The following is a 288,358-nucleotide window of genomic DNA, read 5'->3' on the forward strand; positions in this document are numbered from 1 at the left end:
CCAGGTCTTTTGGGAGTGTGCATTGCAGTGTGCATTGAGGTGCATTTGACCTCGACGTAGTGCACCTTAAAATAAATACCAAGGTAAAATCCCTTTTTCCCTTCTAACTGTGTTTGACTTTTGATTTTAAGACCAGGAAAAGGCATCAGTTCCATTTTCTGTTAACAAGTAAAATGTATAGATAGCTATTTTCTCCTGTATAATGTAGAAGTAAAATTTCAGATCACAGAAAAAAAGGGGTAAAATTGACTTCTGTTCCCAATAGTTTATCCTAAGCTTGTGTAATCTTAAAGGCTGTTCTCTGCACAAATAGTTCCAGCAGTTTCCTAGCTCCTGTCCCTGCTCAAGCCTGCTGAGTGCATTTCAAGCTTGACTATCTCAAGCATTTGCTCCCTACCTGTGAACAATTTTTCCTGTCCTGAGAATAGGAAAGGAATTCTACTTTCCATTCTACATGGAAAGAATGGAATAAGTTTCCAACAAAACAAGGAGAAAGAGGAAAGACACTCCTAGAAGTAACTGGGATTTAATCTTGCTTCTTTGTAGCAGGATTTATAAAATTTCACTCAGCTTTGTACAGTAAGTGCACAGTGCATCTGGCTCTCAATGATGACTGGTGGGCTTTGAGTGTGATTATGTGTGATCTTCTCTTGCTGTCTTGGATCTTTGTATAAAAGTACATGTTTAATACTGTGACTGAAAAATAGCACGGCTCTTCCTCATGGTGCAGCTGGAAGGAGCTCATCTTCCCCGTCACAGGATGTTGACACAGGAGAAAGAGTCAGATCCTCTCCCAAAGGCCCTGCTGTGTTCACCAACAAGACCAGGGGAGGCATCATAGGCTGGGGCTTTAGGAGAGTCCATATAGATGCCTTGAGGCTAGCTGATAGTGAACAGGAAGCTCCTGAGGATGCCATTGGGTGCTATGGCAGTACAACAGAGGCAAATGGAGTCAGATGCTGCCGCAGTAAAAAGTTCACCAAAGTTCAGATTTAGTACATAATGAAAAACAGCAAAATTTTCTGTAAAGATTAATTTTTTCAGAGCTAAATTTTAATAGCTAAACGGAGAACAACATGAACAGAGAGTATCGAATGTACAAAGGTCAGGGTAGAGTGTAGTTTGTGCTAAAGGATCCTTTTTCTTCTCACCTAAAAATTCTAAAAGCTGGCCTTTCCTGATGCACTTGCTGCTGACTGCTGCTCCTTGCCCCTGTGGCCATCAAATGCAGTATGAGTAACAGTGGCTTGAGAGTTGTAAAAGCCTCTTAAAAATGTTTTCCGAAGCGTCATGGTTTAACCCCAGTAATCAACTAAGTACCACGCAACCACTCGTTCAGTCCCTCGCCAGCAGGATGGGGGAGAGCAATAGAAAAGTTAGAAAACTCATGGTTTGAGATAAAGACAGTTTAACAGGGAAGACAAAAGCTGTGTACACAAGCAAAGCGAATCAAGGAATAGGACAAGAGCACATAGACTTAAGATGCGCCAGTGGAGGTTTAGGTTGGACATCAAGAAGAATTTCTTCACAGAAGGAATGAGTGAGCATTGGAATGGGCTGCCCAGGGAGGTGGTGGAGTCACCATGGCTGAGGATGTTTAAGGAAAGACTGGATGGTCTGGCTGACAGGGTGACCCATGGTGTTGGGTCATATGTTGGACTTGATGATCTCAAAGGTCTTTTCCAACCTAAAGATTGATTCTGTGATTCTTATTTGAGGCACACACAAATTGAAGACCTTTCTGCTGTTGGGTTTTATCTTCTCCTTTATTTAATTTAATTTAATTGCAAATAAACCTCATCTCTTCCAGGTGGGAACAGCTAACTTAAAAAAAATGTACCTGGATATGATGAGACTCTGAAAGTTTGCTGCTTTTATTTCAGTGCTAGAGATGTTTTTTATTTATAAAGCTCATGAGACCTCTAGGTATAGCATAACAAAAAACTCCTTATTTACTGTTGTAGATACAAAGAATAACAGTCTGTTACAACCCTAAAAAAAACCCAAAACCATTAGAACTGGGGTTTGAAAAATGGAATTTCATTAAATGTGCAATTTCATCACTTTCTGAGTTAGCCAGAGAAAAGGCATATCTGACAAAGAGTTTGCCACACCATCCAGGTTCTTTAATAAAATATCTCAGTACTTGTGATACTTGATTCCTTGATGCGACTGCTGTTTTTCAGTTCTCTAAAGGAATGTGTTATCTCTGCTCTTTATTTCAAAAATTGGTCATCCCAGTTCAGTTATCAGTAATACACTAAGACAGAAAATGCTGTATTCTTTGCATTTTTATGCCTAAGCTATGGTACAAAAGGCTGCACCTTCAGCATGCTTTGACAGATTGGTGCTACCGCTGCAGTGAGTACAATCTTGAGGGGCTGAGCAGATCTCTCCACCCAAGTGAAGCTGGGTGTGCAAGGAGACTGTATCAGACTATTGGATACCCTCCCATGATGGTGTGCCAGCTGCTGGGCACTGGCAGCAGACACGGGAGCATTAGGCAGGAAGAGTAGGTGGGGGTCTGGAGTTTTACAGGAGTCTGCTACACCAGCTGGTTTCAGAGGGTGAGAGAGGTCGGGTGTTGGGCAGCATGCTCGGTCAGCAGGGATCTGCTCATTGAGCAAATGTCTATGCTCACCTTAGGAGCAAGCTCTGGTAACAATGCTGAGTCCAAAAGTCAAGTCTAAAAGTCAAGTGCAGAAGCAGAGTGGTTTCACAATCCATACAAAAGCCCCCAAAGCTTCCAAAGGAACAGCCTCCGTGAAACTGAAGCGCAGGGAGATAGAAAATGAAGGGATAATCTTCCCCTGTTATATGTGTGCTGTAGTGAAAACAGATGGCAAGGCACAAATTTATGAGGATTAAAAACCAGCAATTAATCTTTCCTCAGATATGGATCAATGCCTCCTTCCCTCAGCTCATCACAGGAGGGCAGGGGCTCATCGAGCTCAGTTCCTGCTTACCAGAAGGTGGTGCTGGCTGGTCACCCTGCCCTGCCTTTAGTTATTGACAGGATTATTCCAGTGTAACTTGTTGCCTTGGGATGCAGGAATTCAGCACTGTATTTTTTTTAAAAATCAGTGTAGAGCAGCTGCTACACAGAATTACTTGGATGGTATCCTAGTGACTGCAGAAACACAGTGGTACTTGAAACTTGGAAATTATATTCAACAGAATGTCCACCTTTGTATTAAGAGTGAGAAAGAAAACCACAAGTGTTTGCAGGCAATTCTAAATAATTTCAGAGGAAGAGTTGATGGTGCTGGAATTCAGCTATTAGAAATGCAAATGGGAGACCCAGCAGAAGCTGTGGACTCTACTGCCTTTGCTATGATGCTAGGGACAAGTCATTTCATGCTTCCTTGCCCATGCAAAACGTGAGCAAATTGTTTCTGAAAAATAAGATATTGGACTGGTCATATGAATGCCAGAAGGCAACTATTTCTAGTTAACTTATGGCTAAAAATTTCTCTTCATACCTTTAATGTGAATCTGGAGATAGGGTTGTGATAAAGAAAAGAATAATTTTTCTTTGGCAGTAGTCAAACTGTAAAAGGGGTGACTTTTGTTAGTAGAAACCTTAAATTCAATGCACGGATATTATGCAGACTGTCTTTACACTGAACAGCCTTCCCAAAGGAATTATAGAGATTCTTTCAAGGGTGGTAGAAGGTGGAAGAATTGAATTCTGGCAGTAAATGGAGAAAACCCTTGAGAGAACAGAGTACATAATTGGTCAGTAAATGGGATTTTAAAAAATTTCTTGGAGTAACATATCCCTGTAGAACTGAAACTAGTAGTCTGTAGCCTCCAAACTGAAATTCTACTCATTACTGGCACAAAACCCATTTTTGTTATTTACTAAAAAATCATGAGATGATTTGGACAACAAGGAGTAGACTCTTTATGCAAGAAGACCTCAGTAGAATAAAGAACAAAATACCCCAAGAAAAAAAATCCCATTGAAATTCATTTTGATGATTTTATTTCATTCATGGAGAAGTATGCCATCCATAATCATACCCTTTTGTGCATGTGTTTTTTAATAAATTTTTGTTTGTGCATGTGAAACTTTCATTATTAGAAAACTAAGGAGGCCTGTGGTGTTTATCATCTTTTCTAGCTTGCTGTTAAATTTTAATTATTGTGTATTTAATTTGATAAATTAATGGATTTATAATTACACAGTTATTTACTCCAGACAAACAAACAAAATCCCTCATATACCCCACTCATTCTTGACTCTACATATTGAAAATATCATTCAAATTTTGGGACCATTTTTCTAGAAAAATGTAATTTTTCCATTTTCTGGTTAATATGAACTTTGTGACAAACAAGCAAACATCAACTGCTTATGAAAAACACATAAAAAGCTTACAAGATATGAAAAACCACAGATTTTTAAGCTCTAAGGGGATCAAGAAAAATCTGTTCTCATAAATCCTCGCCCCCAAAACAACTGCAAGCCATACAGGTCCTTTTCAGTTTTCACTGGAATTGAAATTTTCCCTCCATGGAAAGGCAGCACTTCAAGTTTTATTTTGCCAGTCCATGCATAGCATTGCTGTTGTTATCCAAGCCCAATACAAGAGTCTGAACAACTCTGGCCAGTTTCAGAAGTGTGTTGTGCCAGTTTTCAGACAACATACAGAACACCATGGATCTGTGCATTTCCTTCTGAAACACACCAACAATTTTCCAGTGAAACATCTCTCCTTGATTCACTTCTTTCAAAGAGCTGACCAAGCCCTCTTTCATCTCTCTGGCTCAGAAGTACTGCACAGGCACAGCGTGCAGATATTATCTCTGTCCCATTAAAAGTAATTGCAGAGAGTAATGCAGATAATTATTTCTGACTGACTGAGTTGTTGATCTTTTTGGTTCAAGGAACCAATATGAAGACCTTCTGCCCTCTTTCCATGTGTTGTCCTGTTTAATTGACAGGCCAGCATTACAGATTGCAGTCTCCTCTCAGATGACGTTCTGAATTTAGAGCATAGTCTTACATTGCTTTACTGCTAAGGTTAATTAACACTTCTTTTTGCTGATACTAGAAACAGAAATGTGAAGGAAACAAGAAACTGGCATAAATGGAAATCTGCCAATTACACTCTGTGAACTTGACTTTAGATATTGCTTGGTGACAGTAATGAGAAAAACAAGTGCATCATTTCTATTTTGTAGAAAACATTCTTTCCACATTTCAAATCAGTATGCATTTGTAAAGCACAAATGCCATCCTTTTAAAGTTTTTAAATAAGTTTTTTGGACAATGGCTTAATTGACTTACCTTTGAGTAGTGACCCTTAATCTTGACTATTTCCTCTTAAATATTTTCTAAATGTTTCTGCCTTTTATGTTAATGTTTTGCCAAAATAGTTCCAGTGCATTCCAGATTCACTTTTCATTATTCTGCCTTAGTAAAAGTTCTCAGCTTCCCTGAATGATTTCTCACCCTTTTAATGAAAATTATTTCTAAGTTATAGTTCAGTTCCTACAGTTCCACTAAATTTCATCACAGGAAAAAAAATCACCCTCAACAAAGTTCTGAAGATCCACACTTGTACCACGGCCCATAAAAAAGCTGGTTCGACTGAAAGTCAACCTCAGCCTCCCACCAGCAGGAGGATTAATTCCTTCCAGCGGCTGCTTTTTGGAAAAAGAATCAATGCTTTTAAAGCCTTTCCTTGAATCCATCCCACTCATGGAGATAGTGCTGGATTATAACATAATAGTTATAATAGTTGTAAGAGTGCAAGTTAAGTGGGATAGATTTAAGTTTAACCTTGAATTGAACTGAGGAGGGGAATTCACAGAAAGGACACGAAGGTCACCACTCCTTCTCCCTAGTACTCTTGTGCCACACCGTATGGATGTTTGTCTGTTGTGATTTCCTCACAATGAAAGGGCTTTATATAAATACAGATCCATTTTTCCTTAGGAACTGTGTTGCAGCGGGGATTACTGCAGCAAGCATATTTCAAACCAGGAGTCCTGTGGAAACGAAGTATATATGGACAGATTCGTGGTAGATGTTTCAGGGATGTTTATTTCTCCAGCCGCATGGCCAGGGCTCTCTCAGGAACTCCGCAGTCACGGGACCCGAGGGTCCTTGGCCACCCCGGGGAACACAAACCAACCCATGGGGAATGAGACTGACCAGGGGCAGGGAAACCCCGTGTCTCCCCCCCAGGGCCCATCTCCCAGGGCTCCATGGCAGGGGAGGGACCCCAACAGAACTGAACTGTTCTGCTTCTCTCAATCTATGTTTGTCCACTGGAACAGAAGTTCCTCTTCTCTTTACCTACGGGAAGTCTAACATTGGTGTAGGACCAGGTTTCTGAGCGAAAAGTCAAGGTGGTGTTAAGCAAGGGACATGTTCCACAAACACTCATTTAGGCACAGCCATAAATGAAAATGGGAGCACTGGCAAAAAAGCAGCCTCATGGTAGCCCACATTGAACAATTCACTGTTTCTGTCAGATTGTGGGAACTTGATGTTAGTGTAAGTTCATTTGAAATGCAAGTGCACTTCAGAAATCCCAAAAGGGAAATACATTGTGAGAAAATGGGAAAATACCAAGAAACTATAGAAATCAACTTTCAGTGGGAGGAACTGAAACCAAAAGTCAACATGCTTGTAGCAGCTATAGAAACCCAAGATGTTTTCTTTAGTATCAGCCTTAGAAGAAGGCTGCTGGCAAGACTTTTCTGTTTAATTACTTCATCACAGATAGACTTTCTTTGGTGCTATTCCAGAATGCCCCAGGGTACCCTTCTTTGGAAGACCCAGATTGTAGGAAAAAAATAATAATTTCATTTAGGATGTAATGCTCTCTCTGTCATAGGAAGTGAGGAATTATCTACTTATTTAATGCTTAGAGTGAAGATATTTTTTCCTCTCAATTTTCATTCTTTTCCTTTTTTTGTTTCTTTTTTTTGTATTTAACTAGACAAATCTACCTCATCAAAATGGGATCTACAGGAGCAGAGTATGATAGGTTAACTGGACCATTATTGTAGGATGGTACAGTGCAATTAATACTTCTGAATTTGGAAGCTCAGGTTCACAGTATATTACAAACTATTGTAAGATCTCATGACTGGTATGAAATTAACCATGTTCAACATTGTAATTAGGACAAAAAAAATCTTAGTAGCAGTAATATTGGCATACCTCCACTTTCTTAAAAATACCAAAACTGTTCTTCTAAATTCAGTGTTCTGCAAATTAAAAGTAAGTACATTCAAAGTGATTCTGTCTCTTTGGGACTATACTGTAATTCTGCAAAAGGTACAGTATTAATGGTAGAATACTTTGAAGAGCTACCCCAAGAATACACATCAAATTAGAAAGCTGAAAACTCTGTAATGACCTAAATTTTTTTTTCTATGAGACAAAGGAAGCAAATATCAGATTATGTAATTCTGTATGCTTTGGAAATATCATCAAAGATTTGAAGGACAGGAAGTCCAATCCCTGTCCCAAAGAACAGGGAGAAAGTTCTCACCTTTCATCATTCCTAACAGACATTTATCTTGTCTATATCCAATCTAATGATGAAGATTTCAAGGCATTCATCTTTCTGTAACAGTGTTTACCTCCAGATCTTAAGAATGGAGGTTACGGCCTGAGCACTGTCTAGGACAAACATGTTGCTGGACTAACTTGGTTTACACGAGTCCCAAAAGTGCTCAGTGCCCCAAAACAGCAGGGAAGGCAATGGTGGGTGACTTTTGGTTTCATACTGAAAATTAGGTCACTCTGTTCCTCAAGGTGAGAAGTAAGACAGCAAGTTTCAATACCTAACCCAACTAATCTATAGCACAGAAAGCTGTTATCCAACTAGAAACAATTCCCATACATTTCATGCTCTCTGTGAAAATTTCAGAATTCTCATAACTAAACATTTACTTTCTGTGGTGTTCTTAATATTTACATTACAGAGGTTATTGAAAAGGCATGGGAAGGCTTTGAGGAAGTCTTTATTGTCCTCTGAAGTTCCAGGCTCCAATTTAATTGACCATTTAGTTTGGTGAAACCAATAGTTACAGATTTTGCATTCTGGAGGAACATTATGCAGATAAAATTAAACCTGTGTTATCTCTTACAGCTTTAGAGACATTTAACACTTTGAACAGGGGAAAGTGTAAGAGGTGTTCTCAGGGTGCTTTCTGTCTGGTGTTTGTAGAGCTGAGCAGTGTTTGAAACTCAGCAGAATCTGTCTCTACTCAGCTATTTCTGTTAATCAAGGAATTTTCTTAGAAGCAATAGATGCTTCTAAGAAAAGTAGTTCACTGATTGCTACAACTGCTCCTTGCAGCTCTGGTCTTCAAACCTGTTTCTTTCAAGATATGAACATTGCAAGAAGCATTCAGAAAAATAATTTTCCAGAAGTACACTGATTTCACAGAATCACCAGGTTGGAAGAGACCTCCAAGGTCACAGAGTCCAACCCATGCCCTAACACCACGTCAACTAAACCATGGCACCGAGTGCCACGTCCAATCTTTTTCAAACACTGCTTCCACACATCATTGGATTCAAACTACCCTCTTGATAGGACTTCAGTAAATTTTCTGTCTGCATCTGCAATAGTGTCCATTACTGTTGCTCTGGACTCAGGAATTTGAACATACATTTACTTGCATGCATGGATTGTGAAAGACAACTGCCCTTTTCATGGGAATGCCTGTACATAAGGATACACAAAGTTTTGAGTTGTTAAGATTCCAGGATGAAAGATGGAGGAGATAGAATATTAATTATAGAAAAAGACCACACAAACCATGATGGATACTTTCCTCTTCCATCAATGAGAAAAAAATAGGATCCAAGGGGCCTGACCAAATAGGGCAGTTGTAATATAAATTGGCATTTTTTGAGCAAGTGAATAGGACCAGACAACCTTCAGAGATCTCTTACAAAGTAAATTACTCTTTGATTCCATAGGTGTATTTTTATACACATAGAAAGTGTAGAAAAGTGCACTGCACAAGGTTTCAGGAGGCCATTTAGTCCATCCTCTCCCAGTTCAGTGTCACCTGTTTTCAGATGTGCCTGTTTCTCTGGGCTAAAATACTGGGAATTTTCTCTGTGCATAGACATTTATTTTCACAGCCTCCCAGAAAACTGTTCCAGCATCCAAAAATTCTTACTATTTGGACCTTTTCCTTGACATCAAATCTAAATCTCTCCTGATGTGATTTAAGCCGATTATATTTGCCCTAAACTCAGTGCTGGCAAAGAAGAGTTCATTAATCATCTGTTTTGCAGCTACCTTTTCTCCAGCTGAAGCCAGCTATACATCACCTTGGGGTCATTTTCCCTAGACTAAGCAACCCAGATTTTTTCAGTCCACAGGGCACATAGACATCTGAGAATTCTTGTTATTTCCCTTGAACCTTCTCTAATGAGTCCATGGATCTCAGGAACACAAAGTCCCAACTTGGACCTAGCTCTACAGGTGAGACCTTCCCAGAGCTGACTAGAACTGAGATAATTTGAAATGTTTTAGCAATAGTAGATCACAATACAATTTTGCCATTTAAAATCAGCATAATATCACTGACTCAGCTTCAGCGGTAAGCATTTTAAAGCATGATCCTCAGTCTAAATGTTCTCAAACATTTTTCAATTATCACATTGCTATCATTATGTCTTTTGGTGAGATACAGTTCTCTACAACAAGGAAAAAAAATTATAGGAGAACACTGTCTGGAGTGCTATGTACTCAGAATGGATGTATTTCACAGGAAAACGTGAACATGGACTTTTCTAAATGCCCCCTGTGCTACAGAAATAGATGACCTCTTCTGAAAGGAAGGAATGAATGCTTACAGACTAGTAATAATATCTTAGCATGTATTTTCAGTTAATTATTGCAAATATTTTGTTCTGCTTTGTCATTTGCAATCAGAAAGAACAGCAGGCAGCATTAAATTTCCTACTCATTGGAAAGGAGTTAAAAAAAAAAAAAACCAGAGTTCCTGTACTTGGTTGGATTTCCTTATTAGCTACAGTACCTTTTACATTGTAATTTTCATCCTGTGCTCTCTGCAATGAAGTAAAATTGTTAACAGTCATATTCTGAGGGACATCTAGAAATAATGAGGTAGCCTTGGAATGCTGCCTTCCCTACCAACAAAACACTGTCACTTAAATGAATGCTTCTAGGAATGCCTCAGGAGTACTGTGCACAGGATGGATAACTTCAGATTATGTAAAATAATGATGCCTTATAGAAACCTTTTTTAGTTCTTTCTATCTCAAACTACAGTAAAAGAACAGTGAAATATCGACCTTCAAATCCATTAGTAGTCATTGGATGCTTTTCTGTGCAAGGGAAACTGAGACCAGGGAGAATTGTGAGGCCAGTCTGCAGAAGATCTATGGCAGAATGAGGCACATCCAATGAATCCTGGTCTGAAAGGTGCAGAGCTATTGCTCATTTAAAGAACTGAAGGACAAAATGTGACAATTAAGCTAAATGAGACATGCCATGCAATATTAGGTTCAGGTACTTACTGTTTTGAAGGTATACAGATGAAAGAAGCTTGTGCTAAGGAGAGCAGGAAAGCCATCAAGTGTCAGGAGTGCTGGCATTGTGCACTTCCTACTAAACTCAAGGCAAAAGCAAAGCTTCCCATTCATCTCATAAGTTGTCTATAACAGTAATCCTCAGAGTCCTTTAATAAATTACTGTCAACTTTCATGGCTTTTCATGGACTACTGGGCATTCTTTATCTCAAACTTTTATCTGAAAACATATTTTGCAACAATTTCACAGACACCAGTGGACTGTGGACTATAGTTGTGGAGTCATTAATACAAAGAGACATATATCACAAGGCTCTTGCTGTCTCCTGTGGGTATAAAAGGCAAAATTAAATTTAAGTCTGAAGAGATGTGTCACAATGTTGGCATTTTCACATACTTATACCAGCAATATGGATAAGATAACTTCCAGGGCTTAGCATCAAATAAGGAAATGCTTAGCTCTTACAGCTACAGTTCAGTTTATATTAGGGAGGTTTATTTTCTTTATACACAGAAATAACTTTACTGATCATTTCAAGCTGTTTGATCCAAAATATGGTGCAGACTACTCTTTTTTTCCCTGCTATTTTTTCCTGTTGGTTGCTGGCTGTTTCAATTCTTTCATAAAATCAGCTGTAGTAATAAGTTTTTCCTGCAATATTAAGCATCCAGTCACTAAAACACTACTAAGTCCACATAAAAGGAAGACTATAGGATATCTGACCCTGAGATAAACACGTGGGCAGAGTGTGCCTGTGGTTGTTACTTGGAAAAGAACTCTGAACTGCAACTGGGGAGGCAGGACAGAAAAGACAGGGCAACAGAGAGCCCAGGAGGCAGGAGGTGAAGACACAGACACAAGCAAGACCTTGCATCATGGCCTGGTCTGTAGGCAGGGAATAGTCTGAAACATCTCAGCAAGCCAGTCATTTTCTCCCTTGTGATTTCATGGCTTGATTCCACTTACTGACCAAGAGCAGAATTGGGTGTCAAAGTTAGTGTTTTGAAAAAGAAATGTGGCAAAGTCATAAGCTGAATAAATATGTGGATACTTCTAGTAGAATGCATGGCACGGCAGAAAACAAAAATAAAAAAGCAAGACATCTGTTCTCCTAATTAAAAAAAAAAAAGTTAATTATTTGAGAAATTAAAACTTTAATACATAAGTATCATACTACTTTTTAAAGTACTATGCACATTCAATGGGTACATGTTTTTAAATATTAGAAATTTCATTTTTTCATAGAGTGGAAATTCTATTAACATCTCCCATTAAACACTATCTATAGCTACTAATTTATCTATTTCTTGTAAGATGGCTATGTTAACTTTTTCTTTCTGCATCTGTGTTTCCTACTACATTTTAATGAAAAACGGGTGTAAAGGACACAAGGTTTACTTCATTGTTCTAGAGGTAAGAGGAGGAGCTACACAAAAAATTATTTGATGGATGGAACAGGTCTTGATAAACTACTATTAGTGGTTATAAGACCCTCCCCTATTTCAAAGTACAGCAAGTGTCACTGAGATGTCATACTGGATATAGGAGATTTGGCCTTTTCAGTGTTCCCAGGCAGCTGTCCTGAAACAAGATTTCTACTGGAAAAGTATTGCTCTGATGACCCAGAAACACTGCTCTGTAATCTGATTGTGTTCATCAGAGTTAGTAATGACATAATCTGGATAATACTTACAGATCTTTACCCAGCTCCATACAGGATCCCACACATTAATTATACTCCCTTGTTTATCCAAATAGGATTGCTCCCTTCTAGCTTGAGCACCATCTTCCTTTTAAGCTATTTATATTGTAGAGTAAGTCTAGATTTGTCTTCATGGGGAGTGATCTCAAAAAGTGTCTTGTAGCTCTGTGTTGGGAAAGGGGGCATTTCTCACTACAGATATTTTTCACTTGTTTAGACCATGAAGTGATGCAGGATTTCAGCAAGGTCCTAATTTTGTAATGAAGCAGGAAGACCTCAATGAGGTTCATGGCTACAATGGAATTGGGCGATCCTTCCTGCGAAGATTATTTGAGGGAAGAGTGCTTTTTGTGGCTCTGAAGCAGTGCCTAGCATATAAGTGGGAAGTTACTTTGAGGACTTGTGTTACAAAAATGAAAGCAAATAAATAATGTGTAAGGACTACACTGCTATGCGAATTTGTTGTGAAGGGTTGAGACATCATGAGTAATGTTTCATCACAAGAAAGAAAATTAAATGAAGAAATACTGCTCTAAAGAAAATACATAACAAGAAGATTGATGTTTGCTGAATGGAAAAGACTAGCAGTCTTATTCATAGATATCTCCAAAAAGTTGCTTCGAAAGCAATTATACAAAAAAATTAATCAAAGACCTGAATTCCCCCTTTCCTTTCTTCTCATATTTATTCATCTTTTCCTAATGAACATGAGTTCTAACAGAAGTCAGAACAGACACTTATTTTGACTGCATTAGGAAGTAAGTCATCTTAAATATTCACAATTCCTCTTGATACCAACATGAGTTCTGTATGAAGACATGTAGAAATCAGTGATGCAGGTCAGGGAAGAGACTTTAGATTTAAAAAAAACAAAACTAAGTAAATATGAAATGTATTCCTATCAGTGGTTCTGGCAAAAAATAAGGGGGGGAAAAAAAGCAACACTGATTCATGCCAGCATTCATGAGCTAGATAAGGAATATGCAAGTGAATTTAACTGTGTAAATCTTCCCTTGTTAATTGAGGTTAGTTTCCTTCTCCAGATAAAATTAGGTAGCAACATAACAGAAGGATGTGATCAGAGTATATACCAAATAAATCTTTTCAAGTCTCTGTGCTGCTTATTTACAAAAAGTGCTATCAGTGATATACAATAAACCTTCAAATATTAAAAACAGGTTGAATAAACATCTTCAGTAGTACTTTAAAGGAACCAGTTAGGTTCACTATATAAATTAATCTAAGTTTTTAAAAAACTTACCTGCTTACTTACTGCACTTGGTACAGTGTATCACACTTCAGCTTGGCCTGAAGCACATTTGATTATCCTTCTGGGTTAAGCACAAGAGGGAAGATGATTGATTAATTAATTATATACTGATTACCATTTGTCTTAAGTTTGTGACATGTTCCAGTTGCTTTGTGTTATCCCAACAACTGATACCAGAGGATAACCCCACATTAAAAGATTCCAAGTAATCATACTGCCCAAAGAAAGACCTCGGCATTCTAGCAAATTTTTCTTAAAAGATGAAGGATTAGAGAGTAAACTGAAACACATGAGCTTTTGGTTAATTCAAAGACACCAACTGTTTCTCAATACATACTGTGAATTTCCAGTTCCACAGCTCAGAAAGAGTAGCTGTCAGAGGAACAAATGCTCCTTGGGTTGAGCTTTCTCTATCTTGGAGTGCATGAGGATTTGTGAGACGCAGCTGAAATTCACTGTTTGCAATGGCTTGGGTGGGAAAGCTAAGGCAAGCTGATGTTAAGTTATCTCTAGGTATTTTAGAAGTCTGCCTTCAGATGCCCAAAAGTTCCACATGCAAGTGAATTGCAATTCTGAGTTTAAATTCTGGGAAAATTGACACATTTATTGCCTTTTGCTCCAAGATCTCTTTAAGGAGATGCTATGGAATAGCTACACATTTGCTGTGATGGTGGCATTTCCCCTGCATTTATAGTATAAATAATCTTTTTCTTGAACCCTCTCCTAAAAAATTTTGGTTGGCATCCAAGAGAACAGAGTTAGAAGTGCTGACAAATTGTTGAAACATCTGATCTGGCAGCCAGGTGCAAGAGCTGCCTTGGCTTGCACCAGCAGAGAGAGGTTAGAGGATGTAAGAGAGTTGCTACTTGCTGTTTTCTGAGTCTCGGTGAAAACTTCATAGGCTTCAAAGCTTTACTGCATCCTGTTTTGCCAGATCTAATTTGGAGGACATTCTACACTGTACTGGATCTTTTGTTCATGTTAGGGGGAGACTTTTCCTTAAAACAAACAAACAAACATACAAACAAACAAACAAACATCCAGGCTTGGTAATTTTTTTAATGGTGCCTTCTTCTCTGTGGGGTATGCCCAGCCACTGCCCTGGAGGGATGTCTGCTGAGATAAGGAGAGTGAGCAATCTCCCAGCAGGACCCTCCCCGGGAAGGCAGCTACTCTTCAGTTACAGCGAGAAAAGACAGACCCAGAAGCCTCTGGGAGACCCTGTGCAGATCCTTTGTAACCCATTGGCCTTTACCCTCTGACACCCACCCCCTGTATCCCTATAAAGCCAGCCCTCTGCCCCTGCGAGAGAGAGCTGCTCGCCCCAGCTCCCCCCTTCACCGCACCAATAAAGCTGCCTCGTGCGGAACAGCCACACGAGCCTCTCCTCTCTCTGGTCTGGCCTGGAGGCTGCCCTGCAGAGCTGAGCTGGAATCACGAGCTGACAATCACTAAAGAGCTGACAGCTTCTGCACAGGCCCTCCTGCCAGCAGCTGAGGGAAGACACCGGGCCTCGGGAAGGCGATTCCTTTTGGGATCATCTCTGGACCGGTCACCTCTTCCTCGATCAGAGCTACTGACCCCTCACCAGCTGCCATACTTCTCAGTGTCATTAACAAAACCATAATCTGTACAGTTTGGTTGATATTGTTCTAAAGGTATTTTCCTATGGTTTTAAAGTACTGTAGAGTTCATGTGACTGAATCACTCAACATTAGTCAGAAGATTGCATGTTTTAACTTGGAAGACCTCAAGTTTAAGAGAAAGGACAAAGATTGAGGGTGCTGGAAGTCCAGGGTCCCAATGTCTCTAACTGGATCATGGAAACAGTCTAAGTGTATCACCAAGGCTCTGTAGCTATGCTTTGGGTGTTGAATACTCCTGGATCTGTATTTGCTTAAATAAATATGAATGCTGTCTTTCCGTATTGGTGTCAACCTTTAGCTTGCTAACAGGATTAATTCCACAACAACATAACTTTAACTAGTAGGTGGTTAATATCTGTCTTTCAAAACATCAGTGCTGTTCTTGTCTTTTTTCAATATAGAGATCAACAGCTGCAAGACAATATTAGTATTTTTAGATTATGTTAGGAAGGCTTTGGGTTTGTTATTTTTATTTTCTTTTTGTCTTCTGTTGTATACTAATAATTATTGAAGCAGCAAAACCTCATCACTCCAATTTTGAAAAATGTGTATTCCTTTATGAATAGCAGATTCTGAGAGATATTGTTAAGGTACACCATCACCCAGATGATTTTAGAAGAGCCAGTATCTATCTAACTATAACTGTGGAGATGACTGAAACCTTGGCATAAGCAGCTTTTACTGAAGCTCTTATTGCTTTAAAAAGCAGCCTTCTTTTGTTTGTTTGTTTTATATTGGGGGGTTCTTGGGGAGGGTTGTTGTTTATAAGATCTTTGAAATAAACCTGTTTAACAAGCTGAATACTTACAACGTCTGAAAGCTCTAATGAAACTCCAATTGACTTTAATTTGGCTCATGCTTTGGCAGGAAAGGAGAAAAGCCTGGGAGAATGACCTTTACTTATTCCCTAGAGTGTAAACAATTGAGAGATAGATATGAACAGATCCACATTCTCTGTCGGAGCCTTTCTCTCCTCTCAGTGCATATTGTGTAATGAACCTGTAACTCACATTGGTGTCGATAGTAATTATGTACATGCACTGGGAAGGAACGAAATTTTAAATTGGTAACTCTTCATAAAATCTTATTACAACAGTTCTACAGGCCACTGTTCAAGACGGTGGGTTAATAAGCATTAGTCAAATTCCTGTCAGGGAAGTAGGATTAATATAGGTAAAATATTTAATAAAAACTTGTTTTTTAATTACTTTACAAAGATAAAAGAGCTTAGGTAATATGTATGTTTTGTAAAAAAATCTTCTTTATTGTAGCTCTCTGTTACTTAGTACTGGTTTTGTCAGTGAATACCACCAGATGTGAGAAGATCATTTAAATAATTGGAATAATAAAAATTTCATATAAAAAGCAAGAGGAGAGAATACTGACCTGCATGGTTAAGCATTTCAGGAAATGTATGGGCAGTCTTCATTTTACCCCGTTGCAACACCCCATAATGAACAATGCATTATGCTATAACCTTTAATTATATGATTATATACCACTTCTAGAATAAAATTATTTTCTTCACCATGTTTTAAATACTGGTTTATGCAGTTTTTCTAGTGTTATCTATTATTCAGTATATGTTAGGAAGACTCCAAGAAAGTCTTTTATATAAAATGACATAGCATGCTAATGTTGCTCAACACATTTACAAATAAATCACCCCTTTCTGGAACACTGTTCCTCTTTGGATCTCAGACAGCCTTACAGGGGACTGAGACATACCTCAGCAGAATTTTAATTCTTCTAGGTCCCAAGTACCTGACCCCTCCACAGCATGCATTATTGGTATAAGGAAACACATGTTCTAAAGTTAATAAACAATCATAGCGCTAAAATTGCTAACGTCTTAGATGATACCTTGCAGATATCTCTATTCATAGAGAAAACCGAATATGGATATGCACACCAAAAACATGCAGCCTGTGAGGCTGAAGTCAATACATTGCTAGGTCTTTTCTCTGCTTTGGAAGTTCAACAGACTCCTGACCACAGGAATACCCAAATTCTGCCTGCTACCAGGCAGCAGACGAACCAGCAGTGAGTCACTGGAATGCCAAACCTGAGATCCCTCCCTCTATGCTGCACCACAGAAGCTAAAGAGATTGTCAGCTGAGGTAGAAATTACACTGTCCTTCCTAGTAAGTAGAACCATGGAAAAGATATGGGCAAAGAATTTATGCATCCACACATTCACACATTTGCTCTTGATACTCCTCTCTGGTAAACACTAGGGAGAAAAGTAGAAATAAGACACTTCTGTGGCATGGAAAATCACAAAATTATTTCAGTGCACACATCAGTATTTTTTTTTTGTGATGCTGATACTTCATTGCATACTCCATGCTACAGTAGTTCTTCTGCCACAGGTAAGGGTCCCAAATACCACCTGGAATGAAATATTTCCCCCTTTCTATTATGTTTTTACATGTGTTAGCAGTACTGAAAATGAGTGTGTGTCTGCATTCTGGAGTTGCTAGAGAGTCGCTAGTTCTGACAAGGTAGAACCAGCACAAGTAGACACATAATTATCTAAAACATCTATGTTTTGTATCATGATTATTTTCATCATGCTCTTCAGCAGGCATATAAAATTAAACATCGATTTTAAGAAACTCTTGTAATCCATTTATAAATGAATTAAGCTTTACAGCTTTTCTTTGGTCTGCATACATGATTATACCACTCAAGATCACAGCATCCTTATGGCTAGATCAGATACCATATTGTAAAATCTATTTAAAAATGTTATTTTGAGTAGGCTTGATAAGCATTAAATAGGGTAAAAAATTTGTTTTGTTGCAAGCCAGGAAGAATGCATACTTGATTAAATATCAAAGACCAAAATTTACAAAATAATACCATGAGAACAGAAGCAAATTTAGCTTACAAGCATTAAGGGAAGATATGATTAAACCGATTACTGTGCACAGCATTAGTCATTGTTACTATACAATTCTGCTGTCTGCTGAAGTATCTAATCTACAGTAGAAGTAAGACATTTTATCCATCAGGTTAATATATAACAGCTGGCACAAAATAATTACTGCAAATGAAATCGAGAAGTGTGATGGAATTTTCATGTAATTATACATACATATAGGAAGCAAGTGTTGCTGAGATAAATCATCTCAACGTAACAGAGCTATTTGTTAGTCACCCTATCAGACATACATTAGATAAAACTCTTGTATAGTTTTTTCTGCTGCTGTTTCTGTCAGAACTTAAAAAAACTGAAATACTAAAGATGAATGAATGCTGGTTAGACATTTAATTTTTGCTACTTAATTCTAAGAAATGGATGGCATGTTGATTTTCTGTGAAAATAATGTCCCTCGTAGCTGTCGTTAGTTCAGAGAAAGTAAACAAAGGAGGTGGGTAATAGCATATATTTACAATAAATTTGTTGAATACAGGTTCATATACAGTAAACATAAACATAACTTAGTTCAAACAATTGCTTTTCCTTTTGAGTGACCCCACTTAGTGATCCCCATTTGCACGTGATGTGTTTTGTAAAAATTGTAACTGATGTTTCCGTTCAAGTGACATCACAACAAGAGTCTGTTTTCCTGTAGCAATGACGACCTAAGGGTGGTGATCCAAAGCCCAGACTCATTCAAAGGAACAAGAGCTTATCTCACAACTCATTCAACTATATTTTGGGTGTAAGTGTGTAGAAGCAAACAAGGTTATTTGCTGTTTCCCTGTCCCTGACCCTACACAAAGACAGGCAATGGACACTACCCTGTCAACTCATGCCATCTTTGCCTGCTGGCTATCATGAACTGAAGTAGCACAGGGCAGAGAGGGAGAAATGCGCTGCTGGAATGGGTCTGGAATCACTTCTGGCTACTGGGATCCCTGCCTCTAAGCCAACCAGTATTTCCAAGTAAGGAGGTTCTGGTTTCACAAGAGAAGATTTAAAAAACCAAGACACCAGTTTAATGTTAAAGACAGATTTTCTCATCATGACCAGATTGCCTTGGGTGAAAGGGTCCTCTTTGGATACTTTCTTGAAATACAATATATGGTACATGCTGTCTTAAGGAATTTAAGTCATAAATGACACAAAGTGCTAGGAATTATTCAGATTCATATCTGAATTGCCAGGAGGAAATAAGAAAGGGGAAATGAGACAATTTTGTGCTGTTTCTGACTACTGTTTTTTCCTCCTATTAGAGTATCTGACAGCCCCTCCCAATATGAATTACATACTGGGGCTGAAGGTCAAGGACTGAATGAGTTGCTCATTTTAACCTTCTTTCCTTCTCCTACTGTCGGACTGAAACATAAATAACTTATTCATATTTTCTCCTTATTTAAAACATTAGCAAATTCCAAATGCCAGATATTTTTACTTTATTTGTATGAAATGCTCTCCTGTTCTGTAATGGTACCACTGGTAGCACACGAGGAGTAAAGTGTTACAAATCATGAAAACCAAGACTATAATAATGCCAGAACTCAATAGCTGGACCTACTTGAGCCAGCTGGTGAAGTTGAAGTAGTTCCCTACATAACGACACTGTAAAATTACCAGACCTTCAATAGAGGAGACAACAAATTTCCAAATGAGATTTAGTTCATTCTCTATTTCTTACATTTGCAGTGTAAAAAATCACACCAGGAATTGATATTATAAGGTGCTTTATAATACAAAGAGAAATACATGCATATATCATAAATTATTATTTATGTATATTATTTACAAAATATATTCAACATTTCAGAAAACAAAATTCAGGTATAGGAAGTAAACTTGATACAAGCAATATATTTAAATTACCTAATTCCATTAAAAATAAATTTATTATGCTCACTTTCCAGCTCTGTTTGTTATTATTTAAAAGGAAAAACTGCATAATATAGAACAATAAGGAATTTCTATGGGAGAGGTTTTTTTTAAATTTAGAGATAATATGGCAAGTAATAACCCCCCCAAAAAAAAGATGGAAGGATGTGAAAATATTTTGCATATATACAAAATGGAGCTTTACTGACAAATGCTTTGTTATGTCTGTTAATGCCAGGTATAAAAATATTTTAAATAAAACATTTGTTTTCATATTGGACAGCTGAACATCTAGCTATTGCCTTGTCCTAACGTAACTAAGGCTATCACTGTCATTCACTGAAAGAGACTTCTTATTAACAGAATTCTCAAAATTAAAAAGAAACAGGATTTAATTACATTGTTTAATCCTTTACACAATTTGTTATGGTTCATACACAGTTATGTATGGTTCAAAATCCAGGCCAGTTGGTTTCTTATCCTTAGCTCAACATGCAGTCACATTAGATTACCTTCAGGTTTTTGTTTTGGTTTTTTTTGCCTTAACTATAATTGGACATTTTACATAGACTCTACTCTTGATTCATTTATATTTGGCACTGTATTGAAATACACTTGTCATTGTTAACCAACATCCAACAATTATGATAATTTGATGTACCATTTTGAAAGTTATATTGAATTTTCTCTTTTGATAAATACTAATTGCATATTTGAAGTGATGGATCTTGTTCTCTCAGAAGCAGGCTTCTGGATCCCTTATTTATCATAATTTGAGAAAGAGGTATGACCTTATTTCTTCCATTTCTTAGGTTTTCAGAAATGCATAAACAATGCAAACAAACATAGATCATGTTCCATCAACTAACTGTTATAAAACCATTTGCATGGAAACAGGGTAATTCTGGCCTATTTTCTGCCCAGTAGTTAGTGCTTAAGAAACTCAGGTGGAATAGAGAAATTGGACTGAATTAGCTCATACTTGAAATAATATGCCATATTTGGCATGATTATTAAGCTTCTGTATATGCCTGGGAAACCACAGGGATGTGTTATTTAGCCTTTTCACCTGAAAACATTTCCATCTTGTCTTCATGCACATTGCTGTGCCATTTTACAAGCCTCCCCTCCAATCCCAGGTGGGAGTCTTTGACTCCTATTCATTTGCAACACTTCTGCTGTCAGAAATGTGTTGTGGGAGATAACAAATGAGTGACACTGAAAAGAAATCACATCTGTGCAATTGAACATACACAGCTCATCCAGAAACTGCTGCACATCAGTGGCACTACTGCTCATAGCCCTGGTTCTGGCCCAGGAGGGGAACACCAGAAAGCGCCATGTACATCTGGGCACTGTGCTTCCAAATGTCCCCCCTGCTCTGAGGAGCTGTGAATCATCCCTCACCATCGGGTGCACATTTGATAAACACTATTTAATTGTGAGTGAATGACAGCTTGGAGACTTACAGTACTCAAAACAACTATGAACAACTTTTTTTTTTTTATAAGAGGAGGATGAGGAGAAACTGTGTTGCAAGAATAGCTGAAAGTAAGAACTTTTTCATGTGATAATTCACAAAAAGGTGGTAATGGACTGAAATCTGACCCCCATTCCCTCCAGTATAGATGGGAGCTTAACCTGGAACCCTTCAATCAGAGAAGAAAAAGTTTGCTTTGAGCCCTCAGAATTTCAAGCAAAGAACTATTTGAATGACTGCTGCTGTTACTGCAATAAGCATCAGTAACAGACTATTTTCAACCCTTAATTACTAGGTTTTGCTTGGCAATTCCACGTAACAACCATGCTGAGTAATATCTCACTGAAAACCAGACTTTTGGAGGTCTACAGAATGATGGAGCAGATACTTAAAATTTTCATCATGACATCTCTCACCATGTTTTTAAAAAGCCCACATCAATTGAGAGAAGTATGCTTTGAAGAACTTCCTGCAATTTTTATTTAGCTTAGAGATATAGTTATTTAGCATTTCAAATAGCCATGAAGTTCAGAAAATGGCCAGTGGCAGCTAAATCTTGGAAAACAGACTTCTAAGTAGGTTTTTTCTAATTAGAATACTTAAGGAAATGTTCAGTTACTTGCCATTACCAAAAAGGGTAATGAACATTTATAGGTCTTTAAAAGCATGTCATGTCAAAAAATCCATATTAACAGACTCATTGGAAAGACATCTGCTGTATTCAGTGACTTCTGCTCTAGGAACTCTGCAAGCAGTTCTGAGATTCCCCACACTTTTAAGCAGGTGGCAGTGCAGGTTAAAGAGACATAGATTTTTCCTGCAGCTGATAGAAACCATGCTTTCCAATTTTCCCATTTATCTCAACCTAAGGTAAAAATATACAGCACTGTTATTGGGTTCCTATCTAGATGGGAACAAGCATGAACTTTGAAATGCACTTCTTTGTTGACTCAACAAAGTATTTCCAGTATTTCTGGATACGGCTTTGTGAGCTTTATTTCTCAGAATGAGACACTGCAGTAAGAGACATAACTCAACCTCTCTTCTTTAATATGACAGTAGGAAGACCTATCTTTTGAAGGGGTTAGGTGATGTTACAGTGCAGTGATTCAGCATCAGCACTCAGTGTCTAATGATAAACATTGATAGCTTTAATAAAAGCAAATTCAGCAGCCTTTCTTCTACTGGACCTTAATTTATGCCACCAACACAGACTCAGCAGTTAAGGCAATAAGGGATTTAGCTCACATTTGAAACTTTGGGTTGCCCTTTCAGTTATTTCAATCTTTTGTGCATAAAATGTTGCATTATCTAGCGTTCATACCTAAAAATCACTAATAAGGTTGATTTTAACATCTTTGACAGCGACATGGATGGTGGGATGGAGTGCACCCTCAAACGAGTTTAATGATGACAGCTGTGTGGTGTGATTGACACTCTGGAGGGATGGGATGCCATCCTCAAGGTTCTTGAGAGGCTTGAAAGGTGGGCCACATGAACCCTGTGAAGTCCAACAAGACCAAGAACAAGGTCCTGCACTGGATCAAGGAAATCCCAAGTACAAATATTGGCTGAGCAGAGGATGGATTGAGAGCAGCTCTGAGGAAAAGGACTTTGTGGTGTTGGTGGACAGGAAGCTGGATGTGAGCTGGCAATGTGTGTTTGCAGCTCAGAAATCCTAACACATCCTGTCTGCAACAAAAGCAGCGTGACCAGCAGATTGAGGCAGGTGATTCTCCCCCTCTGCTCTTGTAAGACCCCTCCTGGAGTGCTGTGTCCAGGTTCAGGGGGTCATCCTGAACAAGAAGGACATCGACCTCTTGGGGCAAGTCCAGAGGAAGCCATAAAGATGATTGAGATGACTGGAGGAAGGGAGCACCTCTCCTATGAGAGAGTTGGGCTTGTTCAGCCTGGAGAAAAGAAGGCTCCAGGGAGATCTTACAGCACCTTCCAGTACCAAAAGGGAGCTTACAAGAGAGCTGGAGAGGGACATTTTACAAGGACATGTAGTGATAGACCTTAAACTGAAAGAGGGCAGGTTTGGATTAGATATTAGGAGGAGATTCTTTACTGTGAGGGTGGTGAGGTATTGCAAAATGTTGCCCAGAGAGGTTACGGACACTCCATCCCTGGATGTGCTCAAGGTCAGGTTGGGGGGAGCTTTGAGCAACCTGGTCTAGTGGAAGGTGTCCATGCCTATGGCAGGGAGGTTGAAACTAGATGATGTCTAGGGTCCCTTCCAACCACAACCATTCTACGATTTTTTATATTTTTAAATTTTATATATTTTATTTAATTTCTACTTTTATCAAATACGTCCTACCTTATTAAACTAAAATAAACAAACAAAATGCAACAACTTAGTTTCATTTAATGAACAGTATGTGGCTTTGATCTCTTGCTAATGTGTGAACAGAACAACTCTTTCTCAGAAGCATTTTTTTTGAGATGACTAGACACATGGTAACAATATCTGTCATGAAGCAGTAGGTTTTTTACTTGGAGATATGAGAAATGTGTGTGTGTGTGTGCAAATACTTTTGTGGAAGTGAAGCAGTGTTCAGGTGGACTGGTTCTGTGGCAGGAGAATACAGCTGGACTTAAAAAATACAGATGAACCTAAAACTGAAGAAAGAACAATAGCTCATTTGTTTTGAGAGTGCAGGATGGATAAAAATCCCAACTTCTTTGCGGGAATTGATTTCCACATTGTTGAAATAGATTTGATTTGGATTTTCACAACATTTAGGCTTTTTCAATAGGAACAAATTGAACTGGTGAAGAAGCATCCAGCTTCTTCTCAGGCTGAAGCAGAGCATACAGAATCAGACACTAAACAATGGTGGTAGAGAGGACAAAGCATGGTAATAGCAGAGGAAAAAGCATTTGATATACCCTGAATATTGCAAGATGAGATTCCCCAGCTCCCTGTTTAAAACCATGTAACCAAAATGCTTAAAGGGTTGTACTGTGTTGAGCAGAGCTTCTGTTGGCCATCATCTGTGTTTCAGAGGAACAAGTTATTATTTTCTTCCTCTTGAACTACATGACTCCTCATTGACAGCTTGGGTTTAACACAAGGACCTCTAACTGAGCAATTACAATTGTGGGAAGGACATAGGACTGTGACTGTGGAGAATGCCAAAGCTGTGCCTCACACCTACTCTGGCACTGGCCATCTGTGGAGTCTCAGGTAATTACATCCTCTGCTTCAACATCCCATGTATAAAAAGAGAAGGATCTCCCTCCCACGTGTCAGGTCTAGAGATAGCAACATCCCCTAGAAAGCTGCTGAATTGTCTTCTCTAAGCCACGGGGAAATAAAACCAACTGGAAATGGAGACTATGCAATCTTGTCCCTGTGGTTTCTCCACAAGCTCCCCTCAGACAGCTCTTTATTACTCCTTCTCCTCACACCCACTTGGGTCTTTGTAGGGTAGCTCCCACGAGAGGAGCCAGCGCCTGTTGTGGGGACCATCCTCTTCCACTCCTGTCACAGAATCACAGATCAGTCAGGTTGGAAGGGACCGCCGTGGGTCACCTGGTCCAACCTCCCTGTTTAAGCAGGGTCATCCTAGAGCACATGGCACAGGATTGTGTCCAGACTGTTTCTGGAATATCTGCAGTGAGGGACACTCCACACCCTCTCAGGACAGTCTCTCACAGTAAAGTTCCTCGTGTCCAGGTGGAACTTGTGCATCAGCTTCTGCCTGGTGCCTCTCCTCCTAGAGGATGGCACCACCGACAAGAGCCTGGCATCCTCCTCTCGACACCCCTACTTTCGATATTCAAACGCGGTGATGGGGTCCCGTCTCAGCCGCCCCTTTTCGGGGTGGGTGCCCTGCGCAGGGCGGGGTGGAAGGGGCGCAGTTCCGCGCAGTTCCGCGCAGTTCCGCGTTCCCGGCCGCGGACACGCGGGGAGCGAGAGGCGGCGGCGGCTCCCGCCCGGCCGGGGCCGTGCCCGCGGCGCGCCAGCGCCCCCAGCGGCGGCAGAGCGCACTCGCACCCGCCCCACGCGTGACTGCCGCGCTCGCCAGCACACCGCGCTGATACGCACCCACCCCCACACACACCCCGCCATCGCAGCCCCCCGCTCCCGCAGGAGCACCCCGGGAGCGCCCCGCAGCCAGCACACCGCTCGCAGACACCCCCGGCACAGAGCCCGCACCCCGCACACGCCCCCGGGCGCGCACACGGCCCCCCCCCCCCCCCCCCCCGCATGCGCAGCGCGGACGCGGAGCTGTCCGAGCGCTGAATCCGTGCGCTCCCGCCCGCCCCATTCCGGCACAGCGCTGGGGATCCCCGCTCCCTCCGTCCCTACATCCCCCCCTCCCTCACACCCTCCCTCCCTCCCCGCAACGCCGACGCTTCCCTACCCAAAGAGGGGAAAAGCAGAGCGACCCAGTAGCCCCACCACCGTTCATAAATACTAATTTTCAAAGCGAAAGGGGAATAAAACATACGGAAAACAGAACTGCTCTCAGCGCTGTTCCCTTTTGCCTGATGCTCCTCGCATAGTTGGGTTTTCTCTTCTTTTCTTTTCCTTTCCCCCCCCCTCCCCCTTTCTTTCCATTTCTTTTCTTCTTATTATTTGGTTGCTTTTTTTTTTTCCCCTCCATCACCAAAAGCAAGTCGGGGGGAACGACTGTGTCTGATGCCTTATCTCTTTTGTGCTGACTGCTGGAGATGAGCCTAGGCTTGACCTGACCATGATTCCAAGGACTGGCACTTCTCTTTTACCCCTACTTTGTAGAGATCCAGACCTTCTCTTCCTGATTGTCAAGAAAATTAAATTATTGCTGAATTTGGAAATCTAGGCACCAGCAGCTTACTTTTTCCCTGCATCTCTCTGGAATCGTTTCTGGGATATTTCCAAATCATCACAGAAAGCAGGAGGAATGAACCGGCAGCTAGTGAAAATTTTGACAACCTTGTTTGCATTTTTCTTAGAGACAAACCACTTCAGGTAGGTGCTACCACTCTGTAATAATATTTGTCAAAAGGTTGTGAGAATCATAACTATAAAGATACTACGTCACAATAGCCTAGTTTGTTTGCTGTATTTTGAGAGTGTTTTGTGTTCATTCTATATAGACTATCCCTTTTTACACTCAGAGACTCGTTGCTTGGTAACAAACACAAAAAATAATAATCTCAAGTTTGGGTGTTCTATTTTCCATTTTCTGATGCAAAGATGTGGGGTTTTTTCACTGTATATCAGTATAGCTAAGAACACTTTCTTCGGCTTTTCTTCCAAAATGCAAATTCTCAGCTCTCGGCAGAGGTTGTTTAGGAAGTTGCTTTGGTTCCCCCTCTTCAATCTTTGGAAATGATTGTACCAGTTTTGTCAGGGATGTAGTTATTTGAAATTAGAGAACCAGCCCTCTGATTTTGGGAAAACCCTGGATCAGACTAGTATTGTGTTCACTTAAAGTACCAGGGTTTCTGAATTTTTTTTTAACATTTCATGAGCTTTTGCTTCAGCTATTGACTTTTTTGTGGTACTAAGCAAACAGGTCCGTCTTATTAACCAGAATAGCATTTAAGATGAGATTCATTACAGTACTGTATGCTGCTGTGCATCTGCACAGACAGATGTATTTGCATGGAAAAGTGCTTTTCTAAGAGTAATGAGGTATACATATAGTGACAGAGTGGAACCGTGTTTATATTTGTGAGCCTGGGTTCACGACACGACTCATAGCTAGTGGGCTCTGAATGAAAACAGAAGTAATTTGTCTAGCAAGAAGTGTAGCATATTATTTTCCAGTTTTTATTTTCTTAACTGAATTATTTCATTATTTAAGTTGGATATATCATCTGCTGTGTATTAAATATTAAAGGTATTTGTAATGGCACCCTGTAATTGACAAAAGCAAAAAAAGAAGCAACCGCCTCCTATAAATGGAACCTGAAAAAAAATATGTGGAATCACACCACGAGAATTTACTATCACCTTGCCTTTTAACAATTCTAGTGAATTGTTTCTCTTTTGTAGCGAGAGAAAGGATTTGATATTTGCTTCTCATTTCAGATGATCACATGTATATGTGATTTTTTTATACTTGCGTGTAGATGCATGAAAATACCCCATGAAAGACTCCTGAAACTGAGAGGTTTCCTTTGGGCAAATATTTAAACAGAGAGTGGTTAAGAAGTCACAGTCAGAATTACTTTTAATTTAGCTCAAAGATAAAGTGGAAACAGAGACAGTGAAATTGGTTGTTTAAGAAGCAAGGTAATGTTTTATTATTAAGTCCGTGCCTCTACACACCAAATATGACCATTTTCATCCTAGTTTCTTTTTCCCTGGGGAACAACCATGGGGAACTCCTAAATTGTCTTTCTCTGCAATATCTAATGTGCTTGCAATATGCAATGTGCTGTGTACACATCATTTCACACACATGATATGGTACCAGAAGTTTGCTCTTAAATCCTTAAAACAGATGTGTTCAAAGACTCACATATAAATACCATAATAAATTTTATTACTCAATGCTCATCGAATGGGGGGTGAAACCCCCCTAAGATTGGTTGTGAATGACTCTGGAACCCTTTTTGCCAGGTTGGGAAAGAATCCAGACACTCTCTAGCATGATTTAAATCTTTTTTGGGTAGCATCTGTAAAAACCAATTTTTTTTCTATCTGTATCTTTCCCGACATTAACAAACCCGGTATTTTTCAGTGTTGCTTTTTTAAGTGTTGCTGGCTGTTTTTTGGAAGTTTAAGACCACCTTAAACCAGTGTTAACATAACATTTTAACAGCATCCATGTAACTAAAATAATGATATAGAGTAGGGTATCAAAGTCACTCTAAGATGTTAAGGTGAAGAGTAAATTGAATCTTCTAAAGTCTTAAAACTGTAAAAAATTTATTTTTAAAGCTAAGATTTTTTCTGAACAGAAAATTGTGTTCATGCATGATACCTAAAACTCATCTTTATTTCTAGAATAAAGTTTTCAGATGGAAGGTAGAGTGTGTTGCTCTTTAAAAATATTAATTGCTACCTTCACTCAATCGAGACAATGTTATTTAGTGCTGTAATTTCTCCATGACTCGAATACAATACAAGCTAAATATTAGCTAATGGTGGCTAATAATTTATTTAGGACGACTTTCTGTAAAGAACATGATTCAAGATCTGGAAAATCCCCCTCACAGACCCTGTCTCCTTCAGATTTTTTGGACAAATTGATGGGAAGGACATCGGGGTATGATGCTAGAATCAGACCAAATTTTAAAGGTAAGTTTTCTAAGACTTCTAATGAATTAATTGATAACTTTTGGGACAAATTATAGGTTTTGAGGGGTTTTTAACCTCTGGGTTTAGGTTATGTTTTCAATAACTTCAGTTTTCCAGTCTTACAGTGCCATGGAGAACAGTTGATCCGTGGGGTGGACTAGGAGACCAGTGTAGGTAATAAGGGTCCAGAGCTTGAAAACCCTCTTTTGACATGACAGTAATGTTCAGCTGTCAGAAAATGCTTCTGAAGACCTTACTAAATTAACATAGTCAGTAGGATTACGGGCTTCACACTAAAACCAAATGAGATGAATTGTTCCTGAAATTTTTAAGCCACAAAGACATTATCATTAAAACTTCCATGCTGAGATATTGTCTTCTTTATAGCAATTGGAAGAAAAAAGAAATCTACATTTTCTTTCAACTCAAAGAAAGTAAAAGCTTCTTCCCCAAGGTAGGGGGAACTCAAGGAATGTACATAGATTTTATCCTGCAAATGCTGAATGAATTATAAGAACCAATGTCTCAGGATCCCTATAAAAGATAGAAACTGTATTCTGTTCGGCATTTCCATGACAGTCCCCTTTTTCTTCCAAAATTTGGACTGATACTTGGAACATCATCACCACCATCCCTGCACAAAGAAAGCTGTCTACTGGAAGATTCTTTTGCAAACATTATTACTCAAAGCAAGTTTTCCTTGCTGTAGTCCTGTAAATCCCTACAGAAGAGAGCACAGAATATCTTGTGGCTTTCTATGAAAGGAGTTGGGAGAGAAGTTTTCATTGACAATATTTAGCATTTTGGGAGAGTCCTATAATTCCACCAAAATCATCTCCTCTATTCCAATTTAAAGCTCAGAATATGGTTTACTTTGAAAACCGATCAAATGCTTTCTCCCTTAACAAATCTTATGCCAATATACATTTGAAACTCATATCTATTAGCTTTGGTCACTGAAATGCATTTTTTCCTGTATTAAGCCTTTTTAGCAGTGCTGTGAAGGTTGATAATGGCTTGAAAAAATAATCGTTTCTTAGCCAGTGAGTGAACTCTAAGGAGAGAAGAAGCTCACATGTCAATGAGAAAAGTGTTTAATTAAATTTAGATCAAAGATCAGTTTCTTCTCTCTGTTCCACATGTGCAAATTACAAGATTTAGAACAAAGTGCCTTTTTTGACTGCTTCCTATGCCTGAGTGAGGAGCAAACTAGTATGGATTTCAGATCCAAAGGTTTGAAAGCTGATAAGTTAAAAAAACCGAGTCAGTGAAGTCGAAAGTCTTTATTTCAGAGTATTTTTCAAAGTGCTTATTGAGTTCCTGAACTGGTGTTCACATCAGCTTATAGTATGTAATATTGCATTAATCTGTCACATTCATTTTGTGTTTGCATGTGTATTAGTGAAATTTCAGGAAACATAAATGAAGGCAGAAATTGCATGAATTGAGCAAGGTATCAATCCTTAAGAACTTATTCTTGCTCTTTAAATGGAAGGGGCACTAAAAAATCTTCATCTCTTGTATCTCAGGCAAAAAACAGTAATAGCAACAGTCCCATGAACATACATGTCTTAGAGACAGCTGTCTATTGCTCCCCAGTATGTGTCTACAGCCTTCATGAAAAACATAGGAAACAGGTTTGTAGCTTTGCTCCCCTCATACTCAAGTGTGTAGAGCAGGTATGGTGTGCACAGTACTCTGTGGTTGGTGCATGCTGAGCTCTTTGACAGACTCTTTTCCCCTCTGAGTCCTGTATTTTGTTTGCATTACCAAAGTGAAGTTGCTGCCTGTTGACACCTATGAACCCTCCCTGGCAAAGCATCTGCCATATTTTGGTTTTTGATTTTTTCCTTAAGTCACGCTCCAGAGCAGGATGGTACTTTGCGGCAGTTTGAACTGATAAGCAGATCTTGAAAGCGTTCTCGTAATGTCGTGTCTGTGAGCTCTCCCAGAGCTCTCAGTCTTCTGGTGAGAGGCCTGAAAGTTCTTGTTCTTTGCTATATTCATTTGAATTTTGGACCTCAGAGTTTAGAACTAGAGAGTTAGGTCATGCAGTTTTGACCTTCACATCACCAGTCAAAACCTTGTAGCTGATAACTCTGTTTATTAGTCAATATCCATGTTCTAGTTGCCCAAGTCTCATTAATGTTTCAAAAAAATTGAAATTTCTTATTGTTCTATATTGCATACTTCTTCCTTTTAAAGAATAAGGACAGCTGCAAAGGAGTCAAAATAAATTTATTTTGCTTGAAGTTAGTGTAAAAAGATTTTATTTTTACTGAGTCTTTACTGTGTCCATAATAAATTTTTTCAGTTTTTAACATTCATAAATATGTTTGAGATAATTTTGGGGGTAAGGCCTATTGTACAATACTGATATTCTAAATCAAATAAATGGAAGAATGTATGAAATGCTGAATGAGTACCTGATTCATAACACTTTCCGTATTTTAAGGAAAGAACTTTTTATCATGAAAGAGGCCACTGGAGCAATGGTTTAAACTAGGGATCTTCTATCTGGCTTTGATATTAGTCTGGGGATAATATTTCTTTACTATGTTTCAGAAGACATTGTGAATCAAGATAGTTGTGCCACTATTCAGCTTCTCCTCGTAGGGTCTTGAGGGGCAGCCGTTTGAGGAGTGGCTGAGGTCACTTGTTCTGTTCAGCCTGGAGGAGACTGAGGGGAGACCTCATTGTGGTCTTCAACATCCCCATGAGGGGAAGCGGAGGGGCAGACACTGATCTCTTCTCTGTGGTGATGGTGACAGGACCTGTGGGAATGGCCTGAAGTTGTGTAAACCAAAACCTCCCCTGAGGTTTAGGTTCAGTATTAGAAAAAGATTTTTCACCCAAAGTGTAGTTGGGTGCTGGAACAGGCTCCCCAGGGAAGCGGTCACGGCACCAAGCCTGACAGAGTTCAAGAAGCATTTGGACAATGCTCTTGGGCACCTGGTGTGACTCTTGGGGTGTCCTGTGCAGGGCCAGGGGTTGGGCTTGATGATCCCGATGGTCTCTTCCAACTCAGTTTATTCTGTGATTCTCTGATTCTACTAGTGCATTCATCTAGCTTTTTCTGCTTTAGACCAGTTACACAGCTTTTTCTGAGTCCACTACAGGCATTTTAAAGTGTCAGAAAAGTCTGATTTCATGGAAATGCAACTGAGTAGAACACATTTATCCTATGCCACTGATTATACAATAATTAAATATACTTTTATGACTAGTTTGAATTACTGGAAAACAACAGCTATTAGATTAATTTTTGAAATAAAGGCTGTGCACTCTAAAGAGAGAGGAAAATGCTACTTACTGGAACAAGGTGTTTTATCCAGATAAAGCATTTCATCATTAGTGACTGCTTTTTCCTATCTTGTTCTTGCAAATTAAAAAATTTAGGAAGATAGTGGGAGAGCAACAGGTGAATATATAAACATTTAGACATCAACAACAGGGTTTTTTTGGTTGTGATTGTTTTGTGTGTGGTTTTCTTTTTGGTTTTGTGCTTGGTTTTTTTCCAGAAGCACTGTATAATGAAAGATACTTTCTCTTCTGTATTGTTCTGTCTTGTACATTCATTTGAATTCAGAGGAACATATTTCTTTTTCTTTTTGATTCACCAAGTGGTTGGATACAAAATGACCAGAAACTAAGAGGGGATATCCCCCTGATAAAAAAGCCTTCTGAAAAGCCAGAAGGAAGTGCCAGAGTGACAGCTCTCAAAATTGCCCTTCTTTAATCACCCTCTGTCAGATATTTAATGCATACTTTTTCATCTTCCACTTACCTTTCATTGAGTTTGAATAGGCTAATAATTTGTGTAAGGACACAGAGGGGAATACTTTTAAATGTAAATATGAAGACTGCGATCCAGTACTAACTGAAGTCCCCGAGAGTCTTTCTGTTAACAGCAAATGTATGCTCATGGTCCTATGAGTTGATTTGCAGTTTCTTCTTCAATTATGACATCAGTTGAGCATGGTTTCTGTAAAGTAATAAAAGGTGAGGCTTGCATGATGCATTTTTACTTTATTAATATTACTTTTCTATTTTTTTTAATGGTAAAACCCAAGAGAATCAGTCTTTTACTTTCTCCAGTGCTCACTTTGCTTTCAAAGTGAAATAAACCTCAGAAACAGCAGCCTAGGGTACCTGTGTTATGAAACTAGCCAAGAATGTGCTTTCTCATTGCTAGAAACCAGGGATGGTGAAGTGGTATCTTAGCTTAGTGTACATTCAGCTCAGGCTCAAGAGCACTCCATGTAATGCCATGATATGAGGGATCAATCTAAAACTGAATCACAACATGAGATGTGGGGCTAATGGAAAGCCAACTTGAATTTAACATTTCCTAGCAGGTGTTGATCTTCAGAGGTTACTAAATTATTTCGACTTTCTAAAACACTTTCATCATCTAACACCACTTAAAATCTAAACATAATCTAGAATTATCAGATAGGAAAAAAACCCCCATTATCTATAGGCACTGCTGTGTCCCTTATGCCAAATACTTTAAGTAATAGGCTGGCTGTCATGCACTGGGCACAGAACAGGGGAGCTGGTCACCAGGAGCTGCAGAAGTGTTATCAGGTATGGAAAATATTTGCAATGAAGATGATTTTCTTTGTATTGAATTTCATTCCATGTTTTAAATTCAATCTTTTCCCATTGTATCATTATTTACTAAGGACTATTCTGATTTTTATGGAATTACGTGGAGGTGTGCAGCAACAGTGCCTATTAATGTTACCCTCATGACTGGATGGTGCAATACAGTGTGAATTAACTTGCTCATAAGCTACTGTTTTGTTAGTGATGCATTTTGGGGGTGTAGGGCCATAGTGCTAAAAGATTAGTCTGTGATTACAGCAGTGTAATGCCATTTTCATGCCGAGTCTGTGGGTTTATATCTGAATAATAAACACATGGACTAAGTAATTTACTGAAAATTAGCCTGACAACTGTTACAGGAAATGGCTTATGCACTTTAATACTTTAACTCCTTGGCAGCAAGGATCAGGTTTTCCCATATGTTCAAACCCATTGCTTACTTATTTGGCCCCTGAGTTGACCAGTAATGAAATGCTTAAGAAACATGAATAGAAAACTCTGAATGACATTTCAGAGTGAAACTAATGGCATCAAGCTTAATAAATAAAAGCAGTTTCTATGCATGTGATAAGAGTCTGCAAAAAGTTGACTTTAATCTAGACATATAAAAGTTGAAAAGCATACCAAAGATAAGCTGTGGGACTGTAGCAATTTGTTCTCTAGTGGTTAACAACCTTCCCACTACACTTCAGGTGGTAATAATTACTGGCCATGAAGTCAGATGTGGTGAATATCCTGTACTGGGCTCTTCTTCACAAAGGGCCAAGTTCAAAGGCTCAAAGGGCCAAGTCCAATGGAGACTCAAATCCTGTTCAGGCAGAGCAGAGTGTAGTAAGAAAGGGCACATTGTTGATGCATTCAAGTTTCAGAGCATGGGATGAAGATTCATTATTGGAGAAGGGAGACTACTGGGCCAGTTTTCATTTCTGGCCAGACCATTGCACTCCCTAAATAGAGTTGCTTAAGATGTCCAAGCATATATTATTAGGAAGGTAAGCCTCTGGTTTCTTTTCTGTCTTGAAAGATCTAAAACTTACACTGTTTCCAGATAAAGCTGTGTACACACATCTCATTGCACGGTAAGATGCTGCACGAGGATACTTACCTGCAGGACATGGGGTTTATTTGGTTTTGGTTTATTTTTCTTCAACTGCAAAAATGAGGCTAAGGAAATGATGCTCAGTCTCTGCCATAGGTATGCACATTTTTGGCAGAAGTATCCTTTTAATTGTGTTTCTTTTAAAACTGCTAGGGGGAAAAAAAAGGGCTATGAACCTTGCACTTCTTCCTCTCTTACTTTAATTTCAAGTTCTTTCTCAGAACATGAATAGGCTGGATGAGTTGCATGGCTACTTAGGTTATGTCTAGGCTACTAGACAAATGGGGCCAGACAGCAGGCTCAAGGCACCCGTGATTATCTACGCTGCTTGGCTGTTTGTTCATTTCCTGGATCTCTTTCTGAGCTTCCCGCAGCCAGCTGATTCCAAGGCAAGCCAGAAAGGCTGTGAGCATGCAGCAGTGTAAAGCACAAGCTAAATAATGCTGCCTGGCATCCAAGCTGAGGATCTGTCCAGGTCTTCTTTTATATATAAATGTTTAGCCACAGTCATCCATATTGTATTGGTGTGTTGCCTTTATTCAGAACCAATTATTTAATTAAGAGATATCAATAGATTTGGCTGTTGTCATGGATCATTATTCAGCTGCTGCATTTACTGCAAAGGGGATTTATAAGAAACAAATGTCAAAGCAGAGCTAAAGACCTTTGATATCAAAGAAGGAAATGCTATTGTTTTGATCATATTCTAATTGAAGGGTAATGTGTTTATCACATCCAGTGTCATGTTCACACTTAAATTTTCTATGCAGTTAAAGCCTGCTTATTTTTTTCCTCTGTAGATTTCCATAGAATCCTACAATGGTTTGGGTTGGAATAGGACTTTAAAGAACATCTAGTTCCAACCCCCCTGCCACAGGAATGGACACCTTCCACTAGACAAGATTACTTAGATCTCAGGCCAACCTGGCCTTGAGAATATCCAGGCATAGGTCATCCACAACTTCTCTGGACAACCTGTTCCAGTGTCTCACCACCTCACAAAAAGAATTTCTTTCTAACATCTGACCTAAACCTACTCTCTTTGAGTTTAAAGACATTATCTCTTGTAAAATGCCCCTCTCAAGCTTTCATGTAGGCTCACTTTAGGTAGGCTGGAAGGCTGCTGTAAGGTCTCCACAGAGCCTTCTCTTCTCCAGGATGAACAGCCCCAACTCTCTCAGTCTGTCCTCATAGAAGAGGTGCTCCATCCCTCTGATAATTTTTGTGGCCCTTCTTAGGACCTGTTCCAAAAAACCCATGTCTTTCCTGTGCTGAAGTTGCCAGAGCTGGATGCAGTATCTCAGGCCGGGTCTCTTGAGAGTAGAGCAAAGGAGGACAGTCCTCTCCCTCTCCCTGCTGCCCACACTGCTTTTCATGCAGCCCTGGACAGGTTTGGCTTTTGGGGCTGTGAGCTGGGTCATGTCCAAGTTTTTGTCCTCAGGGCTGTTTTCAATCCATTCTCTGCCCAGCCTGTACTGGTGTTTGGCATTGCCCCACATACAGGACCTTTCATTTGGGCTCATTAAACTTCATGAGGTTCACACAAGTCCACCTCTCAAGCCTCTCAAGGACCGTCTGGATGGCATCCCTTCCCTCCAGTGTGTTGACCACACCACACAGCTGGGTGTCATGAGAACACTTGCTGAGGGCGTACTCAGTCCCACTGTCCATGTCACTGACAAAGGTGTTAAGCAGCACCAGTCCCAATACTGACATGAGCTGTTGGACTGGGACATTGAGCTGTTGACTGCAATTCTAGAAGGATTGATGAAAGAGCATCCTGCACTCCAGAGTCCCTTATCACCATGCTCAGGGCTCTCTAATCTTTCCTGATACACCTCAGGCTGCTCCTGGCTGTGTCACTGGTGCCCACGTGAACCAGCAGCAGTGGGTAATAGTGGGCTGTATGAGGGTAAGCAGCTCACCTCTCTTGAGAGCACACAGGTGCCTCCCTCCATACCTCGTGGAAGAGTCTCCCACTGTTACCTTTTCTCAGCTGCACAGGTCATTACACAGGGAGCAGATGGAGCTGCCTTGCTCAGTTCCAGCAACAATCCTCATCTGACAGGTCTTTCCTCTTCACTCTCCAGAGCAGTGAAGTGGTTCTGTGAGGGCACCTCAGCCTCCAGGGGAAGTCTCTTCCTCCTGCAGGTCCTTGCTGGTTCAAAGTTCCATTCTTCCACATTACTGCTCCACTCCCTCTGTGTGTGCTGGGGGGGTTCTTGGGTGTTTGGCCGTGGGCTGTGGGTCCGTATAAATCTCTGATTAAGTCATCAGAAAATGTATGTTTGACAGTTCAGCTTCCAAATATGCATTTCACAGTCTTTCACAGACATGTGTGATTTCCAGTCTGCAGAGAGGAGCCCCTCAGATGATGCAGACAGGGTGGTACAGGGTCTGGCAAAACTCTAAGATGAAGGGTGCACAATGTATGGCATAAATAGCGACCTGACAATGTCATAAACACCAAGTCCATGATTAAATTTCTAAATTTGCAGAAATATAAAGGCTCTGATACTGGAAACTGTGCAATATCTAAGCAGTACAGTATATGAGAGAGAAGTGTAATTTGCCAGTCATTCAGTTACTTATGAGAGTTAAATAAGAGCAGCCTAGTGGCTTATTTGAACTGTGCCAACTACCAGCAATTCTCAAGTATTACCAGGGAATGAAGACATAATCATTACTCCTGATGCATCAACTATGTGCTAGCACTTCATGAGTCAGTAAAAGAAGAAAGCATTTAAAAGAGGACTTCGGTGGAATTTGAGCCCACAAACAACCCCCATGTCCCTCCCTGGAAATCTCTGATCCACCTGCTTTGTAACACTTGGCAATGCATTACTGTTTTACTTAAAGTTCCTAAGATTCTCTCAGTTTTGCTCTCAAGTGTGCAAAGAACTGCTCCAGTCTGCTTCACCGAGCACCCACCTCTCTCGTAACCCAAATTCAAACTCTCGATGAGGCACTGCTCCACCTCCATCTCCCTATATGGACCAGGCATCTCAAAGCCGGCCTTATATTCCACAGGAAAAAGATTCCTCTCTCTGTGGATCTGTAATCACTTAACATGCCACGCTGCCACCCCTCTCTGGGTGGCCTGCCTTCCTCTGCAATACATAGAAGAATTTTTTGCTCCAGTTTTCTGTGGAGGGCTGTGAGCCCTTGGCACAAGAGCCCTCTGCACTCCCATGGAGGAGAGAGGCCTGCAGGCAAAAAGACTCTCCCCAGGGAAAAGCAACCATCCAGGTCATGGTGACAAAGTGAACCACCCCCAGCATGCCTTGTTTCTATATGGTAATAGCCGGTACCCAGTTGGCTAATTGGTTTCTACCCCACCCCCTGCCTTTCCCATAAAATGCCCCTGTTTCTGCCCCTGACCAGGGAGCATTTGTTCCTGGCCTTCCTTTCACAGGGGCTGCTGGACAATAAAAGGTACCTCTGTGGAGCTGCCAAACGAGGCTCCTGTTTCTCTGTCCCTGAGTTTGCCTTGGGTGATTTCACAAAGAGCTGAATCACAAGAGCTGATATCACTTTTAGCTGAGAAGTTGCTACACTTGCTGGAATCACCTGCTGCCCAGGGAGGCCGGCCACCGCCCCTGGAAGAGTTGTTCCTTGCAGGACACTCTCTCTAGGAAGGTCACAGCGCACTGCTGCTGACCAGCATAGGACCTGCTGCGGTAGTTTTTCCTCAGCTTAAAGAGTTCTCTATCTGATCCAAAGGAGGATAAATGATTCTGAGAGGTCTATTTTAAAGCAAAGAATTCAAACTTGACTAAGCCAGGGAAAAAATGCAAAGGGAACATGACTTTTCAAACTTTCAGTGTAGCTGCTTGTCTGAGAAAGGATGGCCTTTACTCTTGACCACTTTGATGAGATGCACAGAAGTGCCTGTTGTAGCCAGTACACCTTAGGGGCAGCTGATATGACTGTTACAGAAAGTGTTGTAAGGACAGGGTTTGAGAAACAGCACTTCTCTCACATTTCCTGATAATTGCCCTGACCACTAAGATAGCAGTATTTTTAGCAGTGACCATAGCTGCACTTTAGGATGAATCCCACTTCCTCTGAATAAGAGACAGTGAGAGATATCCCACCCCATTTTCTAAGAAATCACAGCCTTGTAGTCTAAGAGATGCAAGTCAGCATCCCTTCAATCTGAGACAGGCATAGAAGCTCTTAGAAAGGACCCTTTCTTCATGAAATCTCTCAATACTTTGTTATTTGCCACAAAACTGATTGTGTTTTAGAAGGAAAGAATGAAAATCTTACCTGATTTTTCAGTGTACGTTGATCTGGTGCAGAGTGGTCTGAGCAGTGGATCCTGAAGGAGGTACCTCAGCCCTGCTGTAATCACAGTCTCAGGAGGGTGCACAAAGAGCCCATTGCAGATTACTTGCTCTCTGCAGGTGGAACCCCGCTGTGCTGAACAATCATGTTCTGCCCATGGACCACATGGTTCCTCCACAAGGGCCTGGGTAATCTGCACCAAAGCATCAGCCACTACAATTCCTGCCTGCCATGGGGCTGAGATTTCCTTGGCTGTAGCAATCAGTGGGCTGTCTGTGGAAGCACCGTAGCAGAATGATGCTCTTCTCCAAAAGCTAATAACCTCGACCTGTGTGTTTCTGTGTCTCCAAAGCCCAGGGCTGCAGAGCAGCAACTGGGCACATCTGTGACTAGCTGAATTGTGAGCGCTCTCCCTTAAACAATGGTAACCAACACTCAGTTGATGCATACTGCACGAACAAACTCATTGCTCTTCCACCCCAGGAACACAACTACAGGTTATCTCCCTTGCTTTTGTCCTTGGGGAAATATATCTGAGAAAAGGCTAAATGCTTTCCTTAAACTGACATAATTAGTCAGGGAAAACCTAGGATTAAAATTTACCAGACTCATCATGTTAGACTGTCTCTAATGACTACATTCCCAATGTGTGTTGTTTTTATGTCCATGTCTCAGCCTATGAAACTATCATATCAGAATTGCTATTTCTTCTTGCACTGTTTACTATGTCTGATAAAGAATTAGTCCTAAATAATAAATAAAACAACAGAACAGCTTGCTCAGAATGCTGCTATAAACTCTCACACTGCAATTTAAATCAGTTCTTGAAGAGATGCAAATTACATGCATGGTGCGAAAGCAGGAGCATATGCAAAAACTCCTTTTTTTTTCTTTTGTGAATTTGCCTGTTGCCTGTGCATTAACACGTGCATACTCTCCCTCATGTTAAAATAAAAATGAAGATGTGTTCACTCTACATAAGTTTCAGACTGCAGAAATTTTCCTTTTCATACAGTGAGATCCCATCAGATGGAATACTCTGAGGTGTTAAAAGCCTTTGGCCAGTCTGCTTATAGGAAACATCTGAAAATAAGCATCTGGGAGAATTTTTCAGCTCTTTGGCTCTGTACTCCTGTGAATACTTTTGCACTCTTTGGCTTCATACCCCTGAGAGTTTTGGTTTTGTCACACTTCTGAGGTGTGTTTTATGTGAGGTAAAGCATACACAATCTGTTAAAACCAGATTTTAGCTCCTTTTTTAAAAATAAAATAGAAGTTTGACTTATCAAAGTTAAAAATAATTAGGGATAGATTCAATTCAGGTCAATAAGTTTCTTAGTGTGGACATAGTCTCATTTGGATGACTTCGTAGAAGACTTCTGCTCAGCATGACTGTCGGTGGTAGAAGCCAGAAGAAGATCACATGCCCTGACCCTGAAGCATGGTTTAAGTCAGCAGAGACCTCAGCCTATGTGAAAGCTGTGTGGGGCTCCTCACAGCATTGCAGTGAGCATTCTGCATCAAAGAGCAGGTTTGGTATTGATAAAAAGTAAGACAGTCAATTTATAAGATGCTTATTTTTTAGGCTGGCAAAGAGTTCTCATTCCCCTCCCATTCTTCCAGTTGTTTTATATCTATGAAGAACTGATGACAGAAAAAAATGCTTCTGAACGACACCCAAGAAGTACCTTAAGGATGCCTTGCAGTAAAAACATAGATCATTTTTTGTATTTAGGATGTGGAAGACCAGATAGGAGGTTTCCAAAAGGAAAGGAGATGTGTGAGGGAGAGGGATAGGAGGCTGAGTTAAACAAGCAACAGATCAACTGATGGGAGTATTGAAGATGAGAGTCAGTATGGAGGAATTAATTTCAAAATAATCTTCTGAATACATTGTGTGGAAATTAGTTGAATTGTAAGGAGGTAAAAAATGGGAAATACTTAAAAATAAAAGGAAAATTTTATTTTGTTAGTGCAAGATGTGGTGGGTGTTTGGGTCAGTGTCTTTGATCTGTTGCTGATTGACATCTATACCAGCTCCTGATCATTTCTGTTGTCATTTGTCCGTATCACTGAACCATCCTATCTGTTTAAATCACATTGTTCACCTCTGTCCCATGTATCATTTGGTGTATAATTCCATATCAGCCATAAATCAATGTCTGCTCTCTAATATTAGTCACCCAAGCTGCTTTTATAATTCAAGTCTTGCATATGGCTTCAGACAGTAAAACAAGGAACATTATGGAGAAAAAGCTGGCCGAATTGTGAAATAAAGTGACTTTCTGAGGCTCAGAGGAACAAGAAAGAAGTTAAAATCGATTCTGAGTTCTTTCTGTGGCCACAGAGATAGGTATTGTCTAAGCCCTGTATTTGAGACTATAGTTATTGACACTTATAGCTGAGCTTCCATTAATTTCTGCAACACAAGATCAGAATTACAAAGAACAAAGTAAGACACATTTAGAGAGAAATGAACAAAGTAACATTTCTTTTTAAAGAAATATTTTGAAATGAGTATGCCAAGAAAAAGTAATCAGTTCATTCTGACTGAAAATAGAAACCTAGGCTGGTAACAACATTTTAAAATTATTATTAATACTTTTCTTTCTTTTTTTTTTCATTAAGTAGATCTTCCCTCTTGCCTTCTCTTTTCAGTGAACATATTTATATCTTGTGGTTCCATGCAGTCTCTTGGATGAATTGGCTACTCTGGTTTCATAAAACATTATTGATAAGATTACCCAGAAGGAGTTTGACTGACCCTGTGCTGGAGTGCAGATTTCATGACTGTAGATGTAATACCATCTTTTATTTAACCACATTCAGGAGTGTCCCAGGCCTCTGCATACCTTATGCAGTTCACATGCCAATGAGCAGGGAAGAGCTCTGTTTTCATTAATGCAGGGCAACTGAGCAGTTTCTCAGGATCAGGTGTGAGGAGCATCTCTGCTACCTGCTCTCCGAGAGGCTGAGAGACACTTCACACTGTTTTGTGATAAGAAGAGAAAAAGGGGTCTGGATCTTTTAATGTCAAAGGAAAAGCAATCAATTCCATTTGCCCAAATATTATCCATTGCTCTGTTGCATTGGAACAAGGAAAATTTTAAAAAGAGATGCCTTGAGAAGAGATGCTTGTCATGACTTGGGAATTTGAAAGATTAGTGTGTGCCGGTTTGGCCAAATTTAGAAATATATCCTCTGCGAGAAGGCAGGTCACAAGCACTCCCTCCCCCCCAACCAGGTTTGGGAAAAATAAATTTTCCTTGAAGGAAAGTGAAAGAGATAAAAACTGTTTATTTAATAAACACATGGGAAAAGGAAAATAATGCTAAATAATAAAATCTCTCACTATGGAGAAAAAACCTGGGAAATATTAGAATCCTCCCTTTTGGTCTCCCTTCTCCTCGGAGCTGGGTCTTGGCCAAGGGCCAGGCCCTCTGTGCTCGGTGGAAAGTCCTCCCGATGCGTTCGGATGTTGAAGCAGCCCAGCAGAGAAGAAAGGAAAAAAATCAGAGTCCCAGGAAAACAAAGTTCAACTCTCTGGAGGCAAAGGAGCTGAAAAAACAACTGGCCGAAAAGCTGGCTGGAAAAGAGAACAAGCCGGGTGTTTCCCTCTTCTCTCTCTCTCCTGCCGCCGCTGAAATGCAGACTGCTTTTTATCCCTGTGTCCTTGGAACATGATAACAAACTGCAAACTGCTTTGAAGAAATTTTGCTCAGTTTAAAGGCATGGAAAGGCACAAAATTAATTTCTGGGCATAGGGCAGTGACATGGGATACACATCATAAAGTCACCCCAAGACAAGTGGAAAGCTCAGAGAAAGAAAAACAATTTCATAGACATATGAAAGATTAAAAGATTGATTTGAATATTCTCAAAGTTGACATAAATTCTAAATAACTGCACTCAATCTTGTAGTTCCAATGGGAAGTTTCCAGATGTAAGATTTCTGATTCAGTGTTTTTTAGACTTATTTCCACAGTATCATTTGCACATGGAAGACTTTAGCTCTGGGACTGGCTGCACCCAGTCACAAGTGTTGCTGAGGGTTGTGTAGAAATATCTGAGTGAGCTTTCAAGTGATTTGCTCAGAGATGCACTGCACAGCACTGCTATGATACAGAGCTCAGCACAAGCTATAATGTCTGAGGTTAATGGCCTCCAGTGAATTCCAGCCTGCCATGACTACATTGGTACCATCCCTCAAACTACCTACATGAAAGACAGCTCTAGCACATTTGTACAATCCGTTGTGACTGCTATGACTATATATTCTTTGTAGACTAGCTCAAGTTAGCTGGGTAAATCAGGAGCATGTCAACTGTTTAAAGGGCTTTTCTTTTCTGACCTCCTGGTTTGTGAGAAATAGTGTGAGCGAGATAAAATAGTGCCCAAAAATTGTTCTTGTTCAGTGCCTGTTAGATTAACTATGTGGATATACCCACTGTAAGCCAGAGCTGACAGTAATGTATGTTTCTGTTATCAGCCTCAGCAGAAAGTCAGGGAAGAATGAACACTTCATATGGCCTATCCTGTAATGCCAAATGCAGAACTGAGGAGGCTTTGTAGAGTGTGACTTACCTTTCTCTTCCAGAACTGGGTCTATGGACAAAAGCATTCACTGAATGTGAAGCATGCCAATCCAACAATTTTCACAAGAGCTTTAAGGCACAAAAAAGTGCATCTTAGCAGGGATTCTCCTTCCTTGAAATGTTGATAGGATTTTACCAGCATGACTCCTGTTACATTCAGCAATAGTCCCACAGCTGAAAACTCACATACCACTTCAGGAATTGACTATTCACTGTTTGAGTTCGAACTGTGTCAATGTATATATATAGAGAGATGGCTTTAGCAGTACTTACTCCAGAGAATTTTCTTTCTGTGACTCTTCCTATAATCACCTGGACCTGACAATCACTGGAGTATTTGTCTTGGGAGGCCTCAGTGGTATTTTGCTGAAGGAGAGCTTTCAGTTCTGAAATATTACATGCCCTTTTTACATCCAGGTCATCTCATAAGGCCACATACTTGCTCAGATGCCTTCTCAAGTAAGTGAAGGGAAGCAGCTTAAATCTTCATGTAAGAGTTCTCTTTTTGTTATTTTGTTCATGTATATTTGTGTGCGTCCCTGCATGTGCACTTCTGGAAACAGGAAGCTGGAACTAGGGAAAAATTGTACTTTCTGCTATCTGTCATGCTCTCCTGCTGATTCCATCCAGAACTGCCTCTGTATCTCACCGTCTATGGGTAGGGCATGTTGTGTCTCCCCCAGTCTGAAAGATACCATTTTCATAAGTGGTATTGCTCACACGTATTTCTCAGACACTTGGTAATTCTTGGACTGAGTGATATCGATGGGAATGAGAGTCCTAAAAAGATTTTAGACACCTAAAGATCTCTTCAGGTTTTTCTCTGGTTCTCTAAGTGCTTTTGTGGCTCTTAGCCTTAGGCTGTTGATCATAAATATATATTGATTACAAAGAATACGACTCTGAGGGTTGAATGCAACAGTAAGCACCCAAAATCATTGCCATATTCCTACCAGGACAAATGGTATTCTTGGCATGCTAAGTTATTTTATATGACAGATGAACTTTCAGAGGATGTTGGTTTTAGCTTGATGAAGCAGAAGAATAATTTCGTCTTTATTTGGTTTTACTAGCAAATTGAATCAGTGCAAAGTACCATACAATTACTGCATTTTTTGAAACCTCTGCCCTTACAAATTTTTTGGTTTGGGTTGGTTTTTTTTTGTTGTTGTTGTTTTTTGTTTGTTGGTTTTTTTAAATTTGGAGGCTTGTTTGTTTATTTAGTAGGTATTATTATCATGAATTAATAATAAGTGACATAAGCTTAATAATCCACATTGGATTGTGTTGAACACTTCTAAGGAAGAAGGAATTCTCTGTTTACTGAGCATGATTATACTTAGGCAGTCAGGGCGATGAACTTGACAGAAATCCCATAGAAAGACAACCTCATAGACAAAGGAATCACTACCCAAAAAAAAAATTTCACCTTGATTTGTAAGCCTTAGGGTAACTATGTTGTCCTGGTGCCATTAATTTTGCCTCCTGTGACTGATCTGTTAAGACTCTAATGAGATGATGATGTTTAAATAGAGGAAAAGATTGGTTTTGCCCAAAGGCAAAATGATAGGGAAAGAGAGAAATCTTACCTAGGTTCTTGCAAAAAAAGGCTACCTGTGGTCTGCCTCCTTATTTCTTACTAGAACCTTAAGCAAACTTGTTAAATCATGTGAATTTTCTCATCAGAGTTTGGACTACACATTATATGGGCCCTTGAAAAAGAGTGTGCAGCTGCACTTCTTCTGGAGTAGCTGCAGTATCCCTGTGTCTCAGAGGAAGTTTTTCAGTGCATCAAAGTCACCCTTGTCTCACTGGCCCATGGTCACTGGCCACAGGACTGGCTGAGCTGCCTTTGATACCACTTCTCCAGTCTTTATCCTGTGTGCTACACTCTGAGGAGAGAAGGAGCTAGGATGATGAACAACTTGTCCCTGTCTAATGACCATGGCCAGCTGAGGTGTCCCAGCAGCAGTTTATCCTCATCTGCCTCACAGGGATGTGCCTGCAGTGCCTTGGCAAGCTCTTGAAGTGGTAATTTAGGCACCTGTAGTACTGCAGCTGCAGAAGCAGGGGCCTCCATAGGGGTTAGCTTTGTTTCAGGTCTCATGAGGACTCTGATGATGTTGGAGGTTGTTCAGTTTGGTTGGGGACAAATGATTTCCAAAACCCCAGCTGTCTCCAGAACTCGCATTTAAAAAACCTTCTCCAAAAAGATCCTCTATCCTTCTCTGCTGTCCTAGGATTTGTGTCACTGGTGCTCACATCAGCATGTGGGTCTTTGTTCTGCCATCATCCACATTTTGATCACCTCCCTTGTTTGAGTTGTGACATAAATCCCTGTCCCACAGACAAAGGGATTCTCAGTCTCTGGTGGGATCACTGCCTCCCCACTTAGCCCCTTGGTCCTGTTCCTGGATTACTGATCTATCTCCATGCTCAGGTGGGATTGATTTTAGTCTTTTCAAATAGTCTTGATTATCCTGCTCTCCATGGTCAGGGGAGAAAGGAGGTTTGGCTCATCTTCCTCCTCTGTATATACAAAATAAACATTTTGAGATAGTGGGAAAAAACTCTTCATTGGCACAAGGATCAAAGTGAGAAGGTAGAGTAGAATATACTACATATAGAAAATGATACAAGATTCCTCACAGATCTGTAAATATCTTGTCAACATTTCCACTGTCATTCTATAAGGTGGTTCTGCCTCATTATCTTTTATTTTTGCTTCCACATGTCTAGTTCTCTGTGTGTACTGTATTTTAGTTTGCCTTACAAAATCCCTTAATAAATACACATATCAAAGAAAATTGGCAAGTGCACAGGTATAATTTTAAATCTCCTGTATCATTATAATATTCCCTTCCCACTAAGGGCAGTTTAGCTATATGGTTGGAATTAATGTGAAGAGAAAAGGCTGCCAGCTGCAACCTGGAAACTCTACACCAAAAAAGACAAGAGTTGGGATGAACTTGAGGGTACAGATACGATTAGTTGCAGTTAGGATAATCTCTATTGAAAGAATACAAGTAAATCTTCTCAAGAATGTACCAAATGAAGCAAGGTTTCTGACTGTGCACTATCAATACTGAAGAATATTCAGCAGAGGCTGGAGTTAGGATCTGGAAGGGGCTCAAATATATTCTTTCAGCACTCATCATTCCATGTGGGGACTCTTCCATGCATTGGGATGGATTCACCCCCTCTGGCAGCTACTAAGGAAAGGATTTGCTCTAGCCAGATGGCAATAAGATCACAGACACCTTGGGCACTGGAGTTTTGAGGCAATGTGCCGCAGCAAATTGAGGGCAATATTCCGTATATTCAGTTTTCTCATGGGTAAGGTGAGCAGATGAGTGCCAGGGACTTTGTAAGTGTTAAGTGCCCCGAAGTCACAGGAGGTGTGTGATACATTATAATGTCAGGGTTTTTCAAGAAGGCAGTGTATCAGAGTCCTGTTGACTGGCAGCAGCAGCCCCTCTGGGGAAGCAGGGGAAAGGGAGCTGCAGGGAACAGAAGCCATATCTTAGCTGTTTATCAGAATACCAGACATGTACTTTCTGGTTGATTTGAGCATTAGCTGCCTGGTTTGGGCTTGGTTTGGTGTTTTTTTTGCCAGAGTCCTTTCAAGAAACATTTTCCTTATGACTCAAAGAACACTTTGATTATCTTGAATGTGCCTGAAAGGCACCTGGACTGTTACTTTGTTACATTGGAAGTGACAAAAGGAAAACTAGGGGGAGAAAAGGATTTAGTTATAAAGTATATTTGCTTTATTTTTCATATGCAATGTAAACTCTTTTTAGATTTTAGGCAGTAAAGTCTAATTAATTATTTCCTTTGCCTTTGAAGATTTTTAGATTGTGTTCTCAAACCTTGTATATACTTCACAGAAGTTTGATGCTTTCATTTTCATTGAACTATTAGATTAGAAAAATCTTACAGGATGAAGTGTGTTTTAGTCTACTGTTACCCCTTGTCCTACTGCAGAATGGCCCACAAAAAAAAAAAGTTCCCATCTTTCTTACAGGCCTGCTTTAAGTATTAAAAACACACAATAAGGTGTCCCTAGGACCTTCTCCTCTCCAGGCTGAACAAACCTTACATACCTTTCCAATTTCCAGAGCGGATGTTGTGGGTGATTGTGTCAAAGGCCTTACAGAAGTTCAGATAAATAACATCTGTAGCCCTTCCCTTGACCACTGATGTAGTCACTCTACTGCAGAAGGCCAGGCAAGAGGTGTCCTTGATGGAGCTGTGCTGGCTGTCCCAAGTCACCTCCCTGTCCTCCATGTGCCTTAGCACAGCTCCTAGGAGGATTTGTTCTATGATTTTCCCAGGCATAGAGGTGAAGCTGAAAGGTCAGTAGTTCTCAGGGTCCCCTTTTCTCCTGTTTTTAAAAATGGGTGCATTGCTTCCATTTTGCCAGTCACCAAGAGCTTCACCTGATGGCCACAGTTTTTCAAATATCATGGAGAGTGATCTGGCAACTACATCAGTCAATTCCCTCAAGACTCTGGGATGTATCCAGTCAGGTCCATAAATTTATTTATATTCAAGTTCCTCACATGAGGAACTTGAACAAACCTGATCTCTCCATTTTTTTACTGAATTTACTGAGTTCTTATAGTGCTCCACATCTATCAGCAGAAGGCAAGTAAAAGACATTATAATTAGGTAGGGGAATGGAGGGAGGTATTTGTTTTGTTGTAAGATACAGTGCTCTGGCATATACCTACTCATGCACATCTGGACTGCAGTCTGTGATGTGGCAGTGTATTTCCTAAAATACATAAGCCATGTTTTCCTAACATAGTTAAGCATGTTTGCTAGGTTCTGCTGGCACTCAGGAGCTGGAACTCTGATGCTCACGTATGATGGCCTTTGCAGGACAACAGCTGTGAGCCTCCTTCTCCACAGTTTTTACCGTCAAGAATGGTCTTCAGGAATCCCATGCCACTGAGACCTGTAAAAAAGTCCAGATCAATAGAAGCTTAGTGGTGAAGAATTAGGCTACAGAGCACTTAGGCAAACTGGACACAGAAAAGTCTATGAGACCACATAGGAAACACCCACAAGTGCTTAGCATAGCATAGTGGAAGCTGGGTGGTTGCATTCTTAATTATCTTTAAAAGGTCCTGGCAACTGGAGGAGGTTCCTAATCATGTGGAAAAAAACCCGTCACTCCTATCTCTAAGAAAGACAAGGAGGAGAATACAGGAGCTACAGGCTGGCCAGCCTTACCTCAAAGCCTGGAGCAAATCCTCTTGAAGCCATTTCCAGATGTGAAGGACAGGAAGATGACTGGCGGTAGTCAACATGGATTTCTGAAGGGGAAATCATTCCTTGGAATGCCCATAGCCTTCTATGACGACTTGAAAGGCTCCATGAATGAGGGCAGAGCAGTGTATATCTCAACTTTGACAGGGCTTTTGGCACTGTCTCTCACAACATGGAATTTTTGGAACAAACCAGATAAATGGGCATGGAAAACTGACTGAATGGCAATGCTCAAAGGGTTTTGATCAGCAGCACAAAGTCCAGCTGGTGGCCAGTCACTGCTGTTGTACTACAGGCACCGGTACTGGGCCAGTACTGTTTAACATCTTCATTAATTATCTGGATGATAGGACATGGTGTGACCTCAACTAATTTGCAGGAGATATAAGATGGGAGGAATGGTTGATGCCCTAGAGAGTTTCCTGATATTCAGAGGGACCAGGAGAATCTGCAGAAATGGGCCAACAGGACCTCACCATGTTCAGCAAAGGGAATGCAGTCCTGCACCTTGGAAGGAACAGTGTGGGAGATGCCCAGCTGGAATGCAGCTTTGCAGAAAAGGCTATGGGGGTCCTGGTGGACACGAAGCTGAACATGAGTCAGCAACGTGCCCCTGCAGCAAAGGCAGCCAATGGACTCTTGGGCTGCATTAGGCAGAGCATGGCCAGCAGGTTGAGGGAAGGGATCCTTTTCTCTGCTCAGAAGTGGTGAGACACGCCTGGAATGCTGAGTCCAGCTCTGGGCTCCCCAGTATGAGAGAGACATGGTCTTATTGCCACGGGTCCAGCAAAATGTTATGAAGGTAATTAAGAGACTGGAGGATCTGTCATACAAGAAGAGGCTGAGATTGCTGAGGCCACTGGAGCAAAAAGGGTCTGGGGGATCTCAACCATGTGCATGAATAGCTGATGGGATGTAAGTAAAGAAGAGGGAGCCAGATTTTTCTCAGTGGTGCCTAGTTAAAGGACAAAAGGCAGTGGACACAAGCTGAAACACATGAAATTCCACCTAAACATAAGAGAAGCATTTTGCTGTGAGGGTGACTGCACACTGGCACAGGTTGCCTAGAGAAGCTGTGGAGTGTCCATCTCTGGATATATTCCAAATCTGATGTGGCACAGTCCTGAGAAACCTTCTCTAGCTGATCCTGCTCTGGGACAAGATGGACTAGGGGGACTGGGTCATCTCCAGAGGTTTCTCCCAGCTTCAACAATACAGTGATTCCATATGTCTGGATGTACAGAAATACGTTGTTCAAGGTGCCTAGCTAGTAGAAATGCCGCCAATTCAAAGGAACAAAAATTATAATATGGAGGGAGAATGGCAGACTATTTGGCTTGGTTTTGGCTTGGTACTGGAAATGAAAATACACTTGTAAGACAAAAAGGAAGTGGTTTAAAAACAATTCTTGTAAAAAACTGAGTTGCACAACACACTTCATTGGAATTTAACAGCCTCAAAACATGTTAGTGTTATGTTTTGATTCCCAAAACCAACATGATTGTTTCCTTTAAGGTGGGTGGTCTAGCACTCAGGAAGTTGACAATGGATTTCACTGGGCTCATTAGTTTTTTTTTCCACTTTTCAAAAAAGAAAGTAACAATGTTTCCATCTTTTGTAAATAAATTTCAGATCTAAATTGTAAAACAAACGGGGATACTTATATTCTCTGCACTGACGTTATTTTCACTTATACGGAATATGATGTCATTAAAAATAATAATGGTAAAAGAAAGAAGAAAGTACTTGTTACTCAATGCTTGTACCAACTTCTGTGTCACTGAAATTCAGGCCTTTAGCATTAACCCTTTTTGATTCTGTTGAGAACCCCTGTTTATTTCATCACACCTAAAAAATCAAGGAGGCTAATAAGCAACCAATTAAATATTAAGTCTCCATTCATTCTGCCACACGTCACTGACTCCTGAATAACAGCAAAGGTGGTGGGAGAGAAGAGAATACAAATAGCTATTTAATGAAAGCTATCTGTTCAAGCCAGAACAGATATTGCTAAAATATTTGGTTATGGCAAGCCAGACACTTCAAGATCAGGTGCACGAAGAGCTTCTTGTGGACTGGAGTCAATGTGAAGCGTCCTTTGCTGGGAATTTCGGTGGCAAACCTCTGCCTACAGAGTGGAGTAAATGTGGAGAGATAGCCTTTCAACTTTAAGTCCTGGAGGAAGGGAGAGACAAGTGGTTGCAGTGCTAAAGTATATTCTGCGCTGGTACTGTGGATAAGAAAAAAGCCCTCAATTTCCTTGTGAATCTCTAAATGCAAGGATGTAGTTCTGTGTGTTTATATAACTGCTTCCAACGAATCTAGGTTAAATAAATTAGTGTTGATAATGTTTCTCTTTTGATCAAAATTGACGTGATCTGTTTGGGAAAACTCACTTTCTGCTTGTTTTCAGCCACATCTGTACCAGATTGTACGGAGGCTGAGGGATCTGTACTTTTGTTTCAATGTATATTGCAACATTTTTATTGCATTCCACAGGTCCTCCAGTAAACGTTACTTGCAATATTTTTATCAACAGTTTTGGATCAGTCACAGAAACCACAATGGTAAGTGCTATGATGCCATTGGCAAGAGAACAACAATACTTAATATATGTCATGAACACAACCTGTCAATTTTTCTATTTATTGTTCAACTTGCAGGTCCTCCTGTAAATGTTACCTGCAACATATTTATCAACAGCTTTGGTTCAATAGCAGAAACTACAATGGTGAGTGGGACTGATCATTGAAGCCATCTTGTGAAGGAGTGGGATGTGATGTAGAATAGAGATGCTCAGGACATGGGGACATTTACTAAGTTATGAAGCTACTAAAAAACTACCAGATGAATAAAAAAAAATAAAATAACATAAAATACATATAAAATAATTATATATATATATATAAAGAGATATATAAATTATTAAACTCACCTTTCAAGCCTAAACACACCTACACAGGGACTGCACCACAGTCTGTAGTGACTGTGATGGCAGCAAATATAGGTGTGTGCAAACCTGATTTTTCAGGTTTTATTAGCTCTGGAGAGACAGGAATGGCTGGAGCTCAGCTGTGAGGCTCCCTGCCAAGTGCACCATATTTGAGTGTGTTTTACACCACATGCTGAATTATCTTCTGCTGCAGAAAAATGGTCTTGTTGAACTGAGATAGATCGCTGTGAATAGCAGCCACATCAGTAACAGAAGTAAGTGTAAAATTTGAGTCAAATGACTAGAACATATAAGACTTAGGTATTTTGAGGTTAAATAAGTACTAGGAAATGACGGGATTCCACCTGACTGAAATTTGTATTTTGACTGAATGTAAAGGACACAGTCAAAAAAAAAAAAAAAAAAAGAAGTCAGATTTTCATTTTAAAAATTGACAAAATTTAGGATAAACAAAATCAAACAAAAAAAAAAGCAAATTGAAGTTTTCATCCAACTTTTTTTTTATTTTTTTAGTCTAGAAGTCTATCAGTCTATTATCTTTTTTCAGTATTTGCTAAGAAAAAAAGTTCTGATTCCATCTTAAAAGATGCTGAGTTTTTTAATCTTTTTCAAAAATGAATAAAAAAAGATCAGTTTTTTATTCAAGCCTACATACAGCTGACTATGGGGGTTAATCCACAGAGATATTTTCAACAGATTTATCATAATAATGTGATAAACCCATAATAATTGTTAGGTGCTCATATCTATGGCACTTTTGAAGAAATTGCAATGTAGTTTCACAGCTCGGTTTTTCAGAGATTCCTACACAGCCTCCAGGTCCTTCTAGATTTGCTGAAGCCAGAGGCAATAAAAGTGCTTGGCTTCCTGTAGGATTGAGATCTTGGTAATTAAAAATGAACCTGGTACCCATGTGAAGTAAACAAAAAAACCTAGTTTTTATAAAATTGAATAGATACTGCCTTGCAAGTCTTATGAAGGAAAAGCAGATATTTAGCCTGGCTTATGTATTTTGCTTAATATTAATTTAGATTCAATTGTAATCCATGCCATCATTTCAGAAAGTGCTGCTTAAGGAATATAGGAACACAAATCTTCTGCTCCTAAATAATTTTATTTTAAAAACCCACCGTGTTATTGAATGTTTTCTAGAGATAAAAGGCAAGTTATTGCTAGGCCAGATTGCTTTCTTTAATAGTGTGGGAAAGATTCTGCTATAAATGACAAGCTGTAACAAACAGAGCTATAAAACAAACAGATAAGTTAATGCTTTAGACTACATATCTGTAATATTTTAAAAACATCTTAAAAGAAAACTAAAATCAATTTAAAAATAACAGGGAGAAAAACATATCAAGATGTAAAATAATTATCAACAGACTTAATTTTCATTGTTTTCAGAAAATATTAATTGTTTTTCTGTGTTTAAAGGATTCTGAGAAGATAGCTGTGAATGTAGCCTTTTTACCCAGCTATGTCTGTTGATCCTAGTGTGTAGAGACATCAGCATTAAGTAGCAAAAATCCTGCACGTCACTAGCTTTACAAGATGGCATTCAATGAAAATATTTGCACGACCTAATGCTGATTGCATTAATTAGACTCCTTCATTGCTTTGATTAAATCCCCTCATTGCATTTTACCTTCTATCAAATATGTTAATGTGCACCTTTCCAATGTCCATTAACACATTTTGCTGAAAACAGCCAAACACTCAAGTAGATGAAAACAAAGACTATTGGCTTTCTTATTTCGCTTTGTTCATTATATCTGCTGAAAGTGTGGAAAGATTTCTCTAAGATGATGTTCAATTATTTGATATTGATTTTCTTAATGCTGTCACTTCTTTAATGACTATTGTGACTAATTTAGGAGTCTGCTCTGAGAGGAAGACATCAATTACTGTTCCAACTACTTTGCCTTTTTGAAATAGATATGATCATGTGGTAAAATTGTTGGTACCCCTTGTGATAAATAACAAGTTTGTTTGACTCCTAGGAATCATTTTTCTGTATAAAATGCTCTTGATTGTTTTGACATAAAACTAAACAATTCATTTAAAAGCCTGGGTTGCAAATTCAATAGAGACACTCCTGTCTCAGAGGAGAGGAGTGCTTAGTGAAACCATGCATATGCACTGAAGGGACGTTATCAGAATATAACTTAGACCATCTGCAGCAATTCATTGGAAACTTGGGCGATGGAAACTTGCTCAGAGAAGCTTTCAGTAGGAGAAATTAATGTGGCAAACAGGGTTACAGTCCCAGACCTGCTAAATTCAGTAAGCCAGGCTCTCAGTAACATTAGCAGGAATAGTTTCAGTTCTCTGATTAAGACACACAGTACAGGATAAAATTCCTCCCTACACGAAAGGCCAGCACAACACTGATATCCAGCACACTCTTCTAAAAGCTAAAACCTTACATTAAGAAATAAAACAGGATTTTATGCTGCTTCAGATGGATGAATTCCACAGACTCTTCATGAGTTTTATTCCTAAAGATCTAGAGAAACAAAATGCAGATGTATCTGTCTTTCTGTTCTATAATGCACATATGGGACAGTATCCCAATAGATTATTTTTCCTGCAAAAGAAATGTTTTTCTTCCTTATTAAATGATATATATTATACCAAAGTGAAAGTAGCAAAAAAAAAAGGTCCAGAGTCAAGATATATAGTTGAAAATTTTCTTCTTTGGTTTATTTGTCTTTAATTTAAGCCCTGACTTGCAAAGAAAGAGAAAAACATGTTCCTGAATAACTTCACTGAATAAAGCAGTTATGCCAGTAAACTCTGTATCTATTTTTGTAAGTATTTACACATGCAGTATTCAGCAGAAAATTCACTGTACAGCATGACTGCAGTTGAGTATCACAGAGTAATCTTCATCAGCCTGGGCAGCATCCCAAAGAATTCAGATGTTCAGTATTCCTAATGACCAGGATTTTTTAGCTATGAGCTGTAGGAGAAGTTAAGAGTGGTTTGCACGTTGACAAGCTAATTGTTAATTACAAAAATGACTAACTGTGAGGACATTATTAGTATGTGTTATAATCAATGATTGACACTATGCAGAAGGTTCTCTGTCAGGGTAAATGATTCAAACTCCAGTTGTGTTTTGAGTGCTCATGTTAGCAGAAAAAAATTACCATTTCTTAATTTTAAAAGCTTTGCTGTGGCTGGCTGTATGATACTATCTCCCAGCTAGAAAAAAACCCCCCATAATTACAAATAAGCTTATTAGATCCTGATTAATTCACATGTGTACTTTAAATAAAAGGCTCCCACTGAAGCCACTGGGGTCACATTGCATGCTTATGCCCAGAGGTAGCCAAGCGCTTTTTCTGTTGCACAGCCTTGGAATAGGTCACAAACCTCTACTTTTCAGTTACCATTCATATTTAGGATTTAGAGTCAGAAACAGAGTAGTCTTTTTGGCAAACCCCTCCTATTCATGGGAGGCCAGCTGAGTCTGCTGTTTGTTTCAGACCCCCAACTCAACTCGTGGGCAACCACTGCTGTCAGAGGGGAGGATGGGAGGGAAGCTAAGACCTAAGACAAGTGCTAGTTCAGAGACAGAAAGTAGCACTGAACAGGGCAGGGGGCCCCCCTGCATCCCCCTGCCACAGCAGTGCCTGAGACCAAAGGGATCCAGAGCTTTGCTCTGGGCAGTGCATCTGGATTTGGATTTGCTGAAAGATGGTATCTATCTACATTCCTCCAATACAAACTAAGTGTATCTGTGGATCAAATCCTGAAATCTTCAGATAAAGCTACTAAATCTAATCATATTAATATTCTTTCAGTATGTTTGTATTACTCTGAGCTTATGGCTTGAGAACAGAGGAAAATTGTTTATCTGAGTTGCCTTGAACTATTGCTGACACTGGTATTGCAACTGAGATTGAATCTTCAGGTCCACACTCCTTGTTCAGAGCAGTGGTGCTGTCAGAAAGAATTTGCAGAGTAGGTATACTCGTGGTTGTGTAGGAGTGCATTACTACAGTCCACCCACTTCTACCCTCAGGACCTTGAAAAATACACACTGTAGTCTGCCTCAACTCCATGTTGTTCTACCATCCTCAAGAGAATTTTCCTTCAAAACATAGTTACAGTGTTAACTCAGGAAAAGTAAATTCAAAATTCTGCACATGATTAGGTCTGACTGTGTAAACACACATCCCTCTCAACTTCTTATTCTGCAAGCACAGGAGAAAAAAATAATGCTGTTCTTGTGATGTACATGTTCTATCTACATTTTTATTTCTCATTAAAATATCTATACATATATATGCAAAGCCCGTCAGCTGTAAACAAAGGTTTCAGTTCTGTAGTGCTTCTAAGAACAAAGCTTGGAGAGGGAAAGCATTTCTAAATATATTCATGTCATGGCTCTGATATATTTATGAAGGGACACATTGGAAAATATAGTGTAATCTTATTGGCACTATTTATAATTTTGGTATAATATATATTATCATATGCAAGCTCTTCTATGAATAAAGATTTTTCAGACTGTTTTTTATTATATAAATCACCAACCACTGAATTTCATCAAAGGAATTTTTTAGATATTTCTATACAATTTACTAATCTAACTTATTTATGATTTCTGTGCCATGGGGGAAAAATCCCTCTGCTTTCCATAGACTTCATTATATATCATATTACAATGAAAAATTAAAGGCAGTCTCACAACTAGTTGTAGCAATTTTATGCTATCAGCAGTTGCTCCTGCCTTCTTTTCTGCAGAATTAGAATCAGTGCATTCCTGGACTTGTAGCTAAAGCTGTCCCATATAAACTCTGAGACACATAAATACTTAAAGACATAGCTTAAAGACACATTATAAATACAAGACACTCTCAGTTTCTAAGAACTAGAAATAAGGGATAGTATGATTATGGATGGTGTATCCTCACAAGATGTGATGACATTTTATAAGCTCAGAACTGCAAGTAACTATTTGATATTTAAATGTCTGAAAGAAGATCATCATAAAAAGTACAACGACTTGTGAAAAACAGATAGAGGCTTTTGTAAGTATCTTTAATAAATGCTATTCTTGAGACCTCTCTCAGGTCTGCCTTGCTCTGATTAGTCAACATTCCTGTTTTGAATCACATCTACCCAAGAGCAAAATGAAAATGAAAAACAAAGAAAGAAAAGTTATTCGGCTACTGAGATTGTAAAGCATCGTCCCACTGGCATCAAAACGTGCATCAGTTTGGATGTCAGAAATATTCTGTCAGGGCAGCAGCACACCTCTCCACCACCCCACTGAGCAAAGGGTGCAAAAGCTGAAGCTCGGAGGGGCTCGTTCACAGAGTCTGCAAGCTGCTTTCTGCAGCTCTGATCAGAGTGAGAATATTTATCTGCATTTCAGGGATGATAAGTTCTTTCCTTTGCAGTTCAGTTACCTGACTAAAACCCAGTCAGCTCATACATTTTCCAAGTCAAAACCACAGTGCTTCCACTTTAATATACAGCCGCTACCATAAAGCAAATCCTAAATGTTAATGCTTTGTACTGTCAGCAGAATTATTTGATAAAGCATTTCTTTAGCTAATATAATCAGTACAAATATTATTAAATATTTTTCTTTTAGAGGAAGAGTAGGTGCATTTCTAAGAGGGTGTTCACAAACAAATTAGAAATAGTAATTTCAGAGAGATGAAGATCTTATTTGCTGGCTTTGGAAATCTGGGATAAGGAGAGTAAGAATTTGTTTCTTTCCATTCCCTGCAGAGAGTTTAGAACCTGAAAGATTTTTTTGCACTCCCCCTTAATAACCAGTTCTTGACACAGTGTTAATGTTGGTTCTAAATGAACCTCTAAGTAATTACTGCCTTTCCCAGTTGTGACTAGCAGACCACCAACCAGAATACAATTAGGCCAATTTTAATGGGATGCAGACAGGGAGGAGTAAATGAACAAACATACACAGAAAAGCATACAGTAAATAGGAAAAGGAAACAAGTAATAAATAAGAAGTGGTGATTTAATTTCTTCTATACAATTTAGGCTTCACTGGAATTAAAAACTATTCATGAGTACATTAGACATTAATGACTTACATATCGGAATCAATTTATTTAAATTGGTAATTTTATAGACTCTTTGATGAAATCGTACATATTTAGCTGACATGCTTTTTGAATTTCCAAATATCTCTTAGTTAATGCACAGCATTTGAAAGAGGGTTATATTTAATAGTGGAGATTGCAGTTAATATTTTTCTTATCACTGAAGGAATTTTGATTTGGAAAATGTACCAGTTGTGTTTGTTTGGTTCAATGCAGCATTTTGACAACTTTATTTTCAAATGACAACTCTGATGTTCAAAGGATAACACAAATGTTTGCTGTAATGCTCATACTGCAGTTAAGTCTAATAACATAAAGCAAGCTAAAGTGGGATTTCAGTTTTGGTGGCTTAGTAACCTTTTTACATGACATTTCTGTAGGACTACAGAGTGAACATTTTTTTGAGACAGCAGTGGAATGACTCACGTCTGGCTTACAGTGAATATCCTGATGATTCCCTGGATTTGGATCCCTCTATGTTGGATTCTATTTGGAAGCCAGATTTATTCTTTGCCAATGAGAAAGGAGCAAATTTCCATGATGTCACAACAGACAACAAGTTGCTGAGAATTTCTAAAACTGGAAAGGTGTTGTACAGTATCAGGTAAACCAATTAATTTTTTTTTTCTCTTCATCCCTTTCTTTCCCTCTCTGTTTTTCTGGATGCAATGTGCATGTTTAATTTTTTGTTGTCCCATGTGTACAACTGAAATGAGACCTAGTCACAGCAGGGTAGAAGGAAAATTTGCCTATGTTTCTTTGCTAACATTTTACAAAATAGTCTCTAAGTGGCACAGCAGTACTTCCTGGTCTTGCTGAAAACTTGAGGCTGTCTAGAACTTTAATGGTATGCCTCAGTAATTCCCATTAGCATTAGCTCGAGTCACTCCTCTTACAAAGACGAAATCATCTCTTCAGTTGTCTGTGGGTTGCAATTTAAAAGTAAAGGGGAATATTAATTTAAATGACTGCTCAACACTTTAAGTACAAACATGCTTGCAATGCAATAAATTTGACGTGCAAGTCACTGGCTAATTGTATGTATCTAATCACATTTAAAAAAAAAAACCCTGGAACTATGGAAAGCATTTGTTTTAATACTAAGTGCATTGAAGTGTGTGTCATGTGACTAGATTTAGCTGAATTAATAAACACTGACAAAATATGATTTGATATGACCTGATGAAATGGGACATAAGCAGAAAAACAAAATTGTATTCCACGGGCATAAACAGCAGCAAACAACCTGCAGTATTCATTTGACATTCAGCTTACTGTGAGCCATTAATTGCTTAATAGAGGTAGCCAAAGATGCAAACCATTCTATTATTGCTCTTAGGATTGTTTAAAATGAAGTAATTTACCGGGGTTTTCTTCCTGCTGGGAATGCTTCTTGGCTTTTGCCTTTCTTGCATTGTGGAAAGCAAACATGATAGTATTTGTTTAACAGGTTGTTTAGTGACTTTGCTCATCTGTAAAGCAGATTAGTTTAGCAGGCAGTTATTTCTAATGGGGCATTCTGGTTTTGACTGCATTTTCATTAAGGAATTACTGTTGACCCAGGCTTGGGATAGCTGTGTTCTTTAGGATATTAAATAAAAAAATATTAGCATGAAACTTCATCCACTTACATAATTCTTGTGGAAATTCCTTGCTAAGTAAGATTTCGACAGATGAAGCTGGGTTACTGAGGAGGGTTTCAAATTGCTGTACCTGAACAGTCTGAGAGAAATAATAGAATACAAGGATGGTACCAGCACTAGCAGAGTGTTAATATGCTGTCACTTACAAATATTTCCAGTTTCACCCTGAAAGAAATGAATGCATCTGTTTGTTTGAATGACGTCAGACACCATCTTATTGGAGGAAACAGTGCAGTTGGGTGCTGCTCTGAATGCAGATGGGTAGTTTTCCTGACATTTGCTCATGTGGCAAAAGTGATATTTTGAGCTGCCATATCACATTTGTAAAATTCCCACACCTAAATGCAAATTAATTTGAAGCAGAGTAAGCAGTATTGCAAGAGAGCACTAAGCAAAGTTCATTGCTTCTCGTTTGTATTGTGCAGCAGTAACAGAGGCTTACCTAGCACCTCTAACATGGCATACAAATTTTTAACACTTTACAGTGAAGAAAACTTTACAGAGTACAGAAACTTGAAATCAGGAGCAATTAGAAAATATTGTCCTTATTTTCTAGATACTGGGCTAGATACTTCTGTTTGATGTCAGCCACTTGTAGTTGTGCTACGCAGAAACAAACAATATTTTAGTGATTAGATTCAGTACCTTGTGAATGTTCACTACTGCACCAATAGCACTTTGCCTGTTGTTGTGATATTTAACATTTAGCATTTAAAGTGCTTTAATTGTTTAAAGCACTTCAAAAATGCCTCTGGGATATAGCAGGTAGGCTGTTTTGTTGTATTTCCAAATGTAACAGAATCAAAATCAAATTAATCTTGCATAAACACAAACCGTTCTTTTCATAGAGTGATTTTAGAAGTGCCTGTGGTAATTAATGCACAAGAAGTGAGGTGTGTGTATTATATGGCAGTGGTATCCCTCTTCCTATATACTGCCCTGAAAACATGAACATGAACCATGCAGGGGGCTGAACTGGCTTGTGCTGTTAAATGCTCTCAGAGGCCAAACCTGCCCTTTCTGAACAGAATTTGGAAGGTCACCTGGAACAACAGCTCATGGTCCATATTTTATTAAAATGAGACATTTGGTGTAGCATATGGGTGCTCAAATAAATAAAATAAATAAACTAAAGAGTGAGTGAGGGTCTGGGCCATGTATCACCTCCACTGCAGTGCTTGGCTAAGGGAATTACCTCACCCTGTGGTAAGCATGAGGCTCTTCATCCTTCTCTTGTATAGTTTGTCAAAGAAACAACCCTAACACAGCACAGAAGAGGCATAATGTAGATTTCCATCATAGTTTGCCTTATAATAATCATGATGCTCATGCTTGCAGATTCCTACAACTACATTTAATTCCCTGGGAGTTGTTACAGAAAATAAGAAGTTGTTGATGGTTGATGTACCCCCCTCTGAATCATAACTTTAGGAATCCAACCCCATTTTTGTATGGTTGCTGCATGCTGCATGATACCTGTTCTGATCTCAGATAGCATGCTATATACAGCCTCAGGCTCTATAGCTGGGTAACTGGTCTAAACCTTTTGGTGCTGCAGGGAAAACTAGAACCTTGTGGAGGGAAGCCAGAACTACTTAATACTGCAAATATATGCTATTGCCACTGGAGATGTAGCAACAGCTCTTAGAAGCACATGTATTTTGAGAAGTCTGAAATTACAGCGAAGATATATTCAGCAAGCAACTTCACTTTAGTCAAGTTCAGTCTCAGTTCCACTCATATATAACAATTGAAAAACTGTTAAATAGCTATAACATTTATTTTAAAGTACTCTGTAGAGAGCAGCCAACAGGAAATGTTTGTAATAGCAGTGTTCAATAAATTAGTTTGTGTTTATATTGTATACTGAAAAAAAATATAAGAGTTCAAATCATAACCTACACAATGTCACCCCCTAGATACTTGTGACTCATCTGCTCCCAATCCTTGACTGATTTCTGCATGGATTGGATTTTGGAGGGGGTTCTGCACTTGGAAAGTGTGGCAGCACTGCATGATGGTACCAAGAATTCTGTTCCAGGCACTCACATTCTGTATGACACCTGCATTTTGCATTGCACACCCCACTGCACAGGCTTTATGTTCCAGGGACGAGGGTCATGTCTTCTCTGGCCCCCTGAGGACACCTGGGACATCAGGAAAATGCTAAATAAACACACAAAAGGCTTTATTTTCTCTCTGAGTCACCCATTTTTGCTACCTGATTCCCACAAACTCATTTCAAGCTGCCAGCCAGCTCAGAATATTAGCATCTGCCTAAAAGCTTATTTTAGCAAAGTGATAGAAAGTGGTTTTATTTAAGGTTTGTGGATTTTTTTCTGCATTAATTGCCTCCTTCTCTTTTTAATATTTTCAGTGCATCTCACCCATATGAGATTGATTCAGAAGGTGATATAATTCAACAGTAATATTGATCCACAGCATTGAATCTAGAATATATTAGTCAGGAAGGTAAAAGCATTGTAACTGTATATATATATATATTTTTTTTTTTTTTACTTGCAGTCCAGAAAACACTCTCAGTTGAGTTTTGCTCTGAATTTTAGTGCCAGTGTATTTAGCCAGAAATAGTTACAAAGCAGATTACTACATATTTTTTAAATATGAGAAGATTTTAGAATGTGTTGCATAATTTGACAAGAGAGACACTTGGAATTCTAGGGAGGAGATCTGTGCAAATTCACAAATTACATTTCTTCCCCTATTTTTGCTATTCCTGTTCCAAGAGCAATTAACTACCTAGGAAGAATTTCCTCAAGTCTTTCAAAATATCTGTTTTTCTGTCTTTCTTTGTCTTCCCAGTGCCAGAATTGTTAGTTACGTAGACAATTAGTTCATTGTGGTTTCAACTATTGACCTAGTTTTAATTGTAAATGTTACTGTGGCTGAGGGCAGTGTCTGCTAGACTACTGCCTACTTCTGTGCTGTAGGGCACTAGGAAACAGAGAAGGCTCAAGCTATTGGATTTCTCTGTTGGTGTAGTTGTTCTGGGAATGGTTACCAGCCCCTCCATTCCACAACAAGTAGCTGACAGGGGCAGCTGGTACATCCCAAAGCCCTCACCTGCTTATGCAAGCCAAGAGAAGTATCTGTGAACACAGTACATCTATTTGCAACGCCACCTCCCATGCCAGCTGCCTTACTCAGGAGCATCCAAAATCATCTCTTCCTAGTGTGGCCATAGTGCTGAGGGACAGAGCACTGAGTCAACTCCCTCCTGCACCCCCATGACCCCACACACCTCTTGGTGTTAGATCAGGAGTTATGACTGCCATGTCCATCACATAAATCATCAGAAGTAATCCATAGCACTTTTTTAATCCAGCTTTTTTGAGAGAAACTTCTGTGTCTTGTAGCCTCCTCTGTACTCGTGTTCTTTGCCCTATGGGAAAGAAAAGCAGATTAAGGAAATACATAGGTAGCAGTGCTGGTCCCTCTGCAACAGACTGCTCAAACTTCACTCTCCTGCTGAAATATATTGCTTTTCAATAACATACAGTCTTGGATTTTTTGCATGGCTACTATAGAATATGTTGCCATGTTACAGTGAAGTCAGGTGTAGGTTTCCTAAAACAATTTTGGGGTACAGACTTTATCAGCTGAATGGTATTAAGGATCCATTTATACCCATTGTATGTAAATCATCCATGTCACAGCACAGTCTAGCCTAGCACAGTGGTAGAAAATTTTATGCTTTATAGCTCTGTGTGCATTCTGTGCTTTAATTTGATGACTTCATTTTTATTTTACAGTCTAGTGTTGGGATTTAAGAGGATTTGGACTTTACTAGCAGCATTGTCTTTCCATGTGACAGATTGGCAGAGGTGGGATCATGGAGATGTTTGTCATGATTGACATGTCTGTTTGCTTATTAAACTCCCACCTCACGCAAACATATCTATTACCTCGGGTCCTATCAGAATAACACTGGTATTGACAAGGTGGCAATTTTCGTTTGGAAGTGAATGTCAATAAGCACAGGGACATTTTCATTGAAAATTATTTCATTCTTGCATTGGCAAAACTGTACCCTACCCCATTCTAACTGCTCTGGCTTTCCAAAAGCATAAAATGTCTTCATATACAAAGTAAATTTTCTACATTTGAACCAAACCAAACATTGAAGATAATCAATGGAAGTGCTAACTGAAATAGAGAACACCTAAAATATTTTGGTGTTTGGCAGCTAATATGTACTGTAGGCTGAGGCCTTATAGAGCTACAATCACTAAAATTTATTATGCTGCACAATGTTACTGGGACATGGAGACTTCCCAAATTGTGGCTGTGTGCTATGGGAATCCAGTGAAATTGACAAATTTGTCTTCCCATAAGCATGATTACAATAATAACAATGGTTTCAGAAGCTAAAAAATAGCAGTCTTTTGTGGGACAAGCAGCCGTTCTCATTACGCCTGAACCCAATGTCCTTGGATTATCATTAGCTCTCTGTTGTTCATCCTTCCTTTTTCTTTCCTTTTTGCCCTTACTCCTGCCTCTCCTTCCAGCCCCACTCCCCTTCATTTTGGGGCTTTTAAAATAAATTAACTCAGATTCTTCTCATCCTTTGGGGTTGTTTCCTAATACTCTCTTATCTACATCACCCACTAGCTTCTTTGTCATTCCCTCCCAATCTACAAATTCAGTCTGAGGATTTAGCCCCAGGTTTCCAATACCCTTACTTTGCTGTTGTATCTAAAGTACTTGCTTTGCATAACAGATAATAACATCTACTAAATAAATAATAAAGCCCAATATGGGTACTTTGTTATGCAACTAACAGAGCTATTGTGAAAACCCTATTGATTATACTGCTTAAGAAAAGATAATTTACATTTTAATGGCACAAAATTAGTTGCTTTTTACTTCATAAGGCATTTAAAGCAAAGCAGAGATATGGGCATTATATCTGAGCATGTACTGCCTCACTTCTTTCTCTAATGCCACACACATCCCCAGATGAGACATGAGAGCACTGGAGGTAAATACAAACACAAGAGGGGTGCTGCTGAGACTGAAGGACAGTGCTGCCAGGAGAAAAAATGGCTCTGAACTGGTCATAAGTAAGATCACAGAGGAAGTTATAAAGTTTACAGCCATGTACACCTTGAATTCCTGGAACACCTTGAATTCATGTACACCTTGAATTCCAACCCAAACAGGGACACACACACTAGACACCATGAAATGAACTTTGATCATTTTTGAAAAGGTTGAGAGGACGTGACTCTAGCTAATAGCAGACGATCAGATTTGATGGCATGGAATGTCACTTCTACAGCCCTAAACTCCTGTGTCTCAATTAAAAAGGAAGACTTTTTTCTAAGTAAAAAAAGTAAGAAATGCTGCTAGAGACCAATTTGTACACATGAAGTTGGTCTTGGCTAGCAGGATCAAAAAGTACTGGCAGGTGGCTACTGATGGATATCTGTGCCTGAACAGGATGGTTGCACAGCCAATACATGTCTGTGTACTCTCTCTCCTTATGGCTACTGGCAATGCCTGTCCTCGACTGCTGGTGATCAATCACTTCATTTAACCATTGAACTTGCACTGGAGCAGTTAAAGGTTAGGTGTAAAATGATGTAGGTGAAGGAACCCTTCCTAAATTGTACAAAAATCATGTTTTCCTAGAACATGGTCCCAGGGATAAAGGTCTTTTGCCAATTGGATTGCAGTATATGGCTTAGAACAGAGATCTCATCATGCCAGGAGGAAATCAACACCATACCAAACACACACTGCAGGAAAACTAAGATAGAAAATGACAGAGAAAAAAGAAAAGGTGAAATACTGTTCCTCATGTAAAGGAAACAGGTGGTTACAGAATTTAACTGTTACATACAATCACACCTGAATTTAATTTTATAGATTTGTTTGAGCAATAATTGGAAAATCATTTGCTGGCAGCTCATGTGCCAGCATTGTGTATCTGCAGACAGTGATTGCATTACAATGAGAAGTGGGATGCCTGTAATGAGCAATCCACCACCCCGCTCTGTGCCAGCTCCTGTGTTGTTAAGCAGCCCATGAAGCAAAGCAAAGCACTGGAGGGAGTGAAAACATGCTCAGAAGCAGCAGTACGTGAAACTCCAGCCTATAGCTCACATTTTGCCATAGCAGAAAGGTTCCACATCTCCTCTAAGCTCAACTTGAGCCCATTCCCACTTGAGAGAAATGAAGCTGCAGAACATGACAAATATTAGAGAGGAATTCCAGGACTCCTCAAAAATAAGGAAAAAAGCAGTCAATTTGACTGTTCCATTTAACAGGACAAAGCCTGTAGACTGTGAAAATTACCAGAATTGACATTCAAAATGATGAGTCAGGTCCCTGAAAAAATAATGAGATGGACTACAAAATGAAAAGACATTTAAAAGAAGAATGACACAGAATTGTTTTTCTTTTTTTTGCCTTCTGATAAGTGAACAGTCTGTGTGCCCTTCTTTCAGGCACCCAAGAGAGGGGACTGGGAGGAATAGAAAGAGATTTTAGATTCTCCTCCCTGTTTCAGTGTCACTAGCCTGAATGCCATTTGCTCCTGTGTCATGCGATGCTGTCATGGTTGCTGTGCAACTTCATCTCCCCTGCCAGTTTAATAGGGAACTTTGTCTGCTTGTGCTGAGGTAATATTTTAATGTTATTTCAGCAGCTACAAGGATCAGGAGTTTAATCTTTCAAAGAAAAAATTTGCCACTTAAATATCTTTAACTTTATTGTCAGCTTGGAGCTTTAAGAAAAATACCAGAAACCTTGTAATTTACAATAGCATCTTTAGATTTAACAATGCTGGAAAAAAGAAATCCCACTTGTCTCACTAAATCCAGCACTGAGGGTTTTTCACAGGTATTAATCTTTTGACAAAAATGGCACATAGCCAATGCTACCAGTGATCATGCATGTGCTATTTATGTTCTGGTATTTGCAGCATAAAATCCTAGATTGTGAAATCTCCTGTCCCAGCAGCTGAGGTGCAGATGGGCGTAGCGTGAAAGAATGAAATGATAAGAATAGAAACAAAATGCTATTTTTGACACCATGCCTACTCATGGTGAGGCATTTGTTGCTTTTCATGCTAGTGAGGAGATAATCATGGGGGCTTTTGCAGATGGAAGGGATTTTTACCCTTATCTACAGGACTTTTTAAATTCCCAACAGTATTTCTATACATAACAGGACTGATCCTAGTTATTTATCATTAGAAAAAACTCTGTGAGGAGGCTGTTGTTCTGTAGCCCACTCATAACCAACCCTTCTTGCAGAATAACTAATGAAAAGAATACTCCCCTGTCATCATATACCACGTATTATGATCCCCAGGGTCTTTCTCTTGTGGAACCAGTGTCCTCCTCTGGGATGAGATGTCACTGAGATCAAGGGAAGTTTTGGGTGTCTTGCAACACATCAGGCTATGGAGTGATAGCTGCTTGTAAAGGAGTGGGTTAGAATACAGTTCAGTGGTTGCTGCAGACAAGACAATATGTCAAATCTCAGTTTAAATTACATATTGTCTTAAATTTATTTTAAAAAAAGTTCCTGGATTATGTAATGTGTAAACCCTGTTCCCTAAGTGTTCAACACAATACCAGCAGTTCATTACTTCAGATTTGGGTTGCAGACCATTCACAAGCAGTCTGTCTATGTAGTACTCTGAAGTGTTTTGTAATGTTGTGAGATTACCATAGAAGTGCTGCAATGTCTGGGAGCCCCAGCATTCAAAACCCTCTAGAGAAAGAATGAGATTGGAAATCATCTTGAGAATAATCTATTTACAAACATTTTATTCCTATTGAATTTCTTTCTTTTCCTTTTTAATTTTTTTTTTTTTTAATCAAGATCCTTACCCTCTACTGATGGTGCTGCTTTGGGGGTCAGTGGTCAAATGCTGACTGACCTCAAGACTTTATACCCTGAAAGCAGGTGGGAGTGGCTTTTGACAGGAATTGGTCAACAGGAAAAGGAGGGGGAAAGAGAGTGAGGACAGACCAGGAGGCAAAGGAAAATGTGTGGGCTCTGTGTCTTGTAGGTGTCCCTGGGAGACAGGGACTGGGTAGATGGGCAGGCATAGGAGGACATGAGGAAAATGCCTCCAGGCTGGAGAAAGAACAGGATAAAGGCAGGAGTAGTTGAAGGACAAACAGGAAACAGTATCTTGGTCCCACTACTGAGCTCAGGATTTGGTTACACACACATAAATACCTCTGAGCCCCTTGGCTGCACAGGTGTGTCACCCCTCCACTGCCTTTTCCTTGGAGGATGATGGCTGGGTGCAGCAGCTGCATTCAGGGCAGCAGCAGTGCCTGTGCTAAGTTCTGCTGCTGGCCCATCTGGGGCCATGGCTGCTTACACAGGAGAAAACACTGGCATTGCAAAACATGTTCAGGTGTGAAAGATAACAAGCATGAGGGTTTCTGATTAAGTAGTCAGGCTATTTATTTTTTCCCATGAGATACCTTATTCTGACTTCTGTGACAAAGGAGGCCACAGGCTGGAGGACTGTGCCTTCCTGCCTGCAGAAATTGGGGAATGCAGCCCTCTGAGTGATGCTATAAGTGGGTCCCTGGAGTGACCAGAAATTAAGAATTTTGAGCAGGGGTGGGAAGAGAGACAGGCCCACAACCCAGGTCTTAGTGATATCTCAGGACTTTATAGTGAAACCAGGGGATGAAAGAGGGGAATTTGAATGAAATGCTGAGTGAAGAAATCCCAACAGTGCCTGCTGCACCTTGAAGGCATTTAACGTGTCAGCAGATGCTGCTCAGAAGGACCTGCCTAGTGTATGAGGGAATCCTCAGGAAGAGAGTCCAAAACATATTACAGACGATGCTGCCCTGGAGTACTTGGATTACAGCCCTGTCTGTGCTACAGTGTTACTCAGTAATATTACTGATTTATTTATTTATTATTTTTGTCACAGTGACAGCTAATTGTTCATTTTTTGTTTTCTGGCTCTGATTCTGTTCTGTTCATACTCTTATTTGCATTATTCCAGGGCTTGATTCTTCCTTGGCTGTGGGTTGGGTGAGAGAGCAGGGAGGGAAAGAAGAGAGCAGCTTTGCCTCTTCTCTGAGGCAGTGTGCTGTCCCTGGCACTGTGCCTGGTGTGCTGAGGCACTGGAGACGTGACTCTCTCCTCCGTCATGAGCCATCTCTGCTCAGCTGGAAAACATAACGTGCCCAGCCCCAGAGCTTTCCCTGAGCCAGCTGTGCCACCTGGGTCTGGCTGGCGTGAGGCGGAGGGTGCTCAGGTAACTGAAGGCAGAATCGAGTCCCTGGTCAGCTTCTTCTCATTTCATAAAGCACTTCCCATCAGTGTTTATGGTTCTTCACCACCAATCTGTTGTTTATGCATCTCAAAGGCCTTGGTGGCGGGGTGCCTGAAAAAGAAAATAATTGTTCTATAGTGGTTTGTTCTGTTTTATTAACGATTAAAGTGTTCGTCTGTGTAATTCCTCATTAAATTTGCTCTTTGCTCCAAACCTCCAGGGGCCCTTCTTGAATTTGCCGCATGTGAGACATTCTTTTTGCTGAAATATTTTTTGTCGATGACACTGTTATTATCAGCAGTGTGGGTATCTTTATCTACCCAAGACTTTGTTTTTATGACCCTGTGTCCTTATTAATGTAGATACATAAATAGCGATGTGGCACCAGGGTTTGGAAACATTTGCAGGCTCATAGTTTTGCTGAAAAAGAGTCAACTGGTATAAATTGACCCATCACCATGGGCTTCAGTGGATCTATTTCAAATTCCAGCTGCTGAAAATTTAGCATGTAGTAATCTTACTGGAAATCAGTGGATCTGTGGATGATACAAGGCTATAACCCTTTGTTCAAGTGTTTCAACACTTGCATTACGGCTGGTAAAAGGGATTAGAGGCAAAGATACTAATTATGAATGGCTACTGTGCTGAGGTGAGTAAGTGGTAGAGGTAGAACTATAAGGGCATGATGTCTTGAGCTGGTCTCATCAACACAGTGAATAAAAACTATTTTTCATTTTTCAAGGGGAGAAGAGAATAATTTAGTCTTTATGAAAGACAACAATTATTAGGAAGAGAAAGTAGGACACTAGGCTTTGTGTGGACGTACAAAATGAGCCTACACAATTTTCTCCTCTCACCTCCAGGGAAAAAAAATTGATATATCTGTCTTATATCAATGGAGATAGATTATTTTTTCTTTGTGAATCTTGAAAGCTGCAACTGGGTGTATTTACTTTCTCATAAATTTGATATTAAAATAACAAGAGACCTTCCTGAACATGTATGTAGTCAAACCCCTAGATTACTTGAATTTTTGGGGTGTAGAAAGGGATGAAGGAGAAAGGAAACAAAATCAGTGTGCAGTCCACACCTGACAGTCAGTAAAATCCAAGGGGTGGATAGCCCTTGCCTACTTAAATGAATGGAAACAAATGATGTATTTGCAAAGGCTGCATTTGCATAAAGGCATGTTTGAAAATAACTTAAAATGTCTAAGCCATATTTAGAAGATGACTGAAAAGAAGGGAATTTGATATAGCAATGTTTCAGGAAAGAGGCAGAGGCACTGTTTTGTTAATGCTGGGGATTAGCAACTTAATTAGCTCAATCTTTAGTGCAGGAAATTACCTAGTAAAAATGGGACTAGTTAACATTTGCAAGGATTTGAAATATTTAAATGAGGAAAGGACAGATTTTCAATGACACATATATCTATTAGATAAACCTTTTTTCTCTAGATGACAATTTTACTTTTTGAGTGTTTCTGCTATTTGGTCCCAAAGGTTAAATGTGAGTTTACTTCCTATGGTGATGTTGAGAAGAGTACTGAGGACTTTTCTTCATCTCACTGCCACATAAAAGTGATCTCTAATTTCCTGATACTATAATCTTGTTTGCTGAAGACTATATCAAGATGAAAATAGTGTGACTTTTTCGAGGTAACCCCCATGTAGGCAACAACAGTGATGTTGAATGTGATCTTAGATCTGGCTGAGACAATTTTGATCTCAGGTAGCTAAATATCATCTTTTTGTCACAGTGATTTTACAGCTAGAAGCTCCAGCCAGGTGGTCCCCAAAACTTCACATGGTGAAGAAATAGACTCAAAGACCTTGAATCAGTTGTATGTTGTAGGAACCACAAAATCACCGTGGGAGACAGAACTTAGTCAAGTATTTCTCTGTAGAAATCACATATGACTGTGGGACAACATGGTTTCAAGGTTATACTTTTAAAAAGCTGACCTGTAGGTTCACTGACATAATTAAAAAATTACTGTCATTATACTGTGTTAATGTTTCAGTGTCCCTTCAAATCAGGCAATCTTGTTATTGCCCTTCATAAAAAAAGGGTACAGAGGGGAATTTTTTTGCTTTCTTTGTTTCAAAGTGTTTTTTTGTGCTGAATGTAATCAGAAATAAAAAAGTACTTTTAAAATATGATTTAAAACAAAATCCTAACACTTATACTCTTTCCCAAAGCTAGTTGTTTATAACTAGGCCATTCCAATACCTTGGTTAGCTAAAAATGGTTTCTTCTCCTCACACAAAAAAAAGACAAGAAAGAGAAGAAACTGTCTTGAAATAGATTTCAATCAAATGTTAGAAGGTAAAATGAACTAAAAAGAAAAGGAAAAAAAGAAACATTAAAAGTATTCCCATTTAAGTAACGTTAGGCTTTATCTGGGACAATAACAACTGAAAAATTAAAAGACAAATATATTTTGTATGATTATGTTCCTTTAGGCTTACTTTCTTCTATCTGTACTCCTTTAATGCAATGTGATTCCAGCTTTTACTGCATAATGGTTTTTGCCTTCTTTTAGTGGCTAAGCAGTAAGAATGAAGGCTTGGAAATGGGACTCATTGTGCACTCTGTACAAAAACCCCCATGGTTGTTGTTTCCCTTTTTTTGCTTTTCCAAAATAAAATGTGTTCCTTGACCAGGCATTTCAGCTTTTGGATGATTTGGTTCAGTATTGTACATAAAACATTCAGTGGCGCATTAGTGGAGAGCATGCCTTGCTATCCCCATGTTGTCTGCTCTGCCTCTGTTCTGCTCAGCCTGCGCAGGCTCAGAGTGCCCGGTTTGCTCACACACTTTGTCTCCACGGCTCTCACGTGCTGAAGAGCTCAAAGGGGGGACAAGTCCAGCCTTTGAGGTGTTAAGATTTGGTCTTGATCCTTTAAACTCTTAAGTATGAGGCTTTAGATAAAACCTGTAGATGTCTAACGTATTTTTTTCCCATCTAATTTTAGGCTTACTTTAACCTTGTCCTGTCCAATGGACTTGAAGAATTTTCCTATGGATGTGCAGACATGTACAATGCAGCTAGAGAGCTGTGAGTGCCCAACTGCTTTATCTATCAAATAACAAATTTTTACCCTAACATTCAGTGATTGGATAGTATCTACATTATCACATTTATGTGGTGAGACTCAGTATTCCTATTTTGTAAGGGAGTTATGTTTATCACCGTAACGTGAGGGTTGCCTGTACCTGTGCTGTTCCTGCTCCCTTATCTTTCTCCCTCCTGGGTCACATCACCTTACTCATCACAGTTGCATCACTTCCAGGGGTGGATACAGCAATGCTGTGTGGGAGAAATGATTAAGTCTCAGGAAAGTGTGAACAGTTATTACATAGCCAGGGATTCGCTATGCCTGATTGAATCAGGCTCACTTTTGGAAAATGGAGGCAAAATACCTGATGAAGCTGAGGTCCTAATAGTGATTCTTAAGCTGGTGTGCTAAACACAGGCAAGGCATGGACTGGGGAAGCAGCACACACCCTCCATACTGTGTGGCTGCCAGCACCCACCACAGCACTGCTTCAACCTGACCAGGTAACAATCAGGCAAACCCAGGAGTGGCTCAGACAATGGCAGGTGCCAGTGATCATTCCCAATATTCAGTAGGTACCAGTCCACCCTGGGTTTTTTTTATTTAGGGGAGAAAGTATTTAGCTGTATGGCTATGAACTGTGGGCTGCCACCTGCCCTTGTGCCCACAGAATCTTAGACTGGTTTGGGCCAGCAAAATCATTTTTTAGTGGCAAACCAGGGCAGTGCTTCAGAATATAATAGTGTTTACTTCTTGCTTTTAATAGAGCAATAGTGTAGTTATAGCAACCAACAACTAAGAGGAACTGTGCTGTTGTTAATTGAACACCTTGAAAATATAACTGAGATAACGTATTGCAATAAAAGATGCTTCTCAGACATAAGAACATTTGGTGTTTTCTGGTCAGCTGCCATCTAATAAACTTTGATTTCTTTATTGCAGTTGGCTACACCATGAATGATCTGATATTTGAATGGCTAAGTGATGGACCTGTGCAAGTTGCAGAGGGTTTAACCTTGCCACAGTTTATTTTGAAAGAAGATAAAGAACTTGGTTATTGCACAAAACATTACAACACTGGTGAGCATTATTCTATTTTTTTCTATCAATTGTTCCAGTGGTATCTATTGTGAATTTGTAATGGGAAAAGATAGGTAAAATGAAAAAAAAATTGAAATTAAAATTTGTTTCAGTCACACTTATTTTTAAATCTGAAAATACAGAAATTGTCTCTTTTTTTGAAAGATTTAATTTCCAGATTTTGTTTAATTTCATTAAGGTATTCTAATATACGTAAAATCATTAAAGTATCTCAAATATTAAACATTGATAAAAAATCTAATTGTTTTGCTATCCTTAAAATGAAACTTTTTTTTAACAAACTAACTATTTTATTAAATATTGATTCATCACTTTTAAAGTACTGATTTTTCTGAACCTGGTTTATTTCTCCAGCATATCAAATTGCTAGTGAGGGAAAATACCAAATTTTCACCAGCTTTTATGTGTAGCCTAATTTATGAGATGTAGCATGTGAAAAGACACTGTTTTCATTGCTGATCTGAATAATGTACAGACGTGGAATGTTGGGAAATTAAATGTTTGTTTAATACTCTAAAATTTTTCTTTCATTTGCTGTTTAGAAGTTTATAATGCTGTGTTTTTCTATCTTTAGCTTTACAGAGAAGAGGAAACTCTGTTAAAATTTTGATTTAGCTGCTTGGAGTTTATTTAATAGGGACAGCATTTAGAGAACAGTTTTCTGGGTGGTTTCTGGGATTAAATATAATCCCTCTCATCTAAAATAGCTTTTTCATCATTGCAGCATAAGAGCTGATCTGGTAGCATCAAATACATTTCTTTCACTCTATGAAATAATACAATGTGAGAGGTTCTGCCTCTGCCAGAAATAAAGTCACATTTATTTCTATGAAAAGAGAATTATTGGTTTGAATTTTTATAAATTCAGCTTCTCATTTTGGAGCCCAAAGTACCAAGGATGGAAAACTTTGTGATTGGCACTACTGTCTTCTCTGTAGTTTGCTCCTTCAGGTTTGGTGTGAAATTAAAATGTGGATAAAACTTATAGCTCGGCCTTCTCCTAAACTGACTGTCCAGGCTGTGCCACAAAAGTCTGGAGAGCCTCTGACAGGTTGGGCTACTCATGCCATTGCTGCCACACGTGGCCACCACACCCCTTTCCAGTCCCCTTCTGTATGGGCAGACTGGTCAGCAACAGCCACTGCCTAGGTCTCAGCATCTGCCTTTTGAGTCACAGCTCACTCATTTTAGAACTTCTGTGCTGTCAGAAGATATTATTCAGTCTCCACTCCTTTCTTTGTCAAACAGCCTCTGCACTCCCCTTTGCGCTAGCTCTTGCACCCACCATTCAGCACTGTAGTCCACCAGAAAAGTACAGGAACATCACCAAAAGGAGCAAACCATCTAATATCCCCTGAAAGGGTGAATGAGGAGCAATGTGTCTTCATGCATTTTCCAAACTAACACAAAAGGGATCCTTTGAAACCATTGGCATGGCACTTCAGGAATGAGAGGCTTTCCTGTAGTCTGCCTGGAGCCAAAGCACTCACAGTGCCTAACCCAGAGTAATTTTGAGAGCAGCACAGAGCGATTGCATTTACAGCTGACGAGCTGTTGCAGCTCAGGACTCTGCATCTCCTGCTGCACAACTAGTTCCACTGTCGGGCAATCGAAACTTCAGTCCTCCAGGACTGCTGTGCAACCACTATCAGTTGTTTGAAGAATCACTCACCTCTCACGAGAAATTGGTTTAGGTTTCCTGGAGTCAGACTTTCAGCAAAATTCGAAGTAGACTTTGAGTTGATTCTGCTGTGAGACATAATCCACAGACACAGGTAAATGACATGAGCAGAATGAGGAGGAGTGTGACCTACCATGGGACTGCAAGAGTGGTAGTTTACAATTTGTCTGTTCAAATATGATTGCTTAATCTGATGTCACTAAATGACCAAAATGCTGTTCCCTTTTAATACTTAACATTATATTTGACTAAAGTAAAAGCTCATTGAATTTTGAGAAAGAAAACATCACGTTATATTTTCTGGAGGTGAAACAATTGTGCTAGTATTCATTTTCTCAGTTAATATGAAGAACTGGGCACAGTCTGCTTCAGTGGTCTCATGCTTCCCCCAAGCTAGCATGCAACAAGTGGCTGACTAGTGTTTGTGTATCAGGATCTGCTTACAGTATTAGGTTAGGAAACAGGCTACACATCTAACTTATATTCAGAAAACAAGATAAAAATGTGCAAAAACATTTATGAAAGTAATTTCATGTTCTAGGAAAGTTTACATGCATTGAAGTCAAGTTTCATTTGGAGCGTCAGATGGGATACTATTTAATCCAGATGTACATTCCTAGCCTGCTGATTGTCATTTTATCCTGGGTTTCTTTCTGGATCAATATGGATGCTGCTCCAGCCAGAGTTGCACTGGGTATCACTACAGTTTTGACAATGACCACGCAAAGCTCAGGATCGAGAGCTTCCCTCCCAAAAGTAAGGAAATAATTTTGTACCGTGAATTTGTTTTTAATAAGAAATGTTTGTGCTACTCTTTAAAATTTCAGAAAGGTCTGTGTAACTATGCATCTGATAAGGGTATGTGAGAAAGTGGTAACAGTGTGATGTTAAACTTGCAATATCCTTGCCTTTGGATTAAGGAATGTTGCTGCTGTTTTGGTGGATGGCTGAATGGTGCAGCAGTATGAATTTTTAATAAGTTTCTACTACTTTTGACACTCAGTTTTGAGTGTTTAGAAACCAGATTTTCTGAAACCTGACTGGATTTATTTTAGATTGGGGACTTTAAAAACACTGTCTGATCCTTTCTGGACTGTTAGACTCTCATATATCTTGATGTTTATAGATATGGCACTTAGTCCAATGAATATATAAATAAGCCACCCAAATATATATATATATATATATATAATACATGTATGTAACAGATATACACCTAAAAGATTTCTCTGGAGAACCTTTTCAGTGTGGAACTGTTGATGTCTTTGTTTCACAGCTGAATTTGTCCATATACTCATTCAAGTGTCATCTGAAGACCTTCATCCTGTCTATGCACAAATATATCCTCTCTTTCCAATATTGTGGTCTTTTTAATCCTGGCCAGATGTTGTAGAGGGGTTTACAGATTACAGACTGAATTCTCTGTTTAGTCAGGCTGACAGCTCTTTTCAGCATAGGCACAGCTCAAATGCTTCTGATAACAGCATTCCCAGTAGAATTTAATGTGCAAGCTCAGGTTTTATACACTTTTCTGGAAGGGAGCTCAGAGGTAGGTAAGTTTACAATAGTGTAAGGAGTTCTGAGATATATGAGGAGTCCTTTTCTAGCAGTCCAGCATCACAGGGACAGGGATCGTAGTAACAGTGAAGAACACAAATTTTGAGTGTTTGTGTAGATCATGATCCATTCCAAGAAAGCATGCTGTATATTGTGGTGCTTCACCCTCTGTATCACATTTAGTCTCATTCCAAATATGCAAGTTGTTCAAGTGGAGGGCAACTTCAAAAATATAGGGCAGCTCCAGAAAGTGCTCAGATTGTGTTACTCCTTTGTTAGTAATGAAAAAGTATCACTTAAAAATCTGGTGAGTACAACATTTGGTTTAGCTTCACTTATTCACTTGGACATATGCATAATTTTCCATGCAAACTGAAAGCCTCTCATATATTAACTCAGAATTTCAAATGGAAAATGTATTAAACATTTGTTCACAGTGCAGCTGATATTGCTAGTGAACATTCTGAAAAGAAAGTCTGAGAAGATTATCTTGGCAAGAAGCATACAGGCTCTTTAAATAGCAAGTTTGGACTCGCCTAAGACTGTGTCTAGATGGCACAACATGAAGCCATGTGATATATTCTAAGTTTCTTACAAATTATCTGGCTTGAGAAGTATAGATAATACAATCACTGTAGTGGAGATTTCCACCCACATTTCCTACTGGGCAAACAAACCCTGCCAAGAGGCTCTGCAGTGTCAGCACACCCCAAACACTTTAGAAAGTGTTTTCATCACAGGCCTTTGATCCAGCTGAAATGTTTTCCCTTTTGCATGCTGTTGTGTTTGAGTAGAAAAGTATTTGCTGAGTGGAAGAAATGGGAAGATTCAAAATATGTTGACTGTGATATGTTGATTATTGGAGAGGTTCTTCTTCAGCCTCAGGATTAAATACATTTATCTTAGCGGCTGTCAGGGAACGGTGGTGCTCTGCCCATACTCCATCTTCTCCTGCTATGCTGTGTTCCATTGCCAGAAGATAGGCACTAAGAAAAGTATCTCACCAGAAAGCCTGGCACACTTAGGCTGCACCTAGCTGTTGCATTTTCTCTGTGTAATTCAGCTGAGCTCTATTTTATAGATTTGATCTATGTTAGTTAATCCTTGTGGGGACTTTTGAAGGTGCATCAGTTGACTTAAAAATGTGGTTTGAAGTAAATGCCAGCATTCCAGCCAGCTGACTCCCACCCTGGATGACTCAGATGCTTGGGGAAACATGGGCACTATTCAGGTTCAGAATCACCAGTACCTGATTCCTTATACATAGAAGCAAGGTTTCCTTGCTATTGCTGTTGCAGGCACTTAGCTATTTTAAAACCCCATCTGTAACTTAATATCAAAATTGTATTTATTAATAAAATATGTCCAGCTGAAATGCACTTAGGAATAAAAATATGAAGAGAATTGAATCAAATCAATGTCAGATCTGAAGTCTCAAAATCCCTGTTTAAAAATAATGGTTTTCTAAGCCCTGTCTACATATTGCCAAGACAGAGGAAGTTAGGCTGCCCATAAAACATCCATTTAAAAGTTGCTCCAAGCATGAATGTCTAACAGAATAAGATCTTTCAGGACGATTATTTTTGCAAGAATACTGAAGAAAAACATGCAACTTTGCTTTGTGAAAGCAGCGTAGGATTGAATACAAGAGCTATAATTTCCCCATCCTTCTTTATGTCCTGTTCTTATTGATATAGATTTATGCAATTTAACTTTAATTTACCTGGTTTCATGCCAAGAGTTTCTTTCCATTCTTCTCTATTTTAATAGAGCTTTATCACAAAAAACAACAACGTATCAAAAATTGCCAAATTTAACAGGAATAATTCCTTTACCTAGAGAAAGGCAAAGAGGAATTGTGATAAGATTCCTTAGGTTTTTTTGTCTGTTTCCAAGCTACTATCTAAATGACTAAAGTGTTACTGTTTAGAAGTAATTACCTACATATTGTTCTCAGCCCTGGTATAAGATAACACACCAATGTTCTGTTTGCTTAAAATTGCTCTTTTTCATATTAATTACTAACATTCATTTCCATAGGTGGATTTCATAATAGTAGGTCATGACAACACAGACATTAGGCACTCAGCTGTTGAAAAGTAGACATAAGATTGAGATTGCTGGAAAGAAAAGAAAATAAAAGGAAATGAAACAATGAAATTAATTCAATCTGAAGCTCATATTTGCTTCATATAAGAGAAGTATCTAGAATGCACTCTTCTAAACGAAATATATCTCTTTGGTAAATTTTGTAGTATTTCTGTGGAATTACTGTATTTGGAGTATTTTTTAATTCTGTCTAAGAATATAGGGTGAAATTCCAATATCGGAAACATAGTAATAAAGAAATCAATATGATTTTTTTCCCCTTATTCTTCTGCAAAGTCAATTTCTTTCTTACCAAAGGCAAGAGTAGACTATGAGACAGATTACATCACAGCAAAGCTACTGTTCTGCGAAGGGTGACCTGCAGTGCCTGTTTCAGAAAGCAGAAAGGTTCTCTTCCTCCACAGTTCTAGCATAAACTGAGCAATAATGCACCATGATTCCATGAAATAATGATTTTTCTGTGTAGGGAGTGTCTGCAGAGAAATATTCACCATGGAGCCAATCTCTTTTAAAGTGATGAAATTATTTTGTGTTTGTTACAGAAGAGTTGTGAGGGGTCCTGTAACCAGAATTGCCCTTGTTGGCTGTGTTAGGGGGTGGTAAAGAACTCATCCAGAAAGCTGGGATGGAATACCCTCCTTCCAGTTTGACTAATCCATCACTGGGATGCCTAGGAGTGGTGATCCAAAATATCAGGATTATTATGATCAGTTCCTCTTCCCACATGTTTATGTGTATAAGTCTTACCTCCATCTGATGCTCTTATGTCTGAATTCCTCTGGTCACACCATCACTTTCCACTTAGAAGCTCCATCTGGGTAATGTTTGTGCACCCAGCTGCACCTGTGGCTCTTGCAGATCAGCCAGCTGAGCAGAAATCCTGGGCGCCAGCTGGGTGATCAGTGTGACCACACATCCACAGTGAAATCCCTGGGAAACCCTGAGCATTCTGTGTGAGTCCTGTGCATGAGCCAGGGACAGCCCTTGCACCTAGGCTGTGCTGGACTTCACCTCTGCAGAGAAACTCCAGGGAACACCAGTTAAGAATCTGATGTGAGCTGCTGTACATCCATGCAGGGCTCAGCACATGCTTGTCCTCTGGAAGTATCAGACCCACAGACCCAAAGGACTCTATGAATCCAGCAAAGTATGGACTGAGGATTGTCTGGGCACCACAAGGGACACCTAGACATATGTCTTTACTTACAGGCCCAGATGTGTATAAGCTGGGGGAGTAAGGGGGATAATTCAAGGTCCAGTAGCACAGAATTGTTAAGAAGTGTTGCAAAACAATTATTTTCTTCAGAGCATTGAAGCACCATTTTCTTGCTATTCTTTTTACTTGTAAATGGCTCTCCTTCTGTTGAATCAAAAGAATAAAATGTTTGAAAGGATTTTCAAAAGAGGCATTTGAAAGAATAATGAGTTCTCTGCTGTTCTATTTGTGTATTTTTCAGATTGCTTTTTTCTTAAAACACTTACATAAACCAAACCTTAGCAACAACAGTCCAAGGAAATGAATTCCTTTTAATGCCATAAAGCAAAACATTTCAGGATATTTTAAGTCAAGTGATAGCAACTGTATTTTACACAGTTGCATAGCATTCGTATTGTGTTACTTTAATGCACAGTGCTTAATGAATGCATTTTCTGTCCCCAGGGAGTAAACTGTGCAGAAAGTCTCATTCAAAGCTCACCAAAACTTCTGGGAATCCTTTCATTCACTTCATTTTACTTTAAATCACTACATACATTACCAATGCAATAAAAGCAAAGGTGCAGAGACTTGAAAAACCAAAACCAATGAAGTCTATCGCCTTTGGCAGGAAATGACTATTTTTATGTTTCATCCACTATCCCCAGCATATTTGGAGACTTTTAAAGATTCTTGGGTTTCTGGCAGGCCAGTCTCTCCTTTATTTTGGATGCCAGAATCTATCAAGTAAAGAAGATACAAGAATATGGCACTTTTGGGTTTTTTCTTTTAAATTAAGGTTAAAATGATACCATAATAAAAGGAAAAAAAAAAAAAAAAGAATTAACAAGGAGCAATACCAATAAAGACAAAGCAATAGATGCTGTTATCAGTGATGATTTTGTTCTGTGTTCATTTGTTTCCATAGGAAGTAGAGCACTGAAGGTGATTGCTTACTCTTTTATTAGCAAAGCACAGAGATGATACATTTTGGTGCGGCATTATGGTAAAAAAGCAATAATGAAGTAATTTGGAATGGAAGCAGTTTTTTTGACAAATTACTTTTAATCTAGTCTCAGGATCTGAAGAGGAAATATAGAACTAATTTGGCAATAATGAGATTTGTTAATTGACACTTGGATTATGTGGGTGTCTGAGCATTTTACACACTGCTTAAGTAATTAGGACAACCTTATTTTTATTAGCTATTTACAAATTCCTGTTGGAGACCTAATGGTCCTAAACCTTGATACTTTAATGTGTCTGCTCTACATCACATATTTATGTATCCTGATAGTGGTACTGCAAACAAATTTCCACTTTAAAAAAATTTGTTCAGGACCCTTGAGTTGATTTTAAAAGAATTATTTTATTGGTTGTCGGTTTTCTAAGAGTGAAAGAGGGTATCCTGTCCAAGCTCTTGAGAAGTCAGGCTGCATTGTCAGGTAGCCATGAGGAGCTACTCTTCAGTTATGTGCCTACACAGAAATGTTTTAGGACTCACTTGTGTTCATTTCCAGCATTCTTATATAACTTTTCTGTTCACATAGTAGTTTTAACATACAACATATATTCCTTCTGTTACTAATACTAAAAGATCCTGAAACCTGCTTTAACTATTTTTTTTTTTTTTGGGGGGGGGGGGGGTCTGAGGGGGGGCTTGACAAAGGTGAGATACAACTAATTTTTGTATTGAGACAATATTTTCAATATCCATTGGTGTATTCCACACAGTATTTGAATCTGGATACAGAAATCTGTTCTACTCTGTATGACAAAGGAAATCATATAGACTGAACCTAATTTTCAACAAAACAGTTCCAAACAATTAAATGGCTACAAACTGATTGGGACTAAATATAAACCTTTTTGTGTAAATAAACAGTCCTACAAAATACTGTAAAAAAATTCCTGACAAGTAGTTTATAAGCACCTGCTCATAGTTCAGAAAAGGCGTTTTCTGGTTCTGCTCTACAATTTTTCATATTCCATTTCTTTATTCTTATGTCTTCTCCCTTTAAGTATGTTTTCTCAATAGTGGTTTTGAGACAGGATATTAAAGTGTTTGTTCTTGAGGGCAGGAAATTTTTTGAATGGCAGTGGGAGATGTGGGATGTGCATCAGATGATACGTGGTGTACCAGGGAGAACTTCCCAGTCACTTCAAATATTAATAGCACTGTGGCCATCTTAGTACCAGCTTGAAAATATGTCCTCAGCCCCGATTAAAAGAATGTGTGGTGCCCAGAAACTTCTCTACTTCTCCCAGTTACAGCAGCTGGTCTTGTAAAAGACACTTTATTTTCTTGCAAATTTTGCGCCTTTGAGATCTAGGTAGATACTTACAGAGCCAGCCTCTGCAGTTACAACTTCACTGTGAGCAGAAATCTCAATTAAAATGATGTTGGATGAGCTTTGGCACAGTTATATGTGCTGTGATCATGCATCCATAATAGGAAGAATTCTTTTCCTTCCATTCCACAACTATTTCCAATTCTATGAAACTGAAGTCTTCAGTGTTCTGCATAGGTAAGAAGACAAAACCCAGCAGGATCCAGGCTACTTGTGAGAAAAGCAGAAGGAAGAAGGATGTAAAAGTTAAGCACAGCACCTAAATCTAATGCTAGAAATTGTTCTCTTTAGTATGGCCACAGATATGTGGTGCCCTGGACAATCTTTGGGTCTTACAGTGGTTATGTGTGGGTTCTAGTGGTTCTCTCTGTCCTTCATTCTGTGCAGAGCTGACTGCTGAGATACTGACTGGTATGTTGTCTGATTAATACCAATACATTAGGATCTATACCAGATTCTACTCTGTGAAAGTGAAAAATGAAGGACTGAGTAAATCTGTCACCTTTTCCACTGCACTCATCTAAGCTTTAAAGTTTACTTTTCTGTATAGTGAAGACAGTGCTATTTACTGTACAACAAAAGCAGTAGTTGCTGTCATGTGTGACAACTAAAAATATCCTATAAGATGTGTCTGAATACCTCTGGGATGTAGTTTGAGTACTCCTGGCACTTCCTTAGCAGGTTTTATAATGCATTCATCTGGGGGGACTGGCATTCAGCAGAGTCTATTTCAAGCATCAGAGAAGAGTTGAAGTTATTGTGCACACCAGTCTGCTGATTGTTTCATAACCCTGGCACGATACTGGAGCTCTTCAGCTTCATTGTCACACCATTCAGGACTTTCTGGTGGCTTTTAGTGTCTCTCTGAGGAGTGCCTTGTGCTGCTCTTTCACAGACATAAGCACTGCAAACCCTCTCTGAAGCAATGACGTACTGCATTGTGGCTCATCTGGTTCAAGTAATTGCAAGACTTTACTCTATTAGATCACCTAGAACTATTACTTATGAATATCTTCTGTTAATATTTCATTTGAAATAATGTTGATGGGACCCCCTGGAGTCTGGAAAAACCACTTTCATTTGCAGTTTACCTCAAGGCTGCTGCCTTTCAGTCTGAATATCAGTGCTCACTGCATGTGGCTGCTGAAGCAGCTGGGCCATTGACATCTTACTCCCAAAAGTTGTTTTTGAGTGACAAGGGAGCTATTTGAATTCTGTTACTTGAATGACAGGTCTTTTTTTTTTTCCTTTGGGAAACATTTTCATGGGAAGAAAGGATTGCTTGTTGATATTGATACCTAAAAGTATTAACTCCTTCTTCTCCTCTCCCTCTTCCCTACAAGGAAAACAGAGACAATTTATTTTTTTAATGGATACATCAAACAAACTTCTGCAGGAACTCAATGAGTCAGTGTGTCTTGTTTTTACATATAATATCTGTGTTGTGACAAAACTACAACTTTAATTCACTAATAGTGTGGCACAATAATCTTTGCTGAAGTAAAATCAGCTTTGGAAATTAAACAATTCTGAACTAAGGATTGGCAAGAAAATATATTTTTAGATTTTAAGTCATGGTCATGCATTCTAGAATGTGTCATTGTTCACAAACCCTTGTATTAAAGTTTTAAACCCTGATAAAATAGTGCCTTTTTCTCCTTGTTTCTTCTTCCTAGAAGCTTGGAGTTAATTGAGATATCTTGTCTCAAAGAGAAAGGAGCATGAAGTAAAAAGCTTTGATCCTCAGTAGCTTCTATCTGGTGTTAGGCTGCCCTGCCTGTGAGAAACAGACACAGTGTGCTGTCTTCCCTCATTCTGCCAAAGGTTAAGGCTCTGGAGAATGGAGCCTGAACTTTCAGTATGTCTGGAGAGGAAGGTAATGACTAAGTCACAGCAGAAAATATAAGTTACAAAAAAGGGAGAACACATAACTGATGTTGCTCAGTTCACTGATTCATAGAAAAGATAGTACAATTATGTTACAAATAATTATCGATAATAACACATAATTATAAGGACAATATGTCAATATTTGTCACTCATTGGAGAAACCCCTTCTGTCATAAGGTTGTCTACTGAGAAACTAAAAATTGCCTTAAATTACTTCATTGATGTAAATTATTGCATTTTCTCTTTTCTGCACAAGGGCATTTTCCTTTGTGTGTGTAATGGCAATTGAAACACTTTATTGATTGATTTGTACTAAAATTTGATTAACAGTTCTACTTTTTACATTTATCTGTGGTCAGGAAGTGTTGATGTCCATCCATTTTTTAGAGGATGATCAACTTGAAAACGCCACTTAATTTCTGAGCGAACCATATATAGATTGGTGACAGCAGTGAGAGTACCACCCTCCTGGACCACACCAGTCATGCTTGAGTGTGCTCTGCTCATAAAAAATGACTTTAAAACACTTTGATTTTCCATAGAACTGACAAAGAAAAAATGAAAAATTAAAAAAGTGAAGCAGCCCAAATATCAGGATTATAATAAAAGCTCTTTAGAGTTAGACACTGTGTTCTGTTGCTTTTTCTAAATCAAACAATCAAGACACTCACTTGCTTTTTTAAGGAAGCTGTAGTTGTCTGACAGGATCTATTTTATGAGTTTGTTGGCTGCATTTTGCTGTCTCCTGAACCTTCTAGCACAAACAGAATCTGCTCAGAATGAAAACAAAATCCTGTCACTAGGAATAATGTGACTTAAAGCATTCAGATGCTCAGGCTTTACTGCTGCCCTTATTTTTACCAGGGCTCCCCAAAGTCAAGGATGGCAGAGTTATGCTACAAAAATAGGACAGAAAAACTCAGTTATGCATATATGTATGCCTGGATATGAAAAAAATCCACCCCAACATTGTTTTTATGTATCTCAAAAAGGCTAAAATACCACTCTAGGAAGCAGTGTGGTCTTTTTTTCGGTGTCTTATTTTCTTTATCTGCCCCATCTAGTGAGTGGGAAGAAAAACACATAGTTATTCTATTAATTGGTTAATTATTCCCTCTGAAGTTGGTTCATTTGTCATGTTTTAGTAATGGTGTAGTGTTGATTTTAACTGGGTATGCTTGGGGATTTTTGATAAACAAGAAATGAGAATTTTTTCCCTAAAAATTTTCCAATGCCCTGTTAGAATCAGGATGAACTCTGCATTGCTCATGCTGGAAGTGTTATGTGTGAAGCACACAGCTGGAACAGACTGGAGCAGTCTTCATTGGCTGGAACAGGAGACAGATGTTTCACAGCGAGTTAAAAATGTGTGTACTACACATCCTTCCAGGAAAGACCTGTAGCTTGGCAGATGATTTCAGGGTGAATTGTTTAAAGATAAAATTCTCTTGGTGAGTGCAGTTATAAGAGTTGATTAGCTTCTTACATTAATGAGGTTTCAGTAAAAGCTTTTCCCAAACTGAAAGGCATATCTAATTAAAGGCTGTGGATTGCCTGAATATGGGCACTGTACTTCATGGCAGTTCATCTGACTAGTTTCATTCATGATTTCTGTGATTAGGCTGACTTCCTCCAGATGTACTTCCCTCTTAGTTAAAGCTAGGTGTTTTCAATAGCAGCTGTTGACCACAGCAGAGTTCAAAATCATCTTACCCAGCTCTTCTGTCTGCCATCTGTGGAAGAGACTTTTAAAATAAATCCTTGGCACTGCTAGCTGTTCTCATTGTGATTATTTTGTTTTTCAATTTATACTCTTTTGAGATGCTCTTCTAAAAGGCAAGTGAAGATCACCCTGAAGAGAGAATGAAAATGAATTTTCAGATATGCTATCTTCAGCTAAAAACGAATTCTGGAGTTTATAGCTAAAATCAAATAAATAGTTCTTCCTATCTCCTCTTTGTGTAGTACACATTGTATTAGATCTGTGCTCCAGCAGTGACACACACTTTATGTGGGGTCAGGCATTTTCTCTGAGGAGCTGCTTTTTGTAAAAAACATGTCTCTTTGTGGAAGCTATGAAAAGGCTACTTTAGAATAATGTTTTCATTTGTTGGAAAAATTTCCTAAATAATTTCTGTTGACTTTCAGCCACCACTGTCTGATTTCTCCAAAATATCTTTATTATTATTATTATTATTATTATTATTATTATTATTGAAATGCCTTGATACCTGGAAATCAAAAGTTAATCAGTCTAAAATATCTGAAAAGTTTGACATGAAAATGGGAGTTATAGAAATTATTCAATTGACATTATTTAAAAACCCCAAATTTGTGATTTGTGACTTTTTTACATTTTCTTTTTTTAATTCTAATTTAGAAGACATTTCTGAAATGTCAGCAATATCAAGGGAAGGGAAAAATTGCATCCTACTCAAATCTAATATTTACTGAGATACTGGTAGGTACTTTTCAAGTGTGAATAATACTAAGAGTTCAGAGAAAAATTGCTCTAATTAAAACCTCACTCCACAAGATCAAGCTCAGGCACACAAACACTGAAGAGAAGAGAAGAGAAGAGAAGAGAAGAGAAGAGAAGAGAAGAGAAGAGAAGAGAAGAGAAGAGAAGAGAAGAGAAGAGAATAAAATCAAACTGCCTCACAGTGAGCTCCAGCCATGCTCATTGTAGCCAGCATATGAAGCTTCAAGTCACTGGGGCATAGTTTAGCCTGCTTGAATGTTGATATGGCTTAGTGACTTGTAGAAATAATTTTCACAGTCCAGAAGGGACAATGTGACCTTCCAGGATAACACTTTTTTTTGCATCCAATTTCTGCTACAGTTGTGTTCTAGAGATGCTCTATATGTGGCTTAAGCATGTCTTGAAGGTGTGCAGTCTTCTTTTGAAAGTGAAGTTTGGAATTTTATTTCAATACATACCCAGGCACACTCTTGAAGGGAAGTGTTTTTTAAGACAGGATTCTCTGGCTTTACCCTCCAGCCAGTGTTCATTGTAATGCAATTTTTGTTTGGTCCATAAATGTTGTCCAGACCCAGTTTCTTCTCATTCAAGAAATCCTATGATGAAACCAAGTGACCTTTAAAACTTTGGGGGTTTTTTTTGTGAACTACAAATTGGGCTTCTTTTGTCTCTCACTCATTCAATGTCTTCTTCAGCCTTCAATCTTCTATCTTTCTCACTGTGCCAATATAATCTTTTAAAATATAGCAACCACAACTACGCTACCGTGGAAACTCTTGATATAGCTTTCTTCTTCCTTCTCCTCCTCCCCTGTTCTGTTTATAGACTCAGTAGTCATATTCATCTTTTTCCCACAGCTTTGCAGAGCTGATGCTCCATTGCCAGTCCCTTTCTGTACCACTTGAAATAAAAATGGACAAGTTCGATTAAAATGAGTAGTAACTTAGAAGGAGTATCAGACAGGGTTGTTAAAGTGGCAGTTTAGATTCATTTTAGCCACTTAAATAGCAATAGAGTCTAGGGCAGCTGGGAAAAGTGTGATTGCCTGAGAGCCTCCCAGGTCCCAGCCAGACAAACAACTGATGGTTTGGGTGCATGGGGGAGGTGAAGTCAGAATTTTTAAGTCTTTGTATCATCAAATGGGAATAATGTGGGTTAGTATGGAACATATAAATGTATGAGTTTCATTAATTATAAGACAGAAGAGTTCCAGTGACAGCATTAGTCTGAGAGAGAAAAAGCTTTTCATGAGCAAAGCGGATAGGCAATAATTTCTAATATCAATTAAAGTGAATAATAAAGTGTTTAAAATAGTAAAAAATTAAAAATGTAGAACTGCTTTTGAATTAGAGGAACTGTACCAATGTAACAAGTCACTTGTTCATCCATGCAAGATAAAAAGGAAGAAGAAAAACCTGTTTAACATATGGGGCAGGGTAAAGAAAGAAATATATAGCAAGACTTTTAATGGCTTAAAATCAACTAGTGATGTACATCACTAATGATGTTGAGGCCACATATCAAATCCTGTGTTCAGTTTTGGGCCCCTTGCTACAAGAAGGACACTGATGTGCTGCAGCATGTGTAGGGAAAGAGCTGCTGAAGGGTCTGGAACACAAGTCTGATGTGGAGCAGCCGAGGGAGCTGCGACTGTTTAGCCTGGAGAAGAGGAGGCTGAGGTGGGACGTTATTGCTCTCTACAACTGACTGAAAGGAGGCTGTAGCCAGGTGGGGTCAGCCTCTTCTCTCAGATGACAAGTGACAGGATGGGAGGAAATGACCACAACGTGCACCAGGGGAAGTTTAGATTAGATATTAGGAAAGATTCTTTTCACAGAAAGGGTTGCAAAGGTTTGGAAGAGACTGTCCAGGAAGCGGTTGAGTCACCACCCCCGAAAGTGTTCAAAAATGTGTGGCTGTGGCACTTAAGAACATGATTTAATAGGGAATATGGTGGTGGTACTGCATTGACAGTTGAATTTCGTGGCCTTAAAGGTCTTTTACAGCCTTAACACTTTTATGATTCTGTGATTCTAAACATGCACTGAAAATATTCATTTGGAGTTGTATGTAATTATGAATAGAGAACTATTTTTTCAGCTGTGGTTTGTAATAACAGATTGAGGAAAAAGTAAAATAGCCCATAATGGAAAGAAATTGTGTTCCATTTGCTTTTGCATTTCTGAAGTTTTCCAGAGAAAGCCAGAGAATTTTTTTCTATTTTTACTAGTGATGGTTATTTTATTATAGGCATCTATAGTCTAGCACTAATTTAAATCAGAAAGTAAATAACTGACTTATAAACCTGAAGTGTGATTCAGCTGTCAAAACTGAGGTGGCTGAAACTTGTTTTGGACTGTCTTTCTAGTCACCTGAGAGAAGGAGGCACCTCCACTGCCAAATTCTTCTGACACTCGGATAGGTATGTGAGGTAGGTTAGATGACCTCGTTTCAAGTGTCAACAAGGGAAGCCAGGCTAACCAGTCTGAAAGTCAGATGTCTGAAGCTGTGTGAGGTAAATCCCATCCCAAACATGCAATAGGAAAAGTACTAAAAAGCACATCATACTGCAGAAGTATTCAAAACTTTGTGTTTTGAGGGTTTTTTTTCAGGCAAGTAGCTATACAAGAACCTTCTTACCTACATCTACTATTTATATGTGTTTAAGCTCACACCTGTTGTATTTAAGAAAAGGAATTCATTTTTTCCTTCTCATTCTTCTTCACATGCCATGCCAGCGGGGATTAGAAGAAATGAATAGTAGATGATGTGGTATCCAAACCCTTGTTTCATTTCAGTCTGTTACAGGTTTGTTACTCTTAAAGACAAATAGGTTACAGGAGGTGACTCTAAGACCCTGCACAGGGACAGTGAGGCTGCCCACAGGGCATAATTCAGTCTCCAGTTCTAGTTTTATAGGCAAAGAACTGCACTATCACAAAGACTCAGTTTGACTCTTGGAGCTGTAAGTTAGAAAATTGAATACATACAAAGTAAAAATAATTCAAGCATGTGACTTCACAGTGGATTAAAAAATCAATTCTCAGCATAAACTGGAATTCTAGGAGGAAATCATTCTAGGAGGCTGCTACTAGTAGTTTCTTCAATGCAAGCATTTCTAGATAAAAATGATTTTAAGCATTTCAAGAAGGGTTTGTCATCAACTAAACTTACCAAATCCTCCTGCTTATAGAATGGTCACATTTCATACTGACTGGAGCCAATATTGGTTTTCTTACACCATTTAGAGTGATGTACCAGTGTCATTTTTCCATTTATGCATAGGTCTGCCATGCTTAGAGCATTTATGTGGTGTTCTGTCAGAGCTCGGGGTTGCCCTTATTCACACGGTGGATTTTGAGGCCTTTGGGGATGTCACTGTGATTATGCATGTTTGAAGGAGGGAGAGGCAAATGCAAGTCTCTTACTCAGGAGGTATCTTTCCCTCTGTGCAGAAGATCAATGCTTGAGTCAAATATATAATGTTAGAGCTTCTTGCTTATTGGGGTCATGTTTTGTTTGCTGTTTTCTGTGTAAATGCATGTAGAGGTGAGTATGTGAGCAAGGTTACAAGTGTGTCTCAGAATCTCACACAAAGTATTTAATTGAGTCCTTTGCTCTAGTGTGCCCAAGAGGCTGCATGGGGAGATTCTGCAACCTGACAGAAAATAAAAATCTGAGCTTTGCTGGTTAAATTCTGCTGTATTTGGTGTGGATCTGTGGATCCTTCATATGCATGGAGCAAGCACACACCATAAAACTGAGATCTGCTTTACAGAGTGGAGGCTAAATCTTAAATTCCTTTAAAATGACACAAAACCTCTGACTAATTTACCAACTGGAGAACTTATTTGACTGTATTTAATTTTTAATGGAAGATTTTTTTCCTTAATTAAGTCAACATTCTGCAGATAAATATCTTCTTTTAATGTAAAATTTAGGGGTTCACACGTAACCCTGGAGAACAAAGAGCTAAATCATACCCCAGAAAATGTGTGGTAGCCCCTCTTTATTGGATGATTTTTGGTTTGTTCCAAATTTGAAAGCTGACACATGTAGGTTGTTGTGTGTGCTCTTGCTGCTTCCAGTGCTCCATTTGACAGAATCTGCTGTTAATATTGCAACGCTGTTGACATAATAACTTTTGTGCTTTACCATCTCCCTGTGTTGTCTCTTGGTCATTTCTAAATCTAGGATCCCAAAACAGCACTAAGTTTTGCTGATTAAGGAAAACAGATCTGTGAAACCACAGCCAGTTCCCAATATGCTGTTCTTGTGAAAATGTTTTTTTCTATTTTATTCTACTAGTTAATCTCCAGTGTAACAGTTTAGCTCTAAAACTAGCAGTGGTCACATTACACCTTACTTTTCAAATGCAAATATTTAAATTTTCAGATGTCATTGTTCATGCATGAATTGGGTGATGAAGGCAGAATATTTTGTAATTCAGACTCTCGAAAATGGATTGTAGTGCAAGAATTCTGTAACGAGATTAAACCAGAAGAGAAATTACATTTTATCTAACAAACAAGCTCATACTTTTCCAACTGCAGAAAGCATTCCCCTCCTGTGAGAATTTTATCAAGGCTATTGTACATGTTCAACAATTCTGCTTACTGCTGCATCACAAAAAGCCTTTAACTATTTCGCCATTGCTACCAATGCCTGGCAATAACAGTAGATAAGAGCACTGCGACTGAGACTTCAGTGTTAGAATAGAACTGAAGGAAAGTAATTATCCTGTATCCTTTTTGCTTTTGACTGTCATTTCTGATTATAGGAACTTGGGTGAAAATCTGAAAATTGGTGGTTTCATAGAAAACCAAAGCCGCAATGGAAAAAAAAAAACCTAAAAAGGAATCTGTTGTTGTATTGTACATGTCATGTGTAAAAATGAACCTGAAGTGAACATAATTATACAAGTGTTTTCCAACAGCCCCACATCTTTCCCCCTCCTATCTCTCCTCCCTTCCACATAAGCACACTCCATCCAGAGTTGCCAGGATACTGTGAGAAAGGCTGTTCTTGCAGGGCTCCCAGCTGTGACCAGGTACAGAACTGACAGCTGTGGAGAGGGCTTCTCTTCCTGCTGTTTCCATGTTGTGTTGGCAGGCTCAGGAGATGTGTGTAAGAAGCACCTCCACAAGCACTCTCAGAGGAGGTACATCAATACAGGAGACCATGTGCTTCTTGAGATTGGCTCCTTCCGTGTCTTTCATGGAATGTGAAACGTGTCTTTCACATTTGTCTCGGAATAAGCTACACTGACCTTGAGACTGACTAGCATTTATGGCTCTTGAAGGAGCAAAAAGAAGGTGATGACAACAACTACTCTTTATCCCCTGCAGTGCACAGAGGTCTCAGTGATGCTCTGGACTCATTTATGGAGACAAGCACCAGACTTATCTGGTGGTAAATATGGATTTTGATTTTATTGGTTTTTTCAGCAGAGTCTTATTCTTTTATTTGGAAAACCTGATTTGTCCAATTCAGGAAACTTTCCTAGGAACAGGATGCTGTTCTTTGATCCCAGAGCAACTAGCAAACTGAAGCACAAAACCAGGAAATAGAAATATCTTAATCTGGTTTTACTCCAAATATTTCCAGCACAAAGTTTTTCTATTCAGAGTATTACACATGCATGCTCACACTTCAGGAAATACGTTCTAGAAATCAGTAAATCCCAGTTTTAGAAACTATAGGGGACAAGCAATGACACAAGGACTACAGACACCATGTAAAAGGGACTAAATTGGTCTATGGGCGAGTCAGCTGTGAATGGGAATGGAAAGATAACTTTATGTCTTTATATAGCATTTTTATGACTAACACTTGTATAATCCCATTTTTCTGTGACCGGGGAAAATAGAACTACCTACTTCATAAAACTAAAATCTGTACTTTTTGTGAAATGATCCTGGATACAGTTTTACTCTCATCTGGTTTTTGCTGAGATTACAGGCCTCTTTTTTTTCACATTCTGTGTTGAAACCCTTTGACATTGTCTTGCCATCTTGTGCAGTGAAGCTCTGTGTGGCCTGATAGATCCATGCAGGTAGCTGCAATCAGTAAACACACACATCACTTATACAGACAGCACAGGCACTGACAAAAGGGATAAGAATATTTTTCAGGGTTTCATCCCCTTTTCATTTGTCCTAAGATGTGATCCAGAGCTGAAATTCAGATGGCTAAATTATTTTACAAGAATTTCACTTTTCTCTACTTTGTCTTTTGATAAGTGGAAATAAATTCCCAACCACATCTAGCTAGGACATCTGTTTGTTCAGCTGTCTCCAGTGTGCAAGCAATGGCCCAGCTCAGTGTCCAGCTTAGCTGCACTACTATGAAATCTTCTGCTTTGGACACAGCCAAGGGAAGCACAGTAAGAGCCAGTGGGAAACCACGCTAAACTCCAAGTCCTGTGCTCAATCCTGACTTGCTTTGTGCCCCTCTAAGGTGTATAGAACTCAGGGGACTATGTTATGTGAGTGAATCACATAGATTATGCCTAGCCAGTGTCCCCCTCAGCCCAGCCCCTCTGGTTTTGTAGTGATATCACATGGTCAACATCAAGCAGAGAGTTTGCTTACAGGTCTCTAAAAGAGTGTGCCGTGAGACAAGGACTGATAGCATTATGTTATTTAGGGGCCCCCACATATCATTACTGACAGCTTAATCCTTTAAAAGTCTAAGCTCTCTATGCTGTTTCAGCACCAGTGTCACCTCTGACCCAATGGGGACAGAGGAACCCCAGCTCATGCCAAAGCCTTGGAAGCAGATCTCGGAGCCAGGATGTCTCCCCAGCCCCGTAGGTGCTGTAGATACTGTCAGAGAGGGGTGAGACACAGTCATGTCCCAGTGCCAGTGATGCTTCAGGTACATGAAAGATTTGGAATTAGCTTCTTGCCACTGCCTGGAGCTAAAGACAGGAAGCTGCTGCTTGAAATGTGTTTCATTAAAAGTCTGTTGTTACCCGTGTAGTAGAGAAAAACCTTGGCCTTTCCTTCTTCCTTTCTCCTTCCCCATACCTTTTGGCACTGTTCCTATCTCCTTGAGTAGACAGTAGCTGGAAGGTAAGATGTTCAGCTAGTACCTGTTTTTCCCTGATACTGTTAGGACTTGATGGCCTGGGCTTGTCCTGGTGGGAGGAGCCCTGAACTTCAGTTCAAAAATGAGTTACCAGCTCTAGAAGTACCTTATGATCTGTCCTGGTTTCAGCTTGGATAGAGTTACTTTTCTTCCTAGAAGCTGTTACAGTGCTGTTGTTTGGACTTAGTATGAGAGTAATATTGGTAACACAGGGCTGGTTTAGTTGTTGCTAAGTAGTGCTTGCTTTAAATCCAGGACTTTTTCAGTTTCCCATGCTCTGACAGAGGACAGGTACAAAAGAAACTGGGAGGGAGCATGGCCAGGACAGTTGTCCTGAACTAGATGAAGGGATATTCAATACCACACAACTTCATGCCTAGAATATAAACTGGAGGGAGTGGGCTGGGAGGTACCAGTCACTGTTTGGGGCCTGGTTGGATGTGGATGTCAGTCAGGGGGAGTGAGCAACTGTACTCTGCATTACTTGTCTTTCCTGGCTTTTATTCCTCTTTCTCTTCCCCCTGTCCTCCTCTTCCTTCATTACTGCTCCTACTATTATTATTAATGATACTAGTAGTATTATTATTTTATTTCCATTATTAGATTGTTCTTATCTCAACCCAAGGATTTTACCTCTTTCTGATTCTCCACCACACCTCAGCAGGGAGTGGGGAGTGAGTGAGCAGCTGCATGGTACTTAGTTGAAGGCTGGGTTAACGCATCTTTACTGGGCTCTGCGTCACGGAATGTTGTTTGTGAACTCCAAACCCATTCAAGTGAAATAACGCAGTCACAAGCTGACATCCAGCAGTGGAGCCAGTACTGCCCTCTGCTCTGACCAACCTGCATGTCCACCTAAAAAAAAAAGATATTGTTGCTAGAGCACGTTGTGTCACCCTAAGGTTACCAAGACACCCTGTCCTGCAGAGAACACCTGGTGGCATCCTCAGTTCTGCAACCATTGGTTTGTAAACTCATCTGCAATACTCCTTCCTTGGTGAGATGTGGGTTAATCCTGCTGGTGAGATTCAGTCTCCTGAGGGGTGTTTGGGGACATCTCTTGGCAGACATCTCTTGGCATTCTCTGGGTCCGTGCAGAGGCAGAAGAGGTTTGGAGCACTCCCTGCTGTCGCTGTGTGGTAGGACTCAGTCCTGCTTCCAAGGACCCAAAACCAGGCTCAGGTCTCTTGCCCCCACTTCACAGGCAGCCAAACAGGGCCTGTGTGGGGAAGTTTGCTGGTAGATAAAGCAACACAGTTCTCTGGAGACATTAATTCATTTCACTGTGGGTGTGTGCTAATGTGCTCTGTAGTTGGTAACCATATCTGTATATTCACAGACATGGTTTAATTAATCCTCTTATGGACAGAACATACCATGGCATTAAGAGAGCAAATATTTTTAGCCTGTATAAGGAGTCAGTCCTGCCCACTCACATTAAATCCTTTAGAAGGCAACTTATCTACTGCAGGTTAGCAAGGATGACACAGGAAACTGAGGTTTGGATTGTAGTAATTAAAACTTCTTGGGCTAAGGAAGCCCTGTGTGGAGGGACAAGAATAATTGGTGACTTCACCTTTTAGAGAAAAAGAACAACTATTTTGCAATGTGCCCCTCAGGGCAGAGGTCCTACTGCTTTTGATTGTGACTTTTATAAAGGTGTGAAAATAAGCCACAGTAACTGCTGAGTTCCTATGGATGACACTGATAGAAGCAAATTGAAAGGACTGAGGCAGAAAACACCTTGAGATAGGAAGGATTTTATATAAGAATTATGAACAGCATCACTCATCTCTTTGTGTTTGTCAGACAGATTTGTAGATTTGTGCCACTTCAAAATCATTAGAACAACAGCATACATGAATTTTAAATAACTGTGCAAGTCTTAGAAAAAAATGAAAAGTGATTTTCCCTTTGCCCCCTCTCAAAGAAATTGCAAACTCCCAGCAGAATGTCTGCTGCTGATTTGCCTCTATGTGCATGATTTAAGTGTAGAAAAACCCTATAAGGACACCTGCATATTCTTTCCTGATTACCAATAATACTTTTAATGATGCTTCATGACTTTTAGAATCAAAATCAATTCTTACCCTGAAGTTCATACTTTGTTTCCCCAACTCAGCCAAATTCTACTTTCTGGAAGAAGGAGCTCTAATACTGCATGTGAGGGCAGGGAATGTGTTTACAGGGGTGGGCAAAGGGAGGAGCAGTCTTGTAAATACCTGGAGGAACATTGATCCATGGCAGATACTGGGCTGGAAGTCTGTTGGAGGAACAGTATTCAGAAGCTCATATAATTGAGATTTTTTTTTGCTCTTTCTATTCCAAGAAACTTTCTTTAAAGCCTTTTATGACCATTTCCTCATTCAGGGCATATAAACTGCTCTTTGTGAGAATATTGTTTTCTTAACGTATTTATTTGGGATAGAAATTCAAGCAAATATTGGGATAATGGACAAACTGAACTGATGCTTTTATAAGAAAAGTATGTCAGTAATGAGATTTAACCCACTTACTGAATAAAGGAAATAGCTGATAATGTTTTGGCATATTTACTTTTTTGCTGTTATTATTAAATGGAGGAAAACTAATTTTATGCATGCCTAATCAGGATGAAATAAATTTTTGACTTAAATCTATGTGCTGTGCAACTTAAATACTTTGAAGGAGCACAAAACACAATTTCCAACATGAGGGCAGACAAGAGGAGGCAGAGAGAACCATGTTCCTTGCCTTTGGAACAGATCATATATTTCCAGTTGAAAGTAAAAGGCAGCTTATCCTAACTCACATGTGTAAACATTCACATCAATCTGCCATGTACACAGCAGCTGGTCTTAACGAGCCTTTTGAAGCTTCTTTGTTTTGTCTTTTCCATGCCATCCACTCTCCAGCCACAGAACTTTTCCCCCTCTCCTCATCCTTGCTCCAAATGAGACGGGTATCAGAGGAAGAGTCAGAGAAAAGATGCAACTGCATCTAAAGATCTCTTTTGCCTCACGGGAGGTGCCTTCCAGTTCCCTTCCTGACACACTACAGTTTCACCTTAGAAGCTTCTCTGGACCACCCCTGTCCCTGCCTGTGTTCACTCTGTGGCCACCTCTCTGCAGCATCCTCTCAACTAAGCTAAAGTAGGGAGGATGTGGGAATATTGGCTCGTTGCAATCAAAGGGTTCAAGAAAGCAAGACTGGGAAAGATGCAGGCACCTGTACCTCAGTGCACCTTTCCATCTGGTTCTTGCATGCCCTGGGGACCTCCTCCCTGCCTCCTCCATGAGCACAGATCAGCTGAGAGCTGAGTTGGTGAGGCAGCCTCTGAGGCAGGGACCAGAGGTCAGACTTACAGGGTGACAGAGGTAAGAGCAGAGAATCATCTCAGGGAAAGGGAGAAGGGCTGAACAGGCACCTTTATTGTACATCTGCTGCCCTGTTGGATGGTGATGCTTCCTGTCAGCAGTATGCCTGTGAGGGGTCTCTCATCCCAAAACCAATCTCTTCTCAGGAACATTGTCTGCCCTAGTAAGAGAGAACTCATCTCCTCAAACCCAGTTCCTTCTAAATCTGTAGCCTATCACGGCTGCAGCAACTCCTCTGCTGTCGTTTTGCATTCTGCTGAATTGCAGTAGATTTCAAGTCTCAGCTGCTAAAAATTAAGTTCTTCCTCAATATTGATAGGATTACTTCTGGATGGTCCTGGAATAATATCCTGGCATGGCTCTGACTAAAGATCTGCCACCATTATCTTCTGCAGGTTTTGTATTAAAAAACTGTTCAGTCAAGGCAACCCTTGTGTAGGCTGCACAGTCAGTTCAATTGCTTTTTTTTCTTTCAGTACACATTTTGAACAGCCACTGTGAGATGGATCTTTTAATTGTGTTGAGTACCAGCTGAGTAATAAAATACGTGAGAAAAAAACTTTGAAAGTGTCAGGGATTCACTAATGGAAATTAAAACAATATGCATCTCTAATTAGTGCTGAGCGAAATATCAAACATCTGGTGCAGGCTCTTACAGAGGAGAAGCCACATGAGAAAGGCAGGGGCTGGAAGGAGACAACAGGTAAATGCCATTTAGAGGAATCCCTCATCACTCCATACTGCTCCTTGGAAAGCCAAGAGGTTTTCTGATGGACTCTTCAGCTCCTGAGAAGAGTGTGTGCAGAGCAGGGAACTGGCAAATGGGCTGGAGATACTGGGGAAGGGAGCTGGCTGTGGGGAACAGAGAAAATAAGGCAGCAGAGAGTGTTAGTTACATGTGCAGGGATCAGATGAGGAGGCAGGAGGGATCCCAGGTTGATCAAATTTGCTTTCCATTGTGGGAATTAATTAGTTAATTGGGAGAGAAGAAAGGCTAAGTAGAGGTGCTTCAACACAGGGCAGTCAGTGAGAAACAGATGCTTCCTATGGAGTGGCTCTGAGCCTGGCAGTCTCTAATCTGGGCACTGAGGAGTACTTACAGTACATCCCCATCAAAATTAATTTCTTTTCCTGGTGATTATTGTTCAGGGCTCAAGGGTTTCAATCCTGTTGTTTAGCTCCTGCCACTAATTAAGGGCATCCCTGCAGTGTGAGATACTCTGGAAACAGAGTAGATACAGGTACAGATACAGATAGATATAGACAAGGAATTCCAGCATAGCATTCCTTGGGCCAAGTGTTTTCAGAAGCAGGTGAATTATGAAGATGTCCATACTCAATAGAGCTAACACACATTGAAAACTTAGCACTTCCTCATTTACTCTTCTTATGTTTTCGCATTGCAAGCTCCAATACATGCAGTCCTGTAGAGAGGTAGTAACTATGGAGATAGAAGCAATGGGAGATACCTTAAACCCCTGAAGGTGCAACAGGCCCAGGCAATGTGTTGAACTGCTTGGAAAATCCTCTTCTAGCCCAGGTCTACTTGGCATGGTGAGCACATGCACCTACAAAATGCCACAGTTTCCCACCAGACAGTTCCAAGAACCTGCATTCTCCCCGGGGCCCTGCAATTTTAAAACACTTGAAATGTACTTGTATTGTGTTTAGCCTTGCCATTTTCACATCAGGGAGCCTGTCAGCAATCTGCTGCGGGGATGGGTCCTGTACAGAAACACTGGAAAATCACCTGCTGCCTTTGTCAGCTCGATGCATAACAACCCCTCGGTGCATAACAACAGCTCAGTGCTTCTTGCTCTCTGGACAAGACAGAGCTGTAGCAGGAGCACCTAAAGCTGTCTGTTGATAGGGACAGCAGTGGCTGCACCACTTCAGCATTCAGTTTTTAGTTTTTCAGTTTTAGGCAATGTTAAACTAGACAGGCAGCCCATACAGTAATTTTGTCTCCTGGGAATGTGCAAACTGGCTTCTGTGTGCCACAGGCCTGACCCAGAATTTTTTTAAGGGCCTGTTCATTGTTGCTGGCAATGCTTTAGAAATGAAGCCACCTTGTTACAGGTGTCTTTATTCCAGAAACTCATACTCTCAAAGTTGCAGTATATGCAGGGAATTTCTTTGCCTTCATTGACATTTAAACATGTGGCATGTATAGTCAATAGCGTGCTGATTAGTGTAGTCTCAAATGAATGTGTCAGTTTGAAACCTTGTAACATGCACAAGAGAAATGAGAGAAACACTGTGTGTGTGCTTTCTTGATTAGACATCAGTTTTCCTTTGAATGTGGAGCCAAAAATCAAACTAGCTAACACAATGCTCTCCTTGACTGACTCTTCTGAGGAACTTAACATCCAGTATCATGTCAGCTAATTATGGTTAAATAGGTGGCAGACAGAGAGTTCTTGTCAGTTAATGTTGAAAATTACTGGCTACTCGGTTGATTCAGGTTAGTCACATCATTAAATTGTGATAAACCGGTTCCATTTTTGGTAAGTATGCACGGCACACATGGATGTGCTCCAAATGATGGAGTTGGCAGTCTGTCTTCTGTCAGGGTAGAGTTAATGAGAAAGAACTGGAAAATTTCTTGTTATTTTAATATTTATCTGAAGTTGATAAAACATAACTGTGTGACCAGTTTTGGTCTTCTGGAATTTGACTCACACTTTGAGATACTTGCATAGACACCCTTCCAGGGTCTGGCTACCTGTAAGGCACATAAAAGTCATGGCTGAGAAAGGCAGTGAGTAAACACGATATCCAGCAAAATTACATCTTGTTAGCATGTGCAGATTTTTACTTCTTTTTTAAATTCAGGATCAGAACACAGTAAAAATGTCATGATTGAAGCAAGCATTTCAGCTAGATATTTTTCAGAGAACAGAAAACAATGAATCAGACTTGTTAAGAGTAAATAAGTTCTTCTTGCCTTTCTCAAGGTATGAATAACTAGTTTTGGCCTATTACTCTTATCTTTGTATGGGGATTATAGAGTTGTCATACTCTTTCTCTTCCCACAACTCACCCACTTTGAATACATGGGCCATGCAAAAATATTTACACAAAATGCAAGAAACATCTCACAAAGCCTTTTGCAAATTATGTGCCAATGACACCATCATTAATCTTTTAATTCAACATGCATTCATGTAAAAAACCTAAAGGAATAGAAGGCCTGCTGTGAATCTTAATGTGACTACCCTTTTGTTAAAGAAACTGAAAAAATGCTTTTATTTTGCCCACGAACTTTGGTATTTCAAAGGTACATTAACATGAGTGTTATAGATTCATAAAACTCTTTTTGAACACTACTTCATGGGCACTTTCTTAAAATTTTCCCCATAGTAACATGAAGCTTGTTTCTTGAAAAGAATCCTTTCAAAGTGTGAGTGATTTAAAGATGGGAATAGAGCAAGTTTGAACCAGGAGCTGTCTGCTGTACTTTCCACAAGACAACAAAATAGATGATATTGCTGAAGTTCAAGTTTGTCCTCCTCCACAGAGGAACAAAAGGGCAGGAATTTTCTAGTCTTCCATCACGATCTCACTAAAGAATCTGGCTTTATTTCTAAAGCATTTCCAGTTACAATGAGGAGGCCCTTAAAAAAATTCTGGGTCAGGCCTGTGGCACACAGAAGCCAGTTTGCACATTCCCAGGAGACAAAATTACTGTATGGGCTGCCTGTCTAGTTTAACATTGCCTGAAAGGGAAAAGCTGAATGTTGAGGGGGTGCAGCCAGTATCTACAGACACCTATAGACATCCTATAGACACACAGCTTTAGGTGCTTCTGCTACAGCTCTGTCTTGTCCAGAGAGCAAGAAGCACTGAGCTGTTGTTATGCACCGAGGGGTTGTTATGCATCGAGCTGACAAAGGCAGCAGGTGATTTTCCAGTGTTTCTGTACAGGACCCATCCCCGCAGCAGATTGCTGACAGGCTCCCTGATGTGAAAATGGCAAGGCTAAACACAATACAAGTACATTTCAAGTGTTTTAAAATTGCAGGGCCCCGGGGAGAATGCAGGTTCTTGGAACTGTCTGGTGGGAAACTGTGGCATTTTGTAGGTGCATGTGCTCACCATGCCAAGTAGACCTGGGCTAGAAGAGGATTTTCCAAGCAGTTCAACACATTGCCTGGGCCTGTTGCACCTTCAGGGGAGGAGTTTGCAAGATCATGGCTTATAAGCACCTGGTCATTGGCTCTGAGTGATGGAAGAAAGGGTGAAATATGTGGGAGGCGAATCCTACTTGCCCTCCTGCTTGGTTTGTATGCAAATGGGGGAGACAGTGTGTAGTCCTGCTCAGACCATGCTCCCTGACTACTCTTTACACCCCAACAACACAAAACAGTACCTCAGTCTGCTAAGTATTTGACTTAATTTTGGTAGAGAGCAGAAGACCTTTGAGGATGGCTCAGGAATTTTACTGTGCTCAGGTGAGCTTGGGAGTGGCCAAACTATCCCACCACACATGATCAGTTCCTGTGTCTCCAAGATCAGGTGGTTTCTGTGTCCCCATCCCTCTGTGTCTCAGTGCAAGGAGTATTAAGTGGACCAAAGCTTTCTTGTAGCTCGGAGATCATTATCCTTAAATGCAGCATTTGAAAGGGAAGGAGCCAGCTGGGGGCTGGGGGAGGTTAAACAGCATTTCTTCATCTGTGGTGCTGGTAAGACACAAGATGTAGTTAGGAGTTTTAGCATGCTCTCATGTTGGCCAAATATGGATTAAAAGGGATTCAAGCTCTTCATATCTCCTTTTGGCAGGGAAATTACATGTTTTACAGGGAAAACATAATGGTTTGAAATTGCATAATACATACGCAACTGTGAATTAAAAATTACTTATTGAAAACATGTGAAATAACAATGTAGGGAAAACTGAAGTTACTTCCACTTGTGAGAAGTCACCTTGCTGGCTTTGTTAGAATCTATCATGTTGGGTGCTGAGCATTCCTCCTTTGTCCAAATCTAGCTATGTTTCATTTTGGAGTGTGTGAACTGTGAAGCTGAAGTACTGCAGTGCAGCTGGACACTGACTCAAGGATTCGATGAGTGTTTATGTGGAGACTGTGTGTTACTGGAGACTTCAGTTGATTCCCATCTGCTGCAGATAAGGGGCTTCCTAGGGATGCTTCATGAGGCAGGTTACCATAGCACCAGGCTCCTCAGATGTAGCATTATGCTGTTTCACTTGTCTGAGCAGGACCAAAGAAGTGATGTGTATATTGTGTTGTGTTTCTCAGAGTAGTCATCTCTAGTCTTGTACAAAACAATCAGTACCCAAAAATCATGGATATTGTGCCATTGCTTAAGGATAGAAATTGAAAGAGGAGGTTCTGCCATTACTTGTAAATGAAGATGAGTCTAGAAATGCCAGTGGCATTGATCAAGAGTGAGCTTCAGTGAGCCAAAAAATGTCAGATCAGGTAAAGAAGCTACACCAGATTCTTACAAATTGCAGTTAAGACATCTTTTCACACATATGATTTCTGTCAGGCTCACAGGAGTTACGGGAAAAAATCTCTGCTGTGCTGGAGCTCAGTAAAGAAGTAAAAAAAAAAAGAGTTTCTACCTGGCAGTAGAAATTTCTGTGACCGTAAGGTCACTGGAAAACACAAATAAGTTTTGAAAATAACCCTATTTTGGAACTTCTTATATTCTACCCCAGATTTGTGACAGATGACTACTTTTAGAAAGACTATGTTCATATTCTTAACAAATTGCTGACATTCCCCTTTTGTGATACAGTTGAACTTTTCAGTAAAAACAATTATTTCACATTGTATATATATATATATATATATATATATATATATATATATATAATAAATGTTCCTGTAAAGGTTACAAGTGGTATAAATGTTCATCACTACCCCTAGTATGTTTCACATTAGGAGATCAAAGTCATATCATCCTGACTCCTTTTTTTTTTTTCTTCTCTTGAATTTCATTCTGATTTTAATGCAATCCATCTTAAACCCCACCAAAACCAACTAATTTTAGGATACTATGATTTCAGTGTCATTGTTTTGAGCATAGTAATACATGAATCTGTGTAGCCAATGGATCAAGGACAGCTGGAGGCCAGGCTGGTGGCAGGGCCAGCTGTAACACAGGTCACAGGTCCATGCAGGAGACCTGGCTGACTATGACCTTGGTATGACACAGCCCAAACTGGGCTGGGGGCTCAAGTGAGAGTGGTCAGGGCAACCAGTCCCCACCTCCCTGGAGCCCCTGTGGACCAGACAGTATCTTCATATTCCCTACCACATTTGCTACTGACCTTGTTCAACAAGAGGCTTTGTTAAACAAACACTCAAAAGAGTGGGCCAACATTTCAGCTGCAACTGAATGTTAGAAAGCAATGCTTTATTTGAACTTTTCTGCAGAAATCATTATTTCTGCAATAATCAAAGCTAAGTAACAATGATATATGAACAGCAGGTTAAGCCTTTGTCTCCTAAGAGAATTTAAGAAAGTCTTGTCACAGTTTGCTGTGGTCTCTCTAGCTGATTAAACAAAGCCTTCCTAGTGTGGGTTCTGAAACTTAAAAAAACCCCTTTAGATAATTCACTGAAAGAATAATAGATACAATGTTAATTGCAGCATGGCTATATTTGCTACAATTACACCAAGAGGGATTATCATTCAAATGTGAAATATGAGGCATGTAGAGCTGCAGTCATGACATATTGTGCATATCGTGGCTCAAGCAACTGAATAGTATTTGACATTTGTCAGCCCATATTTTTGTCTCTTTCCCTTTGCTTGTACTCCTGTTTTATTGTATACCAGGTCTTTCTCTCAGTGTCCAGAATGAATCATGAATGCAGAAAAATACCTATGTAGTCTTGATTTCTGTAGCAAAATACTCCATATCTAGGAACAAACTGTGTGACAATGAATGCAACATCTAAGGAAGTATTGTATTTCTAAATGTTATATATAAGTATATGTGTGGGAGGTGGCTTTGAAATTTAGACTACTCCAGCAGAACAAAAAAGTCTAAAAAAGTCTGTGTAACGCTATTTGCATTCATGCTGTTTCTTTTTTTTTTTTTTTCCTTTTTTTCCTGTTTGTTTTGTTATCACTGTTTTTATCCTTCAGGGAAATTACTACTAAGGAACTGACTTCCATCTTGGTTGTAAAATTGATTATGTTCTACCCCGGAAACATTTAAATTATTTGTGCTAGGGGCCTGAAATAAAATGCTATTATAGCAGGAGAAAATTCTCAAGGCTTCATGTCCTAAGCTAATAACAAGTCCTGTCAAACTAAAGCCTATCCAAACCTTTTAGTCTAAACAAATACTCCGGTTTCGTTTCAGAAAACATTTTCCATTTGAGCAAAATTGGTTTGGTTGTTAGGTTATTTTTACGCAAAAATAGGGACCAGGAAGGTTCCTTTCAAAAGGCAAAATCAATGGAATAAATGACATTAACGTGTGCAACTGCAGTCTGGTGCATACGACAGTATTAAACATTTTTGCAATAAAAAGCCATCAGCCTGGAACAGCTCGACTTTCTAAGCTGATAATATTTTAGTGAGAAAACAACTTTAATAATCCCTCTGAACATCATATGCATGCACAAATTATTAGATTAGACTGTCCTAGTTATTTGGTTATTACAAGGCTTCTACAGGAATCACACCCAAGCCACAGGAAAACACTGATTAAAAAACTCCAAAGCCTAAATACAGCATAATTACCAGAGGGAAATCAGTGATTGAACAATAATATTTAAAATAAATGGCAGTGTTGAAAGGCTTTTCCAAAATGTGTTTTAATAATTGTCTCTGCTAAGCCTTGGAGATAGACAAATGAGTATAAAACATGGGAACTTATCCTCTGGTTAAAAGACTGTTCACAGCAAGGAGGGCAGAATGAATCAGAGAACCCTATGACTTTCTAGTTTCTGAATTTAACCCCAAGTTAACTTAATTGGATCCTTCTCCCCTATACTTCTATTCCCTCCTTCCTCCCCCTTTGAATGCGTGACCTGGTTTCTCAAATCGATTTGGCCAGCAGGTATTCTTTATCATAATTCCCTTTTCAGTGGGCAAAAATGGATACTTCCAGAGAGTCAGTTCATCCCTATGGCCAATCAACAGCTAAAGCAGATGGGTTGAAATCTCCCATGGAGCTCCCTATCTGTTCAAACGGTGAGCTGAATCCTGTGCCCATCATTCACATGACTGAGGACCTTTCCTCAGACAGCAGCTGTAGCATTGTTGCAAATTGAACAGACAGCAAATAACTTAGCAATCAGCAAATAACTTAGCAATCAAATAAACTGCTTCTTCATTCTAGCCAGTGAGTGACAATATAGAAGGGGCAATTAAGGCATAGCTCCTTTTCTCCTTTTCATTGGAACAAAATTCAGGAATTTTGCTTTCTTTTCTGTGCAGCAGAACGGTTCCATTTGAGCTTTACAACCCCTTCTCTTCCCAGCCCTGTTTGTGGCCTACTCTACATGTGGGAGGTAGAAGAGATGCACTAATACCCTGTCAGGCTTGGGAAGGCATTTAAGGTGTATTTCCCTCTTCCTTGATGAGTGCCAGTACCACAAAGCTTCCAACAGAAAGATTGGCAAGATTTTGTTTTACTATTCCTGCAGTTACTTTGGCATTTCTTTAAAGGACCCGAGGCTGTCAGTATGTGCTTGGTGGACTCTGAATAAACTCCTGTGCACAGTCCTTGTATGTTCTCATTGTAGCTCCTGAATCATGTTTGACCCAGGTTGGAGCTAGATACCTCCCTGCACACAGAAGGAGGGATTCTGGGCATGAGAAGAACTCAGCTGCCCAGAAAATGTTGAACAGTGAAGGACCTACTGAACTTAAGTTATCTCCAGAGCTAAGCAGCAGCTGAACAAGGGCAAAGTGTTTGGACTTAAGCACTTAGATCTTTTCTGTATCTGTGATCAAAGGGATTGGATAGAGAGGAAAGATGAAATAAACACTCCCCTCCAGTTAATTTTTATCCCTTTGTACAGCTACTGGGTGGAAAAGAAAAGAGTAAATACTTAGGAGAACTGGATTGTTAAGGCCAAGAGGGGAACATCGCTTGAGTTGAGTTGAAAAAAAGAACATACTATGATACAGCAAATTACTTTACAGGCCATTGGACCTAATGCAGCCATGAGAAATCACCTGCCCTGTAAAAGTGGCTTATTTTCCTCAGGAAAGAGATTGTGAGGTTTTATTGTAGCAATGGAAAATCAGTGCCAATGCACCTGCTGCATGGCAACACCAGTGCCAAGAGGAATGTTGACTTTCAGCCTTTCTAAAGATATATTGAGGAGTACTCAAAAAATAACAGCCCTCAGATAAGAATGCAGAGAGCTTCCCAAGAGCTCAGTAGATCCTCTGTGGAGACCATTCTGTGAAGGAATGGCTGCTGCCAACTGTGCAGGGCAGCTCTGATGGTATTCACTAAGGATAAGAAGATTTTCCTGAGGATGCTTTGTGCACCCCTTCCTCTGGTAAAAGCATATTAATATTGACTGAATGGCACTGATGGATTTTCATGGCATGTGCATGAAAAGAAATGTGGTGAGCATATTTGTTGGAGAACCAGGTCCTGCTTGTGGCTTTTTCTATGCTCTTCTGCAGTTATTTGACAGCTGGGGATGTTAAACAGATGAGGGTTTGTTAGAAACAGCAGGCTCCGTTCTTTTGCTCCCCTCCCACCTTAACACCACTTAATGTAATGTTTGTGCCTAGGACATGTCCTGTGTGAGTAGGACTGAGTGGCTGTGATGCCCTTCCTCCTTGCTGCCCTCACGGTTCAGACTGGGGCTGGGCTCCTCTGGCACACAAAGCATGTTAAAAAAGCAGCCTTTAACTTTTAATTTCCACGCTTTAAAGTGTTTTTGTGTAGGAGTTTTCTGCACTTAAGCTTCCTGATGTGCAATCAATCAAAGTCATGGCTGCTGAAATAACATTAGATTCAAGGTACCCTTTAGGCAGAGTAAGCGTTGCAAAATTGACAAATATGTTTACAAAATAAACATTGTATTGACAACTTAAGCAAAAATCTCTCTTGCAGCTGCATTGGCTGGAACATCTCCCTTGCCCTCCTCCCACCTTACCCATGAGTATGGCCTACTCTGAAAAAAACCTAAGTCTGTTTTAATTTCTCTTCACTGCTTCTTATTATGTCCAAAACCAAGCTGACAGCAGCAGCCAAGAAGGAGTGGGCACTATTATTGCACATTTTTTCCCTGTCTATCTCCCGTTCTCCTCCTGATGTGTCTGACAGTGATACAGATATGCATTTTTTGCAAAATCCCATTTGTAGTATGGCGGTGATACAGAGTCTCCTCAGGAAAATTCTTGTGGGTTTTGGCAGTTCTGTGGAGCACGCAGCAATGTGGATCCACATTGATCTGAACTCTAAAACATGGAGTTACAGATCTGATAGATCTGAACTCTAAAACATGGGTTAAGGTTTCATTCAGAGCTCTGCCACTGGCCCCTCCAGAAAACCTGGGCAGAAAACCTGCTTACCATATACACACACCTTAATTTCCCTATTTGTAAAATGGAGCTAAGAATATTTCCCTACATTGCACATACTCGTTGAGAAACAGGTGGATTAGCTTCTTTAAGACTCTTCATTAAGATCTTTCAGAAGAAAGAGGCAGAGAAATACTCCTTTTTTGAAATACTTGTAACCTGAAATACTCCTTAGTCTTTGAGTCTCATTAGATGCAATCTATTCTCTGCTAACTTGTGATGTTCCATGTAAAATATTTCTCTAATTTTTTTTTGTTTGTTTATTTTGTATCTCCACCATAATTGCAAGTGATTAAATGTCAGTTAAAGTGAGAAACATGTACAGGGTTCACCAGCCAGGCAAGGCTGGTGAACCCTGTACTTCCCCACAGCTCTAAATAATGATGGAGCAAGTGCAAGTGAAATTTCTGACGTCTATTAATAAGTTACCAAATTGAAAAATAGCTCTTAAATATAATATGAAGTGTGTCTCTTTGTATTTCTAGCCATGTTTGACTCTCCTCAGAAACTTGATAGTGAGGTTAGAGTTATTAAGAGGGAGGATTTTTCAAAAGATTCATTTATTTATACTGAACATGAATACTGGGTAACACAGGAATACAATCCAGGCTTCTGTACAGGACCAGCAGATCTTTTGATCTAATAGGAGTCAAATCTGTGTAATATGTGCTGAGTCATAATGGAAATGAAGGTTGTAATGACCACATGGATATAAATGATGTAGGTGTGCAGTCCTACATTTAAGTTAGTAGCAGGAACAGACCCATGTTGTAAGAATATTTAGTGCTGGAAAGAAACCTGGTGGTGAGCTATTACTACCTTAGACTTACCAGTAATGCAAATGCCTAAAGAATGGTTCAAGAAAGACACATGTTCATTTCCAATTATGCAGATAGAATTCCTGGCTCAGGCAGATCATTAAAATCTCCTGAAAAAGTTATAGTTTGACCCTGAGCTTCATGACTTAAAATTCTGACCAATGTGTTTTCTGAGCTTCCTTAGAACTTTCAGAGAGAGAGAGAGACCGGGGGTGGGTTGGGGGGTAACATGACTCACTTCAAAGCTTTGTTCTTCTCCAGCTACTTACGGAACTGACAGGGGGAAAGCTATATAGGTTGTTATTTATATATAGGCTGTTTTCTTCTCTTGCGTAGGCAGACTCGGTTTTGCAGCTTCTTTTAAGTTACACGAGTCAGCTGAGCATGCCAGAATTGCCTGAGAGTCAGAAAAGCTGTTCCATTTTTCCCTTCCTCTCCCACCTCTGACATGAGCTGTGCCCAGCCTGGGGAACCTGGGCTTGTGCAGTGGCTGTGCCAGGTGTCCCCACGATTGGAGGGACAGCAGAAAGCAGCCTCTGGAGCACCAGGTCTGTGACTTTGTAAGAGGAACAGTCCCACACCAGGGCTTTGAAGTGGATGTCTTCATCTTCTTCTCACAATGAGATGCCACAAGAGATTAAAAGTTTTAGCTGAACTTAAAAATTACCCATGTTTCATCAGACCATGAATCAAACAAGAAAAGTTTGTTGTTTTTTTTTTTTAATGAACAGAAGTCAGAGCAACTAGATAAGACTAAGCAGGAGTGCAAAAGTTCATGCACAGCCCTCCTCCCACCTAGTGTGTCCTCAGCTACAGCCATTCCCATGATTTTAAGTGGCAGAAAACTCAGTTTGGTCCCCCCTGAGCTTTCAGGAAATTGTTTTGTTTATCATCTCTGAGAGTTTCTCAGTACAGTTTCTCCAGATCCCATATCATTTAAGCTTTTGAACCTTCTCTGTCTGAGCAGGATTAGCAGTTCCCCAAGGATGCAGAAGTCTCTCCTCCTTGTAGGTGGTTCAACTTCACCTATTTACTGTTTTACTGACACAGTATGTGACACAAATTAGGAACACACACACAAACACGCACACCAAGAGAAGTAAAAGGACTATACCATTGATTATAATGCCATTCTTGTGAAAAGGATGTAACCCAACAAATCATATGCAAGACCCTTTCAAATAAAGTTGCAAATAGAAAAAAGAAAATCAGAAATTGTCTGGTGCTTACTTCCTGCAGAGATGAGCAATCTTCAGTGTGAATCTTCACGGAGCAGTGGTGATATCCTCAGTAGCTCCCTCCAGGACTGTTATCTCCTCCTGGTTGTCTCCAGCCTTTCCATAAGGTGAACATTCAGCTGTCAGTATCATGAAGTCATGCTGGCAGCAAGATTTTGCTTGCCACAGGACAACAGAGTTCAACAAGCCTGGAGCATGTGGTATCAGGCTGACATGAAAACCATTCTCTTTACTTGTGCTGCAGTGCTTTGAACCTTGAGGGCCATCCAGCAGTCTGTCTGAGAGGTGCCTGTGCTGTCCTTCAAAGAGCTCTCCATCTGTACTCCAGGCTTCTTCTGTCACTGGTACTGAGTGTTGTGGGCACTGCTGGTGCTTCGTGGTGTGTGGCTCCTTGGAGAGTCTCTGGGTACCTTAAGTACAGCTGCAGACTGTACAGAGCAAATACAGCCACTGTGGCTTTAGAAAAGGGATGGGGAAAAAAGAGCAGTTTATAGGAGTAAACATTGGTCTTCAGGCTAAGCAATCAAATAAACTTCAGAAAACAATTTTCCTGTTATGAAAGTCCTGTACTTAGGCTCAAAATTAAGTTGAGAAGGGAATATAGATGTGCTCCATACATGACACTGCATGGCTAAAAGGCTTCTGCACAAACATCTTTCAGTGGGAAGCAGTGGTGTTCTTAGTTATTGCTTTGATTATATATTTGCACTAAGTTCCCAACTATTGTGACTGAAAATGATTTCACTCAGCCTGAGTGAAATGTGTGATGACACTGTTTTGAACAAAGCTCTTGGTATAAGAGTCCTGGAGACAATTTAACCTTACAGAACTCAGGAAGTTCTTAGATTTATAGCTCAGGTGAAAATGAAATCATGTGAAAAACATGATAGCTGCAAACAAAACCTTAGTACAAGGCTCTGCTTGGAAGCAAAGGTTCAGGATTTGGGACAACCAATCTTTACTCTAAATCAACAGAATTTTCTTTTTGTCTTTTGAATCGCCAGGGATACAGTTGTGCAGCAGCCCATCACCAAGTTATTACAATAATCAAAATCTACATCAGAAAATGAACATGAAAGGTGACTCTGTCTCTTCTGTGCTTGAGTAGCCTTGTGAGTCCTTGCAGGTGTTCCTGGTGGCTCCACACTAACACAAAAGGGAGCCTACAATGATGTGTTCCTCTGCAGGTTTTTCCTGCTTTTTTTTGTTCCAGGGCTGGTCTTCCACAAAGGGATTGAAAGCATAATTTACCTAACAATGTCAATTGGTCAGATATCTCTGTCTGGAAAGGACAGGTAGATCTTGATTAGGAAGTACTACAGAAAAGAGGACAAAAAAATCATTACATTTCAAAAAATGTGACTAGGAAAAACAAGGAAGGAGGTACATGCCAGTAGTTTCAAACTGTGCAGGTCTGTTTCTATCACAAAGCCTGGTGCTCCAGGAGCCCTCAGGCCCAGGAGTTTTCTTCAAAAGAGGTTGTGCAGGTTGATGGTCTGTAGTTGGTTAGTGGGATCCACAGAGTGGGTCAGGCAGATCCTTGGTTGGAAGAGTCCCTGGGAAAGTATGGATCACTTGGCTTTCTCCACCATCCCAATGAGGTGAAAAACAGAGGTCTGGGCATACAACCTGTGTTTCACCACAGGCAGTGTTGATCCCAGGTCCTGAGCCTACAGGCTTAAGCTAATTTGGGTGTGATAGGTACATTTACATTAATGTGGCAGCTCTGATCCCTTTAGAATATGGGAACTGATTCAGTTAAATTAAAAAAAGAAATCTTTGTGTGAATCTTGCTAAATGCTGCTCTTCATTCCCCTTTATTTGAATTCCATTTCCTTTCCTCTAACCTGCCCTCCTTATCCCGTTTTCTTTCTTTCTGTTTATTAATATTCAGACCATCAATTTCTTTCAATGTACATTTTCACCTTTGCCATATTCTATTATTCCCATTGTACATCCTCTTTCAATTCTGCATTTCCTTAAGTGCTTTACTGTACATGAAATGTGACTCACTCACACTTAAAATTGGAAATGGACCATATTATCCTGCCAGAGCCTATGTTTTATTTGATATCAGCTCAGCTTCAAGATCTGTTTTTACAGATGTTTTTATTTTTCATCTTAAAACATTTTTTTCAAAGATAGAGAAGAAATAGAAAATAATAAGATAGAAATTTCATGGACTGTATATACAGATCTATTTATTATACCTTTATTGTCAGTTACAAATTGCTTAAATGATCCACATAAAAAGCATTTTTTTCCCCTTCCAGTTTAATCAGATGAAAGAAACGATTCAGAATCCAGAGCCAGAAGATATGCTAAGATAAGAATGATAAGTGGCTCAGGAATAGTAAGTAACTGATCAAGTAATAGTCGAAGAAGAAGGATATAGAGTTACTGAGTAATGTAATGACCCATGCCATTCTCAGTTTTTTTTAGTCTAATCTTATATTTATTATTGATAAGGCAATTTTCTCTGACCAAAGGATTACTTTGATCTACCCATCTCTAATCTAGAGAGACTGGCAGTCATAAAAATAAACAAATGCATTTTCCCACCAGATTGCATTGCTGAAAGTCCTAGGAAATCCAGAATTTAGGAGTACAATCTTAGAGAAGAATTGGAAAATTAACTCTCTATTCACAAACAGCAGAGAACAAAAGTGGAAGAAAAAAGCTATATTACCCTAGGCACCCTTTTCTAATTTTAGATTTTTGTTTGGTTCAGTGAATTGGATCACTTTTAGTGGTTCACTTAGTTGTGACTACAATAGGAAATACAGCATAGAGAATGTGTTGTGGAATGTTCTGAGGTCACCTGAGATTTAACACAATTTTACGCTATCCAACAGAGAAATAATACCAGAATATGTATATATTAGTGCACATGTTCTTGGTATTCATCACAGTAGCTATGCTGACATATGCCACTTCTGTGACCCTTACCTGCTTTACTTGGAAGGAAGAGATTTGTTTCTGTTGCTGCAAAAATGAAATCCTGACTTATTATTTGATAACAGTCATGCACAGAGTCAGTTAACTCTTCAAAGGTCAGTGAATAATGCAATTTGGTGCAATTCTTCCTAACTGGATGGCAAAGGCAATAACTGAACCTGCATGGCTGTGGCTGAGCTGAACGAATATTACTTTTCACCTGAGGCAGTTAAAGAACTTTTGGATCTACAAACAAAAAGTTTTCTAAAGCTGAGTTAACAAAAGAAAAAAAAATTCAGAAAAGCATAATCACAGCAGAGAAGCTGTCCTTACAGAAGTAGGCACTCTGGCTGTGTTCAGATACATACCACACTGAATCTTAAATATAACTGCTTCTTTGGTCAGTATCAGCATTTGACTCTCTTTATGAATTTAATGACATTGTTCAAAGACTCTGCCAGTGGTTCTTGCTAGCAACCATGCAATCTTTCTCATTTTTTTCTCCTAAGTGATTGTTTTTATCCAAGCTCTTATCCACTCAAAAATTTACCACTTAGAGTCCAAGTATTCAAGAGAGCATCTAATAACATTAAAGAAATATTATCTGTTGATTTCACTGGGAAGGAAGAGCCAAAATCTTCTCATTGTAAATGAGACACAAGACTGACTTGTCATCTGTCTGCAAGGGCTGACAGGATATGTTTTTATCCGTGTCTTAATGCGGCCACATATAATTCTCAATTTGCACTGAGCTCAGCTTATATGTGGGGGTGTTTCTGTGTGATAAATGTCTTCCAATTACTTAGCAATAAGAAGCTGCTTCCTTGTAGCAGAGGCATCAATCCTTATTTGTCACCTTTGTAAACTGATCACCATGGCTTCACCGATCTGTTGATTACTTTCTTTGGTTCATGCACAAGAAACATGACAAATATTGGTGTTATTTATGTTCTTTCTGCCAATGTGAACTTGCTTTGTTTGCAATCCAAATGGAGGGCACTGAGATATGCTCAGATGGTGGGGCTGTCATAACCTATGGGGGCTTTGTGAGCACAGAGTCCTAAGGTTTTTGTGGGGCAGGAATATTTCTTCTCCCTTTGACTGTAGAAAGCTTTATTGGAAGTCTGGTTGGTTTTCAAGGGGAAAAAAAAGAAAAATACTTAATCAAATGGTTGTAAGTGCTTATTCAAGACCGATTTCTTGAAAACAGAAGAAGACAAAACATACAAAGTGAGACCAAGGAAAAGAGCAAACATGTGCAGAATACAAATGGTGAGAAGCTGATGTTTGGTGTTGCAGGTTTATTGCTGGGACAGGTCAAGCACAGACTGTGGGTCTTACTGGCTTCTCTGAAGTCTGACCAAACAATACTGCCTCTGCCCATGACATTGGGTGGGGTGAGGTGCCTCTTGGTGTCTGACACTACTGTAGAGCACATACTTACTGGCCAGCTAAGCCAGAATCTTTTCACCAAGAGGGCAGAGAGAGGCATCCAGGCTGAAGAGTTGCAAGAACCACAAATTCCTATTTGCACATAGTGGGAAGGATGTGGCTGAGCTGGGGGGAGTGGTGGTGTCCCCATCCTATTCTTCCCCAGTGTTTTTCAGGATCAGGGCAATGAGAAAAGTCAGCAGTGCTCTGGTGCATGCCAAAGTACTAATAAATAATGAGCAGAGGAAATTGCATTTTTTCCCTCTCATTTTTTATAGTTTAAATCTGTTTCCACAGGGGGCTAAGGCTCTGTTCAATCTTAGTTGTACTCTACCATTATTTACAAGGCATGAACTCAGCACACTTCTCGGGTGGGGTCACCAGAATCTCCAGTTTCCAAATAATTTAGCATTTCACTTCTATACTTTCTTGTTAACTATTTCTGCAGTGGTCTGAGCTAGCCTTGAACTCCTGACATATGAGACATTTCCATTTTATTGTCATTTTAGAGAGAAGTGTTACAACATGCATTTGACTATCAATGTGCAAAAGTGGGCTTTTGACCGTGGTTACAATTTCAATTAGTGTTACTTGATGCTCAGTGGCAAAGATCAGCCTGTCCCTGCATCATTAATGTATAAGAAAATCTCACAGTTTGCTCCCAAGCTGAGCACCAGCCCCATTATCAGTCCAAATCACAAGCCTTTGTTTTCTCAGCTGTAACGTGCTCGGTTAGAAAAACTGCCTTAAGCTATCACTCAGACTTCTTTTTCTTTGTCTGCAAAATAATCATACTATTTTTAGGGAAGTTGAGGGCTTTTGAATCACAGCACCACAAAATGGGTAAGATTGGAAGGGACCACATGGGGTCATCTGGTCCAAGCTCCCTGCTCAAGCAGGATGAAGTGCTACGTCTTGTCTTAAATTTACTGTACAGAAAGAATGAATTGTCAGGAATGGGAAATACAAGGCAACTACAACATTTGATTGCACAAAATGACACATGATGAGTGTGTCAATACTTCATATGGCCTCGGAAAAAAACCCCAAGCAGTATTGGCTTCACCAATCTGCTAACTGATTTTGTATTCATGGTATTACATTTTTCAAAGGTAAAAATACCCCATTTGAGAAGAAAGATCAAAATGTGTCAATGACACTACCCATGTTAGAAAGAAATATTTTATTGCTTTTCTAAAGTGGCTTTACTTTATCTGGAAGACAAGTTTACTCCTTTTTTTGGTGATGTTTCATGTAGAATATAGTTAGATGATATAAAGAAATGGCAGTCTCTGGTTGCAGTTATTGCTCTGTCCTCCCTTATTTACATCCAGCAGGATGTACTGTAACACAGTCCTGTGTCACCTGTTAGCCATGTCCTGCAGAGTGTTGGATAATTCCTGCAGTTTCTTGGGGGCCAGCCCCACTCTGAAGTTGGGGAGCATCTTGCTTTCTCTCTTCAGTGGGAGTTGGATGGAACTGGCACAGAGATATCTGTGACATCTCACAAACCAGGTCTGTATTTTTGGCATCTTGGCCTGGTTAGGACAACAAAGATAGCTATTAGCCCTACTAGTGAATTTTGTTACATGCCTGTGATCACCTCTTCTGGCCCCTGCCTGGGGGGCTCTCTGAACATCTTTGGAAATACCTTAACTCACTGATCTTCTTCAAAGACTTGAAGAAAATTTCCCTTTATCTTTGAAGGGAAAACAAACCATAAATGTTTCTCTTACATTTCCTGGCTTGAATGCAGTCAGCATTTATTTCTGCATCAGCAGTGAGTGGGAGGTTTAGCATCTCATGACTTGGCAGAACCAGCAATAGAAATAGAGCAAAAAATTTTGGATGAATAGTTTATTCACTAAAAAAAGGCAATTTTGGGTGGCTGGAACAACTTGTGAATCCCTGCTGAGTTAGGTGAATACTTTCATATGGAATCTGAATAATAGAGGGAGGATAGGAAATTTTTTTACCCTGTTTAAATTAATTATTTCTTGCTTGTTTCTTGTTTTGTTTTGAAAATTTCCCACTTTTCATTTAAAGTAACTTTTGTTTCAGTTTTGATTTAAAATGATACTTTGTTCTATTTCCACCTTTCCAATCTGAAAAATTCTCTGAAACCTTTTTTCCCCAAGAGTTTATTTTAATGCATTGGAGAAGTTAATTTCAAATTGTAAGATTTCATGGTAGCTGAAAATTTTATTCTTTCAAAAAACCTTGCCTAGAATATGGTATTGTGTAAAAACAGAGGTTTGGGGCTTCATATAATGAGTAAAAGATATTTTTTCATAAGATTCCACCTACCAAAATAAGTGGATATATGTCTTTTAACAAAAACTGAGTCCTTTTTGGTTCATATTGAAGTTACTTTCACAATGCAGAACCCTGGGAGAGGATGGATGTGTCTTTATTTCCATTTTACACTTGTTTGACAGACTCAGAGAGTTAAAGCAGTTGTCCGGATTCTCATGGGACTGGCATTGTAGCAAAAACAGAGCTCACATTTGGGTTGATTCACAAATGTCAACAAATGGCAACTGCTGAGCTGCAGGACCCATGACCATGTTTTCCCCTGGATTGTCTCCACAAAAGCATTCTTCATTCTAGTGGTGACACACAGCAATGTGCTGAAAGGGGTCCAAGAGTTGTGGGAGAGTCAGGGTGATAAAATAAAAAGAGCTTGAGAGGTAGAAGGTTTAATCCCTGCAAGTCCTTCATGAACAGTGTAATTCTTCTTGTACTTTCATTTCCAGGAACTTCACTGGGATCATTGATGCTACAGCACTGCTGTACAGAGAACAAACTGGTCTTTTTTATATAGTGGGTATGGCCAAATAACAAATGAGGAAAATCATGAAGGGAAAGAAGCAGCTTTGTCAGATTTACTATGCTTAGCCTTACAATACTTGGCTCCTGATGCAGACAACTCTAATTCTGAAAAAGTTCTCTCATTAGCCGGCCCTAAAACATTTACAAAGCATCTGAATAATTGATATAATTTATGGTTTTATTGGTGGGAGCCATTAAATCCCTTCTTCCCAAACAGCATTAGGGAGGAAGCTTGGCAACATGCAGTAAAAAATGGAGCAGCTATTTAAAGAAAGAAAAGGACAAGAAAATCTTATTGAGCTTTCTGAACATGATAATGCTGAAGAAGGCAGAGTTTTCAAATATCCACTTCTATAAGTATTTTATAGTAAATGGAGCCAGTATGCTGTCAGTGTTACAGGCTTTTCAGAGGAAGTTTTACAAGGCCTCCCTTTGAAAAAAAACCTACCTAATTATTCATTTTATACATGCAAGCTTAATAATGTCAACTTGGAATTTGTATTGTTGCTGGATTCTGTGCTGCAAGTGAAATTATGGGACAGGTGTCAAATGCTCAGGTAACAGTCTCTATTACATAAGGCTTATGTGGGGTCTTTTCTGTTGTTCTGCTCTGCTCTGATTAGGATTACATCAAGGTACTGGCTAGCAGAGATAATTCATAGGCTTTATCTAGCCAAAGTTGGTGTATATCAAGCATACATGTATACCTGAAATAGCCTTCCAGAACTCCAGTCTTGGTCAAAAAGGTGAGAGTGGCATTTTTAGGGTACTTTTTATTTGACTATAGTGCAGATATCTACATTCCACTTAGAAGAATTTTGTCCTAAAATTTCTTGTTTCTTAGCATTAATTGAAAAAAAAATCCCCACATGCACATAGTGCTTTTTAAGTTAGGTGAGAAAAAACCTCCATCAAAAAATCAGTCTGCACAGTCCTACATGTACCCAGTAGTGACCATGGAGCATGAAGCATGGACATGGTAGTTAGGGAAGCTGGAGATACAGTACTGTTTGATGAGTCCTTACCAAGGCAGATGCTATAAGCCTTTAAGTTGAACAAATATATGAGTTTTCATGCTATACTATGATCTGGGGAAAAAATTCCTAGCTGATACCATTGTTTTTGAGTTTGATGGAAGAACCTCCCTGAGCAATGGATGTGTTTATGCTATCATGATTTACTCAGTTTTGCAGACTCCAGCTTCTGTTAGCATGTCAGAAGATTCCATATGTTTTCAGGCTTTTAGCAGCACAATTCTGTACATATGGGAGATTCATAGGTAAACTAAATTGATTTGAAAACAAAGGTGTCATCTTTTACTCATTGAAAGATGTTACCATTTATTTACTTTTAATATGGTGCTGGAAGCAATTCCTTTCTGTTTTCTCATTTAAAGCTGTGCCACGGTGTGGCACTGGCCAAACAATAGAACAAGCTACGTATCTGCCAAGTATATCATGATTCTCTGATTCCAGCCCAGCAGGCTGGAGTTGAAACAATCCAGCTGGCTCAGCAGCTATATGGATGCCATTTATGGCAGCACAGTGTAAGTGGCAGGATGGCTAACTCAGGGCTTCCTTTATCATTTTGCCTTCCCTGCTTTAAGCCCACCAGGACAGGATTTGCACAGTCAGAAGTGCTGATTCTTCTGACTTCAGCTCCCTGCATTGTGCTGTCTCTGGCAGCACAGTCCAGCTGTTTATGCATGTCTAATACATCTCCTAAGGACATTTGTAAAGGAAAACAAGCTGGCCCTTCAAGGAAAGCAACAAACAATCTAAACTCAGCTGCATTTTATACAAATTACAGTGAATTGATTCCTACTGCGCCTCAGCCTGTGGCACAGAATGTCTGGGACATTGTTGAGTTTTCTCTGGGTTTCACAGCTGCTCAGTAAAGATGTAACTTGTACAATTTTTTGTGTGTGGGAGAGTGAACTACTTACCTGCTGTGTATCTAATTGAAAGGCACAGATTCATGGTGCCACCTCAGCCTGCTGCATGTCAGCCTATGCGAGCTGTATGCTGGGCATTGCCATGTGGAGCTGCACTATTGCTACTGAAAGGCACTGATGCAGGCTGAATAACAGTGCTTGGCTCCTCCAAAATGTCCTTCTCAGCATTCAGGATCTGCAGGGTGAAGCTCTGTATCCTTTCTGTTGTGTTTTAAAACCAGTTCCTCTGCTCATATTGCTTGCTGAAGCATGTAGTGCAGTATATTCCATTTGACATTAACAGAAGATGTTCTATGGACTTTGAAAAATGATGCTATTCAAGCACGTGGCAAATACAAGCAAAACCCACTGATAGAGGTGTGATTCCTTCCATCATGAAATGGTTGTCTAGCCAGAAGAGCGAGGTCATTTTGAATAGTGTATGCAAAGGGTAGAGGTGCAGTTTTCCAATGTGGAGATTTGGTCTCCTGAATATGAGTATTAGGAACACAACAAATCCTTTTCTGCAGCCTTTTCAGACCACTATGTGTTTTGACTGCATTGACATGTTTGGCCTGCAGGGTATTATTCAAATGCTTATAATATTTCAAGGTTCAGGTACAATCCATTTTGCTTATCTTGATTCATCTGTGTGGGGGTGCCGTGGGTCTCTGCCGAACTGAGGTGACCTTGAGTATCTGAGATATCTGTAGAGGACTGGTTAATATGAGATACTGAAGGTCTGTGCTCTGCTGCATTTGCAAATGGGCACTAGGTACCGAATGTGTCAGTTTGTGATGCTGTTATTTAGACAACTGAGTAAAGCCCTGGGTGCCTCTGCTTACAGAGGTGTTCTAAGCTCCTCCTCACAGACATGAAGAAGAAGAAACTCTATTTGGGTGTTATTAATCTCATTGTAGAGAAGACATGCAAAACTGTTCACATGCATTGCATCCTAGATATGCCCATTCTTCTTCATTCCTTCATTTATTTATGTCAAAGTAGTTTATGCAACTAGCTCACATGTACTTCGTAGACATTAAGTCAGATCATTGTAATTCCACTCAGGAGGTAATACCAACAACAGAGACAACCTGCTGTTGCCTAATCATAAGATTTCTGCCTAAAAACTGCAAGACTACAAAGAAAGGCAGAGACCAAACACACCTGTGGAGAATGTACCTTTGATGTACATAGTATGTAGCTCATTAATTGGCTACTGTTTGGCCCAGGGTAATACGATAGAAGTCTTGTAACATTGCAGTGCTGTAATATATCTGATTTTATTGTGGACCAGTCAATTCAAATCAGAATAGATTTTTACTAGAACAGAGGCAGCTGGTATTTGGGTATTTTTAGTAGATAATATCTATGAAGATTTATTTTTCTTATAGAGATGTTGGATAAAGGTCAAGCAGCTAGGACTGAATATTTAATTGGTAAAGTGGTATCAGCCCATACAATAGAATACCCTGAGTTTACTTTGAGGTTGTGGGTACCAAATATAGCTAATTAAACAATATGGTAATTGGTTAATAAAAAATTAAAAAGGTGAAACCTATAAACTTTCTACAATTGTTTTTCAACAGGTATTTTATCACACCTTGTATTTGTATTCTTTTTTCCAAACTTTGGTTGGGACTAAAAGAACATTTGTATTTTGTTAGAGTAATCCTGATCTTTCCCTAAAGGCAGTAGCTCATTTGTGCATTCCTTGTGGACATTAGTTTTCATTAATAGTTAAATTATGTATTTGTTATCAGCCAATAAATTAACAAATCAAAACACAGAACAAGAAAAACACCACCTCATGGAACTCATGCTGTGCAAAAATGTGTTTGTTTTTTTGCATCGATATCTTCAGCTAATGAAGTAGTTTGAGATATAACATGCTGTGTCCTATTTCTTTCTAGGTCTCCTATGTAAAAGCTATTGACATTTGGATGGCAGTGTGTCTTCTGTTTGTCTTTGCTGCTTTGCTGGAATATGCAGCAGTCAACTTTGTATCACGGCAGCACAAAGAATTTCTGAGGCTTCGAAGAAGACAAAGAAGACAAAACAAGGTACAACTGCTCTTTACCTGGGGTGACTGGGTCTGCCCTGACAGCCCTGCTCATGTGCAGTTGATTACTTGCCTCATTTCTTCTTGCCCTTGCAGGAGAGTCTCATTCTAAAGTTTCCTTTTGAGTGATTTGCTCCTTGATAAAGATCTGATAATTGGCTGCTGGGTTTATTTGCAGTTCATGAAGTTATTGAACATCAGTAATTGGTCACCAATTCCAAGAATTTTCTTCTCTTTGTGCAATTGCTGATGCAGCTGGACCTCTACAAATACTGTGCTGCTATGTGGAACCACCAGTGGATAAGGAACTGTTGGGTGCAATGACATAGAAAGAGGAACAGTATTATCCAGACGTGCTGTCATCAGAACATGCCTGTCTTTTCTAGTGCTGCCTCAGCTAGCTATGCTAACATGGGAGATTCCCTAGGATAGCCAATTGCAATATTTGGCAGTTCTGCCCTCGCTTTTAGACCACCAGCAACTGGTGTCTTTCCCAGCTGAAACCAGGAAACACAGCCATTTTAAAAAAGGAAAAGGATTAGGAGGGTTTCCTCTCTGGAATCTATCATTTCGCAGATTGCCACTGATGTAAACTTCAAAATTTTAGCAAAAGATGTATCTGTGAGTGTCATTTTCACATAATTTTATGCCAGTGACTGAAATGTAGAAGAGGGGATTGCTTGTAACCTAGATGTCAGTCTAGAAATAATTTTAAGAAGTCTGTCCGTCTGTCCATCTCTCCTGGATTTTTTTTTTTTCAGTTAATGGGAAGACAAGAGTAGATATTAAATTGAGTTTTAGTCCAGTCATGATCATTCCCACATCTAGGGAATGTGGGAACTGTAAACTGTACATATACATTTGCTAGGTGAAGTAAATATTTGCTTGAGCTGCACGAGTGCTTCAAGCTACAAATAATGGTTTCCTTTACAAGAGGGATGACAACACTGGCACAGGGCATTTGTGTTTTGACAGGTCTGTCTAATAAATGTTCTGTAGCTAATGTAATATTTGATGGATGCTCTGGGAAGCAATCCAGTGCTGTTCTCTAGTTTGATATTATTATCAGATGAATTGAGATTCCAATGAAGATTAGATTACAGGAGAAAGGAGAGATGCCTGCCTGTTTACAGGCACACAGACCACATGCACTGTCACTGGAAGCCTTTGTTTTCAAACCCAGCATGGCAGCAGCAGAAGCTTCTGTATGGCATCTGTAATTTCATTTTTGGATGCAAGGTCTTTTTTAGAGGTGAACAAGTAGGTAAGAAGCCATCCTTGGTAAGTAACAGTATCTAGTGACATTACTCAAGCTTATGAGATTTTGGTCCATGGAAGTGGTCCTTAATCTTCTTCGAAAACTATTATTTTGGTGGCTATTAAAAGAAAGTTATTTAAAACCAAATCATCAGAAGACTTGTGCTTATCCTAAGCCAGGTGGTGCATGGATTCTTTGCAAAATAGGTAACGACCTAATTAAATACAAGGAAATATGCAGCCAAGTAAGAGACACTTGTCCATTTGCATAGGGTTGCTTTTTCCCTATGAATCTGGTTGCATGAATTTCAAAATAGGGAGCAATGTTACTAAGGCAGTTTCTTTAGGAGGTATTTTCTGCATCTCTACTTGATTTTGTCTCTCACGATTTTCTCAGTTTATTTTGCCTTGGAAGTGATTCTCACTGTTTTGCATGATGGTCTTCTCTAACCAAGCCATTCTTCTCTTTGCCTGTTGTGTGTGTGTGTGTGTGTCGTCACGTTGCTGCTGTGGTATTCCCATTCTTGCTGCTGCTATCTATGCTGACACTCTGGGGACAGGCACAGACTATGACTGTTGGGAATGAGAGCGTTGAGTCCATGCGGCGCATGAATGGCTTGCGGAGCAAAGAGTCATCAGCTTACGGGACAGTGAATCAGATCGGCAATTCAAGTTTGAGGGTAAAACTGTAGTGAGAAAGAGAAAGCAAGAGAGTTTTAGTATGTGCAACGATGTCATAAATCAGCAAAATGGATCATTTTGATGGCATCACTAGCAGTCTCTTGCATTTTCTTTGCTAAATGCCCCCACAAAATACACAGTACTGTCCCCAGCATGAACAGCAGTTTCATGTACGTTCTTATGGCCCATCCTTATTCTTGCTTTTTTGCTGTGGCTGGGCTATGCCGCCTCTATTCCAAACCTCTTAAGGGAAGTGCATGGATATTCAATAGCTTGGTCCTGTGTAAAGATAGAGTGAATGGGGTGGGGGGACAGGGCCATAGGAAACACCTTGAGACAGTAAATCCCACATTGTGTCATCTTTCAGATGAGCGTATTCCAACAGAATTTGGTATGTATAAAAAAAAAGCATTTTTATTGGTGTGGTATTTATTCCTGAACTGTCAACCTGCAGCCCTCCTCATCATGATGTCCTGAACCCTGCTTAGTGGAGTATGAATAGCTATGAATGAAAAAAGTATTTCATTGGTTTCTTTTTATTTGCTTGGAGACGAGCCATGAGGCTGAAATCTTTTACACAGTGTAACATGTAGCAGATCAGAAGCAATAAGATAGCAGCTGATAGATCCAGATTACGGGTGAGCTGTGGAGGTAATAAAATCAATGATGGAGAAAAAAAACGAGCTTAGCGTGCAGGTCGTCGCTTGCTACTAGTGGCTGAGGAATGAAATGTGTTCATTTAAATAAAATGGGACTGGGATTTTAATCTTTCACGACTTCATTTCCCAGAACAAAAACATTGTCTGAGTCACTTTTGAGCTGTAAAGGGCCTCTAACTTTGATCAAGCTCTGTAAAGTCATGTGATTACAAGATGCAGATGATTTCAGTGAATTTTATACATTGTAAAGGGAATTAGTAGCTTCCAAAATCAAAGCAAAACCCACAGTTCATCTTACACAGCAAAATTAATATAGAGTGTTCACAATACAATAAATCATTCACAGTCAGAGCTACAATAGCAAGCAGTAGAAGAGAGCCTTAATTTCTGGGTACTTTCTATTGTAGAAATAATCATATTTGCACATATACCAAACTGAATATAAAAAGAAAAAAATCAGGGTCTCTCTAGGAGATATGACCAGTATTAGTATGCTGCCACAGAAAAGCTGATGCCATAAAACTACAAAAGCAGTCAAAGTAAGTACTCAGTGCTGCATGTCTCACCAGTCACAAAGTGCTGGTAGTCCAGCTAAAGTTTGTGTAAGTTGTGGTTATTCTCTCCTTTAGGGAAGCTTGCAGAAACCTCTCTTTTCCTTTTGAATATTGTGTATTACACAGACACCAGGGCAGTACACAGAGGGGCCATGTCGCTGCAGTGCTTTTGCTGCAGAGCCCTAAGAGCTGGAGCTGCTCCGGCATTGTTTTCCCCTGGAGAACTCCCATCACATAAGTGACGCACACTTGAGAGGTCAACAGAGGAGATGTAGCAAGGCAGAGGTTTCTGGAGCAATGCTGCCATGGTTGCAACTTGGTCCTCTTCTGCTCAAGAGAAGGATGTTTATGTGCAGAAGAGAACATAGGAATAGAGGCTGTGGTGCCACAAAGAGCCTCACAAGCAGGGAACTTGACTTGCTGAGGTATTACTCACTGAATCAAAGCTTATGTTGAATGCACATGTAAGTCACAGTCAAGAGAAGACAGTGTAAGGGTCTGGTTGAATATCTATACTGCATCACTTAGTGCTAATCTAGGGAGAGAAAAAAGGTGCTAAATCACACCTGGCCATGATTCCTGGATTTGCAAGTTGATTTACAAAACAAGAAAATACCTGCTCTCAGTTTTGTAAGCCTGCATCTCTGGCACTGCTTTTGTTATTGCTTTTGCTGGGTTTGTTCTTCTTAGGGCTGCAACCCTCAGACCATTGCATGAAAGCAGATATCTTAAGAGACCATCAAATCTCTTAAGTCAAAGATCAAATTCTTAATGTTTTTCTAGGAAAAGTCTGGGTTGTATTGTGAAACATCCAGAAATTGTAGTGCAGATGAACCATTTGAAAAGATTTCTATACCTTTTGGCATCTTCTACACAGACTAAATCCCTATATCCTCAGGTTATTCACCCTGTCTGTCTTCCCCATGCAGTTTTTCTTGGAGGAAGCATTCAAAGTTTGTCCTAAAGGTTCATGTAGTCTTTCTGTTCAAGTTAAATACACCCATCAGTAGCCATACTTGATTGCTGAAAGAAATGGTTGCCTATTTCTTGTATATCATGATACACAGAGAGATTACAGGCTGCAGAAGCCATGAGTCTAACGGTACTGAGGATGTAGTGAAGTTTCGTTATATTAAAATCTGAATTTTCATGGTGCCAGATCACTTGGAAGAAATTAACTTCTTTTTAAAATACGATTTTTAATAACCAAATGTGATTTCTTAGTTTTCAAAATGATGGGCTTCCAGGGAAGCAGAACTGTTTACACAGTTCAATCATTCCTTTTTGAAAACAGTAATTATTATATTATATGATCAGTAATCAAAATAAGTTGCAGTACACTAGTATTCATATCGTCATCTCAAAGATGACTTCCTAAATTATATGTGTGCTGGTTACCACTGTGACCAAGACTGGGGGTTAAGTTGGGACTGTTAGTGTTAAAAGCAATACTTTATATCTTGAATGAAAAATTGTGCAGCTGGAATATGTGACAGATATAATCCCATGTGCAGGGAACACAGAGCAATACAAACAACAATGCTGCAGCCAAGGGGGTTCACATGCATGCAGATTAGCAAAGGGAGGCACAAATGGTGTTTTCAAATGAAAGAGCTGGGAGTGGGACTAAGTGATTACAGAAGCAAAGGGTAACTCCTCTAAGCAAAGCTAGAAGCACCTGGTCGAATGTTGCAGAGAATTGTTGGCCTTTGGATGGAGCTGCCAGTGGTGAAGCAAGTACCACAAATGCGCAAACAACGTTACTGAGATAATACAGTATTTCTATCTTTCAAAAGGAGAAGAGGTATGCATTGAGTAGCACCAGCTTTAACAGGCCGTCTCTATCATTTTAATCATACTGAAATCCCTCCGTCAGATCCCTCAAATAATTTTCTAAGATTTTCTAGAGTTGCCCATTGAAAAAAAATCAGTGCCTCTAGCATGACTTTGCCTTTAAAGCACTTGGCACTACTGTCCCTGGTGGGAATGTTTGCCTGCTATCGTCCGTGTGCGCATCATTCGGTGGGAGGATGTGTACGCTCCGCGTTATGTAAGGTGCCGCATCATGTGAATAATGGAAGTGCTCAAGGAAAGCCCTTTTGCCTAGCTATTTTTGGAACTCACTGAGCGAGCTCAAACACGAGTTTCATTGTGAAAAACAGGAATCCGAGTCTGAATGGCTTTTTCTCTCTCTCTCTTGTCTTGCTTACTTAACAGATTAAAGAGCATGTAGCTTCTGCTGTAGATAAGCACCCTAAAGATACTGTGGTTACTTTTATTTCTCCAGGGCAATTGCATTAGCACTTTAATGTAACTGTGCAGAAAAAAGCCAATAGGAGATAAATACACTAAAACAATCATTTAGCTTGAAGTTATAGTCCCACATACAACTGAAATGAATATTTAGCTGTAGTTAAAAAATAGACACAATTCATTGCATCATGTTGCCATGTCACTTTGTGGCTTCATCTGAATGTCCTTGTCTGTCTTTTTATTGTGAGCATGAATAGGCTACGAATGGCCCTAGTTAATATCAGTATAAATATGTGTATTTTTTATAAAATGGACATACCACATTTACTTTAAACATTTAAACAAAAGCATCATCTCAAATTTGAAAATTATCATTATATAAATCCTTAGTCTATCTCTAGGCACAAGTCTAGAGACAGGAGTACCCAAAGAAAGAGCAACCTGTAGGAAGAAAAGCAGTTCAGCCATGGGGGTGGTATCCAAGCAATGGATCAAAAAATTCTAATAAGAGTAGTCTGACCAGATGGAGCAACTAATCTTACTGGAAATGTAGATTTTTCAATGAAAAGCAAACACAGACAGAGAAACAGGGGAAGAGAAAAAAAGGGTTTTCTAGTGTTCTGTTTACAAGTGTAATTGAAAGTGAAATGAAAGCTTTTCCCTCCCTTATTGGAGGAGGGAAGGTTAAAAATTCTAAACAAATATCTGTATTTTATGTGATTTACTGCCTCAGACACAAAAAGATGATGGACTATGTGGGGTGGATTTTTCATCCTAAACCAAGAAACAGAAGAGAAAAAGGGTAGTTTCATTTCAAGGGAGAGAATTCTGAAAGCCAAATAAATACCTTTAAACATTCTGTAATAAAAGGCAGACTAATTTGTGGAACATGTCACATGAGTTCCTGAGGAAGACCTCCACCTATCAAGTCCCAGATATCTAAACAATAATTGAAGTGGGTAGAGTGCCAGTGCACAAGCTGGAGTAATGGAATCCAGGTACCAGAGTAGTAGAAAAACCAGGAGAGCAAAATCAGGAGAAAAAAATTGGAATTTCTGGGGGAAAAAAACCCTGAAGAAACAGCATCAAACCAAACCAAAAAGAAACCACAACAAACAAACAAACAAAAGAAACACACAGAAACTGATGATAGGGAAACCATGCCCAGTCTAGAAAGGGTGGAAACTGAAGAAGTGGATAACTGGTGGGGAGTAGGTAAGGCTGCAGAATGATGACTCTTTATACCCACTGAACTGATCAGTGGTACAACAATGAGTACTCTGTGGGACAGAGGACAGATATTCAAACTGTAGGGACCAGGCATGGCACCAAAGCAGCAAGCAGGACATGTTACAGTACAATGACTCATGTTGGCCAGCTTACAAATACTTAAGCAAATTATTCCTCAAGGTTAAATAAGATAGGAACAGGACATAAACTACAGAACAGTACTATTACAGTATTTCCAGTCTGGGGTGATGAAATGACTGTGTGCTGTGTCACCTGGGACAGGTAGACTGGAAAAGTCAGATGGAGTACTGGATAAAGTTTTTTCTTGTTTGCTCAGTAGTGGAACTTTGCTTTAGAAACTCTGAGTCCTCTCTTGTACCTACCCAGCATGCCATGGCTAAATGGATCAGCCCTGAACTGACAAGCCTTAGGGACTGAAGTTTGCACTTCACTCGAGTGAGTTTGTCCTGGTAGTTACTCATGAACAGCAGGAGACACGCCAAAAAGGAACGCTGCAGTTTTCCAGCTCATGAAAGGTACTCTCCAGCTGGGTGCAAATGCCTTATTTCTTATTATACCTAGGGGAGAGTGCAAACTGAAAATAGGGCAGAGGAAGCTAGAAAGAGACAGGATATGGTGTTCTTATTTTTGCAGCTTTAAAGCAACAAGAAGTAGCTTTTCAAGAACGATCTGCCACAGGCACCAGCTTTTGTTTTCCAGATAATTTTAGAAAATGGTGATTCTTTCATTGGATGTGTTCTGGCCCACCTCATTTAATGGAAAAAAAAAACCCAAAACAGTGAAAAAACTGTCAAATATGTGTTAATGATAAAAAAAATAAAGAAAGTAGACTTCAGAAGGAGTATGTTTAACCTAAGTCGCCCCTACCCAAGACTCTAGAAAGAGAGTGAAAAGCCATCATAGTCCCAAGATACAGGCTTAGGCAGCACAAGAGACGACTTTGCCCCAAATTGGTTCCTACGTTCTTTCATTGTAGGTAGCTCACCTTTACTCTTTCCGTGCCCAGAGTCAGGACCTAGGCCTTGATCTCAGGCTGCTGTGATGGCCAAGTCCTCTTTCCAATGAAGGAAGTGAAGACACCAGCAGGAGAACAGTTTCTGATCCATCGTTGCTGGGGGTCTGTCGTGATGCTTCATATCAATTCTAGTTCTGTCCTGAGCCTCATTTTCAACAGCAAAGTATTTCAGTGTTATTAAATATAAATTAGTATTTCTACAAGAGAGTGAAGGGGTCGAGCAGTTAGAGTCAAGCATAATGCAGGCTGAGAATGCCAGCACTCTGTATCTGTGTATTCCTACCCTCACTAGCAGCCGTGCTCACCCTGTGGATCTCCAGAGCATACTACACCAGTTGTATCAAATTACATGGTAAATTGGTGAGATGGGCAAGTGTTCAGTAGGATCCATGAAATGCATATTTACATCTGACCCAATTAATCCCGTTCTCCACAGGGGATAGAAGCTGCTATTTGAATGTAATTAATTGTGAAGCATTCTGTAATGATGTTGTCCAAATGACATTGTTCGAAACCAAATTGTATTAACTAGACTGCTGAAAGCTCATTCTCTCCTAAGCCTGAAAAACTTCATGGGTTCCAGTAAAATCCAGTTTTACAGTACTTTTAAAAAAGTTATGTTGAAGCCATTTATTTCTCCATCTTTTTTTTTCCTGAGGGAAAGCAGCCTTGTTTACAGTCATTCATGTTCAAGTTGACAGCTTTTCTGATGGCAAACTGATCACTCAGAGCCTGATTCTGACACATGTGGCTTGATTTAACGATCAGATGTGTTTATTTCTCGTGATCCACTGCTGGAGAAAGATGATATTTACTGTAATACAATAATTTATAGTGGGGTATTTCTCTTGCGGCCTGATACTTTAATTCTTTTGATTATTTGTTTGTGTTTGGGGGTTTTTTTTGGTATTTTTTATGGGTTTTGGTTTTTTTGTTTGTTTTATTTTGGGGGGGGGCAGGGGGATAACACTAATCTTGCACTCCGTGTTACTGGGAGTAGATGGATAGGTGAGGAAGGAGATTTTCTTTTCTACAACATGAGGAGGGGGCTAGGGCTATGCCTTGAAACCCTACATATTCCAAGCACTTGTTGCTGACTTGTTGCTGTTATCCCCAGAGAACAGCGAAATCACCACATGAATCCAGGCCAGATGACATGGCCGAAGTGACCTCGTTTGATCACCCATACCTTTTATAGCATGGTTCACAAAAGAGGAATTACATGATTGGCCTATTGGCCCACCACCTCTGAAGGTGATAAGTTGAGCAGTAAGACACTCATTTCCAAATATTATTCTCACAAGACTGAAAACAATTCCACTGTTCTCACAACAACCTGCAGGTGCAGAAATGGTTTACATCTCTCAAACTGTTGTCCATCCAGTTTGCATGAGAACGAAAGCTTTCACAGAGAAGCTGTGGGAAGCTGGATTTCTCTAACTGCTTTCTTATGAGAAAGAAAAATTTCACAGGAAAATTCCTCTGCTAGCCCTTGCTAGCATCCACACTGACTCTTGCCAGAGTCCTCACAAAGACTTATTTAAAGTTGGGAGCACCTGAAAACTCCATGCCAAGCCCAACCATAAGTCACTAAGAATTTACCCGCTTCCACTCTCTGTGATTAGACTCTCTCAATGGCATCTCAGAGCTGTCCTAATAGCTCTTCCCACACTGTACATCTTTGCTAGAGCTGGATCAATGTCAAGAAGGACTTACTATTGAAAAGCTCCATTTTCCAGTGGCTGGTTGAATATATCTGGCATACTGAGTATGTCAGAGTGTTTTTAGCTCCCAGAGAAGCAGATTGGAAAGGTCAGAAAAGGCTGCAGTGTTTGCAAATACACATGAAGTGCCAGAAGTCCAGAATCCTACCTGTGAATTTCTGCATCGATCCTGTAGCTTCTCTCTGGCAAGGACATAGCTCTTGAAGTAATTTAATTTCTGACTTGTATATGTAATTTTTCATACAGTTACTGTGTGTGTGTTTGTACATACAAATAATCTACCTGCCTAAGTGCAAGTTTTTTACCAAGGGTCCAAGGTTTTATTTTCTCTGCAATAACATGACAAGACTCTTAGGAGACATGACACCCTTGTTTTCATGCTTCACCTCACTCTCTTCAAGTGGTTCTCCATGTAGTTTTCCAATATAACCCTTTCTGCTAGTCATGTGGAAGTGCTCTGCCTGACTCATTAATTTTTCTGTTAAGCCTTCCCAAGCCTGCTGGTGGTAGAGACTTGCTTTCAGGTTCTCTGTAATCTTCATCTGTCAGAAGAGAAACTACTTTAGAATAGAGATCACAAACTTTGTTTGTTAGAGATTATCTGAGTTGTACAAATGTGAGATCTTGCACACCATTCTAGTAAAGAAAGTTGCACATTTCCTCTTCAGGGTGTAAAGTCTTACAGGCATCTACAAGTAGCAGCCTTGGCACTCTCTAGCACAAACTTTCCATGAAATTTATCTATCTGTTGTCTGTTAGCTTATGCCAGCTTTCTTTTTGACTTCTGCAGTGGGGACAGACACCAAGTCTACTCATTTGCCCCATCAGCAGAATTTTCATCTTCCAGGCTTTTTTTCTGTGCTGATCCTCACAGGCAACAGAAATTCTAGCAAGTCTGATCAAGTGTGATGCCACTACAGGCTGGTGAGATAGAGAGAACTTGTGCATCACAGGATGCTCTTTTACAGTCCTTCATATCTTCTGTCTGGAAGAACTTCAAGGTCCTAATGCTCTTTTTTCACCATGACATACCTAGTTAGATGAATTAAGGTGTATTTGTCTGGTGCAAGTGTTTCACTGCGTGTCCAGAATGGGTGCATATACACCAGTGAGTTCATAATCAAGTCTTCTGAAAATCGCTATTTGCTCTTGTTCAGTAATATTCCTGCCCTACTAATAGACTATATATGTTTTACTTATAACTTTCCAGTGACTCTTGCAGAAGACAATGGCCTTTCTTTCAAGATTTGCAAGCTCTTGCCCCATCCTTTCCAGAGGAACAGTGGCAAATTATGCAGCTATTTGACTGCAATTTCCTTGTTTGACCATAATGTCAGCTAATCTTCCATCAGACAGGTCCCTCTTGGGGTACGGACAAACACCTCCAAGGCATTTGTTTTGGAACACATACCTGTATGTGTGTGTGTGTCCAAGACAAAAAAGCAGAGGAGGCATAACTCATTTTAGATATTATTTTTCCTACACTAGCTTTACATTGCATTTTCCCATAGAGGTCTCTGGATTTCTTTTGTGTCTGTCTACATAGTAATTGCCAGTTTCCCCATATATTGGCATATTCTGCCATGCCTCGGCTTCAGCTTTCCTGAATTTGTTAATTCTAGCTCTCCTTTTGAGCATCTTACATTTGGGTATCATGCTTCTCACTCCAGGTAGCCTCACCAATATTTCTAGCCATGAATTCTCTGGCAAAATTAAAGAGGATTAGGTTTTTTTAAATTTATCTTCTACTTTCAAAATTATTGTTCTATATAGCTTCTTTTTTTAATTACTTCTCATCTCTTTCCTACCAAGCATGAGCTTAGATGCTTGTCCTAGTTTGCAAATCTGTTTTTTGGTTTTTCAACCTACTCAATGTGTTTTTCATGTAGCGTTTGTTTTCAGCTTTACCTTTCTACCTAGCAACAGTCTAATTTCTTGTCATGGACCCCATAAAACTGGATTCCTATCAGAAATAAAATATATCTCTATTACAGATTATTTTTTGAAATGCTTGTAAACAATTGTTTTAGTAATGCCTATGGAAATTCAGTAACGTTGAATTTGGATTCTCGTTTTCAGGTTTACATCTTAGGAAAAACAGACTTGTCACCTTTTCAAGCTAAACATGCTGCATCATAGTCATAAAGCACAGCACTGGGATTTGGTAGGAACATTTATTTGGGTAATTTTCCAGACTTTTAAGTTAAATAACCAGTGTAGCTTTGAAATTCATGAGGCAGTTGTTCAGCAACTGGCTGCATCTCCTTGCTGTGGGAAGCTCCATCTGGAGATTACAAACTCCAAGAAGGCTGTCCTGTATTGGGCCAGGGCTCTGCCTTGCACAGGAAGCTCTGTGTGACAGCAATGTGTCCTTGATGCATTCTCCTGGGCTGCAGGACTTTGCAGCTCAAGGACTCTCTAAACCAGAGGTGGTATTTTTGTGATGAGCAGCCTTTTCTGTTTAGGATAGAGCAGTCAGTTCAATGTGATTATTTATGAATTATTAAAATACATTTCTAAAACTTGCTATGAGTTGTTCTTATTAAGTCTGCAGTGCTTGTGGCACTAGGAGTATGTATGGCCACTGGAGCCAACAGGAGTGAACGCTGGGAGGGAAAAGGGTATTGCAAGTGGAGGAAGATCTTGTGTGAGGTGAATTCAAAACCAGAAATAACCAAAGCTGTGACAGCAAACAGGATGACTAATGGTTTTGCAAACTGTAGAGGATATTTGCAGCGTTCAGTGGGTATTTGTCATGAGCAAAGTAAACCTGGGTTCAGTGACTGGGCCTGCAAGGAGGGCAGTGTTGAAAGAGACAGGAGGGCAGGTAGTTGTGCTAGGTTTTTTTCCTTATCTGATGTATTCTGTTTGCACAATTACACAAACAAGAGCAGGAACAAATTCAGCACATTTGGGGATTTAGAATAAGACAATTTCATTCTGCCATTTCAGGTTTCTCAGATGGTGATTGGGGGGCGACTGGTGGTCCTTAGCCCATGCAAAGAAGGAAAAGGAATGGGGAAAACAAGATTATTTGCTCTCATAATTAAAAACATTAAAAAAGAAAATCATTAAACACTAAGTCAGTGCTGCTGTTCCAAATCTTCGCCTTGGCTTCAGATTTTATGTGAAAGCAATTGATTATCTAGCTGTTGCAGTTCTCTTTTAAAATGTCTTTGAGCAGTGCCATTTTGTTCCTTACCTTGAAGATGTCCTAGATTTGTCTGTCATGAGCTCTGGTGGAGTCAGTTTTGTGGTTTTTGCTAATGGGTTGGTCTTTTATTATTCTGCCCTTACTGTTATCTGTGCTGGATGTTCATGCAATGGAGACACAAACTATACTTTTTTTATAGGGACCAAACAGGAGTGTGAAGAAAAAGTAATAAAAAGTCCACAGAGGGTAGCTTTTTTCAGGCACAGAAAATGTTGTCTTGCTTCCTAAATGTAAATACTCCTTTTTTTCAAGTTTGCACAAAGGATGTTTTTCCCCAAATACATGACAGCTCTTTTAAGATGCTCTGGTGCTGTATGCTGCTGTTCTTTTACTTCTAGATACTGGGGATGCCTGTTTATGTTGCCTGTCTCTTATTTGCTCTTTGATCTTTGTTCACTTTCCCTTGTGGCTTATATCGTGTTATTTTGCTGTAAAAATAATCTATTTAACTTTTATTTTTTAATGCATGGAAACTGATGCTTTTGTCACACTTCTCTGTACCATTACTGCTTTCCTCTTTGTTTGGTGAGTTCTCTTGTGGGTATTTGTGTAGCTGGGGTTGAATATCAGGCTTATATCATGACAACGGATCTTTATTATCAGATGCTGTATTTGAATCTAACAGCTGCTATTTAATGAATATTTTTTGATCCCCATGTCAAGCTTAGTGATGTTTTTATTGCATGTGGCATCCCAGCCAGTGTTCTCAGAGTCTCACTTTTTTTTCCTGTCACTGCTGTATATTCTTTGCTGCCACACCTGACTCTTGTGAGTCTGTCAAATATTTGCCTCCTTCAGCTATCAAACCAGAACCCTGTTCTCCCACGGTGAGGTCTTATTCATCTAAGGGGAGATAGAAAGGTATTTAGCCAAAAGCACTATACCCCAGGGGTACAAGGGTACCCAAAGGGTAATCAGCATGACATGGTGGGATGTAAATTTGGACCTTTCTTTTACCATAAGTCATCCCCTCTTGCCTTTGATTTCAGAGTAAAGTTGTCTTAGGAATTGGTACCATATGAATCTGGGGATCTTTTCTGCTGGCAGCTTTCAAACCTTTGAAGCAAAGAGGCTTAGACTTTAGCCTCTTTGCATTTTGAAAGCATTACAATTTAGAGGAAGATGTTTGGCCTGGGCGGTTATTGATTTCTATTTTATTCTTCAAACTACAAGCACAGAATTGTAGGATGGCAGGGCACAGGACCAGAAGAGCCCTTGAGAGCCAGCTGGCAGAGCCAGCACCAGGCAGTACACTGGACAATTTACAGTTGCTGAAAATATTAATCAGTACTGTTAAACATTCTTCTGTAATATGCCAAATATATCAGGAGTGAGTTTAAGAGAGATTTGTCAAGGGTTGCTCCTCAGGGAGACTGTGAGCTGAATTACATCTCTTTGTGGTTATGCTGACCCATAGTTGACTGTTTCTGATTTATACCCTGTAATTCTCTCTGACTTGCAAGTATTTCTGGAACAAAGGTGAGTGAAAAAGTCTCTGAACAATTATTTACCATTCTGGACAGGAATAGTGATAGGCTCTTTCTCTCCTAAGAGTGTTTGGTTCCCCTTCCTTCTGCAGCAACACAGCTGCAGATATGCTACTGAAATACAGCTACACAGGTTTGTATTTATAGCACATGCCAATCTTCTACTGAGGTGTCTGCTTTTTTTCTCTTGGACCTCATTCTTTTTTAGTTGCACTTCACCCTTTAGCCTGTTTTAGAGGCTGCCCCTGGCTTTAACTTCTGTCTGGACTGAAGAAGCAATTTGTTGACATGCAGATGAGGAGCCAAGATTAATCCAATACTTATTTTGACAGAGATATATAACCCATAAATGCATTATATAGTCTAAAAACAACCTGCCCGAGCAATTAGCTCAGTAATCAGACATTTTAAAAGAGTGGCAGAAGAACAGAGCTATGAATTATGATGCATAATGTTTTATTTTATTTAATAGAAAAGCATGCAGAATTTTAATTACCATCAGGAGATTTTACGTTTGCTGCAAGTACTTATATGGGTTGCTAATGTGACAACGGTGGTATGACAAGGAGGGACCACACAAGGTGAGACTTGAAAACTGGCAGATAGGAATACAGAGACTATTTCATTTCAGGCCTGCAAGAGAACACATTTCTGAAATGAATATGTGACAAGAGGGAAGTATTGGATTTCTGTGTGAGGAGCTGACAAGTCAGACAAACAGCAGCCATATATTATCTGTGATGGTGAAAAGATCACATCACTTATAACCTTTGAAGCAACAGGAAAACTGAACGCAACATCATTTCATAATGATCTAAGAGAGAGTCTTCTCTTTTTTTTCCTTCCCTGGTTATATATAGCTGTTAGAGAGAGCCCTGCTGAGTGGAAAATGGAGCATATGATCAAGGGCAGTCCAGTGAGTCAATTTACTGACTAATACTGTAGATTATCATGTCAAATATATAGCACCCACAGTATGAGCAATAATGAAGCCTAGTTTATTTCTTTCCTGTAAATTGAAATGAAGATGTGATTGGAATTGTCACACCTTGGATATATGAGCCAGATTCTCCTAATCATCCAAAACCAATTGCCTTATTCTTTATAGTGACATTTATTTTAGGACCCATTCCAAAATTGGCAAGCTGAAACCATCTATTTAAATGTGTCAAACACGTTTAAAATATCCTGTAGACCACTGTCCCCTCAGGTGACGGTTCAATGGTCTCACACTTTGAAATACCTGCTCCCTTCAGACCCAAAGAAGGGATAACTCAGCCTTTCATCCTGTGGGAAGAAATCATTCAACACAGCACCATGCAGAGACACTCTAAATGAACTCCAGTATCAGCAGTAAAAAGTGTGAAGCAAACAGGGCAAAATGCTCGTGGAAACCCCAAATGGCCATTGAAGGGAGCCTTTCCTTGCCTTGTTTTCTATTTTCCTGTGTCTCAGAGTGTCAGTGAACAATTATGAGGGGGATATTGCCAAAATTGTGCAGTCTCCTTGGGCCAAACTGAACACTGCCTGAAGAGAAGGTACAGTTAAGCAACCTGGTAAAAATTCCACTCCAAACAGAAGGAGTTAATTTCAATTTAGCTGTACAATACCAGACTTCTTGTATTTTACTGGTGTCAAAGCTCCACGTGAAAGTCTGATTGCCTTTGGGTCTGTCAAAATTCGAGCATGAGCAAAAGCTTAGGGAATCAACATTTGAATTGCAAATCACTGCCATTCCTTCAGGGTTAAGAATTATAATCAATGTTATTGATTTCTAAAGTCCTTTGTCTAAGAATAAAGATGAGTAACTGAAGAGACATTTACTAACTGCTTGCTAACAGTAAGTCACAAAACCCAAATATTGCATGTCTGTTAAGTATAATTTCCTGAATCTGGTGAGTAAACTTTTACAGAAATTAGCACAGTGTTATAAATTTAGCACATATAAGGAAAAGCAGATGGTACTGCTGTGATTGGACATGTCATTGGAGTATTCCAGAGCATGCCAAGTCTTTAATCTATTACTATTTGCATATACTGCCACATTACTCAGTTTTCAGTAGACTAAGACAGCATGTGCTATGCACAAACAACTCTTTCTTTCTGAGCTTTAAACCTAGAATAAAAATGAAATTCCATTTGCTGGTTTTTCAGCACTCGTGATCACTTTCCAAAGCCTCCAAAAGGTTCATGTTGCACGTTCTGGGCAGTCAGAACACAGTCACATTGCTGTGTTACATGGGCCCACACACTCAGTGATCTTCAGCTTTCTGTGCCTGTGATGGGACAGGCTGTGTGTCATGAACAGAAGATCAAATGAGGAGCATCATATTTCAAAATGCTTTGTGGTACAGGAAACTCTTTGAGCAATTATCAACTCAGTGGATACCCAAAAGCAGACGGTTTTAATTAGGAAAAAAAAAAAACAAAAGAAAAGAAAACAAAACTTATTTCCTGGCTATTCTTAAAAAATAGAAAAACAACTCTCAGTTTAAAGGTGGTCTTGGCAAGGTGGAGTTCTACTTTTATGGCTTGCCTTTTCTTTGGAGGAAGATAATTTAGCTGCAAAGAGCAGAAAGGGCCAGAGCACATAGGACTTAGGGAAGAAACTGAATTTTGCAAGCAGAAGGTATAGGCCACCTATAAGGAAAAGAGTGAGGATGAAAGCATCAAAGAGGAGGTGGGCAAAAACAGGTCTGGGAATTAGTGGGGCAAAATGTGTGATAGAAAAAAAAGTTAAAAAGGAGTTAAGAAGAGAAGAGACAGTTGCAGAAATAAGAAGACAGGGAAACAGAAGACCAGGAGTAGATATCAACCTGCCTGTTTCACATTAGGGTTTCTAAGACCCCATTCATATTTCTAGCTCAGAGGACAACAAATCAGTTTAATGCCCACCTACTGTAACTGCACAGCATGTGTGATATCCTACTGAGCAGTACTTAGGTTGTCACCAAACACCTCATCTTGTCTGGTCTGGGCAGAATGCTCCTGCCTGGTGCTCATGATGCTCTTGGATGTTCAGTGAAGAAGAAACCTGTGCTGCAAGGTCTCCCTTTCTCTCAGGGGGCTCTTGCTTTGCTTCATTCCTTGGCTTATTGGTATATTTTCTGAATACAATCCTTCCTCTGGTGTCATCTCTTCTCAAAGCTGGAACCTCAAGGTCAGGAGGTTGTAGGCAGTCATGGTGAGTCCTGACCTCTTCCATGTACCTAATGACAGGCTTCTCCAGGGCTCTGGCACTGCAAACACTGGTTTAGAATTACTCCAGGACATAAAAGATGAAATATACAACATGAACATCTCAGGAAGATGACTGGTATAGCAACCTTTTATTTTTGTGTTATTCTTGTGTGCTCTTTTAGATAAATTGATTAGGCATTTCTTCTCCTGTTTTCCTTGATATTCTTGAACAAAACTTGAGTTCACATAAGTATCTGAGATTTTCTCCCAAGAATACCCTTTCCAGTGCTATAGCCATTCTTCCACATTTCATCTGTGTGTACCTGTCAGTACTGACTTTTCTCATACACAGTTAAATCTCTTGTTTCAGGTTATCCTTTTATCAGTGTTGCCAAGTAATAAAAGGCCATCACCAGGAGATCTGTTGCTTAGCTACTGGCCTGGGCAGATGGTCCTTCTGGAGAAATGCCAGCACCCCACCAAAGAGCCTGTTTATGGACAGAGAGGGAAGGTTTAATGGCCCTTGCCCATGTGGTCTGTATCCTTGTTCCTCAGAACTACTGTGGGGGAAAAGCTAGCATAAAAGTTAGCATTTTGAGAAGTTACTAAAAATTAATAATTAATAAATGCTCTGAAGAGTGCTTCCAATCTTAAAATGGAATAAAAACATTCTCACTAGGTGAACTTGCCACTAACTAATGCCTTCAGGGAATACATTAGAGGACTAGATTAAGTAGATGCCCACATCTATATGTAGGTACAAATATCTCCATGGATGGGTGCATGCAGACTGTGTGAGTGTGTACACTCTTGTGTCTGTGTCTGTGTGTGTGTGTAATACAGCAAAAGAAAACCTATCAAACCCATTTTAAATGAAATATTATTTAATTTCCACTATATGCATACTTCCAATGACCTTGTAGAAGTTGTGGATTTATTACTTATCAGATGAGAAAAAAACACCCCAACAATTCTGTGTAGAGATTGTACTGTCAAGTTGCTATAGCATTGAGTGTCATCAATTTTTACCTCATGATGAATGTTCATTTTCCTGAGAATAAATAATATCAGAATTTTATAGAGCAATCCTCCTAGAAGCAAATAAAAGTGAAAATACAGAAATCTACATGTGTAGTAAATTTCTAATACATTCAAGTAGTCAAGATGTTTTTAAGATGCAAAATTTAATTTTGGAAACAAGTTTGAAGGGCAGATAGCAGGCAAATATTTTGTTTAACTCAGTGATGCTTTGGACCTATGTAAGAATAGCTAGAGAAATCTAGACTGAGATCTTGACTAACAACGAGAACTAAATTATGTGGAAAACCAGAAAGGGTAACTTGTGTAATAGAAGATAAGAAAATAAAATCAACCCCAAAACGTTATTTATTGGAAGCCCGGTATTAAGAACTGATAACTGGAAAAGAAAGGCTTGTCCCTTCAGGAACAAAAACCACTCAAACCCAAAACCAAGGAAACAAACAAAAAGCCCCCCATAGCCTTCCCTCCCAAATTTATAAAATTTGCATGTGAACACTTTAAGATTATTCAAATATTCTTGACTATTTTTAGCTACAGATTTTAAATTATTAAAGTAATTTGCAATATTTAATTCATTTTGTTCAGTATTTGCATAAATTAAATGCATGAATGTCTGAGAAAGCCCTGGTAAACTCTGTCTGCATTTGCTGGGCTTTGTTCTGGGTGTTTGTTGTAGAAAATGGCTTGGAGGAGAGAATCCACCACCAGAGAGGCAAAAAGCCTTTTCCTCTTCCTTCCCTTTGCCCATCTCCTTCCTCTGCCCCTTCCTGGCACCAAGCAGGAGACCTCAGCAAGGAGTGCAGATGCCACAGGTCCCAGCACTTCATCCCCATCCCTGGCCCAGGCAGGGAGGACGGTGCCTGCAGCATGGGCTGCAGATCAGCCCCAAGAAGTGGGGGAGCTGAGACAATCAAAACCTGAGCCATAAAACATCCCCAGCAATATACTGTTCTAGAGGGTAATCTGCATTACTCCAGTCATGGGTGCTGTTTATGGGCCCTGTATGGCCTTTTTTTCTTTTTTAATTTTGACTGACTGGCTAATGAGGTACTCTGAAATGGCACAGCCACGGCACAGGAATGGTCTAGCAAAGTCTCCTAGGACAATTACAGTTAAGGCAGAGGCCACTGAGAAATTTTACAAAGGTGTGATAAAAATCATCGTCCCCAAAGTATTTAAATCTGCTTTGAGAAAAGGACCGGAGAACCTGATGTGAAAAATCCTGTGGAGTAGGATGCTGAGATATTCCTGTCTGTGACTGGGGTATTTGAGCGTGGGTGCCCCACCTGTTGTGGTGGCAGTTCCCCCACACCTGTCACACACCTGGGGACACTGTGTGCCCTTGTCCTGTGATGTTGGCCCTGCAGCAGGTTTCAGGGAGGGAGAGCACTGAAGGCTGAGGCTTGGGATTGAAGACTGCTGCAAGGGGGCAGGTGAGAGTCTGCACATCTCTCCTGAGGCAGACATCTTGCAGAAAGCAGGAGAAAATGGAGTGAGTGAATTTTAGGTACATTTCCATTGATGTTTTAGGTTTTTGATCTTCTAAAAATTTAACAAATGTAGTCTTGCTTTACATTGTTTAGTTTTATGTGCCCATTAACAGATATTTCATGTTCTAGATGAAATAGTCACATATTTAAACGCCAGCTTTGCGTTTTACTCAGCCCTGAATGCAGACAGAATGAGCAGAAGTCAGTTGCCCATTATCCAACAGATTTCTGGTCAGAGCAGATTATCCTTCAAATCTAGGTCACTAACATATATTTGTCTGATGTAGAACAAAATAATGTGCCGTTCCCACTGATATACTGGCCAACGTCTTTTTTTGTTTGGAGAGAGACTGGCAGAAGTTACCCAAGAGCAGTCAAATCTCCAGACTTTACTGTCCCAAGAGAATTTAATATCCAGTCAAATTATACCTGTAAGACTCACAGATCATCATATGTGGGTATTTTAAGGCATTACTTTCATTTAAAATAAAGGGGAACCAGGAAATCAAGACTGTGTCAGGAATCAATAAGCTGGTTTTTTAGGAGGAATGACTCTCTATCATAACATTTATGATGCTTTGCAAAACAGTAGTTCATCTGGTTCTCCCTCCCCCAAAATTAACACATTAATTTTATTATATACAAAAATTGAAATTGAATAAGAAGTTTTCATTAATTGTGTTTGCAAAATTTAGAGATCAAAGCCTTGCTTTATTAAAGAAAAAGGATTTTTTTTTTTTTAAGAAGCCAGTCACCCTTACCGACTGTATAATCCATATTATTAAACTAATTCTTGAAAAATTTAGATTCTACTTAAAGATATTTCAAGCCAGGAAAACATTTTTGCTCACAACATGTTTAAATTATGTTACTCTTTCAGTTGGATAATGTTCAATTCCTTCTTGAAAAGGGCGAAGCCGCATTAACTACTATTTCATTATTGCATTAGCAACAGTTCACTTGCTGTTCTTACAGACTGAGTAAGTAAATCACTCATGCTTCAGAGACTTTTCTGCTGTTTATTGGAAACAGGACATGCTACTAAACACAGATTTCCAAAGCAAATCTAAATTCGTCCATTGGAAACCCTCACCAAAGACAACAATGACCAATTCCTCTTCCATTAATTAAAATGTCTTTTTATAATACAAGGTCTGTTTTACTTAGATTCCATAAGGCATGAGGGTTCAAATGAGACCAAAAGCAAACCTCAGTGAGCAGGAAAATTGCTGTTAAGAGAGGCAGAAACAGGGTGAATGCCCCTGTCACACGCAGAATCATGGGTCCTGATGGAGTGTCATCTTGCAGTAGGATTGGTCAGAGACTGTTTGTGTTTTTGATTAAATGTCTTGATGAATATTTAGGAAAAACAATGTTTAAACAAAATCCTGGGAAGTATTTGGTCTATACTTTGGGCAGGATTGAGGTGAGAAGGTGACAATTTTACATCACCTTCCGCTCCTCTGAAGTCTGGATTAAGGAGAAGTGGGAATGACATCTGGCATAGGTGAGTTGGGATCCAGAGCTCTTCAGGCAGCAAGAAATCAGAGAAGTTTGTTAGTATCCTGTGATATCATCTTCCAAACACAGCTTTTCTAAGATGAGGGGATCTCATTAATTTTCTTCTTCCTTATGCAAAAAAAGGCTTTTATCATCCTTGCTGCTCTTCTCTATATTTTATCTACTTCCGCTATGTCTTCACTAGGTTTGAGTGACCAGAAATACCTCTTGTGTCCAAAAACTGATTGCACTGTGAGTAGATGAAATGGCAGAATGGCATTTTCTGTTTTGTTTGCCCCTTGTCTGTCTGCTGCTTAGCAGAAGACTAATGTCAGAATCAAATATGTGGTAATTTCCCAAACTCCCACATGAGAAAAAAACCCCAAACCATTCTGAGCCCACTACCTTCTATGTATAATTAGGGTTGTCTTCTGCAATGCTTTACCTTGCACTTATAAATCCTGTATTTCATTTACTGCCATTTTGTTACTTAGTCACTCAGCTTTTAGAAGCCTTCTGGAAAGCCTGGCTTAACTTTGTCTGCTTTGAATATTGTGTTTCACCTGTGTACCTTCCCTTGGCAACCTTTGTCCCAGCTTATTTATAACTCAATTCCTTCTGAGGGGTTCTCACACAGATTTTCAGAGATCCCCTCCAGCGAATCCCCCAGTTATGGAATCGATCTTTTACTCCTAAACTCCATTACTGCCTTTTAGACAGTTAGTCTATGAAAAGACCTTCCCTCTCATCTCCTTACAATTGAATTGAATTGAATTGAATTGAATTTTGTAAGAGGCTTCTGTGAGGAACCAAAAGGGATTTGAAAGTCCGAATATGCTTCTCAGCTGAACTATCTTTGTCCACATACTCAATGACTCCTGAGAACTGAAACCATGTAAGCATGACTGTCTGCAAAACCACACCGTGAATTCTGTAAAGTACTGAGATGGGAGGTGTCTCAAAGTCATAAAGATGATTTAAGAATGAAATCTCCAAAGGTATTTTGGTGTTCATTCCCTAATGATTCCATTTTGCATTCAAGTCTGAATTGATTCTGGGTTTCTAACTTTGTGCTTATGAATACCAAAAGGAAAATTTCTCTGATGTTCTCTATCCTATACCTAAAATTAATCATCTATGTCCTTGAAATTTAATTAAACCAGATAGTCTTTTAAATAGTTTTTCCACTGTATGTTGGAAAAAGAGTAGCAAAATTAAAAGAATAAATCACATGAGAGAGTAAATTAAATACACTGTTTGAAGCCAGCCTCTCTCTCATTTTCCTCATTGTTAAAACTGAGTCAATGCTGGCAATAAGCATTTAAAAGTGATGAAGACAAAGCACTTCAAAATGCATTGTACAGAAGGCTGTGCTTGGAAGGCACTGAATGGGTTAGATTTTCTGAAGTGTTTTCCCTATTTCTGATTGCTTTGGTATGAAACTAGTAGTATGAAATACATTCCAGACCTGATGAAGTAGAAATAAAAGCTTTACAAAAGTGAAAGATGAAAAAAGCCATTTCAGAAATATTACCCCCATTTATATGTTGTTTATTGTAAAGCTAAGTCAAGAGACTTTAATGCCATCACTTCGTACAGCACAAAAAAATCACTAAATTCATAAAAGGTAATTAAATTTGAGAAAAATACGTAATTCTTGTTTGATGGAAATTGTTTAAAGCCAATACCTAAGCCTGTTCATTATGACATCCTAGACAAGACACATAAATGTATGTTGTTGAAAAAGCATCTGTAGAAAGCATTTGCTCAAATCTCAGGAAATATAATTAGCTTTCAAAGGATAAGTCTTCTAAAATACTCAGGGTGTGAACACCTGAAAGAAAACTATCAAAAGAACACTTTCATCTTGCTATTTATTTCTTTTCTGTTTCTCATACTAGCTTATGACCCTTTTCCCTATGCCTTAATCAAAGACAGATGGAGTTGTGACTCCATATTATGTAACACTTCACATCCCTTTAGAAGGATAAAGTTAATGACTTCAAAGGCAGTGGATTCTGCCACTCCAGTTGATGTCCATTGTCTTCCAGCTGCTCTTTGATTTTGGTTTTAAAATCTGTAAACACATAAATATTTTGGGATTTATGCAAGTGAGATCCTCTCCAGGTTAAAATTAATACGTTTTAAGGGTGGTCTGATTAAAATAATGGTAGAGATGTTTGAAAAAGTCATTTGGACTATTTTATCAGTGACTAAGCTAGTGAACAGGTTGAAGACTGTCAATGGATGAGTGTCCATGGTAGATATGTCAGATGGTATGAACTGAATATGACCTTGAGAATGAAGAGTGACTCTGCAACCCCACCAGAAGGTACCAAGGTAAGTCACTCAGTAGTTCACCAACCCTCTAGGTTAAAGGAAGACATATCCACTACTTGAGGGAAAGCACTTGAGGTCAGTTCTTCATCTCACATTTTGAAATATAATTTTAAAAAAGTTTCGTTGTCAAAGTGTATAATTTTTTTTTCTTTCTCTGTGACTATTCCCCCAGGTCCTTTATATGTAACAGGATGTTGGAAGATTACCTGAAATGTCAAATTGTAGTTTTGTCATAAGATTATGGTGGTTTAGAGACAGATTTTTTTAATTACACCCATAATGCTAAAGTAAATCAGATGGAGGATTTTATTGCTCCTGAGGCCAGATATCACCACATGGCTCATGATGGCAGTGTGTAGCATCAATCCCCAGTGGAGCAGATTTGTCCGGGATACAGCTTTTTGGTATCATCCGCCCCAGAGTGAGCTAACCCACAAGCAGCATGGACAATGAACTTCCAGCACATGGGCTGATTCCCCAGCTCCCCTCAGCAGCATGGAGGAAGCCTTTCTGTCCTCTCTGCTTCATTTTGGGTGGAACCAGTTTAGGGGCTCAAAGGGTCAAAAGGACACAACCCCACTTCTGCAGTCTCATGGGAAAAGTATCCTCTTAGCACAGACGTGGGTCTTGATATGTCCAGGCTTTCATTGTTAACTTTCAACACTATTAGCCAGTTTCATTGGAAAGGGCAGAGATCTCACCACCCTGAGGTCAGGTGATGTCTGGTAAGGTAGGAGAGCTCTGATGGGGTCAGGTCTTGCCTGTGAGACCTGGCTGTGCTCAGAGTGCAGGCACATGCCAGACTGCAAAGCCCCTTCAGCTGCTGGGGGATTTTACTGTTAAAAATCCCATGGTGGTTATGGAGCTGTGGTATCTCCAGGGTTGGAGGTCAGGCTGTAAGGACTCTGGCTTTCCTTGCTTCTGATGGTACTTAAATGATCCCAACAGTTACAGCTTAGGTGTCTCTAGTGCTGTGTTTGTATAAATCCATAATATCAGACAGTAACAAGTTGAAATAACAACACAATGCTATATTCTTAATTGATTATTTAGTCTTTGAAAAAGGTTTTTCTGATGCAGGTTAAAAAAACCCTACATAAACACGTATTTTTTTTGCAACCAGCCAACAGCTCCATGTTGGGAAAACAGTAACAAACTTCTCCAGATATTTATCAGGGAGAAGGAGATTCAAATCTGCTGAAGCAGAGAGGGAAACTGAGCATGTATCACTCATACCCCTCATGAATGCTGTACCTCTTGTACCCAGGGTAAATAGCATCTACTGCAGTCCTAAATAAAAAACTAACATGGGGACTGGACACGCTTCCCTCTGGCTTTTGTGAGAAAGAAGTGACACAGACAATGGTCTGGGTGGGAAAAGCAGGGCTCTAGATCCCATTGGGACATAAGTGACTTCTTACAGTTAAAATCTGGGTGCTGAATACCTAAAAGAATTTGATTTAAACATCCCTGTCCCTAATCTCAGGTGGCTTCCCACTCAAGTTGCCACAGTGTAAGCCCAAAAGGAAGGCTGTGACATTGAAGATGAATTGCTCAGCCCCATGTGACAAAGCTGTGACCCACCAGGGCACAGTGGAAGTCAGGACTCTCCAAGCTTGTGTTGAGCTCAGTACTTTTTATTCTTACCACAGATCTCTCAGGAGCAACAGAAATTAAATTTTTAAAAAATGAATGAAGTACATATGGCAACACAGCTGCTGAAAATCTGTTACCCTTTTTAATCACCTCTCATGTCCTGGGCATGCATTTTATCATTCAAACTCAGTAAAATGAAAAACACTGAGAGGAAGGCATCTCCCTGTATTATTGGGGGACTTAGTAGTGTTATTAAGTCATTAAGTCATGCAAGAAAAGCCTTGCCTAATAAGGCTGTCCAGAACTTAGGCCTCAGTGGGTTCATCTTTAAAATACTTTACATACTTATAATCACTAGGACAAGCAGAGTTTTCAGAGGTACTGCAAACTGCAAATAATTAAAATTGAAAAAGGAGAGGACCATCCGTCTTTTTCTTACTGATGGTGAACTTTTGAAATGAAAAGGTTATAAGCCCTGGATAAGTGCTCAAACAGCCTTGCAATGACACAATGTCCCACCTGTTTATGGATACACTGTGGAAAAGTCCTTCAGGCTGAAGTGACAGGGTCTCCAACGCACTGTTTACGGCCTACCCTCCTTCCATAAACATTCAATGCCATAAGCAGTCAGAGAGACTATTTCTCATTTGGTAGCCTTGAATCACACTACTGGTTATTCACCTTTGCATGTCAACTCCAAGGTAAGGAGAGAAAGTTGGGTGATATATTTAATTCCAATGCTGAAGCTGGGGAGAGAGAAAAATGCAACTATTGAAAGAGGTTCTTCTGTGAAGGAGCAGTGATTTACATCCTGAATAGATGCAAATTATCCTCTCTTCCCACCCCCAAGTTCAGCCAATATACCCATTATTCAATAACTTGCTGCTGTGATGCTTTTTTTTCTTGGAGTTTTTGATGCTCTGTTAAATTCAGAAGGCTGTGGTTTAGTAAGAGATATAAGGGAGCATTTCCTATGAAGGATTGGGCTCCTTGTCAACCCAAGAAGTGGTCATTTTCTGTCAACAGTGAAGCATCTGTCGGTCAAAGAAAAGGTCTTTAACTAGAACAAGCTCCTGAACTTACAATTCATCCCTGCTGGAATAAAAAAGAATAGAGCTGCTTTTTCTGTTGGTTTTGAATCCTTCATGGAGAGCTGCCAGTGACTGTTAACTTGTGTATTACTGTGCTGTCAGACAGGAGAAACTTCAGGCAGAATTTACCAGCATAGTCACAAGCCTTTCATCACACAGTTATTGTAGTGATAAAGTTCCGTGGTAGTTACTCACCTCTCCGAAAACAAATATCACCCACTCAGACAAGAGTGAATGGATTTCTGCAGGGTGCTGCTACATTAGCTCATGCTACTGCACCTGACTCCCAGCTCCCACTAAATCCAACTGCCCAGTGCACTTTGAAGTATAGATTGTCAGAGCACTCCTGTGAGCAAGGAGGGACCATGATCTACCCTTGTTTGTAGGTTTGAGATGGAGCTGTAAGGCTGCTGCTAGGTCGAACAATGGAAACACATTGCCATGAGCTTGGGTCCCTGGATCTCTGGGTCATTCAATTCAGCCTGGCTGGAGCAGACACCCTGCTACCAACATGACCGTGTTTCCTCCCCACAGAAAGCTCAAGGAGAGCAATGATAAACCTGTGGAGTCAAATCTCTTCCCTGTGGGGCTGGGATACAGCTTGCTGCTCAGGGCTCTTGATTTAGACATAGCTAGAAAACTTAAAGCTCCGATTCACAAACACTGGAAGTCACCTGATTTCCACATATTTTTACATGGGTTTTAACTTCTTGTTTGTCATTAAAACCCAAACCTTGTATCACTGCTTAACCAGGTGATCTGCTGAGGTACTTAGGAGGGGTGCACCTCAGCTGCTCAACTATATGGTATGCTCGATAGACAGGTGATTGTGTGTCTTATTTGTCTTCTTTATCCTCCAGGAAGACGAAGTTGCTCGTGACAGTCGATTCAATTTCAGTGGCTACGGCATGGGCCACTGCCTCCAAGTCAAAGATGGCACAGCAGTCAAGGCTACGCCACCCAACCCACCCCCAGTACCACCAAAGGATTCAGAGTCCATCAAAAAGAAGTTCGTTGACCGTGCAAAAAGGATTGATACAATATCCCGTGCTGCATTCCCACTCGCCTTCCTCATTTTCAACATCTTTTACTGGATTACATACAAAATTATACGGCATGAGGACATTCACAAGAAATAGGCAACTCTGGTTCTCCAGGACTTCTTAGCCAAAGTGATCCACATGTAAATAAACAGTGAAATGTCTTTCTGTTGTCATATGGACTAAGGATTTCTTCCCCACTCCCCCAGAACACTGGAGAAAAAATTAGCAAAGAGGAAAAGAAGTGTAGAAGGAAAAGTGTTTCCATGACAAAATATGCTGTGAGACCAGTCAAGAGGCTCCCCCTATGTACTCCTAGTGTATTCTTCCAGATTCAGCATTGATCAGACACCTATAATTGGGGCCAAATTTTGCCCAGCTTTATCACCAAGATATTACCTTTCAGAACAATAGAGAATCAGAAAACAAACAATTCTCCTAAAGCATCTATCAAGAGACTGTGGTGGCTACAGTACAGTGAGTTATAAGAGGACCAAAACTTTTCAGGATAATGTTGCCTTTCTATTTGAAACAAGTCTACTGAGCTACATTCCATGACCATGTCTGTAGGTAGTGGTTTCACCAAGGAGTCCTTTTGTGGGTTGTAAATTATTTCTACTGATAGGGGAGACGGAAAAAAGAAAAGAAAAAAAAAAAAGATTTATACTTTACTATCCTTGTGGGTGTGCATTTTAATATTATCTTGCTTTACTAGAATTGTAATTTTGGGGTTGAACTTGTGCGTCGTGTGATTTATTTGATAGTTGACACTCCAAAACCAGTGAAACTGCCTGGTTTATTTCTGTTGGGAGACAGTGCACTTACTTCATTTTATTTCTGCTGATTTTACATGCAACTTGAGGTGCCAAACTGTATTTTACCTATTGTGCTACCCTGTACCACACTACTTAGTAAGAACTTGTTTCCTCAAAGGTGTAGCTCAGTTTAGCATTGAGTTTCTATTACCGCTCTCATTGTAGCTGCAGTCAATAGCTCTATAGGTAAACACAACTTGTTTACAGACCTCTAATTTATATCTTTACTCAAAGTGGCTATCATTTTAAATATCATTAATTAACCTAAGAATTTTAAAACTGTACTGTGATTTTCAGAACCTGTTACCTTTTGGTGCCAGATCTGCGTTATTCAAATCCTTGCTACATGTTTTAAAGTAGAAAATTTTAAAAAGTTTAAAAAAAAAGAAGAAAAAAAGATGGTATTTTTGCTTACATGGAAGAAGACAACCTGTAACATAAGATGAGTAAAACATTAAAATTTTACACTTGCTGTAAAAGGGTTTATTTAAAAAAGGTATTTGTTCAATTTCAATAAAGCTAAATGTGGTACTAACATTTCTTCACTCTTTTCTTCATTTGCAGCAGCAGCAGCAGCAGCAGCAGGGCTGCCCATGCCAGACCCCAGCTTTTCCACTGCTCTGTCAGCAGAAAGGGTGACAAGCAGCCTTCTGCTGACCTGACTTAGCACGCCAAATTTTGCTATCTATTCTGCAGCAAAGGGACTATTGCAGCCCCTGGGAGTACGTCAAAGAATGTGTCAGAAGTGTGGCTAGGATATGATGGGAGCATTTGTAGAACATTTGTATGTGCTGAGCCAGGCCTGGGGGAGGAGGGACACTGCTCTCCTCTCACAGCATCCCTGCACAGCAAGAAATACAACCCAGCCTCACATGTGCTGTGCCTGCCTTGAGGGTACCCTGAACTTTCTTCTGACTTTCTTACAGCTTCACCACTTGGGTGAGCTGAAGGAGATGCTGAGCTGGCCTATGCCAGGTGCCTCTTGTAGTCATGGGAATGACCAATAGTTTAAAAGCAAATTAAAAACTGCATTCAGTTTTCTGCCCTTCCCTTGTGAGGCTCAAATACACACCCTGTAGATGCTCAGTACAGACATTTATTTCCCACTGTCCTAATGAGATGTGGTACTGAGACATACTGAACCTTCAGCACCTCTCACTCTGCTTTCACTCCTGGACCAGCTTCTGCTGAGAGGATACAGCTTCCACAGCCTGTCTGAGCCTGTATTTGTGTGTCTGTGTTCCCATCTCTCTCCACATGGCTGCCTGTAACTGCCAGGCTTTGTTCCTCCCCAGGAGGGGGGAGGGAATCTAGAGATCATGACAACTCTGATTCCTGAACAATAAATTAATGGCAAAAAGCCAGTCATGCATTTTATCTTCCCATACCCTCCTGAGCTCTGTAGACTCTTCTGTTGCTTACACTTCTGACGGAACTGGCAACATCACCTGTATCTCATTGAGACCGTGAATCCAGATGTGACCGCCCCAGGAAGGGGAACCAGTGAGAACTCAAAACAACTGTCCAAACTATTCTGCTTTGAAAAAAGCTTCTGATACAAATTCAAGTATCATAATATTTCCAATTTTTATAGGATCAGATTTGCTTTTATTCATTTTTAAAGTGGAACAGTATTTGATTATGGATAATATAGTAGAGGAAAACACCAGCACAATCCTAGCACCATGAATTGTGGCAGGGTGAGGACACCCAGCTGTAAATCATGTTTGTATGGGAAGTTAGGAGCCTTCACTGGTATGTAAACATTCAGAGCTCACTTTTACTAACCCCTTGTTCCAAAAACTCTGCTTCTAATGAAGGTGTAATGCCAGGATTAAGGTTAATCCTCAGTGCCCAGATGTGTTGCTAATGAATGTCAGAGCCTTCTGCTCACAGTTGCCCCAAATGACTGCAGACCACTGCAGTAGGAATGCAAACCTACTCTCAGCTGATGGATACCTTTGTGTCCCTTTCTGTGGTGAAGCTCATGTTCCTCCAGCATCCACACCACAAATTCAACTGCACTCTTTGCAGTGCTTGGCTATTAGCATTTACTAAATAGTTTAATAAAATGTCTTGCCGATCAGAATTGAGGTTTGCTGACAGTATCCATGGGAAGATTGCTCTGCTGTTGCCTTCTGTATAAACTTTGGTCCAGTCATGAGAATAATCTGTGCATAAAATTTGAATAGGTCTCTCTCTCTCTCTTTTGAAGACAGAATTTATGGCTACATGGCAATTAATCAATTAGTCATGAATATTGAAATTACCTAACTAAATTTTGGAAACAAAAAATGCATGCAGATGGACAAGGTCCACCAAGCACAGCAATTAGGAATGGCCACATGATACAGAAGAGTTGTCACAGGCTGGCTAGTGGCCTGTGAACCCTCTGACATAGAGATGGTTTGATACTGACCATGTATTAAAGAACCTCCTTTCAAAGAACATGGCTGGCACCAGAAACTGGTTGAGAAACTGCGTGCAGATAAAACATCAAATAACAAGGATAGCAGCACTTACAGGAGGACACTACTTTCCTAAACAAATTCTCAGTAGGGTTAACAGAGAAAAAAGACTCAAAAAATGGTCATCTTGCTCTCAAGGAAGCAGCAGAATTAAATAGTGAAGCAGTTTCATTTCAAGACACCACTGCAAGAGAAAAAAGAATGGCTTAGAAAATAACTCCCAGACAAATAGCCTTTGTGAAACAGGAGACACAGCAGGATGGAAGGAAAGAGACCTGGGATTAATTCTGAAGAGCTTCCACACATATTGGAAAGCCTGCATGCTACAATTCTAGCTGGTAAAATAAAATTAGGCCCTAGGGCATTTAAACTACTTGCATTTAGCTATAAAACAATTATGATGACTTCTAATTTAACAAGAAATCTTAAAAAACTTTAAGCACATCTTTAAAGGATGCAACATCAAGTCAGATCATTGGCATCCTGTTGTTGCAGGCTGGAGCTGAGTGGTTCAATATTCAAGGGGAAATGTTTAGCCATTTTTCACCAGATAGATGCTGTCAGGTGCTGTGATAAAGCCTAATTGATAAAAGAGATCTTTAAAACAAACCTTATTACATTAGGAGGAAAGTGAAAAATAAAAAAAGGTGCAAGATGAAATGAGAGATCTCTTTGTTACTCTTTCCTGGTTTTTTCTCTCCATATTTCTTTAGGTGTCAGAGCCATCACTTGTGATGTACTGAATCAAAGGTGGTGTAGCAATAGAGGTTTTTGGAGTATCCAATATCAGGTATCAGCAATTCATAACTGCTGGAGGACAACTCCAGGATATGCAATGACTCTGGGGTCAGATTTTTTCATTTGCTACAGAGGTGAGGAGTAAGAGTGAACCTCATCCACAGACATTGAGATTTTCTCGCTTTGATTCCTTTTTTCCCAGCATGACATGTTGAAAGCAATAGGAAAGAGCTGATGGAAAAATGATTTTTGTATACTGCAGGCTGAACTGCTACAGCTCTTCATCTTTATGCAAACCTGCCTGACATTGGTGACACAGGAGCTGCTGCCCAAACCAGCCACAACTTACAGTCTTTTGTAGCTGATGTTACTGAAATTATTGAGATTACGGTCATGGGCATTTCCTGGGAAGGGCTTCCATTGGGCTGAATTGGTGTCTGCCTCAGCAACAGGATTCTGCATCTGCACCTGGAAGTTGCATTTTGTGAACTTATTCAAAAATCCAACTCAGTCCAACAGTGGCACTTCTGTATTTGGAAATGTATTTCTAAATAAATGAAGAAATATATTTAATGTGTGGTTGTAAAAAGCATATGCACAGATTTCTAATTCATTTAAAATTAGAATGCAGCAATAAACAAAGAAACAAAATCTTTGTACAAAGATGAGCTTTGTATTACACAAAGTAGTATGAAAATAATTTTATTTAATGTATTTGTGTTCGTTATCTATATTGTAGTGTCTGTGGAAAATTCTCTTCTGCCAGACTTTGAAAGTAATTTATTCTAATGGTTTTTGGCATAGAAGTTTGTGTCTTACAATGTTTTGGAAAACTAGAAAACCAAAATCAAGGCTGCCTAGAGAAAAGTCTGCCTGGGAAAATACTCCAAGCAAGAATATATTGTGTCCATAAATGCCCCTCACAGATTTTACATTAAAAATTAATCTTCTCTAGTTTAACAGGAAGATAAAAGGAAGATATTTTTGCCATTTGAAGATACATTTCCTAATTTTGCAAGGCAATTGTGAAGTATCATCACATTTAGGGCTTAGCTGCAGAACAAGAGAAGCTTCACCAGTTCCAGACAAGCTCATCCATCCAATTTACTTCCAAATCCAGTGTAGTGCTTACTGAAAGCAGAAGGAAAAAAAATCTTCAATAGCTTCTAGATCAGTTCCTAATAAAGGATCGGTTTCCAACACTAAGCACTAGAAATAATCTGAGAGGGAAAATATTCAGAGTGGATTAACTCTCTTCCTCTCAGGAGGAATAGAAACTTGAGTCAAAATAAGCATCTCCGATAATAATTAGGAAAACTGACTCTGTGATATACACACACTGAAATAAACATGCTAAATAATTATCTTTGCTATGGAGAAATGCTGTTGAGGCAATATTAGGAAGAAAGTAATGAATCCTGATCTCATTTTATTTCTGCTAAAAATGGGATTTTACTGGGACAAATTATATAATATCCTCTCTCGTCATCTGAACAGCTGTACAACTGATTCAAAACCAGCTCCTTCAGATTATCACAAGGCTTGAATCTGATGTCCAGCAGAGTGGGTTCCTGTTGTGAAGATGGTGGACAGTGGGTGCCATGCCAGGAAGATGTGTCGTAGCAGCGGCCAGGACATTGTTTTTCCCTGACCCAGAAGAATGCAGTGAGGGATCTGAGAGGCACAAGGGCTGGTGCAAGAAGAAAGGGAGCTCAAGGGTACAGGCAGTGGGGAGGTGTGGGCATAAGATGATCAACACAGACACCTTCTTGGGCTGCTCCACAAGCCTGGACTGAGGCAGGAGCCTACTGTGCTCAACAGTGTCCCCTGGGCAGGACCAGCCAAGGAAAACAAGGAAAGGGGACTCCCAGGGGTGGGAAATGGCCCAGTAACAGCCAAGAGCAGCCTCCCAGATCAGACTAACAGGACGGGGGAGAACTCATCAAAGATGAGTCAAGTCTAAAATATGTATTTACAGAATATCTTCTGTCTCATCTGCTGGGTGCAACCCCATTATAAAAATCCAAATTCTACAGCAAAATACTTGATTGGGCACCATGCTCCAAACAGGAAATCATATTGTTGCATGTGGAACCAGAGAGAGTCTTTGGTAGGGTTTTCCAGTGAGAAAATGAGAGCACTAATCACTTAATTTACACTGGAGACACTACCTCCTCCTCTCTCTGCATTGTCAGACAGAGATGTTATGAAAAGGCATGAGAGTCTGGCAGTGAAGAAACTGCCAATGTGTGGTTAAAGTTTTCCTCTTAGCCATGGCTTGGAGTTCAAAGGGATGCATGTATGGCTGCATTTGGGGGAGACCAAGGAGGACAGCATGGACAAATGTCTGTGATGAGCTAATTAACCTTTAGAAAAGGAGAGTGAGCACATTTTTCCTGTAATAAGCTAATGAACTCTATCCTCTGGGAGAGATGAGGGACATAATCAATGAGGCTCCTAACAGGGGTTTGCCAAAGATGCTCTTCAGAGGAGGGGTGAAGAGCAGGGCTGTTACTGAGTCATTAGCTTAAAAAACAAGAGCTGAAATGGTTGCCTGCTGCAGGAAAATTGGGTTCCCCTTCCATGTGTATTATATTACATATAAAAGGGCTCTGAAAGCATACTTTCTGCTTGGAAGAATATCACAGTTTTCCACTAATCCATGAAAGAAGCAAAGCTAAAAAAAGAAAAAGTTCTTTTTCTTGACAATTTTTCCTTATAGTAGCTAAAGTCAAAGCCAAGAGAAACTTTTATGCTGGCCTTCAATGTAAGCCAAACTGTTACAGGTTGATGGTGAAAATTTCAATATGGGCAGGGTCTCAGCCTATATCTTATCTGTCTGCTGTTATGGCACATTTGGTTCTCACTTTGGAGTCTGGTGACTGTTTTCTTGAATTACCACAATGAGAAGTTTCATCACTGACCCTTCTGGTGCTGCAAGTGCAGTAAGTGAGGTCAAAAATGAAGAATTTGCTAAAGAACATTTAGAATTTCAATGAAATTTTCCTCTCATCAGAATCTGTGTGTATAATAGTCTTTCAAAGGCCTTTTCAAAAGGAAACTGTCAAAGGCTAAAGAGCATTTTAATGTTTCCTTTGATTTATTAACACTAGCTCAGTTTTTAATTTGCAGAAAAGAAGTGCTCCATTAATACCCACAGTAACATTTCACATTAAACATCCTAAATGTGACCTAATCTATTTTTAAAGGAACTAATTCCCATGCATTGGTTGACTTATTCCAGGCATCACCAAGGCTGAAAACATGAAGCCTGTTCCTGACATGCAGCAAGGTTTCCTTGAACAGCTGCACTGTTATTCTATCTGTAGTTTTCTGTAATAATATCAGTGGGCAGGGTTTGTTTTATGGCACTAAGGAAACAAAGGAGGATATTTTAGCATAAAGGAAATTTGCATATTTGCTGCTATAGTAGCAGAGAGAATTTCACTGGAAATTGATAGTTTCTGGAAATTAAAATCTTGTATTGCATTTGTGCACACACATAAAGACACACATGCACGCACACACACTCCTTTCACTTTGCTTCCCTTAGTCTTATTACAGTATTTCTTTGACTGATATCCCTGAAAATTTCATCTGCTACACAGTGCTAGCTAGTGTTGTAGCACAGATGAATATCTACCTTCTTTTCCTCTGACCTAGATGTGGAAAAGGTCCAAAAGTTATCTTTAGCCTGATTAATCTAAGTCTGATCTGCTAATATGCTGCCATGGATTAAATATATACATGTCATCTGAAATAGCTGAGGCACAGCTCAGACATCCTGTAAATGGCAGTACTGGGACGTATCTGCAGTGGGTTTTGCTAAGCAGGCACTCTGCCCAGTGCTCTCTGATAAGGTTTCTAGGTCACATCTGAAGACTTCAGCAGAAAATGTGATTGTGGTTACTACTGATGGACATTTTTTCTGCAACTTAAAATTCAACCTGATCTTAATAAATCACAGGGGAAACATGTACTAAAAAGGGAGAACTCTTTAACCTCTCCCTCTGCGTGGTGTAGGCACAAGAGCCACAACAATGCAGAAGGATACCATATGCCCCTTTTGCATCTGGAGAGGGTCTCCATGGCACTGGTGCCTGGGGAAGGAATCCCAACCTCCCAGACATCCAACGGGGCATAGAGGGGCTGCATTGCAGCAACAGACAGGTCAGGGGACATCCAGACTTCATTATCAGCAATGTTCATCCTTGGAGCAGCCCAAGAAGAGGCTACTTTACAAGTGGTTTATTCTCCTCACCACAGCTTGATCAAATTGTCTTTTCAAGGTGGCCCAAGCCCTAATGTTCACACTTCTGTTTTCAAGCTGAGGTTAGGTGCCCACATGGTTACACCCTGGTGGCTTTTGCAGCTGCCTTATGTACATTTCACCTCTGGCCATTCCCTGAGTGGTTTTCTAGCTGCCCTCCCATTTTCACTAGCTATTCGCACTTCAGGCTGGACAGAAGAAGTGAGCCAGGTCCTCTGTAAAACAAGAAAGATGGAGAAAAAACCTACCTGCCAACACCAAACCACCCAGAGAGCTTCTCCTGATCTCAGCCACCGAGGCTTGGGAGGTTCCCTATGAGCTGATGAAAGGGCAAGAGGGTGCAGCACTGTGTGTGCAAAAAAAAAAAAAAAAAAAAAAGGTGTAATTGGAAAGCAAAGGGGAGCAGGTTTAAGAAACATCTCAAAAAGATCAGAGACTTCAAGAAAATTCTAACAGCAAAAGGAGAACTGAAAACAGAGAGAAAGAGTCCTCTTTCCCATTTCAACAGTGATATGAGTAAGACAAGCAGATCTCCACCAAGGATGTTGTCACCAATTGTGTTTATAATGAAAATTGCCTGGCAGATCACCAGTATCAGCTACTTACTCCGAGGGGCTCTTCTATTATTAGGACAGCCAGCTGGGAGAATGGCCAAGGTTTACATTATTCCCATTACCAGCTAGCTTTGATGGGTACTGGAGAGCATCTATGATTTTTGGAAGTATAACTGCACCCATTGGACAGTACTCCAATGTTCCTCTGTTTCAAGAAGGTCAGCATTGATCCTTCAAATGAAAAATTAAAATCCTAGGCTGAAATAATGAAAAATCAAAGTGTGAATGACCTTAAGAGACCGCAAAATCTACTTTGGCCTCAAAGGGACTGGCTGAAGATGGAATACTGGGTGTGTGTCCCCTGGAAACTCCTCTTAGTCCTGCCCTGTCTCATAGCAAACTTTTTGTCGTGCAAAGCATTTTCACATTTATATATCCCCATGAGAAAAAAAATCAGTTTCTCCCCACAAAAACTTGCAGCATCTTTACTAACTTTTCCTGTTTCATGGGGGTTTACAAAAGCAATTATTAGATTTTAAAACACCAAAGTCATTCAGCAAAGAAACAGTTTGATACAGAAAGCACCATTCAGCTTTTTGGTGTTGAATATACAGGTGTTTATCCAAGCTATAGAGCATACTTGGTTGAAGAGTTCCTGAAACACCATTGCTCCTGCTAATTCCTGTAGATCTGTTATTTTCTAAACTACTGCATCCCTGTTCTGGAGTAGTGGCTTATTGGGAGATTTTTTTTCTCTTTTTTAGTTATATGTTTCCAATTATGATCACTGGGCTTCAAGGACAAAGGATTTTTTTATTCTTATGCTTTTCATGCATCACTGGAGCACCTAAAGAGCTTCCAACAGATTCAGAAAATCAGGCTGCCTGTAGTGAATGAATTCTTCAAAAACAGTGATATTATTAGCTCTTCTGTGTCATTGAACAGACAACCTAAATGCTAAAACCAGAAATTTCATTAAAGATTAAAGAAATATCATTTCACGTTTCACCTGCTCCATTAATATCAAATATGAATTCTATCTTTCATGACACAACTGAAGTGCAATGTAAGATTTCAGATATACCATTATTTAATCTCTTTCAGAGAAAGAAAAAAAATGTTCGAAATCCTTGAAGAGCTGTGTCTGAGCATGACAATATGCTTTGTCTGACCATTTCAAGTCACTAAAGAATATCTTGGCCTTGTGATTTTTCAATAGCTCCTGTTCTTCATGCACCACTTGAAATATGTTAATGGAGACATAACTTTCAGGAAATGCCAAGCACTTATTCTCTGAGTGTAAGGCCTCCAAAGACTTCTCTGTTAGAATACCCAAGAAGTGAGGCACTCAAAATCGTTAAGTGCTTTTGGAAATCTCAGTCTTGAGTATTATGGTCAAACTACTTTTACCTGGAGTATTTCCTGGTCATTTACTTGCAGCTCCCTCTTTTACTTTCTTCTCCCAAAGAGTAGTTTCTGAGCAGACCCCTGGCCTTTTCACCAGAGGCCAAAACCCCTGGGCACAGGGTGAGGGTTTTTTTTTGTATGTCTACAGTAAGAAGAGGGCTGTAGAAGTTGCTTAATGGGAAAAAGAAAAGCTGGAAAAGATGCCTGTCAGACATTTTCCTAAGAGCAGCATCCTAGCAAAAGGCAAGTCCAGAAGGTAATTCCATCATGTTAATGTTTCCTATGTACCTTATAGCAGACGATTAAAGAAGGACACCAAAATCTTTCCAGAAAACACATCCCCATTTGTTTCTGAATCATTTTCCGCAGAGGCTTTCAGAAGCAAGATTTGAGTATATCGATATTCAAAAGAGTAACTCTCCCATAAGTGGAGTGTAGATCTCAGTTTTGTCCCCTTCCTGGAACTATGCATGTATGTATTTATCACATCAGTTCCACTGTCCTCTAGCAGGAGCCGTGGGGTGCTCTACCATGATTCCCCATGTCACCATGTTTTGCACTTTTCCTGTGTTTTGGACCCCTGCTTTTTCCAGTGCCACATACTGCTGTCAGCATAGGGCAGGCCATGGGGCCTTTACAGGAGAGAGGATGAGCCTCCTGCCGGGGAAAAAAGAAACCTCCTGAAAGCACCATCATGCTTTTGAAATGGCTTTGGTTTCCGCAGCACCCCTGCAAAACAACACAGCCAGGGTTCCTCAGCCAGTCTTTCCCTGCAGATATCCTTATCCTGGCTATGGTAGAGCTGTACAGCTTTCCAGTCCACGTGCCTATGCAAAACATCGAATCTCTATTTTAAGGAAAGAACAGCACTAATAAATAAAATGGAAAAAAGGGTAAAAGCATTTATTTTTATGAAGCTATTGCCCCAGGGCAGCTTTACAGAGACTGAGTCTCTGGAGTGCCAGGAGTGGCTTTTAATCTCCGTTGTTCCTTGGGCAAGTGGTTGACAACCCATGGCTGTGTAGGACCTGACGGGTCTGTTCCTGCTCCTCCTCACTGTCCTGGCCTGTGAGCACATGTCAGATACCACCAACATCCCCCCCTTTTGCTCCAGCCTTCCCTGGGCCAGGGTAGAGCTGAGCTCATGGGAACTATCCCTTATTTCAGTTTTGGCTTTCCTTCACAAGGTGGGTGCAGAGATGGCTTGGCCACAGGCAATACACCCTGCCCCCCCATCCCCCCTGAGCCTGTGCAGCCCCCAGGGGCAGGGGCCAGCTGTCCCTAAGTGCTCCCAGCTGCCTCGGCCACATGGCTCGCAGTTGCTGGGGCAGTTCAGGCAGCACTGCCAAAGCCGCAGTGACAGGTTATTGGGCTCCTACAAACGGTAATGTGATGTTTACTGCTCACACTGAAGTGCCACATGGGCTGCAAGCTGTTTTCTCTTGGCTGAGAGCTCAGAGGGAGACAACCCCAGACTTCTTCCCGGCTGCCGACCAAGCAGGTCAAGAGCATGTTTACTTTTTGTTTGTAGAAAACTCCTGGCAGAAGTGCATCAACTTTATCTCAGCCCCTCACAGAAATATCTTTCCTGCAGGTTCTATGTGAGGCAAAGATTAACAGAGGAAGACTCTCAAACATACAGCCTTGAAAAAAACCCAACCAGATCCCAGCTCCCTGGCATTGCAAGGAGCACAGGGACTTTCCCATGATCGATTTTCCCAGTTGATCCTGAGCAGATACAAACATTCCTGCTGCTGCAAATGACTTCCACAATATTTGCTTCCAGTCGAATTCTCCTGGCTGACTTTCAAATCCTTTTACAAATATTCCTGATATTCTCACTGCCCTGCCAAAAAGATTGCTGGGATTGGCAAAGGTCTGGCAAGCTGAGCAGACAGAGGGGAGCAAGTTCAGCTGAGCTCTTTGATGGTCCCAACTTACTTCTCAACCCGCTAATTGCTCAGCAGTACAAACAAGTGGAAAACAAACAGCTCCTATTGGAGAAGGGCTGTGAGCAAACCTAAATTATTTGGGAAAGAGGATCCCTTCAGGGTCCCCTGTTTTCCTGACAGAAAGCAAGCTGAAGAATTGTAATGGAAGGAAAGCTTCCTACTGGGGTTTCTACACTGAAGCTGCCATCATTCAAAAACATGAATTTGAGGTTATCCAGGAATTGTTTCACAATCCCTCAAATAATCTTTTAAATCCACCTACAAACCTAATATTATCCTTCAAGAATGTATCAGCAAAAGATTTTTATTTTATCAACACTGAAATCTTTTAGGACTAATAAATTTAACTTTCAGTAGTATTATGGCAGTCATTAAAAAAAACTGAATTAATACTTTGGTAGTCTGAAAAGGTTATGTTAAAAATTTTGGTTTAAAACTTTTTAACCTGCTGGTCTGGCAAGGCTAAGTGAGGAAACATTATGGATGGGAGCAACCTGGTCAAAATACCTCTCCCAAGGACCTGATTGATTCCAGGTGTATAAAGACTCAGGGAGTGGTCTCCTTGGGCAACACGCAGGATCCATTTGAATAACACCAATTTCAATTGCAATCCTTATTTAGGGCCTCTTCTCATGTCAGCGCCTGGGACTCTGTCCTTCTGAACTTCAAAGGTTTGAGGATGGCAGAGATGCTTCCAGGAGTGTCTCTTTCTCTCCTGAGAAGACTCCCCTGTTCTGCTGTAGAAGGAAATATTGGGGTATAGAGGAAAAATAAAACAGCCTCTGAGGGCAATAAATAGGTAGTCAGGAAGGTATAATTTGTGTATAAGACATGCATAGACATTAATTTCAGGTCAATACCTAATTGACCTCCTTTTAATTCAAAAAGCATCACCCTTGTCGTATTTCAGTGAGATTCCATGTTGGAGAGAACCCAGAAACTCCTTCAAATTTGCTGTCCTTTGGAGAATGGCTAGAAGGACAAACAGGCACTCCAAAATGCTGTTGGACTTCTTCTTTGGAGCCACTATCAAAGGACACTTTTTCATCATTGATCAAGCAGACTGAATTCTTTCCTTTACCACTTGAATCCATATAACCCTCTGTAGATCTGGCCAAATTCAACTTTCTTAATTACATTTTCCAAAGCAGAATAGGCTTAAATCAATAATTAAACAAAAATTAGTTAGCACATTTCATTTACTTTGCATTTTTCAATGTAGACTTACTGAAATCTGACATAATTTATGGACGTCTCCTTCATGCATGTACAGTCTAAACTATAATTTAAATGGACTGGAAAAAAAAAATTACTTCTGTGAGTTGAATCAATATGTCATGAATTGGCATACTGCATTAAGCAGGGCTAGTAAAATTGGATAGAGCTGTTATACATCCTAGAGTACAAGGTGACTGCTGTGTTCTCTGAACCTCAACATTTGCACCTTCATGAGTGCTGAAGAGTGGAACAGGTCTGGGTAACTCAGTTGTCTGCCTTTATTTTATGAAAAGAAAAAACATCCTTACTTTACCCTGTGGTCTAAGTCTGGGTGGCTCTGAGGGACTTTTTAAAATAAATCTACTACATTGTTTCTCTCCAGAGAAACATTGCGTTTTCATGGGTTAGGATGCTTTTCTCTTCACAAATGAATATTTTTCTTTTTCCTTATGTTTTTTTTCTTCACATTCAGAGCAAGTTCCTTCATAGTGGTTGGCTCTAATGAGCTTGATAAAGCAATGGCATAAATTACTCAAATTTTTCATATCTTACTGAAAACGAGCACTTAACCATGCCTGAAGAAACTAAATCACAACTTATATAACTGATTATCAGTATTCACATTTGTTATAATCATAGTCAGGGACAGTTAAATGGTATATGGCCCTCTTAAATTAGGCTGCTTCTTACACCTGTTATAAAATCCGAGGTACTCGTTGTACTGCACACAGGAGCTAGCTTTAGTGTAGTGCACAGGTATGACAACAACCACTGAAACCTATGCTCTGGTAACACCAAGCTGTCCGAGTCATCTGAGAGCCTGGCTGCCTGGAGAGCAGCACAGAGAGGTTATTGTTGCTATACCTGCACTGCTGTTGTTACTCTGACTGAGCTTGTACCAGCATTGAATTGCTTGAACTTGTCACTATTCAGTAAGTGCCTCACTTACTGAATTAGGGAGGTTAAGCTTGCTTGGATGTGCAAGCATATAGAGCAATCACAGCTGTGGCTGCAATTTAGACATAAACTTTGTAGGTTCAGGGGTAGTAATCTATGATGATTTTTCCTCAGAATGATTTGCACATTGATGCTTTCCTGGTCTGGTGGTGTCTGCCCTTCTAGACTCATCACTCTGGGCCAGTCTGGCCCCCAGGTTCTGTACAACAAGGGGTTTCCACTCTTCATTTCTGTCCTTTTACCAGGCAGCAACCAAATTTCACAAAAGCCCAGTGTTAAATGGCGACTGTGAAGTCCACCTGCCACAGAAGGTGCCTGCATGTGTAAAGACAGGAGGGAGAAATCCTGATGAGTGTCCACTGAACAGAAATCTGCAGGTAGGAGTCTATTTCTGTGAAGAGGCTGTTGGGGTCAGTGCACCCCTGTCCTGCTGTACAAGAGTAATGTCATTTGAGAGAACAGAACCGGAGGGTAAGAAAAGAGGTGGCTGGAGGTATCTGAAAGCTGTCAGGGGTATGAACTGGGGGGTGTGAACAAATTCTCTCTAGCATGTACACCCTATGAGTTAGGATAGCAGCCACAGGGAGGACTTCAGCCCACATCTTGGATCAACCTCCAAGTTCTGCTCTTGTATTTAGATTTCAGTTTATAAGGTGATTTTAAAAATATATTTAAAAGAAAGTAATTGGAGACTGTTGTATAACACACATTTTGGATTGTAGAGATAACCTAAATGCTGGTATTTTCTAACTTCAGAGTGATTGAATTATCACTCTTAAAACACTCTCTTAATGTAGTTAGTGAATGTAATTGGATCACAGGGGCTGGCTTAAAACATCACCACAACTGCATCACAAGGGGAGATGCTCAGCTTAATAGCTCCTCATTTCATATCTCTCTATGCATCAGCCCAGTGTGCTTTAATTCAGATTCCCCCTGTAATACCCACTGTTGATCCAATCACTTTTCTGAGAGGTAGCTCTGACATTCTGACAGCAAAAGTAGCAATGTTAATATCTTATTGTTGTCAACAACAGGGAAATGTCACAAGAAGGAGATGAAGGGTGCAAGACAAAATGCAGTCAGGGGAAGAGGAGAGGTAGAAACAAGATTCCTTTTGCTCCCACTCATTGTGTACTGTACTTGGTTAAGCAGGTGGGACAAGGAAAAAAATTAAGAAAGCCTGGAGTCAAAACATCTAGAAGACAGGAGTGGAATGAGAACTGAAAGTGACAACTACCATCTCCCACTGAGTATTTGAGCTTGACGTGCATGAAGCAATCGAGGCTAAGGTGGGCCAGTTCCCATGGCTGATTTCCTCTGTCACGGCATCTGCTAAAACTGAGGTGAATATTTTTGGCAAGCCCCATCTGTGATGAAGGCTCTTGTCACTAGCACCTGGATGCATTATGTATAGGATATAGAATTACCAGGGGGCTGAGCAGGTACCAACCCAAGTACCAGAAGCCTCCTATTCACTTCCATGCCAATGGAGTACTAGTTCCTTTATAAAGGATGCTTCAATGAGGTGTTAGATCTTCTCACACACCTCTGCAACCTGTATATGAGCAAGTAAATAAGTGATCTTGCAGGATCTGAGTCACACCAGAAGAAACTTCCCAAGCACATCTCCTGGATCATTTTTATGCATTAGCTTGGTGTCCTAAGAAAACGATGCTTAAGAATCACAGCTCTTGAGCTCCCTGGCTAACTGCAACCAAATGTGGTGGTAAGGTCCATGTTTAAAATACTGTAAAAGATATGTGAAAACTAAGATCTCATGGGGAAAAAACTTAATCCCTTCATCTCCCTGATGAAGAGTTAGGCAGATTTCAGGTATAACACATACCTGTAACAGTTGCTAGCTGAGCCACTGGCATGTATTTTGCCCTCAGAGTGAGTTGTCACAAGGGACAGACAAGGAAACTGAACTTACTGTAAAGCAGGGAATGTTTATGAGTATAAGGCTTTATTTCTCCTTGCCAGTAGAATAACTGATTTTTTCCTTTCACAGGCTACTGAAGGGTCCTACCAATGGCACCACTTGAAGACAAAATAATGAAAAAGTGTCCATCTCAATGCCTGTTCAGCAAAGAGGCAATCACTCTAAGTAAGGCTGTGTTGTTCTCCCTAAGCCCTTGACCACCTGCAATGCCAGGTAAAGAGGTAGTCAGTGCTGATAGCATCTTGGATTTAAGACTTTGACAGAAAATTAAGGGGTTCTGGAGAGGGGCTTCAATAGCAGGCAGCAGCCCTACTGCATGGACAAGAAGGACATGTGATATCCCAGATCAGCTTTTCTCTGGTACCAGCAAGAGAGCTGCTTTTACACAGAATTAAATCTTAGGCATTCACAAGTGCTCCTCTTCCCAGATGAAATATGCAAAGATGGAGAAAACACAAAGAAGTAAAGTGAAGAAGAGTAACATGAAGGAGACCGACATCACATGGAGATGTTGCATTACCTTCAAACCATGCATTTTTACCCAAGGTGTTTATAGTTAATGTTTTATTTCAAAGAAAGGGAAACAATTTCAGGAATGAGAATACTCAGCTGGTGACTGTAAACAGCCTTAAGTCTACCCTGCAGTGACACCTTGAGGGGAAAACATTAAAAATAAATAACCAGAATGTGCATTTCAAATCACTGCTAAAGAAACGGGAAGCACAAGACTACCTGGATGGACAGCTGCCTGGTCTCCTGGAGCAGCTCATGACAGTGTGGGGCTTTATGGCACCACTCCTGATGAGCAGCTTTCTGTTAGCTGTACCACCTCTCAACTTTTCCTGTACACATCCCATATTTCTACAGTTTCACTTGCCTTTTTCTTTTTCCTCTTCTCCAGAGGAGATACAAGTATCTCATGATTTTCAGAAAGTGTTTTGGATCAACATTTGATTTTGACATTATTTGTGCAACTAAAGATGATCTTACACAAAAAACTGGGTTTTTTTCAGAAGAGGCCATCTCTTATTCCTTGTGTCATAGAATAAATTGGTTAGCCTCCTGGAGAGCAATGGCAGGCCCCAGGGTGACCTGGAGGTGGCTTCGCTGTGGGAGCCTGGTCTGGCCTGGCTGATTTGGTGGTGGGGTCAGCCTGGTGGCTGCACCCATTTGCTCTGGCCCCTCTCCTACTCACTCTTTTTGTTGTATGCTCAACACTTGTCATAAATACAAGCCCTTACAGAAGCTTTCTGTAGACATGACCCAAGAATGTAATCAGAAATGTGGTCCTGGAAATGGCCCCCACTCAGGGCTGTGTGGCCTCACCTCTGCTGAGTGCAGAGGCAAATGTTTCAGGAAATGTTCCCTGTTTTAGCAAACTACAGTGACCAGCCATCTTGGGTGTCTGAGGGATTGTTCCTTATGAGGAAGAGCAGCTACAAATGATCACTGCTCCTTCCAGAGGGCATTCATATTGAGATGAATACTGGTATAAGACTTCCATATGTGTGAGCTGCACCTCTGTGCTTTGTGGTCAAATAGCAAGTCAGCACTCGAAATGCTTTATAACACCTCCAGCAGGGCTTTGGTTCAGTGAAGTTCGACAAGGGCAACTGCAGGGTTCTGCACCTGAGAAGGAATAACCCCAGGCAGCAGCACAGGCTGGGGGCCAACCTGCTGGAAAGCAGCTCTGCAGAGAAGGACCTGGGAATCTTGGTGGACAATAAGCTGTTCATGAGCCAGCAGTGTGTCCTTGTGGCCAGGAAAAGCAATGAAATCCTGGGGTGCATCAGGAAGAGTACTGCCAGCAGGTCATACGAGCTGACCCTGCCCCTCTACTGCGCCCTTGTGACAATCACCTGGAGTGCTGTGTCCAGTTCTGGGCTCCTCAGTACAGACACAGAGCTCCTGGAGTGGGTTCAGGGGAGGGCAACAAATGTAATTAAAGGACTGGAGCATTTCTCTTTCAAGGATAGGCTGAGGCAGCTCAACCTGTTCAGACTCTACCAGAGATGACTGAGAGGGGACTTTGGTTGTGTTGAGCAACAGGACAAGAGGCAAGGGGCAGAAACTGATGCAGAGGAAGTTCCACCTGAACACGAGCAAGAACTTTTTAATGTGCAGGTGACCAAGCACTGGAACAGGTTGCCTGGAGCGGGTGTGGAGTCTCCCTCACTGGAGATATTCAAGAACCTTCTGGCTGCAATCCTCTGCCACGTGCACTGGGATGACCCTGCTTGAGCAGGGAGAAGCGGCTGTAGTCCCTTCCAACCTGACCCCTTCTCTGACTGTTTTAGGGACCAGGTGACATGGCAGGGTCTGTGTAGCTTGCAGGCTTCATGATTTGTGAGTAAACACAGTCAGTTTGAGTTCAGCTTGGCAGAATGGGGAGAGGGAGGGCTTTTGTAATGCTGTTGCCTTGCACAAAGCAAGAGATAAGATCGTGTGTTTTTGTTAGGGAGATAAAGGGCACAGGCACAAAAATTTGTATGTTGGTTGTTACGTGCTCTGGCATACTAATATGAATAAATTTTAATTTCTAATCAGTATGTTTAATTTGCAAAGCCTTAGAAAATGCAATTGATGTCATTTGGGAAGGACACATACTAAGAAAATGAGAGGTTTTGAGTACAAAATTCATTTTAACCCTGCCTATGGAGCTGCTCCTAACCTTCATAATTAAACTATCTCAAATGTCAAAAAAAACCCCTTAAAATACAATTAAATTGAAGGTTTGTGAGTTCAGTCAAATAACATAGTCAGTACACTGTTTGCTGCTGCACGTATGAAATTCTACAAATTAAATTATATTCAAGACAGATGGTGTCACCACAGTAGTCATATGTGTCCTGCATGGGCTGGCACTGGGGAAACGGGAAATATTTTTTTAGTCATTGCAAGATTAGTCTCAATTACCTTAAAATGAAGCTACCAACAATATCATCAACAACAAAAATGTCAACCTCTTCTTGGTTTGCACTTACAAACCATAGCAAGTGGCTCTGCAAGGAGTTAATCAATAATCATAGACCATTATGGGATTCAGCAGGTCAACATGTTGCTGACAGCCCTCTCTAGGAAACCCCACAGGCGTGGAACAAGAACATCAGGCACTGTTCCTGCCTTTTGCACATCAGTATCCTTCACTGGTCAGCCAATCAGGCCCCAGAGAAAATGGAAGTAGGGTATTTGATCTCACCCCAAAATACCCATCCCTTCGCACCAGTGATGAACGAGCTCTATCATAGGCATCTCACACAGAGCCAGGTTTATTAGGTGTGAACATGACTATATTGTTTCTAAGAGTGCCTTGAAAAACAGATATGCCAATCCAGCTTGGTGAGAAGCCTGGACCAAACCTGCTAAACCCAAGCTCTTCACATGCAAGGCCAGCCAGGGGCAGCTGCCACATGATCCCTACAGCTGGGCAAAGCACCAAAAGCACAACTCACCCATATCCAGCCTGCCTGGGAAGCAGCAGATTTATTAAACCTGGGCACATGTGTATACTTGGATGGAAATCAGTGGTACAAAAGTTGGAGTAGAATATGATGGAGGGGGAGGTGATATTTCTTTACAAACATCTACGAGAAAGTCGATGTTACCCGTCCACAGCCATTCCCCTATACACCTTATTCACACATTTTCTCATTCCACATATGTACAAGCAACAAGACGTCTGACCTGGACCACTTGTGTATGACACCAAGGACAAAGAACACAAGCTGCTAAGTCTTCCATTTGTCCCTGAAGTTCTTCTTGAGGGACATACATCCTCTTTTTGGACAGATCTCATACCGCTAGGAACTGTCATCTCTTATGGGGCAGTCCCTAGTACAAGCATTGTTGATTTCAGGTCTTTAATCCTTAAGCTAGGTTGCTTTTTTTTTTTTTTTTTTTTTTTTTTTTGGAAAATTTTCCTTATGATCTAATGGGAAAAAGGACATATGTGATGCTATATGGGATCTGTTGCCATGTCGATGCCACTCTCCTGTTGTTAGGATGTAGGGTCTGCTGTGGAGTTGGCTGGGCTGGGCTCTTTCATAGTGTAGGTCTTCTGGGCTTGGTATAACCACCCTTGTCTCCATTTTACTGCTGGAAAGGGGTTTTTTGAGGGGAGTATCTATGCATTTAACCCTTTGTTCTTCCAGTCCTTCTGGTGCCCGATCATACTCTGTTCCTGCCAATCTTCATGTTTCTATTGCAAATCTCCCCATCCTTTGGGCTCTCCCGGGCTCCAGGCAGACCGCCTACCTGAGATGAGGCACAATGCAAGCACAGAGGTGACTTGTGCAGCTGTATGGCTGGCTCCCATTTCACCTAAATGATCCAGGAAACACTATCCTCTGGCAATGGCAGCAAGTGATCCACCCTGGCCCGGGCAAGCTGTTTGACAGCTGAAGAAAGTGCTCACAGGTATTTGGAGCTGTGCTGAGCCTTAATAATGGGGATCAAGCAGCCTCCTTGTTCCCTCTGAATGGTGCAGCCCCCATGGCTGCGCTGTTTACGAGCAGCTCCCTCACTGCTGGAAGCAGCTGGCCCTGGAAACCTCACATCTACACGAGATCCTGCAAACCCATGTGGCCAAATGCACGTGATCATGCTGGGCCTTTTCTGTTCATTTGTATGGCTTGCCTGGGGTCAGCTCCCAGTGACTCACGTGGCCTAAGTGCCATTGAAACTCTTCACCTTGAGAAAGGGGGTTGAATGATAGCCAGAATATGTTCTGGTTTAGTTTGGTTTGAAGAAAGATATGTTTCTTTATCACCCTATACTTCTACCCAATTGGCTTTTATGCACTGCATGGTCCCCTGTAAGCACCGTAAATCTTTACCATCTGTGGTGCCTTCAGCACTGCAACACAGCCTTACAAACTGAAAATTGTCATTGCACAACTCAGATCTGTATTACTGGATGAATGGAGCTCCAGCCTTCAGAAACTATCATTTACAATTTTCTTTTGAGTGAAGACTACTGGGTAGGCCTTTTAAAAAGGGTTGAAAATAGCTTTGAATTGAACAAATTGCAACAAATAGTGGCTAGTTGTATGTATGCCAGCCTGCGCCACAGGGAAGGTAGATATTACAAATGCTCTGGGACTCCATCCTTTTATAGTAGCTTTTTCTCCACCACTGCATCCTCTCCAGTAATGGTGTTAAATAATGCATATGTAATTTTGTTATTTTATGCTGTGTTTTGCTTCTAACACTGGACTGAGATTGTGTTTCCCTTCCTACTCTGAAATTCAGTTGTGGATATAGAAATTCTATCATTTGTTGCTGCAGCATGTGAGGAATTAGAAATATTGTTTGGAGCACACACCACGTCTCCATTGGCCTCTCTTGACTGAATCAGATGGTCAGACACTGTCATGCCATCTGTAGTAAGCCCTGCAGGTGGGTGTGCCATGCCAAGAGATTTTGTTTGACAGCCTTTATTCATCAGATGGTTTTGCAGGCAGCTCATTAGAGAATGATGAACCTGCCTGTTTCTGGTTAATTATCAACTTCACAGTCCACTGGGTGAGATCAGCTCTCTTATAAGTAACTACTGATTCCTGTAAAAAGGATTTTTTTCTCTTTTTACTACACCATTTAAAAGTAAACTAGCATTTCAGCAGCTTTAATCACAGGTGTCTTTCAGTCTTCTATAGAGACATCTCCACAAAAAAAAAAAAAAAAAAGAAAAAAAATTGCCAAAAAATTGTTGATAAATACTTGTACAGTGTACTGGTCATCTTTGATAAATCCTTTGTTTCTGCTCTTAGCACATTCACACTATCAAGATGAAAAGCCAAATCCTCTCTTCTTATAGCTTCCCAACATCAGAGAAGTTGCACAGAGTTTGGCCAGGATGAACTAGAAATATTTTTTCTCTCTTTTGTATGTGATTAATGATATAAATATAAAAACTAGTTTGAAAAAATCATTAATGTCTCTTTTAAAGTTTGTGCTGTTTATTTGAAAAGTTTACACCTTTTCTTCTGTTGCTGGAGAGCATCTATTGCATTCTGGATACTAGTTTATTTTCAGAAATTATTAGGTTTTTTTACAATCTTTACCATTCAGAGCTCAAATTCATATGAAGGTGGATGAATAATTCCTTTCATAACATCTTACTGTGGGTCAATGCAAGAGAAAGGAGTGCAGAGCAACAGGAAATTGCTTCAGGAGCAGTGGTGCATTGAGAGACCAAGCAAAGAGTCAGATGCCACCAGATACAGTTCTCAAAAGCACTTCTCATGCCAGTAGAAGATCAGGGATGGTATTTTACACCTGGAGAAGTACTGGATTTGTTGGCATCACAGCAGTCACTCTGTAAATTCGTTAAATTTGTATTCCAGGCTGGGTAAGGGCAAGCGACCAGGCTGTGACTAGAAAAGCATCACAGAAAGCTGTGTAAGGGAGGAAAAATTGCATCACTGGTCTCACTCATCACACAAGGCTTGATGAAATGGGGTGCCTCATGCTGCCCTCTCTCAGCAGGAGTGCTGTGACCCAAGGTGCCAGTGCAGAGTTCTGCCGCTGTCCCTGCTCCCCACAGCGCCTTTCCCCGGGGCACAGCAAAGCCCCCGATGCCTTCCTGCTCTCCAGCGGCCAGAGCCTCTCTCCCCACCCTGCGGGGAGCACGGTGCCAGGCAGGCAGCTCCAAGCCCTGGGCTGCAGAGTCCCTCCTCTCTGGGCGCCGAGAGTGACACGATGGTACCGGTCCCGACGGGAGGCTTAGCTCCCTGCAGAGCATGCAGCCAGCACTGCACAAACACTGCTCCCCATGAATGCGGGTGAACCCACAGGGCTGATGGAAATGCTCCTAGCTGGTATCGAATAGGGGGAAATTCTGTTAAAAAAATGCAGGTTTGGGAGTGCAGTAGCCTGGAAGGGAACTCCTGGTATGAAATTGTGATAGGTAAAACAAAGCATTTTCTCTCTACAAAATGGGTTCTGTCTTCACATTACATCTCCAAACAGAATGACTCAACAGTGAAGAAAACACACCTTTGCAAAACACAAAAACACCATGCTCTTCCATAATAGAATTCTGGGTGGATTTTCAGAAATGGCAAAACGTCACCTATGTAGGAGGTAAAACAAGTGTCCCATGTTATCCAGCTGGTTCTCCATTCTGTCTATTGCAACATATTCAGAGGCATCTTGGGAAATGCCTTTACATGCTATGTATATAAACTATAGTTAAAATGGACTGAGAAGCATTTTCCTTGGGAAAATACATCCCAAGAACATTAAAGGATGCTTCACAACTGTATAGGGTTCTAATGAGGAGCTAAGAAATTGATTTACTCACAGCAAATGTTGATTTTATAACAGAGTTCTCTAATCACAAAGTTAAATTATCTGTCTTTTAAAATTATTCCGGCAGCCAGTTTGTTGCATGTAATACAGCAGTGTAAGCAATTATGTGCAATTCCTGCTGTAATCACTGGGTGGCATTTAGATGTGTTGGAAGAGTTCAATTTTGGATGACAAATTAAACGGAATATTGCATTTTGTACAGAGTAATGAAGTGTAAGCAGCAGACCAGTGACAGAAGTAAGAATGCAGGTAAATGCTAGATATAGATTCATAAAAATTCTAGAATAAATATATAAAATAGGTCATTAAAACACTTTAAGATTACTGTAAGGTACTTGGTGATAAGTAGTGTCACCAAGGCTAATCTCAGGATAAGCTTGTTATTGAGAGAATAGTGACTATTAGTCTTGTGGCTGTGTCCCAGACATCACCCCACTGGTCAGGTGGGATCCAGGTACATTGCTCATCTCACCCTTAGGCTCACATAAATCATGGAAAAACAAACAACCACTGGGCTCCCATGATGACCCCAGGCAGCCCTGGATGCACCAGGATGGCCCCACACAGACCCAGGTGCAGAGGCCACATCAGTCTGTGATGCTGCTCCTGTACAGGTCAGACTCCCATCCTTCCTTCCTTCCTTCCCCATTCCCTCCCTCCCTCATGCATATCCATCTTGGTCACTACTCACCAGACTCAAAGGGCTGTAAAAATGCAGCTGCCTCACCAAATGCAGCAAGATCACAGTGAAACAGGCCCTACCAGTTAGGAAACAACTGGCATCAAGTTCCTCTCTTCCCTTCTATTGTACAAACCACTGCTTCATACTGACAAAGATGTAAGTGCTGCTGAGCCCTCGTGGTCAGCGAAAGTATGAATTCAGTGTATAATGAGGTGCCTTCTTGTTCCAGCAAAGGATTAGAAAGAAAGAGATCAAGTTTTGTTTGTCATTTGAAGGACAAAATCAAGGAAGAAAAAATCTTTTAGAAAGAAAAACTATGCTTTGTCTGCTCTTTGAAATGAAGAAAAACTAATCACAAACTGCCTCCTTCACTTTGCTTCTAGAATTATTTCTAGACAGAAGGGAAGAGGGCTAAGAAGTTTTTCTGCTTTAATCACAGGTCTGGAAGTTTTTACCAGGGAAAAACAAGTAAACTTTATATTATTGTGAAACTGTAGAGCAAAAAAGCTGGGCAAATAAAATGCTATGAGGGAATTAAACATTTTTTCTACACAAGAATGCACCCTCCCTCATCTCTAATATGGAAACCGGGGGATTTTGTACTGAGAAGAAAAGTATCAGCAAAGACTTAAAAGTATGTAGCTCCCATCAGTATTTCCCTATTCAGTCATCTGTTGAGATGACCCTTTCCCTAATATTTGCAAAAATGGTACTGCTGGATGTAAGTCACTGTGTATTTATTAATCTGAACAACTATGCTTTAAGAGGACAGCCCCTTAGTTTCCATCAGAAATTCTACTGCCACAATGCACATTATAAAGGAGCCTGTTTTATATCCAAGGAGGAGGTTGTTTCTCAGAAAAAAAGTGGCCACAAGTCTTTTATTGAGCCATTTATTTCCTCTGCCTCCATCATCATCACCCCTTTTCCAACAAACGCAGTCAGGGCCATGAACACCAACTGTTGAGTTAGTAAAGTTGCAGAATTATGATGATTTGCTACATACTGCTTTACCTCCCTCATGCTGGACTCTTTCTCTAGTAAAAAGCAAGAATTGAAACAGGAGGTCCACCTAAAGGGAGACATCTGCATGAGACTGATGCATTAACCTACTCACCGCAAACGATCCCTGCTGCATCCTAATCACCACACGAACACGACCGGTCTCCAGTCATGATGTCAAAAATGCTCCCTTCCTGATGTGTTTGCTCTTCAGTCTGCCACCTGCATCCACCCACTGGCATCTGAGTGCTTCACAAATGGATCCATCAACTACTGCTGGGAACAGAAAGTCAGTGGTACTCCCTGTTCAAACTGGAAATGGAGATGTTTATTTTTCAGCATTGCAAAGTTATATCAAACCACCCATCTCAAAAACAATTTTATTTGCTTCAGGTCTGAATCACGAAGTCTCTGGGTCATTCCCAGCCTGGCAGCAGCTGCAAAGATGGGGCTGTCCAGGCCTGTGTGTCCTGGTCCTCTGTGTGCAAACAGATGAATCAGTGCACAGCTCTTTCTCTGGACTGCTGTAAAGGTACTCCCAAACTGGGATCTGCTCCTTAATTTGGTAAACTTCATTTTGGTGGCTATCACTGTAGGCAAGAAACTGAGACTGATGGAGAAAAACAAGGACTTTATGAGTCAGATTGTGCTGAGGGGGAAAACAATCAAAATAACTCACAGCAGAAGCCAGGTACTCCATTATGAAGCTCGAGGCACTTCCACAGATATAAATAAGCTCACAGCATAGTACCCTGCCACCATCATTTTAGCAGAGTGTGGAGCTATTTATACATGCAGGAGCACTATTTCTGCCACCACACCCCCGCAGCATTTCCTCCGGGTGAGAAATGCCACCAGAGCCACAGCTGGAGCCACCTCCCGCAGGCTGGGGACACGCTGCAGGGCACAGAGCATCCCCAGGGCCACCGAGTGCAAACTCATGGGGAGAATCTCCCAGAGAGCAGAAAAGTCTGTGAAAAAGTTGTCTTAAAATTCTCTGTGCAGTTTTAAGAAAGACATCCACTGCGCATAAACACAAACAATCTCATGGCATCATCTCCTACTTTACATATTCTCAATGGCCAGCTGCAGACAGATGTGCTTTCACTTATTGGCATCTTAGTCCACCAAAAATTATTAATCAGCAGACATGCTTTAGGCTAAAAATAAGTAAATACCAAAGGGAGATTTAAATATATTTTTTTTCCCTCTGTATTTTGCCAATTTCAAATAATATATTGAAATCACGTCTGCTTTTGGAAATAATATGTCATTTTTCAGGTATCAAATGACCTTCACTATTCTTTCTTTAGTGGTAAAGTCTTGTTTTTAAGACAATATAAATTCAATTTTTTTTTCTTTCAAAATACACGATTTTGCAAGTGCTTTTGTCATGGCAGGATGTTAGAAATGGAGAAGCTCACCACAGTTAACTGAAGTAAGATTTGCTCTGACTCATAATAGATTGGGAAGGGATTCCAGCACAAAGGTGAGGTAAATCAATACACATCACCTGCAATGAAAATAAGAATTGTAAAGCAATCAGGGAAGAGTAAGCCCTGTTTAAATGTATAAGACACAACTGAGGAATTTTTTTTTTTAGTAAGTAATCTGAGGTAACAATGTTGTTTAGAACCAACAGATGTCTTTGAAGCATTTTATCAGGATCAGCTATCTTGTAGAAACTTCTTAAGCTAAATAAGAGATTCTGTACTAACATCACTATCTCCACAAGACTACAGATAAAGTATATAAAGAATGCCTCAAAGCAAGGAAGCTGATTTCCAAATTGAAGTCTCACAAATCATCAAAATCACCTCAGAGTACCCTACAGCTAGCTTGTTGGTGGCCTAATGCTTCTGTTCTTCATCTTTCAGACTCATAAGATAGCCTATATAACTTAATTATGTTCCTTATTCTAGTCTCACTTTTTTCACTTAATAGCACCTGTCACAAGGATGCTGGTGATTTTTGAGTAGAAGGGTAATGGACAAAGAACTCCTTATGTTTTGATTGGCATACTCAAAATAATTTGGTAATTCCTAAAGGAGATGCTTATTTGAATATCTGTAAGGACTCTAGCTTTCAAGTTACTTTTTGTGTCTCTAAAGCTTTATGATAGAAGTTGGACATGAACTCACAGGGAAACATGAACAATTTCAAATAAAATTGAAGCATCACATCTGCTGCCATTGTAAATATAAAACAAGTAGGAACAGAGACTCAAATAAACAGTGCCTAACTGCAAGATAAGTGCAAGTCTGAATTTATTGCTCTGTTTGGAATTTATTAGTTCTCTGCCTTTAAATTCAGAAATGCAGCCAAATCGTACCTACTAAAAAATTGCACTAATGGCTGATAAAAGCCTGGGCAAGGAGTAGAATATTTGTAAGTCTGGGTCTGTGAAACCCACTAACTCCCCTGTTAAGAAAAAAAAAGCAGGTTCTGAATCATGACGGGAATGTGCAGACCTTGGAAGCTCTTGGGAAGCCTCATCACTCTCTTGCACGAGGTCAACGTTTAAGCTAAAGAGGTGTAAGAGGTGTAAAAATGAGTTCAGGATGGGGGAAGGGGAGGCAGTGGAGAATGCAAGGCATTGCATTGGATTCCAAGAGTTTTAAAAATTGACATGCAGAGGGAAAGGGCAGTTAGAGCTGTATGCAGATGAACAACACCTCCCAGCCACATCAAAACAAAATGCTGACAAGTCAAAGATTCTGTGATTTTTAGAAGCGAAGATTCTAGTTTTTTTAGGTGTACAGCTGCCATGCTGGCATGGGGGGTACACGAGGTGGGTGGAAAAGGCCATGTTAGGAAGGCATGAGAACCAGTACTGGGCAAGATGATGGCTCATGAATGGCACACAGAGGGGTGAGAAGGGAGCTCTCCACAGATGAGCTGTATCACTGGGTAGACTTACAGGGGTATGAGCAGGCTAATATGCAACAAATTCTTAATAACTTCCAAAAAAAAAAAAAAAAAAAGGCACTTCAGATGGAGTTAAAGGAATCATTACAATAACCTCGGGCTATCTACAGCCACTTAAATCATTCAAATCCTGGATCATTCTTACTGTTAATGTGCTACTGTTTCAGACATGCTACTCATTTATAGAAGGTTAATGTGGATTGTTGAAGAATTCAATTCACTCTGGGTGTTTTCTACAGCCAGTAAGAAAGAACATTTATTGTAGAAGGAATCAATTTCAAAATGACAGGACTCCTCTATTCTTTATCCTCTTTAATGTTATAACATGCCTATTTATCAAGAAAATACACCAGTTTACACAAATTCCTACCTCTTTAGTGGGAAAATAGAGGAGGGATTTATTCTTTCCCCAGGTTTTTTTATAATTTTTTTTTTTTTATTATACACTATATAAGATTATACACTTTTTTTCATTCGATTTCTTAGTTATAACTTCACAAGACAATATAATCATGTTTGGGGAAAACACAATAAGCAGGGATCATTTATTCACCCTACTTGATTAATTCTGCCAAGTCTACTTCATTATCACAGTCCTACAAAATACAGGGAAAAGTTTTTAAATTAGCTATTCCTTTCTGAAGTTAAACACACCAGTACTAAAGTATCATGGATTTTATGCACTGGGTCACATGCATCTGTCTATATATATTCAGAGCCCATTTTGAAAAATTGAGATACTTTGAAATGAACAAAATGAATGTATTCTTTCCAGAAAAATACTAAAAAGCTGATCTGTAGCTAAAACCAGTCACATTTATTGGCTAGGTGGGGTGTAGTATTGAGGTACTTTGCATTGGAATAGTTACTTACTGCAAAAGTAAGTGAAAAAATAAGATAGTGTCTCAGGAATATATATATTTTTTTCATTTCTGCATTTACACAGGCACTCCTCTGTCCAAGTGGCTGGTAAAATATGGAGTAAACTGAAATTATAAAATTCTTGAGCATTTTAGTAAAACTTTCACAACAGAAACACCCTTTTAAAGTAACTAAATAGAAATAATGTACTTTGAAAACAGGGGAATCATTAGGGAAAACCAATCCCAGTAAAACCATTAGCATTAGGTCATCAGTGATTATTCCCCACTGGAATGTGCAATCTCAGCTCTGTTCCTGCTGAGGTCACAATTGCTGTTCTCCATAGGGTGGTGGTCATATTTACCTTCCTGTCATTAATTCACAAACAGTCTTTGGATGGGACAGTGGAAGAAAAGTCCACTCCTGTGTACAACACAACAGCTACACTGACTCTCCAGCTTGGGGAAGAATTCATAATCTAATGAATGTGATCACAAATGAGAATTAATTCTCACGGACACTGCATATTCTAAGAAAGGTCATGAGATCTTCAAATTCAACAGCTGCTCTCCTGGACTATTTTAGCCTGTGCTGACAAACAAACAAAAGCTGTCAAACAGGGAAGATTGCTGAACTGGCCTGACTGTCTTGTATTATTTCTTCTTACAGTTGTGTTGAAAATCACATGTAGCTCCAATGAAACAAAATTTTCTTTGCTTTCTCTGATGTAACTATCTCATGCAGTTGATTTGGGGTGATTAAAGAAGCTGGTATAGTATCTGCATTCCAACACATATAGATGATTTGATAATTAGGAGATTTCATACTACTTTGAAAAAAGAAAGGAGATTCTGATAAAAACCCCAGAAATTCACTCCTTTCTGGAAGCTTGTGTGTTAACAACTCATATCCAAATACAGTTTAAAAATTCTAGTAGTATACTAACCCATTCAATGAGTGCTGAATTTTCCTAAGTGAGGTTGAGAAGAGGCAAAATTTAAAAAAAAAGCTTAAAATGTTGTAGGCAGCATTAAAATCTATTATCAATAAGTAAAGTGTGAATGGGATTCAGCTGCAGAAATCTTATAAAACAACCAACCAGCCCTGTGCAGCTTATCAGCATAAGCAGTCATGAGGAGCTGGTAGAAAGCTCAGGTCAGGGCTGTGGAGGGGAAATGCTTTTTTCTGTGTTGCACAATTACTTACAACACTTGAAAATTTCATCCAGTTTGTTCATGACTTTTGTGTATAGGTTCTGTGATTTAGCAGTTTGGGAAAGAACATATACCTGCTTCCTACAGGACAAAGTAAGGCAAAGTTAGGTTTTTGTGCATTTTAGAAGTGATTGTGGTTTTAGTTTTCAGTATTTGATCACTGAGGCGAGGGGAAGAGAGAAGCATGAAAATACACAGTAGAGCCCGTGCAGAGGGAATAGTACACACTTTACAGAAACAGCCGACTCCCACCAGCCATGAGTTTTGGAAGCTTTTGGCAGTTTCTGTGTTTCTGCTCTTGCTTGAGAACATTTCAAAGGCAGGATTACAAAAGAAGACATCACATGTTCAGTTCGAAACTGTAACTGGGGCTCCGGGGACAGGGATGGGGCAGGTACAGAGGCAGCGCACGCTGTTTTGAAGGACTCGCTTCAAAGCCTTTCCTTTCTAGCTCTGTGCGCAGGTAAGGATCACAGCCCGGCACATGTCACCGCCTCTCCATTTAGACAATAAGGAGGAGGATTAGTTAACCTGCGACTGCTTTACCGACCTGTGCCTCTGACCTAAATACCACAGCTAAGCACCAGGGTTCTGTGAATGTAGGACTTGAAGCAGGAACTGGACTGATACAAACCTGGCACTGGTCAGCCTTTGCTCTAACCAAGCGCTTTATGAACAGGCAGCTGCTGTCTTGCACCTATGAATTATGAATTTCTCAATATATTCACGGGGTAAGGCTGTCACATACCGCAAACCTGAGGTCGCAGAAAAGACCAAAGTAGTATCACCTCGTTAAAGCAATAATTAACATGACTAAGCAAGCATTAAACCTCCTACTCTTTTGCTTTTCCTCTGGGAGGATTTTATTGGCTAGAAACTCCTGCTAAGTACTCATGTTCACCTTGTCCTTACCCAAGGATGATGCATGCCTAGAGTGCAGAAAAGAAAGTACTGAAAAAAACTGCAACCAAACCCCAAAATAAATGAGACTTGGCAACAACTTAAATGCTCAAATTTATAATTATTTGACATTTTAAATCCTTGCATTAATTTCTGATTTAATCACTTTCCACTGCTTAAAACTTCATTTCTCCCAGGGAAGTAGAGAAGGGAGGAGAATGAAATTACCACTGTTTGAATAATCCTTTTGCTGAGCCTATCATCACTGTTAATAGCCTCTAATGAATAACTCACTCAGGGATAAACATGCTACCATCATTATTTTGTCAGCAGAGTCAGTATGACTCAGAAGAGAGCAGTCATATGACTGTCACAGTTCCCAAACTGTCAAAAGATGTGGGAAAACAAAAATTAGCAGCTGAGAGAGAAGGCTTAACTTTCACTATGAACAACTGAGCAGTCTGTGACTGGTTTGAAATACATACACACACAAACTTATAAAGGAAGTATTACTGTCCAACAGAAACCGCTCTAGACCAGACAGTTTTCTTCTGCCTGAGAGGCCTTAGATGACAGAGAAAAATCACTGTAAGTTAATCCATTTGTTACTCCAACTTGGCCAGAAAAACCAGAATTCTTTGGCACACAATCCTTCTTCTTAGGGTCTTAAATCATACTGACTTTAAAAGTGCTAAGATGGACGTAAGAGTGCATCCAGGCATGAGAGTTCATACTTCCTATGTCTGACTTCCCTTTCGCATCCCAGTCTTTGGAAACACGTAATAAAACAGTCATTGCAAAGTAAATGTCTGCACACAGAACACTGCCATGGCCAGAACCACTCCCGTAGATACCTGTCAGAAACCACTGACATCTGCTGGTTTCCAGAAATCAGAACTATTGGGGGGGTTAAGACAACCTGATTCTGGACATAATTTTACTGCCTTATCAAAGACCCCTTTGTCTGAGTTCATGTGACAGGGTTCTCAGCTCTGGAGGGAGGAATGTTGACCAGCAAGCAGCAGGCTGAGCAGATTATTACATGCTGAGAAGCAGCATGTGAAAGTCTTCCAGGACTGGTAAACTCTGGAGACCAGTCGTTCTGTTAAATCCACCAGAACTGATGATTTCAGAACACCGGGAGCCTGCTGGCTGTTTACAAAGCCACAACACACATTAGTATCAACGCTGGGTTGCATTAATTTGGATCGTGCACAAACAGGTAGTGAGTGGTTGCTATGTGCAAACAAAAAACCCTACAGGATTACATATACACACCCGATGAAGCAAAGGGCTCTTCAAAGGACTTTCTAACCTACCCAGGAGCCAGAGGTCCCAGGGTGGGGACTGACCTCCCAGCTGTTAATCCTACAGAGTAGTTATATGTGTTAGACTAAGTGAATGTGTGGTGTGAATAGTTATCTGCTATTAGTAACAGCATTAGTAGCACAAAGCCTTCTGTTCCTTGAGATGTGTTTGTCTCCTAACTTGATCTGCTATCATGGAAAGGGGAATTTATTAACAGTATCAAACATCCAACTATTTCATCAGTTATTTCTTGGCAATACTAATTCCCCCATAACTAGGACTGCTGTTTCCACTGATTTAATTTCTCAAATGACTTGTTCAAGAAAGTACTTACAAAACCCACTTTATGCAAGATCTCACTTCCAAGAGTTTCTTGGAAGTCCAGAAAATGGGACTCCAACTGCTCATGACAGAAACATGGTTAGCTTAACCATTTTTCTAGTCCATGCAATTTAGACTTCTCATTTGAACATCAGCATGTGCAGACATTAATCAACAGGAGAGATCAAATAAATAGGTTAACACCTTTGGTTGCTTTTACTTGTGAAAGGCAAGTTTAGGAAAGCAAATACCTCTAAACAAAATGCCTGCTGCTGCCACTTGAAGATAAGGTTCTAGAGAGCCTGAATCTTTGTTAATTTTTCCATTATTCCTGGCCAAAAAACCACACACACCAGCAGAATCCTTTCAAGTGTTTCCATGAGACCTTTAGATTTTGGCACATAAAAGTATGGCACAGATGCAATACACCTAGCAATTGCATCACTACCATTGAAAGTTGTGCCATGCTATTATGCATTACTAGTCAGTTGGAGAACTGCTCCCAGGAATCTTAGAGCTGTTAGGAAAGTGTTTAATGACCTCATCTGGATTTACAAACCAAGCATTCATGCCTCAGGAAAGCCTCTTTAGTAGGAATGTGTTGTTACTATTCTACTCTAATAATTTCACTTCTAGACTGCTGTGATTTCACTGTTTGGTTCTTTAACAACTCCATGGAATTAGAAACTGGCAACATTTGTGCTTAGCAGCTTCTCTTCATTTGTCCCACTCTTGTTAGTTCAATAAAGGGATGTGAAAACAAAAGGAAGTTTCTGTTTAAAGACAGACAGACCAATGACGGTTAGTTACAACACAAGAGCAGGCTGCTATAGTAGTGCTGACAAAAATCAAGTGCTGGGCTGTTTACACTGCTTTGCAAAATCTCCTTCAAGTGCCCTGAGCAGAACAGTAGCTTTGTTGCTCTGAGGGTTTCTGCTCAGATGGCTTAGCAAGGTCTTGCCCTTAGCTGCAAGCTATGGGATTGCACTTGGAGATTTTTCGCTTCATTTAAGCGAAATATAATATAATCAGGAACTTCTGGAAATTCCAGTGACAACTGACGGCCAAGCCCTAACAATGGGTTCTTAAGTTTTGACTGTTGCCTGACTGTGTCTTAACAAAGAAGGAATTGTAAAAAAACCTCAACTTTCTCATCTAGTAAACACTGAGTTTCAAATGCTCATGACAATTTCTTAAGACATTGACATCTTAATGGAAGATTTCCCTTCTGTGAAGCTAAAAAGGAGTAATTTAATACTTTGAGTATCTCAAAAGTGAAGCTGTATCACTAAACTGGATTGAGCTTACAAAACAGTTCTCTTATTTACTGTTTCTCAAGCCAGTGTTTTGCATTTAACGTGCATCAGTTCACTCCTGTTGCCAGTATGAGAAGATGCCCTGGACTGAGAAACGCCACCACCTAATGCTTCTGGAGGCCGTCCATACGGAAGCTGAACCTTCTGATGAGAAAAAAGAGAATTATTCTGAAACATCAGTATTTCTTTGACTCAATAAGTATCTTCTACTTTTCCTGCCAGACTTCTGTTGTCTTTTATTTTAGAGAGTTCACGCTAGAGATGTCATTTATGAACTCTGTTTGCAGAGAAAATGAAAAGCAAAACTCAGACAACTTCAGAAAAATGGTGACAAGCAATAGGAATATTTTACTTACATAAAGCAGAGATCAAAGGAAGCAAATTATTGTGACTTGGGATTTTCTAACCTTACTGCCCCTCATGACACTAGTGGGAAAAATTTGATTAAAAAATTACTATCTCAGCAAGTAGTACAGGTCATTCTCTTCCTGGAAGCATAAGCAGGATCTTCTTCAAGATAATGAAGGGACAAATAATAGTAACAAAAGAGTTGCCCAATATTACTTAAACTACTTTTGAGATAGGCCAAAACCACTGAGCAGCTAGCATCAGCAGTCATCTGACTCTGGGATTGAGCAAGCTAATCTTCTGACACTGAAGCAAGGTTAACATCCAAGGAAGGACAGCTTCCTCCCAGATTTACTAGTAGGATCAGCCCTACCACTAAATTGTGTGGGAATGGACCTCTCAAACCTGAAGCAGCCTTACTATGCCTGAAATTTGGTCAAGAGGCCTGATCTGGTTCTCCACCTCCAATAAATACTCCATGAATCTGAGGGTGGACTCCAGAAGACAGGGCTGGAAGGTACAGAGTTTTCTTCCTCAAGTGGTATCACTAGAAGTTATTTAAAAGGTTTGACATATCATGAAGATAAACTGCCTCTTCCTTGAATTTGTCAAACTCCACACTCAAATTATGAATTACAATTGGTTGTATAACTTAGGTCCTCCCTATACATACCTTAAAATTTCTAAAAAGGGCTTACATTTTACATGTGTAAATAGTTATCTTTCAAGTTCAATAGAACTATTTTAAAGACTACACACTTATTAATTTTGTTTTATAAAATAGTTCTTTTTTAGTCCAAGAATTATGATTTTGGAATAGGAATTATTAGAAAATATCTTAGGAATGTATTTTTAAAATCTGTAAAAAAAAAATGACTCAATCTTTAATATTAAATTCTTCCGATAGTCATTAATTAAAATACCAGTATTTATCTGTAGAAATAACACAGAAATGCTATAGAATACAAATCAGTATAAGTACCCATGAAAATATAAATATTATTTAATAGTATAACTTTAATAAAAAATTTTTCAAAATAAATTTAGTCAATAGTTTCTAGGATGAGCTCAGTCTCCACACAATCATATCTGAACTGAGCTGAGCTTCTGCTATGTTCAAGGCTGTTTTCTGGTAAAGGGCACCATTCATTGTTTGGTTCATACTTTGCACATTCTCTTCCTGCTCATTCTGAAACTTCTTTCTGAATTGCTGGACTCCTTCCTCAGTGTCCAGTAAAGAAGCCAGAGGAGAATTATTGATTTTCTTGCCAGACTCATTCCCCCATGTCAAGCTGTTTTCAGCTTTAGTTTCTTTGAAGAAAAGAGAATTCTTCAAGGTGAGCATTTCCTTTTCCAAAGCCAGTGCTAACTGTTCAGTAAGTACTGCTTTGCTTCCAGATCTCAGGAGTTTTACACTGCAGCTTGGAGGGAGAACTCTAGTAAGGCTGTGAAGGCACTGGAACAAGATGGTCAGATTTCTGTAAAACAAAATGATGATGATGTCAGAAAAAGAACACTCTGTAGTTTGCACCTATCACAGAAATATCCTAGCCAGATAAAAGATCAATGCAAACACAGGAATAAAAGATACAGAAAATACAATCATAGTTAACCCATAAACACGGGGCTCACTGTTAATGTGAAATGGGATCAAAAGTGAATAGTACCAAGAAAATCCCTTTTCAAAAGGAACCAAAAGTCTTGAGACTTTAAATTTTACTGATTGATTTCTTAAACATTTCAGCCTTTCTTCTTACATAAAGGAAATCAACTCCTAATTTAAGGAAAAGACTGAACCTCACTCCTTACACTCTTAAAAGTTACACCTTTTCTTTTTTACTTTTTAGCTTGAACTCTTCAAAAGAACAACATTTGTCAATACTCCAGAAGTACCTTTTATGTTATAAGCCTTATCCAGCTAAGTCATAAATTATGGCAGTATTACTAACTTGATTAACCTGGTTTAGGAAATATTTGTCCAAGAATCTGCATAAGAAAGGACATCAGTGAGACTTCAGATTATTTCCTTTTCATAATCATGGTAGATAGGAAATAAATATAGCAGAAATATGTACAAAATGAGACTACGTTTACATTGCAATATTAAACAAAAAAATGACCTAGCAATAAATTTTAATTTAACATAACTTGGCATTTGTGGTTTGGTTGCTTTTTTGTTTTAATATTCCCTTAAGGATTTTTTTTTTTTAATTAATACACAATGAAGAAAAAAATTACATATTATACTAAGAATAATGTAAGAAAAAAAAATATAAAATTACGATGCAGCAAAATGAAGAGAAGGAATAGATAGTACCAAGCAGGTATTAATGGAGACTAGACTTATTTGTAATTCTGTGTTCTAGCCTGGACAAAATTAAACAATACAGTTCAGGTTCTACCATAATTCTGATCTGAAAACAGCTCTGTTATTGCTGATTGTTATCACATCATCACATTGGCAGCCTATTGGTTACAAATTTGGTTGCTGTTTATGGTACCAGTGAGAAACATCATAAAGTTAAAAAAGGGTGTATGGAAGATGAATATAAGCGATGCTTTTCGAGTGATTTTTACCTGCAAAATATTGTTAGAACGCCTTCAAATGGATTTTTCAGGGTCCAATTAAAAATTGTACCATGGACATTTCCTGCTTTATGACAGAATATGTTGCCCTGGCATTCCTTAAAGGGTGTGCACTCCATTTCTCCCAGTAACCACGAACTGACTGGAGTCAATGTGAAGTCAGAAGACACAATCTGAAAGGAGAATCTGACAGACACTGCAAGGACAGCAAGAATATCTTCCACAGAACCTGCAAGAAAATACAGTAAAAAAAGGTATTTGAACTAAATATTTTGATCACGCTGCATGCATTAAATGAGCTTAGATTTTTGACTCATACTCCCAGTTTTTTTGAGAAGCATTTGCACCTGAATCTTTGGGAATTTTCAACTGAATTCGTATCCCTACTCTGTCAAGCAAAACAGTTGATTAATGGAGCACCACCAATATAATGAAAGCACTTAAGATAAACATCACCTTGCCAAAAGAAGGCTATTAATAGCCTCCTGTGATAGTAAGATGACATGTTGGCTTTAGCAGTGACACAACATTAAAGGAAGAAAAATTAAAATTCATTGCAAACAATAAAAAGGATATTTCATTACCTGAGCAAAAGCCCAGTTCAAAATCAATTCAATCACAAATATTAAAAAAAAAAAAGAAAATAAATTACCTTACCATACATGTAGATGAGGAAGAGCAACAATTATTTTGGTATTATTTAAGAGGTAGTAGTATATCAGAAAAAATCTTATGTATCTAATTACAGTAAGTATCTTATTTATAGAAAAAACATAGGCTTCAGCATTCTGTACTCAAACTTATCTTCAAAATTATCCTTTCCAGATACCCTTCATCACCAATGCTACCAAAACCTTACAGCAACTCATTAAAACATTTTTTCCATTTTGAAAAATATTCCATCTCCTATTTTACTTAGCTTTTAATTCACAAAAGGTCTATGCAGCTTTTGTTCAGAGAGAAATTTAAACAAAAGAATCAAATATATTTATTTATAAATCCAAAGGTTATAAATCCATTTACCTGTACAGTAACTATTATCCCTTAGCATCTTTACTGAGTATCTGCCATTTGAAATATCTTCCAGACTTAACAAAATTTTTCCACAGACTACAGAAATCTTTTTGCTCTGCTGTAAACTATCATTCTGATGGTTTTGCTTCCTGGCATGCAGAAGAACTACACAGCACACACGATGAAATGCCAACAGTGGTGAAAGGCTGGTGACAGCAGTGAGTGTCCTTGCTCCATCCAGCTGAATACTTGAAGATCTCTCAGGAAACTCTTGTCTCAGGTAATTCTTGCTATGCAAGTCCAATTTCATCTTTTTTGGAGGAGGTTCAATTTGACTTGAGGAGATAGCCAATGCTGAGAAGGCTTTGTTCAGCTTAATGATTTTACTTTGACACTTGATAATTGGAGAAATCGAAGAGAAGTCTTGATCCATCACTAAAGATAAACTGACTTCACTCAGTGACCTGTGAAAATCCATACAATATGACTGCACTCCCAGTTCACATTTTTGTCTTCTGACAAATAACCACAACTCTGCAGATGCATACAGACACTTAAGACTAAATTCCAATACCATTCCAGATTAAGTCACAGACTTTGCAAAGAGGCTAAGTCCTTCACATGACTGTTTCATATAAACTCAGGATAAAGATTTTTCAAAATGTGGACTGAATTTTCAAAGAGCTTCTAGGAGTTAGATGCCTCATTTCAACCGAAATAATTTGGATATTTAATTCAGCCAGAAAAAGTTGAAAATTCTACATAACCTATACAGATAGTCTATGACATTTATAAATTATTTTCTAAAGATTTAACTTTCTTTTTAATAAAAAATGTGGCAAATATAAATTCTGCCCTTTTGAGGACTAAAAGCTCTTCTGATGCTGTACATTTATATAGATATTCAAACAAAATTGAATGTAGAGTAAAATAAAAGGTTTAAGACACCATTACATTGAACATGCAGCAATTTCCTGAAATGTATGGAGTACTTCATTCAACACAGGGTTCTTTCAATGAAATCCTAGTATTAATGTTTCAGATCCTCTCTCAATCAATATATTATTCTGTCAATCAATTAAATCTCAAGATGTCACTGACATTTGAAAGTCTTATGAATGTCTCATTTTCTTTACAGAGAAGTATCACCATCTCATAATGCAATCTATGATATCACTGCAATCTCACACTAGTAGGAAGCACAAAAATAATCAATAAAGAATTACAGTGATGGGAATGGAGAGAACACAAGCCTTTTTCCCCACAAACACAGGTTGTTGTACACAGTTCTGAAACGGAGCCCAGAAGACCCAGTTCTGCTGCTGGCCTGCCAGGTAACCTTGGACAAATGGCTTCTCCATAGATCTTTTCTCAACTGTAAAAATGGGGGAGAGGGCTAGATTGCTGCTGGTTGTTAAAATCTGCTGAAGATCTCTGAAGTTATACAGGAATGAAGCGTTTCACTTAAAAAAAAAAAAAAGCAAAGGCATCATCATGAAAGCTAAAAGAACAAACACTAAAGAGGCAAAAAACAATCTTTTGCCTCTGTGGCTCTTAAAAGAAGCTGTCAAGAGGATGAGGTCAACTTTCTTGTAAAGTTACAGCAATCTGGCAGTTGAGAAAGAATATACCCACAGCTCCAGCAGAATGGCCAGAGGGCCTAACAGGTCAGCTCCCTCACAACCACCTGAGTGATTTTCAGTGGCATCAGTAGCCTTTGAGCTCAGCCTAACAGAGTCTCAGCTACGCTGCTTGTGGGAACATGGGTCAGAAGGTAAGTTTATATTACACAATTCATATTATGTTTTATGTAATCCTGTTTTTTCACATTGTGTTTCAAATTAGTTCCCTCTCTGTAAGAGAAAATTACATAAGTCGTATTTACAACTAGGACTGCGTAATTAAAATAAACAGAATAAACAATTAAAAGATGATAATAAGAATAAACAAATTATTTTGACAGTTTAAGTATTGTATGGCTGATTGTTCCACATAATTTACACAATATGCAAGCTTTGCAAATATTTTGATTAGATACTCGACTAGAAGAGTTCAATTCAAAAGCCAAGTATTTACTTAGTTGGCAAGAGAATTTAATATATTTTCTTTTGTGCTTCTTGAAGCAAATCAGGAATGGCAAGTCACTAACAGTAAAGCACCAGGAACTAAGCTAAGGCAGAGTTTTATTTACAACACATACTGATGTCAGCATTGCTATGTCAACATGGACTATAAAGAACCATAACTTTTGTCAAAGAAAACTCTTTTGTAAAGAGTCTCCAGTAATGTTGCAATCATACTCACACAACTGATTTCTGCCTGTACAACATGTTTTTCTACACAGTGCTAGAGAGAGATAAGCAGCAGCAAGAATACTGACAAGGACACATTTCCAACACTTTACATGCAGATGTTCAAAATGAGAAAGTTCAAATTTACTGCAGACCTTAAGCTACATATTCATTTTCTATAAAACTACCAATGAAATTATTAGATAAGTGTATATACTCACAAGTAAAATGATTCAGTTAGTTTTACTCCAACCACCAGGCTGTCACCCACAACACGCTGCCACAATTCCTCTGTAAAGTGCTCTGGGACTTCAGACACCAATGATGTCTCTTTACTAAGAGAATGAGGAGGATTTTCTACGTCATCCCAGAGAGACACGAGGCCTTCCTTACAGAAAAATGTGGTTTTTTAGATAAATTAAGTAGAGATGGTTCTTTTTATACTGCATTACTTCATGTTTTACCACAAGTGACTGCTGGAAGAGCTTTTAAGATACACAAAATGAAACATATCTATCGACTAGCTTATTCTCTACAATAAATAGAACTGAATTTTCTTAAAACAGATGATATCATCATGTAAAGTGTAACTTGTTCTCTCCTTGTAAACATCACGTCGAAATCTTGACCTGTCATACAATTAATTGTCCAAATATATAAGATGGTAGAATGTATCTTATATTATTGCATTTAGTTGCTCAATACTTTGTTGTCCAAACCTGGAAAACTTGAAAGATATCACAACAATAACTGAAAGGGAGATCAAGACCATTTCAATTAAATTAGGAGCCTTCTTTCAAACAACGTATTAAGATAAAAATTTTCCCAACCTCCATCAGCTTCTCAGCCCACAGTTCACTCTGCCCCCATTATAAAATCAATTTTGCTCACATAGTTCTATGACAACTCCTTTTCTGTAACATGTTAGATTACAGACAGGCAAATGTGACAATCAGAACTGTACACTCCCCCGTGTTTGTTGCTAACTCCGTTAGAGGTTACTGCTCCATACCACTCGGTTGTCAGGAGGTATTGTGCACGTCAATTTCAAGTAGAGACAACTAAATTTACTCCTAACTACATATACTGGCAAGTTAAGAAAATGAACCAGATTTAAAAAGCAGACTAATGAGTTTTGATAGTGGCAAGCCCTACAGGTGGAAGTGGTAAGTGGTTGAGGGCAGCACCCTCTACAAATGGCTTGGCAGAATTCAGAAGTGATCTGGCCATCTCCTGCATTTTACCTGTTTTGCATTTGGTAGAACATGGGTTCTTTCTTCAACAAGATCTATTAATGCTCTGCAAGACTCAAGAATAACCCTCTTTTGGAGTCCTAAATGCTGCTGTAGCTCTCGAACAGAAGTCCAACCAGCCTGTAAAAGATAATCATTAGGCTACTGCACATAAGAAAGGACACTGAAGCTATCAAAATACCTTTTGGCTTTCCATTTTTATGCAAGTATCACAAGTAACATTTCTAAAAAATGTTCAAGTCAGGCTACTCTGTTTTTAAAATATGAATCTCAGAATCTTGGTCTTTCAATATTAAGCCTAGAGTTTAAGATAAATATTAAGGTAAACTTTATCAAATTATGTAGATATTCAGATATATTTATATAGATATCTTTTATTATTAATCCTGCTTCACTTTTTCATGGATAGAGGTTTCATTTTGTAATGATTATTGACCAAATAAATATACTGAATAGTTGACAGATTTACAAACAGACACACATGTAGGCTATGTCTCAGTTAAACAAAATACAACAAAAAAATCCCCCAAAAAACCAACCAAAAAAGCCCACAAACCAAACAATAAAGAAAAAAAATCATGCCAGCTTCTCAGGTTTTAAGAAAGCTCCTCAAAAGCTATTATCTGGAAAGCAAGATCCTGAGAAGTCCAATGCTGCCAAGGAGAGAACAAACTCACCCCTGGAATGCAAAACCAAACTTTCCTCTTCCTCATTCCCTTAGAAAATCCCCCCAAACACATAACACACAAAAAAACCACCATTATAAGCCTGAATAAAAAAGCAGTTCTTGTAAGTGAAGTGATGTCCTCTGCTCAAAGGCAAAGGGTACTTAGACCAGCAGCACTCTAATGAAAAGTTCTGTAAAAAAATTGTCACCTATCAAACTGTGAATCTAAGCATCAGATTCCAAGCAATAATCTACTGCCAGACTTGAGTTAGGAGACAAAAAGGAAGAGTTAAGAACAAAGATGAGTCTACAATACCTTCCTAATTTAGGTCATCAGGATACTAAGCCATCATTTACTCCCACTGGGGCCAAGTCATGAATAAACAACTGAGAAGCAGAAAGCAAATGGGGAAGCACAGATGTGGAAGCAGTCAAAATCGCCAAAAATTCACTGTTGTACACTTGCTGACCTATCTGGCTTTTGCAAGCCCTTTTTCCTCATAAGCAACACAAGAAAGAGGCCTGAAATTTACCACATGGCAAACCCAAGACTGAGTTGTGTCCCCCATCAACTCTCTGTCACAAGTGACAGGCACATCCTTCCTGCTATATGCCAAGATGTACTGCACTACAAGCATCGGCAGGAGTTACAAGTTTTGTGCTGTGAGACCCATAAAATAAACCAATAAAATAAACTTCTGAGAACAGAAAATAAACATGAACATAAAAACAAGGCAGTCCAGAGCCAAAGTAATAGAGCTGTGAGTAAAACCAGAATTATAGTCCTTACAAAACTGTCAAGTAATGGGGGGAAGATCAGACCAGTGAACATTAAGACACTTCTCTGTTTCTGCCAAAACAATCAACTAAAACCACGAGAAACCCTGTAACCTCAGCTGTTGCAATGTAACTGCAGTACTCTGCCAAAGGATGTCTTCCTCAGAAGATAACTAAACACATGTTAAAGTGAAAAAATCTTCAAAGGAGAAAAGGCTGGATTCAGGCCCAAAAGAATGTATATACACAGTTCAAAAATGCACAAACTGATCTATTTTTCAATTTCACTACCTGCAAAATGCAATTTATATATATTACTGTGTATAACTTAAATGCAACTTACTTATGCAGTGGACTGTAATTCATTCCTGCCAAAGTTCTCAGGTGGCTAAGAAAACAGCTGTGCAGATGTGAAGCAAGGGTTAAGGCAACAAGGATGAAAAAGGGCTGCATCTGCTATTTCATTTTGCTCTAAAACACAAGATTCCATGGAGACTGTGAAAACTTGATTTGATAGCAAATTTCTAGAATACCTGAATTTTGATGACAAGTATCAAGAGGAACCACTCCAAGACTAAACAACCTTTGGAAATTCCCAAGCTAAGCAGAACCCATGCAGTATTGCTTCAAAACAAGCATCCTTGAAATTCAATTACACATTAGATTATAAAAGCCAGCAAGAGTACTTCACTGTTCAGCAAATATAATACAGAACAATGGGGATTTCAACAAGGAAGCAACTGCAAGGTTAAAAAAAGAAATATCTGCACCTACTTCCAAATGCACCAGCTTGACAATTTCAAAGATTTACAGCATTAAAACACAGTAAATTTCCAATTTGCTTACAATCTTGTGCTAGCACGTAGCTTTGAAAATTAGAGATTAGAAAGATCTAAAAGTATAGAAATAAGTTAGGTCTTATGAAGGATTCTGTGTCTGTAAGAACCAGCACACGATAGATAAAATATCCAGCCAGTAGCTTGTTTCCAGCAGAACCAGTAGAAAGTGCAAACCAGATAATTCATTTGATCCTGACACAGATTCAGAGAGCTGTGCAGCTGGAAGCCACTTGGTGTATTGAAAGAACAAAGTTATGGAACATAGAACATACAGCTGTCAATGGCAGGGTGGACAACCTTCATTACAGTTGTGGAAGAAGCAGCAAATAAGACACAGAAACTGATTTCTGTTTTGTAGAAGAGGAAAGCAATGTAATGAGTAGGGCAAGAATGCAGCAGTAAGGTAAGTTTCAAAATACGACTGCCAGAAAAGAAAAAAACCGCAGAAACAGAGAAAGATGCATTTGGAAGGAAGATTGCACTTGTGAACATTAAAGCCAATAGGGCTCTAACAAGCAAACTGTAAAAATGTAGGATTGGAAGGGACCTCAAGAGGTCCTCAAAATTAATCCAGCTTCTATTTTCTTGTCCTTTCCATGAAGGAAAAAGCCATTTTGTCCACTGTTCTCCAAACAGCTTTTATCTGCACAATATCTCTTTAGGCATTTTGTTATTAGAACTAGCAAAGTCTTTTCTTTTTCAGTCTTTTTCTAATATGTTGTTTATTAACCGGCAAGCTATTGCCAATTAATTTGCTTCATGTTTAAAGGCTGGAAATAAAACTGCCACCATACCCTACTTAGTTTTCACTCATTCTCAGGTGACAGGAACAATTACTTAATATCTCATCTTTAAAGCACCCTTAGCAAACTAACAATAACCTCACATCATTGACTCAGTATAAGATTTACATTCTCTCCTAAAGCTTTTTTTTTAAATAATCTTCCTATTTTGTCAATTATTAGGTATAGCCTAATATACACACTGCAAAAGCACATATTGGTGAGTATGCTGGGTGGGAAGCTCTAGCAAGTTTCCCCCAGTTTGTTTTATAAATGATGCCAGTTAAAAGAAGGATACATTTTAGCTTTATCTACAGTTACTTTTCAAAATTATCCTTATAGAACCACTAGTAACAGGAGCACGAACATCAGAAGGTGGTAAAATAAACACGATCACCAATTTGTGCAAATGCACTCACTGGGAACATGCCACTACATGATCAGAAATTTATATAACGGGGAGCAAAAGAAGTAAACATTCTAATTTTTTTAAGCTGGCATTTAAACATCTATGAGTAAAATGACTGCTAAGAAGCTCCGAAGATAGCTTCAACATTATCTCAAACTTTTAATTAAAATTAAATTAGACCTCTACGATTACCTAAATGCACTTATAACAACAGAGAGAACTGAAACACAGACTACCACTGGTTCAAGAATAAATACTTAACCATGTTGTCCTTTTCCCTGAACCACTTCTTCAATAATAACAGTATCATTTGCCTTACCCTTTAGATAATGTAATGATACAGAACAGTAATTTATAGAAAACATGGAGGCAGAACTGTTGAGTACAAACCTGTAATCTTGTTTCAAGGGCTCGGACAGTAAGCAAACCATTCTCTTGCAATACTTCTGCAGCAGGAACATCATGTTTATAGTTGATACTACTCTGAAAGAAAGAAACAAAACCAAAACCCTGAATGAATTAAAAAGCTGAAGGTAAGGTACAGGCTATTATTACACAGCATTATAAAAATCTGGGGGAAAATACAGCAATCCAGCAGAATCACAGTATGTCTTTTAAAAGAAAAATCCTATTTTCTGAAAGCAAATACAATTTGATAGTACATAATGGAAAGACCCAATTATGAGAAGATAATTAACAAGCACTATGGCCTTAATTAAACTAAGAGTTCTCAGCCAAAAGGTAAGAATTGTGGCAAAACTGTTATGTATGTGAAGCATTTGCAACTGCATTAATTTCCCAACAGAATGTTGATACAATCAAAGAAGCAAAATAAAATCTTCAGATAATTTAAGATTACAGCAGGAAATATTGTATTCAAACTTCAGAGCATTTCACAGCAGACATCCAATTTCATTTTGCATCAATACTTTAATGATTTGTTGAGGTTTTCTTAATTTAGTAAGCACAGACTGAGTAGCTGAGAAAAGGAAAGCTAAACTTACTTCATAGTTGACCTCCCCAAGATCTGTTATTTTGAATGTACTTAACACGTCTGTATTGGAGTCATCCTTAAAAAGCAGTAACAGTTGCTCACTTCCAGAGCCAATAAAATCATCCACCAGAATACATCTCACTTTTGGCCATTTGGAAGCCACCTACAGTAGAAGAGGTTTTAAAATACATTTATTAGAATAAATCTTGTATTTGAGATCTCATTTTGATGAAGTGTGCTCTCCATTAAGAGGGAGCCTGTTCAGTTGTGTGAAATACAGTAATATTTAGAAGTTTCAAGCTCTCACTCTCACTCCATCATTTAGAGCCTATGTAACTCTGGGAAAAATTAGTCATTTCTCTTTAAAGAACACTTTCCATATTACAGGTTGCAGAGAGGATGACAACTTTTCAGTGTATTCAAACAGCTTAAGAGCTGAATGTTGTAACATTTATTTAGAAGCAATAATACTTGAAGATCAGTTAAAGGCCTTATACCTTTGATATTGAGACATATCTTTGTTTCACAGAAGACTTAAATATGATTGAAAGTTAAAGACAATTTTTTATAATAATGCCAACAACTAAATAGTACAAATTTTTGTTTCCTAAGTTATACAAGTCTTCCTGTCAGATTATTACAAAACCCTTGCAGAAACCTTGTCTCTCCTAATTTTAGGAGACAATAGCAAGGACTTTTCTTGTCATTTTCATAAAACGACATTTTCTAGAAACAACTTTTTGTTATTAGGAAATGACACTCAATAAGCTTTGATGTTCCAATGAGAAGCTTATGCTTTGCAATGATATCAGGTTACTTCTAACACAAATCATCTAGGCACACTCACAATTGTTTTACAGCTTCAAGTTCTCCACTATTGCAGTTTGCAATTAGCAACAGAAGCTTTGGTCAGATTCATAAATGTATTACTAAATGAGAGAATCCCAGCTTCATTTCCAGATAAATAAGCAAGCAATGGAAGCAAAACAATGTCATACTTTAGACAGGTTATTTTACCAGCAGCAACAATAATAAACAAACAAACAAGAAATCTAAAGAACTTAAATATGCAGATTTTCAGTTGCAGGACTTTCAATAAGACAATACATACAAAAAATGTATGGGTAAAATGGAGCTGTTTAAAGCCATCAGTACCTGTAAGCTGTCTCTCCTCTGTACAACACAGCTATTTCCAGAGGCAAAATACACAACAAATAGCAAATCATTGCTACTGGTTACAGCTGGTTTTACTGAACATGGCTTTGCATAAGGAAGCTCACAAACACCTTTAGGGACACCATTTTGGAACCAAATAAGCTGGTTCTTGTGGGTTATGGCAACAAGTGATATTCGGAGCTGTTTTTTCCATCTCTCACTCCTGCAGATGTAGACAGAAGATACCACTCTGCTGTAAGCATGAGGCATGAAGCACGTGCCAGCCAGCATTTTTTGTGTTTCAATTGCATATCCAAAGAACTCACTACCCCAGATGGCTCTATCTGAAACAGAAAACCCATCTGCATCTTCAGTCTCTGGCAGGCAAGCAGTTCTTATCCCTAAGACCGCAGTGCCTTCATCTACAATTTCACCTGTCCACACTACAGAAGAAAGCTGAACAGGAGCACTTTGAACCACGCAGGTGTTGGAAGAGATGTAGAACAGCTTGTTGGCCTGTCTCCACAACACGGATGGGCCAGTAAACAACCTGATGTCTTCTTTCAGCTCATAATCCAATTTAAAATAAAAGGACTGCTCAAATTGATTTGAACTGTGAAGCAACAATACAAAGTATTTGACATTGTTCTGTTTTTTCTTCTTCATCAAAATGCAAGGAAGAATAATCCCTGTTCTGGAATCTGTTGTGCAGCTACAACAAATCATTTCAATTTTTGAGTGACTGGCATGCATGCTGAATACTCCAGAAGACTTCTGAACAAACAGCTTAGTGTCTCTGTTGAACGCCATCCTTCTGACACATAAATTCATTGTTTTATCATCTGCTTCCTCTGCATGCTTTGGTTTTGACAGCTGAAATACAAGGACTTCGCCATTGTAGGACAAGAATTGATCTTGCTCACTCAGAAGCATCTTGATTTATCTTTATGTATATTCCTCTACACGAAAACCATATGTGTCCCCATCTCTGTCAGGCTTATTTCTTTGTGGAAATTTTAACCTATCTGGACATTTTCCATCTACAAAAGCAAACAAGAAAAAAAAAAGTTAAATTGTTTTGGGACTAGCTGAATAGATCCTTACGAATAAGAAAAACTATGCGTTGCAAAGCAATAACATAGAAAAATTTGAGAACGACGCCAGTATGTGATTTAATTTCACAGATTAATAATGGTGGTAAGCAATTTTGTACTGAGAGATTTAAGTAACAGAAACATTTCAGAAATGTTTCTTTACCAAAGTATGAATTCTCTGGTTATCAACAGCTGCACGGCATAATACAAATTGATAGAAACCAAACCACACACTCACAATTTGTGAGATTGCATTGAAGGTGTCAACGCCACAAATATGCTGATCACACTGGAAAGTAACGGTGCTTTGAATTCTCAAATTAAAGAACCTTCTCTCGGCCGTAGCGTTTATTAATAACTATAATTCATTTTTTGTTAAAGTTACAAGGCCTCGAAGGAGAAAGTTCTCTGAAGAAGCATCCACTCATTTTGCGGGCAAGTAGGCTACCTCCTTCTCTCCCTCCTCGCCCAGAGAGGGCCCGGGGACCCCGAGGGAACCGCAGCCGTCTCACCAACTTTCACTCAGCTTCCGGGGCCCGCAGCGACGGCCCTCGCCCAGCTCAGGCCGCGCTGCCGCCCTCCCTCCCTGCCCGGGCCCCGCGAACTCCCGCACAGAGACCGGGTACAGAGAAGGGCAGTGACCACGGGCTCCGCGCCGGCGGGGCCGCTCCCGGCTGCTCCGGCGGGGCCGCTCCCGGCTGCTCCAGCGGGGCTGCTCCAGCGGGGCTGCTCCAGCGGGGCCGCTCCAGCGGGGCCGCTCCAGCGGGGCCGCTCCCGGCGGGGCTGCTCCCGACTGCTCCAGAGGGGCCGTGCCGCGGTTCCCGGCCGGGCGGGCCGCTCCGAAGCTCCCGCCGCGGGGAGCACGACGGGAGCGCGGGCGGGGGTGGAGCCACGGCGCGGGGCGGGGCGGGGCGGGGCGGGGCCTGCCCGCCGCCGGCTGCCCTGGGGCCCCGCCCCCCGGCGGAGTCACGCGCCGCTCCATCCCCTTTTCCCGCCGCCCCTCGCGCTGCTGGAGCCGTCTCAGTGCGGGCGGACCCGCTGGATCATGGCTGAGGTGAGTCCCTGCGCCCCTGCCCCCTCAGTGCTACCTTCCTGCCCGCCTGCTGGGCCTTCCCTCACTAGCCGCCGTCCGCAGCCGCCCGGGGTTGGTGGTTTGGCGGGACGGGTGGCCGGGCCCTGCCGTACAGGTGAGGGAATGGGGCTATCTGGGGCCCCGGCCTTTCCTTTCACGGTCCTCCCGTTTCTTTCCTTTCAGCAGCGACAGGATAAGGCGGCGCTGATAAGCGAGACCCGGCGGCGCTTCGAGGCGGAGTACCTGCCAGGTGAGCTGGGAGCGGTGGCTGTGGGCTCTGGGGCTTGTCCACTGTCGCTTTTCCTTTCGGGTCGCCAGGTATCTCACTTTCCCAGCTCTGTGAGCGTATGTGCCCTTTCACAGAATCGACTGGATCGGAAAAGGCCTCCGAGATCATCGAGGCCAGCCTGTGACTGAACGCCTGTCAGCCAGACCATCTCACTGAGTGCCATGTCCAGTCTTTCCTTAAACACCTCCAGGGACGGTGACTCTGCCACCTCCCTGGGCAGCCCATTCAAACATCTAATCAGTCTTTCTGTGAAGAATTTCTTTCTAATGTCCAATCTAAACTTCTGGTACACTTAAGATGTCCAAAGCCGTGGACGGGTACGATGCACAGCAGGTTTCTGTGCTGGCTCTCGGTGCTCTCTGTCTGCTGGGTCGCTCTCTTGGGCTGCGGGGTGTGTTGGGGCAAAGCTCTCAGTCGTTTTCTCTTGCAGCTGTGTTTGGTTAGCTGCAGAGTGGGATCTGGGACACTGCTGTGCTTGGTGTTCTTTGGATATAAAGCATGGCAGGGAAGGGAGGCATTCTGACCTCGCCGAGTTTGTCAAAGGAAGAGTTGTTTTTCTGGAGTAATTTGCACTTGAAATTTATGCAGGCCATAATTAAGATCATGCTGCATGTCCAACTCGATTCTTAAGTGCAGGTGCATTTAAATTTGTAAATGAAGGCCGGGAGATGCTGGGGATGCCTGGGGGAGAGGGAAGACTGGGGTAAGCCTAGCGTGGTTTCCTTTTATTTCAAGGTTAATTTGCATTGCTTATGTTGAAAAAACGTAGAGTATGCTAACAACTGCAGTAAGCACTATGTTTCATTATGTCTGTCTAGAGACTTTCTATTGAAAACATGCTTCTGTGCAATTTTTAAAGCAAATACAGTAAAGTCCAGTAATTGTGTTGCCTGCATCTCCTTTAATAGGAGCCTCAGTTCTGCAAACAAATGCCTTGCTTTGATGTTTCTGATCAGAATTATTGAGGTTATCTAGCTGTCACCTTTATGTAAGGGTTACATGCTTCTATGACTTCTTTGCAGTGGGCTAGAACATGCTCTTGGAAAACTTTGAAGGTCTTGAGGGTGGTACAACTTTGCCTCATATGGTTACTCTGCTAACTTCCAAAAAGAAGACTACTTTGGCCTTGGTTTGAGATGACCTTTATTTCTGATGACAAAATTTATTAGAAAGTGTTGAAGTAGAAAGAGCTTATTTTACCATTTATGAGTGAATAAAGGTATCTTTGTAAAGATCAGGCTTGAATGAGTGGAGGATCATCTTAAATGCTAACTTTTTCTGCCTCTGAAAGTTTTCAATTAGTGTATAGTTTCATATGGTAGGTGATTCAACTTGCTTTGGATTCTATTATCCCAGAGTCACACTCATAAATGATTACTTCAGAAGGCCTAGGACTGCTCTGGGACAGTAGTTGTGGAAAAGGAGTATTACTCCTTCAGTTGATCTACCACTTAAAATCTTGAAATTCCACAAGTTTCTCCTGTTGTAAGGATGCCTCTGTTGGGCTGGCTGATACAGCCATTACAACAATTGAATACTGTTGCAAGGTAAGCTGTAATCCTATTTGCAGTGTTTTGAACACTTTTTCCTCAGTAAGCCCATTTTTGGGTCATGGTTTAGGGCTCTTGGCCCTTTCAAGAAAATAGGATTAAGACTTTCTTGAGTTTATGTTTTTAAGATTCTGCCACAAATTTAGGAATGCCACAAGCAAATTAATGTTCCCATGACCACATTCAAGAGTGCAAAACACATGATTTTAAATTTGTACTGGTCTATTAACCTTTACTGTTTGTGTTCTAAAATGTATTATTTTATGCTTCTTAATCAAAGGAATGTGGGGGTGCAGGTAGGCAGACACCCTCAAACCTGTGACTTTGTGGTGCAAAGGTACAAATGATTGCTTCACACCCAGCAATTTTAGTCTGCTTTCAAAACTAAGGGCACTGCCAGGCTACACTGAGAAGCTGATCCTTCCTGTAAAGTTTAGTGTGGTCATAGAGTTGCGGGCCTCTACAGAGCAAACTCTATTCCATTTACAGGTGAACTGCAGTTGTTAAAGTTTGAGAAGTTTTCAGGCAGTTTTTTTTTCTGGAGGTTGCAGCTGCCACTGTTTTGTTTTCCCTTTGAGGAAAACTGTAACTGGTTATTCTAGAAAGAGTGATTCTGATCTTCAAAAGTGAAGTAGTTCTTCCATATTCTGTAACTCCCAGTTACTGGTTTCCCTCCTGCCCCTCCTCATGCAGGAAGAATTGATATTGGTCAAAAATACTGTGATGGTCTTACAGTAATGTTTATTTTTGTTATGAAATGAAAACTTAGAGGGTCTTTGAAATCCTACTTTTTAATTGAAATTATTTATTGGCAGAATACAATTTTTAGATTAAAGTAGAATCTACAAAGATATTATTATATAGATGATTCAGAAAAGTCTAATATTACAGCATGTATTATAATTATTATTATAGTAATATGCTGTGGCCTTGATAATTTTCAAGGTTAGATGGGAAAAGTTCTGTTCAGCAATTGAAAGCACCATAAATCTGGTTTTTTGAATTTTACAGTTGTTTCATTTATGTGACCAAATCAGAAAATGCTTTTGATAGTCAGACATAGTGTGAAAGATGAAGTATCAGAGAACCTTGCTGGTTCATCTCCCCAGAGTCTGCAAGAGAAGTTTCTTGCTGAAGTTGTTCAGCAGATTTGGCCATTGAAGTGTTCTGGAAGGAAAGCTTGGCCACTGTTGGATGTTATCTGCAAAGCAGTGTTTAATATTAACAGCGATCTTGTGGTGGTTTTTTCTCTTCAGTTTTCTAGCTGGGTTCCAAAGACAGCTTCAGCTCTTGTGAGGAATATATGTCCCAGTAATGAAACCTTTGCATTTAAAAGGTTTATTTCCAATAGTGGAAAGGTCATGTTAGTCCAATAGACTGGCAAATGCTGTCTGATGTGCTAGGCAGATGGCACTTTGTCTTCACTGGTTTTGGGCCTAATTTTTGTTTTGCCTCTTTGGATTCTTTGTGAGAGTTGGTGATGTAAACGATTTTGCTGGTGAAAGGAACAATGAAAACAAAAGATTTTTTTACTAGTACTGACTGGCACTAACAATGTTTTCTATCAAACAAGCATGTCTTTTTCTATAGTGAATTTCCATTCCTTAGAGGATTTCTAAAATTAGCTTTTATTTCTGGGCTATTACTTTCTATTTTAATGTTACAGTGGAAATTGTTTAAAATCAAGTCTTGTTAGACTTTTTCAGTAAACTAGTTTTCTTCACATTTCCTTTTGTATATTAACCATTTCTAATTGCCTGTTATTTCCTGGCCCTCCCCATTAACGTAGTTTTCCTTTCTTTTAGGCAAAGCTTAATTTTTTGAAAAAGATTTTACAAGAGAGGTTTCCCATCCTTCCAATGTAAAGGATTAAATTTCATCCTGACCTTCTTTAAGCCAGTAGCAAAGGTGTTTTGTTAATCATATGGGTTGATTGTAAATACAATTTTAGACATATAGGACCCTTAAAAAACAGTGATAAGACTATTGTAGAAGACTCTTAAAGTAATGTTTTGCATACCTGCATGTATCTTTTTATGCTCTGAAAAGTCTGTTTTCCCTGGTTCTTGGCTTTCAGGCTGAGAATAGTGGAAGGATAAGATGGGAAACACTTTCATAAAAAGTTCTGTAACATTAATGATTGAGGTTTTTATTGAAAGTAGTCTTTATTGTCACTGAGAGTGTTCAACTTTGCCAAAAGTTTGTTTATTCCACTTTGTGGAGGCAAATATTTTATTTACCGCTGCTTGAGCTCATTGAAGTAATTCTTTATTGGATGGAAATGGTGTTCGGTTTTTTCTTCATCCCTGTCCCTTTATGGCTACTTTTTTTACTTCTTAAATTGTTTCTAGTCTTGCTGATTTTTCTCATCTAGCAACTGAAGGCACATACCTGAACTGTAATAGTACTTAGCTTAATGTTTGGCATCAACAGCCAATTAAAATGGGTTTCGTCTTTGTAGCCAAAGTCAGAGAAATAATTGTGACCATTTTAGACAGAGACTTCTTGGCTGAAATAGCTTTAAGACAGCAGTTAAATTGAGTCTCTGTGTAATGTAACACTTGACATACTTTTCTAAGTTGCTTTTTTTTCCTCTACTTTGTACAATTAAGTTTTTGGTTTTTTTCTATTAAAAGGCATGCAGTTGCTGTCCCTACTTAGCTTTATATATGGCTTGTTCTGTAACTCTACTTTTCTAGATAAGAGTTTTTTCTGAAGGGAAGGGTCATTCAAGTTTTAAAATTCTGAACTTCTCTGGATTAAGTTGGTGTGGGGTGTGGGACTTTGCTGTTGTGCCTGGTTTTGAGTTCTGTAGTTATTCTTCTATATTCCTGTTGAATATTCTCAAACTTGTATTATATTTTCTAAAGCGTGAGCACTAGAAGAAAACACAGCAGCACAATGCTGTTCTCGTGGTAATCACAGAATGGGTCAGGTTGGAAGGGACCCTAGTGGCTTGTCTGGTCCAGCCTGCTCAAGCAGGGTTATCAAGGAGCACAGGGCACAAATTTGCATGCAGACAGTCTTTGGATGACTCCACACCCTCTCTAGGCAACATGTTCCAGTGCTTGGTCACAACAGTAAAGAAGTAAGAAGTTCTTCCTCATACTCAGGTGAAACTTCCTGTGCATCAGTTTGTGCCATTGCCTCGTCCCTTATTGCTTGGCACCACTGAGAAGAGCCTGGGCCCATCCTCTGACTTCTCCCTTCAGACACTGACAGACATTGATGAGGTCTCCTCTCAGTCATCTCTTCTTGACGCTGAGCAGGTTTAGCTCTCTCAGCCTGTTCTCATAAGAGAGGTGCTCCAGTCCCTTAATCATCTTTGCAGCCCTCTACTAGACCTGCTCCAGGGGCTCCTGGCATTGTAATTAAATGGCATTAAAAAAAAAAGTGATGTAAATAGAAGGGATTTTACAGTTTCTGCCTCAGAGAACTTAATGAAACCTTCTAATGAAAGTATTGCAGTGAGATTTGTGTGCGGTTAGTTTTGTGTAATTCTGCAGTTGTTTTCAGAGCTGTTGTCTGTGTTATAGAAGATCCTTTATGTTGAAATGTAGTAATTAAGTGATACAGTTTCACTAGAAGCTTCTCAGCTTGAAGAAGACAACTATTAAAAGGGCAGGATGTGCTCATGGAAAGAACAGAACTCCTCACAAAAGGAAAAAAAAAAAAAAAGGAAGGCAAGTAATATAAGAAGTTGCTGTTCAAACAGAACTTTCTTCTTCCAGTCTTTCCTCTTGACCTCAAATGCTCAATGGGAAAATGAAAGTAACTTTGACCAACTGTTTCCAAAATAAAGTTAAATACCTGGTCAGTTTTGCTCACTCAAATTTTCCTGAGGAACTTTCAGTTAAGGGAATAAAGAGGGCTAATAATGGCCACATCTTGCTACTGTCACTCCCTTATGTGTAACTTTGAATTTGGCAGATGATGCTTTTTCTTGCATTTTTGTATCTGAGTCTTGCTTAGTTTCTACAGTTTTCTGGGTCAAAAGTTTTGCAGCATCCCAGTTTTGCCTCTTCCCTGGGCTGTGGGACTATTCTATGATTCTATGATACAGAAAGGTTTGAGTGTCTTGGACTGAGGGAGCAACCAGATTGCCAAGCCTCTGGACTATGAAATGTTACACAAAAGACTGGTACTGCTGCTACACACGTGGTTTTCAGCAGCTCTTTCTGAACAGAAGTAGCTGGTAGTGCTGTTCCTTGTCTTACCTTTGGGGCAAGTGATGTGTGTTCCAAATACCTTATGAAATTCTGTTCGTTATGGACTTAATTACAGAGATGTCTCTCTTCCTGAGCTGAGGGGGCCTAAACTTAATGTCTCAGTGTCCTAGTGACAGTCCTGCAAGTGTGAAGAAATAAGCACCTCATTTTCCTTTGAGAAAAGCATCAGTATATGTTTGCAGGTATCTTAAATGGATAGGCTTGGAGGTTGTCTGAGGTAAGTCATTCTGTTTGTAGTTTCACCTGAATTTCCATATGGATGCCTCTCAAATAGTGTTTCTTTTTTGGCCTCTTAGTTGTGCAGGATGTATTTAAATTGTATTGAGAATCCTAGATGTCTTATTTTCTTTCAACTAATTCTCATTTAACTCCAGAAGTTTCTAATAATACAGTAACTACACTCAAGTGTTCCATGAGTTATTTAAAATTAGAAACATTCTGATAATGTCACAGAAGTTTGAAAACAAGTTTCCAGATGTCTGTAGAATTATGCGATGTACAGATTTGAAGAGGAATTCCTCCTCTGAACTGACACATTTTCAATCACTGGGTTCTTGGAAGGACTCCATCAATTTTATATCACTCTGCTTTTTGTGTGTGACATAAAACACCTTTCTTTTGGACTCACATTCTCATTCTAAATTTGACTTAATTTGTAGCAAGAATTGGATAAATCAGGTAAAAGTCATTCAGTATTCAGTACTCAGTACTGTTGTTCTGTCAATCTTGTTAGGCTAACCTGATTCAAATACTGGCATTCTGCAAGTGCTTGTGGATGCAGGACTTGACTAGTTGTTTCCCCTGGTTTTAGGGGGTATTGTAGCATATATGTAAATTCAGATTACATGTGCCTTGTTGAAAATTTAGTTACAGAAGAGAGGGAAAAGTACTTTTTCAACTATCCCTATCTTTGAATTCAGCATGCTTTCCATTGATGTTCGAAGTTTGGATTAACATTTTCTGTTTCTCTTTCACTTTCATTTTCTTAAAATATCCACAAAGTTAAATGTGTTTTTAATAATATTCTTTAAGTTCAGAGTTTGGGACAACTTGTTGGTGGCCAAGAAATGTGTTCTGAGGTTTGTTCCATGTAATGATATGTCAGTTTTAAATTACAGTTTGATACAAGGTGCACAATTCTCTCATTTTGACAGATGTGCTCTCAAACAGATATTGAAAGCAAAGACAGCCTCAGAAAGTGGTGAAATGATCTCCTGTTAGTTTTTACCTGGTAGTGGGTTTTGTCTTTACACAGTACCCAAATTCCTTTTTTTATATAAGATATATGTGGGACTGATTTCAGCAAAGTACTTGGCTGATTGATTAGCTGCAGTCACTCATAGCTGGAAGCCAGTGTGTGTTAGAGATTATTAAACCAAGGTGAAGTGGTTAACTTGGAATAAGTACTGTTGCTTTTTCTCAGACAAAACTTCCTAAATCATTGGGGGAACTACAAATTTCAAATGAGCTGTTGAGACTACAAAATCTCACACCCAGGATTTTTACAATTCTTCTGTGGTTCCTCTAGAGCCACAAACGTTTCAGTCTGGTGTTGAGTGATCACTTCACTGGGCTTAGTCAGAATATAGGAAATCAGTTGTCTGGTGCAAGTATGGAAATGAAGAGAAAAGGAACTTCACTAGTTAAAAGTTTTTAGTGGATTAGAGGCTTTTGGGCAGAGGAGAAAGTAGGGGACTAAGATTAAGGAAAGTGGGATTAAATTCTAGGTTTATCTAAGGAACAAAGTAAAGTAGTGGGATGGGATCAAGGGAAGGAGAAATTTGAGGCGTAATGAAGAAGGAACGTGGTAGATGATGTATGTGAGAAGCAGACATGAAAAGATGCATTGGGGGACTGCAACTATAAGGACTCTTAGTGAATGGACACATTTAAATTAATATATTCTTACAGTTACATTGACTAATTATAGCAGGAAACAGTGGAATTTGAAAGGCAAGAAAAATAGGTCATAGTTTTTGCATGGAGGCCAGTAAAACAATATATATTAGCAGAATGTAATGGTGTCTTTTTCTTAACTCCTTCCTCAGAGTTGTCCGGTTGTAATACAGATTCCCAAGCCATCCCATAGCAGTTCTAAACAGTTGTAAATGGCTCTGAAAGCAGTTTATTGCTGCTGATAGAGGAAGAGTCTTTCCAGTATGTGAAAATTAAATCTCTTTTATTAACAGCCGTAATTTTTTCCATGGTAATCATGAATTTAAGTGAATAGCTTAACAGTTTATGGTTTTTTAGTAGTTAGCAGAGATGTGTATCAGTGTCTATTGCTTTCAGAAGCCTGTTTCTGTTATGGGCTCTTGATTTACATTCTATTTATACCAGTTACTCAGAGGAGCATTGATCTAAAAACTGAGCCTTTGTTTAAGCATATCTACAATAGAAATAGGTCCACTTAGCATTTGTGTTTAAACTTTCCTGTCTATAAGTGAAAAAACCCGGAGCAGCAGCGACTCTTGTTTCATCTGAAGTGCTTCCAAAAGCGTATAAGCCTGTTACTGTGTTGCTAATATGATACAAGAAGATACAAGAAGCCTTGGGGACATTTGTGCTAGAGTTGCATGCAGTTTTTATTGTGTGGCATAAAAATTTATGACAAGTGTAAGCTGTAATTTTTTTTTAAAGAAAACAATTTTGTTTAATGCAATTATGTATAGTGCGTACTCAAACCCACACATTTTAATAGTTGTTGTCAGACATTTTATGGTCTAACATGCTGATGCCTATAAATTTGAGAACTCAAGCATGTGCTAGTGATGTTTAATATATACGTTCATCAGTACACAAACTCTTAAGACTATATACTAATTCATGTTAATTATAGAAAACTGGTTTTAGGAAAATATACCTGTCCCAAATGCACCTTGTTGTTTTCTAATGTTTTTTCTTTGCATAAAAATCACAGAAAATATTTTTCTAGTAGTGTTCCTAAATATCATTGCAGAAGATAGATGGTTTTCATCAATTTATCGTGCTGTGCCTTGTTTGCTTAAATTTGAAACTGCAAGAGAAATTCTATCTACCTAGTAGATGCTTGTAGACATACACTTGACAAATCTCTTCATGTTTTTGTAGCAAATGCTATAGACACTAACTTATTTATTTTCTAGATAAATCAGATAAATATGATTCTAGAGATGTGGAAAGACTTCAGCAAGATGATAAATGGGTTGAAAACTACTTGATTTGGCGTCATGATGTTGTGGATGATACTTTAAAGATGATTGATGAGAGCTTTCAGTGGAGGAAAGAATACACAGTTAATGGTAAGCTATGTTACATAGTGATTTTGAAGGTGTGTGTTGCTTTCCTATTGAACTATCATTGACCTCTACATGTAGTTTTATTAAGAACCTCTTAAAGGCTTGCAAGTACCACAGAGAGCTAAGCAAGAACTTAAAAATTAAAAAAAGAGAGAGAGAAAAATTATTGCTTTTTATGTTGACCAGTAGTCTCTGTTTTGTTGTGGTTCCATGTGTCTATTGAAAGGGGTGTTTAAGAGGAAGGAAGGAAGGCAGCTATGACTTGTTATGTCTTTTTGCATCATAGAATAGAGTCCTAAAAGACCAATAACAAAAAACCCCACAACAGGGCTCTCTTGTTCATTTTAATAGCACTGGTCTGGTGCATTAAATAAGAGATCTCATTTTTGTGCTGTGAAAATATTTTGAAGGTGAACACTATCTACAGGACTTCGCCCTCTAAATTTAAGGATAGAGCATGGTGGGGGAGGCTTCAAATATGAAAAAAATAAACGTTTGCATCATTTTTTTCTGTAGATTTTTTTCTATTATTCTTACTTCATAAATAGATCCTACTCTATAGCATGAATAGAAGATAGTAAAGATTTCAAATTATCTCAATATTTGCATTAGTTTAATAAAGGCCTTGGAAAGAGGCTTATAAAGATGTTTTTGTATTTTTTGTTAGGCTTTTGCATTTTTATTGACTTCTGTTAAGTTAACAATGTGTTTATTAATATGATTGCTGAAATAATATTTCATTTGGTTTTGCAGACTTGTCAGAATCTGTCCTTCCAAAATGGTTATTTGAAATTGGTGCTCTCTTTCTGCATGGATATGATAAAGAGGGCTATAAGTTATGTAAGTTATACAGAATAGATTCTTTTCAGTCATTGATCATTATTTTGTTTCCAGCATTTTAAGAACAGACATAGGTATGTGTTGGTTACTGTTTTTACTTAAAAAGGTAATTGGGTAATAAAGTATTTTTTTATCATAGAATACACTGAGTTGGAAGGGACCCAGCAGAATGATGGAGTCCAACTCCTGACCCTGCACAGGGCAGCCTCAGAATGACACCATGGGCCTGACTGTCAGACAGGCTTGGTGATGTGATCACTGTCTCAAAGAAGAATATAATAGTTTAATGTATGCTCTGTGTTTGAGTAGGGGTTTATCTTAATCTTGAAATATGCAGTGTAGCTAATGTGCTGTATTTAAAAACATTTGTTTCTTTAAATGAAACAAAGTACTATTTACTTTAGTTTTGCATTTGGAAATAAAAGACATGGAGAAGAAATCTGGTTTTTACTAAGACTTTCCGAGTTTCAGGGAGAAGAATATTGAGCATATCTAAAATTATTTTCAGGCTTGTCTAACTTTGATATTGTAAAGGTTGTAAAAATGAAAGCCACTCTTCACATTACTGCCCTGAATATTTCTTTTATCACTTATTGTATAATCAGTAACTTGGTTTCAGACATTTTTATAAAGTCTTTTACTTTGAATTATGCCTGTAGGGGTTTTTTTTCCATAGAAAAACAAGTCTCTGTATGACTAATTTTTTTTTTTATTCCAGAAGAATATGCCCTGGGCTTTCATTTATACAATGTTGCTCACCTCCAGAAATTTTAAGTTTTATTTTAGAAAGATCTGTTGCTTTTTATATAATTCTTAATGTGTGTATAATTAGTTTTTCAAAACACATCAACTGCAATGCTGTAGAAAACCTAAGCAGAAAAGGAAACATTAATTTTGCAGCAATACTTAGAATATATGCTGAATACCATATTGTCTGAAGACCGTGTGACTTAATTTTAAATTATGAAATGCTAATCTAGGTAAGTAGTCTTTAAATACACAAGAAGTGGTTTTCTACTTTAATGTTTCTTCTGGAGTGTAGTTCCTTGTATTTTCAATTTTTAAAAAGTTACAGTAAAAAAAAGTCAGGGGTATGTGAAGAGGTGTACAGTTGTTTTTCTGGCTGTTCAGTGGTCACAAAGTCAGGACAAACGTAGAATACAAACTCAGAGGCCTTAATACATTTCAGTGCATCCTCTATAGTTATTTGCATGATGTTTTCTGTTAGCGTGGATCTTTTGTTTCAACTTTTGTGTGTGTTTTTGTCCAAGTTTGGTTCAAAGTGAAACATCATACAAGAGATCCTAAACAGCAACTTGACAAAAAGAAACTGGTCGCTTTTTGGTTGGAACATTATGCCAAGAGAGATCATGGAAAGCCCTTAACAGTGGTATTTGACATGGCTGAAACTGGAATCAGTCACATAGTAAGTATTTTTACTGTCTTGTCTTGATTGCTTTTGGGATTATATTACCTGTGTTCCTAGAAAAAAAGGAAGTCCCTGTACGGTCATTGACATTTAAATAACAATCATTGATATTAGTAATATGTAGGGCTTTTTCCCATGACATGAGCAATTTCCAAAATCTTTTGTTACATATTAAACTTTGTCTTCTGCAACATGCTGAAAACTTGATTTTAGTTTGGTGTCTGAGCTGAGTCAAAGCTGGTTTAGATTGCAAGGTTGAGATCTTGCCTATCAGTATATCTTTATTGATTTAATCTAATAACTAAAAATCTCACAGATTGTCTTTAGGTTAAAAACCAAAATGTATTTCCATAGAATAATTTAAATTTTCTTACCAAGTGCCATGTGGTCCTGTTATTACAGGAATGGCTGAAACTTGTATCTTTGTGCCTTTTTTTTTTTTTTTTTTTTTGTGGTGGTAGTATGGCAAGAATGAATTTAAATATAAGCAAAAAAACCCACCCCCAAACCCATTTCCAAAGAGTTGTTTATACCTAGCATAGGCAAGATTATTAATATTGCATTTAGGACCTTGCAGCTCTGCAGTATAGGGCCACCATCTTATGAGGAGGTATTTTGACAAATAAATATGGTGTGATTCTGTTTTGTGAGGTTGGTGCTCTTACCTGTGCAATGACAGCTGTCTATCCATACTCCTGAAGATAATACTGGAACCACAGCTTTATACAACAGGAGTAAAGGATTGTAATAATTTCCTTGGTGTGAAAGACTAATCTGATTTGGGTTTTATGGAGCATATCCTGAAGCAGCTTTTTTTCCCCCCTGTGTCTTTGAGACTCCAAAGGCAAAATCTCAGCAAATGCTTCTGTAACTGTCCTGTTGTACAGTCTTCCTTTGTCGTTAGTATATTTATCACAGAACAGGAATATATTTTTAATGGCTGTTCATAGCCATGTGGAATAATTGATAAATTTCTCCTAAAAGAAAAAGAACTTGGATATCTGAGTTCTTTTCCAGAGCATGCCTCATTTGTTTGTTCCATTGCTATGGATATCTACTGTATCACTTTTATCACTGGTATGCAGGAGATAATTCTGATAGCTCATGGCTTGTTCCACCAGTTCAGGTAACTAGAATAGGTGCAGTTATTGAATGGTCTGTGAAATCTGCACTTCTAATTCCAGACTTTCATCAAAATAATGGATCTATCATTCTGCTGTCTGGTAGTGCTGCTTTTGGATAGGCAGCAGAATAGAGAGCAGCATCCTGATTAATGGAGAGTCTCCTAATCATTCTAATCTATCACTGTGTTTATGCTTTTAAATGAAAGATACTGCATTCAGTACAAGCAACGGACAGTTGAGATAAATGCTTCTATTAGAGGCCACCTTCTGCCTGTAAAGATGTCAAACTTTCAGTTAGTTTCTAGTTGCTGAAGCCACTTAAAAAGCTTTCAGGTTGTTGGTAGACCTCTTACACAGTGTTAGTTTTTTGAGGTTTTTTCACTCTGTCCACAAATGTTTTGGTAGTGTGTTTACATCAACCTAGGAGCCCCTTCCCCATTCTTACTGTTATGACAGGCTTTGGATCCTCAGCCAGAAACACTCTGTACTATTTCTGAAAGTAGTAGTAGTGGTCACTTGTGTTAAAAGGACTGGGGAAAGTACTCATGGCAGGCTTCCCACCTGAGTACCTTATTGGGGTAAGGTATTTCTTACTTTATTTCTATACCTGTTTCATAAAAAGCCTTCCTTGCCCTTTACTGTGTAGCCAGTTCCATTATACCTGGATTTTGCAGAGGAGACTGACTGTACTATTTCTGTGCAGTTGCTCATTGGCTAGAGGCATCCTGCAAATGGGTGGTATAGAAGCAGCTCTTTTGAGTGCCCACAGTTTCTCTGCATGCCACCAATTAATGCTAAACCAAACAATTCTCTTCAAAGGCAAACCTATTTTTTTTCCTTTGTAAATACAATACTGAGTGCAGTAGTACATTGAACAGTATGTGGGATAATTATTGATGGGAAATTTCAGTATATTGAGTACTCTTCCATCTGTCAAGCTTCTCCAGTGCTAAAGGTTTATTTTTCCTGTATCTTTCGTGCGCTTCTTAAACCCTATTGAAGCTCTGCAGTAATTTAGATATGCTAGTTATTGCACTGATCATAGGTCGATTGACTTCTTCCTTAAATCATAAGGGGAAGTGTGGCCACAATCCTGCAGCAGTTTAGTGAAGGAAAAAGCCTTGCATTGTGTTTTGAGGATGTTTGTAGTGTATATAAAATTTGAACACAGTTGGCTACAATATAACTATCTTGTGCTATTCACTAAATGCCTTAACTAAGCCTGTATTTTTTAATATTTTGGTTTGCTTTGCATTTATGTTGTGATTTTTTTTTTTTTTTTTGTCGTTTCTTAGGACTTGGATTTTGTCCGGTTTATTGTCAATTGTTTTACAGATTATTACCCAAACTTCCTCAGTAAGTATTGTACATTAAATATTAAGCATTGTAGACTGGTGTAACAAGAGCATTTCATAATATGGTAGAAGATAGGGAAGATGAAATGTTTTTTTCCATGTGTTTTCTGGAGTAACTTCATGGAACATGTGAATGTTATAGAGTCAGGATATTCTTGTGTCCTTAAGTCAACACAACTTTGTATTGTGAATAAACTTTACTTTCATCAAAAATCAACTGTCTTTTTGTGAAGTAATAATCTAATACATGTTTATACATAGTTAAAATTATTATAAGCATATAATAGAAAGGAATTGACTTGTTTTCCTTTGCTCCCTGTTACTTGGGTAGAAGCTTTACAAACTTTCATGACAGTGTGTATCCTTTACAAGTCCTCAGGGGTCAAAGAATGAAGGGCTCTAGAAAATTATGAGGAGCAGTGATTCTTCTGAAAATGAAAATGGTTTATTTTGAAAAGGCATTTTTGTGTGCACGCTTAGAAAACCCTGCATGCTTGCCTGATAACTTTTTTAAGCATAGGCAAACACTGCATAGTTTATGCTAGCTCATCTTAAATATGTTGTAAATTTTAGGTGAAAATGTCTGTGAATATTGAAAATCCATACAGCAACTGCTTAAACTCTGAATATTAGATTTCAGCTTGCTGATCAAAGTTCAAAGCTTTGATCAAATATCAAACTTAAAGGCAAGTGCAACATTGTTTTTTTTATTTTGACATTCAAGAGGAAAAATAATTGGGACACAAGTATTTTCAAATTTCTATGCTAAAATAAAGAATATTTGGAAAAAATAGATATACAAAGACTTGCGTTTATTTGTTTCTTTGTGAAGTAGGGGGTGTTGAATGTACTTGTTAAACTTTCTTCTGTTCAGTAGCTGCTTTTTTAGGTTGGATTGAGATCTTGCCTTTCTTTGCCTTATTTGGGAGATGAGTTATTAGTAACAATAGGTCAGAAAAGTAATATCCCAGGAAGTATATGAACAATGTATAACTTGGAATTTTATTACCTGTTTTCCAAGCAAGCAGCTAGTGTTTCTAAATAGCAATAGGTTTGTACAAAATTGCTTATACAGGAAAGTGAACATGGAGGTTTGTAAAAGTGAATATTTACTTTTTACATGCATATTACTGCTGTGCTTTCTCTTAAACAGAGAAATACCTAGCATGTGGTATTCAGATTTTTTTTTTTTTCTTTTTAGCAAAGATAGTAATATTTGAAATGCCATGGATAATGAACGGTAAGTTGTTTTTTTCTTTTCAGATTGTGATAACTTTTAAAATACAGCAGCATAAATAAGAAGCATTTTGCTGCTCTGTGTAGATACAGATGAATAATGAAGTTTGTTAAACATGTATCTTTAAATCTGTCAGTTTAAAGGTTGCATACTTTTTATTTTTCCTTCTATCATTGTATTTTGGATCATACTTTACATGAAGTTTGTATTTGTCCTGCTGTTTTTAAAGGTTGGGAGACCTTGATAAATAATTTATTTCTTGAATGCTTTTTAACTAGAATCCTTTCAGCAATTCAATCATCAGCAGTGATGGTGACTTATAACCAGTTCAAAACAAGAATACACAGTTTAAGTTAGATGCCTGACACTGCATGCTGATGTGGTTACATTTATTCTGGTATGGGTATTTCAATAATTATCTGTAGCTATAGCGTACAGGATAGATATATTATTCCTCTTCTGTTGTCATATGAATAAATATTTTTATGTTGGCTTTATATTTTTGTACATATTCATGTTTTACTATCACTGAAATAACAATGGTCTTTGTATATGCTTTGTAGATCTAAACAAATATCCTTTAAATCAGCAAAACATTTCAGCGACGAAGAGCGTGTGTGTATCTTTCCCAACCTCCCTCACGCAGATTTGGAAATACAACTGGTTTTACCCACTCTCTACTTCAAGGGCTAAATTCCAAGACAACAGAGTTGTCAGTTATTAAATTAAAGATACTCTTTCCATTTTCTCTGTAAATAATACCTTTTTTCCCTTGCATTGCTTATTCCAATCATAATAGATACTTTCAGAGCAGGTTCTGTAGTATCTTGAGGGATGCAGCTCACTTGTGTTGTGTAAGATCTACCAATACACTGAAAAACCCTACAAAAACAACTGAAATAACAAAACTCCCTTCCTGACAACTTCTATATACCTTTTGTTTTGTTTGGTGTTTTCTTTTGTTTTTTAAAGCTGCATTTAAAATCGTGAAGGGTTGGCTTGGCCCAGATGCAATAAGCATGTTAAAGTTCACAAACAAGAGTGATGTGCAGGAATACATCAGTGGAGAGTATCTGCCACCTCACATGGGGGGAACTGTAAGTATAGTAACATTTCATGTTTCTGTTGTGATAGATTGAGACACCTCTATAAATCCTATATGTGGCGTCGAGGGTTGGCACTTCACAGATGAGAGATTTCTTGAAATTGTTTTGCCAATGATAATTTTAAAGTCATGGTAATGCAAAATAGGTTAACTTCATGAGAATTTGGTATTGGCACTCTTTAAGTAAAGAACTATTTTTTTCTGAATCATTCATCCCTTTATAAGTCAATGGAAACCGCTTAATTTTTCTTAAAGGTCTGAAAAATTATCTTTTTTAAGTGTCATTCTTCCTTGTACTTTTATTCCTCTCTGATGAATTAGAGGTGGTGTTTGTTTATGAAACAAGTTCTATGAACAGAAAGTAGGTTTCATGGCCCTCTGGGAGTTCTAGTCCTGCTCCAAAGCTATAATTCACTGAAGACAGTTATATTGTAGCTATTTTTCCTTTGTTGTCTCTAGGGCTGCATTTTAAGACATGGCTGTAGAAGATTGTCATTAAAGAGTATAGTAGAGCTCCAAAGTGGTACAAGCAGCATCAGTTTAACAGAATCAGAATCCAGTTTTAGTGCAATCTAAAGAGTGGAACAGCACAAGCAACTTGCACAACAGGTTTCACTCTTCACAAGGCTAGTAGATCAGTATTGCATAATCTTTAGAGTAAATTTGCAGAAGAATGATGCTTTAAAATGTTTATAGGCCATTTATGGTAGTAGAATAAGCCCATTGCAGGGGAGTTACTTTTAAATAGTTTTTTTCTACCTTTTATTTTCTGAAGTACTTTTGGCATTATGGCAGTAACAATTTGGAGAAAAGGAGGGTTGTGTTTCAGCAATAGTAGGGGAGGACATGTTCCTTTCTATATGAGTTCAGGGTAGTGTTATTGTGGCCAGAACATATGAAACTTGTTTGGGGAACATGAAAAGATGTTACCTTGATTTTTATTTAACTGAGATTAGCAGCCTTTAAAAAGTGCATGTGATTCTTGAAGAAAAGATACCCTTTTTCTCCATGAAAAATTGCTGCCCCAACTCTTAGTCTCATGTAAGAACTTTCTCAGGTGGAAGAAAGCTGAAATTGCAGCACCACAGGAGTGGGCATTGAGGGAAGGGCTGATGATATCTGAAGTGGTTTCAGTAAGGAATGTTGTTTAGCAGTGGTTCTGGGCCTGGCTCCTGTGGTGTTATCCTATTGTTGCAATAGAGGGGCAAGTTTTTTTCCTCATTAAAGCTGAGTATCTCCTATCTGCTTTTTAAACTATCTTACCCAATAGTTCATTATGTCTTTAAAGATAGAACCTGTGGTTTTGCTAAATACCCTCCTGAAGCATCTGATGGAACATGCAGTCTTGTAGTTATCTCTAATCCTGCCTTGGGCCTGAAAGGTCTCATTGCTGATCAAGCTGGCTCCATGTTGCTCATCTTCTGAAAGCATTAACAAGTTTCAGAATCATGGAGGCAGCTTATCCAAATCATTTATCTGGGGTAGGAAGCTGCAGTGGCAGAAATAGAGTAGTGGAATATGACAAGGACTCCTGAGGTTTTGACAATTTCAGAAAAACAGCTGTATCTGCCTATTAAAAGCCCTGTATTTTGAACCAGCACGTGCTTTGTCTAACTATTGAGTTTCACTTGATGAGTGTTTTGAGCTTTTAACCTCAGAACTGTCATAATTTGGAAGAATCGACAGCAAATACTGAGACTCCAAAACTGTGCTCTGGATCTTTCTTCCCAAGGTTTCTTCAGTGTGTACATTAAAGCAGGATCTTTGCATCTCTCTAATAGCAGGGAGTTTTTCAGTGACCAGGCAACTTAATGCTTTTTCTCAGAATTTAACTTTTCTTGATGTGATTAACCTTGGCTTCTCTTAAAGCGACTAGGTAGAGTACAATTCACCATTATTAGTATTGTCAGGCCTGGCATTTTTTCAAATGCAGTATCTGACTTGCACAAATTGATTCCTTCCATTTTTCTCTCAAGTGTTTGGTTTTGTTTGTGAGGGACTTTTTTTTTTTGCCTTCTTCCAATTCTCTCTCTGTCATCTTTGATTTCCACACGTTTAGTTACAGATCTTCGTATTTGCAACGAGCATAATGCCAGTGAAGAGCACAGCATATCTGTGCATCCTTTGTATTCAATACAGTAGCTGTGACTCATCTTTCTGCTGTGTCCCCTGCTAGGATCCAGCTTTGAAAAGCCAGGTCTTGCCAGATGTACACAACTAGTGAAGCAGATTATTTGGTGGATACCAAGATTTGGAGAGATACCAAGATTCCACTGCACTTATGTTCTTTGTGTTCCAGAAGAATGTTAGAGACTAGTTCTGGAAGTAACAAAAAAAATCCATAGAATTAATAATGTTGGAGTCAGTGACTACTTCTCTTGACTAAGGGAACTGTTCTTTGTCTCTGTTGGAAGCCTCCAAGCTTCAATGTCTCACTGAAGTTATCTTTAAGCATGTTTTAAGTCTGTCTCAGGGTCACTCAAAAGATGAACCAGAAACTTTCCATAGCTTTAAAATCCTTTGATGGACTGTCAGCCAGCTGAGAAAGGAGGAATATTACAGGCTTGATTTGAGACAACTGGTGGGCAAAGGTGTCTCCAGAGTATCAAAACCATTAAAACTAATTATGGAAAACAGAAACTTGGATTTTGTAGGACTTTGGAATATGAATTTGATCTAAGTTCCATTCAAGTCCTCATCAGTGTCTGTTGGCTGTGGCTGTTACCATACTGCTAATCCATACATGCTATGCACCACATGCATGGTTCTTGTCCTTAATGCACAGAGGTCATTTTCTTTATAGCAGGTTTGTTTTGGAGAGCTTGTCAAAATTGCCCAAGACAGATCAAGGGCTAGCTAATGCTAGGCAACCTGGAAAATTAGGGTTAGATGCTCAAGAGCCACTTGGTAGTATACATTCGTTACTAAATGAAAAATATTAACGTAGTGTTTTCTGGCTTTCTTGTCTATTGTATCACACATTCTGCCATTTCCAGCTGATAGAACAGTCCAGTTCTTAAGGCATACACATTTCTGACTGACCAGGAAGATTTTTTCTCTCCAAGACTATTGTACATATAGTGTACACTGTGATGCAAGGCGTGTACACACAGTAGGGTTTTAATTTGCTGTTTTACTCAGTCTTTCTTTATCAGAAGATGGATTTAACAAGGATCAAGATTCCCTCAACTGGTGCCAATATTGAACAATGTATGCAGCTGCTGTGCTCTTCACCTGGGTATCTAAATTGATAGCTCACAGGTTTTCTTGGAAGTACCTTGTATAGGTCAGTGGCCTGAAGTTAAGACATGGCTAAGCTTGCATATGGCTTCATGACTGCTGTATACACGTAATCTTTAAAAATATTGCTACTATGATTAAGACACCTCTACAAAAATTGCCAAAAATAGTAGCATGAATTCTCTAGATCTGCTATAAGAAAGAGCCATAAGTCTATAGAATGGATGTGTCAGGCATTGAATAAATCCGTCTTGTTTACCTGGCTGAGGTTTTCACCCTGTTAGTAGATATACCCATGTCACTGAAACTCAAGCACTGTAACTATGAAGTGTGGGACTTTGAGTTGTCCCACTGATGAGATTTTGTTCAGCTGTTGAAGATATCCAGCAGCATGGATTAACAAGGCCAAGTAAAGCATGCAGCAAAATTAATTTCCCTTTATTAAGGTCACTTTGTTGTATGCCCTTCATTCTGTGCTGGAAGGGAGTGAAAAGGCTTTATTGGTTTGGATAAGGGGAAGCTGGATATATCTGTCTTGTTTTTGCAAATGGGGGATGTCAGTGTTCTGCAAGACTACTGGAATATTTCTAGCAGACTGGAGTCTTTTCTTCTAATAGTGATTTAGTCTGTAACTGATACTTAAAGCTTGTCCTTCAGGCCCTTAATAGGATATTGTTTGAGCCAGGGAATACCTGTTTCATTCAGCTAGAGGTCTTTGACTGTTGCTACAGCCTGAAGAATAGATGTGATTTAGGCCTTGATTATAGATGAGCAGGAAGTATGCTGTTTTGTTTGTGGTTTCTTTGAATGGTTCCCTTTAAGACTTTTCCCTTTTAATTTCTGTTAACATCACATTATTCCTTGTTTTGAGAAAATGTACTTGGTTATGGAGAGCTCTCTTGAAACACCTTTTTGTAACTCCCTGCTGAGGGAGGCATTGTTTGGGGAGTGGGGGCATTGCTCAAGTCTGCCTCACAGGAGTCAGAGCTATGTTACTTTTCTCCATTGGAAAAGCTGACAGACTAATTCAGTTTACTCAATGCTTAAAACTGAAAATGCTGTAGGAACAGAGATCCCCATTCAAACACTCTCCAACATTACTTTTAATGAAACTATTTTGAGAATGTTAAGAGAATTTCTAGTTGGCAAAAACTGTTTTTTACTGATCTTCCAATGGATCTACCTTTACTGTAGAGTCATTGAGAACTTAAGTATTCTGCTGCTGCATTACTCAGATGTCTTAAGTATGGTCTTTAAATCGATTTGGCATTCCAAAGACTAAGATCTGAATTGCAGGATATGCTAAACATCCACACATTACTTTAAACTTCAGGGATTATTTGGGGTTGTTTCATGATTTTGGGGTTTATTTCCTTTTTTTAAGCAGACCGTTATGAAACTAACATACAAGGAACAACTGATGTTTTTCATCACTTTTGTAATATTTTCAGAAATAGCTATCATAAGTTTTAAACCACATTTTTGAGAACTTAAGAAGAGAACTTCAGCAATAAGACTTTGAATGCTGATCCTTGATAGAACAGCTTCTGCAGTTCTGCTGTGAATATCAATAACAGTTATAGTTTACTGGCTTCATTGGATGACTATTTATTTGTCTGTGGATAAAATAGAAACTCTTGGTGTCAGCTTTCTGTATAGGGGTGCAACTTGAAATAGATAAATGAAACAAAAGTAATGTGAAACAAGAAACAATGACAGTATTTCCATTTTAAAAACCCTAGAGAAGGCACTTCTAATCCTCTTGAATAACTCTTCTGTTATAAATCTCTATCTTTTAGGATTCTTTCAAGTACAGTTATCCTCCATTGGTTGATGATGATTTTCAAACTCCTTTATGTGAAAATGGGCCCATTACAAGTGAAGATGAGCATGAAAGTAAAGAAGAGATAGATGCAGACACCAAGGAGGCTGGGGAGCTGAATGAAGCACAAAACCTTAATCAGAAAAAGGTATCTAACTGAAGATTTAGGCAAGACTAGCTAGATGGTTACAAAGTGGGACAAGAGGCATATAATTTTGGTTACTTGTCTGTCTTTGTGTTGTACTTTTTCAACAGTTTTTCTGTCTTCCAATTTGACAAAAGAACTCAGGAAAACTGAAGAATTATAGTTTCAGTTTCAGCGTTGATTCTTGGTCTATTAAGACAAGTTTCTGCTTCAGAATGCATAAAATGTGCACTAAATATTTAGTCTATCTCTCGGAATATAGTGAATTGTGCAGTAAAATGATAAAAGTTTCTGTACTTTGTTTTCAAAGGCTGTCTTTCTAGTTGGTTTCTTTTTAATCTTGGGATATCTAGTGGTGACCATGTCAAAATATATCTTGTTTTCTCCAAATCTTAAATCAGTATGTACATGAGAAAATATTAAGTTAAATATTTATGCACTACTGGATGTTAATTTGTTATCTTAAATTATTGATAAAATTTTAACATATGAATATTTTCATTTATTCTCAGGAGAAATTGGAGTATTCCTACTCCATCAATCATGTTTTGCAACATAATCTTCCTGGAGTGTTGTTTATCCAGAAATAAAGGCATTGTTTTACACAAGTTCATATGAAGTGATATGAATATGCAGTAATAGTAACTGGGGATATTGTTCTTGAAAATAGTAGAAAAAAATTTGAAATTCACTAGCTTATTGTCATAATTAATTTTGGAATATGACTTGCAAAACTTCTGTTTAATGGAGTAGAATACAGTTTCATTTACCGTTCCAGGTTTGTCAGAATAATTTGAAACGTGTAGCTCACTAAGTAGTCCAGCTGTTATTTGCAACTTGGCCAGTTTTAAAAAGATAAAAAGATGATTTCACTGACCTTAAGGTCAAAAGGAAGCATTACATAACCACAGTTAGACTCAGTAGCTTGTTTTGCTTGTAGCACATTTTTCAGTGTATGATTCTTAGATATGGAAACATGGAGAATTTCTGCTCAGTGTGTGAGTTCCTTTGGTGCTTAATAAGCCTCAGTGTTTGTTGGCTTTTAATTTGCTTGGGTGACTTAGCTTTCTACTTAAGGTATTTTGGCTTTTTTACTTTTTTTACTCTTGAAATACCATAAAGCAAATAATTGGTTTCACTTTTATACAGTGTAACCAAGGTGCTACTCATTTTTTTTTCAGTAGAGGGAATCATGAGTGATAAACTTGGTTAGCAAGTGCCTGTCCTGTAGATGCTTCCACTTTTGTGTCACCCCAAGACATACAGTAGTATTTTTTCCTGGTAGTTTATGTAGAACAAAGCCCAACATATAACTAGTGCAGTATATTTACATACTAACCTTTTATTATCACTTTTATATAATTAAACAAAAAAGATGCTGTGTGGGTTCTTTTTATACAGCCTATTTCATATAAAGTTTTGTATTCCTTTCATTCCCATACTTCAAACTTGCATGAACTGAATTCTCTTCATGTCTTTTCTCTGTATTAAAAGTGGAATAAAAAGGAGGCTAAACAAACTCTTCAGACAGCTGATCTGGAATCATGATGTCACTAATTCTTTCAGTCTTCTGCACATCCCCCCCCCAGCACCTGCCCTGTTTTGCATGTATTCTTAATGTTATGGAAGAAAACCCTCAGAACCTAAGATGTACCTGCAGTTTTGAAAGCACCAATTCAATCAGCATTATTTCTTTTATGTTCTGCAATACTTCAGAGTCTCATCTAAAAGCAATGAAGATATGTTTAGCAACCCTGCAATGCAATGAGTTGTGGAATTGGTACTAGGTTTTCTGTTCAGTGATTGTGTTGGGGCATCTGTTTTAATTTTAATTTGCAGTGGATGAATAATACCAGTGCTTTATAATCTTAGATATTTGAAGTGCTATAACTTAGTGTGTCTGGAGTTTTCAAAAACTGACCTGGGCAGCAGAAAAATACATGGAAAAAAACAAAGCAGAAGTTTTGTTTCATGCATATTTAATGTGTTATGTAACTTCTATAGTAAATCATTTTGTTCAGTGGACTTCAAGCAGCTTCAGGGAATGAATATATATAATGCTTGGTCTGTAATATGTAAACTGTTGAAATAAGCCTCACCATATTCTTTAAATACATGCATGGTTCTGTAACATGTAATCCAGGTTTCTAGTTAATCATTATAACTATCATTTTTACTCAGATGAATTCTATAGAACTAATTTCCAAATCAGAGGAAACTGACAAAACAGAGGTCAAACCAAAAAATGCAAAGAAAGCATTAACCACTTTTAAAGGACCTTTATTACATATCAGGTAATAATAATTTTCTTTAATTTTCTTTTTATGATGTGCCTTGGACATTTGAATACTTAACTCTAGTTGGTTTTCAAAATAAACTTTTTTCAGACTATTGGAGGAAAACAAATTATAAACAACTTCTTAAGAAGGCTTTTTAAAAAGCTCAAAGAATTTTTCTAGTTTTACAAGATTTTAGTGAATCTTCTGGTGTCACCAAAGATTGGCATGCTTTTTGTATGAATAGATGTATATTCCATAGAATTGTAGAAGTGTTTTGTTTATATTGAGAAATCATCTGACTAAGCATGTCCTTACCTGTAATGAGAGCAGTGGTTGACATTGATTGCACTGGCTTAACAAAAAACCCATGTTTCATCAAGCCAGTTTTCACTGTTGTATCTTGCTTGAATTCTTTTAGCTTATGATGATATAAATGTCTACACTAGTAGTTTCCTCTAGTTAAACTTAAGGAATGGGTCCAATTCATTTTATGTGGAAAGGGCTCTATAAATGACATATCTACTCAGAAGGTTTTGTTGTCCAAGATGCTACATCTTGCAGTTAATTTGCTTTTTATCATTAAACTAGGAAAAAGAAATCAATTAGCCAATATAACTTTTTCTTTTCACTGCCTTTCAGGTTAGGATGCTTGTTTAGAATTTGATTTAGATGGTAACTTTTATTTTCACTTTCAGTTTGCTATTAGATGAATGAAGAAAATATCTAATTTTTAGGTAATTTCTTAGCTAACTTTTTAAGTACTGTATTGATTAGTTTTGGAATGAATTTGAATAATAATGTGCTCATTAGCATAAATATATTTTATATGTGTAAATTTTTCCTAATTTTGAAATGAAAAACCTCCTCTGTATAGCCTTAGTTTCTTGTATGGCAAGACAAAGGCACAGACTGCAGAATTGTGATTACAAAGAATGTTAAACATTTTCTGGAACAATCAGAAATGTAGATGTTTTTCCATTCACTTTTTAATTAAAAAAAAAAAAAAAAGGGGCACAAATCATAAGCAGACAACAACAAAAAATCCAAATAAGCTAAAACACCTCCAACACCCCCAGAAACTGCCTTTTTTTTTCTCTTAAAATACTTCAAGCTGTCACTGAATAGAAGTAACTTAACATGGACTGCAACACCTGGAAGAGTAAACTTAGTCAAGAATAGCGGTGTTAATACTTGTAGTCTTGCTGTCATGGAAAATAAAATACTGCTGTCTCCATTGTCCTTGCTGTTTGTTTGTTTTGTTTTTAAAGTAAACTCCTGAGTGCAGCTGTTGCTCTTCATTAATGCTCTCCCTCTGTGGAAGCTAGAACTAGTTTTCATTTTCCTGCACTGATTCACAGGCCATTGAACTGAAGGTGATTGAACCAATAATATATAGTGCCATTGATAGCCAGTTGTAGGCACCTATCACAGAGACCATAAGCTCTGCCCCCAGGAATTAACTTGCATCCTTGCTTATCTCCCAGCATTGTCCTGTGAAGGGAGCAGCCTGGAGCCTGAGCACACAGCTGAGGCACTGCAGCTCTGGCACCATAAAATTGTGGACCAAAGCTGGGCCCTTGTGCTCTTTTGTTTCTTGTATTTGTAGTCATGCTCCTGAGTCAGCTGTCTCCCTCATTTAGACCACAATTGTATTTGCCATGTATGCCTTACAATGAAAGGCTGCCTCTGACTTTCCTTCTCCATAAATGAATTTGTTTGGTCAGACAAAAAGCAGCAGTTTCCTTGCACTGTCTGGAAGAAGAGCAGCTTGTGGTGTGTTGTGGTACGAGAATTTCTAGTACAAGCTGGTTACGTCACACACATCAGAGTATAGAAATTTTTGCTTCTGTAAAAATGAAAAAGCTTGAGTGTTTGTTTCAACAACCCCCCCCTCCTCATGGCTACATACCAACTACCCCTAGTGCTGTGGAACTTGATTTCACAGACAAGAGCCATACAGCTGTGGTCCCCAAGCCTTTTTTTTTTCCTTTGATCAATGGCCATAGTTGGTAGAACAAGAGAGATCAGGCTCTGGCAGAAGTTCCTTCCCTTGATCTCTTTTTGTGGCTTGTTTTGATGCTAGTTAATGTTATCTTGTTTCACTTATGGTTCATCTTGCAATTGCTGTTACACACAGCTGCAGTAGTACAGTATTAAGATAGCTAAAATATTTTGTAGCTACAATCCTTCCATTCCCTAGCATTGGTTACTTAAACTGAGAATTTGGAAATGAAAAAATACTGAGAGGAGGAGGGAATTACCTGTTTTAAACCCATCAGTTTTTTGGTTTCTACCTTATTTGGCACACTTCCTTCTTTCCCACCACAAAAGAAGTAGTCTGGTCATGTGGACTGACTAATGCATTGTAAAACATCAGCACCCTATCATCACAGTCGCCTTCCTTCCGGCATGGGCGTTCACACTTGTCCTACAGCCCCAAAGGGTTTTCTTCTCAGCTCATACACTGGTTTAAGTGGGAGGAGAAAGAATGATTGGTACTATGACAGGAGGTCTTTAGAGGAGGAGGTCAAAGTAGCATGAATTTGGCATTCTAAAAAGAGGACATGGGGGAAAATATCACATGTTTTGAAAAAGAATATGCAGTTCTGTAGTATGGAGTAGTACAGCAGTTCTTTGTGTGCTCCTAATGTGGCATAATGAAAAAAAGTTCTTCACTTGCTACTCAAGTTTCCTTTCAATTTGTATTATATGAGCATGCCCTGCCTTTTACCTACTCGTGTTCATTTGAATGCTTATCCAAAATGAGTTGTGTTTGATGTGGTTTAAAATATCTCATGCATGACTCTTAATTGTGCAAGAATATTAAAAGCAAGCAGTAACTTTATTTATGCATGTGATAGCACAAGTATGTGAAGACTGACTCTTAAGTACAAGAGAATTCAGCTGTCGTGGTTGAAATGATTGCCAGTCATAGTTATCTGCCTTCTCTTATGTGTGCACTATATCCATGACAAGGATAGATGTTTGAGGTGGAAATTACTCCCTGTCTGTGACACCTTATATTCCTTAAAATGAGTCTAAATTAAAACCAAGGATGCTTTCCCTTAACACACTGCCAAAGGATTAAGCAGCTGACTGTATATCTGTTGGCTGTTCCTGCTGTTACAGATGGCAGAAGTCAAGGGCAGTAATCAGCTGAGGCAGCTAGTTCCACTTGTCACGAGTCAACCCTGTGCTTCACTACAAAATTTCTGCGTTTTGTTTTCACAGCTTTTTTTCATGACAATCTGTTTATGCTGACTGTAGCTGCAGGGTAGAAAGTATTTTATTTTCCTGGAGGTGTGATCAGGTTTTTTTATGATCTGTTTTAAAGATAATCTGAAGAAACTAATTCTTTTAAAATTTCCTATTAGCCCAGCAGAGGAACTATATTTTGGATCCAAAGAAACCGGAGAGAAAAAATGTTTGATAGTTCTCACAAACGTCACTAAAAATGTAGTGGCTTTTAAAGTAAGTGTTTTATGTGTGGCCTGGTTTACTAAATGTGTAGCTTTTTCTTGTTTTGTGTCAGGAGGAAGGATACTATTAAATCCATTTTATAGACAAAAATTTTTATTGTGTTGTGATGTTTGAGGCAGGTTAAAGAAATCTGGCTGAATTTATCCTTATGATGTACCACCTTAAAGGGGATAATTAGTATTACAAATCTTTGGAGCACTGACTAAAAAAGAGCTAAACTGATGGTTAGTTTTTTAGTGAGAGTAATACTTCTTGAAAAAGAAAGGCTTGAGCATTAAAAAGTCACCTTTTTAGAATTTTTAAATATTGGCTGGAAGCAAGTTGCTCTGAAATGATGCAGATCCATCTGCAAATGTCACTATCAAAGGAATTAATAGTTATATTTGCTTCAGAAATACTGAGTTTACTTGCATCTTTGTGGGGTTTTTCCCATCTTTTGCATTCTCTGCACATTAAAATAACTTAAAGTTTTCATATTTTCATATTTATTATAACACATTCTTGGCTGGTTTTAAATATGTATGCAAAAGAAAAATAGCAAATGCAAGAAAACAAAGGATAAAAGCAGTTGAGAGGGAGGAAAAAGGAATAGGCAAGAGTCCTATTATGCCTACAAAATGATGTATTTTAGAGACTTGTCCTAATAGTGAAGCTTTTGGGGATTTAGTTATTACAGAACGAGAGGAATTATGAAGCAACCGTAGTTTGTGGATGCACTTATTGTATCCTTCGTATTTCTTGTTTACAGGTGAGAACAACTGCACCTGAAAAATACAGGGTTAAACCCAGTAACAGCAGCTGTGAACCTGGCACATCATTAGATATAATAGTCTCTCTTCATGGTGGTAAGTAAAAAAATAGATTTTGTAAGAAATCTGGGCAAGTTGTATTACTAGACTTATGCTCTAGACACTGATGGTTGTATGTCCTTGCTGCTGTAGGACTGACTGGTGCCCATGTCTACTTGACTCTTGTATGAAAATGGTACTATTTGTTACAAAAACATGGGTGTCAGAAAGGATTTGAGTAACTGGCTGTACTGATTTACTACTCCACTCAGGCATAAGCAGCTGTTGTCTGCAACCCCTTTTGTTTCATATCTTAAAAACTAGAAAGTCTGAGTGGCAGTTGTCTTGCTGGTTCATTATTAGAGTGGGAATTTATCTGCAGTATTCCTAAATTGTTGCAAGCACAGGTGAATTTGCTGGAGAATACACTCTTTACAAAATTTTGGGTTGTCTTTGAGCTATTCAGATGAAACTAGTTCTGTTAAAATAAACCTATATCATTTTTTGAAAACTGTAATTAGAATTATTGAGCTTTAGAGAATGATTTCCATATATTTATTTGTAGTAAATCAGTGTCTCGTGTCCTGCAATAAACAAGCTTTCATTTTATGGTACTTTTGTGCAAAATGCTTCTCTCCTCCTTGTAATATTGTCATTATATCTAAGCACACTGTTGCCTTTTTTTTTTGTCTTCCTTGAGGGCAGGTTTCGCAGCTTCTTTGCAGGATCGTTTCCTTATAATGGCAGCAGAAATGGACCAGTCTTCTGGAGCAGGTGTGCCAGAACTGACTCAGTTTTGGAAAGAAGTCCCTAGGACCAAAGTGATGGAACATAGGTAAGCATATGGTTTTCTGTTAACAGGGATTTGGGGGTTTTTTTAGCTTTTATTGCTTGGCTGAGTTCTAGCACTTGTATAGCATAATCAATGAACAATTCTCCAAACTCACTTGCGGGCTTACTGACCAAAATACGTTACTGAGACTTTTGCTCTGTTTTAACTGATTATCATGGTATTCCGTACATGCTCTTCTTCTTTTCTTGTTGTTGTTCTTGTGCAGATTAAGAGGTAAATGGAAAAAATAGGAATGTATGTGACAATACACATGGACAGTAGGGGTTTTGGTTTTTTAATAATTTAATAAGAATGTGTCACTTGAGTTTTCTAAAAGGAAGCAATCAAGGAAAGCAGACGTATTAAATGCAAAACTATTTTCTAGACAATATTAAAAATATTCCCTTTCTACTGGGGAAAATCAGTATTTTATAGAAAAAGTCTGTAAAACCTATCACATGTTCATACGTGTATTTTTGATATTTAGTAGTAAAAAGTCATCTAGAAAAATCACTAAAAAAATACATTTCCCCATACACTTTTTTAAATGTATCTGTTACTCTTCTCTCTCATCCAGTCACATTGGGTTGTATCACTGAACATGTCTAGGAAAAGTTCCCTGCAGTTTTGACTGGTTTTTTGCCTTAGGTTTTTCCTGGGGTTTTTCTGTGGGTTATATTTTGCGGGGCTGGTTTTTTTGGGCTGCCTTTACCCCCTCATGGCTAAAACTACTGTGGAAAAGATATTTTGTGAGTCTTGATGCCTAAATCTTGCTCTGTGTTTGCTTAAAGTGCTTATCCCTTATTTCCCTTTTGAGTAAAATCTGCATCCTGTGAGTGACCTTACGCTTCCTTGCGTAAGTGTTGCAGTTTATTTGGGTTTTTTTAAGTTAGACCCTGAAACAATAGAGAGAGGCTATTTGCTTACAAGTGTGCTGTGTACATTAGTTGCTGATGAATACAAACCTGGCCTTTACTTTTTGTAATCCTGGACTAAATTTAGTGTAATTATAATTACTGTCTCTTAAATTTTAAATGTGCAGGTACTTTATCCACTTAAGATGGATTGTTTACTGTTAATTATACAATGTTGCATTAAATTGTGATTTTTTGGTGCGTGTTTTTGTTCCCTTTTCACAGGCTCAGATGTCACGTCATAGAAAGTAGTAAGCCCTTTTCTCTGACATTAAAAGACAATGCATTTAATATTCCAGCAAAAACTAATGAAGATTTACATATACAGGTAATAGTGCATTCCTTTGTGCTCAGTATTCAGCAAAATTATAGAATACACTAGAGATAAAAAGAATTTTTACTGAACCTTTTTGGTATTTTGTAAATTATACTGTTTGAACATCTCAGCAATTGAAAGTAACTACATCAGTGATAATGATTTAATTATTTTGTTTAATCATAATGATTTAATAATCATCAAATTTTCAGTGGAGTTTGCTCATTCTTCTTGTGTATATACAGATCTGGCGTATCAATGAGCATTAGTAGTATCTTTTGCTTCTGAGTGTAAAGATGTCACCTGCTTGATACAGGCCATATTGGTTATCCATAACTTAAGATTTGAAGCTCCTTTAGTGGAACAGATTCTGAAGTATGTAGTGATAGAAAAAGTATTGCTGAGATACTGCTGTGAGAAGGCTTTTTCTTTTCTGTGGTTATAGTTATTGCCAAAATAGCTCAAAATTGCCAAGTACTTTCAAGTGCAGTAATTCTAACTTAATGAAACTGTTCTATTTTCAGCTAACTCATTTACTGCAGATTAATAAAAGACTTGAAGAGCAGATGAATCGCTGCCTCTGGTTCCAGCAGCTGTCAGTTGTTTTATCACTGCTATCAGTTACTGTTGCTGCCTTCTGCTTCTACCTGGCCTATGCCCAGAGAAGCTAAAAAGAATTGCTGTGCCCTGGATGTGCCGCTGCCTATCATGGTTCGTTGGAGTCAAAAAGATTGCAGTGCTGCACTTGGATTCTGGAACTGCCAAAATGAGGTTTGTGAGCCTACAGCAATGAACAAGGAACAGTTTACTGGGGAAAGAAAAGATAGAAGAAATGAATGACCAGCAAACGAAATTACTGAAATTATTCTCTAAGTTGGCACTTACAATAGGGCATGATGAAGATGTTGAAGCTAGGACCTATTTTCACTGTACAACTCAATAAAAACTACTGAACTGGGAGGAGGAAACCAAATACAACATTATTTAAGACTGTTTTGCTTTTTTTTTTCCCTCTATTCAACTACTTTAAATACAATATTTCATTTCTTTTCATCATATTCATTCTTACATTCTGAATCACTCCCATAGAAGATGCAAGCAGTCAGCTTAGTGTAGTCCAAGGTTAATCTGTTCATCTAGGAAAATTTACAGAAATTATGTAATACAGGTGGATTTTTATATAATCTGTGTATGTACATGCACATAAAGGAAGATATTTGTTGTTAGTAATTATTTTGATAATTCAGACTCATTGCTTTCATTGGTTAAATTCCTTATTTTTGTGCTTCTTCTAAATGAAAAGTTATTGTAAACATTTCTTACCAAGTAACACATGCACAAGACAAGACACTATTCCTATTGGGTTTTTTTTTTGGAAAGCAACTTTACTCAAATTACAGAAGGAGTGTAGGAGTTGACTTCTTTACTGTGATGGCTGATTATTGGTTCATAAAAAGGCTATTAGTCAGTGTAAGAACTTACTCTGAGTTGTGCAATATGGTTAAAGTACATATGAAATTAAGAAAAAAGCAAGTCAAATCGGGAAGATTAAATACACTTGAAGGCAACATAAAAGTATTGCATCTGCCATTTCACAGAAATTGTGGAAATGGTGCAAAAAGCTAGAAAGAACTTTGCTAACAAGGATTCTTTGTACTCATTGCTGTAAATATGTATATTAAAATGATAAAAGCTTAAAAGGAGACTGATGGTATCTTTCATACATTTAAAATTTTCACTCTTTAAGAGTTTTAAAAATTTCAAATAATTATGTTGCTTGAATTAATTTTTGCTCCAAATTGGCTTTGTAACAGATTTATTAGTTTTGTCATCTGACTTCAGTAGATGAGAAGTGATTATTAAGGAAAAATAAAGGTCATACTCTACTTCTGTCTTTTTGCTTACAGCGTGTTGGTGATGTAGGATCATTTCTAGGAAGTAGAAAAGGGCAGTTTAAAACAATAAACAGATTAACTAATAATGCCAGCAATATGATTACTAAAAAAAATGCCATGTAAAAAGCAAGTCTGCAGAAATGTTTGGTGCACAGTCTTCTGTCCTCTCTTAATTTATACAATGGTTTACCACATCTGCATTTTCTTAATTTTTCACTAATCTTATTTCTGCCTAGTTTGTTTCTCAGTATTTTGTATTCCTAATGAGTTGGCAATTTATATTGTTAACTGCTTATAATGAAGCTGTTACTTGGGTTATTTTTATGTGCATGCAACTCAAATTCTTTGCTTCCAACAAAATGGGTTGTTGTCTTAGTGAGAAAAGAAACAAAGTAATTTTTAACATTAAGATAATAATAACCATGCTATTAAAATGCCAATTCCTTAATTTGAGTGGATTGAATAGCACTTTACTGTAAAATTGCCAGAAATATATTCTTAGAGTCTTTGCCAATATGAATATTTTAATGTTTTGGTGCTTTCATATATTTTCAGTATTTTATTACTTATTTTATTATTGGTATTTTCTTTGTATGAATCAGATGAACATCTTTTCTATTTTAATATGTTTTAGAAAAATACAGTTAAAAAATAAATATGAGGAAATACCTAGTCTTGAATGTTTAGTCTTTTAAAAATAGTGGCATCTCCTGAGGTTTTTGCTTTCTTGTTAGTCTGCAGATGTTATGGGAGGGGCCAATATGGTGATGACCCACAGTCTGTTGGGGAACAGAAGTTGTGATGGTAGTTGTCAGACAAATGTAAAATAGGTGATGATGGCTTCTTGGACAGAATGCCTGACATAATCACATAGCACATGATACTGGCATGTCAGTGGCTCCTGTCACTATGGCACAAGTGATGCAAGTGCACACAATACTAAAATATATATGGATCTTGGTAAAATGAACTATTGTTTAAACATCACACAGAAAATGGAAAAATATAGATAACAAAAAAAGGGCAAAGTGACAGTAGTGTATTTTAATTTGAAATGGACAACAGTCAGTTTGTATTTTTCTTCTTTGAGAACATCATTGTTTCCACCATCACAGAGTATTTTCCCAGTATTTTCAAATCTTTCAGTTGTTAGTTGGTTCAGATTTTGTCAGCCCTTGGAAATGGGTCTCAGTGTGGAAAGTTTTGTGCTTAACACACACTGAAGTTACAGAGTACACACCAATAACAATTTGATACCCAAAACTGAGATAAGAGACAAAATATTTTTCCAGGGTTTTGTTGGTTCCCGCCACCTGCCCCCATCCTCCCCCCCCCCCCCCCCACTACAGTAAACTCAGTTTATAAACCTGGGGCATTTTAGAGCTTAGACAATTCACAAAATAGGATTTGGTTACATGAACTGTCAAGATCTAAGATTTAGTTTTCCTTTCCCTCATTGTAGATTGGCAGTTACTTTTGGCTTTTACAGACAATTAAGAGACAATAAAGATTGTAATCCTAAAAATTAGCAATTTGTGCTCCAAAAGAGCACATACTCTTTTTCCTAGCAAGGAATTTTTGTTCCCTGCTCTGAGCCTCATTGTTTTACTTTACTATGTAAAAGATCAGACATTTTGTAAAAGAACAAAAAAAAACAAAAAAACCAACATGGGGGTGCAGGGCAGCAGGGACAGGAGCAGGGGTTTTAAATTACCTTTGTATTTCATCAGTGATTCCCTGCTGTAACTAATTTGTCTCTACTGTTTGCCCTCAGAATCTCAGTTTGTCCCTATTCCAGGGGTTGCTGGTTTATATGGCGTTTTTTGACTATATGGGGTTTTATGGGAGAGCATTTTAAGTCTCTGCAGTGTCTTGGTGGTCCTGTGTATTGCACTGGCAGCATAAGGGTGTAAATGCTGTTCTGTTGATAAGCACAGTGTTAGTTCATTCATTTTTTATGGCTTTGTTGTGAAAGTGGGCATTCAGTCAGAATACAGAACATCAAAGCCCATCACAGGTGGCTGTAAGGATTCACTGGTTTAGGTCTGTTATAGCCCCATAGGGTGTTGGGGTCAAGACACGAGGGTGTCTATGTACAGTATGTGTACTGATTTAGGAAGAGCTAATCACTTCTAATTAGCCAGGAAGAGCAGGTTGTGTCCTCATTTCTGAGGTTAAAAAAGACATCTTCAGTCAATTTCTGCATGCTTTACTTTCCCTGGAAGATGGCTCACTGAGGAATTACAGCCTGGTGTTTCGCAGGTGCTACATTTCCATTCTGTTTGTGGTAGCACAGGTACATGATGGTAAGTGATGATTCCAATTAGGCTTTTCACTATGCCTGTTTCCTTGGCACATTTCAGCGTCACCAGCTTCTGGCTCTGTGCCTCCTGCAGCTGATGAGAAATAAAACCTCCCCCTTTCAGTTTTCTCAATAGTTTCAGTGCCACTTTTCAATTGGAACCTCACTATGCTTGCTTTTGACCCTTTTATAGTGGTTGCACACAGTAATAAAATATATGTAGACACAGAATACAGAGGCACAACTCAAAACATAAAGCACAGAAAATCCATCTCCAGGAGCATGGCAGGGGTGAGAGGTTTCCCTTCTTTGTGGAGGAGCTGAGTGAAGTTCCCTGTGCTGGCCTTTTCTGGGACTGATTTAGGCAGCTTCCTGGTAGATCTGTGCAATTACTGCTTTGCTACTTCTGAGCAGAAGCACTGAAGTTCCCAAGCTGTATGAGCAAAAAGCAAGCAGCTGGACATTTTTGTTGGTAGGTATCTCCTCTCCTGGCTTACTTTATTCACAAGAGTGGTGCATCAGCCAGTCTGTTTGTCATGCTATAAGTTACTTCTGTAAACACTGAAAGAAGCACTGTGTGCTCAATTATTGCTGTATGATTGTTTTTTAGATTGCATTAGGCAATTCATTCTGATGTTAATAATAAAGTCCTTATACAAAGCCCTTTAAGGGAAAAAACCCAACTATTTTTCAGTTGCCCATTGTTGTCGTCACCATGGCCTGAAGTGAAGCAGCAGCCCACCCAAAGGACTTCTACAGTCTTTCTCATGCCAGTTTGGGGTCTCTTGATCTGTTAGTAATTCTTTATGGAGTTTTAATTCTCTTAATACTAGTTGTCCTATACTGTATTGGAGTTGGTTGAAATTCTGGAAAACCTGGATATGGAACAAGAATCTGTAACTTTTGGTTATTTATCTTTCCACTTTTTTTAGGCTGCAATAGAATGTACTCATTATTTCATGCTCACTTGGTGGTTTTGCACAAAGTATTTTTGAACGTTTTCTTTTCTCTTAAAAATACCTTGTTAAAATGGTGGTAAATTATGTGTTTCATTCATCTTGATTAATCCATAAGATAGGCCAGCACCTGATGGTGATTCAGCTGGCAAGAAACAGGGATTTCTTTGAAAGTATTCAAAGTTGTTTTTTTTTTTTTTTTTTTTATTTTTGCAAAAACAGCTCACTGTGCTTGTCTTTTCTTTAGTCCTGATAGAACTTCTTCCGGAATTACACAAGTTTACTCAACCAAGGAGCGAAAACTTCGACCTGTGGGAACTTCCCAGAAGGAGCAGATTGTTGGATATGTACTTTCTGTTACAGATCCAGCTACAAATAACAGGGTTCCTCTACTCATATTGTTCCAGTATGTGTCTGTAGGATACTGGGAGGTAGCCTCACAATAAACTTGCATTGCTGCTCAATGAGAAGATTGACCCCATAGTCAATAGTCAGGAGGGCAAAGCGGAAAAATGCTGCACAAGGCTATGGTCTTCCCCAGCAGCTGATATAAGTGGTCTCTCTAGAGAAGTGTTCCCCTAATTAGGCCTCAGGAAAGGGATCAAAAGCAATCTTGACAGGTTCCAATCCACTGTGTTTTCATTAAGTTTGCAAAGAAATGTGAGACAAGAGACCTAAAGTACAATCTCCACTATCAGTCCCACCATAACCATAATCCCATTTTGTGTTTATGATGAAATCTAAATTAAAATATCCTCTGGGCAACCATGATGTAGTCTAACAAATCCTCTGTGGCATTTAATTTTTCAAAATTGCAACTTTCTTGTATTTCCTCAGCCCTGTGTCTGTTAAAGTCATTGCCAGTTTTATTTTTGACAGCTTGGAGCTATATCTGAACACCTGTTCTTCAAGCTGCAGGGAAAATGACAAAAATAAGGAACACCATTTAAATAAACAGAGATCACAATAGTAGTGTGAAAAAGAAGCATTAACAGAATTTCTTTAGCTTTTTTTGTACAGAATGCTACAATTGATAAATTGCTGAAAGGAAAAGTGAGTCTGGGCAAACACCACAGATGCTTCATTAATCTGGTACAACTAAAACTTACAGATTGATGCTTGACCTCCTGGCATCTGAATTACTGTAATTTCCATGCCCTGCAGTACACTTTCCTCTACCCAAGTAGCATTTATCATGTTTTCTTTTTTTCTTACAATTTTTTTTGGAATTTAAACTTGCAGCTGATGGTGATGATTCACAAAAACGTTTTTTAGTCTGTTCTAAAGAAAGTAGCATTTTCTTCTTGAGTTCATGGTTTCACAGGCTTTCTTCTGCAAAGAGGATGTATAAACATAGGTCCTGAGTGCAGTCTGGAATTACAAGGGGCACCTCAGAACAGGAATGTTCATTCATGCTAATCTCTTGTGAATTTTAGCTACAATCCCAAACAAATATGTGTTGATGTATATATAATCCCAGATACTGCTGCTCCAGCAGGCATTTTGATTGACATGATGTGTCTTCCTACCGCTCACACTGGATGTGTGTTGGAGTTCAGAGTAGGTGTTAAATCATATGTTTCTTACCCATACTGAAAGTAGACTCCAGTATTCCTATGCTGGCTGTCCTGTACTGGTATATGGATGAGGAATATGGGGAACTGGTACAGCAGCTCTGTTCTGAGAGTCTTCAGAGAGAGCATTCATTTACTCCAACAAGTTCCTAAATTGAGGAGAATTTGCAAAAGCATCAGAGAAGAAGAAGCAACTTTGTTTCACTTTGCCTAAGTGCATCTGCTGGAAAATGTGAAGTATTACAAGATAAATAAAAAGTGTAGTCAAGGAATTGCCTACTCTAAACTGCACATTGAAAAGACCTGGTAGACAAGTTAATTTTATACTTTGCCTATTTTCAGTGAGATTTACCTTCCATTAACGATTCCACCCTGGAAAAATATCTGAAGTTTCTTAGTCACATAGATGCCATCTCACAGCAAAAGTGTAAGTCGAGCATATCACATTACAATCAAACCACAAATTAACTCATTTGGAAAGTTGTATATGATGTACTTTAATGTTTTGCTTGACTGCTGCTCACTGGGGCAGGTGAGAGCCTCCAGAGAGGTGGTGCCACTTTAAGAGAAGCAGTGTGTGTGCACAGGGGGTTTCTGGGCTGTAGAAAGGGAGAGAGCAGGAGCTGGAGTCTTTGGGGAGAGGAAGCTGAATTTCCTTTGCTTGACATGATGCAGAGAAAACCATGAAAAAGTTGCTCCAGTTAGACTGGAGGGAAGGCCCTGACCTACAAACCAGTGACCCAGGGCAGGGAGTTATTGCTGAAACTTTTGTTTCCACCTGTCTCACCTAAAACCTCTTCCTTTCCTGTTTGTGTTATAATACACCTATAGAGGCTGGAAATAGTGAAAAGTGTTCTTGAAACAGTGGCCATACAGAGGAGACATACACAGATTTGTGTAAAAGCTCTGGGTGATTTGGAATTCGGTCATGACATGCAAAATCACAGTGCTTTCCTTACAGCTTACAGGAACTTTTCCAAGCACTGTTTTGCCAGCATGTGTGAAATTCCCATTGGGAAGGTACCCAGTAGAAGATGTCCTAGTCTGGCCCTGCTAACGAAAGTCCTTGCACAGGCAGAGTGTGCCCTGTGTTTGTTGGCCTCATGCAGGACTGAGGCAGAGGCTTTCAAACTTGCCCAAGGGGGATGCAAGCAAGACAGACACCTTCTCATGTTTGCTGTGTGCAAGCATAAAGTAGCTTTGGTGTCCTTGTGGAGCAAATCAAACACTCTCCAGGAAGAAGTAGTCACAAAAAAAAGTGGATATTGCTTTGGTAGCCAAACTGAAAATTGTTTTGATCCATGCTGTGAAAATGTCTTGACCAGCAAAGTCATCTCTGTGTAATGATGGGCAGGTGTCCATGTGACTGCCCTTGCAGGTAAATTTGTTGTCTCTCAAAGCAAAATACGTGTGAGGGGTTTTGAACCATATTCTTTCTTTCAGGATCTTTCTTGCCGACCTGTCTGGACCAGCAGGCAGGACACCTGGCTTTACTGCTCTCGTGTTTTCTTCCAAAGAATTTCAGCCTGGAAGAGGGATGATGCTTCAAATACAGCTCTGTCACACCAGCAAAAATGGCCTTCGTACATGTATAATACTGGACAATTTTTAGGCTGAATAGTGAGTTGATCCTCAAGAGAAGTAAAAGGAGAAATAGGGGACTATTTAGTGATCAAATTGCCAGTTTTTTCAGTATTTCCCTGATATCAGTGTAGGCAGTGGCTAGATACAAAAACTGTATGTAGAGGACTACAATTTTAGCTGCAAGAAAAAATAAATCATATAAAAACTGTAAGTACTGAAAATTGTATTGACACTTATATCTATCTCAGCTAAAAAGAAAATAGCAGTATTTAGTAGTAACTAGCAGAGCTGGTTGTGCCTATACTGATACTATTCACATCAAGCTATGATATGAATGGGGAGTTTTCAATTTTACAGTAAGTGAAAATAAACTACAAAAACACCTCACTTGCTGAAAAGAGAGATATGCCTGAAACTCTTGCTCTTCTTAAGTAAAGAACTTGATACCAAAATGTAACCTTAACCATCTTATATGAACTGATAACCAAAAATGTAAGTAAATTATTTTTCAAGGTTTTTTATTCTGTATTAAAACATCTTAAATATTTTTAGGTTTTTTGGTTTTGTTTGGGTTATTTTTGGGAGTAGTATTTCTAAATGGGTGTATTTCTTCTCTAGAAAATGTAGACTTCTGCATCAGGAAAATGAGTTGCCAACTCTCCATCTAGAGACACGCTTTTTTGGAGTAGGGATCTGTGTCTTCTTTGAAGTTAGGGATATATTGTGCTGTTATTTACAATCAGATTTCCTTCCAGAACACATCTGATAACTCATAGCAGCTCTGCCAGAAGCTGTGGGAGAAATTGATAGACAATTCCCAATATAGTTTGCAACACAGTGCTGGAGGATAAGGCAATCAAAATATTATGGAGTTAGAGAAAATATTTAATAACTAAAGGCAGTATGTTGCTAGGATTTAGACCTGGGTAGGGCCCTGGGTAAAGGTGGTAGGTACTCCAGGAATTCTGGAGAGTTGGAAAGCAATTTTAGGTTACTGAATGTAAAGGGCAAATTGTTAAACAGCTGAAATTAAAACAATAAGCACCTTTGTTCCATGTGTCTCAAAGGGGCACTTGGGGATGCTGAAGTGAAGGGCTGGCACACACTGCAGGCTCCCAGGGAGGATGGGGGCTAATGGCCCTGGGTGCATCTTTGCTGGCCATGCCTAACTCGGGAGGCAGAAGGCTGTGTGGAACACGGAGCCCAGCAGGCAGGGAGTTGCCTGCAGTCTTTTTTTTCTAATAGCTCTGCATCATTTTATGTAAATTGTACTATAATTCCTGGCTAGGATAATCTTCAGCACTGAGGGTGATTGAAATACAAGGCTGACATTAAAAATACAAGGCTGACATTACAAGGAAGTGATTTACCCTGCCTGGGTAAGCTGGTGCCTGTTGGAAAAAGGGAGCAGTTCCAGACAACTCCATCACAGTAGTGCTGTAGTGAAAAGCAGCAATTTTCCAAAATCCACGCTGAAACAGATCTGAACTGCCCTATCAGGTCTGCTTTGCAATCTCATTGTATAGAAAAAAGAAACAATTAAAAGGTCTAAGTCTTAATAAAAACCCAGAAGAGACAGGACTGAGCTCTATTGATACCATATCTGGAAACATTCTATGTAGATATTGCATATAATAGTCATTTTACTGCCACAAAAGAGAAAATATTTTTGCAGATGACTAAATTTTCAAGGAGTGAAGTAGAGCCTCCCAGTTTACTGCTCCCTTTCCGACAAGCCTGGTAAACAACTGGGATTATGCTTGCATATACACTAGTGATATACTGATGTTGAGTGGTCTGTCAGCACAAATCAGAGATTTCTTGGCTGTGGATAAGCACTATTCATAATTTATAACAATCACGATGCTGCTGAATGCAGACCTGTTTATTCTTCAGCGTGAGACTCAAAACTCTGGTATGATGAAGAGCTGTTGGGTCTCCCATTGCTCAGCACTCTGACCGCAGGCTCTGACATGTGTGAAGAACAGAGAAAACCTCTCAAAGGCATGACAGCCAGTAATGTTCTTTAAGTGGATTGATCTAAATTAGACAGATGGGATTTGCACAGATGGAATGCCCAGCATCACTGGCAAAAATTACTCAGTTGCTTTACTGGAAATGTTGAAACCCAAAGCTGAGTAGTACTCTTGCCATATTCACCAGGAGACTCTTTGTGCCAAGCGAGTTTCACGTACTGCTCTCTGTTGTATCAACAAAGTCTGTATGAAGGCATTTGATTTCAGAAAGATTTGCAAAACTGACAAGCTTGGGAAATGAGTGCTCTTTTGCAATGCTTGTTGGCTGTCAAAGAGAAAAGCTCTTGGAAAGTCTAGGAACTAAGAAAACCAGTGCTAAATTTTCTGATGGAGAGTGAATATGCTGAAGACTGCAGGCTACTTGGAGATGAAGAGTGGGTAAGCAAGCTAGCTTTCCTCACAGATATTTGTTTTTTCTCTTTGTGAGCTCAATATGTATCTCCAGGGGAAAGATTGCCTATTGCAGTGCTGCATAAGGTACTTTCTTCTCTCATGAAAAATATGTAGACTTCCACACAGCAATATAAACCATGGGGGTTTTTTCCACAAATTTTCAGAAATGAAACTTCTTCCTCTTAAATTCATTCAAATCCAAGCCTGAGGATTATGAGGCAGAAAAGAAGTTTCTGTTCACTACTTCAGACATGGGTGCTCACAAATGCAGTGTGCTGGGATGGATGGACCACCTGTCTGACCCATGGCTGGGAGAAATTGGGCTACAACATCAGGAGTGAGTCTCTGCATGTTTTACTGTATGGAAAGCCATACACCCACCAAAGACACTTCAGTCTGTGGAGACCAGATTAAAGTCCGTGCTCCATTCCAGAGGAACTGCAGTTCCCCCAGACAGTCTGTGCATCTGCTTGGAGGGGAGACTCCCAGTATAAACACAAAAAAATGAGAGAATTTCTTCACACTGCTGCAGGCTTTGCTGCCATGCCACAGACATCTCGATGCTCACTGCATGTCCTGCTGCTCCCAGAGCTGGCAGGAGCTGAAGTCCTGCAGGGCAGGTGGGGGGCTGTGAAAGAGGAACTGAGTGAGCAGGTGAAAAGAGGGGAAATTCTCACCCCAGACTCACAGGAGATCCACACCTCTTCCCATGTCAGTGGGAGACAGGAAGCAAGAGGGAGCTCCCATTTTCCCTACAAACAGCATGACCTGTGACCAGCACTGCTGGTGCTTGTGCCAGGACAGAGCAGCACATGAAGGTCTTTGGGCCCAGGATGGAGGCTGACGTATCTCAGTGTGTTTATTGCTACTGGATCAGGGCATGCTCAGCACCTCTGAGTAATCCTGCTTATCCTGGCATGCATTTGACACCTAAGGAGTCTCCTCTTCCCCAGACCCTGAACAAACCTTGCTCTTCTCATATGGACTCATAGTTTTGCAGAAATCAAGAGTAACATCGGGGCTGTTGCATATATTCTGTTCATGACTATACAGGTACGTATGCATACATCTGTATGTCTGTCTCTATTTACCTGTGCACTTCTATTTGCATAAATACTTCATTTTTACCCATTTCAACAGACTCTGCAGCATAAATGTCACTGATTTCTGGCATTGTCTTTCAGCAGAAAAAGAAAAATTGGGAAATGGCTGTCTCTCTGAAAAACTTTTGCCCTGACACCACTCTAGTTCTGCTGCTATTATATGAGAAAAGCATTCAAATCCCTTTTCAAGAGACTCATAACTGAGACCCACAGTGGCTTGCTGCTGTTTAAGAGGTGCAGAAGTATGCAGAGTGCACCAGACATAAAACATGACCTTCTCTTGCTCTTGTCAAATGTAAGCCAGCCTCCCCCCCAAGCAGCTGGAGAGCTTTGTAGACCAGCTCAGAAATGTGTCTCACCAGCCTGAGCAGGTTTCTGCTGTGTCTGTGCTGAGTGTTTCCCCTGGGAGCCCACAGTGAGGCTGGTGGGAACAGATCCCTTCAGCATTTCAGGTCTAACAGGGTTGCAGCAATGACAGGGAATCAAACAGTGCCAGGGCCTCTGGAGACACTCACAATTCTCACTCCTTACGTGATTCTGGCTGCAGCTGAAGCCCATTATTTCATGAGCTGTTTCAAGAGGCATCAAGGACCATCTGGGTGCTAGGGAGAGAACACCCTTAGCAGGACACCTTTAGCAATGAGACAGGTTCAAAGGCATTGGGGTGAGGTGGTGATGGCATTAAATGGAGCTGAGAATACTTTCTCTTCGAAGGATGAAATGGAGGGCAGAGTGGGGAGAGGGAATCACAGCAGGAGCCAGGGAGACGCCCTTTTGGACACAGGGATGCAGGCTGGAACTGACAACTCCTCAGATGGCAAGAAGTTGAAGGAGATACCTGGAGATCAGAAAGTGAGTTTGGGTCAAGGAATTAGTCTGGTATGTGGGGGAAAGCACAAGCACGGGGTTTTCTTTCCACAGAAGGACCCGAAACCATTTACATGGAATCCAAGGAAGGAGATTCCAGCCATATGAGGAAAGGCCTGAGCCACACAGAGTAGCTTCACATTAATGTGTGCTACAAACACTACTGAACATATCTGGATAATTTTGTCTCATTTGAGAGTGGGTTCAAATTCCCTTATTGCAATACCTCAAACATGACACTTATATGGGATAATTTTCTTCCAGCTGCAAGAACTCATTCATAATTTAAGTTTTCACCAAATTGAAATATCATTCAAGTTCATATGAATTTAATGTACAGTGTGGAGGGAAAATAAATATCAAAACATTGAGAAAGGGCAATATTAAAGTTCTAGGGGTTATGATCTCTCCTGTGACAACCTGACATCATTATTTGCAGTCATGCATATCCTATTAACTGAATATATTTGGATGCTCTGGTTACTTGACAATCCTAATCAGACACAGGGGGCTCCAAGCCGTAACTGCTAACATATATAAAAAAATCAACCAAGCAAAGAAAACCAACCTGGGTTTCCCATAATTTATAGCTCAGGTCTATCTTGTTTCTGTAGCCTAAATAGGGTCATGACTGTTCTCTCTCTGATTGTCCTGCAATGTTTTGCCCTTGGTTGGCGAGAGTGGTACTTTGAGAAGAGCATATCCAGCTAAAAACAAACCAAATACAGGATATGATTTCCTCTGCCTCCTTGTGCAACTTCCCTTTGTGTTCAAACCTGTTTCTTAAACAAGAGTGTTTATAACAGCATAATGACTCTATCTGAGCCTGGAAAAGGATAGGAAATTTACAGCAGAGACTTTTGCTCTGATGTTTGGAAGTTATTTCACATTACTGTTCTAGTGGATTCTTTATCACTTGGAAGTTCAGGAACACAAAGTTCATTGTCTTTGGGAATGGCTTCTGCCATCCTTGTCAGATATTTGCTGCTTCCTGGCAATCTTTAATATTTCCTAGACAGATTTACTTCTGAGCTTGGCTTCAGAAGCAACTTACTGGTGTTTTAAAAATCTTCAATGAGGTTTTCCCTCTTGCTTTCTGTAATAATAAAAGCTGTGTCTTACAGCATTTTTTGTAAAACTAGTGGCCAATCAATACATTTTTTGCATTGCTTTTGTTTTCCATTTACAATCCCATTAGTGTTCTCTGGATAAGGCAGTTGCAGGATTATCACTATAGTTGTTCATTTCACCCCCTAAAGTGAGGATTTACTGGGAAACACTGAGCACCAAATATTTGAACAGAATGCAGAAAATCTGTCAGTTGAAGAGCTGTTCTCCACAGGGTGCTGGACTGCAGCCATCTCTCCTCAGGATGGACTCCAGGAATGAGCCAGGTGCAGAGCCTGACTGCTCAGAGGAGGATGTTTCACTGTAGACCATGGGATACTGTGGGAAGCGGCCAGAGACAGGCAAGGAGTCACAGAAATCTGCTAGGCCTCCTGGGATGAAGCAAGTCTAACTGGAAAACATCTTTAATATTCATGTGAACAAAACACAGCAGAGCAGCCACGGCAGCCACAGGAAGGTAATGGGTAAGGCCAGAGCTGTCTCCTGTATCCGCCAGCCAGATCAAGAGGGAAATGGAGCACTAAACTCACAGACACCTCACAGAACAACCCTCAATAAAATCAGTCCCATGTAGATCCGGATATGACTTTCACTGGTGCTTCCCTGCATTTAATACTCTATTTTTTATAGTGAAAATGAAATAGGGGGTGTAAAATGTCTTCCTCTTCCAAATTAGTTCTTATAATAGAAATGACAGACTTCAAAGGAGTCATTAAAAACAGTGCTAAAAGCAGCCACTGGGTTCAGAGTTGATGGGAAAAGAAGAAAAGAAATTTAAAAGGGTGGTGTGTGTGTGTATGGAGGGGTAGGACTGCAAAATGACAACTGTGTCAAATGTAGTGGAGACAAGGACAGTCATTCCCTTGTTGATACTTATAACACGGCAGAATTTGATGTTAACGAGTGAAAGCAAAGTGTATTTAATTTCATGTTCAGAAATATTTGTCGCTGACAGAAGAATTAAATTCATAAAAAAGATATGGTAGGTATCCCTTGGATAAGAAAAGTATTCAAAACTCTAATTTTAACATAAAGGCATGGTTGTGGTGCTTACTTGAGCTTGTTTGAAATTATACTCTTAATGATCGTTTTAAAGAACCTTCCATATTTGGATTGGCTGGCTAACTTGTAATTACAAGTAATTGTAACTTGTAATTACACACAACTAAGTCTGATAGTGTATTGCCTTTCTTCAGTGTCCATACTTTGTTCAGACAGAAATCAAAGATAACAGAATCTATTACAAAGCTAAAAGGAGAGAGTAAATTTGGCTAAAAAAGGAACAAAGTGATATAAATCATGTAACACACTTTTTTTTTCTTTTTTTTTTTTTTTATAAAACTGTGAAAAATTCCATATCCTGATTCATATAACTTCTACTTCAGACATCTCACAGCCTTTTAAAAGTACTGGTTTTGATGCACATTATCAGGTAGCAGATACAAAATCAGAGAGGAAAAATATGAGAAATAGGAATGCCAGCAAGGGAAAGGGGACTATAGAATAAAACTTTTGTTATTACATGGGTGTGTATAAAACCATCTGGTCACAAAATGTGAGGGAAAAGAGTAGTCTGGGTAGCCTACAAACAACATGTATAGAAATATTGAAAATAACCAGGTATTTTATGCATGCATAATTATGTGCAGAATTACAGAAAGATGAGGAAAGAAATGACTTTCAGGGGTTTTGTTTGCCATTGACATAAGATCTGGACTGCCAAAAAGGCCATGCAATCAACATTACTAACACAGACAGGATTATGGGCTGGGGCAGCACTATTGAGACAAATAGGATAGTTTTACACACCATTTTTAAAATAACAAGAAAACTGAGGTAAAATTCATTGAGCATAAGATAACAGCATCCCTGTGAAAAAAGAAAAGAGACTGGATATCAGTAAGGCTTTGTCTTGTGTTCCTGTCTTAATTTTCTTGATTTGTGTAGGACATGATAGTTTTCAATTTTGGAAGAGACAGAGCTCACAGGACACTTTGAAAATGACATTGGGTCAAGAAAGATGAAGGCAATGTCATCAAGAGATCAGACCAGAGGGCTGCACATCAGGAACCTCTGCATCTATTACTGTGACTTCTTGTGAGACCTCACTGAGCTTATTTCATCTCCGTGTTCTGACTTCCACTTTTCCCGGATATCACCTTTGTCAGTAGATTGTTTTGAAACATTTTGAAAAGTGCAAAACTTTAATTGATTGAAACTTGACAAGAACTCCTCTCTTTTAGGACACATACTGTGAGAGAAGATAAAGTCTAGTCAGTCGATACGGTCAGAAGTTTTATTTCAAGTCACCAAGATCTACCAAGGAGGGTCCCAAAATTCCTGGTACACCAAAGAAAATTCACTGGTCATACCAAGAGTAAATATATCCGTGTGTTACGAAAAAAGAGGAGAAACACTTCCCAGGTCTTTGCCAGCAGCTTGATGGTAAAAACGCTGTTGCAAGTCCACTCATTTTCCGGGGCAAAGGACTGGGCTTTGGGCTCTGCTCTGCAAACTGCTTAGGCATATAACAGTCATTGCTAATTTTTAGATTCACAAGCCTGAAGTAATTTAAAACTTAGCTCCATATTCAGTGACTAAGTGGAGGTGAATCTCCCAACCTTTTCTGAGGATGCCAGTCTTGTCCAGTCAGTGTCCTGCTGGCATGAAGGAGGTGCAGGTGCCTCTGGTAGGGGATAAAGCAGCATGAAGTCTATCTAACCTTGAAACAACTGAGAATTTTAGTTGTGCAATGTATTTTTATGGTTAACTAAAATGTATAAGAGGCAAATAAATACAAAATTTCAAAATGTAGGAACTCTGCAAAATTATGTTCTGTGTATTGTGTACAAAATTTTGTACTTATGTATTGTGTACAATAATACAGTTTCAAACACTGATGACTTGATGGCACCACAAAAAAAGCATACTAAACACTTTTAACATCACCACTGCTCTCCTTCATTAAGTAGGAGGAAAACTGTGTTGTGAAAGATGCTGCCACCTGCTTGGTCAAATACCTAACTCAGAAAATTCAGGGAATAGAATAGAATAGAATAGAATAGAATAGAATAGAATAGAATAGAATAGCTCAGTTGGAAGGGACCTACAAGGATGATCTAGTCCAACTGCCTGACCTCTTCAGGGTGGACCAAAAGTTGCAAGCATGTTTTTAAGGGCATTGTCAAAATGCCTCTTAAGGACTGACAGGCTTGGAGCAATGACCATCTCTCTAGGAAGCCTGTTCCAGAGTTTGACCACCCTTTCAGTAAAGAAATGCTTTCTTGTGTTCAGTCTGAACTTCTCCTGGTGAAGCATTGAACCCTTCCCATGCATGCTGTCACAGGAGCCCAGGGAGAGGAGATCAGCACCTCTCTCTCTGCTTCCCCTTCTTGGGAAGCTGTAGAGAGCAACAAGTTTGTCCCTCAGCATCCTTCTCTTGAAACTAGACAAGCCCAAAGTCTTCAGCCACTCCTCAGAGGACATTCCTTCCAGCCTCTTAAAACATCTTTGCTGCCCTTCTCTGAACCCATTTGAGTTCCTTCACATCCTTCTTAAATTGTGGGGCCCAGAACTCCACACAGCACACAGGTGAGGCTGTGCCAGTTCTGACCACAGTGGGATGATCACCTCTTTTGACTGACTGATTATAATATGTTCAATGTGCCCTGGGATGGGGTTTGCCCTCTCGGCAATAAAGAAGTGACACCTCTTGACCCAGACCAAAGGGAGAGGCAGGAACAGTCTTGAGGAGATGCATACTTGGAGTTTGTCACTAGACTAGAGTTCTGCTCACCACATTGTTCTGAACACCAGGCAGCCTTGGCATTTCATGGTTTAAACAGACAAGTAATTGGTTCAATGTCTTCTTCAGTGACAGCCCAAAAAGCAGACTCGTAATCTGAAAAAGCAGGCACACACAAGCATCAGCCATTAGATTTCAGATAATATCATAGAAATACAAGTTTCGAAGCCCAAAACTTTACCCTCTGTTTATAGCTACATGGGGAAAAAATGCCATAATTTCTTCTTTGTATTTTTTTACCTTTGGTGATGTGCTGCTTGGGGATATCTGCTGTCCTACACCTGGATGAATCGCTACAGAGAGTCACAATAAATCATTGACAGTACTGCAAGGAACCATTTATTATCATCCAAGGATATTAATTTTTATAGTATTGATAGATAATAAAGGAACAGGAAAATCTGTGCTGCTATGGAGTTATCTGGCTCACAAGCCATAAACAGCATCACAACTGGAGGTCAAAACCTTAGGGACCAGAAACAGTGCACAAGGTGCAGAACAAGGTGGCAACCTGTGCTTTTTACAGACACACTGCCTCTTTGGGAAAGAGACAGAATGTGTTTCTTAATGGAAATTGTCTCATAATGGAATTTTTTAGAGAGAGATATTTCCTAGTACAGGTGGTGAGGTGCTTCCACAAACCTTGAGCAATTGTCTTTTTTAATCAAAAAGGCTGGGAGGCATGTTGGATAGCTCAGAGAGTATTGTTCCTTCTCCTTGACAACTGAACATAAACAAAGCAATATCACTTCATTATTTTATTATGTAACTAGTAATAAGAACACCAAATGACCCAGGGTAATATAAACAAAGTCTGTGCCACTTCCCACATTTTAGCTGTCTCGCAGTTTTAACTCTATCTATGAAAATCTGTTTATTCCCTAAAGAAAAAAACAGGATTTGACACTAGCAATAAAAGCTGAATTTCCTAATATTTTCTACTCAAATGGCTGACCTTAGACTTGAAAATAACTGTCCTGAGGTATAATATCAACATTAGCTGAATTGTCCACCTCAACTTTTTTTTTTTTCTAAGATGCCTTTTTTTCCCTTACATACTAGTTTGTGGCTGACAATCATCCTTGACATTGATTGTCAGGTTGATTTATATTAACAGGATCAAAGGGAGACTTTTCCTAGGCTCTTCCTTGTGGGATATGTCACTGATTTCTGTAGCAACACTGCTATCATTTTTAGGATCTGCTTCCACCAGCAAAGATGATAAATAACAATGACTGCACACTGTAATGTTGGTTTCCTTGACTGTAGGTCCCTGTCATCACAAAACTTTGTTTGTGAAAAGCCTTAATGACTTCAGTGAAAACACCTTCAAGTAACTTTGTTGAGTGCTGAGGATAAAGAAAAGGAGAAAGAAAAAGAGCAAGGAACCAACTTTGTGACACTTTGGGCTACATTAACTAACTTGTCAATTACTCATATGTAATAACAAAAAACATAATGTCTTCCCTAATGTCAAATATTGGAAACCTCACACACCATTCATCACATGCCTATGCATCTAAATGATAAGCATAAATAATTTTTTATATACTTGTCCTGGGTTGCAGTGTATTCTACTACCATCCTCATGAGCTGTTGAAATCAGGTGGGGCAGTGTTTCCTTGTCTCCTCCCCCCAGACTATCTTGCTGTTAATGGCCCATCATTGTCCTGCCCCTGACTCAGAGATAACTCCCTCCGGACTATCTTCTGTTAATGAGCCTAATCAACACTTGGCCTCATGACTCATTACCCCATTGTGAGATGCTCCACCCAGAGGGAGGAACCAAGCATCCCATCGTGGATATAAGCTGGGACTCTGAACACCAGAGACAACCCTTTCCACTGGATTTCCAGAGGACAGGAGCTACACAGCCACCACTGGACTTTCTGAGGAAGAGCAGACCCTCTTTTCTACAGGATCACCGCTTCAGAGGACTGCAGCCATAATTCTACCAGACTGCTACCACCACCCTGCCTAACAGGGACTCAGGTTGTACCTTGACTCTGTCAGTTTGACAGTGTTTTCTTTTACTTTTTTTTTCCTTTTCTTTAATTTCCATTAAATTGTTATTCTGACTTGGTGCCTCCCACTGGTTTGTTTTCAAACTAGTACAATACTGATCTCTTTTTAAAAATCCAGACAGTCATTACATGAGCTTAATTTGAGAATGAAGAGAAAAATATCTCCCCCTTTCCTGGCTCCTTAATATTCCTGAGAGGTCGATTAGACGCTGCACTAACTTAAAAAAGTATTGCAAGTCCTTTGATTTTGTTGGATCAGACAGATCACCAGCCCATGCAATGGTAGACATATTCCTTGAAAGAGTATCTCATAAGCACAACCAGAGGCATAAAAAATTAGTTAAGTTTGGATATTTTCCTCAATGTGCAGGCATCAAGTCATGGCAAGGACAAAAGAAAATGCATGCAAAAATGAACTACTGGGCTTGAGAAGAATGACAGGTAACTTTTACAAAGGGACTTCCACCCAACAGCAAAATTGCAACCTAGTGTAAAGACATATTTGAGACTTTGAAAAATAAAGTAATAGGATATTTTTTTAGTATCTATGTATCTGTATTGCCATTGCTTTTAATGGAATTACTTTAAGCAAAATAAAAATATTTATCTTTACCCTTAGACCATCACAACTCTTAATTACTCTGTTGGTAATTGCTTTTGTTTGAGGTTTTTTGTTTACATATATTATTATGATGAAGTTTTGGTTTTGATTGTGCTATGAGGTGCAACACAGACAAGTGCAGGAAATATGTTTGAAGTGTAATTGGGGCAGAGAAAACAAAGTGCCCAGACCAAGGAGCAGCACTGCAAGATGTCCTGTCGTACCCAGTCCCTGGTCCCAGTGCCCTTGGTGGGAAAGCACAGCTGGCCCTGGAAGCACAGCTGGGGCTGTGGCACAGCTGCCTGGCACGGAAGCAGCATTTTCAAGGCAGTGTGAGGCAAAGCTGTGGAGTCAGGTCAGCACAGGCCATCCAAGGAGACGGGGACTTTTGCCACTCCAGGAGTGGCAAAGCCACCCAGCAAGGCTGGACTGTGATCCCAGCAGCATCTGCTGCTCATGGCTGTAGTATCAGCAGACCAGGGACACCAAATTGGTGGTAAGAGTCCATTGCCTACCTGGAGATGACTGCTTCCCTTGGAGATGAGCCAAGGTATTCAGGATTTTGTGGCATAAAATGGGGTCACATGACATAAGACATGTGGGATACCCCATGTCCTTGTGAGGGAAGCATTAAGGGCCAGGCAGGAACCCCTTGAGGCCCATGTTTTGCAACTAAAATGTGCCTTGTGTATCTGGATATTGATTTCAAGCACTACTAATCAGAGTAGTGAATTTGGACAAGTAGCTGAAGACAGACATGAGAAATTATGTCTTGTTACAGGCCAGCTGACCTCCTTGGGTCTCTACCCGCATAGGATTTTGTGAGGAGGGAGGAAAAATGGTCTTTTAAAAATACAAAGAAAATATATGCAACAAAGGTCTTTAAAAAGTGTAATAGCATGTTCATGCTTGCAGTAGCTAGAGTTCTCCCTTGCAGGTATCTATTGACACACTGTAATAACTAGGCACAACAGGATACCATGGTGATGAAGTGGAAACTTTAGGACTGAGTGCCACTGCTCTTGTCTGCAAGGCTTTGTTCATTTACAGGCTTTTGCCTTCTCTAATATTTCCTATATCAGAAGATGTTTGAATATTTTTAGAGCCTTCACTGAGAGAAACAGCATAGCCAGGAGAACAACAAATAAATCTTATCAACCAATAGAAGCTTTTCCAGTAGCTGGAGCAGTCTAGGATCTCCCAGAGGAGAGCAGGGGGGCACACAGGAATGCTCTCGCCATCAGCTGTGCATAGTGACATGTGCTGGACTCCTTGATTTCCTACCTCTTTATTTTTCCCCTTGGTTATTTTGCAGAGCTGGTGACTTGACCTCACATTTACTCATCACTTACTACAGAGATATGCCATTTCTCATCAGTTACAATCAACTTCATCCACACCAGTATTAGTGTACATAACAATAGACTTCATTTCAAAGCTAGCTAAAATAATACATCAGAATGAGAGGCTATATGGATGTGACTAAATATCCATGTCTTCACCTAAGTATCCATGTAACAGTAAATCTAGAAAAGGAGGGGTGTGATTTATCCCTGCTCATGTACAGCAATTGTCCCAATATCTGAATGCATCCCTTTTATCAAATTGAACTCTGATCAGTTCTCCTAGTCAGAGAATATGTCATTAAATTAATTTGTCATCTTGAGAAAACTATGTTGAACAGAGTCTCAATGATAATATTATCTGAGGACTTCTGAAGAATTTAATCTAAGAAAATTCAAAACAGTATTTGGCATCTGGATACAGTGGAAAATGTCTAAATCATGTTGCAGACAGTTTGTGACTTCATAACTAAATGACAGTAGTTAGTATGGTAATAAGCTGCCCTCTGATAATTCTTTCCACTAAGTGACAAAACATTCCTAATTTCTCCTCTGTAGCATAACAGTTACATTACTCACAATTAATTACAGCCCTTCTCCCATGAGTGTCAGACTTATATTAGTTGTATAATGAATTATTTGGCTTCCCACCATGCAGGGGCTTGAGGTGGTGTGCAACAGCTTAAAACCACCAGTAGGAAAAGGCACTATGGTCTATAAAGTGTTTTTGTCTGAGGTAGCAGAGAGGTGCTGGTGTGTGCAGGGTGTGCTGCTGGTGCCTCCCAGCATCCCTGAGGAAGACACACACTTCCAGGAACCAGGCAAACTGTGGCACATACAGCTTATCACTGCAGCAGCCAGCCAGACCAGCAGCACCCCTCACCATCCCTTAGCACACAGTCTGCTACAAAGGACACAACGGGAGAGGAGGATGCCTTGTCCTCCAGAGAAATTTCCTCTGACTCCTCACAAGCATTACTGTTTCCTCTCTGAGATGTGCAGAACAAAATACAGCCTTTGTTTCAAAGTTGTAAAGTTAGCAAGCAAAGAGACAATGCAAATCATCTCAAGGGAAAGAAAACATTCACCTGGAATCCTCCTGAGTACAAACTGGATTAAGAAGAGGACTCTGTGGTGTATTACATTTGCATTGTGCATTGAGAGTTTCCATTTGAAAGACACAGAAAAGCAGTCCCTCTTGGTATCATACATAGTCTTTCAATACCCCAAGGCTGCCATGCACTCCAGCCATGCATGCACCTGGTCTCCAATTCACAGGGACTCCCTCTGGGCTTTCAAAAATTGTATTTCAGGGAGAGAACTTTAATAGCTTTTTCTTGAATATTCTCCACATTAGCTATGCAGCAGTCATTTGTCCCAAAAATTGGGTAAGAAAGACGAAAATTGAAATCTTTTGCTAAACTATACAGGCCCCAGGCCTGTTTCCCAACTGCCATCAGGCAATGTGAACAATGAGTCAACCTCTTATTCACCTGGGAAACAAGCATCCAGGCTAGATAAGAGCAGCAGCACATCCTTCATTTACATCCTTGAACTGGTTCCCCTTCTGTTGAAAGTCAAAGGGCTTTCCTGAGCATTAACTAACAGGATGACTACAACAGGATCCCCAAATCCATTCCTGCTTTGGTTCTAATGGATTAGTTATAGATAGATCTTTACAATGCAAATTATATGTTGGGAGAGAAGTATGGAAATGGAAGTTTTGGTGTTGGTTATACATGCAGAATAAGAGATTAAGGATTTTTAAGATGGTGTAGCACAAAGAAGCCGACAGACATTCAAGACTCAGCTACTACCAAAACAGGATGGACAGAAAGTTTTCATGTATTCTTTTTGGAAAGGCTGTCTTTTTTAGGGAACCTAACCTAGGTTTTGTACCAACCCTCACCCAAAATCCTTTCATCTTTGACATAAGTTAATGTGTTTTTTTCTCTTTACATCCTCTGCACTTCCAAAAATACATATTAACTCATGTACAGCAAAGGCTTTGTTATCAGTTGCAGCCATCTAACACTGCCTGGAACAATACCTCTCAGCAAGATGTGCAGCAAGGTTTATGTAGCTTCTCTTTCAAAGCTTCTCCCCTTTCCATCATGGGAGAAAGAATAATATTGTCAAAATAATGTGACCAGCCTTGTTCAAGCACTGCACTGTGGAAATGACCACCAGCTTCACCTCTCATTTTTGGATATGAGCAAAACACTGGACTGAGCTTAAACATCCTAGTGTTGAATCAGTGGGACTCGGAAGGTTTCTGTTCCTTCATCTTTTTTCTTCCCATCCTGTCCTTCACTATGTTACCTGAAGCTGATGTGGGATGCTGGGACTCCTACACTGTATATCACATTTGCATCCATGTGGCTGCTGAGTTGTTCCTCACAGGCTGGACTCTGTGTCTGCCCAATATCCAATCTTCTTTTATAAGGCAGAAAGAAAGTATTGTTTCCAAGAGAATTAGGCACCAAAATATCACTGGAGCTTAAACAGGGACCAGGACTTCCCTGATTTTTAATTTATAAGAAAGGTAGAAAGCTCCATGGCTATTTCTGATTTTTTTGTTTGCTTGTTTGTTTTTTGTTTGGTTGTTTGTTTGGTTTGGTTTGGGTTTGGGTTTTGGTTGCTGTTTTTTTTTTTTTTTTTTTTTTCTTGTTACAGACCTGGCCTGGCCTACTGGACCCCTGTTCATCTATATTTAGGGTTTAGCCACAATCTGGTTTTGACAGCCTATCCCACATTACCACTGATGGGGAAGGACAATAAGGGGGAATAATGAGTGCATGTCAAAATCTAGATTTGATGTGAAATCCTAATGTGCCCAGTGCGGCACACATGAATCTATTGTATATGTGACATGGGTTAGGTTTGAATTTAGGTTTAGGAATGGGTTTAGTATTGATAGCAACAATACCATACAGCTATTTGGTTTAGGAAGTCCTGTAAAGCCAGAGTGAAGTTTGGTGCTGGAGGGGAAGAATGGCTGATGGGCAGCTTTGCAGCAGAAGTGGATCTATAGCGATCTTGTGACTGAGTCATCTTTGGGATTAGGAATAAAATTGGGAAAATTGAGGTATAAGGCCTATTTTTAGGCTTTGCAGGAGGGGAGGGAATAAGCTATAAGGGCAAGAGAAAACCGAAGAGTAAATTCTATTGCTGTATCAGCCCAGGTCTGCAGTTCCACTGGACTCAAGTCAGGGTTAGGGGTACTGTTCAGGAGCTTGTCCTCCAAGATCATCAGGGCAGTATGTGACATGATGCCATCAAGGGTTAGTAGCATACCTCAAGTTCTAAATCAAAACTTAACTGCAAAACCAAGATGATGGTCAATGCCAGGTTACCAAAACATTGTTCATCCTTGCCAAGAAAAAATATCAATGTGTCCCATTTAAACAAAACCAATTCTAAATATGAATCTGGAATCTGTCTCACCCTAAAATAAAGTTCCTATTATGAGCCACAGGAAACTAACCCCTTGGCCTGCCCTAAATGGGCTGAACAACGTTGATCAATCAGAATTGCTTTTCTCAGAGAATGCCCTTAACCACAGCCTTCAGATATAGACCCTAATATGGCTCAGCACCATTCTACTGAACCCCGTTTCCCCATTTTGAAATCTTGCAACATTTCTGTTTGGTTGGCAAACTCAAGCCCAACACTATTCCATTTGTTATGCTGCCAGAGTTGGAGGAGTCACAAAGGAAATTGTTCTTCAAGTCCTTTTATCCTGAATACTGACCTAAATCCCACAAAAGTCAAGAGATTTTTCCCATGCCTGGTGACAGCAGTACTAGTTTCAAATGTTCTCATAAAAAAGCAGTGCTATAATCTCCATGGACTGAAATGAGAAACATAGCCACAAATCATTGAAGGCTCCAGGCTCTGTATCTTTGAAACACTATTAAAAAAAATGAGAAAAGCTGACATCATTGGTCAACCAATCTTTCAGAAATCCACCAGAAAAAAAACCCAACCATTCTTTCAGACTTGTTACTCAGTTCTTTTCAAAATCCTTGACACTGTAAGACTTACAATAGGTCTCTGGACACTCTGGATAAAGATCTAATGAGCCTTTAGACTCCAGTCAGGATAGAAGTGGACAAGGCTGAGTAGGTTAGTTAACAGGGTCCCATGGTTAGTCTTAGGTAGGTTTTATTTGGGATTATAGCCTTTGTGTAGAGTGAGGGACTCAGCACACACTAAACCACCTTGCTTTTTAACCTCATTTGTAATAGGCATACATACAATATATCCCAGTGAATGCTCTAGGAACCCCTAACAACAATAGAACTGAATCCTAACCTTTTTTCCAATATTAAAACTTTAAAAATCTATCTATCTATCTATCTATCTATCTATCTATCTATCTATCTATCTATCTATCGTGAATCCAACAGCTTGAAAAGTATTTCTACCCCAGGTGATCCTACTGCAGCTGGTCCTCATTTTAACCCAGTGCCTTCTAGCAGATTCTGGATGTTTGCTCATCTCACCATCACCCACATTCAGCACCCAACCTTTCATTTCATGATTACCCTGCTGATAGCAACCTTTCTGGCAATTCTTCACCCGAAACCAACCCTATCCTTTACACTCCAGTGACTATCTTAAATGCTAAGATGACGCCATTTTTGCCTGTCAGTATCTGCCATGCCAGGTAACAGTAGCAAATCTTGCTCCTTTACCTTTGCTCTCTCAAAACCTAACAACTGCAATGAGTGTGAAGTAATTTACCCAGAAAGAATCTCACTGCAGCTGATCACTTCTCTTGAGAGCAAGCTATAAAATGTATTATTCAATTCTGTTGTTCTAAACCTTTGATTTTTAAACTAAATCTAACCTTTCCTCTAACATCAGAGTCTGGCAATCCTTGCCAAAAAAAAAAAAAAAAAAAAAGAAAATAACTTTATAGAATTAAATTTTATTAAGCCCAGACTTATTAATGGACAATGATGAGCCAAATATAACCCTGCATCTTCTGTCTTTGCCATTAAAAAAACTCGCTCTAATCCTAACTTTAGATGTAAAGGCTGACCTTTCATTAAACCAACCTAACACAAACTTCTTTTCATCTGTCACTGGAAAATGCCGTGACAATCTGGTGGTCAGCCCTTTTATCACTCCATGTGCTCTTAAATGCCTTCTCTGACCTGTTCTTTAAGACTCCAGTAACTCTCTTTAGCATAATTTAATTCACCCACGCCACACCTCATTCTGGCTTTACTAACCTTCCATTTTCCATGGTAATCCAGCTGCAAACCTAGCTTTATATTTTCTCTAGCCCAGAGCCTAATCTAGTCCCAAATAAAATCTACTTTTAATATTAGAGACCAGTGATAGGCATTCTCAAAAACCTAAGTGATTCAATCATATTGGCATGACGTGCCAACAAGCTTCCTTCAGACTTTTACTGCCTGAAAGCAGGATGGGGATGCTGATGTAGTCCCAGCTCCAGTCTTAGCCATAGCCCATCTTGGAATCAACTAAAAGTTACATGTATTTGTCATTGTCTGACATCACCTTGTCTCTGCAGGCCTTTCAAAATCTATCAAAAAGTTGTCTGGCCCTGTTGCTCCTAAGGCTAAACTAATCTAAGCTCTTACTAAAATGCTGTCTGACTTGAACATTGGATATGCCTTCACCAGATACCTAAATGTAAGTAATTTTTTTCTGGAAATAATCCCTTTCAAACATAGTAAACTGTTGATGGTTGGTCAACAAATTTATATCATCAATACGTGGTAGCTTAACCTTCAATTTTGACACGCGTCTCTGTGTCACTGCCTTATCTCCAACCCCTTCTTATGGTTGAACACATCATTTACACTGTTTGCAGCAGCTCTTGCAGTCGGCCTGCAGACCATTCAGGGTCCAGCACCAATGTTACTTTTCCACCTTTTTCTGGCCATCATTCTCATTCTATCCCCAACCTTCACTTTGGGCATAAAAACGGTGCAGAGTCCCTGGATTGCTCACAGGCCAGAAGCTATACAACTCCAACAATGAGCTGGAATCCTCCACCTGTCTGAGCCCCAGCCAGTGCTAGTACTAATAGCACAGGCCTTTGGTTCTTACTATTTCTGTGGGACTGTAGAAAAACCATTGGCTGTTCTAAATGCAAATTTGGGTGTCATCGGTTCCTGACTTGGAGCAGCAGTAGGTGGTACAATATCTAGGATTTAGGATGTAGCCTTACTGTAGGAGATCCAGACACCCACCATCAGTTAGGAGAGCTGACGTCTCCCTAGTGACACAAAAACCCATCATACCTAATGTAAGCATGTACCCAAACCCAGGTTACCTTCTGAGGCCACCAGGTTCTCAGGATCCAGAGCAGGTGAAAGGGGAATAAGTGACTACCTAAGAATTAGCAATACATTAACAATGATCTCTCACATAATACCCTGATGACTGCAGGATTTGTGAGGCTGTGAGACTATGACCAAAGTCATCTTTAACCAAAGGAGGATCAGATCCCACACCCAGAAGTTCAGTCTATGGGCTTTGGGCTGTTGGGACAGAGGACACTCTTCACATGAACGTGGGATATCAAGCACCCAAGGCCTGTAAGGCAGATAGATGGAGGACTCTGTGTGTGAGGGTGTCTGCACCATGACACACAGCGGTTAAAGGGGGTTATTTGGGTGGTTTGGAAAGCTGCCTGTAGCCTAGATGACTAAATTTTTCCTGAGCCTCACTGAAGGAGGAAATTTTGTTAAGCAAGGCCTCAACCTCTGTGCCTAAACCTCTGCCTCTCATGCACATTCAAAAAACAAGTTAATTCACCTTGTTTCAGTACTACAATGCCTTGTCCCAACAGTTCTGATTTACCTCCACCATAGCTGACATAAATGTGTTCACCTTTCCTTCCTTGGAGGTGCAGAAGCTTTGTTGCCATATGGCAGGTGTCGATGTGCATCACCCACATCCCGAGCAGGATATGTATTTGAACTGGCAGTGTAAAGAATTGACACTGGCCACAAGTAATCTCTGTGTCAGGGTGTTGGCATGTCACCTGTCAGATGATGTTCCTTAATGAAGCCCATTCCTTCTTGCCAGATGGGTCACTGGTGCAGACATCAGACTCCTGCACAGAGGCAGCTTGATGTTCAAGACCAATGATCATCTGGGAGAAGGGGGATTTTGAATATCTCAGAATGAAGAAAACAGCTAAGCCCTATTCTTGCTGAAGTCTGTGGCTGTCAGCAATGACCCTCAACTCTGGGCTGAAACCAATGTTATTACCTTTTTTAAAAAATAAAGAAAAAAATAGATAAAATGTGTCATTCAATCAGTTTTAGAAAACTGTGAAACTCAAGAAATCAAAATAGTGCTGTGGAAATAAGGGATTTTGGTCTTAATGACAACAGGTAGCTTCTGTTGAATGATTGAGATATTTGCCAGAGTGAAGCGGGTTATTTTTATCATAGCTCTCTTTCTACTACTATATTCCCTTTTGGTTTGGAGGATTATACCTATTTTGGATTGGAGGATTACACCAATTTGTTTTGCTACAAATTCAATAAAAATAAAAGCTAAAATGATAATCAAATCCAAGAAAGCTCAGCTGGAGAGCATGCAAAATTCCTCTTTTCTAATTAAAGTCTGTGCAAAGCACAGCTTTACAGAGGCATTGGGAAGGGAGGGAGGGAATAAAAGGAGCATGTTCCCATTAACACATTTATGGTAGGTACATTTCAGGCCAAACAAATTACCACAGAATGTTAACTCAGATCTTTAACAAGCAGCAAGGGTTGCACGGCTTCCCCATTTTGAGAAGAGGAGGAGAAAAGTGAGGCTGAGTATGTAGGGGGTACGTGTACACCATCTCTTGCTGTTGGGTGTGAAGACCTTGCCAGGTTCCCTGAAGACCAGTGAAGTTAGTAGGAACTGAATTCAATGGGCTTTGGATGACATCTATGATGTGATTAGGAAGGTACAGTATATGCCAGACAGTCTCCCTCTTTAGTCTGGGCAGCAGCAATTGGCAGATAGAGCTGCTGCTTTGGAGCCAACATATATGAAAGTGGGGGACTGGATAGTAAATAAACCCAGAGGCTTTCAGTGAACACACCATGGCAGGCTGCTGCCTTCATCTCCTCCTGTTGCTTCCAGTGCAGCCACTGAGAAAAGCCACTGGCACTCCTTAGAAGCCAAATAAATAAATAAACAAAAGCTCCAACAACCAAAGCAAAACCAAAGAACTCTGACAATGTGAGTAAAATACAGATAGGCGCAACTGTGAAACGACAAGAGGAAAGAAAATGAGATGCATGGAAAAAGTCCAATGAACTACATGGATAAAATTTTGCACTGCTGCAAATTGAATGTGACAGGAAAAAAAAAACCCAGAAGAGGATACAGGATCTATATTCCTGCAGAATGGGTTGCAATACTGAATCTATGGACAAAGCAGGCCACAGGCTGCCCTTCCATATCAGTACTTTTTGGTAGGTTATGCTGGATTGCTTTCTCTTAAATCCAAATTTACCTCTTTTGGCATGACAGCACAGTGTCTTCACAGTTGGCTGTCATCAGTCGGACGTGGAAAGAAGACACTGTTATTAATGGAAGGCTCTATTGCTAAAGCCCCTGTTTACCTTTAGTGGACAGGCAGAACGAGATTCAGTTTCCATATGGCTAATTCATTTTACATAACCAGTGCCCAGCTGGAGCTGCAAGTGATGAAGTGATTGCAGAGCACCTGTGTCTGATGCTGCTGCCCTTTGAGCAGTCAGCATTTCCTACCAGTGAAATGAATGGATCTACCCCAGTTAGCCCTATGGACTGCAGAAGTTTTCAGGTCAGTCAGAGAGGTATTTTGCATCACTAATTTTACAATAAAAATGTTCCAGACGGAGTGCAAGCAACACTTTCCCACTGGAAATGTTGATAGCTCCTGAAAACCAGGATTTGTACCTCTAAAAGAAGAACAAAGCACGCATGTTCATTCTGACAGGGGCTGTTAAACTGCACACCTGGCCACTCACACCCAGCTGTGAGGGAGCCAAAGCAAAGCCTGCTGGAGAAGGACACAGCTATGAAGGGCACAGGCTCATCTCTCAGGCATGTTCTCCCCATGGACATGCAGCTCTGCTGGGTAATGCAACCCTGGCAGCCACAGGAGAATCCCCCTAAAGTAAAGGTAAAGCTGTCTCTCAAAACAAGGATATTTAAGCTGACTACTTGCCTGCCTGCATAATTCGATATACACTGTGGGTTTTGCTGGCACGGCTGGCATGTTGGGGAGAAGGAAGTTTTTTCCCCTGCTGCTTTCATTGATATTGAGCTGTTGGCAAATTTCACAGTGAAGACCACATTTAGGATTGCAAGATTATACTCCGCTTGAGAGAGCCTCAAAAAGGATGCCTCAGGCATAATATTGGGATTGATGCTGATTAGCTAGTCATGACAAAAATTGTAATGAACCCTGTGAGCTCCAATAGAGTGCCTTTGCTGCTCGTCCTTCTCTAACAACGTGCTGGCACAAACCACACAAACCACCTCTCCCCACTCCAATCTGCTGCTCTATGCATAACTCCAGTACTTAACCTTGACGGTCTGAAGAACACGGCTTTAAATTTGATATTGTGTTCATTTCTAACCTTTGCTGTCGAAAAATATTAAATCTTTCCTCAGCCACTTGCTTTGCATGGTGAAAGACAGATGGTTGTGTTGGATCATTCCACAGCAGAGCAGATGTTGTAATCGAGGACACAAGAATTCTGCCAAATTAATTAGACTCTTCCACTGATCTGGATAAAAAGAACAGCTCGCTGGCATTTCAAAGAGGTCTTGGTTCTAATTTATGCCACCCTGCCAGGTTATCTCCTGTGAAATATAGGTATGATGGGGTGTTCTGTGGCATGATATCAGATTATTTTGAAATAGAGTAGAAAGTTGGTAGGCAGATGTTAACTTTTTAATACACTATCCTAAAATGTATATAGGAAAATAATATTGAATTACCAGGGTAGAAAGACCTATGACATATATGCTCCCATATCAAATTTATCTTTCATACTTTGGGGAGCAAAATTTCCTTGTGTCTAGTGTTTTAGCTTACTTCTTTGTCTGCTAAATTTGCCATACATAAATCCATGAAATATAAGATACATGCAGTTTTTGCAGAATTTCACAGTCTTTTCCATAACACCCATGAGTAGTGCTCAGGGTTTGCATATCATTTTTTGCCTTGCCACAGCACCATCTCAGAACACCTTGATTCTTGGCATAGGGAAAACATGTGAGGAACACAGAAAGTTTTTGAAAATAAGGTTTTGTATAGAGTAGGTAAGGCATGTACAGGTGTGGCGTTGCTGAGCTGCACATTATGAAATAGTGTTCCTCCTTGTGGACCATATTTCTCCTTGGTGCAGCACCAAAGATAATTCCCTTGGCAAGGCACCAGTATCCACAGGAAGATACCAACGGTGTTTGAAAAAAAACTTGGTTCTAGAAAAACAACTCTTCAGTAAGAAACTCACTGAGAAGGAGAAAGGGTCCCTATGATTTCCCTGATTAGCTCTTGCATTGTTAAAAGGGATCTGTGTACACAGATAAGTTTTAAAACTTCTATTTGTCTATTATGGCAAACAGAGGGACTTCATTGCACAGATGGATTTGCATGTCAGCATTCATGGGTTTTTTCTTCCTTAAGACTTAAGAAACTTATTTTGATTACTATACAAACAAAGGCATTTCCCAGTACTGTCAAATCTTTAATGCTAGAGAACATAAATAATCTTGGTTATTCTAGAAATCACTTTTTCCTTACCTTTTATTTCTAAAATACTAGAAAGCAATAAACAAAAACCCATGTATGACATTTTTTCATACCAGAGCACTGTTCTTTCTGTTTAAAAAGTGAAACTGAAGGGCAACACCTTCAAGTTGTGCAAAGCTGTGCAGTTCCATTAATTTTCATAGAACATTGTCAATTAATACAAACTAAAATCTGACACCTAAATTCTTTGTCAAGCTGCATAACCATCTGTCTGTTATCATGGCAGCCAGGGCTTAGGTAGTTTCAGAAGCTGTGGCATCAAAGACATATCTAGTACACACAAAAGCTAAGACTGTAAATGTTGCCAAAATGTACAAGATTTACCAAGTGATGTGATTCTGTAGCTTATTGACTTTTGTTGTGTGTCCCATCTTATTCTCTTGGGAAGTTAACAGCAGTCAGGGATTTCTTGAGGAAGCGTCTTATTTTACAAAATCCTGTCCTTTCCCTGAGTATGACTGAACCAAGCCAGGACAGTTTCCTCACTCCTCAAGCCTGAGTCAGTCTGCAGCCTGTGCCTGGAATACCTCTGATGGGCCATCCCCTTTGGGTACTCTCCAAGTTCTTTTCCCATCCTCTCTTGGTGACCACTCTGCTTCCTTGCACATGGCTTCATCCATGCAGTTCCCAAACTGCCACAGCTGGGGCTTGAAGAGGTCCCTGCTCTTCTCCCCAGGACACTTTGTGCTCAGCCCTTGTGGCAGCAGCACTGTTCTCCAGTCCAGACTCCAGAAGGAAAAAAGTGCTTAATTTCTTCTTGATCCAGACAGAAGGAAAGCTCTTCCATCAGCTTACACCTAATGCCTCTTGTAGCCCAGGGATCATGACATTTTAGCTGTCTACTGCTAAAGCTTTCAGCATCACAGTGCTTCCTTCCTTGTTGTCATCCATGGTAGAGTCCATTCTGCCTACACTTCTGCCATCTGTCTAGATGCACTGTGTCACATCTTTTATCCAACAACACAGAAACCTCACCTGGCTGCAGATTTGGAATTTGCCTGAAACTGTAAGCATTGGTTAAACTGGATTCTGAATCCTTCATATTCTCCCTACAGTAGCTAAACAGAACTAGTGATGAAATTATTCCCTTCTCCTTCCTCTGGTAAAAAATCTATGTGCCAGTCACTGGCCAGGCTGCTGCTGCACATACACACAGAGTGCCCAGCATCTTCTGTTAGCTCTTCCTAAAAGACATTTCCTGTTTCCTCAGCTGCAGGGAAGGTGTGCCTTCAGAATCACCTCCAGCTTGAAGGAAGAGGGCCAGTATTGAATTCTACAGTGTTGTATCTTTTTGAGAAACAGGTCTGAGTTTGGTTCCCCTGCTATTCCTCAGGTTATTCCTCAGCAGCATGAGCTCAGCATGTAGCCCAATACAGGTCATTACAGGATAACACTTTCCCAGTTACTCATCGTGAGTCTGAGCCATTAAAACAATGCTTTGGGCAGCTGATCAGTCTCCCCAATAGTTCTGCTGTGTTAACTCTGCAGGGGGAAGCCTGCTATGAAAACACATATCTCAACAAAGTTAGTTGCACTGCCCCACAGACCTTTTTTACTATATAAAGGCTGGTAGGTTGTAGCTTTTAGTGCAAATTAGCACAGAAGAAAACTGAGCTTCTGAAGTGTGTCTAGAGATAAAAGATTCTGAAATTAAAAGTCTCCAGTACAGAAAGTGAACCACATGTGAGGGAGGTATCAACACACATGGAGGGAGGGTTTGCTGACCTGGGCAAGAAGCCGGTGGCAGGATAAGGTGATGCTGCTGAAGCCTCCTCATCCCATCCTTTCAGACAAGTTAAAGGCAGCCATCTCATGCATGAAAGGCAGCCATTCAGTGCAAGCAACCACAAAGACAGTGTTTTCTGTTAAACCCACAGTACTGATTGGGAAAGGATCATTTGTAAATCAATGGATTTTTTCATACACCAGCATGCAACAGTAATTTGTTTTCAAACTCCCTACTTTGCTGTAAAATCCATGAACCATGCCAGCTAAGAGCAATAACATATTTTCCTCCCTGACTTGGCTGTATTATATGCTTATTATATCTTCAGGGAATCTGGCAGTTTACAGAGGCTTCCTAGAACAGGAAGTTAAAGATCTATCAGAAAATATTAGCACAACGTGAAGGGCTTTCTTCCCCACATACTTTCAATTGTAGCTAGTATATCCTTCCTGGTACCATATTTTGGAGCAATCTATCACACCTTCATTTTCATGAAGGAAAATCTGCACTTAAGTGCCAATGACTTACAGTACTAATCCATTATCAGAATGCCATGGAACTGATAATGCTCTGGTGCAGTAGCATAAGCCATCATGGAGTATGTGCACTCTCTAAGTGTTTCTACAAGGTCCCTTAGTAAGCAGAGAGGATTTCTGCTTACTGAAAGCAAGCAAATTTTAGAAGAGAACATGTTTAGGTTCTTTTTCCCTGAAATTACAAAGAAGCTTCAGAGAGATGCAGAATTTATATTACATCACTATTTATTTTATGAGGTAATTTGAGGCTCATTTTAAAATGAGCTGTTCCAAAATCCAGATTTGGCATTAAACATAAATATTTGAAAGCCAGCTAATTAAAAATGTAGTGCAAAATGTCAGAGTTTCATATAATGAAAGATGTGAGAAGCTGTGTTCTCTCCCTATTTCTCTTACTTCATATATTATTATTCTCAGCTGAATGCCTGAGAACAGAGATACTTTCAACTAAATGATGGTCTTGTGCAGTGGGGATTGTTAGTTCTATTTTGTTCTTTTTCGCTTTCTAGGTCAGAAGAAATTCTGGCAGATACTTAAAAAAAGATGCCCTAAAGTCTGGAATGTGCTTTGTCTTATCATTCATTCTGGATACATCAATAAAACTGAAAAAAATAGCCAAGTCCTGAATCCCAGTGTGGAGAGAAGCTTACTTCACTTCCCCTCACACTTTCCTGTTGTGGCATGTCCATGGCAGTGGCTGATGCAGGGACCCCCAGCCTGCTCCCAGCAAGGTCACTGAGTACCAGAAGCCACCCAGCTGCCAGGACAGGGCTCCTTTCTGGTCCATTTGCTCTGCTCCAGAGCAAGCTGCTCCTGCCACCCATGCTGGTTTGGGAATCTCCTCATGGCTCTTCATTCCTTACTAGTTTTTACACCTGGCACCTCCTTCTGCTCCCCCAGCTAGTGAGTCATGCTGTTTTGCATTCTGTACTTGGCTTTGCTTGTGCTGGCTTTTCACAGTTGCAATTCAATTGACTCCAGTGGCATTACTCCTGAGGCTAGTGAGGGATGGAGACAAAGGCATCTTTACTCCAAGATGAATGCAGATATGGATTCACAGCCTTCTCATAAGGCAGCTGTGGAAACGTCATAAATTAGGTTTACTAATCTCAAAGGATGTTTATAAAAAAATGCTGACATATCCATAAACAATATTTGGTTCCTTGACTTCCTAAGGGGAAAAATGCACCCATAAAGGAGTATTGCATCCCTGGATAACTTTTAATTAAATAGAGTATCCAGCAGCTCTGGATTCCTATCACTGACAGATGATTTTGAAGACTGCTTAACTGAGTGTAGTACTGAGCTCCTGGCATGCCTGGGATAAAGGATGTCTTCTGGTAGAAAGGTTTCTGTGTCCACTTGTGTTTTTCTGAGCTGGTGGAAGCCATGTCTGCATTTTTGCTGTGTCCAAATCAGAGAGCACTAAGCTGTATGGGAACAGGAGCACCTGAATCCTTCAGCACTGGATAAAATCTGCTATGATAATGTCTTCCTGGTCACAGAGGCTTACTTGGTCCTGTACAGATGGAGAAAAGGAAACAGATCCACCAGCCCAAGTGTGTGCCTGTAAATGAGCCAGGCATTCCTCTGAGGTCCCTGGTCCTGAGTGCTGTCAGGTTGGGTGGCTGCAGCCATGGAGATGTATCTCAGCATTGAGATGGGATGCTGTGCCTTTGCAATATGAAAAAACAGCCCTGGGTCTCTGGGACTGAAAGGTTTACTTTGCTGAACACTGAACTGACATGTTATAGTTGGTTCCTACCAAGAGGAAATTCCCACTGGAGCTGAATGGAAGAGAGACTGTGGAAGTCAAAGATCAGGACAAGGTGAGGAGTGATCCTGTGGCACAGCCTGGACCAGGACTCAGGTGACCTGAACTCCTGTTCCCATTCACTAGGGAAAATACTCAGTTCACTCCACATGACTCATCCAGACAGGAGACATTGAAGCACCAAACAGACACCAGTGGTTTGCTTCTTTTTCCTCTAAAATACTGTATTGCTTTATAAATAGTCTTGTTTGCACTGTAACCAGGTAGCCCACTGCCAAAATAATTATCTGCTGATTTAAAGCAAAAAAGATCCTTTAATATTCTGTTCTTATGACAGTCAGACCTAGGTACTCACATTGCTACTATGAAAGAAAAACTGAGGAAATTAAGGCAATAGCTGCAATTTTAAAGAAGACTCAAAGATTTATTGTTTCTTTTTTTTTCTCCCTATAGGTCTAGTAAGTGCTGGCAATAATCAAAAGTGCATTTAATAACTTGTGATGTGTTCCCTCAAAAAAGGATAGAAATCATATATGGTCCATGGGCACATTTTTATGGTAATATTTACTACTGTATATGCACATACGTGAGGGTATAGACACTGGCTGGTGTACTGATTATACAAGGGGTTCCCAGCAAACTACTGGTCAGCACTGGGAAGTTATTTCTCTTCTCTGAAAGAAGGCCCTGCCTAGATGATGATCTTAAGAATTATTTAATGATGACTGTTTTTAAACCCTGTGGTTCATCATTTATTCTCCAGAACAAAATCCTGCCTTTGGTGGAGAACTCCAGTAAGGACTTACAAACTCACCGAGCTCCAAAGGATGGAGTTAACCAACCTGTTAACGTTGTGGAGTTAGCATCATGATGCATTAACGTCAAAAGTGGAGCATTTTGTGTGAATAACACGTCAGGAAATATCAGCAATCTTCAGGCAATGGCTTAAGACAAATGTGATACTCTGGGGTGATTTTTGAGGCCAGGTGAGGGACCTGGGATCACCTCCCCAAAGCCTCTGTGTTGCACGCTGGAGAATTCCACACCAGCATCAAACACTTCCCCTTCCAACCCAAACAACTAATTTCTATAGATTGCATACATGGTCTTCCACAGACTCAGAAAAATAGGCTTTGCACCACTTCTCTCTTTTTCACAAACTTTAATATGTTTTACAGTATTTTTTCCTATAAATACTTTTTTTCAGCTGGGGTCTGCATAAATCAAACTTAATTTTATCTAAGTGAAATTTTCCTTTGAATGCATCCACCTTGCACACTGCAGTACAGTGCAAAGAGCTCATTTTGTGGCAGCCATGCCCAGTAAAGCAGTTTAGCCATGGAACAAACAATGCTGCACAAATTTACTCCACTGAAAGTCTTAGACAGTATGACTATGTAGCACTGAAGTTTATTTGAGACACACTTCCTCCTGTCATCTGTATCTGTGTATTTTGGTTTTGCTTTGTCAGATCTTATTAGCTGTTATTATAGAAATCACATTAATTTATGCTGAAATTCATTCTCTTGTAGAGGCAGAACTTTCCAGCACTAAGCATATAATAATACCACCATTACAGAGAAAATTACCTGCAAGCATAACACCAAGCAACAACATTATTCTATTTGTCAACTGGCTCCAGATAGATCAGATCAATAGATTCTGTTAACACTGGTTGTAAGCTCTTGTGCGGCAACTCAGTATATAAACCAGACAATTTATTTTCACTGGAAGTTTTCCTGAATCTACATTACTTAGAAAGTGTTAGTAATGAATGCTCTTAATTTGAAGTTGAAATACCTTTGCTCTCACAACAAATTGAGATCCTTGAAGATGAAAGTGGTCTCTGCTGTTAGATAACTGGCAGAGCCTGTGAAAATAACGAGCACTTGCATTGAGCTACTGAAAAGGGACTCCAAGCTTGGAGTGGGTGAATAATGATATCATCCACAAAGTTCACAAAAATGCTTCTAATGACTACCCACAAGAAGTATCTTTTGAGAAGAAGGCGATAGGTTGATGCAAAGGATGAGTAGAAAGGACCCCCCCAAACTGTTCACCGTCTGACTTGGCAGGCACTCCACAGGCAATAGGACACAGACATGGATGGGAGAGCCACCGCCCACAGGGGAATTGGGTCAATATTCTTACAGGTTCCACCTCCTCACTTATTGACAGCCTGGAAGTGTTTGCTTTGCAGTGCTGCTAAGGCACTCAGACCTCCAAACTGCAGGTCTGCTAGAAGCACAGACATCTGGAAAATGTCTCTGCTGTTCTGCTTGGAAAGCCTTCCCTCCTTGCATGCCACCACTGTCTTCCCAGTTGCTGTGCTTTGTTGACAGGATCCTGTCAGAGAGGGAGGAATGCTGGCAGGGAAATGGGGTATTACTGGCTTGGACCTATCCAGTGGAGCTGCCCTGTTCATGGGCTCCAACTTATCGCAGCCACAGGCTGGGCTCACACCACAGATGTCCCCACTGCTCCAGAAGAAGCCAAGCCACTCTGGTGCATCACAGCCAAGGGACCATTTCCAGCTTTATCTGCCTCCATCACAGCTGACCTTGCCTCTGCCATTGCACCCGTGTCCCTGCCCTCCCAGGCCAGTGCAGCCAGGCATGTGGGCTCCCTCAGAGCTACCCCAGCTGCTCAAAGCAGTGCTGTGAACTGGAAACTGTTTACAATGAAATCATCTTCCAGCTTTTAAGGAAACAATCAGGTTTTTCCCTCCTTTGCTGCTATTTGAGTAGAAAGTCCTCTCCAGACCAGGGAGAGCTACGTGCTATGCAGGTTTTTGTGCCCACTGATGGCTTTCATCACACCCCAATAGGAAACATTTTGCTCAAGAATTCATCCATTCCTCTTGTTCGTTCCTCCCCCAACACTGCAATCCTTAATTTATGATAATTTATTATCCTCTGACATGCCCAATATGGAACTTGCAGGTCATGAATACAAGCAAAGAGACAGCACTTGTAGCCAGATTTGAGACCTACCCTGTGAGGACTATAGCCTTTCTTTTGGTGTTATTTTGGCAATTCCCCGGGTCCTGTGAGCTGTTGCACCTTTTCTCTAACATGTCAAAGGCTCCAATCCCAGTTTATGCCAGGGTTTGAGAGGAGGTACTGTGACAGCAGCTTAGCTGATACCTTTTGTAGTTGCTGCTTCTAAGAATGTCCTCTATAATAAATTAGAGGCCGTTAAAATACTTTTACTGTCTCCAGCCTATATACCAGCAAATGAAATATGCTATGACCCTACAACTACCAACTCAGAAAAGTAACAGAAAAGTGCAGAAAACTTATAAATGCAAGGACCTTCTTGTTCTGAAAACACCCTTATTGATCTGTAACAAAGAAAGACAAACTGAAAGCTTCAGAGCAATCAAAAGGATAGGTGATTCCTGGATTTCCATCACATCTCCTAGTGTATCCCAGAAAGGACAGAAGCACTGCATCACCCTTTTCTCTTTGTCAGAGGGGATTGATTTCTAGTATTAGTCTTGCACTGCCTTCAGTGACCTCTCTCTGCCAGGGAAATATGTGGATATACACGCACTGACTGAATATATCAATATAGCCCTGTGGAGCCCAAAGTAGCATATGTGTTCACAAACGGCACATGGTGTACATGCTGGTGTATACAATACCCAGAATATCCCAAATCAGATACCCCTGGGGAGTGGCACACAGGATTACCTCTGGGGAGCTGGACTCTGATGCTGATGGGCTATCCAGGAAGGCTCAGGCTGTAGGCTTTTCATGCAGGCTCTTATGTGCCCTGTTGCCTAAAATCAAAAGAGAAAAAAACCCCTGCAACAGTGTTAGAATAGTAAAGTAAAAACCAGACCTTTATTGGAAACTTCCAGGTGTCCCAGTGATGATGGGCACACTGAGCACTGGATGCCTACAATTTTACAAGGTTAATTAATTAGGATATCTAACAGGTACATCCAATAGGAGATGCAGTTGCCCCAGTAACCCACCCCTGAGTCCATCCCTTGGAGGTGGTCCAAGGGCTTCTTTGCCCCAGTTACTGTCATGACTTCTCAGATTCTGGCTGGAAAACAAAATGTGCTTCTTGTAGGTCCTTTTCCTGAGAGTAAGACCAACCAGTATTTCAGGAATGTACGACAAGGTTAGCTTATTGGTCTAAAATCTAGGGGAAAGGGGTAGGAAAAGTACCGCAGCTACAGCCATGCATTAGCAATCTACAAAGCTACGAATATATGGAAAATATATTAAAAGCTTAGGCATCAGCTGTAGGATTGAAGGCCTAATAGCAATATTTCAAGTCCTATTGATACAAGATGGCTTAGGCATTGACTTCCCTCTCAGCCAACAATACTTTATTTTGTAGTGACAACCTCCATCTCCATCAATATAGGCAATCAGGGCAAATGAATCACCAGTGTCTAAGTATATAATTATATTGTCCTTGGTCTTGAATAGTTGAAAATAGATGGGCATGTTTTATATTCCAAGGCATGAAGCAGGTAGACGATGACTGAATGCAGCTGGGAATTCATCTCACCTAGTTCAAGCAACATGTATTATTCATGTGTAGTCAATGACAAGGATGAGTAGTCAAGCTTGAGAGTCCATTAAAAAAACAAACACAGATCTGTGCAAGCTAAATTGGTTGGAGCTGCTTTGTGTTTTTCCAGACTGCGGCTACAAAGAGTGGCTCTGACTGAAGTCAAAACTCGTGATCCTTCTGAGGAGCTTTTGGGATTGGAAGGCTTGTAACAGTGGGAGACAGAGAGCCCTTGCACATAACAAAAACTCTAAAGAGAGTAAGGCATGACTGCCCATGGTTGCCTGAAGCCATTAAATTTAAATGAACTGTAAATAAAGTTAAACCTAAAGGATTAAAGAAGGTCAAGAACTGTCAATTCAATATTGGCAACGGAGCAGATGCGTTCAGGCAGCATCAGGTTTTGAAGCTATCTACGAGGATCAGGAGTCACACCAGCGGCAGTGACTGCTTTTCTTCTCTTTGGCTTTCAACTGATATTCTCTCTGCACAAGTCAGAGCTTTTCTGGCATCTCTGACAAGTGTCCACAGGCACAGAGACACAGTGACTGCATCCAGTGAACCCAACTGTTAAGCCAGCACTGCCAAGTCCACCTTGTCCCTAAATGCCACATCTACATGTCTTTTGAACACCTCCAGGGATAGTGACTCAACCATTTCCCTGGACAGTCCATTAGAATGTTTAACACTTTTCACCCTTTTGGGGAAGAAATTTTTCTTAATATGCACTCAAAACCTCCCCTAGCACAACCTGAGGTCACTTTCATCATGTCACTTGTTACTTGGAGAAGAGACCAACCCCCACCTTGCTACAGTCTCCTTCAGGTCACTGTAGAGATTGAAAAGGCCACCCCTGAGCCACCTTATCTCCAGGCTAAACATCCCCAGCTCTCTCAGCTGCTCCACATAAGACTTGTGCTCCAGATCCTTCACCATCTCCGTTGTCCTTCTCTGGACACTCTCCAGCACCTCAGAGTCTCCCTTGTACCGAAGGACCCAGAACTGGACACGTGATTTGAGGTGTGGCCTCATCACTGCCAAGCACAAGAGGACAATCACTGCCCTAGTCCTGTGGGTCACACGATTTCTGGTCCAAGCCAGTATGTCACTGGCCTTCTTGGCCACCTGGGCACACATTGGCTCAGTGGCTGTTGATCAGCAGCCCCAGGTCCTTTTCCACCAGGCAGCTTTCCAGCCACTCTGCCCCAGCCTGTATCACTGCAGGGAGTTGTTGTGACTGAAGTGCAGGACCTGGCATTCGGCTTTATTAAACATCATACAACTGGCCTCAGCCTGTTGATCAAGCCTATCCAGATCCCTGTCCAAATCTTTCCTACCCTCCAGCAGATCAACACTGCTTGACACCCGAGCAGAACAACAGCACGTGACACCTGTGTAAATGCTGTGGTCTGTGAGCTGTGTGCGACAAAGAATGAGATTCAGCTGCCTACGCCAAGGTGTCCAATACCACTTGAGGTGCTGTACGAGACCACATGACACCTGGGACCACATGTTTGGAGAGGTCTCTGAAGGGACCTTGAAGGCCTTGTGCCATATCTGCTGGCCTAGCAGAGATCTCTCAGATACCCTAGAGCTGCCTGAATTAGATGTCTGGGTTTAGATATCTGATCCATTCCCCTCTATCTATGCCAGCCACTCTGGCATTCTCCCTCTGTGCTCTGCAGCAACAGACATGCTTTATCCAATCTGAAGACAGGATAGATGGGTGGCATCTGCGAGCTGGGTGCCATGTACAGAGACTGAAGTGACCTATACCAGATTGCCTTCTCCAGATGAAGAGTAGTTATTGTCCACTTCAGTCTCATAGTACTTAAAGGGGGCACATATGGCAGGAATTGCAGAGAAGCACAGCAAGACTTAAAAATAGCCAAAGTTAACTTGTCAGGAAATTTTTAAGCTTTTCTATATTCATTATATACCAAAGGTCAGAGATAGATCTTGCTGCAGGTTAATTTCCATGTTAACTTTGTGTGGAGGGAGTTTATTTTGAGGCTAGGTCTGGCAGATGGATGAATATTGTCATCAGTCTCTTTAAATTCTTAAACTCAGAGGACAAAAAAAATCCCTCTCTGGTTTGTAAAAAGGCCTGAAATATGTTCATAATATTACAGGTCTCAATATATTCTTCTATCAGCAGTTTATATTTTTCCCTTAATTCCCCTCCCCAGAGAACTACAAATACTAAATAAATGCCTGGACCAGAAGTCACCCTGTGTCACAACAACTGGCCCATGTAGGAAACATAATTGGATTCACTTTACACTCCCCTGAGGAGGTAAGAAATTCAGAATATAATTAAACTGAATTAATCTGTTTGGTATTAACATCCCCAGATTTAGCTTTAGCTGAAACAGGATGTTTTGTCTCATCAGATAGAATTTAGGCTGTCTCAAATCAGCCACCTGTTGTGCTGAGTAAATGACAGACCGAAATTCACAGTAGGCTGGATGCTGTGCTCAGCACATGCTCTGATTAGGACACCCTTTCAAGGGATGTGCTTTTCACAGTGCCTTGTGGCTGCAGAGTGAACGTGAACACCACGGGTGCCACCTGCCAGGTCATTGCCTCACACCTCAGCACAGAACCTCACTTCCTGCCCAGGTTCCCTTTACACATGTAGTTGGAAAAAAAAGGCGTTAGCACAACCACACTGTTGGCCAAAAATAACCAGTGCGGCTTCATTCTCCAGCAGCAGGAACTCCAAGTGCCCTCACCACAATGCCTTCCTAGGCAATATCTGTGTGCCATCACACTGAACAGAATCCCGCGGCAGACTGGCTGGGAAGAGGAGCACATGATGTGTGAGAAGAGGCTGAGGGAAATGGGCTTGTGTGGCTTAGAAAAAAAGAGCAGGCTGAGGAACGGGAATGGTTGCAGTCTTCTACCTCTTGAATGGAACAGATGATGGTGGATGGTGAAGAGGTAACACTCACAGGTTGAAACAAGAAAATTCCATCTGGGTATAAGGAGAAAAGTGTTTACAACAGCTTAAAACTGAAACAGTTTATGCAGTGGTGTAATCTCCATCCCTGAAGATTTGCATACCTCACTTGGAGAAGGCTCTAAGCAGCCTGATATAACTTTGAAGTTGGCCCTGCTTTAAGCAGGCAGATGGACTTGTTCACCCCAGGAGGTTCCTTCCAAAATTAATCTTTCTGTAATTTTATGATTTATTTATGCACACCCACACATGCCTTCAGTGAAATGGTTATGTGTATTCTAAATTATTTCACTGTGTCTGATGATTTAATGCATAGTCATGACTTAAACACCCACTTACCTGTAAAAATGCTCATATCCTCATCATGTGTTTGTCATTCCCAGACCTGCACCAGTTTGAAAATGATCTCTGATCTTTCTGATAACTGGCAAAAATATATATGGCTGGCTGCAGAGCAGGCTTGACTCATCTGAATGATGAGCTTCTCGTTTGTCTTAGCCTGCTGGCACCAGCAGTTCCCAGTGCTGCTCCATAATAATCAGCCCAGCTGAGCAGTGGCAGCAGACACCCTACCTGTTACTCTCACACCTTTGCTCTGTGGCCAGCATGCACAAATGTAAGGCATGAACTGCTGGAGTGGACTCAATCACTGGTACTGGGGCTGACTGGATGGAAATGTGCTTCACGAGGCCTGGCATCCACCTTCAGCAGTGCCTTCTAGTCACTGCAATGCTTAAATGGTGAAATACTTACAGAAGACTCACCCTTTGGCCTTGTCTGTTAGCTAAGATGATAGATTTTGGCAGACCCTGTCTGAATAGTTACTTGTAAAGTATCTGTTTACTTTGTGCTTTGAGAGGTAGAGAAAGCAGGATAGGATGACAATTTCACACATCCTTTGCATGCTAATAATGAAATTTCAAGAATTAAATCTTATCTGACTATCTGAATATCATCTTATCTGAATATCTTCTATCAGCAGTTAATATTTTCCCCTTTCTTTCCCTCCTCAGAAAACTACAAATCCTAAATAAATGCCTGGACCAGAAATCATCCTGTGTAATGACAACTGGCCCATATAAGAGATATGATTGAATTCACTTTACAGTCCCTTGAGGAGGCAAGAAATTCAGATTATAATTAAATGTCTGTGACTATCTTTCTCCTGGCAGATACTAGCAATTAAAAATCTGTAGAAGATATTATTAAAAAATATGAAGGTAACGCTTCAAAGAAAATGTCTGTGCCTACTTCTGAAGCAACTGCATGAACCCAGGTAAAGCGTTTCCTTGATAGGAACCAACCATAATTCACGCACTTGAGAACATAAAGCAAAATATTTTCAAGAGTCATGCAGTGATTTTCCAAATCTTTTTTTTCCCCAGAAAATTTGTTAAGTATAACATACCTAGGTGAAACATTAAAATTCCTACCAAAGAAAGCAAAACTTGCTTCTTTGCAAAATGGATTAATATAAGAAGAAGAGTTTAATTTTCTTTGCTTTCCTGTAAAGTACAGCTACACAATTCTAGTACTTAGGTGACTGCAAAGAGGATGGAAGACCTCTATGCACAAGGAACCACATGGAGAAGAGAAGGGGCAACAGTACAAGTTGCCCAGAGGAAGGTTTCACCTCAATATAAGAAAGAATTTTTTTGCATTGAGAACAATCACTGACTGGAGCAACCACCCCAGGGAGGTGGTAGAGACACCATCACTGGAGGTTATCAAGATGCATTTGGACATGGCAATAGATAATATTGTCTAGGCTTCCTTCCCACAAAAGGCTGGATCAGATGATATCCAAAGTTCCTTGTAGCCTGACCTGCTCTGTGATTTTACAATTCTACTAACTCAGAGGAAAGTAAGCCACAGCAGTGTGCCTACTGAGGCTAAGGACACTAAAATACACTTTTCATTTGAAACAAAGTCTAATAAACAAGGCATAATCTGACTTTCTTCTAGTGAGCAAAATTCTATCCATCAAACGCATTTGATGCTCTCTGCTCACTGAATTTTGGAAAATAAAAAGATGAGGATCAGATGAGCAACTGTTGAGACAGAAATTGGTAACAGCAGGACATGAGTATAGAACTTCATTTTGATGTAGGTAATACATTTTCATTGAAATAAAAACTGCTTAAATACATGTATTTCTATTCTCAGAAGAAAGAACAGTCAATACAGAAAGTTAATTCCAGCAAGAAAATTTACTTCTAGAGAATAACGGAATCATTTGACTTCTAGTGAGGAGATAAAATTAATTTTTCAAGAACTTTTCCTGGATATCAGTTTTGTAGCTTACTGATAGTCTGAATGTCAAACCTCAGCTTTAAACTTGCCTTCACATGCCTGAAGAACATCTCCAGTGTTTGTTCCTCCGACCCTTTGGAGGTTCAATTATTAGCTCTTGCTCAATGTGGCTAAACCCAACCTCTGTCCCCTTCCTCCTCCTCAATTTCTTGCTCAGTTATTATATTACCAGCAGATACTCCTGTCACCTGCTAACTTCTGTAAACCAAATCTCATCTGATGTTCTTACTCCCAGCTTCATTTCAGCATTGCTGCAAACCATCTGAACTTGGCTGACTGTGCCCACCCACGTGGCTGCTGCTGCTCTCCTTTCCCCACATTTACAGGAGGCTCCACTTGCTCTTACATCCCATCCTTGCTCTGTCTATGCACACAGAAATGTGGTTGCAAAAGTAACTTTACCCCATATTTTGACCTTGTTGCCCAACCACTGGTATCTGTCAGGGTGCAGAGGACTGAGGCAGGGCTGAGGTCTTGGGCTGGAAGTCAGGACATGAGATAAGGCACGTGGGCAAGGCTGCCAGGCTTAGGCAGGACCCAGGCAAGAGCCAGAACCAAATCACAGCTTCTGTAGAGGGAGCCATGCCCCATTGCCTGCAGCTTTTTCTCAGACACAGAGAACAGCATTTTTGCCACAATTAAAGGTCTCTTCTGGCCTACCTCACTTCTCTGTCATCTCTTACTGAGAATTAAGAAGACGATTTCTATACCCGAGCTTCTCTAATTCTATCATCATCATCATCATCATCATCATCACATTTTTAAACAATACTTTTTTCTTTTACCTACACAACCTTCAAGCTGTGGGATGCTCTCTTTGTGCCAAGCCACATAGCATTCTCCTAGAAATCCCTCCTTAATTCTTTTTTGAGTCTGGAACTACTCAGAAATGCTTGATGTATTTTAGACCACCAGTGTACTAGGATTATTGTCTGATATGCTGACCAATATTGACTTATTTCATCTTAGTATTCTCCAGACTGTCTACATTTCTATATTATCACTTCTCCCATGTTACAGTGTCCTTGGGCTAGATCTAAGCTCTTTCCTATCTTTGTTTGTATAGTATTTATCACAGTAGAGTCCTCCTCCGTGAGCAGTGTTTTTAAACACTTGGGCTATATAAATAATAATGCTTTGTTGCTAATGTTAGCAAAGCATCTCTTTGAATGAAAGCCAGGCATGAAACACAGGCAAGTCATTCTCAGTGATCCAGCTCTGAATGTGAACTTTCCCATTTCAAAAAGGCAATGCTCAGGTGTGGGTTGTATGCTTGTGATTCTTCAAAGCAACCTGACTGTGGAGAATTATACTCCTCTTATTCCTACTTCTCTTCCAATCTGATAATCATGAAGCAGTAGCTGAAAACATTGATAGCACCTGAGAAGCCCAGCTGAGACTGGGTCAAGCATCAGATACACTGACTGAAATCTTGATATCTGAAAGTCAAAAAAATTATCTTTGAGTACAGCAAAGGCAAGACTTTACATAGTGAAATTCAAGCCAGCAGTCATGAAACATTGCAGAAGAGAATGGATGAATTGGTGAAAGAGGTGACTGAAAAGAGGATTACACCAGATGCCCTTTTGGAAACGATTTAAAAAAAAATAAACTTCCAAATCTCTTGTGCCAAGGAGTGCCCAATCGTCATTTGGAGGTTAGAGATTGGAGTTGGGATAATGGAGAAAAATATGTTTAAATTAATATGTTTTAAAGTTTTGCAAAGTTGAGTGAAACCAAAGTCTCACTTTCCAAGTGCTAAGGGCTTTGGATGCCTAATTTCCATGGGCACCTTGAAGAGTTTGAAGCACAGGCATTCTTGAAAATCTTTTTTGGTTGCTACATAAAAACTTGGCCCTTTTCTAGACAGCTCTCATTGAAAATCACTATTACAACACTTTGGAAAAGTCCTCTCTAAATTGCTTTATAGCCTGAAAGAGAGGGAAAAACCAATACAGGAGATGACTGCCAGGATTATATTGCCCAGCCATACAGAGAGAAGGGTCACTGGTCACAAAAAGATATATCCAAGAACTGGCAAAGGGTGAGTCCAGTACCTGCACTGACCAGGACTGCATGTTTGTTCAGCATGAAATATTAACCTGGAAAACAGATACTGGTGTTCCTGCACTTGGATGGGACACAGGTCTATTTCTGGCCATGTTAACACATTGTATTAATTTGATAATTATACACTCAGTTCACCTCACTGTTCCTTGTGGCACAAAATGTAGATGCACATTGCAGCCCAGGAGTGCAGAAATGAGAGATATTTGCTATGAAAAGTAGTTTCATACTCTCCCATGTATGGCAATTACTGTCTTGATGCTTTCTGCTCATTTTACACTCTCGTTTAAAATAAGACACTAAAATGTTACATGTTTGATTAAGGAGGTGATACAGATTATCAGTAGAAAATCAGATTTGAAGATTTTAAGGATGCATTAACATTCAGATACTCTGTTGCTAGCTATATGGAATTCACTCATAAAAATGACAGCAAAACACATTGTCTCACTCTATTATTCATTACTTGATAGAAATTCAGTCCTGAATAAAGGCTAGCTAGAAACTGAAAAAAAAACCCAACCAAACCAAAAAGCACCTAAAATCAGTGCTTCCTGCTGCAGATTAGGGCCCTGTAGACAAATCCTCAAGAGAAAAAAATGGTGAAACCCTTGCTAAAATTTCAAGAGGAAGTGTCCTGGCTCCCAGACAGCTGGTCCCCTTGACAGTGGTTGCCTGGGGCTCCCAAGCCTGCTGAGTCCCTGGGAGAGCAGCAGAGCCCACAGGCTCCTGGCCACGGGGCAGAGGCAGCCAGCCCTGCTGGGGCTGAGGGACAGGCTGGGAGCAGGGGGCTGCTGCCAGACACGGACCATGGATGGGCATCCAGGAGGCTGATGGAATTTTGTGATTCTCCCTCGTCACTCAAGAGCTCTGAGCACTGAGTTAACTTGTCTGATTTTCAGTATTAAGGGGTTCTTACTGCTATTGCTGTTAAAATAGCTGTTTCTCAATACTGAATGTCAAGTACATGCTGCAGGCGCCTACTTCCAGATGTCAGAAGGCAAAGCCCTACTTTGCCAGCCCATGGAGAAAGGTAAAGATACCCTGATGGACACAGCTTTCTCTACATTAAAGGCAGCAACTCCTAGTGATTCAAAAGAAAAGGGACATAACTACATTTCCTCTTCCTGGCCTTTCTGAGGTGAGCAGGTACTGTTTTAACTGGCAGCTGTGCCAACCCCTCCTTTTTCTTTTCCAGCAGCCTCAGATTCTAGGCAGAGCCGAGGCACCGAACAGCCATCATCTGTGTCCACAGACAGAAATATAAACCCAGCCTAAGCACCAAGTCATTACTGGATTCTGAACTGCCTCAATTCCTTGCCCTTGTGTCTGCAGAAGAAAATAGGGCAGAAAGTCTGACAAGAGTGCGTGTGTGTGTTTGAGCAGCAAAGCTAAAGGTATTCCTGGGGTTGCTGGGCCTCTAATTTATCACTTTTCCCTGTGCAGAAGCAAATACACTGATATTTGCTGGCTATGGATGCACCTGGAATGGGAGGCTTCCTCCCATTCCAGCAAATCCAAGCCATGCTTCATTACAGGAAATATACATCCAAGGTATAAACACTTGCACAGACTTGAGCCTGAAGCATTGACCTGACAGAGACCTCAGCCGCAGCTGGACTATGCCCAATGAAAGTTGAATATTTGTTTTTTTGTTTATACCTGCTTTTTATCATGTTTGTTGCTTGGTTTTAGCACAGATGAATTATTTCCACTTTTTATCCTCTGGAGAAACATCCATTGACTGCAGTAACATCTTGTTTAAAGGAAGATGGTGCTGAGCAGAAAACACAGCTGCTGTGGGGAGACAGTGCGTTGCTGTGCCCAGCTGCTGACTGCAGGCAAGGTATTTCAGTGCAGGTTTCTGTTTTTAGGACAGTAGAAATCTGTGATTATCAGAGCAGCTGGGAGAGCTGGGTTCATTGTATCTTCCTAAGAGAAGGGTAAGGGGTGTGGGAAGGTCTTGCTGCTGCCTGTAATCCTCTAATGGGAGATTACAGACAAGACTGAGCCAGACTCTGCTTAGTGGTGGGACGAGAAACAGTGACCACAGGTTGCTGCAAGGGAAATTCTGATTGGGTAGGAAGAATTTTGCACCACAAGGGTTTCCAGACACTACCCAGATAGTTTGCATGGTTTTTTCCCATAGAGACTGTCAAAACATGTCAGGACACGTGGTGTTGTATTTCCCACTGATTCATTTATTAAACGCCTTTCATATTGTTCCCCACTTTCCCCTGCCCCTAGTCCTGGTCACTCCCTCGGGTTCTCCCCAGTGGTTCCTGTACCCCAACTCCGCCCATGGACCGCCCCAGGCCCCTGACAAAACCCCCCTGCTGCCTGACTGCGTGGTCTCTCTGTCTCTGAGGATTGCTGGTGGCAGATGTAACCATTAAAGGTCCTCTGAAACCCTCATGGAGGGATCCTTCTTGCCTCCTCTGCTGTTCACTGTATTGTGGAGCTGATAGCTGCTGGAGCAAGAGTGCAGAGCTGTCCGAAAAGGACTGCAGGAGGACAGAAGGGCTGCCCTGCCCTAAGCAGCCCCTCTGAGCTCCCAGGGAAAGCTGCAGCTTGCTAAACCAAACCTAGCACTGCAACAAGGACAAGCCTCTCAGAAATCTGATCTAGGTATTACCATTATGAGCAGACTATCCAGCCTTCAAAGCCCCTCCCAGCATGAATGATCCTGTGAATCTCTCCTTAGAATTTCAGATACAAAGGTAAGAAGATCACTTTCCAATAAAGCTGCACAGGCACAGATACACCTGGGTGAGCATCCAAGATAGCAGTGAGGGAGCTTTTATACAGGCAAATTCTTTTTTACTTGGCAGGTAGTTTCTCAAGGTACCCTTTCAGTGACATATTTGTCACAATCACCTCTGACTTGCAAAAGCCTTTTGCAGTCAGGTGCTGCGGTGAACCATGGCCAAAGCCAGGGTCAGCCGGATCAAGTGGACCCAAAGGTCCATTGGTTTGATGCTGCCACAGCCCAAAAGCCCTGAGCATTCATAAGACTGTGAAAAATACATAAATCTGTGCCTTACCATTGGCTGCAGCTCTCCCCTCCCTGTATTTCTCTTATTTGGTTGTGTTTTCAGAGAGTCGGGTGCTGCTGGGAGCCATGAGGCATTTACCTGGGCATGCATCACTGCCCAGAAAAGAATCTCTGTCTTTTCCAGCTTCTAGATCTGAAGTTACTAAACATGCCTTGAACTACCCCATGCCTCCCATCTCAGGGAAAACATACAGTAATTGGAGGGTAAACCTTTCACTGGAAGGTAAACTAAAACAAGTAACCATGTGTTTGCTTTGGGCATGGAAAGTATACGAAGATTACTGCACCCCAAATCTATGTGTGACATGCATGTGGTTTGTGAGTCTGGCAACAACATTCCTACCTTCTTGCATCCTTCTGAGTTGTTCAGTGTCTGTGCCAAGATTCAGTGGAAAGTTTATTTTTAAAAAATTATGCTATATTTTATCATTATATTTTTCAACTTTGTAAGAATTTTAGAGCCACAGAATTTTAAGCTAGACTTTTTAAGTGGTTAATTATATATTTTAAAAATAATATACACTGTCGAGTTTCTACAGGTTAGGAGGTTGTAGATGTGGCAGGTTAAGTTGTTTGAAAAGTCATTTTTGCTCTCACAAAGTTAAACAGTTGATTGTGGCCAGAATATGATATTAAAAGTAACTGGATTCATCTTGTTCTTGAAAACAGATATAAATCTTTTCTTGGAAGAGTACTAAAAAGTGAAATAAAACAGAGTTCTGGACATTTTCATACTTAATTCTAATGTTCATCTCAACAATTTCCATTTGTTTCTCCCCATTTTTATGCTTCTCTTTTTTTGACAAAATGTCCAGACATCAAACTGTAAGTAACTTAATGGGATCTGACATCCCAAAAAAATCTCCAGTCAATGGACTGCTAGGGCAGCTTACCTAAAAAATTATTTTTAATCTCTTCAGGCTAGGGATAAAAACAAACCAACCATTTGAGAAATTTATTTAATCATTTCTTGGGGAGGGCAGGGTGGCTCAGCGAGATTTCCCCATCAAAAGGAGGTGCAAAGTAAAGGAAACAATATGTGGAGAGAATCCCAGAAAGCAGTGCAGAGAGGGGGCACATCTGAAATGGTGGATTAGGAAGGGAGAGTGGGGTGTCTGCCATGGGATGCCAGATGTAACCCTGCAGCTCCATTTGTGCATGGTGGACATTGTTAAACTTGTATATCTGTGTTGGACTATTCCAACACCTGAGAAAACTGCAAAGCATGATTTCAGTGGCACACGATGCTCAGCATCTAAATATGGTAGGTGTGGTAATGTGGCACTTCACAGGAACAGAATTGCCTCATGACCAAACCCGTGAGCTACACCTCACCATGGAGCACCAGTGTGAATCGTACAGCACTCTGGGATAAAACACTTGTGCAAACAAGATCACTGTTGTACAAAATTAGGTTTGCATGTTTTAACCATTTTTATTTCATTCAGTGAGTAGAAAAAATACCAGATGAGGTGACATCCACCAGATTGTGACTGCAGTCTGCTCTCTTCTCTCCACAAGTCTTGGGAAAAAATAAGCACAACAAAACAAAACAGAGAACTCAGGCAGAAAGGCTTTCTCATCAACCAAAAGTAATTTCTCCTGTAATGTGCTTTCCATGTTATAGATTTGATACTCCAAACATCTTTGAAGCAGTAGGAAGGCAGGTGACAGATATAATATGCCTTAGGGACTTGGAAAGTTAATGAATTCAGAGAACTCCATGATTTTATGTGTTTGAGTGTTTTTAAGTCAATCCTCCTAGGAAATTTTTGGATTCAGGATTTTACATTTTATTTTGAACAGATCATGAAAAGTAGTCTTGAGACAGCGCACTAAACTTACATTGCAGTAATGGGCTTGAGGTGGGGCTGAGTAAGAAGATGAAAGATGTATATAACATCAGCTCACGTGGTCTAAGCCTCCAAAGGCTTATCAGATGCAGAAATAACCTTGCAAACCCAGGAGGAGTGTCTGCAGATGAACACATCAGTATTGTGTACCAGACAGTGCACTGGGTAATTTGAAAGTCACAACTGCTCTCTGAAATTCTGTGTTCAAAATTACACCTCATTAATATTTATATTGCAGTCTGATAAGACCTGCAAATATTTAGTGTTTGACTAGGAAATATTTTAATTAAGGAAATGTGCTTTGAAGTGCTATTTTGAGTTCACCTGGCAAAGACTGGACAAAGCTTGATGTTTCTAATTATCCAGGCTGACTAAGCACACTGATTCACAGAGGATTGCAGAAGAGTGCTGTATGAACTTAGCTGACTACTGACGGATACCATGGTAGATGAATGTCACTTAAAAACTATATCTGAAATCCTTTTCATGTTTAGAATTTGCATTTAATCATTGTATCAATGTCCCAGTATTAACCATGCTAGAGTAAATTGTCTTTTGCATAGCATCAGCTAATCAGGGAAGATCCATAACATCCTTTGCTTGCTTTGCAAGGTCAAGTCTACCCAAAGAGCTGTTTCTAACAACAGCTTCAAATCCATCAGTGTTGTTATGATCGACAGGTCACTGACAGCCCTGAATGTCACAGCTATCAGATAAGGGCCAGTACCCACATTTCCTGTCAAGGGACTCCTCCTAATGCCTAAATAACTGGCACAGCCCTTTCTGAGGTAACAAATAAGAGTAGCTGTAGAAAATGGGCTTGTGGCAGGTGACTGAGAATGAGGAAGGCTTTGGCCTTTGCTGTTGCAGCAACCTGAAAGAAGAAAACCCATGTGAATGTGTTCTTGTGTGTCTAATTATACACCACAGGACACAGATCTGCCCTTCGCCTCTCCCCACTTCTCATGGAATTGTTGTGCAGGGAAGTTGTGGATGCCCCATCCCTGGCAGTGTTGAAGGCCAGACTGGATGGGGCATTGAGCAGCCTGGCCTAGTGGGAAGTGTTCCTGGCCATGGCAGGGGGGCTGGAATGAGACAATCCCTTCCAACCAAAATCATTCTGTGATTCTATGACGATACCCAGGTCTGTAAGTCAGGTCTGGAAGGATACAGAAATAGCGTATTCCTACTTAATTTTCCAATCCTTGGTAAAGATCAGAGCATATTCTGTAGATCTTGTCTGTTTCTTCTCAGATATATTGAATGTGTGTTAGAAAGCACATTTGAAAAAACAAATGTACTTATTTCTTCTAGTTAATTCCCTTGGTAATGATGTACCTAAAATTAAATTTACTGGGCTCTATTGGAAAACTTATCCCTTTCTTCATTTTTAGTTACAACGGAAAGCCCTTAAAGAATGGTACTATCTGCAGTATTCCAGAGGCTAAACCAGAAGCTATTAGGGATCTTGCAAGATGCCTACTAACTGCAAACCAGTGTATTATTTTCACATTATATCCTACAGCTCCTACTTGAAATGTGCTAGAACATCCACTCAGCTGAATAAATTGAGCATAGGATATAAATCTCACAGATTTCTGCATAGCATGAACTTTCCTGTCGAGAAATGAAGGTTAGATGCACACCATGAAATACAACACTTCCACAGGTAGGAGTAGCTCTTTCAATGAAGTCCAAGTCAGAGGTTAAGTGATGAAGTTTGCTAGTGATTCTTCTTTAAGGTAAATGCAGATTAGGAGGGTATTTAAATTGGCAATAAGGAATATGCAGTTGTGAAATAATGGTGATGATGATGATAATGATGAAAATAGCAATAATAATAATGATGATAATAATATGTAATTTAACAGATATTATCATGTCCCTAGATTGATGCATGAAATGACACATATTTACTTGGAGGACTTCCCAACCACTTTGCTTTTAAAAGTCAAATGAAAAATAATAGTATCCCAAATTGTAGTTGGAATAAGGATACAAGAATGTGCTAGGGTTAGGGGTCATGTTATTAACATGAGAGTGACTAACATCATCAGCCAGATGGTGGACATCAGATAGGAGCTGTGGCAGGAGCAGTGTGTTGGAAACACCGTGTGTTGGCAGTGATGCTGCTGTCATTTATGTTCTTGCAATGAAATAGTCTTTTAAAAACTAGGGTCCTCGGTCTGTGTTTAAAGATAAGGCAAAAGCTTCCCAAAAAGTGGCTACTGAATGCTCATAGGCTCAGAAAGTTCAGCCAAATACTTACTGAGAAACACTTCCTGCAACACAAGAGCAGAAAGCTTGTGAAATACAGCTCGGAAGTATTTGGGACCCACAGCACACACTGGAGTGAGAGATAACAAAATGCCTTGTTTTCCATGGGGTTATGACTAGATACTTGGCCTTCAGCCCTCCAGACTGTGAAGGCAATGAGCACTTACAGTCTGGGGAATAAAACCAGTCCTGTTGGTTCTGGCCAGTCAAGCAATGCTCATTCTATTAAGTACACTGTAAGAGTAGATTTTGAAACTTTTTTTCCATTATTGGATCCTGAAACACCATTTCATAGAGGTGTGGAATCCCACATAGAAGATATGAGCACATTTTCCGACCATTTTTTTTTTTCCAGGAAACCCAGACCACAGCAAGACACGCAAGGACAAAGAAATTCTTATCAGCCTGCTCCATGTCATGGCCAAGGCAGCACAGCCTGACATCCTGTTACAGGGGGAAATAGAGAGGATGCCCTCCTTTTTCCAGAAAAGTGTGGGACAAGACACTTCATCCCTTTCAAAAAAAAGAAGCAGGGACTCTCCTTCTCACTGAGCAGCGAGGGTGCAGGTTTTATTTGGAAATCCTTTCTCAGCTGTGCAGCAAGTCACCCACAGCCCTGTGACTTGCCTGTGCTGCAAGTGAGGTGTTTCTGCTCATGAGCAAGGCATTACCTTGCAAATCAAATCCTATCGCAAGCTCTGACACCACGCTGCATGTGTAGTAAAAAGCAGATAAATTATTACCCAAGCTCTGTACATCCCACTGGGAAGCTACCTTTGGGAAAAGCTTTTTCTAGTAGAGATCTATATCAAAGAAAGGAAACTATAAAGAAGACATACAGTTACTTCTTGTTCTGTAAATCACTGAAATAAAATTTAGAGATTGGCAAATGTGCCATATGTGCGTGTGCTAAGAAACTAAGAAACATTTGCTTTTCTGTGTTCTGCACCTTTATGTTTTCTGGGTCTGAAACCATTTGAGCACTGCTTGGCTGTGCTAAATCATCAGCATGTAGAGAAAACAGTGTTCTCTCTTGGAGACCTGACTCTTGCTTTTGATGTTTTGTGGCTTTTCCTTCATTTGGAATAAGTTATTTGGGCATAAATAAGTGCATTTTTGAGCCTGCAAAAATGTATTGACAAGAATGAACATTCTTACTGGAAAGTGAGTGTATTTAGCCAACATGTTAGCAATGGCAAGTATGTGAAAATAACATGTGACATATACATAAAGAGCTCATAATAGAATGCATTAATGCCTTGAAATGTTGAGGCTTTATTTTAGAGGTCATGCCAATAAATTCACAACTTCATTGTGGCTCAAGAGTGGTTATTAACCACTGTATTACACAAACTGCAATAGTAAATTTTATTAATGCCCACTCTCTTATTTATGTGACTTAAACTTTAATTCTCAGGTGCCTCAAAAATAATGTTTATATTCAGCATCCCTATTTAGAGCTTGCATATTTAATGCATAGAATTGTCCATGTGCTGTCTCTTCTCTATTATTAACAAGATATAAAGTAAGAGTAGTCAGAGTGCCCACCTAGGAAAGGTGAGATCTGGGGCTCAGCCCCAGCAGAGATAAATATTTAGTATGCAATAGTCACATTATATTCATGTCTTAATAATTTAATCTCTAAAGGAATGAGAGGCTATAAAGCTCATCTTCTATGTGAGTCTTCTAGCATCCAGGCTCCAAGATCTGCATAGTCCTTTTCTCTGACTCGGACTAGAGGTAGCCTTTTCTACAGCAGCAGATTAGCATTAGCAGGGTAAATTTTGGACTAGCTTGTCCTGAATACCTACTCACTTGGACAAGAGCTGTGTCAACAAACTAGACAGGGCCAGGGAGTTAGTTTTCCAAGGACCTTAACCATGCACATTTTGGATGTAGCAACCCTGTCTTTGGAAAGGCTGGAGAGTGTAGGTAATGACCTCAGGAGCTGTGCTATGCCAAGTTTTAGATAATTTTACTCATTAGTAAAGTTGCTGCCATGGCGCCCTGGTCTTGCTTATGGATGAGAGTGAGGTTTGATCCTGCATGTTACCTTGCAGAGGTCCTGCTGCATCCTTCACATCTTTTGGTAATTTGGTATAATTTCCATCTCTTTCAGCTGTGTTTTGTGACCAGGGCTGCATAATGTGCCGACTTGTCTCAGGTTGTGAAGTCACAAGTCCCCATAGTAGGGCCATGAGCCCTGGGAGCTACATCCATCCCTGCAACTTTTCTTGCTTCAACCAGTTTTCTCATTTATTCCATTAGCTGTGTCTCAGGTGAATCCCTCTTGTGGGATAGCAGATATACCCATGGGCTGGGAAAATTGATACTGTGAACTTGGGACACCCAGCGCAGGGCTGAGGACTCTGTGGTGCTGAAATAGGCAGAGCCAGGCACTGCAGTGCTGGGCTCTGCCATGTGTAAGTGCTGTGGTGGGTCAAGTGTAAGAACTTGCTGTGAACACGCTGTACTGACATTAAAAGTTTTGAAATACGTGTAGTCATGATGCAGCTGCTTCCTGGTTTTCATATGAGGAACTAGATGTACAGGAAGCACCAGAGAGTCCAGTCTGCCTTTGGGATGTGATACTAACATACAATTTCTTTCTATTTCTCCTATTATTGCATAATCAGCTGTGCATCTTTCTGCATGATGTCATGATAGCGCAAATGCCATTTTGTTAGACCATCCCCTTGGAAGGAGCAACTCTGTAGACTTTAAAAAGAGCAGGTTTGGTCCATCAGCTAGGAAGGTAACAAAACACCGACCTCAAGTAGAAGGGGAAACCCTTATCTTATTTAAAATTGAGCCAGAGGAACAGTCTCACAGATGCATGCCAATATCTTGACTGGTGCTTAAAGCTCTGAGTTCACTGGTGCAATGGTGGCTGGAGTCTCCGACATCTCATTTTCTTAACGTTATGTTGCACTGCACAATCTGCTGTTGTTAAGATGATACTTCATAATGTGGGTTGCATTTTTTTTTTCCAAACAATGCTGCAGTTGGAGATGCTACTGGTATAATAAAAAACCACAGGGTCACAAAACCCACTCACACAAATAAACATAATCTAAACACCTATGAAGCACTCTCAGAGTTGGTACAAAATTATGTGCTCATAGCTGAGTTTTGGATAACTAACCAGGTAAAGCTAAAGACCTGTCTGGCTGTGTGTGTCATCGAGAGGAAAAGTTGCCTTAGTCTAATTAGCACTGCAGAAAAGAAACAAAAAGCAGAACCAGAAGCAGCATTTTTAAAGGGAGTCTTCTGGTGTGTACTCAACACTGTGCAAACCCTGACTTAAAGTTCATGTAATAAAGTTTCCTATTTAGAGTGGAAAAGTAGGATTTATAGTTTATTTATAATTATGATTTATGATTCATAATGTCAAATACTAAAGAAATGAAAGTGTTTCTGAACTCTTAATCTTTGTAACCATTAGATCAGGAAGTTTTTCTGATACATGGTATTGACTGATGTTTTTTGCCTATTTGATTATTAACTCCTGAAATCAATTTGGAACTAACTTACTGCAAACTGGCTTTGAAAGTAGATCAAAGAAGGATTTCAGAATTACTTTATTGTATTTTCTGTTATGCTTGTGCAGTAATCTGAACAAAGAGGATTTCAGAAGATGAGGGTGATTTAAAGTGAATCATTGATAAGATACTACACAGTGTTCACATCTAACAGAAATAAGTTGATCTTGCATTTCATTCGGATGCTGAGGGAAATAAATGTTTTCATCATAGATTCTACAGGTAACAATAAAATAGAGACCACATTTCACAGTAAGAAAGTGAGACATCTAATTTGTGGGATTTTTTTCTGCTTCTGAAGAGTGAGACCTAAAAAAAGTAGCATGACTGCTAATAAAGCTGCAGTAAGTACTGTTAATGATATTACAAAATCTGAGAAGAGTAGGAGTTTTCCAGATAAAAGTACCTTTAGAATAATGCACTGGCTGACTTACACAGATCCTTTTCCTACTGCAGGGCTCTCACTAACATCATAATTTCATTATGCACTGACACATTTAATGAATGTACCTATTGCACACAGAAACTACCACTTTGATTCTCAGCCCCATGGAGTTGGTTTGAAAACTTACTCTGAGTGACTTGAATAATCTTGGAAGAAAGTGGTGTGCTTAAAAGGAGACCAGCTGTCAATCTAAACTTTGAGGCATGGGCTGTTGCACACCAGGAGTGCAGTGGAGGGTGATAAACCTGTGTTTGCATTTCAGATGACACTTCTATATAAAAGGAACACCTATGAATAGTTTATGGAGGGTTAATTAGTGTTACCAGCGTGTTACAGACATAAATAGATAGATACATGCACCCCAACAGAAGGCAGCAGGTAGGGATGAGATACTGTTTTAGACAGCCTGTTCACCTGATGGTCTTGCTCCAGCTGGCTACAGCAATTTATTAAAATGTCTATTAATAATGTAGACAGACATAAGCTAAATTTATATATTCCAGCTGACTGCAGCATTCCCTACAGAGGTTTGGCTATATGTTTGGATCACTTCACTGTGAGCTGGGAGTAAAAGTCAGGTCACCTGACAGAGGTGCCAGGGCTGCTGCTGTAAAAGCAGAGCACAGGTGTCCTGATGGAGAAATGGGCTGCAAGAGCCCAGCTCCATGAACACAAATGTCTTTCAGAGCTCTGATCTGTGACAAGGCTCTGTTGGAGCACCGACTTCTGGTCTCTGGGCTGGTGCAGTATTATGGATAATAAAAATTCATGGGCAATTCATGGAGCTGTGGCTGCAGGGACTTCAGTCAGTCCCTGCATCACTACAGCACAGACACATTCTTCCTCTCTCTAACCCAGGTGAGCTGTAGTGTGATACAACAAGAGAGAGGGCAGATGCACTCACCACCAAACAGCCTCTGACTATCTGCTCCTTTGAGGGTAAGAGATATGGATGTGAGCTGCCCAAGGGTGAGGATGAGCCTGAATCCAGTTTTTCTAGTGTATGCAAAGACACTTGTAAAAGGCAAGAAGAGCAAAGTCTTTCTCAGTTTTCATTTGCTTTGGGAGATATTTCAGTTCAAGGCTTAATGTCCTCATCTCTGTACCTCCACACTGGACAAGACTGGGCTTTCAAAGCATTTTCAGCCACATCTTAAAGATGAGCGAGACACAGACCTCCCTTACCACTGGGCTGCTCTGGTTCTCCATCCTATTGTGCCCACAGCATCCGTTCAACGGTAGTGATGCTTGGCATGAAATCACCTCCCTAAATTAAATGCAGTTTTCTTGGTTTCTAGGTGTACTTATTTCCTACATGTCACAGGGTAGGCCTGTTAGCTACAGGGAAAGGGGTGTGGGTGTGTGGGTGTGTGTGGGTATGGGGTAGAGAGGGAAGGGAAATAGAGACAGAGGAAAACAGGCTATGGTAGCCTGGATCGCTGTCACTCTTCCAGAACACAGCAGCTCCAAGTTCTCTGGATTTTTCAACTGAACTGGAAGAAACTGAAAAAATATACTTTTAAATGAATAAGACAATTTTACTCTTTCACAGCAGTTTTTTTTTCTGGATATTGCTAAAAGTGGTCCTGTGAT

General features: G+C 39.7%; 3 protein-coding genes across 5 annotated transcripts; 2 read left to right on the forward strand and 1 right to left on the reverse strand.

Annotated features, from left to right (window-relative positions):
• Positions 1–26,341: 26,341 nt before the first annotated feature.
• On the forward strand, positions 26,342–147,670 carry GLRA2 (glycine receptor alpha 2; the record flags this gene model as incomplete). Of its 2 annotated transcripts, none has more annotated exons than XM_082277533.1 (9): positions 26,342–26,409; positions 28,559–28,692; positions 51,064–51,131; positions 57,984–58,207; positions 71,511–71,593; positions 72,537–72,674; positions 74,918–75,132; positions 120,050–120,199; positions 147,392–147,670. In XM_082277533.1, 9 exons carry the CDS (start codon positions 26,342–26,344, stop codon positions 147,668–147,670), a joined length of 1,359 nt encoding a protein of 452 aa, XP_082133659.1. The 2 variants fall into 2 exon arrangements, with proteins under 2 accessions (XP_082133659.1, XP_082133658.1); XM_082277532.1 differs by lacking the exon at positions 51,064–51,131 and adding an exon at positions 51,228–51,295.
• A 35,472-nt stretch (positions 147,671–183,142) lies between these two features.
• On the reverse strand, positions 183,143–195,785 carry FANCB (FA complementation group B; the record flags this gene model as incomplete). The annotated part of the gene is made up of 8 exons (XM_082279501.1): positions 183,143–183,563; positions 184,663–184,900; positions 185,695–186,149; positions 188,198–188,364; positions 189,221–189,349; positions 193,094–193,186; positions 193,708–193,860; positions 194,853–195,785. The coding sequence occupies 8 exons, from the start codon at positions 195,783–195,785 to the stop codon at positions 183,143–183,145; spliced, it is 2,589 nt and encodes an 862-aa protein (XP_082135627.1).
• A 1,166-nt stretch (positions 195,786–196,951) lies between these two features.
• On the forward strand, positions 196,952–229,694 carry MOSPD2 (motile sperm domain containing 2). Of its 2 annotated transcripts, none has more exons than XM_082277642.1 (15): positions 196,952–197,000; positions 197,202–197,268; positions 206,212–206,367; positions 207,118–207,204; positions 208,476–208,630; positions 211,053–211,113; positions 212,314–212,352; positions 213,322–213,446; positions 218,494–218,664; positions 220,843–220,955; positions 224,315–224,411; positions 225,169–225,265; positions 225,914–226,043; positions 227,180–227,282; positions 227,795–229,694. In XM_082277642.1, the coding sequence occupies exons 1-15, from the start codon at positions 196,992–196,994 to the stop codon at positions 227,939–227,941; spliced, it is 1,557 nt and encodes a 518-aa protein (XP_082133768.1). In that variant the 5' UTR covers positions 196,952–196,991; the 3' UTR covers positions 227,942–229,694. The 2 variants fall into 2 exon arrangements, with proteins under 2 accessions (XP_082133768.1, XP_082133769.1); XM_082277643.1 differs by having other exon boundaries at positions 197,205–197,268.
• Positions 229,695–288,358: the final 58,664 nt, after the last annotated feature.

Source organism: Coloeus monedula, assembly GCF_965178545.1.
Source record: "Coloeus monedula genome assembly, chromosome: 3".
NCBI classification, from domain to species: Eukaryota; Metazoa; Chordata; class Aves; order Passeriformes; family Corvidae; genus Coloeus; species Coloeus monedula.

Excerpts from the sequence above, each read along its gene's own strand:
- MOSPD2 (XM_082277642.1), top strand. Across the intron at positions 207,205-208,475 it reads TAAAGAGGGCTATAAGTTAT|TTTGGTTCAAAGTGAAACAT; the intron begins GTAAGTTATACA and ends TTTTTGTCCAAG. Across the intron at positions 220,956-224,314 it reads GGACCTTTATTACATATCAG|CCCAGCAGAGGAACTATATT; the intron begins GTAATAATAATT and ends ATTTCCTATTAG.